The 222,325-nt window shown below is 39.7% G+C and overlaps 11 protein-coding genes, 1 long non-coding RNA gene and 1 pseudogene across 16 annotated transcripts; 7 read left to right on the top strand and 6 right to left on the bottom strand.

Moving 5' to 3' along the window:
- Positions 1 to 823: 823 nt before the first annotated feature.
- On the top strand, positions 824 to 12,967 carry elk3 (ETS transcription factor ELK3). 2 transcript variants are annotated; one of them, XM_086146941.1, is made up of 6 exons: positions 824 to 997; positions 4,953 to 5,184; positions 5,269 to 5,997; positions 7,374 to 7,496; positions 10,243 to 10,380; positions 11,524 to 12,967. In XM_086146941.1, exons 2-5 carry the CDS (start codon positions 4,978 to 4,980, stop codon positions 10,330 to 10,332), a joined length of 1,149 nt encoding a protein of 382 aa, XP_086003067.1. In that variant the 5' UTR covers positions 824 to 997; positions 4,953 to 4,977; the 3' UTR covers positions 10,333 to 10,380; positions 11,524 to 12,967. The 2 variants fall into 2 exon arrangements, with proteins under 2 accessions (XP_086003067.1, XP_086003066.1); XM_086146940.1 differs by having other exon boundaries at positions 858 to 997; positions 10,243 to 12,967.
- A 3,023-nt stretch (positions 12,968 to 15,990) lies between these two features.
- cdk17 (cyclin dependent kinase 17) lies at positions 15,991 to 64,966 on the bottom strand. Of its 2 annotated transcripts, XM_086146938.1 has the most exons (17): positions 64,666 to 64,966; positions 43,321 to 43,465; positions 40,335 to 40,499; positions 31,907 to 32,040; positions 27,198 to 27,323; positions 25,413 to 25,469; positions 25,207 to 25,321; positions 24,486 to 24,580; positions 23,631 to 23,693; positions 23,098 to 23,221; positions 22,872 to 22,992; positions 21,621 to 21,718; positions 21,433 to 21,538; positions 19,739 to 19,781; positions 17,907 to 17,997; positions 17,749 to 17,826; positions 15,991 to 16,856 (listed from the first exon to the last, which is right to left on the bottom strand). In XM_086146938.1, the coding sequence occupies exons 2-17, from the start codon at positions 43,445 to 43,447 to the stop codon at positions 16,816 to 16,818; spliced, it is 1,584 nt and encodes a 527-aa protein (XP_086003064.1). In that variant the 5' UTR covers positions 43,448 to 43,465; positions 64,666 to 64,966; the 3' UTR covers positions 15,991 to 16,815. The 2 variants fall into 2 exon arrangements, with proteins under 2 accessions (XP_086003064.1, XP_086003065.1); XM_086146939.1 differs by lacking the exon at positions 40,335 to 40,499.
- Positions 64,967 to 65,576: 610 nt separating this feature from the next.
- On the top strand, positions 65,577 to 73,221 carry phyh (phytanoyl-CoA 2-hydroxylase). Its single transcript, XM_086146947.1, has 9 exons — positions 65,577 to 65,844; positions 66,601 to 66,656; positions 67,184 to 67,294; positions 67,507 to 67,675; positions 70,528 to 70,609; positions 70,699 to 70,880; positions 71,043 to 71,192; positions 71,281 to 71,415; positions 72,300 to 73,221. The coding sequence occupies exons 1-9, from the start codon at positions 65,779 to 65,781 to the stop codon at positions 72,351 to 72,353; spliced, it is 1,005 nt and encodes a 334-aa protein (XP_086003073.1). The 5' UTR covers positions 65,577 to 65,778; the 3' UTR covers positions 72,354 to 73,221.
- A 1,641-nt stretch (positions 73,222 to 74,862) lies between these two features.
- On the top strand, positions 74,863 to 81,286 carry ucmaa (upper zone of growth plate and cartilage matrix associated a). Its single transcript, XM_086146948.1, has 5 exons — positions 74,863 to 75,019; positions 76,742 to 76,801; positions 76,898 to 76,990; positions 79,040 to 79,138; positions 80,882 to 81,286. Exons 1-5 carry the CDS (start codon positions 74,962 to 74,964, stop codon positions 80,968 to 80,970), a joined length of 399 nt encoding a protein of 132 aa, XP_086003074.1. The 5' UTR covers positions 74,863 to 74,961; the 3' UTR covers positions 80,971 to 81,286.
- An 873-nt stretch (positions 81,287 to 82,159) lies between these two features.
- mcm10 (minichromosome maintenance 10 replication initiation factor) lies at positions 82,160 to 93,778 on the bottom strand. The gene is made up of 18 exons (XM_086146147.1): positions 93,642 to 93,778; positions 93,344 to 93,416; positions 92,952 to 93,239; positions 91,445 to 91,645; positions 91,214 to 91,354; positions 90,889 to 91,096; positions 90,644 to 90,809; positions 90,182 to 90,349; positions 88,150 to 88,266; positions 87,819 to 88,015; positions 86,842 to 86,936; positions 86,553 to 86,666; positions 85,343 to 85,825; positions 84,297 to 84,424; positions 84,070 to 84,183; positions 83,807 to 83,952; positions 83,239 to 83,281; positions 82,160 to 83,155 (listed from the first exon to the last, which is right to left on the bottom strand). Exons 2-18 carry the CDS (start codon positions 93,348 to 93,350, stop codon positions 83,072 to 83,074), a joined length of 2,700 nt encoding a protein of 899 aa, XP_086002273.1. The 5' UTR covers positions 93,351 to 93,416; positions 93,642 to 93,778; the 3' UTR covers positions 82,160 to 83,071.
- Positions 93,779 to 94,138: 360 nt separating this feature from the next.
- On the top strand, positions 94,139 to 96,443 carry LOC147234148 (calcium-responsive transcription factor-like). The gene is made up of 3 exons (XM_086146945.1): positions 94,139 to 94,281; positions 94,538 to 95,555; positions 96,011 to 96,443. Exons 2-3 carry the CDS (start codon positions 94,539 to 94,541, stop codon positions 96,290 to 96,292), a joined length of 1,299 nt encoding a protein of 432 aa, XP_086003071.1. The 5' UTR covers positions 94,139 to 94,281; position 94,538; the 3' UTR covers positions 96,293 to 96,443.
- Positions 96,444 to 98,782: 2,339 nt separating this feature from the next.
- optn (optineurin) lies at positions 98,783 to 107,818 on the bottom strand. 2 transcript variants are annotated; one of them, XM_086146943.1, is made up of 13 exons: positions 107,685 to 107,818; positions 106,767 to 106,891; positions 106,366 to 106,553; positions 106,029 to 106,190; positions 103,543 to 103,727; positions 103,345 to 103,438; positions 102,582 to 102,697; positions 102,169 to 102,318; positions 101,790 to 101,874; positions 101,555 to 101,713; positions 100,890 to 101,032; positions 99,649 to 99,731; positions 98,783 to 99,527 (listed from the first exon to the last, which is right to left on the bottom strand). In XM_086146943.1, the coding sequence occupies exons 2-13, from the start codon at positions 106,885 to 106,887 to the stop codon at positions 99,415 to 99,417; spliced, it is 1,599 nt and encodes a 532-aa protein (XP_086003069.1). In that variant the 5' UTR covers positions 106,888 to 106,891; positions 107,685 to 107,818; the 3' UTR covers positions 98,783 to 99,414. The 2 variants fall into 2 exon arrangements, with proteins under 2 accessions (XP_086003069.1, XP_086003068.1); XM_086146942.1 differs by having other exon boundaries at positions 101,555 to 101,716.
- A 2,491-nt stretch (positions 107,819 to 110,309) lies between these two features.
- Positions 110,310 to 122,428, top strand: ccdc3a (coiled-coil domain containing 3a). The gene is made up of 4 exons (XM_086146148.1): positions 110,310 to 110,379; positions 110,669 to 111,105; positions 111,703 to 111,880; positions 120,704 to 122,428. The coding sequence occupies exons 1-4, from the start codon at positions 110,356 to 110,358 to the stop codon at positions 121,007 to 121,009; spliced, it is 945 nt and encodes a 314-aa protein (XP_086002274.1). The 5' UTR covers positions 110,310 to 110,355; the 3' UTR covers positions 121,010 to 122,428.
- Positions 122,429 to 125,813: 3,385 nt separating this feature from the next.
- Positions 125,814 to 196,896, bottom strand: camk1da (calcium/calmodulin-dependent protein kinase 1Da). Its single transcript, XM_086146946.1, has 11 exons — positions 196,409 to 196,896; positions 163,953 to 164,084; positions 161,937 to 162,011; positions 147,999 to 148,137; positions 147,295 to 147,421; positions 138,104 to 138,179; positions 135,533 to 135,645; positions 135,161 to 135,239; positions 134,978 to 135,065; positions 133,981 to 134,242; positions 125,814 to 132,794 (listed from the first exon to the last, which is right to left on the bottom strand). Exons 1-11 carry the CDS (start codon positions 196,504 to 196,506, stop codon positions 132,670 to 132,672), a joined length of 1,314 nt encoding a protein of 437 aa, XP_086003072.1. The 5' UTR covers positions 196,507 to 196,896; the 3' UTR covers positions 125,814 to 132,669.
- On the bottom strand, positions 148,163 to 149,477 carry LOC147234152 (uncharacterized; annotated as a pseudogene).
- LOC147234153 (uncharacterized) lies at positions 175,998 to 179,141 on the top strand. The gene is made up of 3 exons (XR_015106102.1): positions 175,998 to 176,085; positions 176,301 to 176,365; positions 178,454 to 179,141. It is a non-coding gene; the product is annotated as an uncharacterized LOC147234153 (long non-coding RNA).
- A 261-nt stretch (positions 196,897 to 197,157) lies between the features above and the next one.
- cdc123 (cell division cycle 123 homolog (S. cerevisiae)) lies at positions 197,158 to 210,723 on the bottom strand. Its single transcript, XM_086146149.1, has 13 exons — positions 210,476 to 210,723; positions 210,146 to 210,217; positions 208,701 to 208,767; positions 206,287 to 206,319; positions 205,940 to 206,035; positions 205,486 to 205,592; positions 205,066 to 205,117; positions 204,142 to 204,217; positions 202,138 to 202,260; positions 201,951 to 201,979; positions 201,478 to 201,582; positions 201,243 to 201,380; positions 197,158 to 200,417 (listed from the first exon to the last, which is right to left on the bottom strand). The coding sequence occupies exons 1-13, from the start codon at positions 210,547 to 210,549 to the stop codon at positions 200,361 to 200,363; spliced, it is 1,029 nt and encodes a 342-aa protein (XP_086002275.1). The 5' UTR covers positions 210,550 to 210,723; the 3' UTR covers positions 197,158 to 200,360.
- A 2,703-nt stretch (positions 210,724 to 213,426) lies between these two features.
- On the top strand, positions 213,427 to 218,937 carry nudt5 (nudix (nucleoside diphosphate linked moiety X)-type motif 5). 2 transcript variants are annotated; one of them, XM_086146150.1, is made up of 8 exons: positions 213,427 to 213,485; positions 213,730 to 213,798; positions 214,946 to 215,013; positions 215,095 to 215,147; positions 215,216 to 215,323; positions 216,474 to 216,569; positions 216,663 to 217,272; positions 217,870 to 218,937. In XM_086146150.1, the coding sequence occupies exons 2-7, from the start codon at positions 213,742 to 213,744 to the stop codon at positions 217,007 to 217,009; spliced, it is 729 nt and encodes a 242-aa protein (XP_086002276.1). In that variant the 5' UTR covers positions 213,427 to 213,485; positions 213,730 to 213,741; the 3' UTR covers positions 217,010 to 217,272; positions 217,870 to 218,937. The 2 variants fall into 2 exon arrangements, with proteins under 2 accessions (XP_086002276.1, XP_086002277.1); XM_086146151.1 differs by having other exon boundaries at positions 213,468 to 213,488; positions 213,728 to 213,798.
- The last annotated feature ends 3,388 nt before the right edge of the window (positions 218,938 to 222,325 follow it).

A 222,325-nucleotide genomic window follows, 5' to 3' on the forward strand; every position in this document is an offset into this window, starting at 1 on the left:
AAATGATCAAATCTATGAATACGCAAAGGTATCTTAACACAGTTGTAATACCGTGTTCACTCGAAAGTCAGCTGTCGCTGTTCTGATGGAGAGATCGGGGACAACAGGACATTTAAAGAATTAATAGTCACGATAAGAACGTTATTTTTGATTTTATTTCTTCACTTCCCTTTACTACCATGCTCTTTGAGATCAGACTGCATCCACGGAGAGACAGGCACCGAGCATCGGCATCCTTGTTGTCCCATTCTGAAGACACCATTTTTTTATTTCAATGTAAGAGGGCATTAATGACACAATTTTCTCTCCGCATCACGACACAACGACGAATCCACCTTGTTTCAGATGTCACCATAAATTACATCACCGTAACAAAAACCTATGATCATATATTTACAACTTCCCACGTCGGTAATGTGATATCATTGTCATTCATTTACCCAGTGGAAATCATCTTGGTGAACTTTGCTTCACAAGTGTTTTTTTTTTTTCTTACACGAGGGCTTTAGATGTCTTCTTCTTCGGGATAAGTGTGGGACCGTGATTCCAACGGAAAAGGCCGGAAAGAAACCAAAAAAAAAACGTGGAATCAAAAGTTTGGCCGCATTTCAAAATGATCGCAAAGACTGTGTGTGTGTATGTGTGTGTGTGCGTGTGTGTGTGTGAGAGAGAGAGAGAAGGGGGTGGGGGGGTGTTTATGGGAAATTCGTGCTCTTGCGTGTGCGCGCGCACGCGGACGCGTGTTTACATAGACGGGGAATACTGCGCCAGAGGAAGTGCGCCGGTTGTCCGTCTGCGCGTCCCGACTTCCTTTTCTGAAGCCGGAAAAAAGAAAGAAAGAAAAAAACTGCGGATACGCTTTCAGCAGCAGGAGCCGCAGCGGCAGCAGCAGAAGCAGCAGCAGCATGGGGCGCCGGGGCGACACACGACGCTCTCTGTAGACTCGCTCAGCACGCAGGAGGACTCGGACCGAGGAGCGGCGGCCGACCACAGCAGGGTAGGCGCATGTTCACCCCCCTCCTCACACACACACACTCACACACACACACTAACTTTCCGACTCCGCGTGCATTCTGCGCTTCGCAAGAGCACAAAGCGACACCAAAGTGACCCACTACCCTCCCCCGATTGAGTTGAGATCGTCCCTGTCAACCCCCAACTTACGCCGCTGACGCGCGTAAAAGCAAACAAACAAAAAACCCCTGCTGAACCGGCGCGTAAAGACAAAATAAACTCCCGTCTCCAGGCCGAGCGCGTATCCGTTCGCTCTCAAACACGCACGCAGGAAGTTTAACCCTCATTTTTAAGGTGGTTGCGTGGTGGTGGTGGTGGTGGGGGTCCGACATAAAGAGTTCAGTGTGGTGGATGTAGAAAATCCGCCGTGGCTCCTTTAAAAACCTAGTAGACGTTCTGGTTTGTCTGGACCTCGCAGACTAATTGCCATGCGCTTCCGGATTGAAGCTGGCAGCAGACAGCATCTTGAAAATGACTCACTGGTGCAAAACAAAGAACCATTTGAGTTCCAACGCCCCCCATCCCCCTACTCACACACATACACACATATATCCAAAAATAAGAAATATGTATACCAGAAAATAGGGGTGATTTTTTTTGCGTGTGTGTTTGAGAGTCTTTGGTTTTGTTTTGTCTTTTTTGAGAGGAAAAACGTTATTAACGGTTCACATACACTGACAGATTAAAAGATGGGGGAGGTTCACGGGCCGTCGGATTCTAAAACTCCTGAGCTTCAACGCGGGGACAAATGAACAGACCCGCTTTTATTCTGAAAATCCATAAATCAATATTTCCTGCTGCTTTATTTCCCTCAAGTCCAAATGTCAGAGCCAATGTAAATCAAACGGAGCCTGACATCAAGACATTGATGCATTCTCCATATGTGCTTCTGTTTAAATGTGTGTCTGCTTGCACGTGTGTGTGCGTGCATGCGCGTGCACGCGTGTGTGCCTAGTGGCTCCCAGTGACAGGAAGTCCTGGTCGGGGGGAAGAGGGGGGGGGGGGTCGCTCCGGGGAAGACGCCCCTGTTGCTGAATGACAGGAAGTTCTCGTTTAGACTGACAGACAGTTCTACAGTTCTTCCATCACTCAAAATACACACCCATACAGGAAAAAGGAAGGGGGGACGTGTGTGTGTGTGTGTGTGTGTGTGTGTGTGTGTGTGTGTGTGTGTGTGTGTGTGTGTGTGTGTGTGTGTGGTTTTCACTGTGGTGCACTATTGTGTGTGAGCCTTCTTCCTTCTGCTGGATGGTTTCCTCTCATGCAGACAGACAGATAGAGAGCGTGATAAGTAATGATATGTTCCATAATGAATTTGGGTTTGATTATTCTGCTATTATCGAATCACAAGTTGTTATTATGGAAGGAGGCTGGCAAAGCATCACTTCTGATGATGATGATGATGATGATGTTGCCTGCTCTGATGTTTTGCTTGGATGGCGGCGAAAGTTGTTGCCATGGGGAACTCTGATGCAACTGCAAAGCCTCTCCTGTCATATTGTCATGGTTGCAAATTGAATCTGCCCATAATCATTTTTGGTACTTTTGTGTTCGTCAGTAAGTAGTTTCATATTTCCTGCAAATAAAGTAGCAGGAGTGAAAGAGGAAAAGCAATAGAGACAGAAATGCAGACAGGCAGATTCTCACAGACAGTCATTGGTTTCCAGGTAAACATGTCAGTTAAACCAGTGCTTGTCTTGGCACAAGGTCATTGACCACATCCTGCTTTATTACCATGGAAACCACGACAGTGAGGCCACTTCCTCTCTCTTTTTCCCTGTGACACACTATCACTCACACACATGTGTGGGTGCATACACACATGCACACACTGAGTGACAGAGAGAGTATGCAAAAGCTGTACTGTAAATGGACATCAAGTTTTGTTGATTGAAAGATTGTATATTCCTTTACAGAAACACATATTCACATATACCTAGATCCAGTAGCATATTATTGTAGACCTATTTTCAAGTGAGGTCAGGCTGTCTCTAGAATCCTGTATTTGTTAGGATATTTGTTAGGATAACGGTTGGTTTTGATCAACTCATTCATTCAATGTCAAGATCACAGCAGTGGCTTGTGGAGTACTTTTTCAAAAGCTTCACAAGCAAGACCCGATATACCATAATTGTCCAAAGACAATGAAATATATATTAATGAAAGCAAAGAAAGGTAATTTCGTCATGTAAAAAGTCCCGTTCTCGTCCTATCTCGGGCCTCGCCACTGAGACCAACAACCTCAGCTGATCTGCAGATCCAAAAGCGGATTTGCGATGAAGCTTCAGTTAGCCATTAAATATTACTCTCCGATTATTGGTCTCACAGATGCTCGCCAAACCATGGAAAAACAGGAGTCTTGATGACATCAACCCCGAACACTATCCCTTGTGTTTTACCCCCTGTTCAGAGGCAAAAGTTTACAAACCGTCCAGGACATTGTAACAGGGAGTCGGGGCTTCGACCGTGACGAAGAGTTTAACGAAAAATGGACTGAGGGATCACCCGGATTAAAAGGACAAAACTTATTTGTGCTGTCAAACTGTTATAACGTATTTTAAAAAGGGGCTGAGGATAGAACCTTGAGTAATACCACAGTCACCGGAAGCCATTTCCGGTTCAGTCATTTCTGGTCAGTGTGTGCTGGATTCACTATTTCCTAAAGTGGAAAGAGCAAAACATCTACCTAACTTGAAAATACTTAAGAAATTAAAAAAAAAAAAAAAAAATTACCAATCACATTCAATGTCTAATGCTAATTGGAAATACAGGATGATATCCTTCAGTTTGTTTTCCAGATTTGTAAGGAATTTAAATATGGTTAATGGTGTCAGTATGACACCTGAAGTCAAGTGGATCTTGTTGAAGTTCAGCTCATATTGAGTTGAGCAAAAACTGCATTTCAAACCACATTTACAAGAATAATTATAAAAAAAAAAAGAAATATCTGACATGATGTTAAAGTTCCTGATTCAAATATTTAGGTCCAGAACCAAACAGAAGGGTTCTGTTGACGGTCACCGTTGTTTCCGTTTGATTTGTTGTCTGGTTTCGAGGTTTGGGACAGGAAATTCCCAGTTGCAGGGCCGCAGTCAGCGCTGTTGTACTTTGCGGTCTGCAGTGTTGTTTGCATCAGGGATCACGCTCGGCTTTTGTTTTGACGCGAACAACCACCCCCCATCACGTTTCCCCTCTCTCATCCATCCCTCTGTGTGTGTCTTACTTTAAATTACTGCTGAAACTATTTAGACTCAGCACAATTAATTAGTGGTTTTTGTAGTGTGTGTTTCAGATTCACAGTCAAACCTACATTTACCCTCATCTATATTGGGATTGTCTTTTTTTAGCTCGCTGATTTGGATTTACAGATTTTGGCCCTAAAAAAAAAAAAATTCTAAAATACTTTGATGGAGACCAATAATTTAGCAAAATGCCTTCCATTCACTGGGTGGCTTGAAGCTCAATTACCGGTAGATAAATATTAATGTAGCTCTTATCTGTTAAGCTTATAAAAGGATAATAACCATTTAGATCATTTCATTTTTATTCATGCTCTAATTTACAATTTTTATTTCAGTGAAGGGATAGAATCAAGTATATGCTGTAAGCCAAAATAGTCGTCACCATGTGTATAGAATAATGTAATGAGTACTTTGAATTTCTAATAAAATATAAAGAGGTTCTGACTGAAATTAACTGTGTTAAAGCATCTCGAGACTAAATGTTGCCCAACTTATTTGGTCAGAACTAACTGGATTCCCAAGTAAATTAAATAGTAAACATGCATAGATGTTCTAATGCTATACCAAAGTAAGTTGGAATTTTGCAAAATCAATGAGCCAAAATTAATCAAAGTGAGATCTAAAATCCAAGGCCCGGTCTTGTGACCCCGCCGGGCCACTGAGGACGGACTAATTTATGGGATTTGCCCTCGGCAGACTGACTCTCTGGTGTTTTCCCATCATGGAGAGCTCCATCACACTCTGGCAGTTCCTGCTGCAGCTGCTCGTCGACCAAAGCTACAAACATCTTATCTGCTGGACTTCCAATGATGGTGAGTTCAAGCTACTCAAGTCAGAGGAGGTGGCCAAGCTGTGGGGGCTGCGGAAAAACAAGACCAACATGAACTATGACAAACTGAGCAGGGCGTTGCGCTACTACTATGACAAGGTGAGGAACACGGGCGGCTGGATGATCTTTTGTAACTCGGTTGGTTTTCATCGTCCGATTAATAACTCCTTGTCTCTCATGCAGAACATTATCAAGAAGGTGATCGGCCAGAAGTTTGTCTACAAGTTCGTGCTGTTTCCCGACATTCTGAGGATGGACCCCGCCATGGTGGAGTCTGGACGGAGCGGGGAGGAGAGCGTGGGTGTGCTGTCAGAAGCCGAAGCTGAAGAGGAGTCTGCCGGGAGGAGCAAACACACACACTCCGGCCTGTATGGCTCCTCAACCGCCTGCTCCCTGCATCATTCCTCAGAACCACACCGGGTAATCAAGACTGAGCCCAGATCCGATCGCTATGACGACAGCTCCACGGTCATCAGATTCAAAACCACCCGTGGCCATTCCTCCGTTCCCTCCTCCCCGCCTCTTTCCACCACCGAGACTTCCCATTCTTCAAGGCCGCACCCTCATCAAGCCAGCACTTCCTCTTGCTCCTCCTCCTCCTCCCCACCGCAAAGCCCCGCTCACGCATCATGGAGGGGGCGGAGCCCTGGCGCGGAGACTGATGAGGTAGAGCGCAACGCTCAGCCTCTTAATCTGTCATCTGGTCAAAGGGACAGAGAGAGGTCACATGGCACGGCCATGCCTGAGAGAAGGGGGTTGGCAAATAACAAAAGTTCAAAAATCAGGAAACCCAAAGGTCTGGAAATCTCCTCTCCCTCCCTCCTCCTAACAGGAAGTGACCTCGTCTCCATCGCCCTTAAAAGCCCAGCGCTGCCTTCAGGGTCCCTGACTCCCGCCTTCCTCACTGCACAGGTACGACCCTGATGTATGACACATTTATTGCAATAAAGTGCTAAATACTAATGGTTCAGGGTGGTGAGGAAAGAAATCTGGAGCAGAGGGCGAGAAAAAAAAAAAAATCAGTGTGACAGTGGAGGAGTGTGTGGACAGGAGGGTGTGGGGTGGTGGGGAGTTAAACTTCCAAGACAGGGAGGAGATGGAAAGAGGTAAGCAGAGAGGGGAGGAAGCAAAAGAGGGAGGAGATTTTTTTTTTTTTTTCTAAGTGAAGCCATATGTTTCTGAAACATTTACTGGCACCAAAACACTGGACACTGTGACTACATTAATGCGTTTGGCCGACTTCCTCGCCAGACCGAGCGATCATTCCGCGTGTGCATCACCGGCACAAAAATAAAGATGGATGCAAAAGGAAGCGCCGCACACTAAGAATCTCACAAGGTTCTCTGGGGTGGGCTTTTTCATTGTTTCACCTATTTTTTGGAGGTGGGCGATGGGCTCTCAAAGAGAGAGACGATTCTCAAATCCAGACTGTCGGTCAATTTAAGAGGAAGCGCAGATGTGCATCATCTCACAGGTGGCTTCCTGTCAGGACCTTGGTTTCACTTCTGGTGGACAACAGATGACAGGAAATGAGTAGTAAAGACGTGGACGCTGACGAGCGCAAAAGCCCCTGGAGAATGTTCATTAGTATTCATGAGGAAAAGTGTGTGTTTTGTTGCATCCTTAAACTCCAGCGGGTTTTTTTTCCCCCTTCGCCTCTGCGTGTGTGTGATCAGCTGTGGAGCAGCTGAGGAGGTGATGAGTTTTCCAGAGGTGATATTAATCAGGATGCTCAGTGTTCCGTTCAGATGGCCAGTATTTTTCACCAACCCCCCCCCCCCCTCCCTCCCTTCCTCCCCCCGCAGGTTCGCATCTATTAATGTCATTGATCGAACATAAATCAACAGCTTCGGCAGACAACGCCCCGTAACCGGCGATGAAAGAAAAACGGAGAGCCCGAGGTCCGCAGCCAGTGGCTCTTCTGCAAAAAAAAAAAAAAAAAAAAGTTTGACATCCTGATGACAGTTCGTAGAAAAAAAAAACTTGGTGTCGTCTGCGAAAAAGGGGAAAGAAAGAAGAAAAAGAAAAGGGAGTCGTTTTCATGAAATCCGTATGACTGGAGTTTCCTGACCTAATAAGAGTTCGTCTGGCAGCCTGGAGTTCACAATAGGGCAGACTTGGCTTTGAGCTCCCCCGACTGAAACAACACACCACCCGGGCCTCTATCTCACGACACTTTCACCGCAGACTATGAATGGCGGCTCTTGTTGCCAAAATAAACAGTGAGGGGTTCATCTTGATGCATTTATCCTCTGACATTTCATTTTTTTCTGGTTTCATGTGTCCAGACTCCATCTGGTCTGCTGCTCGCTCCCAGTCCCCTGCTCTCTAATATCGCCTTCTGGTCCAGCCTCAGTCCCGCAGGACCCCCGAGCCCTGCCCAGCTTCAGAACCACACACCCCTCTTCCAGGTAACACACACACATGTGCACACTCGTTCCCAATGCCACCCAAACATCTTTGAAACGTTTTGGAAAAGACTCATGGAAAGCCACAATTAGATTCTTTAACCCTCATATGAGGGTTAAGCAGTATTTTTCCCGCCGTGCAACGTTTCACCAAGCATCTGCAGAGCCTCTATATTGGTCCATCCCTTTTTCTCTTCCGCTCGGTCAAGATACGTTGGTGAGTTGATGTCGTACAAGCTGGACTGTTCCGTCCAGAGCTCCACCATCGCTTCTTCTTTCTGAACAGTCAATACTGACTGGGAGATCTTTCACCGTTGAAGTGCATCTATTCTGCAAACAAATATTGTCTCTGCCATCAATACCGCATTGACAATTGTTTGTCTACTAGGTTTCCATTTTCCAGTTTTGTTGGAGCTCAGCTTTTGGTTGTTGATTGTATTTTGTGTACATAAAGATTTATGATAATGTCAAATGCGCTTGGTTTCGTCGTAAGTCCCAAGACTAGGAAAAGACTGATCTACGACTGCGCTAAGACTTAAGATTACCGCCTTACACTTAATGACCGAGATGACGGGTGCGCGCTGTGACTCCCGTAAGACTCGAAAGATTTCCTTCCAATTTTGAGTTTGAAGTCTGCAATTGTGAAAATTTGTAAAGAGTAAGGCCAGCATAAGTGGGATTCTTAAATCCAAACAGATTTTAAAGGAGAGAACTGCTTCCTTGTGGGCGAGCTGATGTAATGACGTCATTGAAGCTACTCACTTTTATCTGAAGCCTCTGTGATGCAACCATAACCTCCCCAGAAGGATGGAGTTTTTTTTTTAATGTGAAGTTTCTTGTAGAAAGTCACAAATCGTCACACAAATCTGCTTGCAAACTATTTACGGCGCTTATTCCATCCTTGTAAATACAGGGTTTTTATACACAGATTTACCTCCATGTTTTTTTTTTCCTCTGAGCTGTATGTGTGTATGTCTCTATGTGTGTGTGTGTGTGTTTTTTTGCGCGTGCACGATTCACCGTGTGCCAGGGTTTCAAAATAAGCTGCAGATGTTTCCGTTCTGGCGTGGACAAGAAGAAGGGGCAACTTCCTGTTGGGGGGGGGGGGGGGGGAGTTGGTCAGAAGCCCGGCCCCTCGTGTCAGCTCAGAGGCTCTGACACACACACACATACACACACACACACACACACACACTTGGAAACATTTAAAAGTCAGAGTTATATTCAAGAACATCTGTAATTTAGATTAATTCCAACCCCTTGACTCAATTCGTCATTGCAGATCAATATTTAACAACATACAGAAATGTAACATGTTTTTAAAAAAAAATTTTTTTACGTAAAAACAAGTCTAAATCCTTTGTAAAAGTCACCCGGATGGACCGGTGTGGAGCAAAGCTATTGTTGTTTAGACCTTGCTGCCTGCAATCATCAACTCAACCTGAACCAGGATGTCGGTTAACCCCTGAACCTAACAAGGAACTCACAAATGTAGCCGCATGTAGACAGGAAGTGTGAGGACTTTCGGTCCTGACAAGGTTTGTTTGTACCAGAAACATTCCCAGTGGTAACTCTCTCTCACACACACACACATACACACACACACAAACACACACACACACAGTGGACACAAAACCTCAAAATAAACTTTTAAACAGTTTAACTTGGAATGTAACAGGTTTCTCTCGGCGGAAGCAACAACTGGATGGCATTTGAGAGGCCAAACACGACGCTTGAAACACCCAAAAAAAACAAACAAATAAATAAATCATCCGACCGTCTTGTCAGAGATGATGGCCCTGTTTCTGGGGATAATCCGCAGATCTTTGCTGTGAGCAGTTTGAAGAGGGGGCTAATTCCTTTTGATGGAAACATGGAAAAAACATCCACATGCAGCTGCTTATGAATACATAATATATAACATAGCAATGGACTGAAATTATGTTGTATTTTATTTTCGAAATGTTAAATGTTCCTTTCAAAAGGTGTTTATAGGTTTCGAATACTTGATTTTGGTGACTTCTAGTGGTCATGTAGAACTCTGTGATGATTTCAAATATATTTCCTTTTTTTTGGATGAAATACTTTTAAAACTGATTATTCTTCATGCGTTAACGTTAATGTCCATGTTTGAGTAGGCCGATCTAACCTAATGGAGGTCACGGAGGATATTACTATCTAGAGCAATTAGCATAGAATAGAATCGGAAGAAAAGGAACTTATTATTTTAACTTTTATTTAATTATTTCATGAAAATTCAAGCTTAGAAGGTTCCTTTCTAGAGTCCACTTCAAGCTCCTTTCCATTATATCAACTTGACCATGACGTTTGTCTATCAAGTCTTTCAATAAAGCTATCAAAACTTAACAATTTCTCCCAATTTTAAAGCAATTTCTTTCTCACTTGCACATATGCATTCATTTTTATTCATTCGTATTTTTATTTTTCATTCTTCATTTTATTCTTCTTACATTTTCTTTTCCCTTTTTTTGGTGGATTTTTTTTTCATTTATTTTTATTTTTTTTTACTGCTTTTAATAATTGCATGTTGAATTTGAGATGAATTCTAATTAGTTTGGAGATCATTCATTATTTTGTTTTGATTTCTAACTACTTTCTTGGAGTACAAGTATTAGGCTCTATTCTAATTTTCCAAGTTTTTCCATGACAAGAACATTAGGTAGGTTATTTCTTTTTTTTTTTGATCCAAATAAACAGTTTACTTGAAATTGTTCTGTCTCCACTGCAGTTCCCCACCTTGCTCAACGGCTCTATCCCGGTGCCCGTTCCCAGTTTGGACTCTCCACTGCTGCTCTCCTCCAGCCCCCAAAAGTCCTGATCGCACCTGGAGCTCTGAGAAGGACCTGCGCCAGCCTGAAGCGCCAAGGTGGGGCGACTGAGAACAGCCCCGGACTGAGCCATTCAGCCTTGTTTGTTTGGACAGCAGGGGGGTCAGAGGGTGGAGGCAGACATCCTGCTGAGTCTGATCAGCTCCTTTACATGTAAAATATTAAGGAACAGGGGCTTCAGTGTGTGAAAGCCATTTAGATCATCACGATGTGCTCAGTTTAAGCTTTACGCTAGAAATGTCTTCTTTTGAAATGTAGTTGTGAAATGTAAAACTCTCGGAGATAAAGACGTTCCTATCATGTGACCAGACTCCCAGAGAGAGTCAGAGCTTTGTGACATCCACTCGGTGCTAAACTCAAAAACACAGATTTGGTGCATTTCTACCGGCATCAGTGTCATTTCCTTCCCTGTCTGGGCTTTTCCCGAACAACTTCACCCACGTCAGTCAAAAGAGCTAAACTATCACATCAAATACTGTCAGTACAAGCGGCTTAAAAGAATAAAATGAAGAGGTGACCTTTTTTTACAACAATTTAGTCATTCCAAGTTGCAACATCCATCCACGCCGTTTCACTTCCTCTTTCGGTAACAGTGGATAGAATTGAAATTGTGTTCAAAGTTAATCTGAAATTTCAGTTTTCCACTTGCATCGCTCAGGAATGTCATTTCAGAGAAAGAATGCAGAGAGGAAAAAAAAGGCTGTATTCGATAATGTCCTCTGCAGCTGGAGGATCCTTTTTATTCCTGATAGAAGATGTGAACGGTCTATAGAGACCAGGCTGAGTTTACAGATAATATAACGCAGCTTTATCTCGGTTCACCCTCCCGTGGTTTGCTGTTGATCGTTCTTGCTTAGTTTGAAATGTACGCAGTATTCAAGTGACTCATGTCGGCAAAAATTTGCCAGAAAATCTGTTTAAGACATTTTCACAGGAGAAACAAGTGTCTGCCCAGGTAGGCACTTTGGAGCAGCCCTGGAAAATGTTTGTGTTGGGTCACTTTTATGCCACTTCTTTGATATTGGTCAGTGAAGTAACATCAGTTTGCTAAGTAGTGCACCCCAGACAGCAGTGGTCGTAGAATTGAGACCCCCCCCCCAACCCGAAAAAAACATATCCAACACAAAATAATGCATCGTTGATTTGCACCACTTTAGGCTAATTTTTTTTTTTTTTTTCAGATTCAAACTGTGTACTTTAGCAGCATAGTCCCAGTCAAGTCAGCCCTAAGTAGCACAAATCGATCATAACTCCTGGAAGAACCAGAGGCCTTGGGGACAGAGCTGAGCCTGCTACTGTTACAATGGTTGCTTGGGTCTGTTATTACATGATGATGTCATTGGGACTACAGCAATTGTCACATTGTTATAAAGGAGGGGGTCCAATATAATATGCTGCCTTACTTTGCATTATGGGAAATGTAGGCCGATTTCCGAGCCTCTGGTTGTGACCAGTCAGCAGCCCGCAGATAAACAGTGAAGATCAATAAGAGCTGGGCCACCAACTTCTGGACTTGACGCTACTGGTCTCTCGGGCCAGTGAAGTAATGTTTAGGTAACAATATAAGTAGACAATGATTGTATCGGCCCTCAACGCTCCCCTGCATTTTCCCCCTTTTTATCAATTAAATGTGCAGGTTTGGGTGCAGCTATTTAGCAACAGCGTAATTAACGGACAGAGTCCTACCTGTGGGATGATGTGTCTCCAGATTGCTGTCATGGTAACTTAAATGTGACCAAAACCTGGACTATTCGGCCACTTGAGAAGAATCCCGCTCACTGGAAAACCAAAAAGACGTCTGAGAAATGTATCCCCGCCCCTGTAGTTTCATGCTCGGTTAATTTTTCAATTTTTAAATGCACTTATGCCTTGAACCTTCTGTGCCTTCCGTGTAAGTAAAAGGTATTTAGCTTTAAAGCAGATTTTAATTCCAGGTTGCACAAGAGCTTCTTTTTTTTTTCTCTTTCTTGTAAATAATTCATGATTATTTTTTATAAATTAATTGCCAGTGTATTTTCTGTGATGTTTTATGTGACAAGGTTTTGTTCAGAGAGGTTTTGCTGTCTTTTAGAATAAAAGGATTGTATGCCCTTTTATTTTTTTCTTGCGCAACTGCAACAGAAAGTCACCAGGCAGGATCTAACCAGTCATTTAAAAAATAAGAGCTTTTCAAGCTTTGATTTGGAGAAATAAACAATAATCACAAATGTGAAAATTTCATAATCTTTCGACCCTCAGGTCGACTCAACCTGCCTCATTTAGCCCCCAGTGATGATTAGACTCAACATATAGCGGAATAATAGTGGACATCTTTTTAAACTTTCTAAGGTTTTCAACAACTTTTCTAAAAATGTAAAAAATTCTTTACGTTTTGCCAATTAGTAAAAGTATATCAATCAATTTATTGATATATATGTGTATATATACACATATATATATCTATACATATATGTGTATAAACACATACATGTGTGTATATATATGTATATATATATATATATACATATACACACACTTACTTGGCCAAGTTTTCTTTACATTTTTTTATATGTTTTGCTTTTGATAAAGTTTTTGTTTGTTTTGTCAACTGGAAATGCATATTAAAAAATTAATTTTTTAAAATAATTGTCTGGTATGTCTCCTCTTCTGATATTTGCTGCATGATGATACCTGAATCAATCAATCTTGTTTTTTTTTTTCTTTACTCTTCAGGAGTTGCATTTTTTTCACCTGTTAATAAGCATGGAATAAGCCGAAAAACCAAAAGCCCCTCCCAGGCTCACTGACTTAAGCCCCTCTATTAGAGGATATGCAGTCCCTTCAGAGACATTTCAGCAGATTTATATTCATGCTTCATAATTTACTTAGATGTTTATTTGACATAAAACCACATTGCTTGTCATTATTCCGGTCGTAAATTTTTGCCATCGATTTCCATATTTATTTCAAAATCCCGCAGACTTTTCAGAGAAAGACCGTCTTTAAATTTTGTCCAGAATGGATGGAAAAATTATGGATCACTATTGGTAAAAATGTTATGAACCCTGATTGTAAAAACACTTGTAGGATTTCTGTTGTCCAATTTGTGGTCACTTGGCTTCCATATTATTCCCACCGATACGATTATAATAGCAGACATTCAGAATTACTGTCTTCAGTTTAGTGGGTAACTTGCACAAACACACACAGACACACAAACACACATAAACTGAAAGACTGCTGCACGGACTGTTTATGAAACAGATTAAATTTACTTTCAATGGTTATGAGAAATAAATAGTTCCAGTAAAAAGAGTCACAAACCAACTGTTCACCGGCAAGTCAGTGTTTCAGAGGTCGATCACAACACAGCAGGCCTTCCATGCATCAGGCACACACACACACGCACAAACGAACGAACTAACACACACGTGCGCACACGCGCACACACACACACACACTCATTTACACACACACACACGTTCACATGAATTTCAGGCCAGTCATACATTTGAAAAAGTACAGTTTTACACTGATAAATAAAGCAGTTGTAGAAATCTCCTTTCATGCAAGTCACTGCTGTTCATGTAAAAAACACTGACGTTATCAGAAAGACAGTTTACAGTTAATAGTGACTCCGTCCTGCGTCTCCATGGCGGGGATCCGTGGAAATACTTGCATTTAATCGAGAAGCTGATGCTACCTACACAGCAGAACAGTGGGGGCGGGGCAGGTCAATAGAATACAGGATGTCTACCATTAATATAATGACTTTTCCTGCGAGCGCAATAATCATCTGAAATGTAAACTGTTTACAGTGTCCGAGAAGAAGTTCTGCACAAGCTCTCATTGATCACGCGCTAATAATTCTATATTTGGAGAATATTGGGCTTCGCTTTGACGAGGAATAATCTCCTAAAACGTGTTAGCTACGAATGTCAATGACAGGCGAAGGCGGTAGGTTAAAAGGATTATCAAACCATTATCTGCGGTTAATAATAAGGAGCAGTGACTGCACTGTTCTTGCATATTTTTACCAAATCAGTTAGTCTAGATTCTTTCCGAGCTAAACAGAAACTCGAGAATGAATAGTTCTTCAGATTTCCAAGGAAACCTTAGAACAGGAAAATCGTGCTCAGGTTGTGGCATCAACCCACTCAAGGTGTCATTCTGTGACCTTCTCATACACTCAGGTCTCCCCTCTGCTACTCGTGAGTGTACTAATAAGTCTGTTCCTGAATACTGGAGTCAAATAAAAAAAAAAAGAAATCACTGACACTCAACGGTTAATATTCTAGAATTACGAAACACTTCCTGTGACCCAGAAGCTGCTGGAAACATCTACTGAAAATGAGGAAAATACATACTGCAAATAAATTCACGCCGGGAAGGCAAAACACAAGAGCCTGATCAATAAGAGGATTCTATCAACTGATATAATTTTTTTCACAGATAAATTAGTGTCAGTACATTTAAACTTCACAGATCGCTATCTTATATGTAAAATATCTGACCAATTGTTTGTATATTAATTCTCAGCAGGCACACATTCATCTTGTTTAGACATCGATATTTGGTTGAATGTAGGTTGTGTTGTCAGTGACAATGTCAACTGTTCTGAAAACTGGCAGCACTGTCGATGCTAAGCTGTTGGTAACTAACAAAATTGCATTGCATTCAACATTTTGCTGACTTTACACCCATTGTTTCAATTTAAAGGATAACCTATTTTGCAGTTCTAACTTATATAGGAATATCAGTATCTGCTCTAAATGTCCAGTACAGATTGGGATCTACGAAGCACACCAATACACGTTTTCCAAAAAGTTCTTGAAGTAGACCCTCCATTAGTTTCGGTAAACATGCAGTAAAAGTGAGGCATCATAACTGGATTTGTCTGCAGTGTTACTGCACAATGACCTGTTACATTTAACATTTCAATTTGAAATCTCTTTTTTTTCCCTCTTGTGCACAAAAACTTAAGACTGGTCCCTGTAGAACTTTTTTTTTTTTTTTTTTTTTTAGACACCTGCGATCGGCTGGAGCCCCACCCTGCCCTGATTTCTCACCCCCCTTCCTGAAAAACATGCCACACTGACACTGTTGTTTCACAAGGAGAGGCCAAAGGTCACAGACACAGAAACACATCTTAATACTGTTGGGTAAAGTTGGCCACATGGAGGCAACGGGTCCCTGATTCATGAAAGAAAACCCAACTGCTTAAAAAGAAAAAAACAACAAATAACAAAACCACAATGATGAAAGCAAAACGCGCTGAAAGTCAAAACGAGCGGAGATCTCCAAATACACACAGAACAACAAACTGCTGCTTGCATTTTTTTCCCTCCAAAAAAGCAGTGGCTAATGTCCCACAGGAAACTTGCAGACAGACTTCCTGTTCAGCTCCAGTACCCCTCCTCATTTATCCGGGGTTTCCTGCCGGTTGCCGTCCCCATCCTCCATTTTGGTCCTAATGCTGAGCTGTGATAGCGCGAAAAAAAAAAAAAAAAGGAAGAAAGAAACTATGTTTGTGTCACGTTCTTTCACTGGACTCTGTGCTTCTTTAAACCACCTTGAATCCGTTTGTGGTCCAGAATATTAAGCCTCAGAAAGGCCCCACCCCCTGAGGGCACTGAGGCCTCTGGGAGAGGAGTCCAAAACATAACAGCGGGGGATCCGGGGGACCAATTGCAACGGTCTCGCCTTCAAAACATGGAAAAGTTGTGGAGTTTAGTCACGGAAGCTCGAAGAAAAAACCTTAGAACATAAATTCCATATATATATATATCTTTGTGCGTGTGGGTGCGTAGGCATGTAGGTTTAACTACACACAAACACAATATATGTATATACACACACATATATACATACATACAGTATGTACATACAGACGAATCATGTATATACACATACACACAGAGACACACATTTCTTCTTATTTTAAATATCCTGAATAAATTTAAGTGTTTGGTCTCCGAGTAACAAGAACAACCTGGACATCAAAATCAGTGAATTGTAACACAAACAAAGCAAAAGAAAAACTTTAGCAACCGTACTCACTGTGCATGGCGTCTCGGAATTCACATCACAAGTGTACAAACGCGCGCACACACACACACACACACACACACACACACACACCCACATACGCACGCACATGCGCACGCATGCACGGACGCACACACTTAAGAACATACACACACACACACACTTGGTGTGTTAAATACAGACAGTAGTACTTTAGCAGCAAAACATTTCTACCCCACCCTCTCTCGCAAATAAATAAACAGTCTCCACAAAGCATCAACCCAGAGTCACTCGCTCCAAGAGGTGTGTGCTTTTTAATGTGTGTGTGTGTGTGTGTGTGCGTGCGTGCATGCGCGCAAGTCAAAGGGGGAGGTGCAACTCTGAGGGCAGGTGGGCTCATGCGAAGAGAATCTGGTGGGGTAAAGAGCGACGACAGGTGGACAGTGGTCCTTCCTCTTCATCAGCAACTAGAAGAGCATGCTCTGCCTCCGGTTAATCTTGCCGTTGCCTGGCGGGAACAACATGACTGGTCAAACCTTCATTACCAGAATGCCTTGCCTGAACATTAAATGTTCTGTCTGCAGCTTAATACTTATTCCAAATATTTTGCTCATTTTTTTATTACTGACTCAAGAAACAATCATGTGAATTAAACAGTTTTTGAAAATAAAATCCAAAGATATTAACTGATTTATGATCAATATCTGATAAGCTGACAGATGCACCACAGATGCAGACCAAAGAGCCAGCTTGATGGAGAACACAGATTTTCAGGTGGAAATGTATCTGCACGTGTCTTGTTCACAGGAAGATGAATGTATAAACCACAAATTTACATATCACAACTTGAATCAGCCGTGCAAATGACCTTATGCTCCCGGCAGAGAGCTGCGTTCCTCTAATACAAACCTACTAGCAGTACCTTTTGCTCACTCTGAGCGATCTCAGGCAAAACTGTTCTCAGTTCTACTACCTCAGTGGTAGAACAAACTTCCAGAAGCAACAAGACTAGCATCATCTATCTCAACCTTCAAGAAACAGGTAAAAACTTTTCTCTTTCAGGACTTTTTACTGCACTGATGCCCCAGATCAGGCTAGGCACCAAGTTAGGCTATGCAGTGTGTGTGTGTGTGTACATTTGTGTATGTCTTTGTCAAAAAAAAAACAAAACAAAAAAACTTACTAACCCAAGCTTACTGTTCTGTATATTTCCTGTGCATCGTGTATTTGCAAGTGTATTTGCAGTCCCTATGTCCTCTATTGTAAGTCGCTTTGGATAAAAGCGTCTACTAAATGCAATGTAATGTAATGTAATGTAATGTAAAATGTGTTGGAAAATCTCTTTAAACGTGTTTGCACATTCTGGGGTTTGAGAGTGAGGCACCCGTTGCCTGCCGCACCTGTTTCTGGGTACGAGGAGTTCCTGTAGCCCGGATCTCTCTGCAGCTGCACCTCCTTCAATGTGAATATCGATACACCTGAAACAGATGGGAGCATCAGTCTCCAGCGGGGGGGGATGCAAGTTGGGAAATGTCACCAAGTGTGTGTCTGTGCTTACTTTCGGGCAGTGTGTGAACTCTCATCCCCAACTGCCTGAAATAGGAATGTTTCATGGCCTCCTCCGCTGAGATCCTCTTCTTGGACTCGTACTGCGGAGGGGGGGACAAAGAGGTGGAATCAACCTCCTGTTGTCTGTCCATGTCCCTGAGAATCCTGTTTGACATCTTATTATCTAAGTCAGGGGTGGGCAATTATTTAGGCTGCCGGGCCACATTTCTTATGTGAACAAAATGAAAATTGTAATTTTCAATTTCAAATTTTTGGCTTTTTTTTTTTCCAATTTCAAAATCATTAATGATCATATAAACAAAGCGACCAACATTATTTTGTATGTAATCATGCATACAAAATCAAACCATTAAGGAAAAATTAAATTTCTGAATTCAATATTGATTGAAAATATTCAAAGAAAATAGTCTGGCGGGCCGGGTAAAAAAGTAAAGAGGGCCGGATGTGGCCCGCAGGCCGTAAAATGCCCAGGTCTGATCCAAGCTCTTCTGCTGCTACTCTGCCCCCTGCTGCTCATTCCAGGCCTTGATACAACAGAGGGGTTGATCTCATGCTTTTCAACATTTGCATCTCTATACCAGCAGAATAAGTGTAGGCAAAAGGTTTCAGATGTCAGAGGAGTTGTCCGATTTTGCTTTCATTTAAAGTTTTGTTTCTAAATGCAATTTCGACAAACATTAAAAATCTGACCCACAGAGTAAATCATTTCAGTGGGTAGAAATTTTAAGTATTTTTTATATTTGTTCCCAATTTTCAATACAACTTGACACTGGCTTATTTTTCAACTGTAAAGATTAAATAAGTAATTCATATTCAAGAGATTATTCTGGACTGTCTTTAAGAGGGTTCGTTACCCACTGGTTTACTCCTTCTTAACATGTTGAATAATTCACTAATGTGTAACATGTTTGTTAAGACGGGCCTGGAGCCTCTTTTTGCATTTTTTGGCATTTTTGAGTAATTATGAGGTAACTGCACCACACAGCCGCTGTAACCCTGGAGAGAACTGCCCAGAAACTGGTGAAACTGCTGAATGTCTTGTTGTTCTGCTCTTACTGGAAAACCAGACAATTCAGTGATGATGACCAGACTCCCTGCTGGACACAAATGTTGTTTAGACGTTGATATTTGGTTAAAATGTGACTTTGGATGTCTAATGCACGCAATTTGATATCAATACTGATTTCGTTGTTTGGTCTTCCAACCAAAATCAAACACTTTAGAATGAGTCATGATAACCTGAAGTATTAATTTTGATGTTAATGTGATAATGTGTTTATGTGTTGATTTTACTGTTATTAAATATTTCAATTTCAACATGATGCTCTTTTAATCTGCCATCTATACTTGATTTTCTTAAGCCAATTCAACACCATTCTGGTATAAATGCTCAATGTCAGTTAAATATGATTTCTGTTAATTGTGTCTTTCTGAGTACTTTTGACTTTGACAGTTGCTCTTGTTTAAGTCGCCAGCTTGCATCCCAGGGAAACATCTTAAAGTGAATGAACGAAGAGTCGGAAGAAGATTCAGCTAAATATGATTCTAATTATAATAAATTCCAATTGAAGTATTTAGGAAAGTTAAATTTCTATGATTCATACTTTGAAAATGGCTGAGGATGACCAAAATACCAATTCAGAATTTATAAACAAGCAAACATACAGATGTGGTGCATAGTAAATTCAGTGAGTGATTGACACTCAAATTGAAAAAAAGGGACTAAAAATATAAAGTAAAAGAAGGACTAAACAGCTGTAATACACGCTGGATTCATGACAGATGAAGTGCATGCTGGGTACTGAGGAAGTGAGCACTCACTCTGAGGAATGACAGCAGCAGCTCAATGCCTTCTCCGTCCAGCCTAAGGAGACCACAGACAGATTAGTGCTGCCTACAGCGCAGGAGGAAGTGCAGACTTACTCGACTGTGCCCCGCCCTTAACACTGCCAACGCTGTCTCCGCCTCAGACACAGACACCTCCAGCGCTCATGGAAAATGTGCAAGTGAAAAACAAAAAAAGACCGGGCTACTCCAGGAAGTGGAGTGTGAGTGTGTTTACTGAGCCAAAGTGAACTCAAGAGTTTTAAACTTCCACATCAGAGTTGACAATAACTTGAGACGTCTCTCTCTGTTGTCCTGCTGCTTGCTGCAGAGGCTGAAGGCCCACTTCTATTTGTTCCAAGATTCAAGTCTCATTTTCCATATCCATATGGATATTTTCCATATGTTAAATCAAGTCCTGTCTTTAATATTGTTGCTATTTTCATATGCATTACAACCCATAATATTCTCTCTTCTGATTGAAAGGTTTGGAGTAGGAGACTTTTGCTTGCACTTCAGCTCTCTAAAACATTTATGCCCAATAGGCCCGACGTTTAAATACGGCAAACAGCATGTACATTGTCATGTACAAAAAAAGAGATTATGTTCTATTCCCTGCTATGATCTGTGTGAGCTGGGGAAAAAAACACACACACACACACACACACACACACACACACACACACACACACACACACACGCACACACACACACACACACACACACACACACAAACACACACACACAAACACACACAAACACACTAGCACGCACATCCAAGGTATAAAAATTGCTAGAATCTACAGACCAACTGGAACCTTGGAAACAATAATTGTCATAAATTCAACACATTTCATTGAGGCTCTTAAATGGATGTGCAGATTGTTATGCAATTGCAAAAGCAAGTTGTTAGTGCATGTTTATATAAAACATTTTCAGAAGTAAACTACCAAACCCATGCTGGATTAAACTGTAAACTCATCTCTTTTTTCAAATTTTTGAGTTTAGCTGGTGGCCATTGGTATCGGAAAGTTGGTTTAATTTTTTTTTTAACTGTAGTTCAATGGAAATCACTTAATTCTTTCAGTAAAAAGACATCTCTTTATTTTGTCAGATGCAGTCACACACATGCACACGCAGGCACGCAACACAGGCACGCAACGCGCACACACACACACACACACACACACACACACACACACACACACACACACACACACACACACACACACACACACACACACATACACCATTAGTGAAATCAGTCTTCTGCAATCCAATGTAAATATTTCAAAATAAAGGTTTTGTGGTAAACCCGTAAGAAATCAATCGAGAAACTTGAGCGTCAGACTTAAAAAATCTACTGGTTGTGTGGAATTCAACAAACAGTAAGACTGCATTTCACAGACAACTAAATCAAACCAGGACTGAAATAGGAAATATATTTGATTTTATTATGACAGGATTTGCTTAATTTAAATTTTGCTGTCTGGTTTTACTGAAATTTCATGTGTGAACAGCTGCTTGTCTCAGGCCTAAACCGCTCTATAACCTTCCATAACTCTGGACTCAAACTTTCTGTCATCCTTACTGTAAGTCTTCATCTTAAACTACACCATTTTGAGAAGCCTTGCAGTCGTGTCATGAAGCACACTTTTGTAGGCACTATGAAAGGAGTACCAACACAGTACCTGGGGGCATGGTTGATGAACGGCTGGGGTTTGTATTTGGGGAAGTTGTAGGATTTGAACTCATCAATGGAGGAGATTCCTGGCCAGTTCTCCTCAGTCGGTGTGCCTGGAATGACACGGTCACAGTGGGGCAAAGGGTCTCAGCACCTCCGAAAGTTAGGGCCTGCTGGAATCTGTCTGCCACTCACCCAGTAACCTGAAGATAAGGTGGAGCTCATCCTCCACTGTGGAGCCGGGGAATAGTGGCCGACCTGCAGCCATCTCATAGAATATACAGCCGACACCCCTGAAAACACATGTAGAGCAAGGATATTTACATCTAGAATACCTTTTACACTAATGTTTACATAGAATAAAAGGCTACTTTGAGGAATCATTGCTGTGTAAAAGAAAAAAAAAAACTAACCTAGATTGACAAGGAATCATGATCACGTTTCAGTTAGTTATTCTTGGTGGCTAATGAAGCTCTTACTGCACTGGCTTCTTATTTGAGTGATAAATTATTTAAGGGGCTCTGTCTACCTCGGGCACTAGATGTATTATTAATGATTTCTAAAGCGCTATGAGTTTGATCCCAAATAATATGTCCGGTCTCTAATCACACCATGCTTTGATACACGCATACATACAAATGCACATGCAGACATCGTGTGTTGTTGCTTGTTCCTAAACAGCAGACGGTTCTGCGGAAAACTGTCTCTTGCCTTTCCATTCACCTAGGAATGTACAACTGGAAGGTTTGGCCTGATTCCAAAAAAAGGACTCATCCACATGACTGTCCACAAGCGTATAAATTATTTTTATCAATGCTGGCATGATGATCTGACAGCTGCGCATTACAGAAAAGGTCTTGATGCCTCTTACGGCCCGGAGCAACACCAAAGAGCACGTTCACTGATGACAACAGGACTATTTTTATCAGCTATAAATGTATTATCGTGAGGCAGTGTGGAACCACCAGCAATAGCAGAGGAAAGTAGTGACATTATACCTTATCCATTTCCATCCCTTTTTACATTATTAAGTGTTATTAAATTAGGTTTAGTGAAATAAATACTTCAGTCACCATCCCCTCAGGCTGGATGCATGAACCCAAAGGTTTTAATTTATAACAAGGAGAAGGAAAGGATCTACAGCTATGAATAAGTTGTAGCCCATATGTCATTATTTGGTATATTTTACTTAAGTTATAAAATCAAGAATTTATTTTCACTAAAAAACAAATACTTTTCCTCTTATTAACATTCACCACCTGTAAAATAGTGACACCGAATGATACCATACTTGTTCACACTTTTGTTATTTATATCAGACGGTTAACAGTCTTTTCAAATTGACTAAGGCCTCTTTCTTTCCACTCCAGAGTAGCTCCAGACTTCACAATATCCCTGAATAATCTTCTCTTTAGACAACTGCAGTGGTGATTTAAAAGGCCGTACCACATGTCGATCTGTGTTGAATACTCAGAGGAGCCCAGCAGGACATCGGGGGGACGGTACCAGAGAGTCACCACTTCATTGGAGTAGGTTTTAGTTGGGACAGACTTTGCCCTTGCCAGACCTGCCAACCCGGCAGAGATGTAAAGAGGTGTCAGGATTTTGAGGAGCGGGCCTGGAAATGGCTGAGTGCATTTTGGGAAAATGTCCAAGTGGCAGATTCTCTTACCAAAGTCAGCTAGTTTGAGTTCTCCTCTCTCATTAATGAGGAGGTTCTGAGGCTTCAGGTCCCTATGAAGAACTTTCCTCTTGTGACAATATGACAGCCCCCTCAAAATCTGGAATAAAAACACCTGAAAAACAAATAAATATGAAGAATTTTGAATTCAACTTTTAAATAAAAGGAAAGCGTAACTCTTTATTTTTGTTTTTGTTACTGAACAGACTTTTACGGTTTTGATGACTTTCCCCATGTGACTAATTGTGTTGTACCCAAGAACTCTCCTATTGTTTCTAAACCATGTCAGATTTACCTGGAGGAAGAGTAAAAAGCTAATTTGCACAAAAAATGCATTGCATTAGACAACATTTTCTGGTATGAAAATATCCACTATACAACATTATAACTGGACATTCTATATTTCAGATAGGTTATAAACAGATAGGTTATATGTTATATCTGTCATTGGACAGCAAGGCAAGACACAATCATAGAGTTGAGCAAAATAGGTGAAAAGTGTGAGATGATCAGTAATTGCTCACCTTCACGTTGTGCATGCTCATTATGTTTCCACAGTCATCCATGTACTGCTTCAGATCCTTATCCTGAAGAAACAGGTGATCCAAATGTTTCATACACAAAAATCACATTTTACTCTCATTGAGCTATATAGTTAACAGTTTATTGTTTTTTCTGATGATTGTGGTTTCCCAAATTTCCCACCAGCTCAATATTATTTTCAATTTTTTTTATGTGGTTGAAACTTTTATCTCCTATTTTAACAGTTCTGTTAAAAGGGGAACACTTGTTCTGTGCCAGGGAAAGAATGAAACCATGTCAACATTTCAGAGACATAGAAGTCAGAATGTACATGGTTTTAATGAAAACAACACATCTGTGCATTTACATGCAATCTTTTTTAAAGCACAGTTTAAATATCTACAGTAGTCACAGGGAAAGAATACCCAGAAGCAAATTTAAAAAAATCAACAGTGCAAAAGTTATGTTCTGTCAAAACTTCATAATTGATTGCCTCAGAGATCAAACACTGATCACTTGCATTAAAATGTCTCACGTTTTTTTTAAAGCAGGAGAAAATACATTTGCACAGAGATTGTGTCTCTTAAAACACCGTGTAAAATAGGAGTGACAAATATGATCTTTTTTTCTTGAGTTTTCAAAATGAACTAGTCAAGTGATGCAAATATTACCATAATTACCAGTAATAATGATAGTTTCATGGTTTTGTACATTTGAATCTTGGAACTGATTTAAAACCATTCTTCATTGTTGATTGTTGTTGATTATGTGTGTGTGTGTGTGTGTGTGTGTGTGTATGCAGGTGAGAGAGAGAGAGAGAGTGAGAGAGAGAAAGAGAGAGAGTAGCAAAGTCTTACCAGATACTCAAATACGAGTGTGAGGCTCTTGTCAGTGTGGACGATATCGTGTAACGTCACGATGTTGGCGTGTTTGAGGTCTTTCAGTAAGGACACTGAACATGAACGACAAAAACACTGTGAGGAGATACCTGGATGGGACTATGAGAAGATCCTACCCTCCGCTGTGTTATATAGCTGCAGTTTGAACTTTAATGTAACTTTAATGTTTACAGATTTGTCTTTATAGAAATAATGATTTGGGAATATTCCTCAGTAAAGTTATGAAAATAAAAATCACATTTAATGTGCATTTACATGAAAAGGAAAATAAGGATTGGTCTTTTATTAATTTTTTTAAATTCATTTTATTAATTTCATTAATTACTTTTTCCTTTGTATAAACTATCCACTGTAGCAGAACACTGAAATTCCAACATTCACTGTTGGCCACTGGCGGGTAAAGTGCACCTCAAAAAAGTATTAAACCGATATCAAACTGTTTTTGAAACAGTTTGATATCCCAGAAAGTTCTAGTCATGATACTTTCAAGTCTGACAAACAGGAGTAGAATCCAAGAAAAGGTGTAAGTGGAGATTTTGAGGAAAATTGCACAAGTATTTTCACACAAGTATAATATTCATCTTTTTATAGTAACGTTGCAAAGGTTCTGTTCATAAAACCTGAGGAAAAAAAAAGTGACAATGTAAAAAAAAAAAGGAAAATGAGAAAAGTAAATTACCTTCTCTGATGGCAGTGCACGGTGCTCCCTCCTCGTGCTCCAGTCGGATCTCCTTCAGTGCCACCAGGTTGTCTGTCAGTTTACTACGTCCTTTAAAAACTGTGGCGTAGGTTCCCTGGACGAAAAAGATGCCCATTCAGTACTTGGTGTCGATGGCACAGAACTGAAAATCCCATTTCAAACCTGAATGCAAGTAATGTGCCCACCTCTCCCAGTTTGTCCAGTTTGATATATGTTTCTAACTTCCCGAACCCGATCTCCGACTGAGGAAGAAAGAGAGGAACATATCAGAAGCCACTTGATAAACTTCCATTGTATTTTGCCTTTATTGGAGCGGAAACTTTATATACAACGTCTACAAGGGATTTGTCCTTCACAAAATTAGACTGGATTCCTACAGATGGAGAAAATGTTCGATAGAAGATATCAACAACTTCTTCAATGGCACTTTATACAATAAGCAAAACAAAAAGTCCCTAACCTTTTCTAACCTGGACCAAAAGAATAAAATATTGGCAGGCCACAAATTCCAACTGGGGTTCTTGATTATTGGGACACTTGGTGTTTTAGGACCTTTATAGAAGTGTTTTTCTGCCTTTTTTTTTCTTCTTGACTTTTTTGGTACTGATGGTTTATACCAAGCTGTAAAATCTTGCTTAAATATGCTATTATATGGCGCAGTGGTTAGTGCATGAAGGACCCTGGTTTGATTCTGACAGAAGCTTTTTGTGTGGAGTTTGCATGTACTCCCTTGTCCTCTCCAAAAACATGCAGGAGGATATTTGGAAAAATTTGGGAAAATTGCCCTGTGAGTGAGTGAATGTTTTCTGTCTGCCATGTGATTGACTGGTAACCAGTCCAGGGTCTACCCTGTCTCTTGCCCAATGACAGCTGGGATATGCGGCAGCATCGCCCGTGACCCTGAGTGCAGGATAAGCGGCAGAAGATGGCTGGATGGGTTGGTTATTATTGAGTGTCTTGTCTCAGACAAAAACAAGAAACTTTCATGTAGTGAAATTCTTAAGGTATTTTCAAAACCTTAACAATTTTAGTTTAGAAATCCCTGTATCACTTTTTATTTTGACTATAACTTCATTACCCTTTGAGACTTTTTTTCAATGATCCACCACAAACCAAAGGCATAAGGGTTGAAATTGTTTTCCATTAAACTGTCTTGCAAAAATTACTTCTTATATAATTAACTTTTACACCAATAGAGAATTGGTTTTTAATGGGATACTAATGTAGCTGCTGCAAATATCTGATATCAAGAAACATAATTACTACAAAGCCAGATAATGCTAAATTGCCTATAGGGCTTATATTAATAGATCAATGCATATCAAGTATTTATTACAGCGGTATTACTGAGTTAATCTAATCTTGAATTATCAGACAATTTGATACATATACTGTTAAACTGTCATTCATTACTAAGCAAAATAATAAATACTTTCAAAAAACATGAGAATAACAGCAGTGCATTTATCAGATTTATATATCAACACATGCTCATAACGCATACTAAAAAAATCTACAAGGAATCATGTTAAAATAACCATGAAATGATTTGTACCTATTAAGGAAGTTATTTATCTGTGAAAAAAATTGGCATGAAATTTATTTACATTTATCCGAATTATCACCCAAATTGTTGCAAAAAAATCAGTTAGAAATCAATGTCAAGTGTCTTTTTGTTCTTTAATCAAGTCTAAAGGGAGTTTAAAGGGTGAGAGCACTGACACCAGGTGATGTGGCATTGATGTTGGCAACCCTGTAATAAACACTTCCTTGCTTGTGCAAGCTGGGTGCACTGATTGGATCTGACTTGCTGAAGGACGGAGTTAAGTGTTTGTGAGTGAATACATCTTGGGCTCACACTGGCTCTGTTTCCGCAGTAACCGGCACAGGGGGAATCTACCAGTGGGACCCTGAACAACACGGAGCAATAAAGGTGGCACTAACACAGTGACAGTGGAACACACACTGACCAGCGATGCCCGGCGGGAGCGGCGACTGAGCGGCTGGTCGAAAGGTGGGCTGCTGAGCTGAAGCTTCTCCAGGTAACCGTCTGGGATGCGGATGTCAGCAGGCAGCGACAGCCGCTTATTGAGGTCCTGCAAAACACACGCACCCACACACACACACACACAAATTTTTACAGCTCAGACACAGGGCATAGATTTTTTAAGAACATTAAAGGTTGGGTAAATATTGTCAAGAAAAAAGGGAAGAATTAGGCAGTTTTTCTGGAAAATTATCCAAATATTAGTCTAAAAGCCAAAAATTACTGATTAATACTCCAAAAAAGGCACAACATTGTTCAAAAATTGATTGACCAATCAGTAAAAAACACGAGCAGGTTTACAAAAAGCAGAAATGGAAATGTATTTCATTACTGTTTTATTCTTCATTTCATGGCCGAAAAAACAAGATGCTGGCAACAAAATACCATGGTGATCTTAGAGACACTGAATGTGTTCACAAGAACAGACACAGTGGGAAAGCATTGCTCTCTTCGTCGCGGGGGACAGGTCTCTGCAGCATACCACACAAGACAATATAGGACACACATGCATGCAGTGTCTAAAATTACTGCCTCACATCTCCTCCTACAACTGGAGAGAGGATACATGGATCAGGTTGATCATCCTCTAAAAAATAAAGGTATAAAAGAGCAAAGCTGGACTGAGGTGAAACACCAAAGCCTGTAGAGGAAAACTGTTCAAAACTAAAGCAAGAATACAAAAATTCCCTTATCTTATATGCTTATGATCTATATCTTTTAAATTCATAATCGTATGATTGATGTAACACAGGTCATTAAATTACATGTTCTGGATCCAAAACTAATGATGCAATAATAAACACATTGATGTCATTGACGAACTAAGGTGGAAAATCAAGGTTGTGTTCAGGAAAAAACAGCATTTACGTATCCTTTTCAAGTTGTCAGGAAAACTTTAGATTATTGTACAAGTTGACCTCTCCACAAATATCACCGTTGCTCATCTTTAGTTCACCTCAGCTCTGTTGAGATTAGTTGTCTGAGTTATGACAAGTGAGACTTCATACGCCTGGTTTGATGTTCAATGGTGAATCTATTGACAGCAATGTTATGTAACTATTTAGCCTTAGAAAGAGAATCAAAAATGTTTTCAAAGGTATGACAACTTGAAAAGGGAGAAACTGCTTGTAGCCTGTACCTCTCTCTCTCCCCCTCCCTCCAAATACGTGGCCTGAATGCCTGATGGTGCCTTATGTTGCTGGGGCTAAATACGCACAGTCCTAGCAGGCGGGAGTGTGATGCTTTTCAACAGTCACACAACACACTGACCTTGGTTTAAAACCAATATCTAACTGGCAAAGATATTAACTCTTATGCTCTCACAGGAATCTTCTGTTGCAGACTTAATAAATATATTCCCTACAATATATTCATTATGATGGTTATTTGTATTTGATAACATTGAAAACAATTCAGCAAGAAAGTGGGTGATTTTTTTTCAACGTACATTGTACTATCACTGTTACTCCATCTTCTTTCTTTCATTAAAAAGCAGGAGTCAGATATAATATATAAGCAGTTGAACATGTTTACAATTAAATGTCTCATTTATAGGTGGAAAAAACAAAGTATGTGTTGTGAGTCAGACATGATGTTTTCATTATCTTATGAATACTGTGATGTTAATTTCTACCTATCCCCAAGTCTTAATAGATGGCAGCATGGCAAGTGATATCCCAACAGTAAAGCCAAAAATTCACATCTGGAATTTTTTTTCCTTCACTTTGTCTTTCAGAAAAAAGGAACCAAACATGGTGTTTGCTGATCAGTCATTTAATCTACTAACAACAGTGTTTCTCTCAACACAGATATTTACCACATCTCCCAATGTCTCATACTTTCTCAGCACAAGCAGCAGTGTAAGCACTTTCACTGAAAAATACCCTGAAGCAGGAGCAGTCTGAGGATGGTTCAAAAGATCACTCAACACCAGAGATATTGAGATATTTCTAACTTTGTATTCAAAGTCCTAGTTTGTGGTTGCAGTGAGTGCTGACTGATGTATATATGTCCATTCAGATGCAGTTATGTGCTTACTATCTTTGAACACTTGTTTGTTGATATTTTGAATTGTGCACAGACCATCTAGAGTTTGGGAATGGCAGGGTTGTAATCCATATTTAATATAGTAAATCTTGTCCAGTTAAGATCTTGGTCCGTCAAGTTTGTTTACATTACTTGAAATAGGACTGAAGTAAAAATGAAAGCGTATCAATATTTAGAATCTCTATGAAGTGCTGGAGAGTGACAAAAACTAGGTTGCAGTTTGTCTTCTGGCCTCCTCTCTTCTAACATGAAGTGAAAGATATGACAAGTTCACCCTGCAGATCTTCACAAAACTAATCAGGCTTACTTCATCCCCTTTCATAGCTCACTATCCTTAGCGTCAATACCACACTCTGCTTTTAACCCTCCTTTATCAGCTCTGCTCTAAAATTGCATTGTGAGTGATTTGATAATTTAGGTGCTGTTATTTTCCTTAAAACAATGTATAAATCAAGGTGTTATTCTTGATTCAAGATCATAGTTTAGCAAGCAGAGGTCTCTTGTGTTTAACACATTTCAGCATTTAAAGTTTAAAAACCTTACTTTTTTCTAATGATTCCTCCCATGTCAAATTACAATAAATCAAACATCCCTGATTTAACAGTGTATTCATTAATATATTGCCTTTTTTTCATGAACTCCTCCTAAAGAAAAAAAAAAGTAAAATACTACACTATGTTCTAACATTAGTCTGGTATGGGTGGATGATAGTGCAAATGCTGAGCTTTATTCCAAAGACCAATCTGCTTGTCTGCAATTACAATATCCAGATGTTTAGACAAATGTTCAGAAAAAAATAATATTAAACCATTCGCTAAACAGACCAACAGCCAATGAAAAAAATTGTGATGTTGATTTGAATGCTTATCATGCAGGCCAACTAATGAAACTCTTCTTAAGGGCCTTTCACGACCAACTCTTTGGTGTAAATCCATTTTTATCACCCAGTGAGCAGCAGCAGAGCCTTCAGTATATAACAATATTTAAATAGAGGACATCGAGGAATGTTTAACTGAAGAAACAACTAGAATCGGGAACTTTGGGTTTGGCTGCCATCCACAAAAATAGTACGATCATAGTAAATTTGGGAAAAGGGGCTTCAGAGACACTTGGGTTGGCAGATTAGCAATGGAGATGTCGGCAATCATTAAGAACAATGTTGACAGTTAGAGGGGGCAGTACAAATATGACTCCAAATAACTTTCGGATGAAATAACTAGATCAGACAAGCTGTGTCTGTGATTAAAAGAAGACGATCAGGAAACATTGATGTACTTGTTGAATTTCTTGGTGAGTATGATGGTTTATATGTGTTATGGGAAGGAAACATACAATATCCTGAAATTAGGGAGGAATTCAGATCCAAGCACAAGTAAGAGCAAATACGTTTTGGGTTTTGAATTCTGCAGTTACGGATTGGAGATTTATTTTTAGTTGAAATTGCAAGCTATACAGTGCCTATGTATAAAATGCGTTACTGTAGAGGTGGGAGGTGTCATTTACAGTCTACTGCCAGCAGAGGGAACTAAGCTGAAAGGGAAAACTGTGCCCCCTAAGGTTCATCCTTTGAAAAGGTGCAGATGAGTTATTGAGGAAATATCACCATTCAGTGTAGGGTAATTCAGCACAAAGACACCATTTAGAAGGATTTCATTTGCAGAACAGATGTTCCCTACATTCTTAACTTCTACTACTTGTGGGTAATAACATTACAGGAAGCTGAGATATCTACTATGCCTTTGGGCAAGGATTCTACACTGCCATGAAATTATCAACCAATAGGCAGACATTCTTCAGATAATAATGATGACCATGTTTTATTTTGCCTTGATCACAATTTATTCGCTGAGCTGCTGGACCCGCTGGGGAACTGAAATACATTCATTGTTTTTGACCTGGTGTTTAACTAGCTATTTCTGGATTGATGAGAATGAAACAATTTGCAAGGTTCCTATGCAGCCTATGACTATCTAATTCTAAACAAACTTACAAGTAGGCTTTGCTGGTCACAGTAAAACCTAAATACATGTTTGACTAAATAGAATTAGTTCCAAAGTCTTGCTCTGGGGGGAAAAAAACGGAACTCGAGAGAGATTTCTTGCTCACTTTAATTGTTAGAAGCAAGGTGTTAAAATGCCAACATGATTTTGGGAGGCAGAAATCAATTTTATAAATCCTCATTGGGGAACACAATCCTGGCAGGCTTTGTCACGGTGGCCGAGATGGTTTGTATGCAGAAAATCTTTGGTTACAACACTGATTGTCACGCTGTGGCTGCTAACCCGCTGCTACTGCTCTGGTCCTTAGGGAGTGGGGCTGCTATCAGGATTATGACGCCCAGACACTGAGAGCCTATTAAGAGAGGAAGAATCTGCCGTAAATACCTCCTGACTTAGATCTCCCATGAGCCCGTGAGGAGGAGGAGGCAAAGAGTGAATCAGATCAGAAGGAGAGGGGGTGAGATGTGGAATGTAGACTTGACTGTACATAATTTTTTGCAATTACTGTGCAGTAATTGTGTGTGTGTTTGTTTGTTTGTTAGTTTGTTTGCTTGTGTGTGAGTGCGTGCATTAATGCAAATCTTACTTCCATGGAGATTCGGCGGTGGACTCGGTTCCTCAGACACACCCCAGTTGGAGACTGAACCTCGTCTGAGGAGGTTCCTGAAGCCTGATCACTTTCCCCATCTGAACCCATCTTCAGGTTTTCATGGACAATGTCTAAGGTGCAAACAATGAAAACATCAAAATAAAAGTTAATATATTTCTTTCTTTTTCAAAGCAGGATAAAACGAAAATATATGAAATGGTGAATCTGGTTCTTTGTTACAATCAGGTAAGGGGGATTCTCTTATTTATCAAGGCAACATCCCCTAAACAGACCTATCTAAATTAGACACACATCTATTCATGTCATAAATAATGTTTTTTCTCTTTTCTTACAGTAGAATATTTCTCAATTCACAGTTTTTAGAATGGAATCTTTATGAATAATAATTCATAAACAAATGAAGTGGTGATAAGGTGATTTCCAACAAGTCATTTCTTAATCATTTTAAGTGTGCCACATTTGTAGAATTAAAAAAAATAAATAATCAAATTATCAAGGATAATTCTTTAATACATAATACACAATACCTAAAATAAGTCATTTCTTAACATAATATCATTTTAGTTGAGATCTGAATTAATCTTAAAGCTCCCGCTTATGCCTGGGATTTTGAGTAAGATTTACATGCTGTCATTTCTTGTATGCTAGATATCATACACATGTAATATCTGAGTAAAAGGCTCAGCTCCTAACATTTGTTGTGAGTTCATTGTGGGATCTACTAAAAACAGAACAGCACAGACTCAGCATACAGTGGGAGAACAAGTATTTTATATACTGCTGATTTTTCAGCTTTCCTCTCTAGCAAAGCATGTAGATGTCTGTAATTTTTATCACAGGCACTCTTCAACTGTGTGATGGAATCTAAAACAAAAATCCATAACAACTCATTGTATGATTTTTAGGAAATTAATTTGCATTTAATGGCATGACATAAGTATTTGATCACCGACCAACAGGAAACAGTTGCAGCTCTCATGGACCTATTAGTTCTTCTTTAAGAAGCCCTCCTGTTCTCCACTCATTAGCTGTATTAAATGCACCAGTTTGAACTTGTTACCTGTATAAAAGACACCTGTCCACACACTCAATCAAACAAACTCCAACCTCTCCACAATGGCCAAGACCAGAGAGCTGTGTAAGGACATCAGGAATAAAATTGTAGACCTGCACAAGGCTGGGATGGGCAACAGGACAATCAGCTTGGTGAGAAGGCAACAGCTGTTGGCACAATTATTAGAAAATGGAAGAAGTTTAAGATGACGGTCAATGTCCTTTGGTCTGGGGCTCCATGCAAGATCTCACCTTGTGTGGCATCAACAACCATGAGGAAGGTGAGGGATCAGCCCAGAACTACATGGCTGGACCTGATCCATGAGCTGAAGAGAACTGGTACCAAAGTTTCAAAGAAAACCATTAGTAACAAACTACGCCGCCTTGGATTAAAATCCAAGTGCACGCAAGGTCCCCGTGCTCAAGCCAGCACATGTCCAGGCCCGTCTGAAGTTTGCCAAAACCATCTGAATGATCCAGAGGAAGAATGGAAGAAGTTTATGTGGTTTGATGGGACAAAAATAGAGCATTTTGGTCAAAATGCCACTCACTGTGTTTGGAGGAAGAAGGATTAGTACAACCCAAAAAACACCATCCCAACCATAAGCATGGAGGTGGAAGCATCATTCTTTGGGGATGCTTTTCTGCAAAGGGGATAGGATGACTGCACCGTATTGAGGGGAGGATGGATGCGGCCATGTATCGCAAGATGTTGGCCAACAACCTCCTTCCCCTAGTAAGAGCCTTGAAGATGGGTCATATCGCGGTGTTCCAGCATGACAACGACCCGAAACACACAGCCAGGGCAACTAAGGAGTGGCTACATAAGAAGCACCTCAGGTGGATGGAGTGGCCTAACCAGTCTCCAGACCTGAACCCAATAGAAAATCTTTGGAGGGAGCTGAAAGTCCAAATTGCACAGCGACTGCCCCAAAACTAGAAGGATCTGGAGAACATCTGCATGGAGGAGTGGGCCAAAATCCCAGTGTGTGCAAACCTGGTCAAGAACTACAGGAAATGTCTGATCTCTGTAATTGCCAACAAAAGTTTCTGTACCAAATATTAGGTTCTGGTTTTCTGACATATCAAATACCTATGTTATGCAATATAAAGCAAATTAATTACTTAAAAATCATAGATTGCGTTTTTCTGGATTTTTGTTTTAGATTCCTTCACTCACAATTTAAGAGTAAGTATGATAAAAATACAGACCTCACCATGCTTTGCAAGTGAGAAAAGCTGAAAAATCAGCAGTGTATCAAATACTTGTTCTACCCACTGTAGTACCTGACAATAAAAGCATGACGCAACCGATTGTGTTAAAACTGAAAATATGCTGTGTCTGTTAAAAGCTACATTAAAACTACCATTATTAGCCCTGTGGGGAAAAAGCAAATAAACAAACAAAAAACTCTTTTTTTTCCAACTCGAATTGATCCAAACTGAAATTGCTTTATTGTACATACATACATATTTTGACCACCACCAGTGAACAAGTATCAATGTGTAAAAATAAGACTTCCATTTAATGAAATGTTTCCTCTTGATTTCTCCAGTTTCCTTCCACGGACCAAAAGCATGCAGTAGATTATCTGACAACCCTAAATTACCCAGACGTGTGAATGAGAGAGTGAATGGTTGTTTGTCTCTTTATGTGGCCCTGTGATGAACTGGCAACTGGGGCAGGGTGTACTCTGCCTCTCACCCAATGACAGCCAGAATAGGCTCTGGCTCCACTGCAACCCTGACTGCAGGATAAGCATTATAGATAATTAATGAAATGCTATGAAATAACATTTATTATATATTTTGGTGGCGTTGCGCTTGTTCTGAAACAATAATGGCTGAATTATGACAGACTCCTTTGTTACTTTTATTTTTGTCTCAAGTAATGTCACAATTTCAACAAATCCATAATATTCAAAAAAAAGGATCTGAAGATATAGTACTAAAAATACTTGTGCATGAGTTGTTTTGCTTGAGAAAGTAGAGAAAAATGCCTTTTGGCATTCCAGTATGCATCAAAAGAAAAGGAAAAAAACTACAAGTACCAGAGTGAACTAAGCTCTCCGACAGCACTCCCAAGCTGCTCGTACCTGAAACAAACCGCTTTTCTGTCATTTGACTTGGACCTGGAGCTGCATTGTATTCACACTATTGAAGCAAAACTCCTTGCCTTTCGAAGAGGAAGCAGACCAAAAAATGTTACATTTAAGACTGTAACAAACAAGTATGTAGGAATCAATGGTCAAATTAGGGAAATTTAACATTATTCTTTGGGAAATAAGTTAAAAAATGAGCAAATGAATTAAAATGAACTTAAACTAGTCCTAATCATGCAATGAACTTAACCTTTTCTTTTTTTAAATTTTAAATCAGAAAAATAACACATTCAAAGGTTTAAATCAATGATGGTGATGTACCAGTCTTTGACAAGTTCATTATGAAATTCCAACATCATTTTAGTATTTCTAGAGATATAGAGTAATGGGAGATGTAATACTGAGGGTATGAGGAGTGTATTTATCTTACAGTTATTTTTCCAATATACCATACAAATATCAACTTTCTTATTCCTCTTGTTGACTGGCACCTTGCTCTGCCGTCTCCTCTCAGACCCTTGTAGCCCCTAAGGCCAGAGATTAAACACTTCAAACTGAACCATCTCCTTCAGGGCAGGGAAATTACCATAGCACAGTGGGAGCAAGCACGCTGATGTACATACCACATGGATCCCCCCTCCCCAACCCATCACCCCGCGCATGCACACACACACACACACACACACACACACACACACACACACACACACACACACACACACACACACACACACACACACACACACACACACACACACACACACACACACACACACACACACACACACTAGCAACAAGACATGGATGAGAAGCTTTCTGTCATCATCAGCACCTCAGACAATGCAATCTGTCACTGAATGTAAAGGCACTGGAATGTAAAAAACTGCAAGAAACAATTTTTTTATTTTTTTTATGGGGGGTGGGGGGGCTGACTGGATTTCAGACACTATAATCCCCATTATTACTCTAACTGTGACATAAGAGGTTTTACAGAGGCATTAGTCCAAGAAACTATTCCTACAGTTTCACTCTTGATACATTATGCCCCTCTCGAGTTAATGCCGTGCTTTGCTGCACTTTGTTTCAGCTGCAATCCAACACACGTACATCAAGAGCAGGAACCTGTCCGGGGTCACCTGGTTGTAAATTAGTTTCCTCACATGCTGAGAAACACCAACATTCATTATCAAGCTGCCCCCTTTTTAGTTGCTTGTTGCTCCTCTTTTCTCTTTTTTTTTGGCAGATGTGAGGACTGTAAGGTTGACATACCAGAATCTCTCATTCTACAAACAAATGCCAATATTTTCACAACATGACATCTTTTCACTTTGTGACATTGATACTTTTTAAATACCACGTCCTATGTTTGGATGTTTAAATTTAACTTGATTTTTATTTTCGGAAAAATGTGACCTCTGTCCACCCAACAATCTGATGTTTCTGTTGTTAAATTGGCATGTCTCCAGAGTTCAACTGATGCCTTTGGAATGTTATATTAACATTTGTTTAGCATTAAATTAACATCCTTGGGCAGCCAGTTATCACTTCAACAGTATTTTGTTAACCCTCTCCAGGCATATGTTGCAGATTTGCGACAGCTAAATGCTACTTAGCTAATTACGCCACAACTTAATTTGAGCCTGAGAGGGTTAAATTTTCTTGATGTCAGAACAGTCAGAAAGATGCTTAATCATCAAAAACTTGAGAATATTTTTGTAATGAGTACTTTATATGTCTAATGCATATGGTGATGTAACACATAAGTACTTGTTATATAAAGAACATCAGCCAATTAACTGATATTTTGGCTCCAAAAGTGCAGTATGGTTAGAGTTCCAAGACAGATAGCTGCAGTCAACTGCTCTACTCCAAAAGAAATAAAAAGAGAATTGTGCAGCAACTAAAGCCAAAGAAGATCAAACTATGTCTTCTTTGCCACTGAATCCATCAATGCACTTTTTATTTCTGTTATTTCTTATCCAGATTGCTTAGGACTGATTTAGTGAAAATGGCAAGGTAAGCAAGCATAATGGCTGCTGACATGAATGAACCTTGGATCTTCAAAATATGAAGATATGCTTTCCTTGGTTTATTCCATATTTTTTGTCCTCCTGACCAAGTTACATTCCATCTCTAGCACCTTTAAAAAAATGATATGTCACCATTCTTCAATTTTTCTCCTCCTTGGAAGCTTATGGCTTATAGTCATTTTTGTCTATGATTTAAACATTTCTTACCCCACTTCAAAAACAACTTCTTTCACTTTCTACATCCACCTTTCTTGCCAGCTCCAATCGAACTCCCTTTGACCCACTCCAACACATTCCCCGGCTACCTTCGCTAACTTATGTGACTCTTCTCCAAAATCTCCCACTGATCTCATCTGTCCTACTTTCCCCTCCTTTCAACCTCCCCTCACTTTCACCCACAGGTTGCTATTATCTCCCAGAACTTTATATCTTCCATCTCCCTCTGCTGAAAACATATCTTTCCAAGTCAAACCTGCTTCATACCCGTCTTCTTCTGAATCTTCCTCCTACATCATGTAGTTTTTTTCTTTCCAACCATGAAAAATCCCAAACTAATCCCGTAACTATTTCAATCACATAAATTCAATTTTTTCTTTCCTACACGTGTTTATGTATCCATGCTTTCCCTTTTTCTTGAAGTTCTTTGTAATCATTTTTTACTCTTCTGCATTTCTTGACTTTGCTAATCAGTTCACATGCTAAAGCTGCAGTGTATGATGCTCCAAATTCATCTTTAACTATCCTATTTTCAGATCCAAGTTCCTGTATTTAGGCCAGGGTCCGGTGCAAGGCTCAACAGGTCTTGCACATAATCAGCCATCTGTAAAATGGGCACGTCCAGAGAAATTCCCCCCACAGCTCGCTTCATTTGGCACTCAATGAAAACAGCAATCAAATCAGATGCTGGGCACAGGACACATGAGGATGCCAAGAAAGGCTTCGCTGGACTCACTTTCGCTCTCACCCTGGAGTGGTTTGTCTCAAGTGAAAACACAGTCAATAGACTGATTCATACATTGCACCAATGCAATTACAGGTATTTTATAATTCTCTATGGTGTCAAACAAATTAATGCGAAATTTGCAGCAATGTAAGAATTTCTAATTGTGTTTATTTTATATAAGCTCACAAATCGCTTACACCTTCCCCATTTGTTTCCAAAACTGAGATGAAATTATTTTAGAACTGTATTTCTTGTAGAGTCAAACCCAAGACAGTGCAGAGAAGTTGTTTGCTTGTAAACACTATTTGTCCCACAATGGTCCAACAAACGTTTCAAAAGATTCTGTGGATTAAAGACTCATTATACTTATCACCTTGGTCCCTGCATAGGAAGAAAAAGGAACCACTGAGAAAAAGTAAGGGATTTAGCTTTGTTATCAATGGCTCTCACTGCTGTCCAAGTAACTACACTCTCCTCAAATGTTAACTAGATGGCCAGAACTTCAATTCTTGATTCACAGCAAAGGAAAAAAATGGCACGTATGGTACCACCTATTTGAGCATAACAGCAGCTGATTTTGATTTGAGACTATAATTGTGAAGCAGCAACAGCTTAATTAACAATGCAGAAAGAAGTTATGTTGATAGAGGCGACAAGCTAGAGCAGTGTTTGTTTAAAGCTTAGGACTGATGAGAAATGTTGCTGTGTGAGCACTAAAAAGCAACAACTACAAAGCACCAATTGTATTAATTTGGAATTAATCTAATTATATTACATTATAATTAATATATTTTTGCTGAATTAGGACAAACACAACAGTCTACAGCACCAAATGCAATCTTACAGAAGCACATCAGACAACTTATCTGCTGTGTAATATTGATCATATTTTATCAAACAGTATATTAATTCAACCCAGGGTGAAAGGAGACGGCACACAGATTTTGGTTATTGCAGTCAGGCCATGCAGAAGAAAAATCTGTTTTTGTGTAGTACAATTGAAGCAATGTTTGTTTAAGGTTCTCAGCTGTACCTATCTGGTTCAGTGGTGACTAACTACATAAAATAAGCTGCAGGGCTGATGAAAAATCTCATCCAACAACTCTCATTTACACATGTAACTCAAAATTCCTTTGTGACCATCAAAAAAGGTAGTTTTTCCTGTTAAAAATCTAGATAAAGGAAAAAAAAACTCAAACTTCCTTTGTGACCATCAAAAAAAGGTAGTTTTTCCTGTTCAAATCTAGATAAAGGAAAAAAAACTCATGATTCCCCTAATAGAAAGTAAAGCAAACAGAACTGCAGACTAGAGAATGCCTTGCACTTCTTATTCTTACCATTTTCAAACCTTAACTTTTTATTCTTTTACCAATTTGTAACTTGTTCCTCAAGGCCCCACGTGGGATCCCTTGGGTAATTTATTAGACTTCGCCTACAGCTGCCTCAGAAGTATTAAGATAGCATAGGATAATCCCTTATTGGTTCCATGATGAGGAAAATGCTAATGCTTCCCTCAAAATTGAAACGAGCACCTGCAAACATACTTGGATGTCTAGAAGCCCCTTTAGAACACAAGACATTTTGCACATGCATCATGATGCATACAAAAGGGCAGGGCTCAGCATTTCACAAAAAAGGCCCAACAATTTCTAAGAATCCAGCCTCCCTTGAAGGGGAACTGAAAACCAAACAAGTAAAGAAATAACCTTGAGAAAAAATAAACGATAAATTACCGATATTGCTATGATGAACTCTAGCAACCTTATCCCATCCAGATCTCGCAAATTCTTTTCTTTCGGGCAAAGACAAAGAAAGAAGCTTGTAGTTTTTTGATAACAAAGATCCTTAATCCCACGTTAAATTCTGTCCTGTGAATGCTGTCGTTGCTTTCACAAGCCCCCACTCCAAATCTGTTGCAGCTTTGTATCATGTTGCTGTCATCTCCCATCCAATCTTGAGGATGAGAAAAGCCGCAACAGATCAACTGTGATGAATCAATTCGCACAGGAAGCAGCATCATATCTGAGTGAATCCCCCATCCAGCTGTCACTGGAGTGCAAATAGCCTCCTGAGGGTTAAGAGGAACGCTGCCTCATGGGAAGGGCGCCCAGTCACAGTACATTTGAGGATGTTTGGGACAGAGGATGGAAATTTCAGGACCGTGACAAGTTTCCTGTTTGTTCCCAGATGCCATCTGCTCTCCCACTACCCACTTCCTTCTGTGTGTGTGCGTGTATGTGTGTGTGTCAGTGTGCAAATTAGTATGCCTGTCTCACCTAGTCGACTGCCATTGCGCGGCATGGCCATGAAGGACCCCAGGGTACCACCAATAACGCTGTGCGGCCGGCGGAGCGGGGGCTTCTTGAAGGAGCCGGTGTACTGGTGCAGGAAGGAGTGCATGCTGTGGGAGGTGGGGGGGCGGCCGTTCCTCATGAAGGGCTCTGGAACACAATGAGACCCGTCAAGATGCCTGCATTCCTACAAAACCCGCAGAGGCTTTCCAGTTGCATCACAAGTCTCTACAAATTCGCTGTCCTTTTTTTTTCTCTTCCCCAGCTTCCTGCAATGTTCCCCATTACAGTTATACCTACTTTTTAAAACTTTCCTCTAAGCCAGCAATTCAAAAATATCAAACATTAAATTCTACTGAGTGGAACTCTGAGTGAATAAAAAGGAAAAGGATACAAAGAACGCTGAAAACATTTTTGGGCCACAATGATGTTTTCTTCCTTAATTTATTTTGGAAATGAAAAACTTGTTTAGAGTGTCAAAATAAACCCAGCAGAGCCTGAAACTGAATATTCAGCAAAGACAATGAGCAATTTTCTGGAAGCCAAAGTAACTTAAGGATGCAGAAGGCAAGCTGGTGGTTCTTATCTCTGAAGTGACATTTAACATATATTTGAGAAAGTTCTGACTGAATAGCATCACCTAAAGGTCCAATATCTGGTTAAACTATATCACAAAAGGAAATTTTTGTCATTTAAATCTAGAGGTCCAAACTTTATGTGTATGAAGGATCTTCGCTTTGGTACTCTATCTAGTAATTTGTTTCTTTGCTTGCTGCATAAATCATTTTTGAGGATGTTACTTTCATTCAGTATCAGTTACTCCATGCAGTGTATTTTTATTCAATTTTCTTTGAAAAACTGCACAAGCTGTTTCTGTCTGACATTCAGAAGTCCCACAATGACAGTGAAAATACCAAGTTTTTCATGTGGTCCACACTGCACTGTTTTTTTCCTGCTGCCCGCATTGTACAATCCAATCAAAATTTTATGCTTTCATATCTGTGTATTCATCTGGGTATTCAATGCATTTATGCCTGGTTTTCAACTACAAAATAAGATCAAATTGAGATGGGCATAAGTTCTCAGTCTTATTTGAGGTGTACTCTTAAAATTCTGAGCAAGGTTTGTGTGCTAAGTGTTTTTGTTAACTTAATTACAATAGAGCTGAAATTCAGCAAACAGAACTACAACAGCAAATGCTATTGTCTGCTTGTTTTTGGATGTTTCAAACATAGGAAAACAACACATATGCTGGGATTGAAGGAGAATCCTTCATTCCCAGCCCTTTCTCTCTCCCTTGGTCTCTCGCTCTTATTTCAACAAATTTAAGTAAACTCCAAGCCAGTGGTCCATCATTATGTCTCTATGATCCGGTGTCAGCAGCTAAGGTTTGAGATTTTTTGGAATGTCCGTGTAAACTTCTGATGTAACTTTTCTTTGCATTGCATTGTATTTTAAGTGGAAATAAAAACAAACAAAAAATACTGAAGAAATGCATCTATTTAAATGGAAACATCTATTGAAGATGATCAACCAAGATGGGTTTATGCCACTGAGACTGTTATGGAAATGAGGCTACATGAAAAGTGACACTATGATGGAAAAGTAGTGAAAATGTGTTTACCTGCTTCTCCTTTGTTTTTGTGCAAAATATTTTTTTTACTGCTTGAAGAAGTGACTGTAAACTTATTTATTCAAAATTCCAAACTTACCCTATGTGTTATACATTTGAACAGAATTATAAACCAAATCCTTGCAATTTTAACACAAAAAAGGTTTACCTGTAATTAATGTTATTTGACTTTGTATGAATGATACGACTGACCCAGGACAACATTTTCATTATTATTATTATCATCCAGAAGATTCAGATATGGTTTTAAGGATAGTACAGTTCAGTCCACAGCTTCATTGTAGTCAGTCTGAATGAGAAGTCAGTAAAAAGGCTGCAAAAGATGGATGTGTATGTCCCTTATCCAGACAGCTCTCGATTACAAGTGTCTTAAAACCACATCCATGCTTCTTTTTAAGTAGCGGCTCATTGTAGACACATTGCACAGTAGAGACAGGATGATAAAAAAGACAAGAAAAATGTGTTGTTCACTGGATATCAACATCTCAGTTGTCAAGCTGGAGCTAGTGTGTGGATGTCAAGTAGCTTCCCTGCTCTTACTCCCATTACATAACAAGCGGCTTAGTGGAAGCCCATCACAGTTGTTACGACACACACGGACACGCATGCACACGCACGCCCGCGCGCGCGCACACACACATACACAGTTTTCACTCACTATTCATCAACTTCGCTGTTTCATAATTTAAATTCCCCTGACAGTGACAGAAAATATTGAGAGCTCTGTTCATGTGGTTTCACCCTGCTTGCAGATGCATGCATTCAGAAAGGTGTAAAACCACAAAGCATCTCTTTCACTAGCTGCACTGTATCTGTAAATCTTACACTCCACAAAAGTTTTGCAGATTACAGAAGCTTTTTCAAATCTATTTCAATTATCATACCCATTTGAATTTCTATTAGACATATTTTAATTAATTCCAATTAAATCTGAATAATTGCTGAGGAAGTTTCAGTTATTTCAGCTGTTTTACAAAAGCTCTATTGTAGCTGCAAATCATTTTAAGGTCATTTGCTGCACCATTTTTGTACAAAATCATACATTCCTATTCATCAAAAATGAATCTGATCACAGGTGTGACAGGTCTTTTGTCTTCTGAAAGCTGAGAACATTCAAAAAGTGATATAGAGGAATGGAAGAATGAGAAAGTCACCAGAACTCCACAATGAGAAAAAGTATAAAAAACTGAAAAAAACTACTAATTGCAAAAGGATATAATACAAAACATACCTTTAAAGAAATAGATCACTACCCAACTAAAGCGATATTTTTGGAATAGAGAAAAAAATCTGAAACTACTGAATCCTATTCTTTTTTGAACATCATAAAATACAGACCGTTGTCTTTTGTGCCGCCGTCTTCAATCGTCATCTGCTCAGCCAGTTCCGACAAAGACTCGTCGATGGTCTGACTCGAGCGAAGAGTTAACGACAGACGCTTCTTAATCCTCTTCATCTTCTCCATGACAGGGCAGTGCACGACCTGTGTGACACAGAGACAGAGTATGGGTCAACATCCACTTGCCACAAGCCATAACCATTCAAAAGAAAGGCTTGCTGTAGGTGCTGTTGTGTGTGAGTGTGTGTGTGTGTGAGTGTGTGTGTGTACACAAGGAAGGTTTACCAACACCTTGTACAGTCCAAAATAAAGTCTCACTTCATGAATAATGTAAAGCTACTTTAATATTCATCCGCTCTGCTAATGGTCCAACAACACATGAATAACTCATAAACAAAGCATGAATAATGAATGAACACCACAGACTTGAATACGCACTTGAACTACATTTACACAGGGAGGACGTAAATGCATTTTAATTGAAGGAGAGTGTCAAGTTGGTCGGCGGACACACAAACACACCCCTAAGCAAACAGAGTTTTGTCCTGAACCACAGCGTTTGTGTTGTGGCACCAGTCGACTAGGTCACAGGAAACACCTTGTTCAGCCTCCCTCAAGCCTGTTGCTGCTCATTGTATTACTGTGCTAACGCCTGTTACAGTGTGTGTGAGGAAGGGGCATGCTTGGTGAGTGGAGGAAATGCAGTAAGGAAGCTGCAGCTGAAATACCCCGCCCGTCCAGGCTGACCTTTGGCAGAAAACAAGATGACCTCTGCTTGTCACATCTCTTTCCTTTTTTGTCATTCCCCTGTTCAGCTGCTTTGTTTCTAGTGCTACTGGCTTATGTCAGAAAAAAAGATCAGACTACTTCTAGTGGATAGTGACCTTGAGTCATAACTGATTTGGTTTAAAAGCTCTTTCAGTCAATTGGTGATAAATAAAATTCTTTTCAGAGCCTCACTTTACTGGATTTGATGGAGCAAAAAACAATAATTTGGGATAGAACAATTCATCCACTGACATTGGAGCTTTGTATAAATATTTTAGATTGGGATATTTTTCAACACACTGGTCAAAACATTGCCTCTAACAACCAGCTGCATGGAATGCTAGTTTGGAAAATTGACAGATTTTAAATGGAAATCCCCAAATCAGGCTCTTGTTAAACTCTAATGCTAGATAAAAAATATCAATAAAATATGGTCGTCAAAACAGATCTTAAAATCTCTATTCTAAAAGGGGATGACTAGATATTTGGGTTTCTAAAGGTTTAACCCACCTTAAGAACAACAACGAGATGCAATAGAAACTATAAATATAAATATAAAGTAGGCAGTGGTCACAGTATGAATAAAATGGTTTCCTGTAGATGTGAATTGTCTTCAAGTAAAGAAACAAAGTCCAATTGTCAAAGTAAGACAGAAAAACAAACAAAATTCATACTTTAAAGTTAAAGGTAATCTGCCACCAAGTTCTTCCTCTCAAAGTCAAAGCAACTCACAGTCAGGAACCAGATATCTGTCTGCTTTCACACCCCTGTATCATTCATGGCACTGTCTGCTGTCACTTACCTCATCAATCAGTGTCACTACCTGTAGCCGCTACAGCAGACAATCATACAACCACAGTGTGTCCTTCTCACACTGTGCAACACCAATGGAAGCACCAAATCTTTCACCATTCGCCCTGGCTGTGCCGGTGTGTGCGTGCATGTTTGTTATGATGACCTGGATTCACTCTCAGCAGGCGGATATTGGTCTAATTAATTCCCAGCAGGTTACAGACGGGAATACTATCAATCTTCCGTTTTTATAAATGAATAATAATTTTTGTATTTGACACTATGTCAATTTTATTCTATCTGCCTTTACCAGTAAAAGTCCGACAACCACTTGCAGAGTCTAAACACAAAGATAAGCTATATGCTCTATATGCTAAGGTAGTTCAGTATTGCCTGATTAAACTTTTCTGTCATGTCTAGCTAATATTTTGTGCTAATTTACTTGCTGATTTAAAATTAACTTGCATTTTTTTAAGTAACGCACTGACAGTTTCATTTATTTTAAAAGAGAATTCTTTGTAGCAAACCAATGTAGATTTACAAATCGGCTACTGTATTTTTTATTGTTTTTTGGGGGATTATTTTCTTTAATTCATGGCAGATTTGTCATTAATCTATGGATGCTTTCTTTGGTGAAGGTAATTTCAATTTAGTTTTTTTTTAGCTTCATAAACACTGATTTCAAGGAAATTACTGGTTCATTATTAATTAATATTTTGCAGCTTTTTATCTGTGGTTCCTTAAAAATAAACTTTGATAGATAGAATTTTCCCAAATAAAGCTAACCAAAGATTCAGAATCTGTTAAGACAAGATTTATAACTTTTTTCATAATTGTTATCTATTGAAGTATGTTTAGCTTTAGAGATAAGCTTTACCAAATATTAACCTACTTTGTGGAACACATTCCACTTTTTAAAACAGACAAAAGCCTCAATTTGAAACTATCAGTTATGTACACAGAAATTATAAAGTGGTTGATGATAAAGTTAAAAAAGAAACTTGGATGCGCTTCAGATAGGTTATTTTGCAATGCTAAAGTGGATCTTTTAGAATGCAGATGTAAAGACAATGGGTGCACATGCACATGTGCGCACACTAGGGAAGAAAATTAAGAAGTTTAGTTAATGGAGCTGAATATACAGCCTGTAAAATCCGTGTGCACATTTAAAATGAATAAAATCTCAAATGTTTTCCACCACCACCCACCCCACACTCACACACACACACACACACAAACACACACACAATGTGAGATAAGCACTCTTTGTCTCCCTTGCAGGGACTTGTAACAGAGCCGGGTGTTATCTGTGCAGCAAACCAAAACAAAGAGACCCATGTGATGTCTGTGTGAGAGTGTGTTCATGTGTTCAGTATGAGCATGTATTAGTGAGTACAGCATCTGGCATATATGAATGAAATATATGTGGTGGGATTACACATGAAAAGCCTGAGCAGTCTGCCAGCGATTGAAAGACAGAGAGAAAGAAGTGAGCCCCCCACCACACACACACACATATGTCTCATCATCAGCATCTCCAGATATTCTTTATGCACATTTGACCCACATTCCTCAAAAAACCCGAATCCATCACTCCTCTGCCCCAACCTGGAAACACCCCAAGTGCCCTGTGGGTAGTCTAGAAGAGACTTCAAAGGGCAAACAACCAAGGAGAGACAGCGACTGATGAGGCCTAATTACTGGGCTAATAACCCCCCCCTCCCTCGCACACACATAACTGCACCTTCCTTCCTCTCTTGTCTTCAGACATTCTCACTGCAGCTACAGTGTTCCTTCTCCTTACCCTGCAGTATCAGGACAAGGTGATGAAATGGAAAATGTGGCTTTATATCTTGATGTCAGGGATGCGTGAATGTGGAGGAGTAAGAAAAAGAGGAGCGGGGGAAAAGAAGTAACGGGAGAGAGAAAGTGAGTTCATTTTGGCGAATATAACCATAATGGAGTTTTTGTGTTTGGTTAAAAGCCATGAAATCACACAGTGACTGGAGGCATTTACAGTGCCACGACAAAACGGAGAGGGGAAAAAGGGCATGGGGGAGGGGGAGAGTTTTGTCCCAATGCATTTTCTTCTGGTGGTGTGAATGAGCCACATGGAAATACTCATTTTATGTATTTTGCCACAAACATGCAGACTGCTACAAGTCCTTATAATACTTGGTTAGCTTCCCAAACCAACTTTGTAGGTTACATATCTAAAAGGATTTTTTTCAGTGCAAAAATTCAAACACCCCAAATTTTGGGTTGAATACAGGCAGAGAACATGCCACATGCCAACACTACCAGGTAGATATTGATTTGAAAAGCATAGTGTTTTTGATGGTCCCGCTGGGGCTAAGTATGTCATTTTACATCAAGAAAAAAAACAACGTTTTTTTTAAAATGCTGGTTTACCAAAAAAAAAAAAGGGGGGGGGGAGGACCACCTTGTCATGCTCTTCATCTGTGCGGATCATTGTTGGTGATTTTGGGGCGTGCAGTACTGATATGTTACTTCTTTCAAATACAATGGGACGGCAAATGCTTTGTTGAACAGCACAGTGAACATTAAAATAATCAGATGGACCACAGTAAACATTTATGATTTCATTAAACTAGAAAAAAAAAGATGAGACTAAGAGCGGGGCTCAGAAAACAGTGTTTGAGGTCCTGCAGGTCAGTAGAGCCACCCCTTGGGGTACTGCCCTTCTTGTTTGTCGAATCTCTATTGCTTAGGAAAGACAGCTGATTTATATAGTCAGTCAGCTGCTTTTGTATCAATATGATGCACAAGGAGGGATGAATATCTGTCCTTCAGCCCTTCAATCTGGCAATATCTGGTTAATGCAACAGTTCTGCTAAGGCTACAAGGAGTTGTGTCACCAATTTTCTACTGCCAAAACTTTCTGTTGTCCTTTTCAATTAATATTCCAACAAAGTATTCAACCATTGGAACTCTTGGTATACCTGGAAAGGGGAGAATACATTGAGTAAACATGAAATTTAAATAATTGCAACTCTTACTAAGAAATTCTGATAAAACAAATAGTAATCAGTAAGTTTCATTGTGAACGCAATAAATATATGTAGATATATAAATATGTAATAAATTAAAATATTTGGGAAATAGCATTGTCAGGCAAATCAACAGTAAAAGTAATGACACAGCAGTTAAAAATAGATTCCAAAAATAGTATCACTCATATGAGAATCACAGCACTTTGAAATACAAAGAATTGGGTCTTTCTTTTGTGCAGAGGACATAAGGGAGTCAGGATGAGATGCAGCTGAGAGGAAAATGATCTCACATATCAAAGAGATCTATTTGTGTAGGGTTATGCAAGAGGCTGTATTCATACAGAAATTATTTTAAGGCAATAATATGCTCCGCTACTACTGAAAAAAGCTATTCACATCTATAATATCTTTATCCTCAGCATGAACATGGGCAGAATGCAAAAATGGCTTTTGACACCACAAATGTTGCATAAGCAGCCAATCCACATTATTAGAAATTCTTTTACTGTGAAACGGACTGAGTCAGAACTCGATCTTTGTACCAAGGCACTTCCAGTGACAATCTGGCTGGTGTAACAGACATTAATACTGTATGTGGAAGTGCTGAGAGGGCAGGGTTCATTAGGGCTGCAACTGCCTGAAATATTTTTTGGAATCCCTACTGGCATTTTATTCTACTGATGGAGGAAAATTAGATGGAATTTCAGATGGAGGACTTTTAGATGATATTTAAATGACTTTTACTCATTTCTAGATAACTTCTTGGTAAAGACTTCCCTGGATTTTTTTTGCCATCTCTTTCTGTTGTTTTTTTTGGCAAAAATCTTAAACATGTTCCCTTATGAGATTTTTTTTGAATTTCAAAATAATCTCCATTGTTATGTATTTTGTGGGTTGATGACTGGCGAATCTACATTTTTTCCCAAGACTGCAGAATACTTTTTCAGGACATTGTCTATGTGAATTTACCCTAAATAACAATAGTGATATTGGTTAAATGTTACACAAAGACCCAACAACTACAAGAACTGTTCTCTCTCAAACAATAAAGAACCCAGAGCCTCATTTACAGTAGCTTTGACCTCTGTTCAAACACCCCCTTTGTTGTCCAAACCTATTTAGAAAAACACCACTGAGTCACACCAGTAGTGACTGGCGTGATCCTTCATTACCAGGAGCATGGCCACTGTAATTTAGCATTGAGCTTGTCTCTCTGTCTCTCGCTCTCGCTCTCTCTCACTCTTTCTCTCACACACAGCCTCCTCAGGCTGTAACTATATATCAATCCATGGTTGAAAATTGCCTCCAAGAACTGCACTATTTACCCTCCTTTGAAGCAGCTATTTCAACAACTACAGCCCTTGGCTTAATTTTAAACCAAATTTAATGTTGAAAATACTGGCTAGAACTATGTAGTATGGAAATACAAAAATGAGTTTTAATATTTGTAAGCTTAATGTTAACTTATAGCAAACTTTCTCTGTCGCTCAAGTCTTTGTGACAAATCCCCATCACTTTAACATAAGAAAGCTAATTGTCTCTGCAGATTTGGTATTGGTCGGATAAGCAAGCGGCCTATATAAGAGCCACGAGGACTTGATTCTCCTACGATAAGGCAGTTTTAGATTTAAACAATGCCGAGTAGGCAAATCAAAGCACCTTTAGATGAGACGATTTCAGTGCAGCTGAAATGTGACTCCTTGCACAGGTGTGGATTTTTCCCTGTACATGAACGATGATTTTTGGGCCCGAGGGGCCGGGGGGCTGTGCATGGTTTGCAGTGCCTCCAACCAATCATTGCCCTGCAAAGGTTTAAAGATCACAGCACAGACACCATGGAGTTCCCTCTTTTATTGCCAGTACATATTACATTCAGCACCATGATCTATGATGTAATCCACCTCACAGGGTTTCACCTGTCTAAAAGCTTTAGGGTGAATGCCTCTATGCATCTGATATCTCCCACTTGCAGTTACGAACCTTCCTTAAACATGGACTTTTTAATGCTCAATTTTACCGAAACTACCTTCCCTGTGAACTCCTATAATTTAATTATGATATGGTTTTCCAGTTTTTAATCTGGTAGGAGAGGAGCAGCTCTTAGGCCAAATGAAAAAAAATGCATTATACATGTTTTCTAATAGGCCGTTTTCAATTTATATGATTAATGGGATTAGTTTATAATTTAGTATGATTAGTTTATAATTTAATACAGTTCACCATTATAAAAGCAAACAATTTTTATAGTAATGCACCGCTACCCTTTATCCCTCTTGCACAGATTCTGGATTTATGAAGTCTACCACTACCACTGTCACTTGGGTGTAAACTCAACACCCCGGGACTCAGATGCCTCCCAAGCCTTTGGGACAGGAAGCCCTGTAGAGCAAATAGTTTTCTAGTGTTTATTCAAACAATTACCACTCACAGTTGGGGGGTCGACACTTTTTTCTTTGAGCAACAGTAAAGCCCACCATTACTGAGCTTCGATGTTGTTCCATCCTGAAGATGATAGTGGAGCATCCTACCCTGTTTAATCAGTTCTGTATATGACAGCACTCCTTTGGTGTTAATTCTGCTGCAGTGAACGGTTTCAGGGAATGTGATGAGCACTGGAGTCCAACAGTGATGCAAGCAATACGAAAAGTGTTACATCAAGCCTGGTTAGCCTGCTGGAGACTCAACGTGTTTTCTGTGACTTGATAATTGCACAATGTTTCAATCTGATTTAAGAGAGATGTATTAAAAAGTTCCTTCTTTGTAGAAGCATGAAAAAGCAGCTATGTACTAAAGTATCCAAAGATAGAGGTCATTTTGGCCTTTGTCAGAACTAAAGGGCGAATTAGAAATAATCAAAACACAATTTTGAATTGAAGAAACATTTGATATAAGAATCAGTGTTCGGTATTTCAAATGTCTTTGCAAAGCATAAAAAGAAAATGCAGCAAAAAGCAGAAAATTAAACAGATTCCGAACCAGTTGAACTCCAAAAAGTATAGTCACAGGCATGGGTTTGTGCAGAGAGGCGGACACACACACAAACACACACACACAGTTACGCCAGTATTGCTGCCCGGTGCAGTGGACTCTCCACTGAAAGGCTCTTTTGTTTGTTTGTGAGAAACTAAAAAGGGGCTTGAGCATGACTGACCCAGAGGGGTGAGCTGAAATAACCCTGGTTATGTGTGTGCCTGAATACACACAAAAGGCTGCAATGTTTATATTATTAGAAAATGATGAAAAAATGTCTTCAAGTGATGTGTAGAAAAGTAAGAAGAGATTCTCAGGAAGTTTTAATGAGCTGTTATGTAAAGCATATAAAGGAGACCCATTGTGCTCAATTTTATTGCTAGATTTTTCATATATCAATCCTTTACTGCTCATATCAATCACAACTCACATAGCATTGACATTCATGGACACCTACCATCAAACTGACAGGAAAGAGGAACAAAAACAAAATTATGGTTTTAGGGACAGTCTAAGACAGGTGTCTCAAACTCATTTTACCTGGGGGCCAGTTTGGGTGAGACTGGGCCACATCAGGTTTTCCACAAGAAAAGCTTTGTTAAAAAAAAATTACAATCTTCTCAAATCTCTTTATTTTTTTAACACAAAATAAGATGGAAAAAAACAAACAAATTAAGATTTAATAAGAAAATAAACCAATCAATTAGTAATACTAAAAATCTTCTCCTTTCGGCTTTTTTTGTCGCCACAGCAAATCAACCTTCTCCATCTAACACTATTCTCTGTATCTTCCACTCACAACCTTCATATCCTCTCTCACTACGTCAGTAATCTTCTCTTTGGTCTTTATCAAGACCTCCTTCCTGGCAGTTCCAATTCCAGCATCCGGCCATCAATATATTCACTATCCCTACTCTGTACATGACCAAACCATCTCAGTTTGGCTTCTCTGACCTTGTCTCCAAAACATGTAACATGTGCTCTTCCTCTGATAGACTAATTCCTGATCCCATCCATAATGGTCACTCCAAAAGAAAACCTAAGCATCTTCATCTCTGCGACCTCTAGCTCTGCCTCCTGTCTTTTTGTCATTGTAACTGTTTCTAGGCCATGCAATATTGCTGGTCTTGCCACTGTCTTGTACACCTTTCCTTTCATTCGGGCTGAAACTTTTCTCCATCCATTCCTACCTGCTTGAACCAGTCTCTTCACCTCTTTTCAACACTATCTGCTGAGAGTGCATCACGCTACAAATGGCGCGATGCAAATAAAAAACAATGAGCCACAAATAACGGTGCGACCTTACAATCGGTCCGGGTTACCGGGGACTGTTATTGCCGATGGACACGTTGCTATGTGACTGCAGACTACATGAGACTGCATTGAGTTTCTAATTTTTCTTTTGTCCCGCTGCGTACACATCACGTTAATTTATTTTGTCAGAGAGAAAGACCTCATATTAACTTTGTAAGTGCCATTTACGTGTGTGTGTGTGTGTGTGTGTGTGTGTGTGTGTGTGTGTGTGTGTGTGTGTGTGTGTGTGTGTGTGTGTGTGTGTGTGTGTGTGTGTGTGTGTGTGTGTGCGTGTGTGTCCCGCTAGGCAGCAACTTGAAGTGTTGTGAACGCAGAGCTCTGGGATGAATATCCGCTGTACCCAACTGAAACGAGGCAGCCAGCCAGACACGGAAGAATTCCCATCATGGCAACGCTGCTGTAACTGTCACTCTTTCAGAAATGTTTCTGTGCTTGCACCAAGCCCGGCCGATGTCCTGCCCTGAGAGCCATATACCCCACCATGATTGGTAGGTTCGTTCAGCTCCGCGCACAAAACTGCAAACTATTGTCCCGTGGGCCGCGAGTTCGAGACCCCTGGTCTAAGAACCTGTCTCACGGGACATTTTTAAATACCTAATTTAGATTATGAGAATCAAGGCTAAAGACAAAGAAAATGCATTAGCAAAAATGATAAGAACAGTCCGGTACTAATACTATGACATTGTGCCAATAACTTGCAAAACATGAATCTGATATATGTTCTGACTTGTTTTCTTTATACCAGTGCTTCATGTTTTGATGACACTTTTAATAACTGTGCTTGAGTACAAAACCTTTATTAAATGTCAACGATGTTTTTAGAATTCTAAATTAGTTGGGATCATAAACTTACTGCCTGCTGATCTTTTTCGTATCAGTGCATGACTTTAAAGATGTTCACAATTCATTGATTTTGGTCAGTCTATTATGCAAATATTCTCCTAAAATAGATATAAACAAAATCAGAATCCAGAAACTGGAAAACAACAAAGCCTAAAAGAGCAAGAGGAATGATATAGAGGCTTAATGGGTAAGATGGGAGGAATGAAGATAAAGATGGAGAAGAGGAAGGGCGAGCTGGAGGGAAGATATTATTTGTAGGTTTAAAGTCTGCAGTGTCTCCCAACTGAATATCACCCAATGCACACAAATGTAAACACTGCATGTGGTGGACCTGGTCTCTCTGCTGTGCAAGACATACACAAACATAATGCCCACATGGCAAAAAACACTAGCAACTCAGTGAAATAAACATGCCAAGGATTGATTGCACGCCAGACGCCACAGTGTCATCTGTCTGCAGAGAGAGGAGGGACAGTCTGTATGTGTGTGTTTGTGTTGGGGGATGATGGTTTGAGGTCCTGCCAAAGGTAGGTACAACACTATCTTCCAATTACAAAACATAGATGATCAGTGCATGGCCACTGTAATTTAGCATTAAGCAGGAGAGATGATCCGCTCTTATTTTTTATCAGTGCAAATATTGTATTAAATCCAACGCACACACACACACAGTTTTGATGTAAACTTGTATGATATGGTTGACATGGTTGATTAATATGATCAACTTCAGTGTTCTAAGGCTTTACTTTCCATTCATTGGACAATAGAAAACATGCAAACATGTCCTTCCATGGTGTAGAAAAATCTGTTTTTCTACACCATGTAAAATAAAACTTTTATGTAGATTGAAGATGCAGAGTCAGAATTTTTTTTTAATCTTATGTGGATGCTTCTGACCCTTTTTCAACAAGAGACAGACATACATAGGAGCTGAAAACCAATTCTGATCAATCGCCATTTAATCAAGCTCAGTTGAATAAGCATTCAAGAGTTTAGTATTTGTTTAGTATGGCTATTGAATGTTTCATTTTCATTTTTCAACTGTTGTTTTTGCTGTATACTGTAGATAATATTCATGTAAGAATGTATTTAGCATATTTACATGAGAGGAAGTCAACTAGGAATTTATGCTCCTGTGTAAACAAGCCCACCATTACTGCATACATATACCTATGTTTGTGTGTGTCTGACTGATTAACTACATTCAACTGCCAAATGACATTTACAATCCTTTTTTATGGTACTCATGTGTATTATTGGTATGGTATGAAAATCAGATACACGTAATAACATATTGTTTGGAAAAAAATTACATTTGCTGCTATTGCAAGTATATGCAAAACACCTGTGTTTGTGAGGGAAACACTGATTCCTGTTTGTCCCTTGAAGTTTTTCAACACCACTACATACAGAACAGTCCAAATAGAAGTCCTCTGTGCCACGTACACAAAAACAGACACACACCTGAGAGAAGATACAGGAATGTGTGTTTTCCTGTCTGTGTTAGGTTGGTGAATCCAAACACAGAGCTGAAATTGGCACATTCCAGTGAAGAAAGATGGGAAATTGTATGAATAAAGTCTGCATTAGTCATGGAGTGAGCAAGCTTGCAGAGCAGTGCATTCAACCAGATGCAACCAACCTTTAATGCTTTTAGTTTGAAAAGTTTCACGGAAATGACAAGGTCATTCAAGTTTTCAGGCAAATATGCCAACTGACATTTCAAAATTACCTCTGCGTCTCATGAGATCCACTGCAGATGCAGCTGCACACGTCCAACACACAAGAACAGGAGTAACCGCGGAGAGATTTTTCTGTGTAAAAGTCCATCTAGTCATCTGAAAAGCCTCCTTGCATTGTCACTACAGATTCTCTTCTTCCTCCCCCTCTCTTTGTTTTATTGCTTGCCATCGTGCAACCTCTTTCTTGGTCCCCACAACTTCTGTGAGCAGTTTTCAGAACCAAACCATTCATTCCAGGGCCTTAGGAAACAAATGTTCTCACATCATCCAATAATGACCTGTGATCTTCAAGATCTAATAAGCTATTTATTTTGCAATTCAAGAGTTGTAATGCTAAAAGGTTTTTAGACACAGCATTTCTGAATGACCAACTTTGTGTGACATTCATAGTGGATTCCTACAAAAGAAGATGAAATCTGTCCTTCCTAAATAGGTGGGCGTGATTGCATTATTATAGCTTATTTTAAAAGTTCTTTAAAAAACTTTTAGTATATTTGTCAAATAACAGTATAAAAAGTTGGGCCCTATATTCCGCAGTTTACAAAAACACAAGTATTACAATACAGTTAATTGGAATATTCACCATCAGCCACGTTTTTCTCTTGTCAGCATCCTCAAAAGCATTTCCATCCTGTGAACAGTTATCATTAACCTTGTCAGAATGCTGGATTTCTGAGATCACAAGTTCATGGGGGCAAACTACCACACTTTGAGTTATCTGTTTATGCTCCACCAAAAGTACATAAGCCAATGAGCATCTTGAGACGGATTACTTGCTCCTAGTCTGCTTTCAGTGTGACGGCAGCAACAATCATCAATGGAAGAAATTGGATTATTTCTGGTCCAAAAAAATAAACAAAACCAGACAAGAGAATCACTCAAAGGGCTTTTGATAATAGAAAATGTATTTTACTGGTTTTACATCAAGCCTCAGCTACAGTAAGGCTGAAGTTAGCCTGTGTTAGATAGTGATAGACAGATGGTCCAACCACCTGCCAAGTTTCTCAAGGTGCCTGGACTTTTCCAGACTGTTTCTAACTGGTTCTACCCAGATGGTTCTGTATAACAAACCATCTGGTTTATCGGGTTGTCGGGTCACTGCTGGCCTACAAAATAAAGACAAAGAGCTCATGTCCAGCTTTGACTGAGTGTCCCTGTTGTTACTTGAGTTTCCACTGACTAGGTAAAGAGAAAAGTACAGCATGAAGTGTTACAAAGGGAAGAAAAAGCTTTTCTGGCAGCCTGATCAGCCTCTAATCTAAGTTGAAGGGTGCTATGTCTCCTTGAAAGCCTGTCTTGTGTTTTCCAGCTCTATGTGGCTGCTAAAGCAGGTATGGGATAGTTTTTTTCTTTGTAATGTTTATTTGAAAACTCAGATAATGAGTCGTTATTAAAACCGCATTGGAGCACCCGTGTGTCTGCAATGACAAGTCTTACAAACAGTCAGTGCACGTCAATGATTGCACTTCTTGTACGGACTCATCTCACTTGTAAACTCCATTGCGTTACAAATGATATTACCTGAGCAGGTACTCTCCTTCCTGGACATCCAGAAAAATCAACGTGAGCTGAGCCAATGTGGGGAAAGGATGCCCCTCACAAATATGTCTGTGATAAAGGCCTAGAACACTGTGGCGGACATACAATGAATAAAACAAATATTTAGTCGGGTGATTTCTGGAAATACGGTAAATTTTATAATACAGTACGGCTAATATAGCTTTAACCCAGGGGGCACAATTCTTCTTTTTGGTACTCCTCAGATGTTTCTCATTGACATAGTGAAAAGGTAAAACATTGTGGTTTTGCATGCATAGTTCAGTGGGAGAAACTTTCTGAAGTACTTTGCTGTTTGTCTGCAAGCATCATATTGCTGGCAAGACTCGAGGAAGATACTGTAACCAGTCATGGAAATATCTGGCACAAATCCTATTAAAGCTGTTTCTGCTGAAATAATCTGAAAGGTGCGGGTTGGCTTTGTATCCACAATACCAAGTATTTATCCGCACTGCAAACAATAAAAAAGAAAGACACACACACACACACACACACACACACACACACACACACACACACACACACACACACACACACACACACACACACACACACACACACACACACACACACACACACACACACACACACACAGTATCAATGTAGATTTTGAAAGATTTTTTCAATGTGAATGTGATACACTTGAGCTGGTGACAGTCTTTTCCAAACAATCAGAAAAAACAGGTACAATTTTAATGAAGCAGGAATTATTTTTTTTACAAAGTTTCGGGAAATATCGTGAAAGCTATTTGGTCATTTTTGAAAATGCTGACAGAATTTTGCAAAATTCATTGATGTTTTAGGGTGATTTTTCATGACTAAGGCAATTTATTTCTCAAAATCAAACACTTAATTATTTTACTTTCTACTGTTGATGACATATTTCACTATTATTAAACAGTTATGACTGACAGATAACATCTATGAGCAAGAGTCCTTGGCTTGTTTAATGTCTTGAAATTTTGAAGAACACATTAGATATAGATGTTACACATTAGATGTTTGTTATGGAAACACTGAAGTGAGTCTCCATTTCAAGTCACAGCTCACAAACCAGGTCCAGGTCACCAGAGGTGTTCAAGATGAATTCATTTTTCTGTTTTCTTTTCTTTTTTTAAATCATTAATGCCACTTTGTCATCACCTTTGTTACCATTCCAGATATACCCTGCTTAATTTCACTCTGAGCTATTCCTCTTTGGTTTTTCTGTTTGTCTGGTCAGAGCTTTATGTAGTGGCTCAGTTTGTTCAGCACTTTATCAGTGCTCATGCGTGTGGCTTCAACCAGATTACATCAGATTATTAGACTGTGTTCAACACGTATGTAGGGTTACTGACCTGGAAGGGCTGTGACCTTTCAGATAATAATGAATGACATACAGTAACTCATAAAGTAACACCAAGTGAGGTCTAAAGAGTTTTTGATTACTGTGGTGCTGTTATTGATTGAATTATTTAGAAATGACTGAATTGAAAAGTAACAAGGTTAAATTTTCATTCTTGGACTCAGTTTCTGTGTTACCAACTCCTGTGAAACATTGCACCGACTGCAGAAAACATCTGCCAGTCAGGCAATATTTAACCCACCAGAAAGAAAGGGAGATTACAAATTTCAGATTAAAAGGAAAACCAATTTTACCAAAAAGAGTGGAATTTATAGAAAGAGAAAACAGCAGGGTTAGGAAGGGCAACAGGGTTTCGGTTTGTCTTAAACTCTTGGAACACAGGGGCTTAATAACATCCATATCTGCAACAAACATAGTCTGAATATGTATTCAATGACATGAGCCGTCTTACTTTGCAGTCAAAAGGCAAAAAAATTTTGCTCGAGTTGAGTGGAAATCACTGCTTTTGTAAAGAGGCAGGCATTGAGTAACATGAACCACCCGACAAAGTGAAAGTACAGCTGAGGTGTACTTGGCACCAACTTCACCACTATTGTATAAATTTCCAATCTTGTAGTCGGAGCTGAACAAAGTAAATAGTTATTGTAGCAGTAAATGGAAAATTAGCAACAATGAAACCAGATTGCTACCACCCATAGCAGCACCTGTTTAGCGCCTTATCTGGAGTCATTCAAAGCACTCTGGACTGAGCTGTATTTATTTAACAAATAAGTCTATGATTGGGACTCAGTCAAGTTTATAATTCAGCTCTACACACACTACTGTAGAGATCAAGGCCATGTGTGTATGAACATATAAGTACAAGGAGATCCAGATTACAGAATTATGATTGGGCATAAAAACATTTCTCCCCATTAATGGGGAAAGGGAAACGAGCAGCTACAAAAATGGTAGATATGTCGTTTTGAGAGTTGCAAAGGTTTGAAAAGAAATCAGTTTCACAATACATTTAAAAGATTTTTTGGTAAGCATCTGAAGAAGAGCAGATTTTGCTCGAAGCGTCACGCTATAATACATTTTCTTTACTCTAAGTAAATTAAATTATCTAAGATTTTGGAGCACTCTTGGTGTGCAGTTTTTCTTCAAACCTTTGTTTCGTCGATATTTTTGATCTCACACCCATCCCTAACTAAGCAACGGATATGCGTGTTTTTCTTGTTTCTCAAGCATTTTGAGAGTTGCAACCATTGAATTAACAGGTCTTGCTCCATGGATCAAATACGAGACTGTCCTTCAATCAAGTGCCACCAGATAGCTTTACATTGAGATGACTAGTGGTCTCTCCTCAGACACTGTATCCTCATGATATTAAACATGATTGAGACATTTGTGATGCTAGTAAGGGCAAATGTTGGCCGATGCATTCACTTGAAGCAGAGATGAGCACAAGGCAAAACTAGTCTACTTACTTCATTTCCAAATATTTTCAGTTTATTAGTTATAAAATAAACACTGGTGAGACATCGCCTGAGGGTGTTTCTCAGAGTTTCCCTGCTCCCTCTGCAGCCAGATTGTTCTTCACATACTGTACACAGAACAGTCTAACACCTGAACACACTTTGAGGAATCATACGAAACACTCCTAGCTAACAAAGCTAACAAAACGCTATTAGATGACATAAGAAAATAAGTGGTGAGATCACATGTGTTATGTAATAAGTTATTTAAATTTGAAATATATCATACCCTAATCTGGAAAGTGAAAATATAGGCCATAACTGCAAAAGACACTTGTCACTGCTGTGTGTGTGTGTGTGTGTGTGTGTGTGTGTGTGTTGTGTCACAGGAAAGCATCTACTGATATTGAGCATGTGCATGGAGTGCTTGTTGTCATCCTGTATGAATGTGTTTGGGCGTCAGAAGGGATGTTTGGCCTAGTAGGATGATATGAATTTGTTTGTGTGGAAAGGAGAAAGTCTAAATGTGTGAATATCTTTGTTCATTCACATAGTTTCACATTTAAAATGCAATGCTGTATCTCTACAGACACAGACACATGCACGACTGAGGTGTGTATGCACACACACACACACATACAGACGTTCATGTTCTTGCTGAACACATTATTCATGGCTCGTCCAATTGCCACATGAGTACATGCAATCGTGCTCTGCCAGATGTGTCTGAAGGGTTCAAGTTGGTGAAGGAGATTGGCTCATAATCTGGAGATTAACCAGTGGCATTGTTAGAACAGCGACAGACAGGGATTATACACCACACACACTCAGTACAAATACACACTGCACTAAACTCACATCATGACACATTCCTTGCATGGCTCACATAACTCTTCTCTTGAGTGTGAGTTCATTTTGTACCCTGCCCACACTAATTGTACTTCTTCACAAGCCCTCGAATTAGAAGGGCCCCTAAAAAACAATAATTACAACTTCAACTACATGATGCCAACCCTCAGGCAGTGCAATGACAAGAAGGCGTTTCCCACCGGGCCTAGGGTCCTCAGCAAGTCATCACCTCTGATTTTGCTACTGCTTTTTGTGTGACACTTAAAGAAGTTTCCTACAACAAAAAGGTAAGGAAGAGAAAAAAAAGATCGTACTGGGTAATGCACTAGCATGTGCATGCACACGCACACATCCGCAGGTGGAACTAAACAAAACACATTGCAACATAAAATCATAAACAATAAAACAGGGCTGAACTCAAGCGAACAATAATAAGGAATGCATTTGGGTAGTAAAAATTTTCAATCTGATAGAAATGCAATTACTAGGACCCATTGCAAATCAGTCAAAATACACAAATACAAACACTAATTCTGGAGTGCATGGTTTTGATTCTTGTTATACTGGTGTGGGGAGGTATCACTGGGTCAGGCGTCAGTAAGAGTATAATGTTAAAAAAACTTGGGCCGGATCAATGATGAGCACAAATCCTAGTTGCAAGGCTGTCTTCCGTGTTAAGAAAGGGTGTATGACTCGTGAAGACACTCACTAGAAGATTTTATATTGTCAAATCTGTTGTTGTTTGGGTCATTTGGGTTTCTCTGCTTAAGGTGAAAGACATAATTGAGCATATCTCACAAAATGGTTTGATATGTCTGATAGTTCACAATGAACCAAAGTGTATCAACTGCCTTTGTATCGAATTAAACTGTTCTATACCTTTCTTGCGATAGCAGCAGTCACTGGCTATTGTGGACAACTCACAATACCAAACGGTGTCATTGCAATATGTTTGGTTAGCTGCATGGTGGCCAGTTCAAATGTTAATCAACAACCATCCATCCCTCTCAAGCATTGCGCTTTTAATAAAAAAATGTATACTCTGACTTCTTTGTCATAAGGGCATTAAATGCACTGAGGATGAACATGAATTGAGTGGACAAAAAGGAAACATCTTATCCCAAAACAATGAAGAAGGTCTTCAAAATTAAGGTACACACTGTACCAAAGTGTAATTTTCATGTTCCAACGTTCCAGTAATTAATCAGGGTGGGAGTCTTTCATATCTCTATTTTCATTTTAAAGGGGGCCAGCTAAACTGCATTACATGCAACCACATGTTAAAACAGAGGCAGTAGAATAGATTTTGTAGAAGCTAGTTAACAACCCCAATATTTTATAAACATCAATAGCTTGGTAAATGGCACACCAAAATCTTCAGATTTGGGATGTCAGTACCAAGAGAGAAAACGATGAGGAGGATTTATATAAGAGACACATTTTGAAATATTGGTTAAAATGTCAGTCAGTATCAGTGTTATGGCTGCTCCCCTGATCCCTTCATTTTGCATTTGAGGTAGCTGGAAATCTGCTGTTGCATCTTTAGGAGGCGATTGAGGGTGTGAGGGATGTACTGCGTTAGGATATAGAGGGGTGTGTCTGACCAAAATAGTTTTGTGGGTGTCAGAGAGAAGCAACGATGAATCAATTGCACTTTTAACTTTAGTATAAACTTTCTAGATTTCACATTGCTTACTGTTTTGGTTATCTACAAGTTGCATTTCAAGACAAAGTCAAAATTCTCTAATTGCAAGTCATTTTATTTGAAAATTTTCTGGTTTGCTTGCTTTTCTATAACAACAGGTTGAATATGTTTCAGTTGTGGACAGGTAGATTCATTGTTATGTGCTTGAACACACATGTTTTTTTTTCTTTTTGACCTTTTTCTGACATTTTATGAGTTAAATAAGACATTTCTTCAAAAATTTGCCAATCATTGGAATAATATGTGGTTGCAGTCATAAACTGCTGGCTTAGATTTGAGAAAAAAAATTAATTAGTTGTTAGCTTTTAAATTTAAAAGGACATTGTTTTCATACTCAGCTTATTGGTTTGAGTTATATGGTAAGAAACAATTTTAATATATATTTTTTTTACCTAACATTAAATATCTCAGGGTTGCAGAAATTTAAGAATGTAAGAGTTTTTTTAAAATTTCAATGACTTAATAGACCAATCAACTACCTGATGAACTGAAAAAAGACAAATGAAGCAATCAAAATAATCAAAATAATCAAAATAGCACCAGCAGCCCTGAACAAGAAGCATCAACACATTCCCACACAAAACAATACACACTGAACACACCATAAGATACTGTTCATTTACTGTATACATATATTAAAACACGGACACACATTCACGCATATACATGAGCGTGGTTTAAAATGCTTGCACACATACACAAAGGCACAGGAGCATACAAAGAGGTGTGCATACAAGAAATAAGCACACCTCTCTGATCAATAAAACATTGCACAAGTGGGGCTTACATAAACCAGAGCAAGAAAAAGACACCGAGGCAACTGCTGGTCTGGTTGTCAATAGCAACAGTGTTTCAGAGGATGATCATCTGTACTTGCAGTCAGTTTTGCTGCAAACCACTGTGCACCATACCCTGTATAACACATTTATAATAGTACTTCATGTTTCAATGTATATCAACCAGAATCGTGGTGTCTCAATTCTGAGATGATCAGCAGTCTGGAGAACATTTTAATATACTGCAGGTCAGTCTCCTCAGAGCATGAATGGGGACATGGCAATTTAAGAAACTTACATATGCAGTAGTTTGAGGGCTTGTAAACAGAATATTCAAGAAATAATGACGTGCTTACATCTTTCTCTTCCCGCAATTCAAATTAACCTTCATTACATCTTAAGCGGTTAAGGTATTTTCACATGGCTTTCTGTGCAATATCAAAAGCCCAAGAAATGATAAATGATAATCTATCAAGACAAGCTGCAAGAAATTTTGATCTTTTAACACTTTCAATAGACAGTCCACTTCATCCTGATCTATGAGGCACTAGAGAAAAAAAGAAAAAGCCGAAATAAACGAGGTGTTCACATAAGCTATAAGCATTCAATGCCCTCTCCCGCCCCGCTGCATGTGGCAAAATGTAAAGACGGATCAATAAAAGTGCTGCTATATGGCCCATGGACATGAGGAGGGGGTTGTGGGAGTAATGACTTTGTCCTCTGGGGGTATATCACTCTCCCATTCAGCAGCCTGGTTTTAGATGTGGGTCAGACCACGCTCATGCAGACACAAGCACACTGAACATCGAGTTGTTCAGGATGGAAGGACAGTGGATGTAAATTGAGGTCAAACAGCAGTAGAAGGACAATAATGATGAAGAAAGTCACAGGCTGATGATAGAATCCAGTAAAAGTAGCTCTCAGGTCCACCTCAGACCTTGCTTTCAGGAACACAAATTAAAATCATTATATTCAGAAGCTCTCTGTATCTGCTGATGATCAATGTGAAAAAAAATCTAATAAATTGAGGGTGTCTCCTCCACGCTGAGGAGCAGTTTTATTGAACATTAAGTGATTTCTACAGTTAAATAAAAGGAATCTGACATTGGAAAGGTATGATTTGGAAATTGGAAATTTAAGTAAAAAAACTTGGGTCCTCAGCATTAGATGTTTTCCTGTTTTTTCATTTAATTTCTTGCCAGTTTAAGAAATAACTTCTTGCTGTATTAAAAAGGCATTTCTTGTTGGTTTCTAGGTAATACTCTGTTTTGTTTAGTTTTTTTAAACGTGATCAAATGCTATGTTGCCAGTATTTTCCTTGATTTTGACTCCTACAGGAATTTGTTGCAAGTATGAAAGATTCTTAGCAGCTTATTGATGTACTCTGTAAAATTCTGTACACTGTTCAATTAAAAATAGAAAAATCTAAATCCTGGGCATCCTGGGTATTTGATATAAAACGAATCTCTTTCCCCCGCACTCCAACTTTTAACTCTTGTTAAAACAGGGCTACAGTTGTAGTGAAGTAATACAAAAGCATTTGCAGGTCATGGTGACAAGCAGCGCAAAATGAAATCTTCAGAATAATCCAAACAATCATACAGCAGATGTTTAGGGCTCGGTTGTGAAGAGGAATTGTCAACACTTGATGAGTACTTGACTTGTTTCAAATGTATCAAAAACAACAATCTGACGAAACATGTGAGAAGGATGTGTGTTGCGTGATCGAGATCTGGCAATTCCAGACGACTCTTTGCATACTCTGATTTTCAGCTGATAATGTGACATTTGCCTCAGCCCTCTCCTGTACTACAATGCTTGCGGTTGGTGATTCCTGTAACACATGCACGTATGAATATCCTGCTACTGCAGGGAAGACAACTGTCTGCCAGGGTATATTTTATGTAAACAAATTAAAATGCTACCAACCCTCAAATACAACCCTACATATCGTGGACATTCTAAGAACATTTCAGACATTTAAAAACTTTTTATATTTGGGAAGAAAAATAAAACGGAAGGCAGTGTTGTAATCTGAACTACAGCGAGACATTACAAGCATTACTCTTACAGTTGTCGTTTCCTCTATGTTGTGATTGCCTCGCACACTGTTCGGAGTTAGTCTTTCGTGGCCGAATTCACTGGAACGTTACAGCATGTTGTACCGGACAGCGGGGACGTTCTCCTCCTTATGCCATTCGAACACATTTACCTGAAATGGTGAATTCCGTCGTTTCAAGCCAACCCTCCGGAGCTGCCTGGGCCCGGTTGCTCTCCTCTGCGTTTAACCGCCCAGTGAAGCAACCAAAAAAAAAAAAAAAAAACACAACTGTTCTTTTGCGCGCTCGGTTCCGGTTCCAAAGGCTCCGGCGGGGAAAGAAATAATCCTCCCGAGGCCCACGGAAAGATGCGGTGGGTGTGAGGAAGGAGGGCAGAAGACCGAACCCCCCAAAATGTCGCTCGTATGGCGGCTAGAGCGGTTTAAAGAGGCAGGAGGAGGCTCTGCCGTCGACAGAGGAGACGGGAGGATATTCGCTAGCAGCTATCAATTGCTAGCACGTAGGAAAAGAAACTACTTCCTGTTGCTGTTCAAAGTAAACGAATCGTAAGTGATCCGTGACGTAGTTTTTGATTAACATTTTCAACGTAAAAGCACCAGTGACTATTTCCAGTACTGCACTGGAGCTACTGCAAATATGTGATTTTATTACATGTTCTCATTTATATTTCGCAACTTTGCAACGAGGTTTTCAAGCAAGCTGTTACTTTTTCCCCCGCGGCAAAAATGTTGAAAATAAAGTGCATGTGCAAAAACCAAACAGTTTTGTTTGGCTGCGTTTACTTTTAGATGCAACCAAAAGCAGTGACTTTTTTGACCTGTTTTCAAAAAATTCTCCCGAGTTTTTAATCACGAAAGTCAAGCAGTCGAGCCTAATTTAAGATGAGGCTTTCTGCAAGGTTGGAACATGCCTATATAGGTTATACGGTGCGGATTTGAACTGGTATGGAAATTCTCACGTCAGCGATTCAGATCAACTCATTTCCTGAGTGTGTGACGCCATCTTCTGGAGAAAAGTGACGCTGTCATTCATTTATTTGTCATCTGTACCGCTTGCCCTGAAACGCTAACCACTGTTCAGTTGCAATCCCGGGTAACGGAAACAAATTGCAAAATGAAAAAGAGTTTTCGTTTTCTCTAGTGTTTGTTTCCAGTGGTATTAAATGTAGGTGTGTGAGCTCTGTGTCCGCGTGATCAGCTCCGTGGCCCTTGCAGCTCCACCCCGCAGCTTTTGTGAGAACAACAGGATCGGACACGGAGAGCAACATGTCGAGGGCCGCGGAGAGACTCAGACTACTGATCAATCACCTGGATCGATCACCCGCGGTCATCGTATCCTTTATGTAGTGTGTGTGTGTGTGTGTGGTGTGTGCTGAACGAGACGGTCTTTTCTGGAACGAAAGCAGCAGGACGTGGTCCGGGATCCGGGCCTCCGAGCCTCCAGCCCGGGTTCTTCATCATTCCATCGATCGAGCCTGAAAGCGATATGATCGATATGATCGGGCATTTTCGTCTGTAATAACAAAAGGCAGCCTGAACTTTTAAGTGTGCTGCTGTTTCTTCAGAAAAGCGAACCTTGTACAAGTTTTCGATTCCACTGATATACGCGATTTATTTGTTTTCGCTCTCTCTATGCAATGACTGTAAGCTTTATTTTGCCTATTCAATAGAGAAAATAATACTGTTTATATTAACTGTTAGGCTTTTTTCAGGGTTCGGATTAATAGTCTCAGTTTCGCTTACATTATTACTCCTTAATATTGTCAGAGGGGAAACATTTAACCGCTTTATTCATCTACTCTGCTGTTTTAAGTCTTAAAAAGGAAATTGGAGGAAGCACAAACATGACATTAGGCCACCGAGAAAGCCATTACCGTGAACTTTCACCAGTTAGTACATTTAACCATTGATTCGCGTGTAATTCAATCCAAGGCAGTCTGCAGAGCATTTTTGCAGTGAGTGCTGTCTACACTGTATTGTAAATTATTGGTAAATGCTGTTGATGTTTTTCTATTCATGTCATGAGTTATAAATAGCATCTTTTTCAGTGATATGTTTTGTACATTACTCTTTGACCAACTTGCTCAGGGCGCTGCACCAACCTCAGGGCCAAGCCTGACCCATAGTCATCCACCGAGGCTCAGGTAAGACAGAGACAGCGTTTACATTACTGAACAGTTGGTCAGGCTCAAGGTTCAGTCCTGCATGCACTGCATAGTCAGTGTTTATCATTTGCCTTTGACACAGTTTCTGCCGCGGGGCCTTTAGTTGCCTCTCATAATCCAAGGGACGTGTTCTGCAAATTCATCAGTAGTTGGAGTTTTAAGGATCATGTATTTAGGTGACAGGAAGCAACCTGAATCTAAATAACCTGAGTCAGCTGACAAACTGGTGTCTACTTCATGGATGAGGTCATGGCTCTTGCAATACTCACACGCCCTTTCAAATCACGTTTAAGATTCTTCAATTAAATGGCTGGTCCTTCTGCATGATGAGGAATATTCAAATATTCAAATCGCCCTCTTGCAATTTCAAATTTGATTCTCGGGATACGTCCACTCCTGTTTCACTCTGCTCACTGTTCATACAGCACGAGTTAAAGCTATATTCACTAAACCCTGTCCATCAGTTATTTATATTAATATTGCAGCTGTTTGTTGTTCTTTGCCAGATACACTTTAGACAGCAAGCTGTTGACCCCTGAACAGCGACTGTCTTATGAGCTCAATGGCTTCATCGTTATCAAGAACCTGGTCTCTGAAGAGGACATCGACATGTTCAGGTGAAACACCAAAAATTTCAGAGAAATGCCTTATTCTCACCGCAGCAGCAGGTTAAAGCTTATGATACATTTAAAATACAGTCCAACAATATAGTCATGGAATAGAAATGGTTTAGAGGAATTTCAAGGTTCAACACATCACAACAGAGATGCGCTGGAAGGATTTAAGTTCCCAAAATGAAACTGACGGCGTGAGCTTGATTATTCTTTAGGAAAGAGTTCGAAAGGATCTGTCGAAAGGAAGTGGAGGTTCCTGGCCTGATGGTAATGAGAGATGTCGCCATAGCGAAGTCCGAGTTTGTTCAAGATCAGAAAGCGGTTTCTAAACTCCAGGACTTTCAGGAGGATCCTGAATTGTTCCGCTACTGCTCCTTACCACAGGTAAAGAGAATAAACCAGTATGGCCTATCTGAGACTGTATTTTTAATCCAGTTATATTGTGAAGACAAAAAATTCAATATTCATACAATTCTGCGTAAATTATATGTCTATGATCCTTTTACTTTTACTATTTGGTTTCCAAATATATTAAAAGTCCTTAGTTTATTATTCTTTTACGATTACCTCCGTTATGTAACTTGACTGTAACTTTGCATTATCCCTCACTTCTTCCTTCCTTCAGTGTGAAACCTCCGTCTTCCTGATTAATCTCAGAAATCACACCATGTTCACTGAGTGTCTTGTTGTTTGCTCATACATAATTATTAACATATAATTATTAATTATAAACCTAGCCAAGCTAAAATTTTCAAAGTCATTTTAATAAAAAAATTAAGCTAATTCAGCTACAGAAGTTTGGAGTTTGAATTTGATGCATTTTAGACACATATATACGTATAGACACATATGTATTATATTTGTGATGAATGAGCAGAATGCAGGCATGGCTTTGAATAATTCTAATACTGTAATGTTCAATATTCATTTAGATGCATAATCTTTAAACTGAAAATGTTTGAAAATGTAAAATTTTGCCGAAGGGATTTCAATATCATTTCATTTTATATCATTGAATTCTGTTAAGCAGTCCTTGGGTTTCAGGCCTGCGACTAATATTTAATTCATTTTCGAGAAACACCAGATAAGAAGACTTGGTGATGGAATGTGAAAGTGCAGGAGTATATACAGAGAAAGCGGTTAGCAAAGAAGAAATGGGACACTGGCAGGACTGAAGAGAACAGACAGGGGTACAGGGAAATACAACGTAAGGTAAAGATAGCGGTAGCAAAGGCAAAACAAAGGGCGTACGATGACCTGTATACTCGGTTGGACAGTAAGGAGGGAGAGAATGATCTATACAGGTTGGCGAAACAGAGAGATAAGATGGAGAGGATGTACAATAGGTCCGGGTGATTAATGATAGAGAGGGAAATGTATTGACAGATGCTAGAAGAGTACCGGTAATAGGAAGATGTAAAGAGTACTTTGAAGAGGTGATGAATGAGGAAAATGAAAGAGAAGCAAGGGTAGAGGAGGTGACTATTGTAGACCACAAAGTAGCAGAGATTAGTAAAAGTGACGTAAGGAAGGCATTGAAGAGGATGAAGAGTGGAAATGCAGTTGGTCCTGATGATATACCTGTGGAGGTGTGGAAGTGTCTAGGAGAGGCAACAATAGAGCTTCTGACTAGATTGTACAACAAGATCTTGGGGGATGTGCAGAATTGCAGCAACTATAGAGGGATGATGTGGATGATCCACACAATGAAGTTATGGGAATAAGTAGTGGAGACTAGACTTAGAGCGGAAGTCAGCATTTGTGAACAGCAGTATGGCTTCATGCGTAGAAAGAGTACTATGGATGCAGTATTTGCTTTGAGAATGCTAATAGAGAGGTACAGAGAAGGTCAGAGGGAGCTGCATTGTGTTTTTGTAGACCTAGAACAGGCATATGACAGGGTGCCTAGAGAGGAACTCTGGAATCATATGAGGAAGTCTGGAGTGGCCGAGAAGCATGTTACACTGGTGCAGGACATGTATGCTAGCTGTGAGACAGTGGTGTGGTGTGCTGTAGGAGTAACAGAGAAGTTTAAGGTGGAGGTGGGACTTCATCAGGGATCAGCTCTAAGCCCCTTCTCGTTTGCAGTAGTGATGGACCCACTAACAGATGGAGTTGGACAGGAATTTCCATGGACCATGATGTTTGCAGATGACATTGTGATCTGCAGTGAGAGCAGAGAACAGGTTGAGGAAAATCTAGAGAGGTGGAGGTATGCGCTTGAAAGGAGAGGAATGAAAGTTAGTCGCAGCAAGACAGAATATATGTGTGTGAATGAGAGGAACTCGGATGGAATGGTGAGGCTACAGGGAGTGGAGATCAAGAAGTTGATGGATTTCCGGTACTTGGGGTCAACAGTCCAAGGCAACGGAGAGTGTGCAAAAGAGGTGAAGAGACGGGTTCAAGCAGGTTGGAATGGGTGGAGAAAAGTGTCAGGGGTACTATGCAACAGGAGACCATCAGAAAGAATGAAAGGAAAGGTGTACAAGACAGTAGCAAGACCAGCAATGCTGTATGTTCTAGAAACAGTTCCAATAACAAAAGGACAGGAGGCAGAGCTAAAGTCGCAGAGTGAAGGTGCTCAGGTTCTCTTTGGGAGTGACCAGGATGGATATGATCAGGAATGAGTCTATCAGCGGAACAGTGCATGCTTAGTGGTTTGGAGTGAAGGTCAGAGAAGCCAGACTGAGATGTTCGGTCATGTACAGAGGAGGGATAGCGAATAAATTGGTAGATGGATGCTGGAACTGGAGCTGCCAGGCAGGAGGTCTCAAGGAAGACCAAAGAGATTTATGGACACAATGAGAGAGGTTATAAAAGGTAGTTGGTGTGAGAGAGGAGGATACAGAGAATGTGGTTAGATTTGTGAAGGTTGATTCGCTGTGGCGACCCCTGAAGGGAAAAGCTGAAACGAGAAGAAGACCAGACTTTTTGTTGGTTTCTGACAAATTATATCAAAATTTTATGCATGGATGTTAACATTTGGTATTTGGAATAATAATCCTTTTTTTTTAAATGATTATTTCTTCCAATAATATCTTTTGATAACCCATTTACATATACATGACGATATTTAGCAACACTGGGATCCAGCTGAACACCTGCTGGGAAAAATTTTAATACTTTTAATTTATTTGAAATCCAAATAAAAATGTTTAGATTATTTAGATATTTAGAAGATGCTAATAACAGCACTTTTTCAGAGCCTGTGACCAAAACTCTCTCTCCACTCCCAGATCCTTAAATATGTGGAGTGTTTTACTGGACCAAATATCATGGCCATGCATACGATGCTGATCAACAAACCCCCTGATGCAGGTAAGAAGGATTCACGCAACCCACCTAATTTCTCTCCCAGCTGTGTTTCTTTTGTGTGATTCGATGAGTCTTACCTCCTGCCGTTGAAGGTAAGAAAACATCACGCCACCCAATGCACCAGGACCTGCATTACTTCCCATTCCGACCTGCTGACCGGATAGTCTGCTCTTGGACAGCAATGGAGACGGTCAACAGGCAGAACGGCTGCCTGGTTGTTCTGCCAGGGACTCACACTAGCACTCTGCAGGAGCACGACTATCCCGAATGGGAGGTACAAACACACACATGCACAAAACCACCTGTCAATTAGATATTCTGGACATAATATCTGCCAAGGAGTGGGTAATAACACATCAAATACGTTCACTGACAAAAAGTCTTGATTATATTAAGAATGAAGTGCACAGTTTATGTTGCGTGTGCATGTTCCCAGGGTGGCGTGAACAAGATGTATCATGGCTTGCGGGATTACAACCCAGAGCACCCCAGAATACACCTGGAGATGGAGAAGGGCGACACTGTTTTCTTCCACCCACTGCTGATTCACGGTTCTGGCATGAATCAGACAAACGGCTTCCGCAAAGTACTAAACTATCTCTCTTGGGCATTTAATTTTTCTGCTCACTTCACAATAACATTTATTAATATAAATTGCATGTGTGTGTTTCCAGGCCATCTCCTGTCACTACGCCAGTGCTGACTGCTATTATATTGATGTGAAGGGAACCACTCAGGAAAACATTGAGGAGGAGGTCAAGGAGATTGCGGTCAAGAAGTACGGCATTGATGAGGGGATCACCTTCCAGGTAAGACAGACAAGCTGTTTGTACTTTGACAAATTTCTCCCTGTTTTCTGAGCATACACTTTCAAGCTAAGTCCTATGCATGACGTATTTTACTACATTTAAAGTAGGTTGCGAAATAAATGCGTGGATATCTGCTGTCTTTCAACATGCACTTCAATACAAAGCGGGATTGGTCATTCCTTGTGGCAAAAAGGCAGAAAAATAATAAGGATATTGAAGAAAAAAAGAATTGGTGATTTTTTTCATTCTAGGCTTAATCCAATAAATGTTTTTTCCTCCAATTTAAGCCTGAGACAGATTCCATTTAACTGTGGACAGGAGGAAAATTTAAGGTAAAGCCAGGCCAAAGATGGGAACTGACCCACTTTGTGTTAGGTCATTTCCAATTTCTAGTGGGCACCAGCATCACTCTGTTCAGTCCTGGTTACTCTTGCAACCAGTCTAAGACAGTGCATAGTAGAACAATTTATCCAAAGGACTCAATGTATGGTGAAGCACTGACCTCCTAAAAATGTAAACAAATGGCCCTCTGTTACCAGCTAGAAGTCAAGCGACTGTTAAAATCTTAAAGCTATAAATCATCAAGATCTTTCAATACGGGCTGTAGCACTCAAACTGACAGAAACATCTTTTATTTGATCAGTAGTTAGATTTATTGAAGTGGGTCAAAAAGTGAATAGCGGATGAGATATTTGTAGAACAGTAGAGAAAACAGTGTTTATAGGCATGAACAAGCAAAAATATTGATATTATAAACTGGTTAAAGCCTAAATTAGTAAGTCAAAGCACTCAGAAAGGATGAAGCCGAAGATTTTAAAATGTAAAGGAGGAAACACAATATCACTTCTGCACATGAAATAATGCCTCACGATGTTTCCCTTCAGGACACCTGGGCATTTCGAGGCCGCCTGGTGCAAGGAGAGAGAATCACGATGTGAATTCAGGACAGGAGAGCCAGGACAACTAACCACTGTGAGCAGACAACATGAGACATGGATGTCGTGGCTGCAGAAGGCGCAATAGCACTCAGAGTGCGTTTCCTGCAACTATAAGGTTTAATCCCTATATTCCTTTCACTGTTAAAGATTTGAATCTCAGTGTTTGGGGTGTACTTCAGGTATTTATGACACTAGAAAGTAAAAAGTTTGCAGTATATATCAGGGACAAAAGCAGAGATGAAGAGTAAGTAGAACAGCAGGAATTTGGATGTGGAATCAAGCCGCAGTTGTTCCCACAGAAAACATTTTAGTGAAATACAGCATTTTGGAGTGCATTCACACATGCACACACACATTCATTTACATGCACTCACATGTAACCCCATGCTGCTAAGATTCCAGCAATTTACTGCACAAATTCAAATAAAAAAAACACTTAAAAATGCAAAGCTGTGTCAATGCCTCAGGAAAAGTCCATTAAAAGTGAAAACGGATGCTAGAGGAACATACCAATCAGCTGTGGCATGTTAATAAGGGTAAATGTGTGTAATTACAGACAGATAGTGAACAGAGACTGTTAGACATACAGAATGAAAGAATGTTTAAGTCATATGGTGGAAATAATCACGTATATGACTCGTGGCCTTTGGATTATAATGAAGTAAATGAAGTAATGAAGTATTTAAGTGATTTTATGTCTGATAAAGAAGGATGCATGTTTTTGAGAATCTTCCTCTTATTAATAATTATTTTGATAATAAAGTAGGAAGTGGTTTCTATAATATGAATATATGATTGTCTTTACAGCCTCAGAGGCAGAGATGTTCATAGCTATTGTTCATTAGAATTAAAGCTTTTACAAAAGTTATCCATGAGTGTCTGTTGATTTCCTATTTCAAGAAAAAAATGACAAAATGTAGCAAAAAAGCCACAGCAAGTTGAAGCATAAATTTCAAGCATGTTATTATGTTATAAGAGTGACACTGATGTCAACAGGAACGATAATGGTTGGTTTCGGGGCAAGATGTTGACTACCTCTTACTTCTTTGTCTGCAGGGAAAATATAGACACAATATAAGTGGTTAAGCTAATAAAAAGTATTCTTTCTGAATCTTACTCTTCTGCTTTGGTTTAAAGGATTTGCATCGGGATGAACCTCAAACCGCAGCAAACAGTGTAACCGAACGTATTGATTCATCCTTCATGGCCTTTAGTCAGCAAATTCAAATATAACACCAAAAAGCAATGCTTCTCCACGAACAAGATGTAAAGTTTAATGGACTTCTTGCACAAACACCTCCTGGATGATTATTGTTAGCAAATCTACTTACAGCATACAGCAAATTAATTTAAATGCATGTCAAAGCAGAAGCTGCAACTACAGCTGAAGACAATGCTACATTTCACTCCGTCCTCTGTTAACTCTGCTACAAGAGTGAAAAATAGTTGTGCTTTGTGTGGCTGCTTAATGTCATGCAGAGCCGTTTCCTGGGGATATATTCTGTTCTATTCACCTCCCACAATTAAAGACAGCCATCGCAACTGACAAAAGACTTATTCTTTGTGTATGGTTGCATCTACATGAACATCTTGTCAATGTCAGAAAGAATATTTTTACTTTACTTGCTTTCTCCTTCACTCATACATGAAAGCATACAACAATGATGACCACACACAAACATGCGCACATGCACACAAGCTGAATATTTAAAGATTTCACTTTTTGTTTTTAAAGGTTGGCATGTTTTTTTTTTTACATGACCAGCCAGAGAGAAACAACAGTTAATGAATTTTAAGTGCCAGGGGTTTAAGTTCTATATAAAGGTGACTATGCCACAATGACTGAAGACTAAAGTAGAAGAGTTTTCCTCTGAATTCAAAACTCTGAACTGTTTTAAAAAATGCTGGGAATTAAAGTCTCACAGGTGGACATCCAGGGAGGAGCAGGTGGGAGCGGACCAATCGCCACCCAGATCTCAAGGTCAACCAGGCAGTGACCATGGTGACCAATAGAGTAGTCCCTCAGGGATTCAATGTATCTAAAACAATGCTATCTTTTTTTCTGTCACTTTTATTGCTTGTATTTCCATCATTTCTTTTAAATCAGTATTTTTTGTATATATCGGGACAGTGTTCTTGTGTCGAGTAATACGCCTTGAATCAAATGTCATTTTTATAATATTATTTCTTTAGCACTTGTAGTCAAAAAGAAACTTGTCTTAAAGATGAAAAAATGATCTTTTAGGAACAATCCAACAAATATAGTCTGACAGTTATTTGATGTCAAATTGAAAACACTTCACACACCATTTGGGGCATTTAAGTGATTTTCTAAGAAGTTACCAAAGTTCTCCTGTGGTTCTGCAGGCCTCCTCTTCTACGTCAAAACCCTTTCACCTCGCCTTCTTCATGTCCCAAGGGGCTTTTATTCGTACAGCAGGTTTCTCCTCCCTTCTGCGTTCCCCTTTTTTCTCCTCCCACTCCTTTCCTCCCTTCTTGCCTCTCCCACCTTTTTGCCTTTCGTGCCCCATCTAAAGCTCCCCTCTCAGTTCAGCAGAGGGAGGTGTGCCGTGAAGAAAGTGCAACCCTCGCTTTTCTCTCTCTCAAGATGTCCTGGACGCAAGTCTTCGGCCTGTCGTTGCTCACCACCCTCCTCATCCTCACTCGTGAGTACCTTCTCTGGTTGTAAATGGGGGGAAGGGACAGGTGTGTTTTTTTTCTCTCTTTTGGGCAAAGAAGATGGGGTGACATCAGGATGCCGTAGATTTGTATGTGACGCCACTTAATGGTTTGGATAAATATACTTCTTCTGATCGATGATATGTTTAAAAATACTTTCTTTTCTAATTGAGCTTGGTTTAAAATTTTTGTATTTATTCTCCAATATAATTGACATTCAAAAAGCAATGCAAGTAAGCTAAGAATCAAAACAGAAAAGTGTAACATTGTAATATACTACACAATAGCATTATGCAATTACTTACGATATTTGAAATGAATGCTCACTAGTATGTAATTGCATGCTTTTTTTTAACTTAAAACAATCTGTTGCATCATGCAATGCACAGCTCAACCACATTATGTAATCATTGAATTACTTCTGGATAATAAGTGAATAAATAATCTCATGTTACTGAGGATTTTTGTTTTTTTTGGAGGTTGATTGTTTTTTTTTTCCCAAGAAAATGTTGCATTGTTTTCACAAGCAACTAGGATGAACATCTCAATTTATATTTTATTTTAATAAGAGTCAATTAAAATTCACTAATATCAGAGGTGACTGCTGTATTACATTTTTTATTAATGCCAGATTTTGTAATAATGACAGCAAAAACAATAATTAATCATATAATGCAGAAAATACACTGTATTAGCAGTAATTGCACGATGCATTATCATCTTGGTATTTTCCAAAAAAAGTACAATTTTACATATCAATTGAAAGTGGCAGCTCGAAATTACATTTTCTAGTGTCATTCGAGCAACATTTGCTCGAATGACTAAGTTTATTCTTGGCTCACTTTATTCTTGGCTCAGTTTTATCTGAGGATGTCCCTTTTGTTAAACAATGTCAAGAAACAAGACTGGACTTTGCTCAAATCTGTCCACAGTTGACAATCGTAACCATATATGTGTGTGTGTATATTTATATATACACACACACAGATATATATATGTGTAAAATGAGTGAAAAAAAATCTGATTTGATTTGAGGAATTACAAATTTGACTTTATCTCTTTTGGGATGCAGACCCAACCAAACTATTTTGCCCTTTCATTGGCCTGACAGAGCACAGCAGTTGTAGCTTTTGACAAAAACCCAGAATGGGAGTGCATGACTTCAAATTTAGCTTTGGCTCTCTGACTCTTGGTTGCTTTTAAAGTCTAATGACTTGAGTAAATAAGGCAGTAAATGTAAGCACAATCTTATCCCACAGTCCACTTGCCTGCTGAAAAAATTACACCAGACATGGCATGGTTACTACCTGTTTAAGCACCAATTACTTGCAACAGATTCCACTATACCAATAAGATAAAACACATTCTGCACATTCTAGACCTCCTTTTATGCTCTCAGTTGAAACACACTCCACAATCCTATTTGACAACCTTGTACTTCATACAGTTAAATTTATTACAAATGCCACTATCCTCTGCTTCCATAGTGTTATCCATTACTCCTACTGTTTTTAAACCTTATTGTTGAATGTTGGTCATGTTAAGCTGCATATAATCTTGTGAAATGCACTACCTAGACAAATAGTTGAGGATCCAGAGCTTCAGGGAACTTTTGGACGCCGATTCTTCAAGCCTTCAGAACACTCTAGTCTTTCCTCTAAAACTGTCCAGCAAATAAGAAAATACTAATTAACCCTTTCTGTGTCAAGTTTCCAGTGTGGGAGACAGCGCAGCGGTACAGGATGATTCAAATACAGCTGATTTGAAAGGTGACTGACGTCCATTTTTTTATTTCATTTTACATCAGTCAAGCAATCACATCTTGTTCCGTTGTCCACCCTCATCCTCTCACCTCTGACCTTTAGGGAAGGCGGAGAAGGTGTTTATGCCCGAGTCAGACGCCTCTAACTTCTTCAAACGCCGTACCCGTCGCTCGACACGATATGCAGAATACCAAGGTAAGTGGTTTTTTTTTGATCGGCCGTTTTCTCACTTTTGGCTCCAATGTTGAGGAAAGATGTAAGGATGGTACAAAATAAATTGTTTGTCAAACTAAGACTGTTTAAATTTGAACTTTAGATCCTCAAATCTCTGTTTGTCTGTTGGAACCCAGAGTCCGAAATGGTCTGCGGTCTGCAGATGAATAACTAGTGCCATGTTAGCTCCAAGAACCAAATGTGGTTGAGGTCAGCTTTAAATATGAAATGCTTCATCTCCAGTAGAGATAATCTCCGAGGTTGGTAACGTGTGAGGTTCAGTCTGTGGGAGATCAGTTGCAGAAAAGAGAAAGAGGCTGGTAACTTCAGCAGGTGTGGTTCTATACTAACTGCAGCCCATAAATTTGAATAGAAAAGGCACACACACACACACACACACACACACATACATAGGAGGCAGCAGGAGTTACAGGATCGTGTGGAGCACGCTCTGCTTTTGCCTTTTTCAGTTCCTCTGCACAATAACCTCATTCTTTCCCTGCCAGCATCAGTACAATATACAACGGCAGCAGATGAAATGTTTCAGAACAGTCCTGAAAAGTATTTCTCTTTAAGTCACTGAGAAAGGGGTTTTAATTTTGAATGACAAGAAAGCATGAAAACGGTTTCGTAAAAGGCAAGGGGGAAACAGTTCTGGTGTTTCACCGAAGTGAATCCTGTTGTCACTTTTCATCTGTCGGAAAAAGGACTGGGAAATCTATCAGAGGATTTCTTCCAGCCTCCAGATTCAGACAGGTACGCGGTCTTGCAAAACAACCTTGAATTCAAAGGTCTGTGCGAGTCTATTGTTAGTCTGGTAGTTTTTGTGGATGTACATGTGTGTTAAAGGACATTTTTTGCAAAAATGCACAAAGAGTGGACTCTGGAATGCAAGTCTCTGAGGGCTCCAATCTGAATAACACGAGGAGATCTGAGGCCGAGAGGAAATCTCCAGCTGCCATCAGTCCAGTATTTCATCAGGCAATCTTTATAAAAAAAGGAGTTTGTATGCTGCTAGAGTTTTAGGGCTGACGCAAAGATGATATGTGTGTTATCTTGACATTTCAATTTGAGGATGCAGAAATTGGAAGTTACAACATGTGAGCCACATGTCCTGGAGCCTGACTCTGATAGGACCATTTCAAGGTGAAGGGATTGAACATCAAAACAAACACAGGTTAAACTGCAAGCACAAATAATGTGAACTTTCATTGACGTAACTGTGTCAAAAACAATTTGGAGAACAGAGGGAATTGGGATGTAATTGGATGAAGTGGCTGTCAATCACTACCTATCACTGCTGGCAGTAAAATCAAACTTTTGTCAAGAGCTGTGAGAGTTTACCGAGTGCTTTTGCTGCGATTCTTTGCTCTTCTCTCACTGCGTGCATTCTGTCCTGCACAACAGATGTTAACGGTTTCCTTTTTGCTTTTTACCTCATTCACCGATATACCTTCAGTTATATTTAGATGTCAAATTTCTTATAAATCAGCTTATCAAATTTCATCAACTCATCAAATTTCAATACCAATCCTTTACTGGAACTCAAAATTTATATGATTGACAACTACGCTGAAAGCTTCTTCAAGGCTCCAAGGCTCCACAGTGACGTTCAGGTATTTGTTAAACTGTCTGGCCGCGTTTCTCCTCTTTCCATTCATTATCATCACAGTGTCTTTATAATTTTTATCTTTTTTTTGGCAACTGTTAGAGAAACATCTCTGAATGCTAGCAGAATTCCACAGCTAAAAACACAGCTAGTGACCGGCTGGTGAACCAAGCCAAGCATTAAGAGACAGAGAAGCTAAATGTTTCAGTTAGAGGGTTATAAGAGCACAGAATTGGCACTGAATGAAGTGAAACATTTTGCAGTTAATTCAGTGAGAAAGGTGATTCTGCGTGAATGATAAAACAACAGGTGATACTGGGTGCTGATGTTGGTCGAAAACTCTTGGATTACAACGACATCCATGGTTGTGACTGCCTTTCCCTGTAAGTGAACGCTCTCCTTTCTCCGTCATGTCTCCAAAGCGGAGCAGAGGGTGAGGCTGGCCTACACTGAACGATGGAGGGAGTACAACGAGGAGCAACGGGACGAGCACGAGAACTACGTTGAGGAGGTGCATGATGGTAAGGCTTGGATACACCGTCACGTTTGGAGAAGGAACGGTGGACAGAATTCAAAAATAAAACCACGCCACATGCAAGCATACTGACATCCACTTTGTGGAAGACCTAATGTCAGACTAGGGCCTGAGAGATTAGATAAGACCCCACTTTACATTTGAACAAACCTCCGCAGCCGCAGGCTGGCGGCACACCGCAGAGAGACTCCACACAGAATCAAAGTGGCCATTTGTGGCCAAAGCTTGGCTGACAATCTTCTCTGCGGTCGATCGTCTGTGTGACATTGTTAAAGACAACGACAGCTTCTAATCTGAGAACTGAGTGGTGGTGGTTCGGGGTTGTCTGGGTCAAGCAGATGTTAGAGAGAGACAAAGAAGTCAAATTTAGTGAACTGCACAGAAACTATTTTTTAATGTTCAGGTATTTCTGAATTTCCTTTTGGGTGCCATAAATTTAAAAATAAATAAATAAATAAAATTAAGGCCCTGCAGTTTCCACTTTTCATGTTTTTTTTTTTAGATCTATTTGGCACCTGCCTTCTTTTGGATTTAAGTGCACACGAAATAACGGGACATGAAAAAATGCAAAACTCTCTAAAAGGAACCCTGTGTAATTTTATAAATTGGCTCCTATAAATGGTCAATTTACATTAAGACATTGTGACAATCTGCCAGCCACTGGGGTTTGGCTCCAGTTGAGGAACTCAAACCTTATATAAACCAAAAACCCTGTTCTCAACTACACCTGTGTTTTGATGAAAAAAGAGCGTCAAACACAGTTGCAGAAAACAAGTGACTGCTCTTTGATGAGCTTTGCCGATTTTTCTTTAGTCTGAATCACAATGTTTTCCTTAAAACAACCCAAGTGCCGTTGTTGAAATCCAAGCAACACATTACACTTGACAGCCTTATTAACATAATGTAGAGGCCCTGATGATGTCCCTATACCAAAGAAGTTGTATTTGAATGCTTACACATTATAAAAGTTTAAGCTGATGATCACATCCACAATTCATACATACAATTACTTAAGCCTGGACCAGTCCCCTCTAATCGCAGGACCACATATAAAGACATACAACTGTTCACAAGGTAATAATATACAATCAAAGTAAATGTAATTCTAGGATGGATGATAACATAAGGAATTCTTGTCAAAATCTTTTTGTCCTGGCAACTGGACTTGAATTTCTTCCCTTGAAGATGCTTCACCCCTCATCCGAGAGGCTTCTTCAGTTCCGAGAACTTCAGTTTGAGAACTGAAGAAGCCTGTCGGATGAGAGGTAAATCTTCGAGTGAAGATATTTAAGTCCAGTTGCCATGGCAAGAAGATTTCAACAAGAATTGTCCATGACCTGGATGACTGAGAAACTCCACAGACAACCGATCATTTAGTCAGGAGAAAGAGCGAGAGCAACAATTCTCAGTCGTACTAACATGCCTTTTTTTTTGAAAATCAGCCAAAACCTCAGCTGCTGCAGATAATGATAATATAACAGTAAAACTAGTTACACGAGTTATTTTGATAAACTGTCTGAAGTCCTACTGGCTTACTTAGCTGACCTTGGTGTCTCCTGGTAACACATTTCACCATCAGCTATCAGAGGATTTATAAATACGCTATGATTTAGGTTGGAATAGAACAAACCTGCAGAAATCAATGACAAGTACAAAGCAGTGCTGATACTACAACACACAAGCATTAGTGTCATCTTATTTTGCTGACGTACACTTTGTTGATCCACAGAGAGCAACGAGAGAACAAGAGAGAGCAACGAGCAGATTAGGGAGTTCAACTACGATGGTGTTCATCCTCGCTATTACTGGTTCCACTGAGCGTCTTTTTCCTCCCAGCTTTTTGAGGGGACTTTTGTAAGCCCGGTTGTAGAATGCGGCGCTAACATGACACATTATTGTTCTCACTTTGGTCGCAAAATTGTTTTTCTATTTTTTAAAATATTTTATATAAAACTTGAATTGTGCAAAATGTCTTCATATTAAACTGTCAATTCAAATGTTATTTGGTAAGCTTTGTATTTCAAGCTTATTTCTATTACAGTAACTGTTCTGCATGCTTGTTCGTACACACAAACACAAAGTAACATGTTTTTAACCTTAAGTATTAACACCAATAAAGCTTACTTTGACCATTTTTATGTGGCTTTATTTTTCTCACAAAAAATATATATGTGAAAGGCAATATGAAAAACTGAGTTCTCTGAGTCCTGGACCATGATGTGTTCCACACTGGATTGCCATCTGGTATTTGAACTATTTCGAAGATGGCGGTGTGGAATATGGGAAAGATGAAGTGAGCTGCAGAAGTCATCAGCCTGAAATGAATTCCGTATTGTGGAGTGGAAACATCACACACACACACACACACACGCGCACACTCACACACACACCAGGACAATCAGGGAAGGTAAGATAAAAAAACAAAGCAACAAGTGCAAGTAAAACCCAAAATGGAAAAATTGGGTGGGACATATAATTTCTCATCCAACAGCTTCAAAACCAAACACCTTGCTTTGCTTCAAAAGTGACATGCCATCTCTCTTCTCATATCGAGGCCACATGTGCTTCGGCTCAGACACTTGAGTGGGTGCCACCTGGCCACGGTTGTCATGGAACAGCAGAAAGTAGGTTTTCTGCAGTATAATTAGTAAAACGTCCTTTTATAGAAATACTGCAGTTCTCTCCAGACGGACAAAAACAAAACAACAATAGTATCTAGGGCTTTATATCTCCAAATTACAGACAATACCATGGCCTGTTTTTTTCAGGTTTATTCAGCATGAGGGTTTCACACAAATCTAGCTCCCTCAAACTCAACCTGTTTTTAATCTGACAATAAATCTCTGCTTCCTGAGTTCTGATTCTGAAGGAATGAAAAGGAAAACACTTTGAAGGTTGAGCTTCTGCTATTTTTACCCCCTTTTGTCAGCAATAAGACCATGACCAATCATCTTGCATCTTAGACCTTTTACTTGAGAAAGGGGGGGGGGGGGGGGGGGGGAATCCAATGGAAAAGGACACACACACACATGCACACAGAGACACAAACACTGCTTCAACTTTTCTCTCTTTGAGAGCAGCAGTGATGCAGTAACTCAACATTTTAACAATATCATCTCAAGCAAAAAAGTTTTTCCACATGAAATCCTATCTCATCATTCTAAGATAATCATTTTTTTAGATATAAGAACCCAAATAATTGTTCACAAGTGAAGGCTTACATTTTTCAAGCAGATAAATAATGACCTTTTCTTGGGAGCAGAATATTTGTCAACCCACCAATTTCGTCTTCCTAAGTATAAAATGTAAAAACTGTTAATATTGCTTATTAAATTTAAAGACACATTTACTTGAGATAAACTGATGCAAATACGTCTAAACAGCTTCACTTTAAAATAAGATTGTTGATAATCAACCTTGGGTTTTAAGTTATTAAATTTAAAGACACATTTACTTGAGATAAACTGATGAAATACGTCTAAACAGCTTCACTTTAAAATAAAATTGTTGATAATTAACCTTGGGTTTTAAGTTATTTGTTGTCCTTTATGAGCCTTCTGGTGCCAATTAAATCATGAGAACCCAAGAGTTTACATTTTACTTATGTCATTTCTGAAAATATTTACACATTAAGTAGTGGAAACATGATTTTCAGAGTTGCTGCACAAAATTCTTCATTATTTTATTGTCAGGCAGAAAATAAACTATTATTCAACATGAAAAGTGGTGAATTACTGCATTAATCAGCTTATTATTTCCCATTTATAGAACATGATTACTGCTCAGATATCGACAACAGATTAAAAAAAAACACAATTTAAAAGCATGAGTTAAAACAAGGATAAAACACTGTACAAATGTAAAACCGTTGACCAGCAGTAGTGGAAAAAAAAAACATTTTTAGGGTGGTGAAGATACTTTACTTCATGCTGTTCAGGAACTTGCCATGCTCCTCGCCGCGAGGCAGCAGAAGCTCGCTGCCAAGCTTGGGTCCCTTTTTCTCCTGCGATAAAACAAAACGGGAACATTAACCTTTTTGCATGTTTGATTGTTTGTGTTGAGATGAAATCCAAGCAGATATCTCACCTTCAGCATCCCATCACGCTCCCACTTGAACAACCCGCAGTTGCTGAAAAAACAAAATACCAGGTCTTACTAAGGTAGAGAATATAGACACGTGAACAATACTAAATGTTAAATATGACATACTGATATGATGTTCTGACATGACACATCATTTGATCAACTTTTTAAAATTTATCTTTCTTCACAGCCATACCCCGCTTCTCTGTTATCTGGACTACAACTTTCTATAGATTAGAAATGAGAAGACACAGACGTGATATATTCTTGAGATTGTTTATAAATCTTACACCATATTTTTGGCAAAATCCTAAATTAAACTCAGGCACTGCATGCCTAAGTTTAATTTAGGAGTTTGAGAGGAATATTCTATTACAGTTACTAGACTGTTCAACAGGTAAGTTCAGGTACACTGGAAGAAAGCGATTTCTACAAATGGTGAGTAAAAGATAAATTAAATGTCTTACATTGTAATCAGAAAAATCTAAACATTTCAGCAGATTGCATGGCCTTTAGCGGACCCCTATACAAATTAAGAACCTGGAGTACTGTGGGGTAATCCCAGTCTTACCTGCAGTGTTTGTGTGGCAGTCTGTCCAAAGCAATGGCTCTCTGTCCACATGGACACTTGAAGAATCGTTTCAAGCCATCGTGCCAACGCAGACTATGATTTTCCTCCACACAGCGATCCGCCGGCTTAAAGTAGGTGTAGTTACACTGGAATCCAGGAAAGACAGGGGTTAACAGCTTCCTTTTCAGGGCAAGGTTTGGAATCAGTTTACTGGGACAGAAAGGTACCCAGATAAGAGGGGTAAATAAATTGGCAGAATGTACCTTTTTACAGGTGACAACACGACACTTCATCTCTCGGATGCCCTTCATCTTCTCCTCCATCTGCTCCTTCTTTACCAAAGCGTCAAAGTAGCGCTCTTGCAGCTGATACTCCGCCTGGCAGGGATTTGAAGCAGACAAGCGCTTCACTTGTGACTGCTTAAAGGCTGGGAAATACAGGCAGATTTGTTGCAATTGTTTTTGTGTGTACAGCATGTGGGGGAACTTACAGCCTGAAGTACGGCGATGTGACGAGATTTCGCATTGAGTATCTTCTGAAACTCCTCAGACTGGATGTAGTTCAGCTGATCTCGCCTCTTCTTCTGAGCCGGCTCCAACTGCTCGTTCCCAGATTCATCTGCAAGCGGGGAGGGGCAGGGGGGCAGAGTGAGCCAGGCAGAAGTCTAGACTCTCAGCTCCCGGCGTGTGGCCCAGTACCAGACAGCCTACACCCGACATCATCTCCACAGTGGACCCCATTACTTCTAGGATTGATCACAAGGGGGATCCTCCTCCCTAATATCTCTCACATTTTTGTTGAAAAAGGACAATCAGGTCCATTCAGTCGTGAGGTAGTTGACTAGGGTCAAGGGTTTCACATTCACAGTGGTGCTGGTTTTAAACACTTAGATCAAGTCTGAGAAAATACTGTACCTCTCTGAAAACCTGAGAAGGCTAAGAGTGCCCCCCCTTGTAAAAATCGTGAGTCTGATGAAGAGTAAATGAATGCAGCTGCAGACTCTTGACATTTTACTTCTTCTCAAAGGTGAACAACTTCTGATTTGTGCTTCTTGTACTGAATTATTTTCAGTGAGATATAATTTGAGTTGTCAAAAATCAAAACTATTTAAAAGTTAGCCAAACCGCATTTCGCCATTATATCCATTGTTCTGTGCGCAGGAAGTATATATATTAAAATAAACAAACAAATAAATATAGAAAAAAAAAAATATATATATACCCACATACATATACATAAATAGACATATGTATATACATATAGAAGCACACACACATATATGCACATATATACACATATACACACACATATACATACATATATACACACACATATATCTATATATATAGATATATGTGTGTGTGTATGTATCATATATATGTATATATACAAATACACACACACACACACACATATATATATATATATACACACACTACACACACACACACACACACAATATACATACATATATGCACTCACCCCAGTCACTCCAGATAACCTATAGCAAGTGTGTGTGTGTGCGTGTGAGCCTACCATCAGGAGCAGTCAGACTCTTCTCCACCCGAGAATTAATGTCACTGCTGTTGACCCTCTTCCTCTTCACAGCGTTAGGGTCTTCTCTTTCCAGTCCCGTCCCTTTGGCTCTCAGTTTTTTCAGAGCTGCCATCTTGGCAGCAGAGAGGCTGAGGGTGGAGGGGCTGGGAGCAGGTGGCAGGCTGTTTTCAAAGAAGAGGATGTCTTCGCCCTCTGTGAAGCCTCGGCCCAGGGTGGGGGTACAGGGAGTCGTGGTGCTTTGGGTCTTGGGGACCTTGGCAGCAGCCTTGGGAGACACCAGACCCCCGTGTTCGGGTAGAGACGATGTCCCGGATCTGACTCCGGGGGAGTTTTTCTGCATCCTGTCCTTGATCTCCTCTGCTCGATGCCGACGGGCCCGCAGGAGCAGCTGTTGCTTCTGTTTCTGCTGCTTTAAAAGGTCAGAGGCTGAGATGGACTGAACAGTAGCACCATCCGAGGACACTGAGGGAAGTTTCAGAAGGTAAAGTTCTTAAAAACGAGTAGTTAGCACAACTAAACTTCTTTGGATTGTTAAGGTAATCGGACAATGAGTGCAAATCTACTGCAGCCCTATGGTTATTTTTTACATTTTATTTGCTTCATTTCAAAGGTTTATTGCATTTTTATTGAGCATATAAATGTTTTTGATAAAGGACAGACTAAAGTTAGAGCGGTAAAACATTCTGTTTTAACAGGCGGTTCACAAGCAGACAATGCCGAAAGGTGGTCAGAGCTCTAAATGTTGGGTTTACTTCATTTGCAGGAACTGCCCGGCTATAGCCTGGTCACCTCTCTAACTTGTAATTTCCAAACACCAGATTTAACACCAAAAATTCCTCCAAATTTAAATAGGGGAATTTCATGTTTAGATACTTTTCTCACGCAATGATCTGGTCCATTAAAACAACCACTGTTTGAAGCGTGTTAAAAAACTCAACTGAGGCATTAAAGTTGAGCATGACTTGACGCTGAGCAGGGCAAGGACAGACAGCAAGCACCTGGAAGGTCTTACAGTGATCTGAATCACACTTTCAAGCAAGGTAAAGCTGAAGAGGGCATGAGAGGAAAAACAAAAAATCCCTTGGGGAAGGTCACCCCAACATCTCTCCCATTAGTATGAATAATTTAAACTTTTATGAAAAGGATTGATTAAATACAACCCTAATACAACCCTGTCACTTGAATTTACCTGATGGCTGACCGTGCACCAGGTGTCTCTTGAGCTGCAGAGCTCCAGGTGTGGGCATTGACATTAGGCTCTTGAATTCATTTGAACATCCTGAAACTTCACCTGACTGCAGGGCTAAAAGACAGAAGAGCATAGCCAAACCACGTTAGATATATATGTTGAATTTCATGATTGAATCAAATACACTTGTTTAACTGAAACTCCACCTCCACTGAGACTGTGGTGCTTGTGATAGCATATTTTTAAAATTAGACACAATGAATTTATAAAAAGATATCCTCTCCCTTACCCAGCCTCTTTGCCTGACCAATGTGTTGAGCAGAGCCTTTTACAAACAGCTTGTCCAGAGTTTTCTGCATGGGTTTGTTGAGTTTGGATGTAGTTCTGCAAAACATGGACTTGTTATTGAAAGCACCGCATTCAGCCTAGTCCCACGACGCATTAGTGGCTTTGGGAGTTGTGAGGGAACACAAAAAGTTGTTTACCCAAACAAATATAGGAATCAAATGTGAATGACAGTCCTGATCAGCCAGGCTGAAACTGCCTTGTTGTATGTAACTTCATAAAATGTGTCTTTTACAATTATTACTACCGCAACTACTACTAATTTTAGTGTCCACATCCCACATGCTCATCATTACTAGCAGTTATGACAAAACAATTTTCCACTATAAAAATCCTATCTTGGCATAGATGCATGTTGCTGCTGGTATTTTGTGGGGGCAGAGTAACAGATGAGTTAATTGGTTAAAGGTCAAACAAATATTAAAATATAAGGATTGTTGGTATCCAGCTAGCTATGTGATACACAATTTACGAATCAGAATTTTGACATGCAAGATACTTGATAAAGTTTCCCTGTCGGTCAACATAAACAATAATGATATATATGGGAATATGGGAAATAACAAAATCTGTTTGGCTTAGTTAACGAATCAAATTAAACATTTGTCTCTCTACTTGAAAATGGTTATTGTGAGGTTATGTGAATGTCGTTTTCACATATTTTTCATCAATTTTCCAATTTAAGAGGTTATATATTGTAAAAAAATTCCACCGGAGGAAACAAGATTTACTGATTTTATTTCAGTTCTATCCCAAAATATTCAGAGAAATCATTACTTTGCAACAGCAGTTTTTTTTTCCTAAATTACTCAAGCTAGATGGCAGCTTCATGTTAAATAGCTCTTGTGGAGTTAACAATGATAACCAGGATTGGTAGGACATTGCACATTAAATGAAACTGTAGAACGTCTTCAAACTCACATTGACGCAGCACAGGCGGCAGATGACACACCACCGTAGTAGAATCCATCTTGGCAGAGCCGCTCCCTCAGTCCACCACCCTTCCCCTTCACCTTGTTAGGAGCTTTTCCAGAGTAGGACGACTGCAGCTCAGCCCTCTTGGAGCTCATCTTCTTGTACTGGGCTTTAACATGATACTGGCAGTACTGGCACTCGTACTGCACACACAAACAATTTCAAAACAATGAATGTGACGTGTTATGTAATGGATTATTGGAAACTGACGTGAATTAGTTTTAAGACGGAGCTCTGCGCTGAATATGAAGAGCACAAGTGTGTGAGAGGGACCCACCATGTTAACAATCTGAGAGCAGGGATCACCATTTTTTTTTGAAGCCTTGCAGGTGCTGTAGTCTTGAGCATCTCCCATCAGCAGCACCTTCTGTGGGTGATCCACTGTCAGGCTGACCTGCACAAGACATCATAGCATGAGGACAAAGATTATGGCTACATAAAGGGAACATGGACCTTAGGATAGAATCAGTGGAATTTTAAACATTTGTAGGAAATGAAAACGTCCATTACTAAAGTCCCTTAACATTAAACAGTTTTCCTGACTTCACCATTGAATTAAACTCCCTCATACAGCAGTCAGGGTGTGTGTGTGTGTGTGTGTGTGTGTGTGTGTGTGAGTGTGTGTGTGTGTGGTATGCAAAGAGCTTTAATTGCTGTTCCACACCATGTTCCTTGTTAACATCTCAGCTGGTCACATCGCTGACTCCAGAAATCCTAAGGCCTACTTAACCAACAATTGGCTGCTTTAAATAACCTTGATGCTCCTGTTGCCAAACCAGGGAACCGATAAAAAAAAAGTCTAAACAGATAAAATGAAACATGAAGAAGCAGAGATTAGTTTCAAAAGTGCTGAGTTTCAGTGACATTGAAGATTAATCTGACTCGGCTGGTAAAAAAAAAAGGCACTTGCCGTCTACCTTTCAACACTGTAGTTTTCTAATATTAAATGGAAGTCCATTTCCTCTATTGTTGTTTCTACCGCCATTCCATAATAATAAAAATAAAGGGATAGAAAAGGAACAAGATATATGTTTAAGTGAGGCTGTATCTTATCAGACTGACGGAACTACTCCTAAAATATATATCATTTTAGGGATCCTTCAATGACATCTAATGCAAATGTAGCAGAAAAACCATAAATAAAACTGCCAGTCCAAAGTTTACAGATTCCCTGCAACTTCAGCAGTCAAATATTTCAAGTCAATTTGATTATCTTAAATCATAAAAGCTGCAATTTTAGTCACATTACAAACCACTGGAGAATCATTTAGACTTGGGAGTTACAAAGTCTTTTTGTTGATTGCAGTCTTACAACTTTCCTGAAGCAATGAAACTAAATGAAGCCCTGTGTCCCCACTTGACACAGACAAGCCTCCTTCAGCACCAAAAGACTCCTGGGAAGTCAGAGCTTCTGCAGTTTCCAGCAGTTTATCTTACGACTGGCTTGTCGTGAAATGAAAAATATTTGCATTTGTTGAAATATGGAATCTTCTGGAACAGCCATGTAAATCTCGCATTATTGAATTTAGTAGAGCAGTAGTTCAAAAATGCTGCTGCACAGCTAGTTTGCAGGGCCATATTCAGTGGGTTACAGATGTGTGTCAAGGGACTTTTATTAGGAATCGTGCTGATTTCCTGAAACCGGGCATCTATTTTAGGGACATAGATTTCCCACATTGCAGCTGCATGCAGAAACCCAGAATAATTGTGTTGCTGTGGTTAGCAGCTCATTCTAGTGCCTATAAACATGTTGGATTGCAAGTACAATTCCTAGAACATTAAATTTGGGATATATTACATCACAAACAGGAAACCAAAACCTCAGTTCAAATATGTTAAGAACAAATATGCCTTTCACCTTTATTGCTTTTTAGGCCCTTGTTGCGCTTTGTTAATTGCCAATTGTATTTGATAATTTACTTAATGTGTTGAATGCTGCACAGTAACATTATGTGTTACTGCAGTATTTTGTGTAATTGTGAACTGCTAAAAAATACTTGGGTATGTCTTCATAGCTAAATGCAGGTCCTGAAACTGATCAGACAGAGAAACACCAGATTGGTTTGCCTGCATATTGAAGGGAGAGAGACACTCTGTTTATTATTGTCTATCATGCCATCTATGTTTTCCAAATGTATAAATACAAAAATGAAATTGATCATGAGCTAAATGTCAAACTCTCTTTCACAAATCCAGGTCAAAGCTACAAAGTTAGATGATGGAAACTACCTTGAATGAAAATAGCACCAGGTAACAGCCACAGCCTTGAAATACTGAGATATAAAAACACAGACAGATTGAACTCTCACCCCATCATAGCCGTCCTTCTGTTTCATGGGGTTTGGGTTAAGGAGTCCAATAACAGAGCCCACGTCTGTCTTCCAGTGCTCTTTGTGCACGTCCCCAAACAGCAAAAGAGAAACAACCACTTCTAGGTTGTGAAGGTCATTCAGCTTCCAGATGCTGAAGGTTTTGCCCTAAAAGATTTAAGAACTTTAGTCTGTCACAGCAACAACAGTATCAGGATTAGGAACATGACATTTTTTTAATTAACCAAAATTAAACATTAATAATGTCAGATTTTAAAACACCCCATTCAAAGAATACTGCTCATGCCCTTTGAATATGATCAGAATCCACATGCTGTTTACATCTCTGACACTTTTTATATGTTAATAAAGATATATTTTTCTTTTTGAAAATGTTGGTCAGTTACACTGTTGTGAGTGTAGAACCCCTGCCCCCCTCCCTCTGGAGTGTTATACACCTACACTGCTGTTGCTTTGAGGCGTAGCCTTGTTGATCACCACCCCAAATGTCACCCAATCACTGTCCTCCAGCGTCTCTCGTGCCAAGCGCTCTGGCACCTGTGACAGGCGGATCAGGCGACGGTTGGCCATCTTGCGGTCCATCTCAGTTGAGGAAACGCGAGGCTTTCTAAAAGGACAGAGCTCATAGTCAGGAGTTCCATAGCGTGTTTGTTATTTCCATCATTAAAACACTTCATTGCCCTGACCTGAGTCGCAAGCCGGAATATTTTTCTACAGCTACGTCTTTAGGAAGAGAAGGAACAGATGGAGTTTTTGGTTGAGCTGCTGCAGCACCTGGACCAGGTCTACTCTGGGAGGCGGGAGGTGAACGAGGGGGGTTTGTGGCCTTGCTGGTGGTTTCTACTGGCTGGAAAGAGCTGCCTAACTTTATCTCCACCAATGGGCCTCTTGTTTCTGATTAGAAAACAAAGACATAAATTCTTTTGCATTCGACATTTCAACGTTTAAATAACATTCAGTTGAAGAGAGCAATGAGTAGTAGCTGCAGATACAAATAACATGGGTATCTACCAGGTAAGGTGCTGGCTTTAGATTTGTGAGCAATCCTGGGTTTGTTTTTGAAAGAGTCAGCATTGTTGAGTTGACTGAGGAAGTCACATGACTCATTGAGTTTCTTTGGTTCTCCTCTGGTCGGAGTAGATGAAGACGTCACTGAGATGAACGGAGGAAAGAGCATATTGTATTATCTTTTTCTTGTTTGTAATATGATGGACTATGCGCTTGTGAACAAAGAATTTATACCTGCTGAATTTTTTACATTCTGAGATGAAGTAGATGATTTGGCCTGGGTCTGATTGAAAGGTCGCCCTTGGGTAGGTGTTGTTTTTGATGCAGTGGAGCTCCCGGAAGCCTTCGTGGTGGGAGGGGAGGTCGGAACTGTCTGGCTCTTATTCAGCTGTTGTTGCAACTGCTGCATCTTCTCCTGCATGTGTCTCAACTCCTCTGAAGAAATCCAGCAAAAAGACTGAATCATAAATCAACTATAACTTTGAATTTCTTTTTTCTTACCAGTGTGAAATTCTTTCAAATTCAAAAGTTAACTGTATATCATTCAATAAGTGTTGTGTAATAATTCTAATTCATTATCCCCTCGCAAGGAAATTCCATGAGCAGTTTGCTGCCGTCTATCAGTGTCAGCAGAGCAGTTAGGAGTTCAATGTCTTGCTCAAAAACATTTTGACACTCTAGGACAGGGGTCGGCAACCTGCGGCTCTTTCATCTTTACACTGCGGCTCCAAGTGGCTTTGGAAAATAAATTCTAAATATTTAATTGAAGTGCATTTAATTTGTGTTAGTTCCTTTTCTTAATTTTAGTTCTGAGTTGGGAGATCATTGTGGTCTTGGCATATTAAAATAAAAACATATTTATTATTTTTCGCTGTTCAAAATAAGAGTCACACTTGCGGATGCCAGTATACCTGCCAGCCGGTATAGTCTCGATTTGCAGATGCTGTGCGCAGAAGTTCAGGAGCAGAAGTCCCATTAACCAGGTAAAATAAATATTTATGAAGATATTTTCCAAATACTTAATTTTTTATTGTTTACCGACACAGTGATTTTTTTTTCCCAATTTCTTTTAAAATTCAGGTCAAGGCTACGCTACACCCTCTGAAAGTCCAAAGCTCAAAATATTCAAAATTTGTTCATTCCATAAATAAAATTTAATTTTCTCCACTTTGTGGATTTCATAAGCAACACACTACACACTTCTTTATACAAAGTGTAAAGGTAATAAAAAGCAATATATACAGTGGTACCTTTATGTTAGACGTCAAAAATTATTTGCGGCTCCCAGTGTTTTCTTTTCCATGGAAACCGGGTCCAAATGGCTCTTTGGGTGTTAAGGTTGCCGACCCCTGCTCTAGGAGGAGCCAGGAATCGAACTAGAAATGGTCGGTTCCAAGAACGATCACTCTACCTCCTACGTCATGTCGTCCCTGTTCAACTTCGATTTCTGCCTGCTAGAGCTGTAGCTTCATTTGAATGTTATTTTTGAATCATTTTTTTTAAATTATATTTGAATTTATGAACTATTTTTTGTATATCTCCTTTTAGTTTTATACCCACTTGACAAACGTATGGTTCACACATATATTTATGTGTGAACCTAGTTTACTAAGCTTATCAAAGTGTCATATTTATCACGTCAAATTAATTTATCATTTAAGTTGCTATTTTTAAAACTTGTATTTCTGGTTTCACACCAAACATGTTTAGATATTCAGAAGAGATTGTTTCCAGCACATACCGAGCAAATCCTCCTTGGATCTGTCCAAAGTCTCACACGTTTCCATGTCTTTTCCTTTTTCTTCAGCCTCTCTCTCCTCCTTGTCAATATCATTAACATCTCCAAACAGTTCAGCCAGTGGGTCGCTGTCCTCTGGATCCACACCTTCCTGATATTCTTCTTCCTCATCTCCATCAAATAGATTGTCCAGGTCATCGACCTGCTGGTGCCCTCCTCCTTCTTCATCTTCTTCTCCATCACCCACACCTTCAGCAATCAGACTTGTCAGTAAGTCCAGATCATCTTCACCTGGACAGAGAAGATGTAATTATTATTATTACTATGATCGATAATTTAATCTATTTCCAAAGCCATTCTGTGGTGTGATGGAATTTTCATAGTGGGCTACTTACTGTCCATTGCAGATATGCTATCACTGGGGAGGATTTCAGATGATAATATAACTCAGGGAGAGGCAGGCCCTCACTGTTAAGTGGAGGAAATATAAATAAAATGAAATTGAAAATGAAAAAAAAAACGTTCTTGGTCCCAGTCAAATGTTTAGAACAATTGTATGTCAAAATGCTCGTGAAGCTCTTTCCAAGCATGTATCATTGGAATTAAAAATTACTGATGACGCTTGATTTTATAACCTCAGACGTTGAAGTTGATGTACAAACAAGGATAAAACATTACTTATGAACAACTTACCACAGTATGAAATTACAGCTTTGAATTGTTTATGACTAGGCTTGAACGAAGTCGATACTCCGTGCTTTAAAACGTTTTAAAAGGCTGTTAGCTTTTTAACTCAGTTAGCTTTTTAAAACTAACTGCTAATGTTTAATTTTAACAACACAACCTGATCACAATGACATCGAAGCGAGGGAGAAAATCTAAACTGGCGCTAAACGAAGGACCCGTAATGTTGTTGAATTTTTTGCAAGGCGTCTAAAAATATGCCTGACTAATTTCTGCTTCCTAGATTATATCCTTGATCTTTATTTTACAAAAAAACACTAATAACTAATTCTTACTAAAAAGAATACATGAAAATCACTATAAGTAGGTTATAATAGTAGTTTTATTGAATAATATGTTCATTGTATGCCCGGGAACCTATGGGCGTAAAAAGGGGGAGGGGGCTTGAAAAGGACCTCTCAGAGAAACCAATATGATGGAGTATTTATGAATAAGCGTGCCGTGGTTTCGGTTGCCGTTTTAAAACTCAAAATCTATGAACCACAATGTGTTCTTTTCAGAGGTTGAAGGTCCCGAGGGAATATTAGCCTGAAATGAAAACATCAGGGTAAAGACGGGACCAGGTGATTGTTCCGTCTCTCACGTTAAGGTATTTCAAGTTTATTTTTCCTTTAACTTGTAATTCATAACGAGACTGAAAGGAGCCAATTCTTTCGGACAGACCTTCAAGATTGCGAGGGTTTTGGGATCATTGTTATTAGTAATTTTGACTATGTATGACATCCCAGTCTGCCTTTGAAAGGTATAACACCAGGAAACTATCTCTAGTTGTCACAAAACAGTGTTACTACACAATCATTAATGTTATTGGTTGTTTCTTAAGACAATCTGCTTTGTCTTTACAGGATGGATGACGGGGACACAGATCCTGTCCTCACTATTGTCAAGTGGGGGGACTTTTTACAAGACTTGAGCAAAGATGGGGATTACATTCATGGCTTTGTGACAAATGAAACAAGAGTTGACAGCGTCCTCGAGCTTTACAGAAGAGCTACCAAAACAACTTTTTGCACCCGCCGCTCTTCTTCCTTACAGTTCGACCCACTTAAGTGCAGGAATAAGAAGTTCTGCACTCGGTCTTTTGTCTTTTGTAGGTCCACCAGTCCACGCATCAGCGATGACGGGGTGCCATTCACATACGGTGGCATGAAGATCCTGGAATGTCAGTATGGACCCAGACGGGAACACAGGAAAAAGAGTGACATTGAAGTGGAGAAGATAAGCTGCAACCATGAGAATATTTCATCCCATGAACTAAAGAGAAAGTCCAAGCAGAGACTGTCCCCTGGAATAACAAGAAAAAAAGGATGTCCGGCCAAAATCTCGGTGTGGCACATCTGCAGGCTGCCTGAGTATATCGTCACTGCCAAGAAGAGTGTAACAATCTGGCAGACTAAAGCTAAAGAGAAGTTGCTGCGGGATTTAGAGGCGGGGAAGGATGTGTCAATAGAAAGCCGTTTTTACATCAGCTTTCCTCTGCAGCGAGCGCACACAGAACACACCCACACAGATGAAGCCCACTCTGTCCATCCACAGATTATCCAGTGGATTGACCAGCTTGTGGCCGAGGGGATAACTGGCGTCAGAGATGTCCAGGCCATCCTCAAACACAATGTTCAAACTAGAATGTCTGACATTGTTGCTCCAGATGAGCAGGACAGAGGGTATTATCCAACACTCAAGGATATTGCAAATCACATCTACAAGTCAAAAGTGAAACGACGACCATTAAGCCTGGAATTGAGATCGTTTGGCACGGACCCTCAGGTTTATTCAGTCACTGAACAGGAAAGTCACACTTCTCCATCCCTGCAGCTGGATGAGCCTCACAGCATTGCGGAACACACAGTTCAAACTCTGGAGGTGAGTTTGAGTCTAGACTGCCTCCACGCAGATGGCTGATAGATCCGACTGGAGCTAATGAATTTCAGTTAAATTCTGAGTCACATAACATATATGATTTTTTTTTTAATAATTGAAAATGGGTATACAAGAAATTGTCCATAAATGTCTGATTTTTTTTTTAATAAACAAGAAATTACATTCAATTTAGGGAAAACTACCCTGACAATCAGATTATCCCTAAGAATCGTCCAAAAAAATCACCTAAAAATGACTTTAAATCTGCCAAGAAGAAAACTTTGAAATCCACAATGAATTACTGATGAAAGACCAAGAAATTACAACAAAAAGTAAATCAGGTTAGATATCGGCACTAAATTACTCATGAATCTGTGTGACAAACCTCTCAACCAGACAGAAATTACCAATTGACCGTGTGCTGTCTTTAATGTATTTATTTTTCATCATTGTTCCAGATGCCTGGCTGCTTCGATGAAGCTGTATGTAGGGAGAGATTGGAGATCCACCAAGAGCTGAAGGCCATCAGGAGGGCGTCTATCTTGTGCTCTGATGCCGGAAAGCTGGCCGAGCTGAAGGCCAGGCTCAAAGCTCTGCACCACAGCTACAAAGATCAAATTTTACCCTCTGCACCGGCTCATAGACGTAAAGACGGAGGCATGGACCTAAATGCAGCACCACCATCAAAAACATTGAGGGCAGACAACCATGACCACGCTTACCTGACCCTGAAGGACTGAAGGAGGCAGCTGTGTTTGAATCAGCCGGATTCCATCTTTAATATGATACCAAATATGGTGTAATATGGAGGTTGTTTCACTGAATCTTGAGATACAACATTTTCTGAACAGTGGTTATTTGGTTGAAATCTTTTTTAATTTTTTTGATCATTTTTGCTAATTTGTGTTTTTTTTTTTAAACTTGTTCATATTATGTTCATCTGCAAATTACTGTAATTGTTTTCATGTGAGATGAGAACAAATTTGTGGAGAGCTGAAAAGTAACAAGAGATCTTATTAAAATGATGATGACATAACCCCCCAAAAGTGGCAGGAAATGCTTGAAAGCTGTTACAAATTGGAAGAAATTATCGAGAAAGTATTAAAAGAACCATTTATTATATAAATGGTTCTTTTAATACTTTTATATATTATTATTATTATGTATTATTATATTTATCAATGGTTATTTCCATTATATAAATATAATATACATGATTCTTTTAATGCTTTAATACATTTAAAACATTAGATATTATAAATTTTAACATATCCAATGTTTTACAATATATTATTGACATGATAAATTGATAAATACCAGTTATGATCAGGTGTCTTTTTTTCTACAGCCTATGTTTGCTTTAAAATTTTATCAGAAAAGCACTTTAAAACATGTAGAATAGACAATCTCAAAATCAGCAGGAAGTCAAGCATTCGTGTGTCCCAAATTTAACAACATCTATAAACTTTAGCAATAATTTATGTTTTACCAAAAACATGACAAGATTATCAATGACATGATACAGGAAAATTCCACTGCTTGAGTAACACAATTGATGTCAAGGAACAATATATTGAATGTAAACAAGCCATAGGAAACAGAAATATACACACAAATCTAAAGAGTTTAAACGGTACTTCATGTAGATATTGCACAAAGGAGATTATTGAATAAATATTGCACCCATAGGAAGTTCACAACCCTGGAATTTGTGTGTGTGTGTGGGGGGGGGGGGGGGGGGGGGGTCTACTCAGCACGGCACTGGTATACACTTCTGACAGATGCAGGAAGGAAGAACCTTCTGTAACTCTTTTTTAAGCACTTCAGGTGAAGCAGCCTGTAACTTAACAGTATCTTCAGAGTCCTTCTGCAGGATGAATGACAGTTTGGCCCTCATCTTCCTCTCACCAAGGACAAAGCTACTGCATCCAGTCTCTGCTGCTTCTGTTTCAGCCAGGATAAGAATAAATTATGTATGAAGCTGAAAACCATCAAAAATTATGATCAATAAATTTGATACTTTTGAAGTTACGTGGAGAATAACTTTATAGTACAAATCACTGAATAAATATAACCATTTTGCATTAATTTCTTTCCGTGATGACAGGTGAGGCCCGGGCCTCCCCTGCCTCTACTGACTGCACGGCACTGCTGTTTATGCTAATCAGGAGACAAGCTATGGTGCCATTTGGATCCCACAGTGATGGAGTTCAGACAGATAAGATAAGGAACTGTTGCAACAGGCTGCCGTCATCCAGCGCCATCTTGAAAAATAACAGAACACAATGTAACTGCTGATACCACAGACGAAGTACAAAGACATCTCTCAGAAGCAAATATTAGTAAGACAGATGACCCGCATGTGTATTGGGAAAGGCCAAAGTACATTTATCCTAATTTGCTCAGACTGGCAATAGGATACTTGTGCACCCCAGCCTCTTCAGTGCCGTCTGAGTGTTTTCTCTCTCTTTGGAGAAGTTATCTCCAAAAAGAGAATCCAGATGAATCTTAACACGATTGAACGAGTATTTCTTCAAGAAAAAAAATCAATAAAACCGCCCATAATCACATACCCTCCACTTTTGTCCTGGCATGTAATCAAACATTGACAAAAAAATTCTTATTTATCACAGGAATTGCCAACACGAATACACTTGCAAATTGAAATTGTATATTTTTGGATCAATACATCAAAGTAGTTAGCATGCTTAATGTTGTATCCCTTCTATGTGATAACACTTTACTTACCAATGACACACAAGGCACTGGGTCATGATTCAGTTAATAATACTATTTTGAAGTCCACCAAGCACTCGCAATCAATTTTTTTTTTTGCGTTCTTTGTTTTGAAGTGTGACGTACATGGGAAGTCAGGTCCAGAGAAGACTTGATGTTTGAAAAGGCCAGTTGCAATTGTGGTGGGCCATCTGGTGGTACCACTTACGTATCACAGCAAATATGTTAAATCAATTCTAACAATGTCTTTTATCCTGTGAAAACTGAAGAGGTGTCTTGGATGAGAGGTGAAACTTCTTCGAGGAGGGAAATTAAATCCAGTTGCCACAATAAGTATTGACAACAGTCTGATACTATATTCTATATCCTATGAGACTTATAGGTTTGTAGTTTCTCCAGGCTAGATGAGGCTTGTGGGTCACAGTTTGTCCACCTCGACCTCAGATGTTTAAGTATAAGATTTTAAGAGTTTGTACTGTCAAGAGAAAAACACATTTCTTAGACTAGGTATGTTTATTTGCTTTCAGAGAATTATAACACAGGAAAATTTGTCTGATAACCCCAATAACCCCAAAGGCAGTTTCATCTGGGATAATAAACAAATAATGTGTAGTCTCCATCTATTGAGTAAAAATAAAATCTCTAAGTTCCTATTAAAGTGCATAAATGGTGCCTGCCCCTTCCCATCTACACCACCAATTAAAAAGGTTAAAAAGAAGATTTGATGAGGATATCGTTAAACAAGAATAAAAATGCCTTGAATTACCACATAACTTCCGGTGGCTCAACTGAGGCTAATATTGCTAACAGCCACCAGATGCCGCCAAACTAAAAACAACCTTTTCTGCCATTAATCTAATCCTCCAGTTATCTTTTTAAACCATGGCCAATGTCTTTTAATAGTAGGGTGGACAATAATGTGTGATGAGACAGAACCAAATCCAGATGATTTGAAAATCTGTTTTCAATCTTTTTAAATAAGTGTTGTGGTTACTAGGAGGAGGAGACAGTCTCTGGCTCTGTGGAGAATTGTCAACCATTGAAGGACCAGGTAGAAACGGAGGAAGACTCAGATTAAGGTGCCAACACGGCTGCGGTTGTTGTGCATGCTGATGATGGGGAGGATCTAGTTGATGCAGTCCATGATGTGGATCTGCAGGGAGTCCAGGTCCGGCAGGATCTCATTACACTTCGGGCATGCGTGTTCTGGAATATTCCCCTGATGCTGCCACTCGATACCTGGAGGAACACAGGTGGGTATTAAGACGTCACACTCCCTGATAGACTGTTCTTCAGCATTTATAAATCCAGGTGAGGATTGGATTTGTTTGCAGCTGCATTAAAGGCCAAAGAACCATACCTCTTCCAACCAAAGATGGGCCTCCTCCTTGTGGATTTCCAGCCAGAGACATATGCCTCCTCTGCATCTCATTCAATGAACTCCTGAGAGTAAAGAAAGCAGAAGACCAGGCAGATGGAGTCACAATGTTGCACAGAGAAATAATTAAAATAGGTAGGAACCTCTTAAACAAATACCTGTTTGTTATTATCATGTTAAGAAAAAGTTAACAACCTTGTTTTGCTACGGTTGAGAACACAGGAATACCTTAACTTACGAGTTTCATGCATTCCATGACCGAGCTCGTAACTCAATTTGCTCGTATATCAAATTACATTTCCCCATCAAAATGAATAAAAATGCGGTTCATCCGTTCCATTGCCCCATTTTTGTTATGGGTTTTTAAATAAGAAAGATTTACTTTAGAGATAACAAATAATATACAAAAAATAATAATACACAATAAAAGAGAATGTAAATTAATAAACTGGTTTATTAAGGGTATTTACCTTGATCAGATGAAGATTGATAGGGTTTTTTTCATTTCGTGCCCTGCCACTTAACGTAACTTCCCGGCTACACACTTAATGCTACAATATATTGCTAAATTTTACTGCCATGCTTTGCTAAACTTTATAACTAAACTAAGTTTAGCGACTGAATAAATGGTTGTCCACTTTTAAAAGTGATCAAACCATCCCCGACCAGTGTTGAATGACTCTTCTGATGGCTTGTCCGTTGATGCTCCTGACGTTTGCTGCACTATATTCCAATAAATATGTCGTGCCCCCACGCAGATGATGCTCTCCATTCAGTATCTTGCCAACAACAACTTCTACATCTCTTAATGACGAGGTAGACAACATACTCACATCACTCTTGTTTTCAATTATTTCCGCTGGGCAGGCGGCACATCTGTCTTTTTTAAAATGCCACTTTCAAGGATAATAAATGTTCATCCCGCTCGCTCGTAAGTCAGATTTCAGCTCATATCAAACTAAAAAAATTGACTGAATGGCGGTTCGTAAGTTGGAGCACTCATAAGTCAAGGTTCCGCAGTGTATGATTTGATATTTGGAAAGAATAGGAATCAAAGTGAACTATCACTAATGTTGTGCTGCACTGCTGGATATTTGCGTTTTTGCCTGTTTCTGTGACATATCTTGTACTGTGACATCTCTTGTTCTTGTCTGTTTGTAACGGATCACTTGACATCAGTAGTTTTGTAGGTGATACTATGACGGTGTAATAACTCCACATACCGGCCCAGTGACTCCATGTTCTCCTGCAGCTGCGAGTTCATCTTCTTCAGGTACTCCAGCTGAGTCGCCAGGCGCTCCCTCTCCTCATGGAGTTTCTCCCTGGCTGCCCGCTCTGCGTAGAAGTCTGAAGAGTAGACCTCTGCCTGCAGACCACCACCGACACACACACACACACAAACACACACACACAAACGCACGCTTTATAAAAACACTCTCCTCCAGCTTTGCCTTACACTTTTGAGTTCCTCTTCTATTTTTCCAGATCATTTCCCTTATGTTTTTCCACCCAAGACAATTCTTATCAAATTTTGTTACACATTTTTCAACTAATATTCAAGTTATTTTCAGGCATTTTAAGATATATTTCCAGGTAATCTTTTGGCAAATTTCTGTTAACTGGCCACTTGCAATTTGCATGATTGAGTTATTTTCAACAACTTTTTAGGCAAACTCCGGCTTCATTAATAGTAACTTTATGTAGTTTTAAGGAAATTCCATAATAATTTATTATAACCGTTAATAGTCTTTCAGGACAGGAAAATTAACCAGATGTCATCCAGGTGGTACAGGTTTTTCAAGGGAGCATGGAAACTCAACTTTTAGCTTTCGTGCGACAGAAACTTTGAAGTAGTTAAAATGTCTCGAGAGGAAGTCAGCGCATCCACCTGAGCCTGGAAGACGGAGATGGTCTCTAGCGCCTTCTCCTTCTGGTAGATCTCCTGCGTCATGCCATCGATCTGCTCTTGCTTCGTAGCCAGGGCTCGTTCGGCTGCACTCAGCTGGGTCTGCAGCTCCTCGAATTCCTCCTGCTTCACCAGACAAGACTGCTGAAAGGAGGATTGAGCGTCAGACCCATCCAGCTCAGGTTTCTCTCCCCAGCCAGGACTCAAGCAGACTCACCTCTCTCTTCTTGCCCTCCTCCTTCAGCTCATTGTAGTCTTCGAACAGCTTAGTGTAGGCATCCTTCAGCTGGGCCAGGCTGCTCCTACGGTGGGGGAATGTTTCAGGAGAGTAAACTGACAATCAAACTTATTTAGATATATATAAACATTTTTTCTCTCAATTCTATTACATTTCTTGTGTATTTACACGTTAAGCCTCCCTGATTATTTGTTTAATTCTTCCTGATTATTTTTTAACTTTTGCTGACCTTCATGCAATTTAAATGTCATTTTTTAAAAACAAATATGTAAATTCAACGATGTCTGGAAACAAATATTAAAAATTGAGTCAATTCCAGTCCTGATTGGACCAAACTAGATGTGTGTGTCATTCTGACCTCTCCTCCCCCGCCTTCCTCTGCTCCATCAGGCTCTGTGCCTGCATGCTGTCCAGCTGCAGCTTAAGCCGGTCATTCTCCGTCTGAATGGCCTGTTTCTCAACCAACTGCGCCTTCAGTGTCACCACATCCTGCTCCACCACCCGACATCTAGACGAGAGGAAGCGTTTTGCATTCATTATATCAGCCGGGTTTTCATTCCTGGGTGTTGTGACTTTGGCAGCTGTTGTTCATTACAATTAAGCAATTCAGCCAATGTGGTGAAATATGTAGGATAAGACACACTTGTGTTTACATTTGTAAACAGGGGTTGCAGCATGAAGTCATATGACCTGAACTGACAGTTGCTGCTGTATAAAATGTCTTCCATAAACAGTAGAATAGGAAGCAGCTCTGCTGCCAGGGACTCCAACCTGTCCTGCAGGTTCTTCTTCATGCCTTCTGCCTCATCCAGCTTGCTCTGCGCCTGTTGCAAGTCTTTGAACAGCGTTCTCATCTGACACTTCAAGGTCTCTACCTCAGACGCCGTCTGTAAAACAGACACACGGTTCATGATAAGTTGATTATTTCCAACATCTCTACACATGACTGATAGGTTTACACCCAAATCACTTTAACCATTAAGCTATTGAACAAAACTGTAAAAATACCCAACACTAATCAGGTGTGACTATAATCTCAGGAAGACCAACTTTCTTCCACTTTGTGTTTAATGTTTTACCAATAAAAAAGAAGCTTTAAAATGTGAATTTCTTGGATAATTTTGAAGGCATTTCAGTTAATATTCTGTTGATTAACTTCTTCCAACATACTCTTTCGCTCATGTCTTACACCTTTTCAGATAACTTACTGCCGCATTTAGCCAATTCCATTTACATGTTAGAGATTTCTTCATAACTTTTGAATTTTTCTTTCTAAGGCGACTAATGCTAAATCACTCAAATATGTATATTTTTTAGTGACGTAACAAAGAAATATTAACGACGATGAATTCCGCCAGACAATCCTTCATATCTAAGAGATGATTCCAGGATCTGATATTGCATCTTGATATTTTCTGAAATAGACTAATATGATGTCCAGCCATCAGCAAGACAGTTATATTCTGTCTTGAGAAGTTGAAGTGTAACAAATTTGCAAGTGACAATGTGGTTTGTCGGATTGAACAATTAATACCTCGTCCTTCCCAGAATCCTCCCTGCTCTCTGAGGTCAACGGCGTCTGTGTTGACACAGTGGCATTGCTCCTCCTCTCCTCCAGCTCTGTGATCCTGTCATCAAATGTGGGCGACAGTGGTGATTAAATAAGGCACAAGACAGAGCCTCATAAACAGCAGCACGTGCATAATTGCTAGGGCCAGGTCCCTAAATATACCTGGTGACTGCGGCCTGTAGCTCCGCCTGCAGCCGCAGCGCCCGGTGCGTCTCGTTTCTCAGGGACTGGAGCAGCTGGCTGACCGTCATCTCTTCGCTGTCCAGTCGCGACGCTGTCATGCTGGCTTCCAAACGCCTGCTACGCTCAGCGCTGCAGGCGTCCTTCAAGCCTGCCACATCTCTGTCCTGAGTAGAGATAAAGCCTAACCTGTTAAATGTTTACATAATCTGTATGACAGGATTATATATCTGTCCAGTTGATTCAAAGACTTTCCAATGCTGATATAAATATTTAATTCTGAGATAAATCTATGATCTGATTTTGTGATCCCTGGGTACCACCTTGTTATATTTAGAAAGAGCACATTTTGCCTTTGAACAAGAACATTACGCTTCAGTTGAACATAAACACAAACATATCAAAAAATTACTGAGACATATGTAATTACAGTTTGATCAAAACACATGAGCTGTGATAAATTCACCATAAAACACACACGCAAGCATGCACGCACGCACACACGCGCACACACACACACACACACACACATATCTTTTTTTAACCACTAAGAAGACAAAGTTACTCTTGATCACTCTCAGGTTGGTTGACTCAGCTATATCCATTAGCTCCTCCTCACAAAGCCACACTTGGGTCTTCCTTTCTTTTTTATCTCTCCCTTCAGGGTTGGTAAAGCAAATCAATTTCCTCCATCTCACCCTCTTCTCTACATCCTCTTCTCTCACACCAACTGAGTTCATGTTCAACTTAGTTCAACTTAGCAGCTCCAACCCAAGCATCCTTCTACCAATATCTTCACTGTCCGTCTTCTGTGCACTACCAAACCATCTCGGTCTGACCTTATCTCCAAATCATCTAACATGTGCCGGCCCTCTGATAGACGCACTCTTTATCCCATTCATGTCCGTCACTCCCAAGGAGAGAATCAACATCTTCATCTCTGCTGCCTCCAGCTCTGCTTCTTGTTTTTTCCTCAGTGACACTGTCTCTAAACCTTTCTTGTTTGCAGTGGTGATGGAAAGGCTGACAGATAAGGTTAGACAGGAATCTCCATGGACCATGATGTTTGCAGATGACATTGTGATCTGTAGTGAGAGCAGGGAACAGGTTGAGGAAAATCTAGAGAGGTAGAGATATGTGTTGGAAAGGAGAGGAATGAAAGTTAGTTGCTGCAAGACAGAGTACAGTATATTAGTGTGAATGAGAGGACCTCAGGTGGAACGACGAGGTTACAGAGAGTGGAGATCAAGAAGTTGGAGGATTTCAGGTACTTGGGGTCAACAGTCCAGAGCAACGGAGAGTGCGGAAAAGAGGTTAAGAGATGGGTTCAAGGAGGTTGGAATGGGTCGAGAAAAGTGTCAGGGGTACTATGTATTAGAAGACTATCAGCCAGAATGAAAGGAAAGGTGTACAAAACAATATGGCCTAGAAACATTTACAATGACGAAAAGACAGGAGGCAGGGCTAGAGGTTGCAGAGATAAGGATGCTAAGGTTCTCTTTGGGAGTGACAGGATGGATAGGATCAGAAAATTAGTCTATCAGAGGAACAGCACAGATGTTTAGTTAGATGTTAGATGTTTTGAAGAGAAGGTCAGAGAAGACAGACTGCGATGGTTCGGTCATGTACAGAGGAGGGATAGTGAATATTATTGAGACGAATACTGGAATTGGAGCTGCCAGGCAGGAGGTCTAGAGGAAGACCAAAGTTTATGGATGTAGTGAGAGAGGATATGAAGATAGTTGGTGTTAGAGAGGAGGATACAGAGAATAGGGTGGATAGAGAAGGTTGATTCGCTGTGGCGAAGACCATCTTCTATATCTTTCCTTTCATTCTGGCTGATACTCTTTTAACACACATTAGTCCTAACACTTTTCTCCATTTGTTCCAACCTGCTTGGACGTTTTTCTTCACCTTTTTTCTACACTCTCCATTGTTTTGGACTACATACCTTAGGTACGTAAACCACCTTCTTTATCTCTCCCTGTAGCCTCGCGGTTCTACACGGGCTCCTGTGATTAACACACAGCCATTCTGTCTTGCTGCGACTGCCATTCCTCTCCTTTCCAAAGCATGCCTCCACCTCTTGAGATTTTCCTCCGTCTGCTCCCTGTTCTCACTACAGATCAGAACATCATCTGCAAACATAATCTGTGAAGATTCCTGTCTAACCTTATCTGTCAGCCTGTCCATCAACATAGCAAACAAGAAGGGGCTCAAAGCTGATCCTTGGTGCAATCCTATGGAACCTTGGTGTGTTGGAATGTAAATGCTAAGTGCTGTTGCAGTGGGTTAAGGTTTACCAGAGAACAAAAAGCTTCTAGGTATAAGCCGGTCTGTGAAGTGCTGAGAGGCAATTCAAAGTCACTGGTAATACCTCTGACATGAAACACGAAAATGTCAAGACATGCAGTTATGATGGCATTTCTAGCAATTAAACAGCGCAACTGACTAGTTCCGCTCCTCACCGACACAGTGATGATCTCGACAAAAGAGTCATCTTGTGCGTCCTGCTCGGCCTTCAGCTGCAGCTCGGAGTTCAAGGCCACCAGGTCGTCCTTCTCTGCACGCAGTCGAGCCATCTGAGCTCTCAGGGCTTCCAGTTCCGCGCTCTGATTGGATGCTGCTGCCTAGAATGGACCACTCATTACAAACATGACCAAATACGGTTCTTTTGGCATCCTTGAGTATTCATATGAGCACTTCTTGTTTTCAGTGGTGTCTGCCAGTGGCAGCAAAAACAAGCAGCATCCAGGAAGGAAATGCTTCGGGGAAACGCCCAGCAACCCAATCCCAGTGCTTCACCTTTAAACCCCCTGTGCCCTCCAACTTCTTGGCCAGTTCCTGGTTCTGGATGGTCAGGACCTCCACACGCCCCTGCGCCTCCTCCAGCTTCTTCTCAAGGAATTCCCTCTCTGCTCGCTGCTTCTCTCCCCGAGTTGCGAGACCCTCAAAAAGTTCCTTCATGGTGAGATTGGTCTGATGGACAGCATCTGTAGAATGGTTAGCATATCAGTGTGAGTTGTGTCCCAACAGTGTGGTGACTACAAGAAGGGAATAGTTACGGCTCGGACCCCTCAGTCAATCATGATCCACCCTCTCAGACAAATCATGGTCTTTACTATACACCGGACATTGACATAAAGACAGGCCGATAAAGTCTTGAGGAGTGATCACAGACAAAAAAAGGACCCTGCTTGGCTGACCTTTAACATCTCTGTTCCCCTGGATGAGGGTATTCATCTGCCGCACTGTGTCCTCAAACGTGGACGACTCGCTGGGCGAGCGAGAGATGTCCCCGTTCATCGTGGGGCCTCCAGACGCCATGATACTGACAGGACAAGAAACACACCTGTCAGTTCGTTCTGTGTGGGATATTAGTGAAATGTAAACTTTCTATGTCCTTTTTTGCCTGTGTTTTATGAGCACGGTGCAAACAGCGTGTTAACTCCAGCTTATCAAAAGCAAACTATGGAATAACGCAAACCACACGGTAAGACGCTATACAAATAAACAACAAGACTTGAGAACGTTTACTTTAATTTGTCAGGTTGAAAACGTAATTTCCGAGCTAAATTCAAACCAAGTTTTACTTATTTATGTTCTGACTTACTGAAAATGTAATGCCATGTGTGCTGCTTTCTGCTGTTTTAATCGAAAAGCAGCCTGCTGATCCTGTGTGACTCACAGCTCCAGCATGAGAACAGCCAGTGTCAGTGGAATTTCCTCCTCGGCAGGTCACATGATGGCTAAACTGCATTAACATTATGTGTCAGTCATAACTGACTGACTGTTGTTCGGCCTGCACTCTGCTCCCCTGCCCTCCGATTACGCTTGACAAACGTATTACACGCTGTTTTTAGTAACAACAAGAGGACAGCTGTAAGTTTCAAAACCAGGAATAATACAGACACACGTTCTCGTTTTTACTATATTTAATGTGAATTTATTTATTTTTATCAGTTCATTTTTGGTTAAGTTTCACTTTCTTTAACCAGGCTAGTACGTAATATCGGGAGTAGACGCTGTAAAGTGACCAGCAAGTTACCTGATCCAAACCAGCTCTCATCTCCGCTAAACTGCGTCACAACAAACACTAGACGACTTTAAATGTTTTAACTCACCTTCTGACGAATAATTAACGAAGCAAAGCTTTTATTTCAAAATCCAAAACGCATAAAAACAAAACAACGTGGTTGTTGTCAGTTGGCCAGTCTCAAGCTGCTGTTTCTCGTTTGAAGGAACATCAATTTCACAAGCAAGTCACGGTACACAATAATAACGTTTCCGGTGATAAATTTCAAAATGATACAGAAATGAGGCCCTTTTTGCCTTTGTATCTAAATGATTCACTTTTGAGAAAAAGGAGAATTTCTGATTTTTTCCAAGGTGCTATGTGTATTTTCTTTATTTTTATTTGCCACTTTTCATGTAACAAACAAAAAACAATTATTAAAGCAATAACAACAGATTGAAATGACAACAACAAAAAATTAATAAAGGCGATGATAATAAAAAAAAATGGGAGTAAGCATTTTCCATCAAAATGCAGTAAAAGGGGGAAAGAGTAGTAAGCAAATGAATGATGACATAAGCAGCCCAGGCGGATTCAGAAAACAGGTGAAATCATGTCAATTTGTGTTTCAATAATCTGCAAGCTTTCAGCGGTGAGGTTAACAGAAATTATTGTTTATTAATTTTGTAAACGATCCTTTAAAAATCCATACAACACATCAAGTTATGCTTTGGGGGCCATCTCTGTATCTCCACTTTTAGTGCTGCCACTTGAAACTGCACCTTAACATTTGCTGGCTTAGTCAAATCCTGTTGTCTTTGGTATTTATCTTTTCTTTTTGACTTACTGCACGATGGCTCTTCGAGAAACACAATTTTAATCCTTTATATGAGTGACACGTGGAAGTTTTGACAAAAAAAGTTGACTTTGACTTGTCAGCCAGAATCAACATGCCAGATAGCCAGGCCCTGATGGATATTTTTCACATCTTTGGATATGATGGATGACTTACTTTCAATCTCCTCAGTCTGATGCACCACTGAGTGCACGGCCTGGTAGGATTTCCACTCGAGGTATACGTAACTTTGCCTCTTTTGTTTTGAAGAATCATCAGCCTCACTTCCGCTTTTACACAGTCTAAATCCGGGTAGCTTGACAAGACCGTTAGCACTTTTCGCTTCCTCATAGTGACGTCAGGCGCAGCACAGATTCGAGGGTTCGCCGCGGCGCCGCGCCGGCGGGGCGGGTCCACACGCACTTCTTGTACATCGATGGTGTTTCGACAGTGGGAATTCCCACCGGGGAGTCACCTTGTCGTGAGTCAGCTAAGAATGTGCGGGATATTCCCCACTCGATGAGTGCTAAATAAAAATGCGTAATATCCTCCATTAGGTCATTTTTAATCAACGGACTTTAAACAAATCATTGATGTATTAATTTCGAATAATCCTTTTTTGCACTTCAGTAAAAAAAATCACTTGAAAGATATTATTTAATTCGCTTTCACTTTAAGCAAGATGTTGTGCAGAGTGGTCATCATTAGGAAAAATGATTTCACCACCACTGTGGTGTATTGTCTCTTCCACAATGTGGCTGCTACCCTTACCGTCCACTAGATGCCAGTATCGCACTAACTATCAGCCTTAGTTTAACGCTTAAATAAAATTCAATGGTCGATTAAGTTCTGTATTGGTTTTCTTCTATTTATAATTAGTATAGACGGCACTAGATCACAAGAATAGGCGTTTCAGCAATTTGTGGGTTATTATTTCATAGAGAAGGAGCATTTCTGTAATCTGTGAATAAACCCAGTGTCAAACATTGATTTTACAAATCAGGTATCACACGAAAAATGTTATTAATGTTCTAGAACTGAAGCCGATCCTAAGTCCCCGGGTATCCCAAACAATTACTGGGATGCGTTCCGGTACCCAATTGAGCAAGGTCGAGCCTATTCGAGGTGCCCTGGCCTGGAAGCTCTCTAGAGCCATGCGCTCAAGGATCAGGGACCCCGGGGAATGTTATGTCAGGAGTCTGTCGTACAAAATTCCCAAAGGCTCAGAACCTCTCCCAACCAAAACAGACCCAGGCACCCCGCAAGTCATCACTAGATGTTCCTGAAGGATACTGACTACAACCCATCACCCCAACTTTCATCCCGGCAGACTGATTAGCTTGCTTTTGAGTCCCCTGGGAAATTTTATTTCACATTTGACCCCACAAATCTTCAAACCAAATAGACGGAAAGAAGACCTAACTTGCAACAACTTAACATCCATCGTCCAGCACTCAGGGTCGCAGGGGATGCTGGAGCCGATCCCAGCTGCCAGAGTACACCCTGGACTGGTCGCCAGTCAATCAAAGGGCCAAATATACAAATAAACAACCAGTCACTCACTCATTTGGGGCAATTTTCCCTAATTTTTCCAATTAACTTAACATGTATTTGGACTGTGGGAGGAAACCCACGCAGACACAGGGAGAACATGCCAACTGTGAGGCCCAAGCGGTAACCACTGTGCCACGGTGTTAAAATAGTTAAAATATGTGCAAGATTTGCCCCAAAATCTATGTGTATAGTGTTTTTATATTCCATTTTTCTCTGCGTTTGTTGACAGCGAGTTCACCATCAAAATAGTGCTCAACGTTTGCTCACAACTCGCACAAAACACACCCAACCGTTGGCTGTGATAGCCTAATGTCGGAGTTTCTGATCAGTTCCTGAACGCAGCACTGGAGCGTCCGAAGAAGCGCCTGGCTGCGGCGGCGGGCCATCTGACATGGAAACACTGAGGAGGCAACAGGTTGGATTTGGTGAAGTTGCTGCGAGTTAATCTCATGATCTCACTGTAGACGCGCGGGGCTAGTCCAGGGACGAGTAAGTGCGCTGGGATGAAGTTTAACAAAACACTTTGCGCGGATGCGTCTGAGCTGCAGCAGGTTCTCAGGCAAACGCCGGCGTTTACACCCGCGAATGCAACTTTTTGATTCCACTCGGGTACATTGACGAGTAGAAAGTAAAAGTTCATTAATTGATTTAGAAAAAAAAAGATAACTTGAGCCCTTTGCGAGCCAAACTCCCCTCCCGCCCAGAGCCGACCTGAAGGACCTTCCAGCCTCGGGATGTTCTCCACGCTTCTCCTCGCCATCGCGCTCTGCGTCTTTGCGCATCCGGACGCCGTGACGCGCGGCTGCCAGCTGCCGTCTGAGTGGCGGCCGCTGAGCGAGGGCTGCCGGGCGGAGCTGGCGGAGATCATCGTGTACGCCCGGGTGCTGGCCATCCACCGGGAGCCGCTGGGCGCGGGGGCGACCAGGCTGTACAACTCGCTGCCCTTTGGCTTCGGTTACGGCTATGAGGGCGCGGAGGAAGGGCTGCTATACTCGGCGGAGGTGGAACTGCTCTGCGACCAGGCCTGGGGCAGCATGCTGGAGGTGCCCGCCGGCTCAAGGCTCAACCTAACCGGCCTGGGTTACCTGTCCTGCCAGTCCCACACCGTGATGGAGAACTACTCCTACTTCTTCTTCCTCAGGTGAAGAGCGGGGACAGACATTTAAAGTTCCCTCGGATTTTAGACTTAACAAAACAACTAAATTCAGACAAAAATATGGGTCTGCCACTGCTATATTGTCATTATCAAGAATCTTTTGATTCGTCGAATGGTCAAGAAATCTTTACAGAAAGACTGAATGAGATATTTTTATTTTGTAATATGAAATATTATAATCTTTTGAGGAGGGATGAGAGAACTTGATATCCTTGTGTCTTAATTTCAGACTAAACAAATGAAGCAGTTGGCAATTGTTTGATTTTTTTTCTCCTCACAAACATAGTTTGATTGTTGTCAAACTCACAGGGGAATTACTAGAATAATTTGCCCAGATATTACTTTTATGTACATATTAATACAAAAATATTTACATGAAATTTTTGGTGAAAGACACAGAATTTGAAATTTGTCATCAAAATGAATTCAGTGATGCCGAGCCAAGTGCTACGTGTCAGTTATTCTTAAAGTTTTAAGAAATTAATGTCTCAGCATGTTCTTCTGTGTGATGTTGGGATGCACGTAAGAAATCTTGCAGCAGGTCTGATGTCTCCTTGGTGCTCTTTCACTTGGTCTGAACAGGATGGATGAGAACTATAACATCCTCCCCCACGGCGTCAACTTCCAAGACGCCATTTTTCCTGATACGGCAGAGAACAGGCGCACCTTCTCCAGCCTCTTCCAGTTCTCCAACTGCACCCAGGGGAGCCAGCCGTTCCACACCTTCAGCCCCGAATGGGACAGCCAGGAGGACAGCAGGGTAGGCCATCAGTCCCATCAGTGTCACACACATTGTACTTGAACCCACAAATAACTGATTTAACGGCGGCAGCTCCCATTCACTGCCCCTTGTTGCCATGGCAGTGTTTGCTACTTCAGCTTTTTGTAAAAATTAAAAGTAACACTCCACATTCCTTTCAGAGAAGAAGCCACTTTGAGCAGGATCAGGTTTTTTAGTGTTCTCGGAGCAGGCTGAAACCGACACCATCTTGTTACCGCGGCGATAACAGTTTAACCCTGCAGCTAAATAGTAGTAAAAAAGTTGAACTTCTGTCACTTTTACTATTGATGCACTCAATGGTGACAGACTATAATATTTTGCTTCAGGATTTGAATCTCCAGTGGTGAGGTGGAGGTAAGTACGTACGTGCATGTGTGTCCATGTGTGTGGCCGTGCACATTGCCAGAGGGTAGTAAAATTGTGTTTCTACTGAACCTTTCCACATTCCTATTAGCAGAGGCAAAACTCAACCCAGGATTAGGTGTCCAGACACACACTCAAACTCATGCGCATGCACACTCACATGCACTGGTCTTTGGTACAAGTTAGGGTCACAGATTTAATGCATTATCCTAAATTCCTATCAAACTTATGGCGTTCACCATATCGGTGATCTGGGTCTGGGAATCAAAACGTTTGGGAAAACAAGTTACACATGCTCATCCAATACACACAAAATTGATTTTCCTGACATTTTCTCAACATGTAATTAGCTCCTTGTGATCACATGTCAAGCAGAGAGTATCAAAGCAATTACTAGGTGAGATCCATGCGTCAGGCTGAATACTAGCTATCTTGGGGAAGGTCAAATAGCAGAGCTCCACATCTTTGACGGACAAAAAGTTTGAAAGTGTGTCAGTGTCCAGCTTCGATCTGCATTGAGTATGAAACAACACATCCCGCTGACCTGAGAGCAGCGATAAGCTGACCCCTACCAGTGGGCGCAGGGCCTGCTGCCAACCTTCAGATATTTGTTATCACAAGTCTGACTGAATTGAGCAGTTTTTTTCTTCATGAACGGGATGAATTGTGAGATATAGCTGTCTCACAATTCTCACAAATAGGACTTTGTCAAAAAAACGGCACAACACTTTCCAACACTGTGTCCTGCAGCAGTGGTCAGACCCATCCTTAGCATAAGTATCTCTTTATTAGGACTTTTACTGTTTGTGTTAAAGCCAAAAGTGAGTTTGTCACATTTTCATTTTGGATCACGTGTCTCCACTGTTGGTTCGTGGCTAAGAAATGGTGTCCAACACATGGTGATTGTGGTTAGTTGTTGAGCTTAGATCATTGTGTCAGAGTGTGCAGCATCATGTTTTCTCAACAGCCTCCCCAATTCTTAAAAGCCAATGTAAAGTTGTACTAATTTTTTTTCTTTTTTTGAACATTTATTAGAACAGGTTCCTTAACAGAGTCACACACATTCTTACAAAACCTCATAACAAGATACACATTATACAATATTCTTTATAGGTCACTTATTTCCTCACTAGCAAGCAAAAACTAAAATAAAATAAAAATAAAAAAAAAAATTAAAAAACATCTAACTCAGTCAAATAGAGATAATATCTTCAACTCTCCAAATATTTTTTAATGGGTGCCACTAATTTTTTTTTTAGCTTTTGCTGGAATGCAATAGATTGTTAATTGTTTGAAATGCTTGTATTTATCTTTATTCAAAAGGTGAATGACCCATTGCATAACGGGTGCTCTGTTTATTTTTACTCATTTACTCATATTTTTTTTCAAGACTTGAATCCTTCACACCAGATTGAAAAGTGACATTTGTTTGCACACTCAGGGTCAACCATGTTTCACCTCTACACTGCCACCACTGATAGGTGTGGTCTGGTCAGATTGTCCTCCACTGGGGGAGGGGGGGTTCTGGTCCAGAGTGGGTGTGTCGGTGCTAAAATTGGGCTCTGGGGAAACATGTCCTGGACATTGGAGGAAGTGGCAGGTAATCTGAAGGAACACGAATGCAGTTGGATGGTGTTCTGCCTCTTACTGCTCTGCCTTAAACATCGCACCACGTTCCAGTATCACAAGACTCAACTAATTTGGGTTTAAACTTTCAGAAGCTTTCCCTGTCCTCTAGGGGCTCTGCTCTACTCTTGTGAAGGGAAAGAGGCAACTTTGAAGTCCTACATATTCTGGCTGTTGCTTTTGATTGCAGGAGATATGGTGGAGGAAGTATGCAGAGCGGTCCAAAGTTATAGGGGTAAAAGGGGGTACATTTTTAATCACTAATGTAAGAAAAGTTGAAGATCTATTAACATTCCCCTTTTCTATCTTTGTGTTTGACCCTTTGGAACTATTTCCTGATCCATGAGGTCAGAGGTCGTCAGGAAAGAGCTCAGAAACACTGCTCATTGAAAGGACGAGTGCTTGCATGTCGAGGCCATGACCTTTGGGCAAGGCGGGGTTCCAAACAGGTGTTTTCCTTTGGGAATTTAAGGAGGAGTTTGAGCCTAAAGAACCCTCTTGAGGACCTGACCCATCCATGTTTACCTTGATTAAATATGGAGATTTGTCCAAAGGATTTTCGGTATTTCCACGTCTTCGTCTTGCTTTCAAATTTGAGGTGTCAGGACCTTGTTCAGCTTGAGAGAGAAAACAAAACACACCGAAAACAGTAGATGGTAGAACGTTTGGTTTTGGTTTCATCCTCATGGGAACCTGACACCCCTCCAGAGGAAGAGACAAGACACTTCCTGCACTTTTCTGCCAAAACCTTCAATTAGCTTTTGTTCAGCACTTCCTCTTATCTTTTACTAGAAGACAGAGTTGCAGTCTCCTGTAAACTCACTGTTCTTTTCTTTTGCCAAAAAAAATACTACATCTTCTTAGGGATTTTATGGCACTGTTTTGGCACTGACATTAGAGGTAAGGAGGATGTGACGGACAGTTGACTAGACAACTTTCCCACATGTTCCCTAATGAGCTCATTTACATGTGGAAAATGATTAGACTTTGTGTAGGTGAGTTCCAGTTCTTATATAAACACCTTTAGGCAGGTTCCCTGACTGTCATAAATATTTTATGAGGTGTCTCAGAAGAGAAGGTAGTCTGCATGCTCCAGTCAGGCTTTAAACACTTAAACCCCCAGGATGAACTCCTTGTGTGTGACTATGTGAAATAATAAAAGAAAAAAAAAGAGTAGAAAGTGATAAGAAGTGCTTTTCTGTATCATTAGTCATCTGCTTTCTGTCTGTTTTTCCACATACACGCCCACACAGAAAGCGAGACGTACCAACAGTCACATACAAAGTAAGGGAAACCTGAAGGAGACAGTGGCGACGTGGCTTTTTGACAGACAAGAGTCAAGCAGTAAACTAGCTAAATGTGTGTGTTTGTGTGCGTGTGTGTGTGTGTGCATGCTCACACTTGCATGTGCACATTTTTGCTACCTCTCTGGAGTGTTTCTGCGTAAAAAACAAATCTTTTTGAGATCAACTCTTCCTGTGTTGATGGTTTGCAAAATCCTGAGCAAATTCATTATGACTGTTAAACAATCGAGGCCAATGCTATGTCCTGATAGGAATAGCTACAGCTACAGAAACTTTGTAATGAGAGTGTATGTGCGTGTGTGTGTGTGTGTGTGTGTGTGTGTACATTTTTAAGAGACAGAGACAGATGGAGAATAGCAAACGAGACACAAACTAGAGAAAAACAAAAACAGCCGAAGATGGAAAACACACTGAAGACTCTCTCCTCCTTGCTAAGAGAATAGGCAGAAATGATTTTCCACGTCGGATTTAAAAACACAACGAAACAAATGCAACAATTGTGACGCAGCTTTATATCTAGATATGTGCCAAAGAACTGTTTCATTAAATACTGTGACTCAAGTGATCATCTAAACACTAACTGTGTTGAAAGTACTGTCAAATGTCATAAATATCAGTTGAGTTCCACTGTTCAAATATTTTTCAGTCTGACATTTCCTGAATAGTTTAAATGGCTTGGGATACAAGTTCCTCCCACACTTAATACATTATACAGAAAAACTTCAACAATTTGGTAATTGCAAGAACAAACTTCTAATTTGGCCCTCACTTCTGAGGTTTCCCATTGGATCTCAAGCCTGCATAGCTTTGTATGGAGATATAATGCTAATTTGGAATTGTAAACTTTGATTTTCTGCTGCACATCAACACACTTAACAGTTCTCTGATCCATTTACTTGATATTCAGTCTGTTGTAAATAATTAGGAGACATTGTCTGAAATGGACTAAAAGAATAGTTCACCCAAAAAAAAAGAATATTCAGTCATTATCAACCTCATGCTGAGTGAAGCCAAGATTGAATTTCACAGTTCACAAAACACGTATTTTTACAGGCATGGCAGCTTCTTTTAACCATTTTCTGATGAAATATAAATAATGAAGATAAAACAAAACATGTAAAGCCCCCCATTCTGCCTACCTGGCTTAATTAAAAAAAAGAGCAGCCCAACGTGAAAGACAACACAAATATGCGTGTTTCCAGCAGAGACATCTACAAGGCCACTTAGCTCCCTTGTGGAATTTGAATTTGGCTTACACTGGATGAATGGGCAGCATTTCATATTTTTTTTTCCAATTATATTAGGAAAATGATCACCCTTCCCTTTAGTTGAAGTTGAATGGATGATAAGTTCATACTTAGCTTTTCAAGCATGTCATATTCAACTTTCGCTTTGAGCAGCTTGCTTATGCTTCTATCTGCAATGGATCAAATCTTCCCAGTGAACCATAACGCTTTCACTCCTGCATCTCTCCTGAGGACAGAAGGGAACATGACTCGATTTCAGAGAAGAAAAGTCGGGCAAACAGCTGAAGTCACCTCCTGCCACAAGTTTTAAAATCAAAGATACCGATTATAAAACATCACGTAAGTTCTTTCTCACCCCAGTGAAGAGTGATAAATTTGATCTAAGAGTTTGTACGATTCGCAGGAAATACCTTTCCTCTTATTTTGGGACGACAGTTTTAGTTTGAGTAGTTTTTCAGAGTTGAAGAAATTTGACATTCAGGTTATACTCCTTACCGCATTTCATACCAGAATACATATTAAAAGGGTTCAATTGATTTAACCTCCCATGACAAAATAAACAGATGAACTGTGACATTTAATGGCATAAACTTATGATTCTTAACTTTACTTTCCAAAAAAAATCACAGAACACAATTTTCCCAGTTCACATGTTTTTTTTTCTGCTTTAAGAGGTTTTAAATCCATGAGTCGTAGAAGATAAACCCTATGTTTTGTAGTACTAAGGATAAGGTTATTACCCTTATCCTGACATCAAACCTTTAGAGCATCTTCACTGAAGGTATCTGCCCTAACTATTATTAAGTTAGCTGTAACATAACAATAAATATACATATTTTAAAAGATGGACTGGCCAGATCTGGGTCAAGTGTTTATAAATAGCAATAACAACAACAAAACATTGCCCTGCATCTTTTAACCTTTCATATGTGTCTGTAAGATGGAAAGCCCACCAAACAACCAAATCATTAACACCAAGAGTTCTTACGGTGTTATTGTCTGCACTGCGTCAAAATCCTTCAAAAGAACAATTCTACCTTCACAGTGAAGCCCACATCCTCATTTGATCTTTTTCTAAATCATTACTGAGAGCAAAATAAGGTAATTATTTGAGATGTAAGCAACAAATTACTTCAATTGAATTTAACATTTAATAACAAAATGGTCTCAAGTAACCTCATTTACCGAGCATTAATTCCATGAAATTTAAGCCTAAGAATACACTTAAGCTTTAAAAAAAATCACAATGGTTATATAATAATTTGCAAACTTTTACAGTTTGCAGCCCTTCAGTTAGATGATACAGTGTTTGTCTTTCTGAGCTTCTGGTACTCTTGAGAAAAGACTGCACTTAGTATGTGCATGTGTCTTCATGAGTCGCAAACTTTGTTTATACAGATGATGCTTAACAGGAGGCAGGTGATAAACGGATGTTTTTACAGGTGCTGTCCTTGAGTGTGTGTGTGTGTGTGTGTGGGGGGGGGGGGGGGGTCCCACTGGGTGCCTTCCTATGAGGATGAGAACCAGTTCAGAGTGTATTACCAACTGGACCAATGTTATGTAATAAGGACAAGATTTTGATGAACAGGATAATGAAAAAGAGTTACTCGATTGTAACAGTATTGTTTCAGCCAAATAACAAAACTATTGACATTATCAATGCCAATGGTTTTTGGTTTTAGCTATTACTTTGAGAGATTGTCTATTTTCATTTTTACTCCAAGAAATGACTGGGTTTGTTTAACATAGCCCTTGTTGATTAAATGACAGTCTTTGAAATTATTTCCTTTATGAAATATATGAGATTCAAATTAGCAGTTGAATAATTAGTTGTTCAGTCTGTAAACATACCATATTATCAGAATAGGAAGCTATTTTGTTTAATATTAAACTGATATTTGGCTTGTGAATCCAACGAACATTTCCAATATTTGAAGTTATCAAAACAAATATTTATAGATGCGTTGACTGACTTTCACCTCAACACAATAATTGCAGTTTGTCATAGAAACTCCACCAACATTGTTTGAGTTTTTGCAAGTGCCAAAATACTCAACAGCCAAAATGATTGCAGGAAATATAGGTAGGCCAAGGCAAGTTCTGAAACCCTGGGAAACTAATTTAACTAGTGGTCCAATCCTTGTTGGCTGATATGGATATTTGCTACTTCTGCTGTCAAGGATGAGGGATTCAGGTGAAGATTTGTAAGCTTAAGGCCAGAGTGATAATAATTTTAATTCTAAGTTGCATTTTGTAGTTCTCTAATTACGTATTTTGTGACTTCCTCCATTGTGATCAAGTGAATTGATCAAACAAACAAACAAACAAACAGAAACCTCAGAGTATGTCAATAGATCAAATATGGCTAACAGCGAGCAACCCAATGTTCAGCAGCTACATTTACAATGTAATCGGTCTTACCAAGGCTCTTCCTTCACTCTGTTGCTGATGGAGTGATGTTTCCATGGTAACACATTGTGTTACCAACCTCAGGTCGAAGGTTACCTCGGATGACAGCAGTATTTGCTTCCCAATCTTGGAATTGCGTTGGAACTGGAAAGAACAGACAGTTTTTAGTGGGTGTCCAGTTCAAGTGCCATATTCATTGTGTTGTGACAAATTCAAACGGTTTTACACTGAACATTCAACACAAATGACAAAAAAATACATACTCTTTAAAGAAGTGTTATATCCTGAATCTCCACAGAAAAGGGTACACAGTAAAATCATATTTCATATATATATATACATATATATATATATATATATGCATTATCAGATGTCAGAGGTTAGGCACCAGAGGAAGGACTCAGAATGCACATCAGCTGAGGTAAATATGGAACAGGATGAGTGTCGAAGGCACAGCGCAGGTAGTTGGGCAAAGGCTGCCAGGACAGGTGATGAAAAAGATAGGAAATTGGTTTACAGCAGCACAATTGCGAAAAGTCAGGAGGGGTGAAAAACGACTTAAGAACAGTCTCTGCCTGTGGAAACAAAGCCAAAGCAGTTTAGGTTTCTGACATTCAGGCACTTATCGTACTTCGTATCACTGGGACAAAACATACGACAGCGACTTTTTGAACAAAATAAATGGTTTCCTTCAGATGCTTGCACTGCTATTTTGGAGAATGTGACAGGATTACTGTGCAACACATTCACTTACGGCTAACTCTGGGGACAACGTCAAAGACGTACTAGCTTAATAAGTAAACGTAACAAAACTGCAAACACTCGGCTGTAGTCATTGAATTTACTGTTTTACAACTTAGCAGTCTGCAGTCTCCATATTTACTATTTCAATGCATTTATTTACCTGCGGGACAGGAAGGATCAGAAAGCTTTATTGTGCACGTCCTGCTCTACAGCCATATGTATTCTGTCGTGACACAACAAGAATGTGATTGAATTTGGCATTTCCTGCTGGACCTGCTACCATAGTGACACCCAGTGTCATTTTCAAGGGGAGAGGTTTCGGACAGTTGCTTCTTCACTCACACTGAAACTGATGGATGAACTGATTTTAAGAGCATACGAGGTAGTTTGCTATAATGATCGATTAGTCCCAGTCCCTCATTTTGAAACACACACATGGGCTCACAAACACAAACTCCCCCAGTGGCATGATGAGTTGCATCACCTCTGTTAGCCCTTCTATTTCAGGTCAGCTGTTCTGTCAAGTAGAGACCCTGAAAGATCAAAATGTGTAACCCTTGGACTGTCATGGGGGGCTGTAGTGGTATGCATTGATGTTGCCCCACTACCCCACTAATAGCACTTAGCCCCCAACCTCCCCCTGAAAAAAAACAACCAAAAAAAAACAAAGAAATGAATGTGTGTATGTATATGGTTTTGGTAGAGTGGTCACTTCTGACTTCCAACTACTGGTACTTTGAATCTTTGGTGACTGAATTGCACTTTTTGTAAGTCGCTTTGGATAAAAGCATCTGCCAAATGACTTGTAATGTAATGTAATGTTGAATGGGCAACAAACAAGTTTGAATTGTGTTTTTGAACTAGAAGTAAGTGACATTATGTGACAGATGTAAATGACAAGTGTCATTATGTTCACTTCACATCCTTTTAAGTTTATTAAAGGATAATCATAAGCATAGAGGAGGGAAACAGCAACAGATCATGCAAAGATCACGCAAGCGCCTCTTCAACACTTACACAAGCAGTTGATGACTGATGAGAACTGTTAATTTTCAACTGTTTTATTCGCTTGTTTAAATTTATTCAATCCACTACCTTTTCTTGTCCAGCTGTTATGCTCCTCAGTGCAGGCTGCCCTATTTGAGGAGGAGGAACGTGGCCGCAAGCTGCAGGACCGCTTGGCCACAGCAGAGAGGAGGAACAGGCAACTTAAGGAGCGCGTTCGCAAGGTGAAACGCTCCCTGAGGAACGCCCGCAAAGCCATGCGCAAGGCTGAACAAGAGGCCCGGGATCTGCAAGAAAAGCTTAGGTCTGCAGAGCGTCAGGCCGGGCACCATCTCAATGCCATATCGCAGGACGAGCATATGCCGACACATTATGCAAGCACAACAATACGCAAGAGGATTCAACTGTAACTTGATTGGATCCTGCCGCTGTGGGAAGTGAGAGAGTGAGGGACTGCTGGGCAGTCTCAGTGAACAGAAACAAATATCACCCACAACATATGAAAAAAATACATTTTAAAAGTAATAATCTACATTCCTATTCCTTGTAAATAAATTACTGTAATCTTTCTCTGTTTTGTACCTGATCGCGACAAAACACTGAGTTGTCAGCAAAGTAATCAGCAATATAAAGAAACACGTCTATACAAGTCAATAACAAAGGGTTAGAATTTAAAAGGACATTGCCTAACATTACTCATTAAAAAATAATCAACTAGTTGCAGGAAATCCTCCTAAAAAGATTATGTCACAATCCCCTGATACGGTGGTTGACGGAATGCAGCGTTTTCTTTTATTTAGCTCATTTGCCAATTGTTATTATTTCAGCTAATGTACTGGACCGGATTAAGAGTCGTAAGAAAATTCAGCATGTTAAACGGCAAGAATCAAAGCTAAAAACTAAGCATGTCCGTGTGATATTTGGGACAAAAAGAAAATAGAAGAACTAAATATAAACCTGAGGTTTGCCAGAATTATCTGTAGATCTGGAGGGAAATTGGAGTCAAAAGTCTTCATTTGTGGGATGAAGTTTTGACAGATTCTAGAACCCCTGCTTGACAGAAGCCGAGCTGTCTCAGAAGATGAATCACATGTTGTCAAGTCACCTAAGGTCAGCTTTGGTTTGGAGACAGCCTTTTTTTTCACATAAACCCAGTGTTACATGGAATGGACTTTGATTTTGAAAGTTGTTGTGTTTACAAGGTAAGGATTGGCAAATGGGTGATGCATTCTGAGAAATGTGTTATGATTAAGGGTCAATCTAAACCGTGGAATAATTATCTTTGTATTTCAGCCTCAGCTGCTTCAAACACTTATCTGATCACATTTTAAATGTGGCCTGGAGCTATTTAATGTGCTGCTTCACTAATCAAAGAATAATTCCTGCAGGTTTTCCACCGCTGTAAGATTGATGTAGACTATAATTATTGGAAGCATTTTAGTATTGATAAAGAATAGAGTGATTTATTGTAACATACTTGTCTTTATTTAAGACGGCCTAAAGGTTGAGAATCTCCAAATCAGTGTCTGACATTGTCATCTAAAGGCTCCCTTCAGAAACTGTATGTAGATGTGCATTTCATGTAACTAAACTGTTAGTGAAGAAGTCTTGTCCTGAAATGTTATAGAGTCTATAACATTTCACGACAACAAATACAACATGTATCACCTTGCAAGAGGGTGATACATGTGTAGCATGTGGGACTGTTTCATTGATACCTGCTATCTATGTAGCAAAGTAATATGTAACTTTAACTCAAGAAGATACAGCTTGTTCTTTGAATATGAGTATTTTTGTATAAATGTTGTTATCTGCCCATAAAACTTAAGCTGGAGAAACACAGTGTGGATGTGACAATGTTTTGAGGTGGGTTAAGAACATTATGGCTCACTGGAGTACAAAAGAGCAAATAACCAACACATACACGCTATGGGTGGACTAATCTCCTCACCTTCACGCAGCAAGTGTAAAGAGGTCAGAGGCGACGCTGTATGTGTACATGTGTTGTATTTGAGGAGGATAGTGTGAGTGTGTATGTGTGTGTGTGTGTCTGGTTCATCAAGTGAATGGAATGTGTTTGTGTGGGCAGCAGTGGTCTGAACAGCAGGGCTTCCCAGAAATATTCCTCTAATTCAGCCTGGAAAAGTGAAAGCTCTGGCAGGAGGTGAGCAGCTGTAACATCACAAGACATGGTGAAGGCAAAACATCCAGGAACATGAGATAGTGAGTGACAGGCTGGACAGTAATATAGCGACAGATATCAAATTTACTCTTGTTGAAATAATGCTGCAAGATATAATCAATTAAATGGAAATCCAGGTACTGAATTGTAACCAGCATCTACACACTGGTTTTCATCAAAGACATTTATCGAACTCAGTCCATTTTCAAAATGTTCGAATTCCCCATCTCTTAAGTAAATTCACCTGTTTTTTAACGATCATGGGACAATGCAATTAGCAAATTGGAATTAATTACATAGAAAAACATCCTACCTCGAAATAGATGATTTCCTCAAGAGTTGAAAATGTTAAAAAGTTTTTATTTCCCCCAAAAATTCTTTGATTCCTTTAAATTGATTGACTTCTTTGGGTATCACTTCCAAACTGAAATGTGGACGGCAAAATATTGCTTACACATTTCAAACTGTGTTTTTCTTTGTAAATTTGACTTTTAGGACGTGTCCTTAATCATGTGTCCCTCATATGGTGACCAAGGGTTGCCAGCTAAACTGGCCAATTTAAAGTTTATAAAACAATATTTTGACTAAATATATATATATATATATATATATATATATATATATATTGTGGAATTACGCAACTAAAAAATACGTTGTGCCATATTTCTAGCTCAAGATGTTGGGATTCGGGGTGAGGGCTCTATCACCAGTGAGCCTGATTGACCAGGTGAATGATTCCAGCTGGGGGTGGTGGAACACCTGCAGCTGATCAAGCCTTGTCAAGTGGAGGATAAGAAGAGTCTACCGTGCGCACATGTGTGCATGTTCACCAGTTCCTGCTTCCTGATGGTTGACGCCGCTCCTAGTTCCTGACCCCTGTGACATTCCCCCAGGAGACAACCTGGTCCCAGCTCAGCTGAGCTCCCCATTCACCTTCTTTGCAAAATAAACCCCTTGAGATGCCTCGAGTGTCCGTGTGTTTGGGTCAGACACACCCTCCTTAAACATGACATGACTGTACTTCTTCAGTTTTATTTGATATTTCAAACCATTCATTTACCATTTTGCTTAAAACTTGAATGAAGTTTGCCCTTGAATCAAGATCTATCCACTCTTGACAAAGAACTGCTGGGGGTGGGAGGGGTCCTAACTGCTGACAGATGAAGATGCCTGATATTCATGTTTTATATATTAAAGGGAATCTGTCAAGATAGTTGTGTAACAGTTATGTTTTTGGAGGTCATTCATTCAGTAATGATAGTAAATCCTGGTTTTGCTGCACCTCCCACGCATGTGTCTACAGACACACACAATAAGGATGTTCAACACACATTCATGCGCCGCTCCAACCAATCATAAATTCTTATGGGACTGTATTTTATCTCCCTTTTTCAGATGAAATGCCTGTAATGCATTTAATGAAATACGAATGCGCCATGTTAAGGAACAAAACATCATGTCTCTGCAGGAGAGACAGCGGTGGAAACCCTGCAGGGGAGTAGTGAGGGAACGGTGAAGCTCTGAGATAAAGATGAGGAGATGTCAGGTTATGAAGCAGAGGGATCACTTTATATTTGACTGTCAGTATCAACAAAATATGAAGAGATCAAAATATAAATTGAATTCAAAACTTCTGGGCTTGCTGTGTGTACATATTTTAAACATGTCACTGTGTGTTTGCATGTGCGATTGGACTTGAGCGTTAGACAGATTTAAAATTGAGTGAGCTGGAGGGAGACCAAGAAGCCTGAACAGACTAAATTCTTTTAATAAAAGACTAATATTAACTAAGTTGAGCAAACACAAACCTTAAGGCTACAGTCTGCTCAGCAGGAAAAATCTACATGTTAAGGTTCTTAATCAATCTTGAAAGCTTAAGTGTGGATTGAACAAATAGAAAATAATCTGAAAGTTCAAAATTTAAATGTAAAGTTAAAGTTTCTTTGCCTACAATTTCTATGAAAGCACAGGAAGGGAAGCTGATAGTTGGTTATCATGAGTCTCTGGTAAAATCAAAGAGATTTTGTTAGGAAATGAAAAAGGCAAAGTTTCCTGGCTTTGAAAACATTAAAAAATAATAACATGCTCATTTCATGCATACAGCCAATGATCCAGTCCTCCAAAAAATAAAATAAAAATAGCTGAAAGGATATAAAGGAATATTGTCTCATTACTTCTTGTAATATATTGAACATTTTGCCACAAATATGAAATATGAAAAAAAAACACTCTGTAGATAACATGGATAAAATGCAATGACATGAGAGAAAAATTGTTATAATGCCCAAGTCTAGTATTTAAAGATCCAGACTTCTGCAGTTTAAATAACTGTTGCCATTCAGGTTTTCAATGAAAGTGGTGTGAGTCGGTTTTCAGTTAACAGTTGTAATTAATAGTAGTAACCCTGGCTTCTCTACTCTATGATTTTATTACAACTTGTGTGTGTGTGTATTGGCTGTGGAAATTAAGAGCTAAGAAGAAGCTATAATTCACTGTGGTTTTGGTCTTTTTAAGATTTTTTGAAATTAAGAAAAATATCAACCATCACCACACTAGTCTTTTAAGATAATCAGTTGTCTATGGTATTGGAATAGCTGACTGCTGCCACGAAACAACTGACGCAGCAGAAATGGAGAGTGCACTCCTCACTCCTCAAGTATGTTTTTAATTACGAACAGAGCAAACATTCTAAACGGTGACTCTGGCTTGAACTTGTAAACATAGCAATATTGGTTTAAGATTTATCTTTAAACAACAGAATAACATCTCCTGGCCAAGTGTTTTTTTTTTTTTTTATGCCATCATGTTCCCTGCGGTCTTCTGTCTGTTCAACATCTGTTTTACACAATTGTCTTAGATTTGTTGGTCACAGCTTGAAACCACATGCTTGTTCCTTGGCAGTGCTTAAAAATAGAGTACAATCACACAATTATGTCATCAGCATAAGTTTTGATATAAAAAAAAGCATGTAAAAATGAAGTTATAATTCCTGGATAATGCTATTTCTACGGAAAGACAAACGGGCACAAAACTGTCTGATCATTCAGGATTTATTCCAGGAGAAAGATGAACCAAACACAATCAGTTGCTCTGGCCTTTGTTGTCATGGTAACTTTGATATGTGCACATGATTGTCGAAGGCATCAGATATACAAGCCCCATTAACAGAAAGTCATGATCATCAACATCACAGCATTGTAAGTGCAGCAGGCAGCACCCACTTTGACACATGGGGTGTCTTCGGCATAACGACAGTGTACAAGAAGGGATTCTGTTGTGGTCACATGCAAAGAATAAATACAACCAGCTCTCTTGTCAGGCTCTGGGCACCGTCAACCACAGGGAAACGCAGGTTCCCGACAAACACCAGGTTAAGTTTCAGTCGTGCAAACAATTCCGAAAGGTAGAGTGCCTGGATGGTTGGATTCAGATGGCCTGAGTTCATGCAGGTTAAAAAGAGGGTGTCACCTTGATATGGAGCGTAAAATCAATTTTCAGTGGAATGGCAGGGCTTGACCTCTTTCTTTGAAATCAAGCGTGCAGAATTTAGGATTATGTCTTATTTGCAGCCATGGATAATAATATTCATAACTATTCTTATTGATGTCTTGAGTAATACATGTTTACTGTTCTAAAATTAGTAACTTTTTAAATCCAGCCTACAGTAAACAAACAGTAAACAGTAACAGTGTCCTGGGGTATTTTGATAGTGATATTACTTTTTATAGGCCATATGCCCATAAATGCTTGCAAGGTTTACACCATGTATCAGCTGATTATACAAAAGCTGGATACATCCCAAGACATTTTGAGGTTACGCAACAGAAAAAATAAGAAAAAAAAAAAACAACACTAGAGGAGAAAGGGGTCCAGAAAATAGAGATAAATGGAGGCCGCCTCCATTGTTTTAATGCAATATGAGATAACCGGATGATGAATGAGGTGTCTTCTGAGTTTTATGAGGACATAGCTTTAGGAAAGTGCTCCATCTAGCTGCTTCTACTGCAAAAAGAGGATGCCCCCCATTCTACAACACCTAAGCATAGAAGATTGGTCAACTTTTGGGCTCTAGTCTGACATTTTCCTAGTCTTACTTTGTACCTCGCTGCAAACTGTTTGTAGAACTGAAACTATTAACTGCCTTAATTTTTCATGTACTCGGGCGCATCGACCTGTGTACGTCTTTACACAATACAGATACTAACATTATACAAGGGCATATAAGTTATGCAAACACTCAGGGTGAATTATTATAGCACTTTTTAACATGCTTGTCTATTCATCGTTTGTGAAGATGCACATTGGCAATGTCCTCTACCTAGAAAGGGTCCAGGGTGTGTGAGCTCAAAGGCAGAAGAGAGGATGAGAGTAAATTGTAGCCACTCTATTTCCGTTACAGTGTGTTTTTGTGTTGGTCACAGCTTTGGATATCTTGCTTTATGATTGGCAAAAAACTTAAGCCTGAGTTCAGTAAATGATGCTTTCAGTTGGACTGACAGTGAAGTGGTGCAAGAACACTGATTGTGTTAAACTGCACCATGCAGCTCTGCAGGTGGCAGTCGCACAGTGCTGAACAGAGGATGTAAGTAAAATGCAGAGTAGTAAAGGGGAATTCAGCTTTTCTTCTTTTTACAAGAAACATTCCATAGAGAGTACAATCAACAATCCCCCATGCACACACACACAGGCATACACACAGGCATACACACACACACACGCACACACACCCCTAAACAGCAAAACATTTTGTAAATATTATCTTGAAAGAGATCTTTCATATTCACAATGTATTTACAGGAGCATCTTAACATGTAAAGATTCATTCAGAAGCCTTCAGTAAAGACAATGACACAGAGATGCATGATCCCGGACGCTCACGTAGCACATTCGTAATTTAAAGAACAATGTCATATTTACTCTGAAAGCACTGGCTAATAGTCCATCAACATTTCTTTGAAAGAACAAAATCCTCTTACACTAGGTTCATTGACTTTTAAACGCTGAACGCTGCATTTGCAGGCCTCCAATGCGAATAAAAACAGCGGACAAAAAGACAACCAAGAGTGTGAATCAGAACCGTACATCTGCCTTTTAGGATATTCTTAAATTCGAACAAAAAATTGGGACAAAATTACACTTAATTAAAAAAAAGTTTCAACATCCAGCCAATCATTTAAAATAATTGAATCTATCTTGGTCTGTCAGGGATGTAGTGAACATTTTAGCTCGTCTCACATAGGTTCACACATTGATCATTTTTCATGAATGAAACTGCTTACGTTTAATTCATGTTTGTAATCAAACATCCAAACACATAGACAAAGCAATGACATTTGACTCTTAAAAATGCATAGAAATCAATGAGTAAGTATACATAGTAACCATGTGTAATCAGATTAAAGTGATTTGGAATAAAGCCCTTACATGGTTGAAAATTCAGTTCATTAACAGAAGTTTATGTGGAGCCATGCAATGTAGACTTAGCTTACACAGAGGAAAATGCAAATAAAAAAAGAGAAAGCCTGAAAAAAAAAAAACCTCACATTAAACGAATTACTATCAGATTAAAAATATTTTGTGTCTTTATAGCAGCACTTTGACACAAGCACATTTTTACATAACCGTTACAGCAACGAGATCACCTATGCTTACACATCTCAATCAGGCTCATGAAATAATGCAGTTTTTTGGACAATTTGCATCAAGGGCTGATAAGAATTGGCTGCTCATCATCAGCACTGTCCATGATTAATGACCATTTATCAACATTTAAGCGTATTTATCTGAAGTCACATAGCAGTTTCTGTGATGTTCAAAAGTATGAAAAATAAGTTCCAGAATAATATAACAGATGACCGGTGAATTGATTTTAACAGCTTCAGTCTTTATAGCCCATTTGAACTGAACCCCATTACTTGTAAATCTGTGAAAAAAGCTCATTCAGGATCAGACCAATTAAAACAGACTGAGTGCTTGTTAAAGTGGTAGCCTTGTTATACAAATGGATTTAAGTTTGTTGTTTGATCCAAAGTCAAAAAGACCCCCCCCGAAATTACACTTTACTAGACACCACCATGAACTTCAGTTGCCTGTGCTTAAACAAACAATTATATCACCCAAAGCAAACACAAGAGTTTTGTTGCCTTGACAAAGCCTGATGGTTGTTGGTTGTATTGCCTGGAAAACCACTGAATTAACTGTAGGTTGGATTCTTGCTGCTTACAGACCTTGTTACTTTGTTACATCTCATACCGTTGTTTCCTTAAAGACAGAATTCTGCAGATGGTCTTTCTGATCGAAAGTCTTGCTGGTGGAGACAAAACCTCTTATACCCAGCACGCAGAGTATTTTTTTTTTCTGTATTTACATTCTTGCACTAACACATTTGACCATGATCATAATGAATATTCTTATGTACTTTGTATCTAAATCCACATTTAGTTCAATTGAATTTTCTATGTAAAAAAAACATAACTTAGGGACACAAGATTAATCTCCTCATCTGACTAGAAACAGAAAAATGTTAACCCCAAGTGCGAAAATGCCTTCAGTTTCAGGGTCTTGACATTGCACATGCTGCCTCATTGTCACATTCTCATGACTTACCGAGGCACATCATTAAAAATGACCCCTTGTTTCTGTTATTTGTAACAACTGTGCTTTTACTTTTCCCGGAACGACATGCTTACTCACTTGCTGTTACAAAAAGGTTTCAAATATCAGTAGTAGATGGTGCAAAAATTCAGAGAAGCTTACACATTCAAAGTAGTGACTTTAAATAACAATTACTTGACAATACTTACTTTGATAAACAACAAAGATGAGACAATAGCTCCAGAAGGACAAGAGAGTGATGCAAAAACTATCAAAAAGAGACAATCAGCACAAGAGGGAGACAGATTCACAGATGTTGGGATGGTGTGTCAACTTTAATGCCAAAAAGACAGAAATTAACACCTAGAAGGAAGCAGCAAACCTAAATCAGTTGTGAGTTCAAACCCACCTAACATACCAGCAATAACCCTTATAAACAGTCTCTACAGCAGCACTCTTGGGAGAAGACTCAAACATACATATTTAAAAAAAGGCAGGTGGCAACTCATGTGGAAGGGATCATAACTTCCTCTGCAGATTAATTTGCAGCTGGAGTTCAGCCCTTAGCTTTAGCTGACATGTGTCTTGAACAGCTTTGTATCTTGTTCAGTTATAATTAAGTTGAATGCACTAATTTTCTCCAAGCCTAGCATTGCTCTTTGGCTACAATTCACAATAAAGGGATACGTGAGAATTGCATCTAATGACAATCTGATATGTGTGAGAAAGCACCCATTGAACAGTTCTGCTTTCTTTGTCATTGTTAAAAAGCCCAACGCCAACAGTGAAATTGTGAGTAATATAGTCATGTATGAGTCTCAGGCAGGTATCATTAATCTTAGGTCCAACCCCCATTGAGAACAGACTTTCAAAGACTCCAACTTTTGGACAAAAACTCTATTTGTACTCAAAAACCCTGGAAATGGAACTGTTGCCTTGAACAGAAAAGGAGCCTGCTGCTTTTTTTTTTTCATTTTTGAAATATATTTTCCCCGTGTTTAAATATTGGCATTTTAAAATAGTGTTGACCTGGCAGACAATTTGAGGGTTGTTGGAGGAAAAGACGAAGGTCTAGAGGCCATTTAAAGTCAAGCAACAAGATGAGGAGAGGCTTGCAGTTTCTTGCAATGTACCAGGTCATGTCATTCTGAAACCGTCCTGTTTACATTGCCATAATTACAACAGACAACTATTTTTGCTCCCTTTACCGGACTGTTTGATTTCAAGCCCCTTGGCTGTTGAAATAAGTTGTTGGATTTTCATTCTAAATCTACATACTGGCCTGACTTGTAAAGCTTGTACTGACTTGTTATGACTCTTAGGTCCCACCTGCACAGTGTTGTGGACGATGTTGAGCATTGCTAGATTAAAGAAGACTGGAATTCAATTATTCCTTTGTAGGGTCACTGCCAACCAGGCAATTTGATCAAAGAGTTGGAATAATCTGAAAGTCTGTGCTGAAACCAGATAATTGGTTCTCAGTCCCTCAGAAAAGTATTATTATTGGGGGCTCATGATCACACAAATACTTGTGTGACAAATACTATTAAGGGGTAATTTCATGAACTGTGAACTGAGTAATAAACACCTCGCATTTTTAGAACGAAAACTGCTTTTGGGTCACCTCTTGTGAAACCATTTCTGCATATGATAAGAGATGATAATGGCAAACAGCTCTATTCTGAAATAGTCTGGATCCAAGTTTGCAATATTTGAGTCACAATAAAACTAGATGTCACAGCTTTATTTTATTCTTGTTCATAACTGTGATGCAACAATGTCTGGACTAACCACAAAAAACAGAGAAAACCTAAACAAGGAAAGAGGCTCTCACAGTACAGCTGCAATTTTCCCTGAGCACTAGTGAACTGGGTGCAGCTTGACCATGCATGGGGAGATCATGGCTTCATTAGAAGGAGAAAGAACAGCAGCAGGCACATGTTTCTCCATTTTAGATTTTGACTCCACCAAGGCAAGATGCTCTCAACAAACACATGTGACAGCCAGCTAAATATATGAGAGATGGTCGTGAACAGATTCACTCCAGCTGAATTCAGCTTTCATTCTGCTGCTTGTGGCTCAACAGGTTCGGCCACTCAAATGGCTATCAAACCTCCTCAAGCTTCCCAGTGAATGTTTCCATTTCCTTAAAGCCAAACCTAAACCTGCTGAGTTTTTCATAGTAACCTGCATGAGCCCCTTAAAGGGTGATTGTTATAAAAGTCTTATAAAATAATAAAATAAGAAGTACAATGCTTTGACTTCCATCTTTTTTTTGAAAGTAAATTCTTACAATCTCTGCTCTCTGTCTGATTGACATAGGTGTCTGTTAATCTGAGAACATATCTGACCCCCTCTGTGCAAATTAGATAAAGCACTAACTTATGTTTTCATATCTCAACAGTCGTATGGTACTTTAAAGCACTTCTTAAAGCACGCACAAACACAAAAACAGGCCTGTATAATATAAAGTCCTAAAGGTGCTATGTGTAGTACTCAAACATGAATTCATCATTGTCAACTTAGTTTGCAACAAAGGTAAAATGTACAAATAAAGCCTCTTTTCTGTAGGGAAATCTACTTAATGGCTTTCCGGGAACTTAACAGGATCAAGGCGTTGCAATCAGAGCTGAAGAATAAACAATAATCGTGTGACGCTAGAAATAAAGGGATTTCACAATCAATAGCTGTTAATTGGCGTGAGGTAGAGGCGACCCATCATCTCGACTATGGTTATCACACCAATGTGGCACTACCAATTTGACAATGACATTTGCTTTTTAATGAATACACGTACCATCTTTAAAGTAAACACCAATAACTAAAAATTAAAACATTCCAGTTGCCAACAGTCAAACCCAAGTTAGAAAAAGCTAAATAGAGTGGTGCAGGAAAGACCAGATTCAAGAGGGAAGCTGATGTTGACATTGAATAACATGGTGCAGTGCTGTGGACGCCCATTTATCATTGCAGTTAGCTGCAGACAAATACAGCTGCCCTCTCAAACATCCCAGGAGAGTTACTGGCATTGCTGTTGTCGTGACGGGAAACCAACACAGCTTCTTGTTGGGTAGGTTGTGGGCGACAATATGGAGCCGTGTGGTTTGAATGAATCGGATGGAATTCAAGTCCTCTGCTCTGTCTGGAGCAGGGCGGGGAACTAGCTGGGGGTTGGAGGGGGAGCGCATCCAAGAAGAAGTGCGGAGAGAAAAGGAAAGGATGTTGTCCATCTCTTTCCATCTCTTTGCCTCACAGGGCTGTGGCCTCCCAGCTGGTTCCCCGCGGGACCTGGCGTCACTTGGTTTCTGTGAGCACCGGGGCGGGAACTGCTGAAGAATGTGGTCGGTTCAGCTCTGCTCCCACCACAGGAGTTGATGCCGCGGATACCAGACTGCAAGGAGTGACTGTCGTGGTACCACCTGGAAGGGGAGGAGTTGGGCGGCAGCGGGAGAATTAGCAGTCTCATAAACAATATGCAAGCCGATATTAGCAAAAAAGCTGGTTTTGAAAACTTGGAATTAGCCAAATTTCAATATTTCTCTCGGGGGGGTTTTAAGTTAAAATTAGATATATGTGATAAATACGTACTTTATGGTGATCATTATGATACCATGCAAGAAGACTGGCTAAAGGCTCATAATGCTGTCAAATAAAAAAATACCTTTATTTGAAAAATTATCAAGATTATAAAAACGATGATTTGAACTGTTACAAAGACACGTACACGTAATGTCATTTGTTTCGCCGTGCAAAGGATATAAATATTTTACGAATGGCTATTCGTAAAGATTCCCTTTGTGCCATAAACATCCCCAAAGAGACTTGTTCAAAACAACGGTTATACATAGCATGTTTTGACAATGACATACTTGACAGTAATGCAGTCTCACTAAGCCACAATCAAATGTGTGGAAGTAGAGTAGGGATTCAGACAGTTTTCTTAGCTTGCAGAGGTTCTGTGGCTCCTCAACATTGAAATTAAATTTGAGTGAGAGATAAAGCCACCTTTTAAAAGGGTAGCCATTCCGTCTGAGAGGTGCCAAATTAATATCACAGAAAAGTATGCATTTTCACCCATTTCAATGCCAACCAGTGAACTTTGAGATGATTCACAACAAGTGAGTCAAGAGTAATCTACTGCACCTGTTGAGAATTTCAAAAATGTATTTTATTTTTTTTTTGCTTCAAGATGTTGTCATATTTTTGAATGCTTAGTCAAGCATTACCCTGAAGTTGTTACTCAGAGAGCAACACAAATATACTAAGAATAACTGACACACAGGACTGAAATTAATATTGAGTGCTAATGGAAATTTCCCATTGTAATCCTGAAAAATATTGTGATATGAACTATGTGGTCTTAGAGGAAAAAATAAGGATAATTCATTACTGAAATGAAACAGACCGGAAAAGAAGGTTTGATCCTTTTATAATTTCACTCACATATTATATCTTGCAGTGAACATGTGACAAACATTTATTTGGGACACTATTTTGACCACAGCACATCATGTGGGTCAATTGAACAGAGAATAAACAAATGTCTTAACTCCACTTTGATGCACACATGCTGTGCAATCTGCGGTGTTGCCGATTGATACTCACATTCCTTGCATGGACCTGCTACGTTGTTTTCTATGGACGTGGTTTTGCCGGCAGCTGAGTTGGTGCCCTGGCTCTGTGCCACCTGGACAGGGTTTTGGCTCGGTGATGGCTGGTTCTGACACCCCTGGCCCTCATGCTGGGCCACCTTCCGCGTCTGGCTCAGCCTGGACGGTTGATTGGAGGCTTCCATGCTGCCCCCCATGCTGCTGCCAAGCTGTAGCCGTCTCATGTGTCGAACCACAGCGGTGGCATTGAACGCTTGCTGAAAGGGGAAGAATGAAAAGAGAGGATAGAAAAAACAAGAGGAAGAGCGCTCTCAATTTGCTTTGATCTAAAGGATAGTCCTGATTCTTTTCAAACTGCAGTCTAGTTCTCCATGTATTTATGCAACAATGAAAAATAGTCCGCTCTTGCAATCTCTTGAGATTGCTAGAGTTGCAGGGGTAGTGGATCACACATGAGGCAAATCACGACAAGCTTAAAGTTACCCGTTTGTTCAAATCTTTTGATGTCAGGTTACCAGCACAGAGTGAGAACAGCAACCTAATACTCTGGAGCATTGATAAATAATAAGCTTTTTCCTGTCAGACACAGGTTAACATTTTCAAAATTTGATGATAACAATGAAAATATTGTGTTGGAGATAAACTGTTGGAGGTTCAGATTTGATTCTGACAACAATATTCTGTGATACAAAAACCCCTTTATCTAGCAGATGGATTTTGCCATAAACAATTGCAATTTTAATTTTTCAGCATTCTCCTGTCATCACTGAGCTGACTGACATAAAGTTTATATTTTCAAACATTCAGAGGTATATATAAGATTAATTTGGCTCTAGGCTGAAAAATCTCTGAATTATCCTTAACATTTTTATGATGAAGAAGGGCAATATTGATCATGCAGCCTTCATATTAGCTTTATTTCCCACATTTCTTGACTAAATATACAGTTTTCTCTGATAGAAAGTACAAAATAACACAAACTCATTATTTACCCTCCATTTGCTCTTGGCAAAGTTCTTTCTGATCTGCCGGCTGACAGACTCGTGGATGTTCTTGCAGAGAGCTGTATCCCCGGCAATCCTGATACACACATAATCTCAGATCACGGTATATCAATATTGATTTTCTGCTGTTGTGTTATCCTAGGTTTGACACTGTGAACGTGTGATTCTCACCAAGGGTGTCTGAGCGCTTGATCACAGGTAAAACGCTTGGCAGGATCTTTTTCCATCAGGTTGCTGATGAAATCCTTGGCTGTAAGAAAGAGAAAACTGAAGTTGTTATTTAATTTAGAAATGAAGAAACTAAGAAAAAAAGTCAATTATTTCCCTTTATGAGTGCCTTTTGCCTATAGAGGAAACTCAACATGATGCTGGTCTTACTGGTGGTGACTGATGGGTTCAAAGAACACACATCCGCACACATTCATTCCAAGCAAATGACATCAGGAGTCCCGGTGAAGAGGACTGTGTGTGTGGTCCATATTTACCCTGTGATGCAGGGATGGGGGCCAAGGAAAGAGAGGGGTAGGATGTAGGAAAGCTCACCTGAGTCAGATATGTCGTCCCAGTATGGTGCGTCAAACTCATAGTCTGCTTTTAAGATTTGTTCAAACAGCTTGGAGTCGTTCTCATCATAGAACGGAGGGTAACCACACAGCCTGCAGACAAAAAGTTCACCCAGTCGTTTATTAATTCAGACGAACATCATGAACCAAGCACACATTCGCTTGGTAAATGAGTCTTTCATCGATTATCTGCTCAACCTGAGCACAACGTATTTCTGATTCAGAGGGCAACAGCATTTCATCATGTGTGTAATTGTCTTTCAGTCAATAATACAAGAAACACACATCTCCTATTCAAGTGCCTGAGAAAGGAACTCAATATAGGTTGCTTTGTACATTTTACAGCAATCAGATATAAAAAATCTATTATAACTATATGTAAAGAATAGAAATTAGATGGACCAAAAGTGTCACCGGTGAGCAACTTAGGTACAAAAGAACCCTGAACTTGAATTCTGAACATTCACATTATATATCATTCAACAGCTGCTTGATTCTATTATGGCGTTGAATTTTTTTTGCCATATCACACAGCACTACATATAACATATGTCATCATCTCGGATTTCAGTGTCACATCCCTACCCTGCAGCCTTGATGTCCCATCACAGGAAATGTTATGCTTTTACTGGCAGTAGTTGGCTGTATCACATTAATAAGGCTACCATGAGAGTTCTGGCTCCCAGTGTCAGTGAACAAAAACTTGGAGCCCCAGGCAGCATCTCCATAATGAGCCAAGTGAACCAACAGCAGAGCTGTTGCTCAACCAAAACATTATCTATACTTCATTACCGAAGTTTTGAATGCACCTAGAGATGTGCATAAAAACTCATTAAAAGTGTCGTTCTCCATTGATTCACACAGAAACACAAAAGAACACACAATGGGAAGACTGGAAGGAAGGCTCTGCCTGCTGTGAGGAGAAAAAGATTTTCTCTTTTCTAATTTGGTTACAGTCTCACCTGTCGTTCAGCTCAGCCTCCACCTCACTGAACACACAAATCTAAGCATCCACACCGGCAAGAATGGAAGGAATTGTGTGATGCTTGTCTTTTGTTTTTCTGCTTTTTGGTTCGGTTGGAGACTCACCTCATACACATGGGCCATCTCAAAACATGCAGACACACACACACACGCACACACACATGCACAGACTCTCTCTCCCCAAGAATCCCAGGTGATTATCATGGCTGATTACCTGATGTGATCTTTCCACCTCAGCAGCAGCTAAAAGATAACAAGGTCTGAATCTCAACACTAATTGTGCTAATTGCCAGCAGGGAGATTCCCTTATTCTTTGAACACATGCACACATACATGTGTGCTGCCACACGCACACACAAATGTGCATTTTCATCTCTTTTTCCACAGTTTCTAAGAAGAGCCTTTGGAAAATGACAGGTTTTACAGGAATACAAACACACACACACACACACACACACACACACACACACACACACACACACACACACACACACACACACACACGCACAAGCATATCCATCTTTTCTACTACCTCACACACACTGTTCTGTGCTACATACATACATTTTTAATGATGAAGAAAAGGGATGGTGGTGTTGGGGTAAGGGGGTGAAATGGGGAAGAAGAAAAACAATAAGCAAGGACAAAGAAATAGGCCCTAGAGCTCCATGTCCATACAAGGCAATTGATTGGAACTGCCCTTTGGCTCTTATGACGGCATACAGCAACATCATCGCAAACATACCGTTGCACACACACACACACGGACACGCGCTTGTGCATTTGGCATTCAGCTATAAGTTAAGCTTTAGTGTAGTACACGGCTGTATAACCTATATCGGCACACTGAAACGCACAAGCAGGGCTGCTGTTGCAGTTGCTGGTCGGTCACACACCCTGGTCATAAGCTTGACAAGAAGGCATGAGGAATAACTCTCTTGACCAACAGGTGGAAAATGTATCAAAATCATTCAGAACATCCTGTAAAGCTCGAGATAGAAAACCAACCGATTCACTGAAAAGAAATGCATGACCATTCCACTGAAACCTGGAAGTTCTAACTTGCTTTCTCCATGTTTTCATCCTTAAAGCTTCTGCACAGTTTAACAGAACCAATTTTTAGGTGTGACCTGTTCAAGGAACTGTTCAATTTTTCTGTGTAGAAGTGTGTTGAGACAGAACTGCTATACAGATTCAGCAGAAGCGGTGGACATCAGGCTGCAATGCATGTCAACTGCATTTGTATTCACATCTCAAGCCTCTTTTGCTTGTGCGCCAGTAAAGGACATCACAATGCTCCCTCTGGCCCATCCTGTATAGTATAAATGAGTTTTGAACAGTCTGTTTAAAGTTTTGTGAGACATCAATTACTTTTTGAGGAAAAAAATCCATCCCAAATGTACTCTCTTTTGGCTTGTCCCCCCAAAAAATGATTTCTCATTGTGTTCATTCTAACAGATAGATTTTGCTTGAATCCATCTATAAAGAATATAAAAAACTAAGCGGTACAACAGATTATTTTCTTGCAAAGTGGAATTCAGTGTGCATGAGAGGAGATGGTACTTACAGGATGTAGGCAATCACTCCGATGGACCAGCAGTCCACAGCCTTACTGTACGGCTTCTGGGCAAGAACCTCTGGAGCTAAGAAAGACACACAAAGAAAGAAAGACAATCATCAAGCTTTGGTTAGTGATGTGTTTGAACTCAGGGCTCTGATACAACTAGACAAGTTTGACTTTTTTAAGATTAACACCGTTACTTGCAAGCCAGTCATAACAATGCAGCCTCAGGGCGGCATGGGCTGATGTCTCCCCAAGCCAGCCACGGGCTTGTGACTCCGAGGGCCAGTCCCAAGCCCAGATAAATGTAGACAGTTGCATCAGGAAGGGCATCCGGTGTAAAACTTTTGCCAAAACCAAACATGCGAATCAATCATAATAACCACCACCTATGGAGGTGTGGAAGTTTCTAAGAGAGGCAGTGGTACAGTTTCTGACTAGATTATTCAACAGGATCTTAAAGAGGGAGAAGATGCCTGAAGAATGGAGACAAAGTGTGATGGTGCCCATTTTTTAGAATAAGGGGGATGTGCAGAATTGCGGCAACTGTAGAACTGCCGCAACTATAAAGTTGATGAGCCATACAATGAAGTTATGGGAAAGAGTAGTGGAAACTAGACTGAAAGCAGAAGTTAGCATTTGTGAACAGCAGCATGGCTTCATACCACGAAAGAGTACTAAAGATGAAGTATGCTCTTTGAGAATGCTAAAAGAGAAGTACAGAGATGGCCAGAGGGAGATGCATTATGTTGTTGTAGACCAAGAAAAAGCATATGACAGGGTGCCAAGAGAGGAACTCTGGTATTGTATGAGGAAGTCTGGAGTGGTAGAGAAGTATGTTAGACTGGTGCAGGACATGTATGCTAGCTGTGAGACACTGGTACTGTGTGCTGTAGGAGTAACAGAGAAGTTCAAGGTGGAGGTGGGACTCCATCAGGGATCAGCTCTGAGTCCCTTCTTGTTTGCAGTGGTGCTGGACAGGCTGACAGATTGGGTTAGACAGGAATCACCATGGACCATGATGTTTGCAGATGACTGAGTCTATCAAAGGAACAGCACATGTTAGATGTTTTGGAGTGAAGTTAAGAGTAGCCAGACTGAGATGGTTCAGTAATGAACAGAGGAGGGAAAGTGAATATATTGGTCGACGGATGCTGGAATTGGAGCTGCCAGGCAGGAGGTCTCGAGGAAGACCAAAGAGAAGATGTACATATAGAAACTGACGTAGTGAGAGAGGATATGAAGGTAGTTGGTGTGACAGAGGAGGATACAGAGAATAGGGTTAGATGGAGAGGGTTGATTCCCTATGGCGAACCCTGAAGGGAAAAGCTGAAAGAAGAAGACTTGCAAGTCATAAAGTTTTTAGTGACGACTTTAAATTCTATCCATTTTGGGCCCAGTTAAGCTGTATTATGAATTTAAAGTGAAGATGTAGCTATTTTACAAGGCTTCAGACTTGCCATGTATGGCCAAATGTGATTCATATGGTAATCGTTAGTGGCAAAGTTTAACACGAGTTGTGGGTTCTCACAGATTCACAATGTTTTAACTGACATAAAATATTACACTTTTCTGGACTCAGTGACCAATAAACTGGCCTGACCTTCCTCAGCCACTGTTTATTCAGCACTGAAAATTGAACTACATCATTATCTTAAATATATATGTATGTATGCATGTTTGTATGTATGTATAAGGACATGGTGTGGTAAATATATGCATATAAATAAACATCTATATCATATGTTTATAATCACAATATCAGGTTTTTGGTGTGTATACCATGACTCATTATGGTGGTTTTGTGACTTTGTATTTTTGGATCCCGAGTTAGGGGATTTCTCCATACTGAGGTCACTGTGCAGTCTCTCACTCCTTAAAAATGTGAATTTTTGGGCACTGAATGTAACTTGGTTTTAAATCAAAATGTTCGCTCACTTCTTTCAAACATCTCTTTTCTTGATCTGTGTTTAAACTGACTGCAGCTGTGCAAGTGAAGTGCATTTCTGTTTTTCTGCATCAGATAATTTCAGATTTCAAGTGAGTATCAACAATAGCCAAACATTACTGCAGACTAAAATGGCTAAACCTAAATTCTGTCAGAGTAAAGGAACAAACAACCTAAAAGCAAACTGACAGAACGCGATGAAACAAACTTTCTGAGAAGTGGTATGTGACCTGGTGCCAAGACTTGGTGGGTGACATAATGTTCCCAAATGCTGTTAGAGGTCCAGAATACCTCAGGAATGGCTGAATATAGCATGACTTATTATGAAAGGAAACATTGATTGACTTTTCTGGTTTCACAATTGAGAAATCAGACAAAATCATGTTACCCTATGTTCAAGTTTAATTATCTCAAGTGTAAGTTATTGATTCAGAGACCAATGTCCCACTAAAACAAAGCATTAGCTACATCATTATTTGATAGTCTCACTCTGTAAATATATCAGTATAGTCAAATATGCTCTAAACTGATAAACTGCTGCATTGCAATTTATAATACATGATGATCGTCATGTATGTAAGCAAAAAAGAACTTGAATAGAGCAAATTGTTCATACTATAAAGGCTAATACGCTAAAATTCAGCAGAAGTATAAATCTGTTAGCCTTTTTGAAGCAACAGAATTGCTTCAAACTTGAAAAGTAGTATTTTTAAATCTTGTGAACACAGTAACAGTTAGTATATCACAGTATAAAATGTGTCCAGTAGTCAGTAGTTAATAGCCCAAACAGCTTTGTCATTAAATAAAGCAATAACACTGCACTGAGTCTTCAAACACAATTTGGAATGAAGTTCCAATGTTTGGAATCCCCATGTGCTAAGAAAAATATGGCGGCATAGTGCTATGAGTGTGTGTGTGTGTGTGTGCGCTCGTACGTAGTCCAATGTTATGGTGGTATTTGGGCTGATTTAAGCACTTCAGACTATGAAATATTTTTATTCTGAAGGTGTGGATGTCGACAGCCCGATAACATCTGCCAGGTGGAAGCGTTTCAAACAGATGATGGCATTATTGTCTGGAGTCTTTACAGATGCTGGTACCTTTTCAGAGGTAAGGCGAGCTACAGATAACTTCCATGGCTGGCAGATCGATCCCAATGATCTAGAGACCACCCACTAAAGAAGTTTCCAACCTTTGCTCCCATAATGCAGTTACTGCATATGCCCAGAAAACTGAGGCTGGACACTAGAAACTACTTGTCAAACTGTGACTTTCCAACACTTAACATTTAACTTGGTCTTTGCTGTACAGCAGGATATGCTGCAGTATCGCCATCAGGCTCCCAAATCCTGCACCGCTTTAACCACAGACAAAAACTCACTCACTGAAACATCTCTTGAGTCTTCGTCAGTATCACCTAAATAGGAGCATAACATCTGGGCAGTGATGAAGATAACATGTTGCCAAATCTCATTCTTTGTCTGTTGTAAAGTGAGAAGTAACACATAGTTTTATAATTCAAGAAATTGGCAATTTAGTTGGATTACCAATACAAACACTTGCGGCGCAGCAGCATGTACCCTGTGCCAAGCTTTGTTTTCATTCACACACACTGGCCGTTTGCCGACTGCTATGCAGCAGGAGAGGAACGTTTTATATCTAAATTTCCCCTGAGTATGAAAGACCTAAGGTGGCAGTAAAATGGTAAATACAAGCTATGGCATGTTATGGGGCTGTTAGAGGTTGATGGTGTGTTGTATACTCCTCTAAATGTAAAGGGGTGTTTATCCAGCTCAGTTTGCCTCAAGGTTAGAGGGCTCAGATGGGTGTGTGTTTTGATGGATTTCACATGACAAGAAATCTTACAAGATTATCAAAATAAGATAAGTCCACACAAAACAGTATGGCTATGTGCTCTATAGTGGGTTAAAGAAGTTAGGCTCTATATGTCTGTATATAGTCATGGTATACATATGTATAGCCTTAATTTTCCTTAGGTTTACAGGTCACCGTAATGCCATCCATCCAACCGCCACTGCTTATCCGGGATCGGGTCGCATGAGCAGCAGCAGAAGCAGAGGCCCAGACTTCAATCTCCCAGGCTAATTGGTTGAGCTCTTTGGGGCGAGCCTAAAGGATTCTCTGGCGAGCCGAGAGACATAGTCCCACCAGTACGTCCTGGGTCTTCCCTGGGGTCTCCTCCTGGTTGGACAGGCCTGGAACATGGAGGCATCCTAACCAGATGCCTGAGCCACATCATCTTTCCCCTACATGTGGAAGAGCAGTGACTCTACTCGGAGCCCCTCCCGGATGGCCGAGCTGCTCGCCCTATCTCTGAGGGAAAGCTGTGACACCCTGTGGGGAAAGCTCATTTCAGCCACTTGGATCCTGACCTTATTCTTTCGGTCACGAGTCACAGCTCGTGACCATAGGTGAGGCTAGGAATGTATATTAACTGGTAAATTGAGAGCTTTGGCTTTTGGCTCAGCTCCTTCTTCGTTTGCATCACTGCTGACGCTGCACCAGTCTGCCTGTCAATCTTATGTTCCATCCTTCCGTCACTCATGAACAAGACCCCGAGATACCTGAACTTCTCCACTTGAGGCAGGACCTCCTCCCTGACCCGGAGTGGGCACTCCACCATGTCCTGCTGAGAGCCACGGTATTGGGTTTAGAGGCGCTGATCCTCATCCTGACTGCTTCAGATTCGGCAGTGACCCAAACCAGAGGTCACCAAAACAGATCCCCAAAACACCCTGACTGCACCTAGAGGTTCTGTTCATAAAAGTTATGAACAGAATCGGTGACAAAGGACAGCCCTGGCAGAGTCCAACCTTCTCCAGCAACGAGTCTGATTTACAACCAGCAATGCGGACAATGCTCTGGTACTGATCATGCAAGGACCGAACAGCCTTTATTACAGGGTATCCCATACTCCCAGAGCACCGCCCACAAGATTTTCCGAGGGAACACGATCAAATACCTTCTCCAGGTCCACAAAACACACGAGACTTGTTGTGAAAACTCCCATGTGCGCTCAAGGACCCAGCTCAGGTTGTAAAACTGGTCCACTGTTCCACATCCAGGACAAAAACCACAATGTCACCGTAATTCATTAATGGCAGTTTAGTCGTCATGTACTGAGTGGTCGTTGAATTTTTTACCCTTTCCGGTGTGAGGTTAGTCTCAAAACACCAACAACGGCTGTTACCTTTCACGGGACCGCCAGATAACCACAGCTATTTTAACAATTGAGGCTTATTAGCTGTCAGAAGCCCTGCTGTAAGCCTAGAGAAGCAGAGACTTTGACATGAGAAAAGACAAGCCTTTAAAGCAATTTGTTACAGTTGGAGCGAGAAAGACTGGATAGTCGGGAATCCGATCGCTAGTGGGATTTTTCATGTGATTTTTTTCAGCGTTAGGCCTGTGATGTTTAACTTCAAACACTCCAGCTGGCTAGAAATGATCGACTGAAGTAAATACTTCTGAAAGTTCCTGTCCTGGAACTCCATCGAGGCCTACGGATTTTGCGTGGACTGCCCTTGGCGGCATGCGCGGCACATCATGTGTGCTCAGTGTGAGAACCTGTTCACTCATAGGCTTGTTACTGATTTCAAAGGGAGCAAGGCAGATGTCAAAGATTGCAACATCACAGGGGAAACTGATGCTACCATCTCTACTGCTTTCATGACCCATGGAAGTCGGTGAAATGCAACTAGGCATCTCTTCTCATCTTTTAAGATGATATCAGCTGAGATTGGGTACATTTTATGTAGGTCATTTCATATTTCCTTCTCATATGTTTGTGTTCAGTAATAGATAAAAAAAACAGCCAGAAAATGTAAAAGTCAATTAAGAAAATACATTAAAGGCCAAAGTTTTGCACAGAACTTTTAGAGAAAAAATAAACAGTAACTGTGTTTGTGAGCACTTGTTTTTCCACATGATTCAAATCTGGTTTTCATTTGCTTTGTTTTAGAGTATTTGCACTTGAGTTATATTTAGAAACACATTGTCTGGCTTGGAATTGACCTGTGGCAAAGTAAACCTTGGCAGAGGGGGGCCCGAATGAGTTGTATGAAATGGGCCAAGACAAAAGCAGAGGAAATCGAGACTGATGTGAGGATCTGACCATTTACAGTCAAATATTGTGTGGTGCTTTTTTTAAGCACGTGTCTGGTTAAAAGGCATGCGTGTGTTGGTTTTATTTTTAACAGGGCACATATAACTGTTGCATCAGTGAGGCTTTCATGGTCCCGGAGCCTGAAATAAAGTTGTGAGACTTGCAAACCATGAGAAGTGGTTTCAACACACATGCATATATAGCACACTCACATAAATGAGCACATCCAAATGTTTTATCGACACTCTTATTCAAAAGACCCCTCTTCTATAACTTTGAAGAAAGATATAAATCAAATAACTCAGTTTTATGTTTTTCACATTACTTTTTAGACAATTTGAAGATAAGTAACTGGGTAGCTTTTTTGAGATTACAAAAATGAGCAAAAGGTAATTTAGTTAGTACAAAAACTAATTAGATTCTTGACATGTGTCTTTAATAACAACTTAGCAGGGGGGAGGAGGGTTTAGACAACAGCTTGGTGGCACACACCACACTTTGGGAGTCATTGACAGGATCTTTGTACTATGTGTATTTCCTCACGTGCATCCTTGAAGATAAATTAGCTTGACAAATATGGTTTAGTCTCAATTTCTATATTCATACATTCATAAACAAACAAATGTGTGACAATATTTCGGACATTTTCGAAACACAAGCTGAACAACTGTGGTTGTGTTTACTTGAATTTGAGTGCTGTCAGCACTGAACATCTGTCGGTAGTAGCAACACACAGTGACACACAAAAACATGCACATTGGCACACATGCACGCACACACGCACGCACGCACACACACACTGTGAGTGTACATGTGCAGCTGTAGCCTCACTGGTGCTGTGTTGACTCTGCAGGGGGGATATCTGTCAGGGAGCGATAACACACACATGCACACACTACTCAGATCATAGGGAAGGAACAAAGATGTTGCAGGCGACGTAAATGGTGTCAAACGGAGACAACATGTGGTCATTGAATTTTTCATGTGTATGTCACGTTGGCATGAAAATCCTTTTTCTGTTTACCCTACATCCGACCTTCACAAGCAAGGCCCACTGATTCTTCAATAAATATTCAGTGCAGAATTGTTGTAGTTATTTGTTTGCTACTACTTTGATTTTAATACATATGCCCAGTAACATAAATTACTGGGCTTATATAGTAAATGAATAAATAAATAAATGATGGACTGCAGTTTAAACTTTGAGATTTTGCATGAATTAAAGGTGTAAGACATGTTTGCAAAATAATCATATCTTACACGGTGACTATATTTGCATCACCATGTGTGCTAGATACTAAACATGTTAGATATACTTATAATGTCATGGCTTCTAACATTCTAAAAAGTCTGACAGTGGGTTTAATAGATTATTTAAAATATATTAACATTATACAGTTTTTGCTGATTATTCCATCCATTAGTAAATTCATTTTATGTTAGTCTGAATGGATAGGACAGGTGTTTAATGAAAATATAAGAAATCAATGTTTGTCAGGCTTTGGAGTTTAAAAAGAACCAGCTGAAGCTTGAGTGACCAAACCAAACAAATTAACATTAACGGTCACTGCTGTAATAAGATGGAGAGTATGCATAGTTTATCTATGAACCTAATAAGGACTGAAATTATCACCTCATTTCGGTGTATATCAATAATTAAACCTACATTTTGTGGTGTTTTAAGCAGCTCAGTTGTATAGATGACCGATGTCGCGTACAGCTGCTGCTATGTGATTGGATTTTAGCCAGTTGAAAATGGTCACCATCGAAACATTAATAACACAACTCAAACCTTTCACATGCATCAATTTTATGGAGCCCTGATAAGTAGAGGGACAGCATTTTAATTATTTCCAGCAAATCATAGGCTATTCTAAGGGATTTTCTCCCTATTGGTTTAATTTTCTGTTTTCAGTGACTGGAAAAGTGACTTGTTCAACTGCTTTCAATAATTTGCAGGATGCAAAAGGACCATGTACCATGTGTTTGGATTCCTTCCAGATTTATTCAAGTTTTGCTGACCCACTAAAGATACTTCACTTGGATAAAAAAAACCACTGGTTGGAATCACCCAGGATTAGAACCAAAGTGGGATTGCAGACTCACTGAGGCTTGAGCTGCCTCTCAGCTGTTTCTGCATCATGGATTGAGAAGGAATGTTGTCAAATAGATTTTTTTTGTCTGTTTTTTGTAACGCTCTAATTTAACAGTTAAACTTTTACTGTGTGTCTGGTTTCATTTTTATTTTTTCTGAATTCTTCAATAAATTTAGGGTTAATAACAGTGCTTCCAGGTGTGTTTTAATAAAAATGTTGTTTTAACTCCTTCAGCTTTTTGGACAAAACAGAATCCCGAAAATACTGTTCTATTAAAAAAATAAATCATCAAAATGGAGCTCTGGTGAAGTTGATAGAGCAAGCATCGCTGAAATTGAAAGGTAGCCAGTTTGATTACCGGCTCCTACTGTCAGTGTGTCTGTGTGGCGCAATTGGTATGTATATGTGTGCAAATGTAATCTAGTGCAAAGCACTTTGAAATCGTAAGGTGTGAAGGCTCTATACAGCTTTACCAATAAACAGAAATACAGAAGTACTGTATTTGTATTGAGTACAGAAATACAAATTATATTGCTCATCCACTTCGTTTCAGTCTTTTTTTTTTTAAACCTGTCGGACAAAAAACAATTTAGCCATTTTCAAATAGAATACTAACTTTGTATTTCTATTATAAAGTAAACCAGCATCACTATTCGCCTGGCGCCAGGCAAGCTCGCAGTGTGCAAACAAAAAAAACATCCCTCACATTTTGTCACTTTTCCGACGTCCTAATTTTCTTGTTCCCAAAAGAAACCAACAAATCCGTTTAACTCAATTAGATTTTTTTAAAACACACTCTTAAACTGGATGGTGTTGAAATGTATAATCAATTGATTCTGCTTTCATTGATGTTTTCATTTGTAAACTGTACAACGTTTGGGTTAACTCTTTCTTTCATTGAATGAAATACAATATACAACATGGACAAAACAGACTGTGTGAGAATCTTTCTATTACTAGGGAGAAAGATCGACCAAAAGGGAGACGACAAGTTATGGATGATGTTGCTGATAACTACTGGCTAACTTACCAACATATCCTGGCGTGCCACAGGCGGTGGACATGACGTCGCCGCTGCCCTCCATCTTGGACAGACCAAAGTCGCTGATCATGATCTTCGACCCATCCTGAGGATTGAAGTACAGCAGGTTCTCTGGCTGGAGGAAGGATAGAGATAGATGGGTTTTTTTCATTCAAAAAACACAGATTAGCATTTTTCATCATTTTTTGACATTTATAGATGAACCAGCTACTATTATAATAATTAAATTATTAGTCTACGTTGAAAATGTAATGTTTGTATGTATCTGCATGTATATGTTTGTGCATAAATGTATACATATAATGGTTTGAAAATAGTAAGTTCTGGATGAACAATTTGTCCCTGCTGTTCGATTCTGAATACTTTTTTTATTGAATGATTTTCAACATAACCATATGGATAAGGGAGATTCTTTTTTCAAGAAATATCAGTTAGATGCCCTCAGTTATGCTCCTACAAAAGCAGCCCCGCACCCAAAAAAAAGGAAACCCATTATAACCCTACTTTACATTAAACTGAGCTTCAGGGTGGTGAAATAAATACGACAGCCGGCACAAGCCACACTGACTCATAATGAAGTGCATGTGTTGAGCCACTTGCTTTTTTGCTGCAGTAAATCACTGAGTGTCACGCAATCTGATTATATGCCTTTGAATAATAGGAGTGGAGCATGAGAGTGCTGTATGTGTTACCTTGAGGTCTCGGTGCACGATGCCCATCTTATGAAGGTAGTTAACAGCATCTAGGACTTGCCGGATCAGTGTGCTTGCATCTTTCTCTGTGTAGAAACCTTTTTCTACAATTCGGTCAAACAGTTCACCACCAGATACCCTGCAAAACAGAAGCACTTTTTGTTTCATATGCCGCAAAACTGTGAAAATACAGGTGCATTTACAGTGGGGCAAAAGTATTTAGTCAGCCACCAATTGTGCAAGTTCTCCCAATTAAAAAGATGAGAGGCAGAATGAGAAAAAAAAAATTACAGAAAATCACATTGTCTGATTTTTAAAGAGTTTATTTGCAAATTATGGTGGAAAATAAGTATTTGGTCAATAAGAAAAGTTAATCTCAATACTTTGTTATACACCTTTTGTTGGCAATGACAGAAGTCAAATGTTTTCTGTAAGTCTTCACAAGGTTTTCACACACCGTTGCTGGTATTTTAGCCCATTCCACCATGCAGATCTCCTCTAGAGCAGTGATGTTTTGGGGCTGTCACTGGGCAACACAGACTTGTCAACTCCTTCCAAAGATTTTCTATGGGGTTGAGATCTGGAGAATGCCAAAGGCACTCCAGGAAGTGCTTCTTATGAAATGCTTCTTATGAAGCCACTCCTTCGTTGCCCAGGCGGTGTGTTTGGGATCATTGTCATGCTGAAAGACCCAGCCATGTTTCATCTTCAATGCCCTTGCTGATGGAAGGAAGTTTTCACTCAAAATCTCACAATACATGGCCCCATTTATTCTTTCCTTTACAAGGATCAGTCGTCTTGGTCTCTTTGCAGAAAAACAGCCCCAAATTATGATGTTTCCACGGCCATGCTTCACATTAGGTATGGCTTTATGTGGCTGCAAATCAGCATTCTTTTTCCTCCTAACACAAGTTGAGTTTTTTCCTAAAATTTCTATTTTGGTTTCATCTGACCACAGGACATTCTCCCAATCCTCTTCTGGATCACCCAAATGCTTTCTAGCAAACTTCAGACAGGCCTGTACATGTACCGGCTTAAGCAGGACGCGTCTGGCACTGCAGGATTTGATCCCTGGCGGCGTAGTGTGTTACTGATGGTAGCCTTTGTTTCTTTGGTCCCAGCTCTCTGCAGGTCATTCACCAGGTCCGCTCGTATGGTTCTGGGATATTTGCTCACTGTTCTTGTAATCATTTTGACCCCAAAGGGTGAGATTTTGCATGGAGCCCCAGATTGAGGGAAATCATCAGTAGTCTTGTATGTCTTCCATTTTCTAATAATTGCTCCCAAAGTCGATTTCTTCACACCAAGCTGCTTACTTATTTGAGATTCAGTCTTCCAAGCCAGGTGCAGGTCTACAGTTTTGTTACTGGTATCCTTTGGCAGCTCTTTTGTCTTGGCGAGAGTAGAGTTTGTAGTGTGTCTGTTTGAGGTTGTGGACAGGTGTCTTTTATACTGATAACCAGTTTTAACAGGTGCCATTAATTCAGAACGTATGAAGGACCGAGGAGACTCTTAAAGAAGAAGTTACAGGTCTGTGAGAGCCAGAAATCGTGCTTGTTTGTACATGACCTAATGATTATTTTACAGAGGAATTGACCAATTAATTCATTAAAAATCCTACAATGTGATTTCCTAGATTCTTTCCCCCACATTCTGTCTATCATAGCTGAAGTGTACCTAGATAAGGTGTACTATAGCTGAACTTGCACAATTGGTGGCTGACTAAATAATTTTGCCTCACTGTGTGTGCACGTGGACATGCACGCACACATGCACACACAAGGCCGGGGGGGACTTAGGGGGTTTGTCGTCTTGTAATTTATGAGCTATAGATGTCTCAGACCAAGAGTGCTGTCGAAGCTGTGTTACTCAAACACACGCACAGACAGACACTTGGGCACACACACACATACACGATGGATGATCACTTCTATTGACTTAATCAAGATGCAATCTCATTATATGTCTTTGAATCATTGTTTGAAGCAGGCAAAAATGTTTTAGCCAAATTTTTAGTGGTTCACAGAGATTGAGCAAAGAACTCTTTTTTCATTTCACAGCTTCATTTAATTTCTCAGTCATATTCCTATCATCTTTTATGCCATCCGCACTATCGATATAACTGTCTGTCTATTTATTTTTATCCTATACATACATGGAGCCAGGAGCTCTCATTGCAAAATGTCACTGTGCCTGCATAATGACAATTAAAAATCTTGATTCTTGAGTCTTAAATGTACAACAAATTACTAACAGTTCCTTCCAGCATAGTGAAGGAAACAGATGTCTAACGGAAAGCCACAACATCTGAACTAAGAAAACATATGAATTAGCACCTCGGGCAGATTCTTTTGGTGGCTGATTTTGATGTTTTATGACTCAAAATCACATGAAATGACTTGCTCAGGTATACATAACGGGTGCACGCATGAGGCGCTCAGCACCTGCTGCACGGGCGTGCAGCTCCCCCTGCTGGAGGATACCTCATAGCTACAAACTCCTGGAAAATGTCTTAAGATAGTAACAGTTATAATAAATAGAACCATTACAGGAATAACAAAGCAGTACGTGTGTGTTCTAGGTTGCTCATGAGTAGCAGTACAATAGTTATGCTAGAAGGAGTTAAATTAGTATAAGCAATTGTCACTATTGATATTTCTGTGTTTAATACTTTGGTAGTGAAAGTTACACATGAGCAAGGGACAAATTTGATCATACAACTCCAAGCAGGAATGCACAAGGGCAAACATGTGCACACATCGTTCCACTGTGTGTCTGCGGGGCGTTGTCACGGCAACAGATCAGATTAGTGCTTGTGGAACTTAAACTCTAATGAAGTTTCTGAAAAAAAGAGATCAGAATTAATTGCTAATCCTTTCACTCTTCAAAGAGGGCAGCGACTCGGTTGGTTTCAAAGGCAGTCATGTCTGGGACTGACAAGAAAGGGCTAAACACACACACACACGCACGCACGCACACACACACACACACACACACACACACACACGCACACACACATACATACACATACACACATGCAGACACATAAACACAAACTCACACTCACTGTGAGAGGGAGATCAGCTAACAGGCTGCATGGTTGCGTAAGTGTTTGCGTAAGGAAAGCATGGCAATCAGACAGGAGAACCCACACAAGTTCACACACATTCAAGGATGGGAACATATAAACAAACAGATAAAAACAACAGAACATGCATCCACACAAATACACTTAGAAAAGCATGAACAGAATAGACACATATAATCATCTAATTTGGCAAGGACTTTGGAACAGCCAATCACATTTCAGGTTTTTAGAATTAGATAGGAGGACAAGTCTCAAAGTCTGCAAAAGTGATAGAGCCATATAATGTTGTGGTCTTCATGTTTTTTTAATTACAATACACAGCATGAATCTGTATTGATTGTACTTCACTTCTAATGGCCTTATCCATTATCCATTAAAGAGCATCCATGTGTGCTGTGCACTGCTTTCTTGAAAAAGAAGTATTTTCTTTTCAACATGTTCTCAAATATGTTTCATGGTGTCTGATTGGATCAGGAAAAATTGTCATCTTGTAAACATGCATGACGACTTATCCTTTCATGCTCTACATAAATTGTCCATGATCGTGACGTAGTTCCGTCTGCTGTTTTTCTAATCTATGAAATGCAATTCAATTACCAGCCGAGTCTATGGAGGCAGCAGACATCCAGATGCGCTACTAACAGGTGTAACACGATTTAACACAAGGGATCCCTGGAGTAATCTGGCAGCGGTGACACATATTTTCATGCTCAGACCTTATCTTTGGATACAATTCCAGCATAAAATATCTTCCTGAAATGTCTGAAACCTCAACTAATCCAAAGGGTTATGCCGATATGCAAACATATACATATAGTTACGTTTAAATTGTTCTACAAGATGTCCAGCTGGATGAGTTCAGCATCAACAATCCTAATTCATAAAAACTGCATCATTGTTTATCACATTATATGCATTTTCCTTCAAGCAGCTAATCAATTACCCTCAAGGCAAATTATGTATATCATGAATGTTGACGAGACCTTTCGTTAAGCCCATCACTGTGATGGATTTCAAGTCATTGCAGTCTCCGAGAGCTGAACTGAAATGACACAAATATTAAGAAGCTGCTGCAATTAGTTGCCATCATGGGAGCAAAACTTCAGTTTCTGTTGTTTGCATTCACTGATCCTGATCTTCTTTGTGTAAGACGATTACACCAACATCCTCAATACTGTGAAAACCGCCATGTAAACACTATAATAGCACTAATTGCATTTAACTCCTAACGTGTGCAATTATAACCTGATTAACACAGCCAGACAGCTTCTAATTCAAAGCTCAATAATTTAATTTTATTTATATGTCTTGATGATAATAGATGTCAACATACGCATGGAACAATAAAACCTCAGTATTTTCTTACTTTTGAGCATTGGGCCCCTGTTCCTTTTGGCATCAGGAATTACAAATCACAATATCACACAAACTGAAAACTGACATGGCTGTGAATCAATTTAAGATTTTACCTTAAAACTCCTGAGCCTCATATTGGTAAATCTTTTTGTTGTAAGTCAAATTATTTCAACGAAACATTGCTTAAAGTAAACATTTAGGGTCATGATCAGGATATTGTCTGTCTGATATTCTATATCAAGTCAGGAGTGTCTTAAACTCTCTTAACACAGACCAGTAACCTTAATCAAACGAATGTTGAGTGGAAAGTAACAAAGAAGCCCATGAGCACAACGCACAGCACAGTTAACTTAAGTAGAGCTAATCCACAACTATTACATTTTTTGACTTACATTTTGACTATACCTTTCACATTTACACGGAAAACACAACTATATTGAAACATTTTTGTGAATAATCCTAAATTTCCAAACTTCGACCCACGGAATTCCTGGTAAACCAGTAAATTTCTGCTTTGCAATTGTTTTTCAAAGCTTCAAGAATTGTTTTTGTTCTTGTGCCACACACTTCATGGGTCAAGATTTCATAAACAATTGATGACGAAATTCCATTAAAGTATTTAAAAGGATAAATCGAAGGCACGTCGTGTTTATGAAATGAATCCATGTACCCTTTAAAGCTCACTTGTAAAGCAATTTTACAATAAAAGGAAATTTTCCACAACACAACATTCTGAAAATGTCATGAAAATTGAATTTACATTGTTAGCAGTCCAAATTGCAGAACAATTCATGGCTTAATATTGATTTCATGCTAGTTGGGTTCCATACATTCTAATCTTCATACATTTGTATATATAAATAAATAAATGGATAAATAAACTGTGAATTCGTGGTAAACTGCTGGTGGTGTTCACACCCTCACTGTCAAAGAACAAACAAGTGTAAACAAGTGTTAACAGCCATGGACGCTTGCAAAGAGGCTGACAGCCTGTTACAGCATCCTGCTGCTTCCAGGCTTTCTGTGAATCCCAAGAAAACAGAAAAAAGCAGGGTTTTTAACACTTTACTAAGAGATTTTTTTTTAAGAATTAGTCATTCTGATCACACAACGTCAAAGTCAACGTGCCTTTTTGTGGATTGTGTTTTTTATGTTTGATTAATATGTAATTCGAAAACATCAGTCTGTGTTGCAGTAGATTTCATTGATTTTTGTAGCAGAACAGACTGATTGCTTCCCTGCGGCCAAGCTTACACAAGACAAGCTGAGTATGAAGGAAACCCCATAACCCTGCATTGATAAATTATACATAAAATATATTTTTAAAAAAATCCTTGCTCCTAAATGAGATTCTTGACGTCTCAATAAATAAACGTTACTTGGTATGAAAATGATCAAAATGCCACTATTACATAAGAATTGCTTTCTGCAACGTGTTTGAAAAGGCACTGCTGACATTTGTGCTTTTGTGACAAGTTGAAGGAAATGGGAGCAACAGACATAGCTGAGACAAAGCCTCCAACACTGAGATGAAAAGGGATTTTGAATTAAGCTTCTTCTGACTTTTCAACATTTCAACATCTTCCTTCCACCATAAATCATTTGTGTCTCATTAAATCTCCGTGCATTCAATCTAGCCAAGTAAAAATATTTCTAAAATATCCTGCAAATATCTTGAGTCCCTTTTGTCCCATCAAATAATTCTTCTCACTGAACATCAGCAAGAGCATTTTGAATTTTATGATGTTCCTTTTCAAGTCTTGAAACACCCACTCCAAATCTACCTCTTCATTTGGCCTCAATCACTCCGAACTTTAAGCTATTAATTACTCTAAAAAGTCAATTAAATAGCTGCTTGCCTGTAATGACTTGAAAAGGTGGAGCTGAGTTGCTGGCTGGACAACCGAAGCAAAGGAGTGATAGATTTTGAGAGAGAAAGTAAAGTCTGATGTTTTTTTTGGGGCGCTACTCCAGCCCCTACTAAGTTAGCAAAAAGGCTGATATCGAACCATGATGAAATCATTCCACAGTTCAAACGCAAAGTAATTTTTTGAATTTACAAATTACTATTGTCAGCAAAATTAAAAATGCATGGAACTGCATAATATATGAAGATAGGAGTGTAGTGCCAATTGCATTTCTTACATTTTTAAAATGCATTTGCAAATATCCAGTCCACTTATTCATTGCAGATTGTTCTGCTGTGACAGAAAAAATTGCGACAAATCTTCCCATTGCAATTGTTATGATTTCAATGTAACCTTTGACCCTGTTACTATGGGAACTGAAACATATTGCATGAACAGATGGTACCTGAGAGTGTCACAGAAAGAATAGGAGAAAACCCTGTCAGTGGAAAAACACAAATGAGCAGGAGGAAGCCCGGAGGTGATGGAAATAAGGTGTGAGTAGAGAAGAGAGGAAGATGAGGGCAGATTATGTGATGAAAATATTGTGTAAAAAAAAAAAAGAGGAACAGGAAGCACAGAGTGATAGAGCAAAATGTATCGTTAAGAAAAGCAATAGCGAGCATAACAGCAGAAATGAAGTATTGTCTGATTATATCTGTGATAATTTTTTTCCACAAATTGAGGATAATGCCTTCCCAACTATTGAAGAAAGCTTGCCTGGTCTCATTTGCATATATAAAAATGTTATGCTGAAAGATTTCAAAAAGATTTACTAGTTCATAATCTTAAGAGAAAAGCTAAAGTCTCCTTCTTGTAAAACCAAAAAATGGAATCACCCTTAATCATGAACAAATGGGCGTACAAACAGAATTTTCAATAAAATTTTCGAGATGGGAGCATCTCGAAAATTTGGGCGTACAAACAGAATTTTCAATAAAATTTTCGAGATGGGAGCAAGCCCTCAGTGCACGAAAACACAAACAGACTCACAGGCTTTCCTCATGGTTTCAATTGTTCATCGTTGTGTTCTCCTGTTATAATGTTTTTTTTTTTTTTGGTAAGTTAGCCCTCATGATGTCTTCCAAAAAAGTGTGCTAGCCGTGTTAAGAATAACTTAAGAATTACAGCGGCTTTACAAAAGGAAATAATGGCTAAAAGTGAAAGGGGTTTATGTGTTACAGATCTCGCCAAGCGCTATGAAATGGCTAAGTCGACCATCTGTACAATCCTGAAGGACAACTACGCTAACGAAAGAAAGACCTTTTTATTGTCACATTCAAGTATATATACAGCACAACATCAGCAAAATTTGACGACTGCATCATGGATGAACCGCATCCCCAAGGCAGCGAATGAGCAGCGCCAGGTGAGCAGTTCGGGGTTAAGTGTCTTGCTCAACAACACTTCAGCAGGCTGGGAGGAGTGCAGGAATTGAACCAGGACTGCTCTCACGCCCTGAGCCACGGCCCTCTAAACGACTGCTGACATGGCTAAAGGGGTGACTACGGTTAATGAAGCAAAGGTCTCAAGTCTTAGAAGAAGCAGAGTGATTGAAAGTTAGTTTGGATTAAAGAAAGACAGCTGGAGATAGCGTTAGTGAGGGTCTCATGTGAGAAGGCTTTAGTTTTGCATGCTGATTTAGTAAAGGAAACGAAAAGTATGAGTGCTGCCATGAAGAGAAAGAACACCAGAAACATCGTAATAATTAAGGTTATCTTTAATTCTTTTATGTATTTTTGCCACTAATAAACACAAGTTTCAGAAGAGTACGGTATGTTTTTTGGGGCTAAAGAATGGGATTTACATTGATTTCAATGAGAAAAATTTGTTCAGTTCTCGAAGACTTTATGAGTTTGACTATTCATGAACATGGTCAGAGAACTTAATTAAAAATTACAAATTCATAAGCTGAGGTTCTACTGTACTAAACTTTGCAACATCTACTCTGCCGCTAGGCTAAGCGAACACAGCAAAGACCACTGGACAGGAACTGGTGAGGCAAGCAGGGTAGCCAGTGTTTCTCACAATGTTCCTTGTATGAGTCAATGAAAGAGTTTGGAATCGGGTTATCATTTCCATCCCAAAACCCAGTAAAGACCCTTGTCTTATTAAAAACAGAAGACCAATCACTCTCAGAAATTCGGACTATAAATTGTTTACCTACATCCTAGTTTCCCGTCTCCAATCGGGAATCTCAGACATTATTGCAGAGACACAATCGGGAATTCTGAAAGGAAGGTCAATCCATAATAACATAAGGCTTGTCATGGACATCGTTGAATACAGAGACCTCATAGAAGATAATGGCTTCATATTCTTTTTTGACTTTCATAAAGCCTTTGACTCGGTCGAACATCCATTTATCTTAGCGACGCTCGAGCATTTTGGATTTGGTTTAAAATTTAGGAATGTGATCTGTGGGTTCTATGAGAATAATAATAGCTGTGTCACCCTACCGAGCGGCACCACTCCAAGGCTTCCATGTTGATGTGGGAATCACCCAAGGTTGCCCCATCTCACCTTTATTTATACTCGCTACCTAAATGCTAGCCATTTACATTAAAAATTGCAAAGATATCCAAAAGTTAGATGTGTTGGGTACAGGAATTATTATTAGCCAGCTGGCAGATGACACTACTTTATTTTTGAAAAATGAACATCAAGTCCCAAGAAGCATTGAAAAAATTAAACAATTCTCCAAGGCTTCAGTATTATCATTAAACTTAAAGAAATGTGAACTTTTTGCGCTTCATGACTCACCACTAAAAGAAATCTGCAACGTTCCTATTAAATCAGAAATAAAATACTTGGGTATTTTCCTATCTAAGGACCGAGAGTTAAATCAGTCCAGGAATGTAGAATCTAAACCTAAATCTCAATTGAATACATGGCTCCAAAGGGATTTGTCAATATTAGGCCGGATATATTTGACCAAAATGGAATGTTTATCTAGATGTATATACCCAATGTATTCCACTGCTATTCCAAATCAACTCATAAAAACTATTAACCAAATAAATTTCAACTTTATCTGGAGGAACAGACCACATTATCTAAAAAAAAAATCACATATGGGGAAAGAAACAAGTGAAGGAGAGCTGAAAGTGATTGATTTGGACTGTCTCGACGGGACATTGAAGGTGAACTGGTTGAAATCCTGGATCAAGCATCATCAATCTTTTTGGTATTGTATTCCTAACTACTTATTCAATAAAGTCGGCTGGCTACGTCTTCTGCTTATCTCTGACTTTGATATCAACAAGATTTCAGAAGCAAGATTTGATATCAACCTGTCAAATTTTCAGAGTTCCATAAACCAATATTATTGTACTGGAAAATGATATAAGTACACAATTTCTCACCACATGGTACAATAATATGGAACAATAGATATGTGCTGCATCGCAACAAATCTCTATTTTACAAGGAATGGTTTGAGAAAGGTATATGGTCAATAATTGACTTGATGGATGACAATGGCAGTCTTTTAGACTATGAACAATTCTGCACCAAACACAGCTTTAACCCTCCCATATTAGAGTTCTTAAAGTTACGTAGCGCACTACCTCGCCAATTTGTATTCCTGACCAAAAATATAATGACGCACCAAACCATGCAACCACAATTACCCCCACTATCACTCCAGGGAATCTCAACTCTTGACAGAAAATGCAGCAACTCTTTTATTAGGAAATATTTTACAGAAAACTTATTCCCTGGACGTCAAAACAAAAATAATATTTTAAATGAATTTGATAAGGAATTGATTGCCACGCTGCGAACTATGTATCTGACTCCAGCCATACCCTCCAAGGCAAAAGAGACCCACTTCAAAATTATGAATGACATCTACCCATCTAAGGAATTATTGAGGGTATGCTTTAATATTGAAGATAATATTTGTACATTTTGTGAAGATAACATTGAAACCACAGACCATAAAAATTTCTCATGCGAAAAAGTACAGGACTTTTGGGCTAAAACTCAAAAATTGATTAAAGACAAATTTCCATTGTCACCAGTTTCTTTCTCAAGAGATGATACAACATTTGGTTTACTTTTAAGCAACAAAAGAGAGGAACTCCGTGTCAAGGTTATTTTAGGCCTGGCCAAGTTCTTCATACACAAAAACAGAATGCAAAAGTGCTCCCCCAATTTTACGTTCTTTATAAACGGTTTTGAATTACATAAAAAATCCTTAAAACTTATGGAAAAATCCAAAAACCAAAAAATATACAGTTTGATGTCTGAGATTCCTTGTGAACCAGCAAGTTAAATACATATTATATTCCCCTTGCAATTTATTTATTTTATTTTTATTTTATTTATCTATTTATTTATTTATAGAAAAAGACAGAAAAAAAGAAGAAGAAAAAAAAAACAGTTTGGAATCATAGTTTTCAGTTAACCACAGGCAAGCTAGCGCATTCGCAGAACTTGTCCCATCTGCATATAATGTTTCGTTTAGAAAAACGTCATAATTCAAACGCTTGACGATCCACGGCCTCTCCTGCTGGACTTAATCATGCCAGGGATGGGACAAACAGGAACAGGCAGAATGGGATGGAATGACGAGGACACTTCAACATTTGAAATGCATTTTTTTCTTCTTAACTTGAGCTATTACTTAAAAGTAAAATCCTTTCTGAATTTTCACAATACACACACAAGATATGACCTGTACTATTTAAATATTGCAGTACTACACACGTCAATGGCTTGGAATGGGATTTGAATGAACAGCCAATGCAATGCCCTCCTTCCTCTCTACCGTGTTAGCTGAGACAAACAAGCTATGGTGGACAACTAGGAGGTCCAAAGGCTGTTAACTAGCTTATTTATGACTACAGGAAACTCATTTAAAAGGTTAACATCGCAGGTAAACAGCCTAATCATAGAAGGAGCTTTTCCTGTAGTCTGCCAACAAGGATTGAGAACTTGGATTAAGAATGTGATGGAGGAACTTCAGCTGCGTGAGAGGCTGAACGTGTTACCCAACTGACAAGATCTACACCAGCACTATTAATCTCTACGCAACTTGTGACTGCGACTTTGACCTCTTGAGTAATCCGTTATCATTGTGTCAGTTGTTAGCTTGGATTAGACAAACTGGCCCAATCTGTCACAAACCCCTATCCACTGACCCTGTCCAATACTACTACACTAATAGCACGAGGTCCCTCAGCATAGTGATTATCTATTAGCAAATATTTAGCCTTCCCGAGATGTTATGATACATGTATAAATATATATACATATATATCATCTTTAAATCCTCATCCTTTCATGATGTAAAAGAAATATAAAACAATATATCATCAAATATTTTCTATAATAAGAATATTTACTAATTGCTCATACCATGACATTTAACAATGACTTTCAGTCTGTATTCAAGATTACTAATTAGAATTATAAACCTTTTTCACTGTAGAGGAAGGAAAATGTGGCTTTTAATTGTAAGAGGGTTTTAATTAACAGGACTTTTGCGGACATCGATTTTATACATAAGAGTGTTTGGAAAAACTTGGACTGTCCTCCTCTGATTTATCTATACCTCAAACTGATTCAGGCTTTATCCACTGGGACTGTGACTTGATTTCAAACAACTGGATTTAATTAACTCTGACATGAAATAGTCAAATATATGAAGTCATTCCATATTATTTATCAATTTTAATGTAAGCAAGAAGCAAAGCAAATGCGGTGGCTCTTGACGAGGTAAGAGGATGCTGTTACAACCTCAGGAATATCAAGAATGAAACAAACAAAAAAAAAAGATAGCAGTGACATGAAAGGTAATTCAACATAGAAAAGATGTTTTTCCCAACTTGCTTGGGCACAAGTTTGAGCAGCCAACTGGCACTGATAGAGGGACGTTTTATCCGATGGAACTATTGTGGAAAAAGCCTGCTTTCTCTAAACGCTTTTTGTGTCAGAAATATTGCCAGAAATGTAGGTGGGGAAGATCTTTCATTGGTGTCATGCATATTCTCTGAGACACTGAGACAATGAGACAGTTGCAATCACAAAAACGCCTCCTGTTGGCAACTACCACGTTCTTCAAATTGAAATAAAAAGGAGCTACATTGGGGCATTAGAAGAGATCAATCTCATCATATTCAGTCAAATAAGATCTTGTACATTACTGCTTGCAAACTGAGAAAGTTATTTTAAGTAAATATATGATAAACGCATAAATAGTAATGTTGCTTCATATCTATGTCTAGAAATATTGTGTCTGCTGGGACCTCAGCTCCCCTTTCCACTTACCTAAACTATATGCAAATTCATAGTTAGAAACTACTCCAAATGGAGCCAATTTTTTTATGAAAAACTTTTGCTGTAAATGACTGTTCGTCCTAGCTTCTATCTGTGTATCTAACATGAAATCTGAAGCAAACCTGCTTTAATGGGTAGGAAATTATCACCATGCAACTGATGTATCTGCAGACTTATGTATCTGTGTTTGCAGAAAATGAATTCCCACGACTTCTCATGAGAAAAAGTGTAATTACCAAAAAATCATATATATTATCTCATGAAAGAAGCAATACCATATTTACAAGAGTCCTTCCACCAATCTGGCTCATGAAAATAAACCAGCGTTTGAGTTGGCATCAAAATCGAAGGACCCAAACAGTACTGATCAATTGACCCTAAGCTGCAAGGCCGCGTTGTGTAATCCATCAATCGCATTCCCCTTGAACTTGACTGAAATGTTTCCAGAATGGGTGCCAAACTCCCAGACCAGCATCTCCTTTTATATAAGCAGTAGAACCTTTGCAGAGGAGGTTATCAGGGCACCTATGGATGAGCTGGTGGCAATACCACTTCCCTCCATATCCGACCATCAAAAGCAGAGATGTTTCTGATATAACACAAGCCTTGTGGATGTGTGGTGTTTCAGTGTGGGAGGACGGGTCGGCTTTTATTTTTTTTTTGTTTTCTCCTCTTGTTGTCATCTCTCTGGAGCTGTCATTCAATTGACAAGCAAGCGTGTGTGTCTGTGTTTATTTTTGTGTGGTAACTGAAAGCTTAAGAAAGTAAGAAAGATAAGAAATATAAGACAATATTTTTGCACAATTAAGGGCTTCAATGACAAGCTGTACAAATGAACAACTAATTAATTTCAAGGAGAAATTAAGTTATCACTCCTGGTTATTAATATTGATGTTTATTTTTTTTCATATTGTTAATTTTGTGTCCAAATTAAAGCTCAGTTACAGAATGATAACATGCATTTCAATTTAAGGTTGGTAAAAATGGGTTTAAGTCTTGGGAAGCGAATGTTGCATACATGTCGTATATATCAGTGTAAACCAACATTCTTTAATGTGTAGACATTAGAATTGAAGACATCTGGTGGTTCTGTTGAGCCAAAATGTAAATTTTCATTAGAATATCTTTTCATTTGTCTTAAAATATTCAGCTTTTGTCAGAAAATCATGCTTTTTTTAACCAATAACTATACCAGCGTTTCGCTTAATGTCCATGGGATAAGACTGTGGGATGCTTGAGTGGGGAGAGTTTGATATACAGGAGATTCACATCTTCAAACCGCAAGCAATGAAAATAACTCACAGTTGCATGATCAGGTAGAGGTGCTCTGGACTCTCATAGATGTCTTCCAGCGCCACGATATTCTCATGCTTGATCCTGCAAAGATAAGACGACTCAGGAATTAGACGCTTAATATTTCAAACATGCTCCATGATAGTGTTCTACTTTTAATGCGTATGATTGCCTTTCAAGTGCAGAAATGCTTTCTATTGCCTTTTAGCTGCACTTACTGTCATTAGTGATAATCCAGAATGCAACTCTAACTGTCCTCTACCCAGAATGGCTTCATAATTTAGAATTAAACTATTCATAAATATATTACTTAATCTAGGGGGCAGTGTAACCTCACTCCATTGGTTTGGTCCTCACTGCCATGGCAGCAGTTTTCTGCTTATTGACATGTAAGTTCTGCCACCACATATCTTCTACAGACTTTCACCTTTTCACTAAACCTGTCTTATCTTTCCCTCAACACTCTCACTTGTCTCCAGATTACACCATGGGTAGAGTGCTGTGCTGAGCACAGTTTTTATATTTCTGTCTATAAGCCAGCGTGTGCATGTGTGGGTGTGTAGGTGTACATTTGTTAACCTAATGCTTTGAAGGAGCCCGTTAATTTTGTGTGTGATTTGGTTGGCTGTGAGGGTCAATCAATCTTTTTGCATTGCAAACAGAAGTAATTCCCCCGGGCCTATACACCCCACATCCCCAACACACACACACAGACACATGCGCATGCGGGCGCACGCACACTGACTCACAGCATTCAAAGCAGGTGTGCAGGTGAGTATCGAATTATGAGTGTATGATCCCTGCGATAGCAGGAAAGCTGTGACACACAAGCACACAAATTTTTACTCACACAAACATACAGGTGATAAGGGATTATATGTGTGTTTGTATAGAAGCCTGAGGGGAGTAACGAATAACTGGCAGCAAACGGCTCTTGTTTAATGGCAAGGCAGAGCAGCGTGCATTCAGAAAAATTCTCCCTTATAGTCCTGCTAGTTTTTCTCAATCATGAATATCTCCCTATGAAACAAGTGCACATTGCTTAGAATGAAATACTGCTACGTGCTAAGTGTTAATGGTACGCCAGCACTACAATTCTGCATATATTTATATATTTTTATAAGTATCGAGGTAAACTTTGTACAATTAAAAATGTCTGGCTTTTCATGAAGAGGCAGCCTTCTGGAGACCTTGTTGTAAAAATTGGGGGCCTTAAGAAGCTGAATAATGAATCACAATTTTGAGTAGTTTAAATTTTGCTCACTATTCTTCAGTGGAAAAAAAAGAAACAGTGTGATACTGAAAGTTTAGTTAAATTAGATCTGAAAACTTCTTTTAAAATGACAAAAAATGAGATTCACTGTATAACCTAATGCCTGAAAGGAGGAAAAAATATTTTTTAATTAATTTTCATGGGAAAAAAATATCAGAGCCTCAAGATGTGGTCAATTCTTTTGTTTCCAAAAATCCTCTAAAAAAATTCCTATGAGAGACACACCTGGGATTTAAGGTTTAAAAGTAAAACTTAACGGACTACATTTTGTATTAATAAGGTTAAAAAAAAACATCAGGGGCAGTAGTTTCCCAACTGTGCATAATAACTTAAACATTAGGTTTTTTCATATTTTTTCATTTCATACATCAAGAGTATATTAAACTGTGTGCCTTGTCATTTTTATAAAGGTGACTACATTCTTATACATCTTGGAAGAAGAAAACCATTGTTGGACAAATATTAAACCTTATCACTCTCTCATTTAGATCCATCTCAAACAAAGTCCCTGAGCAGATCGAAAGACATGCTTCTCATTTTTCATCTTAGTCAGCTGTTCTCTTCCACACAAACAGACAAGTTTAGTTATGATGTCAGTGCCTTTGGACTTCTGTGTGGTAGGTGGGCTGTGGATCGTGACCCGGGGGCGGGGGTTTAGTGATGCACAGACAAAGAGAAGATACGTAGTTGCCCCGGTAACCAGGAATTAGGAGGCCTATGAGGTTGAAATGTGTGTGCAATGCGGCACTCACTTCCTCAGCACGGCAATCTCGTTCTCAATGCTGCTTTCCTTCCCCTTCAGAGCCTTTTTCGGGATGCACTTCACAGCAAACATCCGCCCCGTCAGCTTCTCCTGGGCCAGAACCACCTCGGAGAAGGCCCCCCTGCAAACACACAAACAAGTCACAAGTCATGGATGTTTGACAACTGGATACCATGAATGTCTACTTTGAAAAATATTTTGTCTTTTTGAGACCATTTATTATTAGATTTATTCTCAAAATAAAGAACTCCTTGCATCTATACCCCTTAAAATTTTAGAGTTACATTTGTTAAAATTATTGTTCTAATATTTGTATACACGTGTTCAAGCTGAATAGGAGAGGTTGTTTATTTTGTTTGATAAATTCCTTGCTGACATATCTGTAAAGACAAAAATGTTGAAACATAATTTTCTTGTTTTATATAACTCAGTTGGAGCAATAGCTTTAAACATTTAATTTGACAAAAAGGTAAGTCATCACAACTGAAAACTGCATGGGACAGCTGCTCTCAAACTCTTCACAAGAGCAGCACAAGAGCAAAGTCGGACATCACCATTCTGACACAAATATGAGGAAAAATAATTCAGACAACGACTGAAAGTTAGTTTACCTATGTGTGCGTGTGTACGTGTCGGGAAAACCAGCGGGATGATGAATGAAGATGAGCTTATTGTGACTTAATCTGTCTGAGCTGCCCTCAGCTCAGCTCTGATGTGCCATTAAAGTAAACAACCACTAGTATCTTTTTTCTCTCTCCCTTTTGTTTGTCTTTCTCCATTTTCTCTCATCCACCATCTCCTGCTGTCCCTCACTGTCTTTTTTTTTTTTAGTAATTCTGTTTTGTGGTTTTCTCCATCACTTGACGTTTTCTGAATGGATTTAAAGATGTTGCACAATTTGATTAACCACAGAGAAGTTGAGAAGTTCAGACAGTGTAAAAACTTGCATAAATAGCCAAATGCTTTTGAAAATGAGGCAAATATTTTAACAATGCTTTCTGAAAGGTAGAATAATCAGGGGATGGTCTTGGGTTTTAAGTAATAGAAACACAGTAAAGCTATTTTTGTACATCCAACACTGGTTTATCAGTGAAAAGTTGGAAGCTTTCCACGCTGAGGATGGTCCAGGTCAGACTGGTATTTAGGGGGTTTACCACCATCACTGTGCATGACGTTTGTGATTTTCATTTGCACATGAAAACAAAGAAATTATGCATCTGATGACCGCATGTTTGCCAGAGAAGCTGAAACCAAAGTGAAGGGTAGTTAGGAGAAAGGTCAGACTCTTCTCTAAGAGCGCAGATGTAAACAAATCAGCAATGCTTACACTCACAGCAACACCTTTTCAGCCAGTAGGATTATCCAAAAACTACCAAGCCTGTTTTTTATCTAACTTGGTAGAGAAATGTGAGCCAAAGAAAGCCCATCAAACACTATGGTAATGATCTCATACTGGCCTTGGAGGAAGAATGTTATCTATGAAGTACGATTGTTTGTTTGTTTAACTTGAAATAATTTTTCTTTTGGAGAAATGCCACTCTAGACTCAGGTTAGTGACACCTTTTACCCTGTGTGGAGATTAAATTGCCATTTAAATGAATTGCATATAGATTCATATTTTTTTAAGTCAAATGTAAAATCTTATATTATATTTGCTAACAAGGATTTAGCAACTTCCTGTTAAAAAAGGAACCACAACTAATTCCAATGTACCACTTAGGAAAACATTGCATTCGCTGTTCTTTTGATTACATGCTTCTTTATATTAATTTCTGTCACATTTCAAGAACGCAGATCCAAATTCATTTTTATTTCATAACTTCTTTCTTTGAAAATGAAGCCCACAACAGGTTTAATAAAGGAAAACTTCCATGCTACCCTCCATTCATGTTAACCAACATGTAAACCCTTATTACTCCTTCCATCATGTCTTTTCAGAGATATTCTCAAGCCCAGTTGTTTTATTGGGTGTTAACGTGTGAGTCGCAGGTATTATTCACAGCAATCGGGTGCAAATAGAGGGTTGTGAGTAAGGACGCGTGTGTGAGCTTCCTTTCAGCTGGGGAGCAGTTTCACATGACGCTTATTCGAAATGCTACAAGACCGCCTAAACTCAAAACATCAGTGTGCCCTCACAGCAGCAGCAGAGAAAACATTATCTCATCAGATTTCCCTTGGTGCTTCCTCCTGGTGTTTTTCTCACGCCTCTCAGCTAGAATCATCTCCTCCTCTCACCTTCACCACCTCTTCCTTGCTCACTCATTCATTGTCTTCCCTTCCCTCATTGACTCGCACCTCACGGACGATATATCTTTTACCCAGACAAGTGATCGCATTGACAGTTGCCCCTAGTAATGAATGACCAGCATCCAATCACGTCACTTGAGTTGACAAACACACACACAGCAGCTGCTTGCACTGATAATGGCTGTACTGGGTTTTTGTGATGCCAAATTCACACAAGCAAGAGCGAGAGGTGCATTGTTCCTTTACATAGACGGGCACAAGCGCACGCACACGCAAGACTCAGTGTTTGTATGTCAGGATGTCTTTTACCCGTCACTACATATGCACACCAGCACTTAATCTGAACTAGATTCCCCACTCCTCCCTAATCCCACTAATCCCACTATTTTAACAGCAGCACACTGTGGGAGTTAAATTTAAAAAGGTCTTTACTTTCATGATGTGATGATCAAATTATTCCAGTAACTCTGCCATCACCCCACAAAAATCCTTATTCTGGAAATTATTCTAAAGTAATTTGACTTCTGTGTGGATACAATTAGGGTATAATCACCATTCAAAAGAGATAACCTTGGCTGGCACCTCGCGCCAGTGTAATTATTGTTTTACCTGCAGTTATCTTAGTGCCAAAGGTTTCCTTAATCTAAATAAATGAAGAGAGGATACTGCCACTGATACTTGCCACGCAGCTAAATCAAGTATGAATCATATGTTCTGATTGACATTACTTTGCACAAGGAAAAGCAATCCAGTTTTGCAGTGTATTGTGTATATTAATAGTCTGACGTAATTAAATGAAGCATTATTCGAGATTAATTAATAATCAGCTTAGACATAATTTGGTTTGTACACTTCATTTTGACAAGCAGAGCGGTACACTTTTCATTCCTCCACTGGGTACAGAGATGTCCTGCTTATTTCAGCTAATAAACATAAGCAACAAAAATAATTTTGGAGACCAATAAAGGGAAAGAATGTTTCAGAGACAAAATAGATACTAAAAAAGGTCAAGCTAGGCAAGTCTCTCAGTCAGATTAATACTATCATTAGCATTTTGAGTCATGTGTTGACAGGTACTGTGGCTACTGACCAAATAAATCAAGACAAAATGGTGCCTGTTTACTTTCAGAAATGCTATGAGGTCATCCCCAAGCTGAAAGTGCAATTCAGGGGAATGTTTTCCTGGTCAAATGGACGTTGCCTTTTCTCTGTTCCTACTGGTGAGCCATCAATAAGATAGAGGCAAAAATATCAATTAAAAAAATACATAAAATATAAATGTAAAAATCCTGAAATGAATGAATGAATGAATGATGGATGAATTTGCAGCAGCATCAAAACACACAGAAATGGAAAGAAACAAGTGCTTATCCTGGAATCAGAAGCACAGGGGAGCTTCTTGCGCAGGAGTTCTCCTGTTCTTGAGGTTTAGAGCGATCACTTACTGTGCTCCTCTAGAGCTTATGACGTTTTCTTCATGTGTATGAGTCCCTTGTGACTTTTTGTCCGATTAAGTTCAAACTCGATGTTTAAATGAGGCAGAACATAATCTAAAGATCTGATCTTTTCAGGTGTATTCTTTGCTCTTTGTGAGAATGTTGTTCATTCACAGGGATGTGACCAAAAACAGCATGAACATGAGTGTATATTATTTGTACTTACATGCATCTTTACACAAGTATAGCACATACCCAATTTCAGAACACCATGTCAAGTTGAACTGCACTAAAATTAAAAAAAAGGTCACCTAAGAAGGGATAAGTTGAGACACGGCGTATGTGTGTGAGTGTGTGTGTGTTTGTGTGTGTGTCCATGTGTGAAAGAGAGAGAGAAGCTATATGGCTGTATGGAGACAGAAAGACGGTAATAAACAGGTTCAAAAACAGGAGCACAGCAAAATCCACTTGACATTTTTTAACCATGAATTAAAGAGTGTCCTGCACACATGCGCGTGCACACACACACACACTAAAGGACCTGGGTTAAGTTGATTGGAGCTTGTATAACATCTGGAAGCTGATCTCATACTCCTGGCCTATGTGTATGTGCTTGGAGTTGATGGGTTGGCAGTCCCCGCTGCTGTTGCCCGCGGCAACAATGATTCCATTTCCTCCTGTACGAACCTGTGTAATTGTGTCAGTCGAGCTCCACTGCCTCTATCAGTGCTCTGAGCAGGAAATGTATTGGCAGCAACTGTTTGTGCATGTGTGTTTCTCCATCAAGCGTATAACCAGTGAGGAAAAAAAGTCTGTCTCAGGCAAAGAAAAACACATACACACACACACACACATACACACACACACACACACACACACACACACACACACACACACACACACACACACACACACACTCACGCTCACACACAGAGCATGTGACTGAGATTGAGGGACTAAAGCAGAATGACAAAGTGACTGTGATAAATCTAACATGGAGTCTGACAGTAGCCATCACTGTTTCTCAATGTCAATCTTGAGCTCTTCATCTCAAAAGTTATTCAGTCATCAAAATCTCCAGAATTCAACCTGAGACAAGCAGAGGAGAGAGTTCAGGCTGCAGATCTGATTGGGTGAGTGTTAAAAAGGATCAGGTATCCAATCCAGCTTCTGAAGAGGAAAATGTATGAATTGTGACAGACAGGCAGAGCATTTTTTTTTCCCATCAGGTTCACCTACAGCAAGACAAGTCCAGATACAACAGAAGATGGCTAGACCTGAATATTTAAATACATTTGTCAGTTCTTAGGTTTGTATCTAAGATTCACAAGAAAAGCAAAGGCATGTTGGGGTGTGAGTGAAATAAGATTGGGGCTACATAATAGCCATTCCATCTATAAAACAATTAAGAAGTTAAGAAATCCTAAAAACTCCTAAAAGGCTCTAAGACAATTGCTCTCAAAGCACTTCTTTGTATTTAAGACTTTATTTTCAATGAGTTCCCTGTACAATAACTGGAATTAAGTCCAGTCTCAGGCAGTTTGATCATCTGATAAAAAAAAAAACCGAATCCCCACAAAGGGCGTGTAAATGAGCTGTGATTTGTATAATGGCATGAAAGTTCATACTGATTTCCACAGATCAATTCCTAAAGAGTAATGAAACATGCTTCATAAACAGAGCAAGGTCGATATCCCTGATTCGTTAGAAAAAAACGTACAACCCATTCATACTTAAGTGCATGTCTTTTTCCATTGTTTTTCAAGAATCAAGTTGTTACACTGCCTTCAGTCACAAATGTACATCACAAGAGGATGTGATTTCCACATTCAGGGCTGAGTGGCTTGTTAAACCCCTGAATACCTGTTTATATGTTTCATGATTTTTTTGTATCATAAAGAAAATCCTAAGTGTTATTGACTCTCATATCTGTCACCGATACAGCCTGACTTGCATTGCAGTGATGGGAGGCTCTCCCATTTCCTTCCATATTGACTGTTTTCTAGAATGGTTATATTAAAACAACCATAATGGTTAAATTTACTGTGAACACCATCAACTTTTACAGTGTAACAATTCACCCCTTGACAATACTTCACTCCATGATCTCTTGACAACGTTTAATCCCTGCATCTCTTTGGCACCAGTAGTTCCTCTCTACTTACTATGAAAGGAGTTTAGTAAAAGTGAGCTCTGGATAAAAGGCTAGGCAAAAAAACATTGTGGATACAAACGTGTTTTTTTTGTGTGTTAATATCTGAAAATCTATTTGTGATCTATCCTTACCATCTCTGGTTGATCTAATTTAATCTCAAGCTCTTCATTTTTTCCACTTTAGTCACTGCCTCAAATAGTTATCGTTTTTTTGTGTCCTGCTCTCACAACTGATTAGTATTTGGTTTGGCTTTTATATTCAAAATGATGTAGTAACATATCCGCGGGCGCGATTTCACCAAACGCCCAAAGTAGAAAGACAGTGATTTGAAGTCTGATTGTAGCTGAGAAGAATCAGCACGCTTTTCAAAGAGGCTACAGGGTGAGAATGAGCGATCAATTGTAAAAAGGCTGACAAAGAACTGTCTCATGTTTCTGGATTCATTCTGAGTCATTCTACCATGCGCTGGCAAACACACACACACACACACACACACACACACACACACACACACACACACACACACACACACACACACACACACACACACACGAGAATGGTGAGAGGATGGTGTCAGCTGTGTAAGTCTCTTCCTTCCAGTCAATAATTAGCAGTTTATGAAATCAGCTAAGCAGCAATTGTCTCTGAGAGGGAAAGACACACGCACACATACGCACACACTCACAAAAGAAAGCATGATAATGACATTTTGTGGACAAGGATAATTACACACCTCTGGGGTCATGTCACAAACACGATTGTCTTCATGTGCAATCTGCATTAATCATGTATCACTATCTGGATATCAGGAACATTATTCTTTATCAGTTTTGGGGGGTGTAGAGGTGGGAGAAGGGCACTGTACGTGGGCTCTGAAAGAGGAAAAATGATTCAGGGAAAACCCTAAACAGACAAGAGAGGAGTGGAGTAGAAATGAAAAAGAGTTTAAAGAAAATAATTAAAAGATTAAATTAATGACTTGAACATTTGGGGTACAGTGGGAATTCGAGGAGGAATCTCAACAGTGGCCAAGCCACATTTCCTTTAGCAACCAAGGAGGGCCAGACCACACAGAACCTAAACATTTACTGTACAAAGCTGAAAAGAAAATGATTTTGGTATATTGTCCATGTATTTCCAATCATAGTTTTAGCAGTCTGTTTTCAAAATATTGCAATATTACTTCATTATGAAGCCCTTATTGGTGTCATGATATCTGCTATACATGCAAAACAAAAAAATAGCTGATGGTATGATGCTGCAATATGATTTTTGCAATTACCTTGTCAGAATTTTCGACATTTATCTTTATACTGAAAAAACACAGGAGGAAATGTGAGTAATTGATTGTAAGTTAAAAAATTTCATGGAATGAAGGGATTGAACATTCCTGGTTCGATTCCCAGCTCCTTCTTGTGTCTCAAAGTGTTGTCGAGCAAGACACTGAACCCCTAACTGTTCCCCTGGTGCTGATGTACAGCAGCCAACTGCTCATGGCTCATCCATGATGGGTTAAATGCAGAGAAGGAATTTCCCCACCAGAGATTAATAAAGTATAAAATTATTAGTTATTATTAGGAATTTTTGACTCCCAAAAATGCATTTCTTACATGGCCAAAAACAAACAGAAATAAAGAAATTTGCTGAAGCTCTTGGGTGCTGTCATTTGTGGTCCTGTCTCCGATTTTCATTTCTTTATGCAAAATGGGCTATGTTTTCACTTGCATCTCACTTGTCTTTTCCTAATCAGAATTAGATGCAGCCATTATCCGCTGAAAGGGGTTCATGGTTTGCTGAATGGCTATGACCCACATGTGGAAAAACTTCTTATTAGATTCTCTATGACAACGGGGAGTTCAGAGGTGACTGGTAGAAATTCTTTACATGTTCGAGGGCTCATCCTACAAACGAGCTTTTCAGCAAATAGATCTCCCTAATACATGAAAAAAATTAGGGGTAAAAGGAGAGCCCCAAATCCTTCCTCCTTATGTGTATGTCATTTTTGTGAGTCAGTGTGTGTGTGTGTGTGCATATGCACTATAAGCTTTTGTTGCACAGCGCGTAGGCTTAAATAGCACTGTTGCCACGGCAGCAATTAAGTGCCAATTATAGTCAGTATTCTCACTGAGGCTCCGACGGCAGAAGATGAAGATGACAGAGAGAGAGCGAAAGAGAGAGAGCAGCGGAAGAAAATGCCTGCACAGCCTTCCATTCGGTTAAGACAAAAACCTGCATATTACACTGATATCTGGTCTAAGGGCTGAAGAAAGCATAATCTGGCCCATTCTCCATATGGGTGTGAAGAATGGGCTCCACGCCACCAGCACTAACCCAACAGATGGGACATGCACTCAGAGCTTTGTCGGAAAAAAAATTAAACATTAACAGAAAATCATGAACCAGTGTATGCAGGGCAGCGTCATCAATGTATGACGCGGCCCTGCCCTCAATCCATGTATTGAATGTTCATCAGAAAGACGGTTCTAGGATTTGGTCAGTGCAAACCCAGGAAGTGATACAGAGTCAATATATCTCAAAGGGCTCAAAACATTTTTTGAGGTCAATAAAGAAAGGTTTTTCACTGTAATTTAAGAGCATACATCCTGTTGAGAATATTTATACATCAATATGACATTGCAAAGGGATTCAGATATCTTCTTGCTTAATTAAAGGACATTCGGTATTATTTTGAACCACAGTTTGTTGCTAATTATGTGAGGAGTGACTGTTCAAAAGAAACCAGTCACTCAGCAGTTTGTCAACACCCGGGTCAAGTCACAGCACTGAAAGAAAAAAAAATGCAGCATACTGCGGTGCCATGCTGAGTCAATCTCAAAGACATGTGCTCTGCGTCGCTTGCAAAACAAATACTGGCTACTAGTGCAGGCTGGCCAAGTACTGAGCACTTTCAGTTTGATCTGAGGACACCACAGCTTCTGAAGGCTCCAAAATTCCAGGTGGAATATGCATTTTGGACCTCTGTCGGGGTAGGAGGTTCCCCCATGTCTTCTCTGATGGGATTTTGTGAGATGCAGCTGGCAATGTCTGTTTTGGCAGAGCTGTCATGATTCAGGAGTGCCTGGAAGTGCTCCTTCCAACACGCATTGATGAAGCCATTGTGATAACAACTCCATCAGTGAAGTCTCAGAGACACACACACACACACACACACACACAAAAGGCTGGTACACACATGGTGCTCCGAAAGTATAGATTTGCCATAGTAACATCCTGACCACAAAAGAGATATCAGGTGACTTCCCTTGTGTTTATATTTATCACCATGGAAATATTTCCAACTGATGTATGTGCGTGCATGCATGTTTTAAGATTCATGAGTCAGGGGTGGAAACCTGTATCCATCGTCATTAGTGTGTAATCCATGTTTTGTTTTCATGTATTGATATATGCTTTTAAGTGCATGCATGGATCACAAAAGAAATGAAAATATTGCAGATATCTACAGATTGCTGCATAACAGAAAAAGAACATATTAAAATACAAGCTAGTCAACTAGCAACCCTGTGACATGATTATCGCACTGTATCACAATGGTTTTACTTCAACAAGTGTATGTAAAAGTAAGAATGTACAAGTATGTAAAGACTCATTTTTTTCATAATACCATTAGTATATATATAATTAATAATATCGTATTTAATCAATTTAAATCACTGAATACCTTAGTGGATCAAACATAAATATCAGCATGTCATCTGAAACACAAAGCATAGTAGGTGAGATTACCCTGATTCAGCTCAACAGAAAACTCTCAAAGGACTGTTTTGATCAAGTTGCCTTGGGAAAGCTAGCTAGAATTACGACCATTGTGCAAGTCCACTGCTATGGAGCAGCCCAAATGACCTCTAGCAAGGCCAAACCAGTGGGATGTTATCCAAAATCAACGAGAACGTCAATGAAGGGTCCATCGTTTACATCAAAGACTAGACCAATGATGTACTAAATGGAGAAAACTGACAAAAATCCTGCACTGCATCATTTTCTATATGTACATTCTTCTTCTTCTTCTTCTCCTTTTGACTTTTCCCTTCAGGGGTCACCATAGTGAATCAACCTTCTCCATTTAATCCTATTCTCTGTATCCTCCTCTGTCACACCAACTACCTTCATATCCTCTCTCACAGCGTCAGTTTCTATATGTACATAGGAATCCAAAAAAGACAGGAAGATACATGACTTCAAACACATTTAGCTTTTTTTTTTCTATAAGTCATACAGAGCAAATAGCATCAGCATCCTTAGATTATTCATTGGAATAGATTTTGTGTCAACTGTAGTTACGAGTACTTAAAAGTGGAAACTTCAGCTTTCCGGTAAAATCCCTCTCTCTCTTAGTTTGCAGCCTGAATAGGCAAAATCCTGCGCATGACATCTTTTACACTTCATTAAAGTTCCTCAATAGACTGTTTTGAAAAGAAAAATGTGCAGTAGATAAGCGGTCCCCAACCTTGTTTATACCAGGGACCAGTTTTATGCATGAAAATGTTTCCGCAGACCAGTTCGAGGCATGGGGGCTCAAATAATAAAAACTTTCGTCACTTCACAGTATTTAATCTGAATATAGCTATTACACTTCATATTCGGCCATCACAATAACTTTTCACTATAATAAAATAAATAACAAATAATAAATAAAGTGTTGAGGGGTTAACGGCTTCTTCAGCTACCCATTCAATGCTAATAATGCATAGTGGGCGCAGACGAACCCGTAACTTAGATAGGAGCCTTGATATTTTCTTTTAAATGCAGCTTTCTTTTTGCTGGTAGTCTGTGACGTTTCTGCAGTCTCGTTGTTTGCTTGTTTCCTCCTGAAAAAGCTCTCCAGTGACTTTTGTTTCTGGCTCATTTTTTTAAGGGCTAGATTTCTGGTAGCTGATGTGTGAAATGGTGTGATAGCATTAAGTGCCGCAGTAAGGTAAGGGCATCGTTTTTCAAAATAAGATCTAATGAAAAAAAATGATTATTTGTACCAAGAAAGATTTTCTTTGCAGACCCGTACCAAATGATCTGCAGACCACTACCGATCTGGGGACCGGTGGTTGGAACCTGTGCAGTAGATGACTCAGAGGCTGGTCCCCTTTGACATTAGAGATTCCCCTAACGGTTCAGACACACACACACACACACACACACACACACACACACACACACACACACGCACACAGATGCACGCACCAACACACCTACACACTAGACTGCCTGCACAGCAAGAGAGACATAGTCAATATTTCCAGCAGCATGCTGAGAGAGACAGACGTGCAGAGGGAACAAGGCAGAGGGTTTGGTGAAAGGAGGGAGGGGACTTTCCCCTTCCTCCTTTTTCATTTCCAAAGTTGTGAAATACCAAAACGTAACCTGACTTATATACCCACTATACATATATATATCCACTATTTGTCAGCAAAAAACGAGGAATTTCATGGGACCTTTGACACAGGACAAATAAGGGAAGTGGTTTCATTTTGTCTTGGCAGCTATTGTTTCAAATGGTTAACCGTGTTGATATTATGTTGTGGATTATGTATGAGAAAAAGGCAGGATGAAAATGTTTGTTAATCAGGATCCTAAAGACCAATTATTTTAATTGATTTAATTCCTCATTATAATTACTAACATTGAGGACTCTTCTTGTAATTTTCTGGTCCGGCTCTCCCAGCACACTCGTAGTTACATTTGATTTAGAGCAGAATTACTTAGCATACATTATCACATATTACGCGTGGGTCTATTGAGATCTCAGCAATATTTCATTAATGGATGAAAAATTATTTTGTCAAAAAAATGCTGTATGAATACATTTACATGAGGAAAAATAGTCCTACGATTAAAAAATAATCACTTCAGCATAATAATGTGAAACATGCTTAACATTACAATGTTTTATAAAATAACCAATCGCTTTCATATACAAATATTAGAACATACAAGGCAATAGCCGTACAGGCCGACCACATTTATACCAAGAAATATCAACTGCTGATTATGGTGAAACAGTTGATAGACATTTAAAAGACTTAAAAGACAGGACTTGGTTAACAACCAAGCTGCCCCTCCTCTTCTCATCCTAGTTACCTGCTGAAAGATGTATTAGTGGATATAAACATGCTTTTAACGACTTAATGATTTGCTTTGGAGGCGCAGGAGAAAAAAATGCTGAGCAATTCATCACAACGTAGGAGTTTCATAAAAATATGAGAGTAGTGGTTTCATTGCGTGCGCAGCAGACTACAATGACTCGGCAGTGAACTCAGAACAGCAACCCTGTAAGTATAATGGTAAGCTGTTTAGTATTTCTTGAACTACATGTACTATTTAGAGGTTCCCCCTTTTGTTTTTGAGTATTATCTTAAGCTTGAGAATATTTATTAATTTACTATGATTACTTGTAATTTTATACATTTATTATTATTTATTTTCTCAAAAATATTTTTTCAAAGAACTTTAAAATAATTTTTCAGGACAAAATATGATCTTTCAGGCAAGAAGTGGGATACTGAGAGGACTGAGGAGAACCTACAGGAGTACAGAGAGATACAACGTAAGGTAAAGATAGAGGTAGCAAAAACAAAACAAAGGGTGTATGATGACTTGTATGCTTGGTTGGACAGTTAGGAGGGAGAGAATGACCTGTACAGGTTGGCAAAACAGAGATAAAGATGGGAAGGATGTACAATGGTTCCGGGTGATTAAGGACTGAGGGGAAAATATATTTACAGATGCTTGAAGAGTGATGGGAAGATGGAAAGAGTACTTTGAAGAGCTGATGAATTTGTAAAATGAAAGAGAGGCAAGGGTAGAAGAGGTGACTATTGTAGACCACAAAGTAGTACAGATTAGTAAAAGTGAAGTGAGGAAGGCATTGAAGAGGATGAATAGTGGAACGGTAGTTGGTCCTGATGATATACCGTTGGAGGTGTGGAAGTGTCTAGGAGAGGCAGCAGTGGACTTTCTGACTAGATTAATGAATAAGATCTTAGAGAGTGAGAAGATGCCTGAAGAATGGAGAAGAAGTGTGATGGTGCCCATTTTTACGAATAAGGGGGATGTGCAGAATTGCTGCAACTATAGAGGGATAAGGTTGATGAGGCAAACAATTAAGTTATGGGAAACAGAGAATATTAATAGAGAAGTACAGAGAAGGCCAGAGGGAGCTGCATTGTGTTTTTATAGACCTAAAATAAGCATATGACAGGGTGCCAAGAGAGGACCTCTGGTATTGTATGAGGAAATCTGGAGTGGCAGAGAAGTATGTTAGACTAGTGCAGGACATGTATGCTAGCTGTGAGACAGTGGTGCGGACTGCTGTAGGGTTAACAGAGAAGTTCAAGTCGGAATTGGTACTCCATCAGGGATCAGCTCTGAGCCCCTTCTTGTTTGCAGTGGTGATGGACAGGCTGACAGATGCGGTTAGACAGGTTAGACCATGTTGTTTGCAGATGACATTGTAATCGGTAGTGAAAGCAGGGAACAGGTGGAGGAAAATCTGGAGAGATGGAGGTATTCACAGGAAAGGAGAGGAATGAAGGTTAGTTGCAGCATGACAGAGTATATGTGTGTGAATAAGAGGAACCCGGCTGGAATGGTGAGAATACAGGGAGTGAAGATCAAGAAGTTGGAGGATTTCAGGTACTTGGGGTCAACAGTCCAGAGCAACAGGGAGTGTGGAAAAGGCGTGAAGAGACGGGTTCGAGCAGGTTGGAATGGATGGAGAAAAGTGTCAGGGGTACTATGCGATAGAAGACTATCAGCCAGAATGAAAGGAAAGGTCTATAAGACAGTTACAATGACAAAAAGACAGGAGGCAGAGCTGGAGATCGCAGAGATGAAGACGCTAAGGTTCTCTTTGAGAGAGCCAGGATGGATAGGTTCAGGAATGAGTCTATCAGAGGAACAACACATGTTAGATGTTTTGGAGAGAAGCCATACTGAGATGGTTTTGTCATGTATAGAGGAGGGATAGTGGATATGTTGGTAGACGAATGCTGGAATTGGAGCTACCAGGCAGGAGGTCTCGAGGAAGACCAAAGAGAAGATTTAAGGATGTAGTGAGAGAGGATATGAAGGTAGCTGGTGTCACAGAGAAGGATACAGAGAATAGGGTTACATGGAGAAGGTTGTTTCACTGTGGTGACCCCTGAACGGGAAAGCCGAAAGGAGATGAAGCTATGTTCTTTCAGGAAATAATGCAATGTGCTTTCAGTGACTTGTGACCTGTGTTTTCCAGTTTTTCTACAACATGTGGAGAATGTAGGACTACTAAATGATATATTCCACTCTCCTGGTCAGTTATTAGTTAATCAATATCAGGGTACAGAAAGAAGAGAACATTTTCCAAGGCAGTCTTATAACAGTATCCAATACTTGTAGTCTGTTTTGAGATTAAAAACGAGAATCACCTCACTATCATGGAAAATAGGTTTATAGATATATGGCTGTAACTGATCCAGTTCGCCAACACAGGGACAAAAGAATGGCCTATTAAAATTGTATATCACCCTAAAGAAGTAATATTTCTGATTATTACTTTTGGATTACAAGATACATATATTGTCATTGCTCACCGAATAATTATTCTGATTTATGCTAGTATTGCATATTCTTACAATGACTTGAACACTCATCTCCTTTTAGAAACCAAAGCGGAACAGACTGCTCAGTTAAAGTCAGCATCAGTGGTGGGCTCAACTGCCTCACTACCAACAAGCAGCTGCACAGTGTTTCCGGTGTCAAACCGAAGAGTCATTAACAAGTATATTCTGCATAATGAAGAATTTCAAGTTCACAATAGAAACTTGAGGTGAAGTATCTTGGCTTTCTTGCTGGCAGCAGAAACAGAAAGCATTGCAATGTTAAAAGGTATCCTGGATAACTCACTTGAAGGACATGTTTTTTTTGTTGATCTTTGCCAAAATAAGCTGATTCAGGTGCTCAGCTACCTTGTTTCAGTTTGGTATTATATCATTATCAATGTGAAGATTTTTGTAAAATTCAGATTATTGATATATTGAAGATACACATGGCTTTTCTTACAATGTCAGTCTGGCAAGTCTATAGACTACAGATCGAAGAAGACCCCAATTCCTGTACTCTTTGATCAAATGGAGGGAAAGAACCTGGAATTGTGCACACATCTTCTACTCCTTTTTTGCATTCATCAAAAATACACAGAATAATGTAGTTCCTCTGCTGGGCTGGGCTGAATGAGGGTCACATTCTGTCTGGAGGAAAACCTTGTATTAGTGTTGTTTTTTTCACTTTACCAAAATGTTTTGTCTACCAATTAACAACAAAAAAAGATTTCCAGTTCTTAACGGTTTCATTCAGCTTAACCGAAAAGGAACTGTTCATGATCGAAACTGTTTGTGAAAACTGAAAATCATAAAGATCTCCTTCACATCCTCAAACTTTTCTTCTCTTTTTTTTTCAATAATTTGCCCCTTACACTGTGCGGTAAATATGCAAATATAACTGACTGTAACAGCAGTGCCAGAACACAGCTTAACAACAGACAACAGGTGTTAAAAAGGCTATGTCACAAGATAACACATTAGTTACTGGCTCTGGTCATGGATAACAAATCCATTGAATCACCATGAATGTCACAATGGAGGTGGAACGAGACGAGCATCACAAGCGGGGTGTGTTAATAGTAGCAGAAGGTTACACAGGGTGTGGTTGGCATCAAGCCACTGACAGGCAGCAATGCTCACTTGTGAAGGCTGTGATTGTGGGTGAGAACATCAGCTACATGCCTGAGACATTTATGTAATTTTGGCACAGAACTGAGTCTAGATGATATGCCTTAAAGATGAGGTAAGCCTGTAAATGTTACAGCCTAAATTGGGGCACACGCACAGAAAGTTCAGGCTGCGCTACTTTCCCCCCTTTCATTTTCACATACAGCACTCAAACAAACACAAAATAGTCTTACTCAATGAAATTTCTATGAACAAGTTCCATCAAACATTGCATAATCTATTTGTTTTTAAATAACTGAAAACCTTTGAAAATCCTACTCAATTTATATCATGACAGTGCAGTTAGGTGGGAAACCCCTGGTAATTAATGGATAAATAGAATTAGTAGTGTTGGTTGCATGAGTGTAAAGCCCTGGACTCCTCCTTCCTTTCTTGGAGTGATGGCAACCGAGATATGAAGACAAACCTGCTGGGACCATCAAGCCTAGAAAGGAGATATTCTTCTCAGGTCCCAAGAGAGCTCCAAAGAGAGGTGTGGGGTGATGTCAGGCTAAAGTACTGCGCAAGTTGAAAGAGACAGGAACACGCCGTTGTCATTAAAAACAGCTGGAGCGTACCTGTCCTCTAATCTGGTCTCACAACATAGCAGTCGCAGCAGTGACCCTGACACATGCAGAGCTGAGGTGTTTTACAAGCTTCTGCGTTCATGTAAGTCGTATAAAATGAATCCCCTCTAAAGGTCATTATTTTATGAAATTGTAACAGTTAAACTTTCAAAAAGGTTTTACCAACCCTGATTTCCATCTCCATAAACCATTTTGATATGTATGATTAGATTGCATACTGCTCATCCTTACAGCATTTGTCATATTTATATTACCACCCTGAAGCTTGCAATGACAGTTCCTGTTTATCAATTTAATTATTGCACACTGAGTCATTGGCAACACATGGATAGATGAATGAACCGATAAAGTGCGTGGATGGGCCTCATTGTTACTGCTGCTCTCACCAGTGGCGGTGTTCACCACAGGTCCGATACTGCTGACTGAATCGCCACAGAAACAGATAAGCAACTTCCTACAGCGCAATCTGCCATTTTAAATTATCTCGCTTTCAATCTTTATACGCACAACATCTCCTGACAGCCTGAAACTACAAAATGTTTTTGTTAGTAGCATGACTCGCAGCAAGAGTCTGTCTTGTATGTTAAATTATGTAAAAATCTTTGCGACCTGCTGAGACCATACATGGCGTCTGACGCTTGAGAATACTTGGGTTCAGTCGAATTGTGCATGTGTATATTCAGAATAGCCTACCTGAGTGACTACTCCTTTCATTAAAGATTATTCTCCTGGGCGTGCCGTTATTGGAGTGTCAGTTTAGGGACAGGAAGTGAAACAAAGCTGTGACAAGAATGCCATGCAAAAATGTGCAAAGCCCGATATCATATTTATAAATGGGAGTATTACACACTTGGGGAGGATTGGGGGAGCTTTCCACTCAAGTTCAAATGGCCCTTCATTTGAATGACGTTATAAAAAAAAAACTTAGAAATTAGATTTAATGAATTAGCTAAAACGAAACTTAGAAATTAGAATTAAAGACAAAAATGATCAAGGAATTCCAGTCACTCTGTTAGATGTCTGAAGTTCTTAAGTTTTAGATTTAGAGATCAATATACAGTAAGGGTGGCACAGTAGTGAAGTGGTTAGTGCTTCTGCCTTACAGCTTGAAGGTTTGATTCTTACTGGGGGGGGGGGAATCTGTGTGTGTGTGTGTGTGTGTGTGTGTGTGTGTGTGTGTGTTCCTTGGCCCTGAATTCTATGTCTCGCCGTTCCTTGCCAGGTTCTAGTTCCAGAAGCTGATGCCTTTCCCTACCAGTTCCTAGTTCAAGAAGTTGACGTTCCTGACACTCTAATCCTTTCCTCGCCAGTTCCTGAGACTTCTATTACATGACCCCAGAAACAACCAGGACCCAACACAGCCCCTCATTCATCTCCCTTGTAAAATAAAACCCGTTAAAACACCTTAGCTCCGGACTGTTCTTGCGTTTGGGTCAGGTATACCTTCCAAAACCATGACAGAACAAACTGGCCATTCTGACCCAGCAGACACTCTCATGAGATCCCTAGAGTTGCTCCAGAGACCCGTCCTGAAGCCCATTTAGTGAGTGACTGATCTTATGTTTCTCTATACGACTTGTAAATGAGAGTGAATGGTTGTTTGTCTCTATGTAGTCCTGTGATTGACTGATGTGGGTATATGTAGCCTCTCACCCAATAAGAGCTGGGGCAGGCGCCAGCCCACGACCCTTTGTGCAGGATAAGTGGCACTGCTAATGAATCCATTAATGAGATCAATATACCTCATTGAATTATTGAAAAATGTTGAATAATTGTCTCAGAAGTGTTTGAATTGCTATAGAAGAAAATGCAAAGAAAAACTTGTTTTTTTCCCCCCCAAAATCCGCCTCCCTGTTTTGTGCTCCAAACCATTTTATGAGTTACAAATCATGCAATTGATAACAGGAACACGCAAAGTTCTGGACAACTATGGAGGCAGTAGGAGCCTCTCTCTCTGCCCCTTCCATACAGAAAGAAATAATTCTGTGACCCACACAAGCAAGTTGGAGCCTCCAATTTCTCTGCTGGCCAGTTACATCAAGCCGCTGGTGGCTTCTTACAGTAAGATAGGGCATGGTCAAGATGCCATTAAAGGAAACCGAACCTGGTGGAGATGTGCACGCATCAGGCTAGAAACAGCATTTAGCCCATAAAAATGATCCATGTGTTTACTCATGACAAAACATTATGGAATGATGTGTTTTTGTTTTAGTATTCTGGCTTAATGACCAACCCCCAGAATAGGCCACTCAGCCAGGTGGGCTCAAACTTTTACAATCAGCTACAACAGAGGATGTGTGCTGAATCAATGCACACTGTGTATATATATATATATATATATATATATATATATACACAGTCTTTATAAGTATATATACAGTACATAAATATACTTGTACTTCTGCTATTTCTGTTTGTGTGTATCTAAATGACACCACAAAAATGCCTGTGGGTTTAACTGGGCCAGATTGTTTGTGAAATGAAACAGATAAATATTGGATAATAATGCATGAACTGAAAAGACTGAAAGTCCAAAAATGAGCTTAGACCAGAGGAGTTGTTGCAGGGAAATAGCGGTAAGTAGGGACATAGTACTTGCAGATTGCATGTAGGCTCCGTGTCACTACACTTGTAATTACAGTTTAAGGAGTTACAAGTCATCATGGGGGTCATAACTGTAGCATCATCCTCATGAACAACATAATACCCCTGTCTAATAACAACTTGATAATATGAAAAACCTTTTATAGAATAACAAAAGTCATATAGCCTGAGTGGGAGTTGCCCCCACCTCAACCCTTTCTACTTACTGCATCATCAAGTGATCCAGACATAGACAAAAAATGGTGCTTACATTTTGTTGGATTTTCAATGGATTTTCTTATATAGGTTTTCAAATTTCGTGACCTATTTAATTAAAACAGGCTGAATATTAAACAACCAATTAATTAATTTAATATAAGTGGCAGGTCTGTGATAATGCCCTATTTAAGAGCGTTCCAATGTTTCAGAACTCATGAGCATTTCAAAAAAAGGGCGTAAATCACTGTAGTTCTTACTCCTTGTTTAACCATTTTCAGTATAGCTCACAGCCAAAAAGGTGAAGTAGCATTTATCAAAATGATAAATGGAAGACAGAAAACAGTTAATCTCTGACTAGAATGCTGAGAGAATGGTGATACATGCAGCCCCCCGTCCCCCGGCACATACATATGCATGGATCAAAAACAGCAAAGTGAAAGTACTTTAGAAGTTCCTGCAGATTAAACATTGATTGTGAAAACAAACTCCCTTTCCCTATCGTGGTTACAGGATCCAAGAAGAAACTTGCATTGAGCAATATGTTCTGTTCAAGGACAACTTTGGTGTAACTGGGCCAAGATGACACACACACACACACACACACACACACACACACACACACACACACACACACACACACACACACACACACACACACACACACACACGTGTATGCATGCATGCACACTTACACTCAAACACACAATATTCTAAGTACGGCAGAGTGACATGGTAAAAGTAGGTCTGCCATTATGCAGAAAAAAAGCCTCTAAGGTGCAGAACAGTGTTTGTGTGTGTGTGTTTTATGTGTACTGCTTAGCAAAGTAGAAAGAGTGTAAGCAATTTTATCATATCTATATAATAATTTTATTTTCCAAAGCAATTACTCCATTCCAAATCACATTTGTCTGCAAAATGTGAACGTGTATGATAGCAAATGTCTTGTACATTGTATTGTGTTCTGGCTTGCAATTATGGGTGTTTAAGTACAGTATCTATGCATATACATGTTTCTGTATTTTTGTATGCCCGTTTAGTTGTGTGAGTGCCTGCGTGTGAGTGTGTGTGTGTGTGGTGTGTGTGTGTGGTGTGTGTGTGTGTGTGTGCACACATTCTGCCCTAAATTACCTGTCCAAAAGACAGACTGTGTTGCTGGCCTGCATTGAAGCTGCTGCACAACGGGTTCCATTAATGGCAGCGATCAGTCACATTCTGATGGACAACAGCTAGCTATCACCATGGTAACTTGCTGCATGGCTGCTAAATATTATTATGGAGCGTGCTGTTACACAACCAGTAATCTCTGCAATCTGATTATTATAAGAAGGTAACAATGGCACCTGGATCACAATGGTCTTTAAACTTGCGATTCATTTTGACCTGTAAACTTTAACTATATGTGTATTTCTATGTACATTTCTTGATACCAATAGTCTGCTGCATAGTGCCTGTAACTGGCAAGTTAAGTATTTCAATTCAAAAGGAATTCTTCAGATATATGTACAATGAAAGTCACATATTTATCCAATGAAATAGGTGTTTTTTTTATTATCAACTATTCTTATGGGCTTTTTGAATGGATGTTTCAAGAGATTTTATTGGGTTTCTAGAAATACTGTTTTCTTCTTGATGGTACAAGATTTTCTTTAGTTCAAGAGGAGTAGCCTCCAGTTTTTTTTTTTTTTCAATTTACCTCTGCATGTGCAGTTAGCAAGTACAGCACCCTGTAAACTATCCTCATCTCGCAACATAAATCAATCAAAGCATGTTCTCCAGCTTATTCGGCGGACGTCTCAGTGGGGGGACGTGCAGGGAGAGAAGCTCAGATCGCGATGTTCCTGCAAGGGACAAAGGCTTACAGATAGAGGGAGAGTGCGAGGGAGAGAGAGAGACAGAGAGAGCGAAGATAGACAGACACAGACGGGAGACTGTTTGATGACTCATTCTGTATTCAGAGTTCATCCTCTGCGAACCAGCCTGTCATTTCATAGGTAAGCCTAATGGCCAGTTCATAAGCAACTGCTGTTTTCATTTGACTCAATCATATAAAATACTGTAAAGTATAATGGGTGACAATCTGGAGTTACTGCCTCACATTGAATTGGTTGCCAGGTGAGATTTGTAGGGGATTTAAATCCAATCAGCAGGAATAAAAGTCAGCGCAATTTACGTTGTCTGCAATGAGTATTGCCTAGCTAATGCTTGGCTTTCTCTTTCTGCAAATGTTTGTTTTGTGGACCAGAGGTGGAAACTTTCTGGAGTAATTCTCAGAAGATACACATTTTTCTCCACTTTGGAAAAAAAAACATATGCTGACAACATGGATAATTTACTCCTGACTGAAAGTGGAAAATGTATCACATCGCCACACTATCACATTCCCCCATACAGAAATCAATTTTGGAAGGAAATGATAGTCAGAGGTCAAAGTTGTGGATGCAATCATAGACAATATTGTTAGTTTCATTCATTTCTTGCTGGGTTGGGCAATGAATCGATACACACATGACTGTCGTTGAAATGTGATATTGCAATTTTTTTCAAACCCAAAACGGCCATTAATGTAAAAGTCGTGGCAAAGTACTATGATCAAACTGACAGCCACCTAAGAAGAATAGGCAAATTAGTACCTAAAATTCAGCAATAAATTGCTTACAAAAAGCATACATTTATTTACACAGCTAATGGAGTGGCTACAAGATGAGTCTATGACAGATGAGTCAGAAAAAAAAAACAGAACAAAACAAATCAACTGAAAAGCATAATTAAAGTACTTCTTTAAATTCTAATCACAATACTTGTTGTGTATGTTTGTGGGACTTTATATGCATAAGAAGATAATGGTAATACCTATCTATATGTAAAAGGAGCTTCTAGATCTATATCCCTGAATACACACATGCACACACACACACGCGCATGCACACACATGCACACACGCGCGTGCACACACATGCACACGCATTCGCCAAGATGACACAAACACACACACACACACACTATAACTGTGGCCCCAGCTTTTCTTATTCTTGGGGCAATTAGCTTATGCCCTCTGCCATTTAGTGTAATACTGTATAATATATATTGCCATAAATTGTCCCTTGGAGAAAATGTTGGCTGAAGAAAAACAAGATAAGCAGGCCGATAATGGAAGAAAATTTCTACTGGAAAATGTTAACTTCAAAAATTGATAGTAATCGTCATGAAATTAGATTTTTTCGTGACATCTACTCAATCAAGGAACAAATGTTTCAAATAGAGCCTCAGCACCAAAAAGAAAGTATCCTTAATGCACGCTGTTGATTCCTACGATTGCCTTTGCCTTTCATCACAAATCACACTACTTTCACTCACTGATATTTCGTTATATTTTGCACCATCTGAAGTCCGGGAGCCTGCAGACATGAATTTGCTGTCTTACTTCTTCAAATCCTATGTTCTAACCTGCTGTTTCTATTCAGCAGTAGTGGCTGCACAGCTCAGCTCAGTTGCTATCATAGGCTTTCAGGTTTACTTTCAAAGCTTTTTCTTTCTTAAGTAGCTGAAAAATTGTCATTCTAATGAATGTTAGGTGATTAAGGGTATATATTGCACACACAGTCATTCTCTGCACAGACCACCATTTGAGGTGGGAACACTCATCTCATTGCCAATCCGTTAACTGTGTAATGACCTTAACTTTTGGAAATTGGAGGGAGAACTGAACATCAAACCTAGAGGAACATCAAACCTATAGTATCAACACAAATCTTCATCACTTCAAGGTGTTAAAGAAAGAGGCGGCTTTCAGGATTGACAGTTGACTAGGGTCAAACTGATATGAATTCCAACTTATAATCCACTCTGGTGTTTGCTTTCAATACACCATGACACCTACTGAGAAGTATTTGTTCCTGTTTTACCCAGGAAGGAGGTTATTTCTATCTTTGCAAAATACTGCCTCTTCATTGTATGTGACATCTGCTCAAAAACTCATTCATTTGTTCCCCATCTATACTGCTTATCCTGCAGTGCAGTCAGAGTTGCTGGGGGGGGGGGGGGGGGGGGGGGGGGGTAGAGCCTAACCCAGCTGTTATTGGGCGAGAGGCAGGGTTCACCCTGGACCTGTTGCCAGTCAATCACTGGGCCACATATCGAGATATACATCAATTCACTCGTCTGGACAATTTAGGGTCCAACACCAACCCCAAGTGTAGTGTCAGTGCAGACTGTGGCACCCGCAGGCTTCAAACACCCAACACCTCTATGATGAAAAAAAAAGTTCACTACATTTTAACATGCAATGAAACCTGTAGGAAAAGAGACTCCTTCCAAATTCTGACCCATTGCATCTTCACGGTACTCTATAACCAAAGTGGGGTCGTCCATTCTCCAACATTGTAGACATTTATTTCCCTTTGCACTGTGGGCCTGCTTTTTCTGAAAAACAAAAAAACAGCAGATGTTATTGTTGAGACCATTTAGGATTGCGCAACAGCACCATATCCGGTGCTCAGGGCGAAACAAACTATTTCCTCAGCTATCCCGCCGCAATCCGTTCTGTCTCGATCAAACTACATGTATCTCAGATTGTGAGAATGCAGAGGGAAGGATTGGAGAAACGCATAGATACTGCGGGTAAAAAAGTATTCACAGATCTTCCATAACCAACGGTGATATAGTCAGTGCAAGAGGTCAGTGTGACCCTAGTGAAAATGGAAAGTTTGAAGTGTCTGAAACATTATGCTGAGTGTCAAGAACATCCCATTTTACAAAAAAAAATCATAACAGATAAAGAAATAAATATTCAACAGTCCAAAAGGGATGCTTTTATGTAAATGTTCTTACTGAGTGAAGCTGAAAACTTTGTATTGAAGGTACAGTGGGGCAAAAAAGTATTTAGTCAGCCACCAATTGTGCAAGTTCTCCCACTTAAAAAGATGAGAGGCCTGTAAATTTCATCATAGGTACACTTCAACTATGAGAGACATAATGGGGGGAAAGAATCCAGGAAATCACATTGTAGGGTTTTTAATGAATTAATTGGTCAATTCCTCATGAAAATAAGTATTTGATCACCTACAAGATTTCCGGCTCTCACAGAACAACCTCAAACAGTCACACCACAAACTCCGCTATGGCCAAGACCAAGGAACTGTCAAAGGACACCAGAAACAAAGTTGTAGATTTGCACCAGGCTGAGAGGACTGAATCTGCAATAGGTAAGCAGCTTGGTGAGGAGAAATCAACTGTGGGAGCAATTATTAGAAAATGGAAGACATACAAGATCTCCTTTGATCTGGGGCTCCATGCAAGATCTCACCCTGTGGGGTCAAGATGATCACAAGAATGGTGAGAAAAAATCCCACAAACACACAGGGTGACCTAGTGAATGACCTGCAAAGGGCTGGGACCAAAGTAATGAAGGCTACCATTAGTAACACACTACACTGCCAGGGTTGTCTTTCTGCAAAGGAACTAGGAGGACTGATCATTGAAAAGGAAAGAATGAATAGGGCCATGTATTGTGAGATTTTGTGTGAAAACCTTCTTCCATCAGCAAGGGCATTGAAGATGAAACGTGGCGGCATGACAATGATCCCAATCACACCACCCGGGCAATGAGGGAGTGGCTTTGTAAGAAGTATTTCAAAGTCCTGGAGTGGCCTAGCCAGTCTCCAGATCTCAATCCCATAGATAATCTTTGGAGGGAGTTGACAAATCCATGGTGCCCAGTGACAGCCCCAAAACATGACTGCTCAAGAGGAGATCTGCATGGAGGAATGGGGCAAAATACCAGCAACAGCGTGCGGAAAACCTTGTGAAGACTCACATAATACGTTTGACCTCAGTCATTGCCAACAAATGGTTTACAGTATAACAAAGTATTGAGATTAACTTTTGTTGTTGACCAAATACTTATTTTCCACCAAAATTTACAAATAAATTCTTTAAAAATAAGACAGTGATTTTCTGGATTTTTTTTTCTCATTCTGTCTCTCATAGTTGAAGTAAAAATTATAGGCCGCCTATTTTTAAGTGGGAGAACTTGCACAATTGATGGCTGGCTAAATACTTTTTTGCCCCTCTGTATTGGAAGTTCTTAAATGAACTACCAACGTACGCACAGCTGTCGGTGTGTGTCACAAAACACAGACAACAGGCTTTTAGCTCGAGGGCCATTATGAACTGGATGTGATCACTGTGAGGCTTAAAATAGAGCGCTGATCCGATAATGGACTAAAGTTTATGATCATTAATACTCTGGCCACACGTCTATCAGTGCTAAGAGATGCCCCCCTCCCCCCAAAACAAATGAATATCCACTGCAAATGCAATCCTTTTATGAGTTTCGTGAGTGAAAAGACAGACTGACTTATTTCTAGTTCTGCATTTACATATCCTGTGCAGTCCACAGGCACTATTGTGGGTTTTGTGTGGCTGAAATCTAGTAGCACTGAAATGTCAAACTGAGTGGGGAAAAAAAGCATTTCTAGCTCATTTGTAACAGCGAGAAAGTTAATTCTCAGAACGACTGAGAAGAGCAATATCCATTTTTAATTTTGTAATGTTTGGTTTTCTTGACTTTAATAGGACATCTTTATTGACAAATCAACAAAATTTGAAAATATAAACAGTGCAGTAAGACACTACTCAGTATTTAAAAAATAGGACAACATTCAGAGAACTGCCATTTGTTAAGAGAGGAAGAAAAATCAAAACCAAACAAAAGAATGACGAGATAAAAGATAATCCCTGTTATGGCAAACCAAGCCTCAATAAATAATGAATAATGCTTAAATGAAAGAATAAATAATGGATAAATAGCTCTGGTTCACTTGTGAGATATCAGGTAATAGAATGGAAACAAAAACATATTAGTAAGATCATGATGTCTCTGTGTAAAAAGCATTGAAATGAGGGTTTGATGAATTTCAATCAGTCATCTATTCATTCATTATCTATTCCAATCAGTGAGGTGAAGAGATGGGTTCAAGCAGGTTGGGAGGTGAAGAGACGGGTTCAAGCAGGTTGGAATTGGTGGAGAAAAGTTTCAGGGGTACTACGCGATAGAAGGCTTTTAGCTAGAATGAAAGGAAAGGTGTACATTGAAAGTGGTGAAACCAGCGATGCTGTATGGCCTAGAAACAGTTACAATGACAAAAAGACAGGAGGCAGAGCAAGCGGTCGCGGAGATGAAGATGCAAAGAGGTCTTGAGGATGACCGAAGAGAAGAATGATGGACGTAGTGAGAGAGGATATGAAGGTAGTTGGTGTGACAGAGGAGGATAAAGAGAATAGGGTTAGATGGAGAAGGTTGATTTGCTGTAGCCTCCCCTGAAGGGAGAAGCCGAAAGGAGAAGAAGATGAAGATCTACACCACTCCGCACACAGTCTGGGTCACAGGGGAGCTCACATTCACTCTCTCATTCACACATCTGGGCAAATTTAAGACTCTGATAAATCTACTGGTGCCTTACTGAGAATTTGACCTCAATAAATGCATAAATGCATCAACCACATGACTAATCAACATGCCAAACTGTGGGGCTCTGTTTCACCTGTGTTGCCCATTTAGTTTCGCTGTCTCCTCAGGGAGGCACAGCAAGGGGCAGCGGCCTCAGTCAGATGTGATTCTATAAGGTGTCACTGCTGCTCACTCTGCTCAGTCTCTGCAAAACTGTATCTGCAATGCCGGCTGTGTGGCCAGCTGTTTTTACATATCAAATTTGAACTACAACTGTGCTGACAGACACAAGCATGCTTGAATAACTACAGATTATGGATTATCTTTATGAGAGAAAGAAGCAGGAAATGCTTGGACACTGTTTTGATAGTAGAAAACAAGACCTAGGGAAAAAAAATGCATAATGGAATAGCGTGGAGGAACCGATGATAGATCACCATGGAGTTTAGAGCCATTGTGTTCTGCTTACTGATACAACCTTACTACAAGGCACCGGCTAGTAAAGCAGGTTTGAGCTTCATCATGGAAGTGCCAGACTCACAGTTCATGTAATTTATGTTTATTACAGTGTTAATAAATCTGTACTATACAGGAAGTGGTTTTGAAAACATGATTATACCTTAAGAAATTTGGAGATTAAGGTTACTATATTACTGAAGCTTTTAGAACCTTAAAGTTGCCTATACATGAGTGCACGTGATTTGGATCTTATTTTGTAACCAGTATCATTTACTAGCCAGTTTCCAGTGTGTTTTAAATGCTAAAATGGCTTTAGACTGGAGGAATCCAGACATTTTGTCTCAGAATTGAAACTTTGAATATTATATTTTCTAAAACAGCCCTTGTCTATAACGGAACAAAAAACAAAATAAAATAAAACAAAATAAAATAAAATATGATGCCAGAGGGCAAGACAAAACACAAAACATGGTTAACTTTAATTGTTTAGTGGAATATTCACAGGTCACTAAGCATAAGTGACATGCAGTGGCTCATGAACAAGGAGTACCCCAAATTAGACAGTTATAAAATGCATTAAAAATTATGTTACATGGATGTTGTCAGATATATGTTGACCTTTTTTGAATCACTGCTGTTATCTGAGCATATACTTTATTTGCAGATTGTTGGTAATACTGAAGTTAAAATTACCTGAAAAATTACTTTGTAAGAGGTTCCACACCTCAATAATTTTTAATGGACAATAATTACTCATTACCTCTTGGCCTTAACTAAAACAACAGAGCACCCTCTTATTTGCTCCCGCTTGGATCGCTACAAATCAGTTATTCAGTTGGCCGGGTGCTGGCCTGCGGTGATTGAGTTATGTCTGCCTGCCAATTGTGTTTTGCCCTGAAATTTGGGGAACAAACCGCTGAAATGGTTGTGATGAGCTAAAAGAAAAACAAAAATCCAACAGTAATGTTATAACACGGTTTCCCTCAGTCAGCTGATCCTTTGCCGTTCAAGGGTCAGTGAAAAACCAGTCTGTCTCTGACTCAAATCCTTTGCCGAGCTTGATGCATCGAAAGGCCACCATCTGTGTGTGCTTGAATGTTTGTCATTTTGGCTTCCCCTGGCTGTCAGGTAGACAAGAAATTATGGCATATTATTTTATGCGTGTCTGCTGTGTTAACAAGCAGTGGACAGTTGTCGAGTGCACTTTTGTTTTAGCCGTGCATTGGGTTTGTCACTGTGAAAAATAGCAGCACCTCAAAAAAAGCATAGGTGCAACACTTGAATTTAAATCAGTACTGGATGTAAATTATTATGTAATGTGTTTTTAATAATCAACTTAAAACTCCTTAAATATCTAACAGTGCTCTATATAAATTATAATTAATTTTAAGTATAAACCCATAGCTTAAAAGCAGTGGGGTCCCAGCCTCGTTGTGCATGATGACAAAGTGTGGACAAGAATTACTGTGTTTGAAATACTGAGAATTAAGAATTGAAGAAGATTGATATAAATGATCAAAAGGTAGAAAAGGCTAATATATCGCAATGCTAGAAATAATTTTGTCAGTGTTCAATGAAGAGACATGAGCGTAGTATTTGATGTGGAACAATCACATAAAATAACTATCTACACAATCTACGGCATATCTAGCCCGCTTCTTCTGCGCTGATAATAAATGCTACCAACTAAGGAGTTTCTAATGTCATTGAAGGACTTCAACATAACTAAATGAAACTATGAACCATCAAACAAAAAGCACCAACATAGAACATGAACATTAAAAATGCACTATTCATTTTAAAGCACCATAAAGGTATAAAAGTTGACAGAAACCTGATGTGAGGAACACATGATCACAATCATCCAACATCAACAACTGTGCAAAACATCACTCCTCTCAATCAGGGTCATTGATGATGACGATCGACACCAACCAGAGGGGCAGAAGGAAGAAAATCCAGCAGAGGGAAAAAAAAAAAACATAAAAGAAAACAAATTGAAAAGTCAGTTTGTCCATACACGCACGGATTTTTCTTACACACTCACAACTGAAGAAGTTTTGATTGATGCACAGCGAGCGAGCGCACTCCTTTTGTTCTATTAATATGCAGATATTTATAACGCAGATAAAAGAAAGTACTTTGTGGGCTCGCCAACAGGACATTAGTCCGTGAAAATAGTGGGCAGCTATTGGAAGACTGACATTAGAAGGACAGCCTGGTGAGTGTTAACAGAGCGAGGAGTACATATGACAACAAGGAAGATAGAGGGAGGGTGATATAGAAAAGACATAAAGGCAGTGTGTGAGGGGGAGGGGGAGGTCCGCAGTCCCAGAAACAGTGGAGGGAGCCGTGCCAGGAGAAGGTAAGTGGAGCATCAATTAAGGGCAGCGTGCCCTGGATGGCACGGCAACGTTCCCACAATGCACCTCTCACAAGGCTCAAGTGCACCCAAGCGCAGATTAACCACTGACCTGTGGAGGTGTCCCAACACTCTCTGCTGTCCTTTTTTCCCAAAAAATGAAAAACAAAAGACTTTCAGGAATACAACTGCCCTCATTAAAACCAGAAGATTTTTTGTTTTTCTTTTACAAACAAAAATATAAACCGACTGATTCTTATCTGACTCGATCAAGAGCCTCGTGTTTGAAAGTCTTGTGGAAACAGCAGAAGGGGACTCATGCATTCTTTATCTGCGACTGACTGCACCGACATCACACCCTCAGCCCAAGCTGGATCGTCCCCCAAAACACCACCCAGCTCTGACCTCCAACCACATCTATTGATTATCAGACTGTCTGACGGCGAGTTTGTGCCGAATTACTGTGTGGGAAAATACCGAGTAAGAAAACACGCACTTCCTGCTTCTATTTTTGAAATAAGTCATTGGCTATTGTCTTTTGCTCCATCTCTTTTTACAGATGTCTGTGCCTCCTAGTGAGAGGTGCAGGTGGGACAGACGTGAGGAACACACGGTACTGAATTATTAAGAAGCCGGGACTGGGACACACACACACACACACACACACACACACACACACACACACACACACACACACACACACACACACACACACACACACACACACAAAGCCAAGGTAACAAGATACCCCATTAAAAGCCTAATTTACAAGGCTGCAAATACACACCCTGACACACACACACACACACACACACACCTTTTTACACTGTGAGCTTTGGGTGGCTAAGAATAGTATCATGATGGACTAGAATGGGTGTGTAAGAATAAATACACACATGTGCACACACACACAGACATATAAACAACACACAATGAATTGTGGAGTAATCCAAAGTGAGAGAGGCACAGCTACATGTTAGATCTATGACAGGGGTGTCATACTCATTTTAACTCAGGGGCAACGTGGAGGAAAATCTATTCTCAAGTGGGACGGACGGGTAAAATCATGACATATTAACTACTGTTAATGTGCCTATCATTCAATTCACCCCCGAAACCTGGTATCTTTCAGCATTGCGAGTCAGATTAAACCCATTCATGGGCCTCATCTGGCCCGCGAGCCTTGAGTTTGACACCCTGATCTATGACATCAATTCCTGTCAGGTCAGCAGATGCTGGAGACTTTCCAATTCTTACAAACAAAATTAAGTCTTCCCCTTTAATCACAATTGCCAAATTTTTATAAGCTGTTCATCTCATCGGTCAAGTATTTTTTGACTGACTGGAGACATGCACTTTCTACTCTCCTCCATCCTCATCCTGCTCCTCTAATCAAAAACCTCTGCCATTCCTGCAAACACCTCGCTCCCCTTTTCTGCTGATGCATCAAGTTCAAAGATCTGTGCGGCGCTGGTTAATGTGTGGCTGTAACATGGCCGACCTTCAGTTCTCCACATCACCCAAGCTCTTCAGGATGTTTCAGAGCCGGGCGCCTACCCCTCTCATTACACAACGACTTCCTGCTGTTTAGTGGGAAGTTCTCCTAATCCCAGCACTGTTAATCCCAGGCTGGACCGGCCCCATGCAATGTGTCCCCCTCCAGGCTGCCATCCAGCCGAGCAGGATTGTGACACTCACTGGCTTTTTGAAAGACAAGGAGGGAGCAAACCCATGAGGTAGAAGATGAGGATCTCCATGGCGACCCTGGAGAAAGTCCAAGGGTCACAGCAAACTCTTAAGATTTCTCCTGTTGTCAACGAGGAAACCCTTTCGTCAAGCAAAGAAATAAACAAGGCTGAGCCTTTTCTTAACGGCTCTAAAGATCTGTTTACAAATGGGATGCCATGGTAACACAGATCTGTAATAAACTGAAATAATTATTCTTTTTTCAGTCTTGAAAAGACAAAAAAAACGCTGTTTCATAGATACATCTCATGAGTTGCTATTTTACCGATTAGTCGGTCAAGTCCAAATTATATGACAGATCCCTGATGGGACAAATAATTTGTTGAGTATTGTAGTAACCAAATAGACGCCGTTGAACAGACGGCAGCAAAACACACACTTTAGAAACTGAGATCAAAGACTTTTTTTTGACTCTATACAACTTAATCCAATTAACCAAGGGTAAAAATAGTCAGTGCTCATTCTAAGGTCGACGGCTGATTGATTGAAACAATTAAGAAAAGTACAAATGATAAGAGAAATGTACATTATATTGGAATAATCTTTTATTTTCACCATCCCCCCTGACATCCCATCCTAAGAGCACTTCATCCTGACCTGCCTTTGACTCCCATCACTCTGCATGACACCACATCACACACTCTGTTCACATACACACGCAGTGGAAGCTTTGGTTACACCTCCCACCTCCGTTTATTATTCTCTTGGTCTGAAAACGTTCATTCATTCATTATCTATGCAGCTTATCCTGCACCCAGTTTCGTTGGGGTGGGGATGGGGAAGGGGGTGGGGGTGGCGGCTGCCCCAGCTGGCATTGGCTGAGGCGGGGTTCCACCTGGACCAGTCGCCGGTCGATCACAGGGCCACATATGGACACATACAGCCATTCACTCACTCATTCATGCATCTTATAACCACACTCTCGTTTACATGTCTAATGTATTTGGGGTCTCTAATAAACCCATTGGATGTTTTTGGACTGTGGGAGGAGAACCAGCGAAAAAGCGCCCCGATGGGAGTCGAACAGGAGACCTCCTAGCTTCCGGCTAGGAAGCGCTAACCACAGTCGGAAAACATTTGCAGGTAAAGTTGGGAGAACTTTATCATCCCGCTCGCTTTCAGACGATGCTGCTTTATGAATAGTGAAGGATTAACTGTCGGTGGTGGCTGGGGGAAATAAGAATAGAATCATAAAATCAATTAAAACTAAATAAAACAGCATAAAGCCTCGTTTGCAATCCCGTCACATCGGAACGTGACACCGTCACGTCCAGTCGTGGACATGAGACCGTGACAGTGATGTCGCAAGGCAAAGGGCACAGCAGCGCTCCACGCCGTGGAGGTTGCGTGTTTGTTGGGGTCGACCGTGACGTGTCGTGTGGTGTGCCCCCCCCCCCTTACCGTGGGAACGCGTGACAATGTCACGGTAAAGTCAGTGGTACTCACGTGCCGAGTACTTCTTTAAAATCGAAGATCTTTTTAATGTCGTCGACTTGTTTCTTCCACGCCTCCCCGCGGCCGGTGTCTCCGTTCTCCCGAGCCATGGCGGTGCTTCACCGGCCGGAGTCCCGCCGACGCTGGGGCTGCGGGGGGAAGGAGGGGATGCCCGTGGAACGAGAGAGAGAATGAGAGAGAGGGGGAGAGAGAGGACGGGAAAATGGAGGAGTGTTCGAGAAAGCGGAAGGCGGCGGGATGTTCGAGTAAGAGATGCGGAGGGTCCCGGTGCTGCAGGACCATGTGAGTCCTCCTGCAGGTGGCTGAGTCCCGCTGCCTCCTCCTCCTCCTCCTCCTCTTTCTATCTCCCTCCCCCTCCCCGTCTTTCCAGTCTACGGCCGTCTGTCCGCTGTCAATTTCCCCCACCTTCACGCACCTTCATTTCCCGCGGGAGGGAGGGGGGACTTTCAAAATAATGATGAAAAAAAAAAAAAGCAAGTTAATTTACACAGGATCAAGCAGAAGGAAGTGGAGGTTGCGTTGATTCCATGCGTGCATCTTTGGAAACGGTGTTTTCAGGGATTCTCACTTATCGATATAACATGACGTTTCTCGAACACTTTACTTTAAACCAGCGAAATCGTTCGGTTTCCCCGCCATGGCAGGAAACACACGTCGGTCTTTGAGTTACACTGCCAACTAGCGATCGAGTAGTGGTACTGTAGAACCCATGGGAAATGAGCAGCAACAAATCAATGTTAAATCAATAAACCATTTTTTTAATTTACATTTATCGTAAAAAAAAATCCCATCTAAATTTTTAGATACTTTAACTTAATTTTCCGACACTGTGTTTTATGCTGTACACAAAAACTGATGAATTAAGCGAAACGAAAATATGTTTTAAAAAATAATTTCGAGGATTTAAACAGAGCAAGACATTCCTGGATTGACTGATATTATTTCTGAAAATATTGTATGGTAGCAAGTGGTGGGGAGACTGACTATTCGGAGCTTCTCGTGGTTTAATGTTAAAGAACTTGTAGTTGTATTCACATATATTGATGCCATCAACAGATCATCTTCTGAAGCACCGGTCTCTCTAAGCAGTGCTCATAGACACTGCCAACCTCTGAGATTATAACTAAATACAAATAATCCGCACAAATGGTGGGAGATAAACATCTGTCTCAGGGGATACGACTGAGGGGACAAGATAATACAAAAAGGAAGAGATGGTTTACTGCAGCAGCTGCAATGCTATTATATTTCCCCGCGGAGAAAATAAAAGATAATTGGAAATTATATAATTGCGATTTATAATAAGAAAACGGGAAAAATGCTCCCCCAAACTGAACAATTGCGCTGATAGAAACCTGTAGATGTCCGTTAAGCGCATCCCCCGTGGGCTTTTATTTTGAAGGAAGCTGTCACTCGTTTCCTTTGTTGGCCTGGCTCTGTTTTTTAATCTTAATGAAAAACCGTCTACCCTCAGCAATAATAATTTAGACACTTTCGGAGCTAATTTGTTACCTCCCCCCTCCCACATCTTCGGCGTTTGCACAATTTCTGTCGCGCACACACACACACACACACACACACACACACACACACACACACACACACACACACACACACACACTCTTCCTCTTACCGAATGGGGGCTGCTGGTTCACCTGGCAACAGAGTGAACTAATGGGATGCCGAGCCGGGATCCCTGTTCTGGAGGACGGGTGATGGGTGTGTGTGTGTGTGTGTGTGTGTGGGGGGGGGGGGGTAATATGTGTGCATCTGGTTTGGACATGGCAGTTTTAAATTCGCAATGCGCCACTTTGCTGGCAACAAATCACGAATCTATCACCCATCTGCCCCCCCACCCCACCCCCACCCCCCACCCCCCACCGGAGTCCAGCTTTGACTGGGCTACAGCAGAGGGTTTCACCTAAGTTCATCCGGACAGTAAAAACACCCGGATAACTGGGCTTCAGTTTGCAGGGGAGCACTGATCCCTGGAGCCGGACAGCTGCAGGCACTGAGGTCAGCCCAGGACACATACGTGCACACGCCTAGGCACACAATGTGTAGCGCAGTCACGGCTGCTCATGAGTATTCCATCTGCAAACTACTGCAGCTCTTCCTCTTCCTCGGTTGCAAGCAGGGAAAACTCCTCTCCCTTTAATCTGAGTCAGCAAATCTGTCCTGCCCGAATGATGATGCAGGGCTCCAGAAGGGAGAGGTGCCAGAGGCGAAGATGAAGGTGCAGGTCCAGATGACACGGGTTCCTTCTTCAATTTAAGTAATATTCTCATCAAATATTCAAATAAAAACAGGTGTTGGATAAACAGGTTGAGAAGGCTGGGGTTTTGGATGTAGGATGCTTCTCTCACAAAAAAAAATATGTTGGTGGGTGTGAATCTGTCTTAGAGAAGAATTATACACATTTTTTATTTTATGAAGGGAAAGACCCATAATTTTCCTGTAATGGGGTTAAAAGTCCATAGAATGTGCAAAATAGGAAGTTACTACTACAGATTAATACGTGATGAAGACTGACAGGCGAATTGACCATGTATTCTTTGAAATCCAATAATAAAAAAAAGATATATGGATAATATTTTCCAAACAAGTTTAAGGTCTCAATCATGAATTTAAAGCTTTTAAAAGAAAGTACGTTATTTGATCTGCATATGAAAGTCTCATCTAGGTGGGTTGAGGGCAAGTTTGAGAATGCCAAAACGAATTATTTCAGAAAGGAGGTAACTAAGAAGTCCAAGTTTTTCAAGTAACAAATCAGAAAAAATGTCTGCATTTAAATATCTAAAACCATAGGATGAATAGTTTCCTGTCATAACTGCAAAAAAAAAAAAAAAAAATTGGTGTTGGTGTTTGGGGTAGTGAGGCTTGCCCTCCATCATCGGCCAGACCGGGACACGTCGTGTCTGAACAGTGTGTTCTCAAGCCGGGGTTGGCTTTTGTGATGAAGATTGTGCCGTGCTTTCCCGAATGTGCACCTCAAGTACTGTTTCCGAGGTGTTTCACCCGAAGAACTGGAACTATCATCATTACAGCTCTTTCCATATTCCCGTAACTGCTCCATCAATCTGATAAAGGAGAGGGTTGTGTGGGGATGGGGGCGGATGAGGGAGCAGAACTGCCCCCTTTCGAGTGTGAACAGCTCATTTAGCTCCCGGCATAATGAGAGCTGTTGCGTAAAAAGCAAAATCAATTTCTAATGTGCTGGTTTACAGAACCCAGCAGACTGACAGCCCAGTCAATACACGACAAGAAGTTTTATGGTGTTTTTCGGCACAGCAGCTCACACCAAGCCATGACGGGAAAACACAACTCAAGAGGAGTACCCGGAGCGGCTTGGAGCAATGAGCATGTCAAAACTGCTCAGGCTGAAGTGCCGGGGAGAAATGGATAGGCAGGAACAACTTAGAGGAGACATTAAAAGGTGACTAGGTGATAAAAGGCCTTGGTGTTAAATAAAGATATTTGTCAGAGTCCTTTGACATGCATGCGCGCACCCATGCACGCACGCAAGCACACATGCACACCACTACACTGACATCTATAATGTAATTTATTTTAAGTGCAAAGTTAGTACTTGCCAAGAAATGAAAACGCAAACTTAAAAAAACCAAAACAAAAAACTCGAATTTGAAAGTATAAAAGCTGAAGTCCTTTATACTGTAACTGAATGATAAAAGAATTTCCATCCAACGGTCCCGTTTCAGACCCCTGTTTTCCAGAAAAAGTCCATGGTTCATCGAGTGGCTTCCATTAGGCTGATAGGAGCAAGGGACTGAAAAAGCACTGCTCTGCTCTGTGTGAAAGCATAGCGACATGGGGACATATTCTAGTGTGCGCGTGTAGGGGGTTGTCACTTCACCTTGAACATTTTTAATTGAGACATGAGCAGCACATTTTCTTGCGGGGGGTGGGTGGGGGTGTTCAGGGGTCACTGTGGGGTGTTCTCTTCATCCTCTTCCTCTGACTCCTCCTGCTGGCTCTTCTTCTATGGGAGATGAGTTGAATATTCACACAGAGAACATATTCAGAATATTCATGGACTATTTGCACTTTTAATTAGCACCTGTTAGATTCACGCTGCATCTTTCACCCCCTGCCTAAATTTATTCATGTTTATTATGAAATTTATGTTTATTGTGAAACAGCTGTGACCATAAACATCTTGAATCCTTGATTTGGAAGTTGAATGTGTGGGAGACTTCTTGCAAAAGGAACAAGACCATTGAAGTGAGAGGGAAAATGTTTTTTTAAATGATTTGATAAAAAAGCCCTTAAAGCCTCCATTAATTCATCATTCAATTCTTAGACTTTGGCATCAGTGAGATCCCCGGTTCTGTTTTCCAGGTATCGGAAAAATAAGAATTAAATCCCACTACTTTTACTCTTGGTGGACTAAAGCTATGGTTCACATTTGATCCCAGAAACAGGGCCTTAGATTAAGAAGTTCATCATTGCTGCAGGTGGATCACTGAACATTGAAAAATCTTTGAAAGAGAGAGCCAGGCAGTTCTCACTTCAAAGGGAAAAGCCTAAAATAGACAATGCTTCTTGTACTTTTATGAAGAGGAGACTTATTATAACGCTGCATAGTTTAAATAATAAATCGCATTTTGATTCAATCTGGTTAGTTTTTAGTGACCTGGGATTAAGTGCTCAGACTGGGATTACTGCAGACCTTCAACTATAGTACTTGACAGACAGGCAGATATTTGCAGTAATACTGGTGATAACAGGATGTGAAACAACTGAGCATTTCAACTGGAGACAGTGCAGGGAGAGGTCAGACACCCGTCTTTGGCTCAAGACTCACCAGTTTGAGGAAGTCAATCAGTTTGTAGGCGTCTTCTCCGGTGGAGAGGTCGACAAAGTCACGCGGGATTCTGTAGCTCAGGCAGGGGCTGGGCTGCACAGTCACCTCACTGGTGGTATAACGGAACGCTGGACCCTCCTGTGTGCGCACAGGTGGACAAACACACAGAGACATTTTTCATAATGGTGTTTGGACCAGATGCCAATCATATGATCCATTGGCAAAGGTGGCGGACCTGCTGCTGACTTATCCCCCCACTGGACGTCAACTCCGCCCAGCAGAACAGGAGTGAGTTTGTGACCTCACCGAATGGGTTGATGTCTATCAGCCACACTGTCCCCTGCAACACACACGCAATTGGGAATCCAACCACTTTGGAAGTTGCACTTACCAAAGACCACCAGTTTTTTATTTATGAGCGTTTTAGTAGAATTACAAAATCTTATGGTAAAAAACATCATTAAAACCTTTTTTCCGTAAAGGATATGACTCAATGTCTTATTCCAAAGCAGTGTAAAATCAGCCATTTGCATGTGGATGGTCCCCCACCCAAACAACTAGTTTGTGTTTACTTGATTTTTATTACAGTTTTTGGTGGGTAACAGGGACCCTCTGAATCTGAAATGTTTGAAATGTAACATATGCAGACATTTAAAAAAGGACTCACTGCCTGCCCGAAAGAAGATGAAGAGGTCTCGTAGTGCTTACCTGACTATCTCTGTAGACGTCAAACACAACTGCAAAACCGAAAGAAAACTATTAATAATTTGTGTCACCAAACAACAAAACAAAATTATTTCTTCTAATTAAAATAAATTGTTAATTTCACACACATCTAGATACCAACAATTAAAACCCAAAATCTGAAGATGCTTTTACAATAAACAGTCCTCACAGTCCTCATCTAGAAAGTTGTACTGGACGTGTTGGCTGAAGAACTCCTGGATGGCCTGACAGATCTGCTGCTCCTGCTTTAGGATGTGCTGGTAGTACTGAGTATAGTCTCTCTGGGAGATTGCTGCATGGACACACAGGGACATGCACATTTTCAAAATGAGCTCATTCATGCTTTAGTTTCCCCAGTGGTAGAAATTTAGTATGGCTTAGGCAACAGATAACAACAAACACATATTTCAGAGTAGAGGTGAGAATAAAACTGTAATGCTGGGTGAATACTTGGAGCAACACTATTTTGTCTTTTATTTTCCTATATTTCACACTTGACCTTTTCAGTCGTGATTGTCATCTTTTATACTTAGGCATTCAGCCTTTTATGGAATCTTATTGAAATCTTGTTTTAGCAACTGGACTTGAATTTCTTCCCTTGAAGACATTTGACCCCTCCTCCGAGAGGCTTCTTCAGTTCTACCAGCCTGTGGGGAGATTCCAAATATAACTGCCTGGGTTTTGGGCAGGTCTAGGTTATGGTGACTTGTTATGTGAATGTACCAGTTGATTGGCAGAAACCGGGTCTATGGTAGTTGTTTGCTAATTGGGGTGTCATTCATTAGGACAAAAGAGCAACTTTTGTGGAATAACCTTGATTGGAATGTGAAAAGGTAAAGCAAAACAGAGGAGTGAAACCTGTTGAATCATATGAACTGAGGCTCATGTGGAAGTTACCAAGGGCTGGTTCTGGTGGTGAATCTTTCATGGTTGTTTGGAGGGTGCAGTACGTCCGGATCCCTGTGTGCAATCCATCTTGTTATTGATCCCAGTGAGGCATTATATGTTTGTGAAAGGTTGTGTCTGAGGTCCCCTCCTCTGTTCAGAGATGGTTTCTCTGTTGTGACAAAGATGGCTTCTTTGACTCCTCTCTCGAACTGTCTGTCTTCTCTGGCCAGAATACGGACATTGCTGTCTTCAAAAGAATGGCCCATGTCCTTCGGGTGTCGGTGGACCGCAGAGTCCTGTCCTAAAGTGGTGGCTCTCCTGTCTTGGGCCATCTGTTTGTGCAGAGGTTGTTTGGTCTCTCCAATGCAGACATCATCACAATCATCAGTGCCAGTCACAGCATAGACCACATTCTCTATCTTATACCTAGCTGTTTTGTCCTTGGGGATTTCAGTTTTTGTCTTACGGTGCTGTTGGGTTTGAAATGTACCGGTATATGGTGCTGGTTGAACACCCTTCGGAGTTTCTCTGAAACACCTAGCAACATACAGTGTGACGACGTTCTTTCATTTGTTAATGTCTTCCTTGTGTTCTATGTTCCTATGTCTGGTGGTTACTGATTTGACAAAGGCCTAATTAGGGTGGCCACAGGAACTCAGGGCGTTCTAATTGTGTTGTGCCTCGGACTCACTGCCTTCAGTGGTTGATGGAAAGTTCTTGGCCCGGTGGTGTAGAGTTCTGATTACCCCCACTTTGTGCTCAAGGGGGTGGTGCGAGTCCAAAGTAAATATTGGTCGGTGTGTGTTGGTTTCCTGTAAATCTTGATGTCCAAGCTTCGTCCCGTTGGATGTGAACGCAACAGTCCAAGAACGGAAGTTGGTCAGCAGTGACGACCTCCCTTGCGATTTTGACGAGCGTTGATCATGTTGAGGTGAGTGGAGAACCTCGTTCTTCTTGATCTTGACCCATTTGTCATCTCCCTACCTGAACCAGTGGCTTGATGGTGTTCCCCTGAACGAAACCTGGGCCTTACTCTCAACCTCCACCATGTATAAGTTTGCCACTATGGGAGATACGGGCGAGCCTATGGCTCCATGTTTTTGCCAATAGAAACCGCCTTTTATGTAATTTCATTGCTACCTGTTATTCTTGCTTTTTAACAGTCTCTTTCATCTTCTTAGTAGAGGGTGCTTTAATTTACGGTCAATCACTTTGACTTCAAATGTTTTTGAAAGGTGCTACATAAATAAAGTAATAAATGCATTTGATTGCTTGGTTGATTTACCGATCAGTTTGTTTTCTTTGACGAAGCAGCGAAACTCCCCTCCAGGAATCAGCTCACTCCACTTCCTCAGAACCAGCTGCGGGTAGAAGAAAACACCAGTGATGAAATACCCTCTCCCTGAAAGAGACAGCATTTTCATGCATGCCCACAATATTCTGGGTTTTGACCACATTTTGAAAAAGACTGTATAAACTCTTTGCATTGCAATATCAATCTGTTTACATGCAGTCATACTCATTTACATAACTGTGAAATGGGCTGGAGTATTCTCCACACTTTCCCTGTCAATTTGGAGTTATCTTTATTAATACTCCCTGCTGGACGAGGCTGGTGCAGAAGTATATTCAGAAAGTTCTGCAATGATGGAGAGAACCACTGTCCTCAGGATGTCACGGTGTATCACCCAGGCTGCTCAAGTAAAGTGGCAATAGGGCTGTACAAATGTGTACTTGTGAGTACAGGGCTATTGCTTGCATAAATGTGTGGTATTTATCTTTTGGCAAAGGCATGTTGCAGCTGTATATGAGCTCACACTCAAGGGTTAATGTGCTATTTTTACTCACATATTAGAATTGGTGCATCATGTCCCACAAGTGATACAATGCCAAGCTCTTAAACTACCACAAGTCATGCCTATAGTGCAAAACTGTCAGCAGCAGGTGTGTCCAATTTTCCATTCCACAGCTGAGGCAGGTATTGTAAATTCAGTGTCAACCAGTCCAAAGACTCCTCCAATAACTTTCAAAAAATTAACGCTGCATTCCAGACAGCAAAAATGGAAAATGCTCCATGTTGAATCAGGTCTAAGCAGAAATCTCAAAACAAATGACTGACAGTGATGTAATATTGAATGTTATCATTTTTATTTAACTTATTGCATGGAGTCAACTTTTTTCACACGATTATCAAAGAGATAAAGAATACCTCATAGTTTATGACAGGATCTGTGGAATCCAGGTCACTACATTGAAGAAATCTGCAAAGAGAAATTCATTGGAGCAGAAATTACACATTAACACATTCATTACTATTATGCAGCTAAATCTACATTAAAGTTTTTAAAGAGTCCAAAGCAAACTTATATCACATTGCTCAATTGCACTCAGACACACACATCTCTGCAGTGGAAAGTCATTCACTGTTATGTTTGCAGTGTTAAGCAAGAAGTGTGTGACACAAATCTACAAGACTACAATTCATACTGCTGACACTTGAATCTCATTGCAGACGAAATTAAGCCTGTAGACTCCAAACATGATATTATATATAATCTAAATGCAAAGTGTGTGTGTGTGTGTGTGTGTGTGTGTGTGTGTGGATGTGTGTGTCGATGGGGTGGCTTACGGTTGTGTGAGATCGTGGGTGATGAAGTCTGAACTTTTGAAGAGCAGAAATATTTCACTCAAACTGTGACACTGAAGAGAACTGTTCAGTGCAATCCAATTGGCGTCCTGAAAGGCGCACACACACACACACACGTACACACACACGTACACACACACACACACACACACACACACACACACACACACACACACACACACACACACACACACACACACACACACACACACACACACACACACACACACACACACACACACACACACACACTTTAATTACTTCACCTCCCTTACTTCTGGCATGGAAACAATCCATATTCCTCAACGTATTAAAAACACAAAGGCTAGGTTGCAGTCCAACTGACTGCAACTAATGAAAATAAGTCACACGTCAGCTGAATTGACAAGTTGACAAATGCTCCATTTTCACAAAGGAGCTGAGGGCTGAATTTTACCCGTGGAGCGCTCCAGTTGAGTTTGGGAAAGACACGCCCACCAAGAGCATTTATGGCCTCCAACACTTTGGAGGTAAACTCTGGAAACTCAGGAGCCTGTAGAAACATGGGTATTGAAGACGGGTTAGACACGAACAATTCTCTTTCAACAACACTTCAAGAATGGCAAAATGAAGACATTTAATCCACAAATATAAAGAGAACACAAAGTTTTTTTTTTCTGTCTAAGAAATAGAGTGCCTTTGCTAACAAAAAAAAAATACTGGTAGATTATTTCACTTATTTTCTTCAGAAAATTAGATTTGGGCCATATGGAGGATGAATGGCTAACATTGAAATGTACCTACTGTGACAGTGGTGGTTGTCTCATCATCTGACCACTAGAGAGAGGCAGAGTGTAGAAACAAACATTACAGCATGAAATACACTTTTGTTCTAGTTGCAAATTTTGGTAGTTAATCAAGGACGAGTCAAAAACAAAGATGATTCCATCACCTTGAGAGACGCTTTCTTCATTTGTTAAGACTGTCATTGATTAGTGAAACTTGAGACTAGTGAGACTTCAGAATGAAAAGATCTGGCTGTTATGAGGGAGCCAATAAAACAAGCTCCCTCAGACAATAAGCTGCATGGAGAATCAGTAACATTACTTAAATTCTTGTTGAAATCATCTTGTCTTAACAACTGGATTTGAATTTCTTTAATTGAAGACGTTTCACCCCTCATCCGACAAAAGAGCAACTTTTGTGGGATTACCTTGAGTGGAACGTGAAAAGGTAAAGCCAAGCCAGGGGTGGGCAAACTTTTTGGCTCAGGGGCTGCATTGACTTTTAAAATTTGACAGACGGGCAAGATCACCACAAAATACGATATATATAAAAAAATTTAAAAAAAAACATTTGTTAACAGTACATATCAGTCTCGTCTGAGATTTGCTTTGAACATAAAACCAGCTTGGTTTTGACAGCTCTGACGTTTGCTTGCATTTCAGGCACAAGCCGGTTTTTCCCTTGCAGCAAGCCTAGCTCATTCATGTGTGTCAGTATGTCCACAGTAAAGGCTGAATCACAAAGCCAATCCGTGTCATCCAGCTCAAGAAAATTCTCAAGTGTTCTCCAGTAGCGCCAAAAACAAAAAAATCTCGAGTTTGAGCTCCGACATTTACTGATCCAATCATCCAATCATTTACATCAAGTATGACTTCTGTACCAATCTTTGGCGGACCGCATTAAAACGACCAATGGCCCAGATGTGACCCGCGGGCTGAAGTTTGCCCACCCCTGAGCTAAACAATGGAGTGAACCCTGTTAAATCTCAGGAACTGAGGCTCATATGGAAGTTACCGGGGGCTGGTCTGGTGGTGAATCTTTCCTGGTTGTTTGGAGGGTGCAGATGGATCTGATCTATATGTGTAAATCTGTCTAGGTATTGACTGTCCTAACAACTCCATTAACATAACAAACCCCTTAGATCTAGCTTCTGCCGATCAACTCTTACATTTACATAACAAGCCACCATTGCCTCGACCCGCTCGAAACCCTGGTAGTTGCTGTATATTCGGAAATGCCCCACAAGTCATTAGAAGTAAAGAAGCCACTCAGATAAGGGGTGATATGTCTTCAAAATTTCAACACAAATTCACCAGGAACCTCCACATAAAGCATGCCTTTGAGTAGTGCCTTAGAGTATTGCAAATTTGATTTATTTTTCAATCAAACATCTGTTGACAGTGAGAAAAAAGGTTAAACATAACAAATTTTGGCCCCATGAACAAAAAAGATTGAGTTTCAATATCATAGTACAAGAATATATTATATTAGGAACATTAATTATTAGAATAATGTTCTAATGCAATCACATCTTGTTTAAAGTAACTGTCTGCATAAGAATTGTCACCAAAAGATTGAATGTTTCTTTTTAGGGCCCTCTTGGTGTTCTCTGGATCAGATATAGCATTGGAGTTTAAAAGCAGATGAATTTTATGCACATAGATTAAACAAAGATAATAATTATTGAGGTCCCGGGAAGTTAATCCTCTGCTGAATTTATGCGGTGCATTACAAAGTGTAAAATATGGCTTTTGTCTCTTTTTATAGTGTCCTAATGTTATTAAAATCAAGGTCATAAGATTAGATAACTTCCCGTGCAATATCCTGCCAGCTGAGGCTGACTGAAGGGCGAGTTGTCCCAAAAATCACATCATTACGAAAAAGAAAAAAAAATGGGAAGTTTCCCCTGTCAGCCATCAGTCAGTCACAGTCTTGAAAACCAACATTGCAGTGTTTTCAGTTATCCTGCAGACTTTTATTTTATTTGCAATTTTCATGTCAAGGAGTCAAAATGAAAATCAAGTGGAGTAGTTAATACAAATAATAAAAAAAGGCTAACCTGAACTTCAGTTTGCCAGTGAGTGACATTGGCGCCACCTAATGCACAGACGTGATAATCTCTTTCTTAGTTCCCGGATGGTCTCATAAACAGGCTCTGCACACTTCTTATACAAATGCACCACCCATTAATGATAGCCCTGATATGAAGGGTCATTACAGTGCTTTGGCTTAAAATCAGACTGGATTAAAACATTTGAATAATAGTAGAGTCTTACTTTTTAAAATCCCAGTTTAATATGCATCTCAATTAAAAAAAAGAATATATTTTCCTAATATTGTGACTTATGTAGCTTGTGATATTATTCTGTGATTATTTGTGATTTAAGTTTTCCTTTTCCCTTTAAGAGGACCCGATACTTAAATTATCTCACCTGAATGTCTTCCTCTGCATCCGAGTCACTGTTGTTTGTGTGTGCCTGTGCATCTGTGTTGTGGTCACTGCAGGGGGGGAATAAAAACAAATGACACAAACTTAAGTCCTCAACAAAACTCTGGTTCTAGATGCAGATATTTTTCAGAAAAAATGTTCTGTCAGAACCTTCATGGCTTCCTTCGAGAAAAATATTAAAATGCAATTTAAAGTAATTCAGTTCTTCTTCTTTCGTCTTCTCCCTTCAGGTGTCGCCACAGCAAATCAACCTTCTCTATCTAACACTATTCTCTGTATCCTCCTCTCTCACACCAACTACATTCATATCCTCTCTCACTATGTCCATCATTCTTCTCTTTGGTCTTCCTCGAGACCTCCTGCCTGGAAGCTCCAATTCCAGCATCCTTCTACCAATATATTCACTATGGGTCCTATGTACAAGACCGAACCATCTCAGTCTGGCTTCTCTGACCTTCTCTCCGAAATATTAAACATGAGCTGTTCCTGTGATAGACTCATTCCTGATCCTATCCGTCCTGGTCACTCCCAAAGAGAACCTTAGCATCGTAATCTCTGCGATCTCTAGCTCTGCCTCCTGTCTTTTTGTCATTGTAAATGTTTCTAGGCCATACAGCATTGCTGGTCTCACCACTGTCTTTTACACCTTGTACACATGGAGATTCCTGTCTCACCTCATTTGTCAGCCTGTCCATCACCACTGCAAGCAAGAGGGGGCTCAGAGCTCCACCCCTGATGCAGTCCCACATCCACCTTAAAACTCTCTATTACCCCTTCAGCACACAGTGTCTTACAGCTAGCTGACATGTTCTACCCCAGTCTAACGTACCACTCCAGATTTCCTTATACAATACCAGAGTTCCTCTCTGGCACCCTGTCATATGCTTTTCCTAGGTCTATAAATACAATTATATACAACAATTATAATGATATAATACACAACATAATTAAAAAGATAAGCAAAGTTGTAATGAAAGTTGAATGTGTCTTTTAACTTGCAAAAAAAACATCAAATTTCTGACAACACGAATTTTGTACAAAATTTCACAGCAAAATTACCAATTTCAGAAATCATTGGGGAGTAATCAAGAGCTGTCCTTAATGTTATAACACTTCAACTTTATTGTGATGTAATTCAACTGTTCTCACTCCCTCACCCCTCTTCTTCCACCCTGTCCATCTCACCTCATTCCAATTTTTAGATTTTTCAGAGAAATTGTCAAATAAAATAATCGCTCACTGGATCGGACCCCCCCCAAAAAAAGATGGTCACCATTTCTATTGATTTTAATTCAAGTAAGGCTGACGAAGATTGTTTAAATAAATAAATGGATGGATACAACATTTAAGGTGAAAAATCCTGATGGAATTAATCAGTGTCATCGTGGGAAGTATAAACTCCGAACAATGACGTGTTTCTTTTCTTACCTCCCAGAGACTACAAGTGTCCCATCGTCCAGTAAATAATCTATTACATTCTGAGGTAGTGGAAGAATCACACTGAAACAGAACAAATAGAACCAACTGAGTGAATGATTAAATGACACGAGCAGAAACTGCTAAAATTGGATAAAAAGGGAGATTATTAAAAACAGCAATAACAGAACAAGGCGCTAAAGGCCACCATGAAGCTGAAGGTGGCAGCCTGAGGCGTCTATAATTAAGCTAACATTAGCATTAAGATACCTGGTCTGTTTTTGTAGCAGCGGTAGCAAAGAATTAATTATCGCTCGTTAGATTTAATCGGCAGTAGTGTACCTTTTAATCGTATATTTCTTGAATATCGGATACCAGACCGAAAACTGACAGTTTACAACTTGTTCCTTCTTCATGCTGCAGCTTCCGGTTGTGGAATAATGTCCACCACCAAATATGTCCCCCGTCTCCGTCAAGTTTTGATAAATGTCCGTTTTTATTGAATTAAAACGTCATACGTACACATATTTGTATTCAAATTATTTCATGGTAAATTTTAGGCCATGAAAATATGCGACTGTGTCCGAATTGTGTGATACATTACTAGTGTGATTTTATTCCTTCAAGGGAGGTATTTCTACGACGTACATGTAGGCGTAGCCTGACCCGGGACTTGCTACGTAGATCGTTTATTGCAAGAAGAACCATTTACACAAATAAACGGATCCATTCTTACTCTTAACGTTACTTTGGAAACTCCACATAGTTCATTAGAACTGAAGAAGCCTCTCGGATGAAGGGTGAAACATCTTCAAATGAAGTAATTCAAGTCCAGTTGCCACGACAAGAAGATTTCGACAATAATTCACCATAACCGGGATGACTGAGAACCTCCACAGAATGAATACGTAGCTCTGCCTTTTCCATCTGTAGTTAACTTCCTGAAACTTTCTCCATCACAAAGTAAATGACACACGAATAAATAAACAAACTGCAAGGATGCAGAAACTATTGTGCATGAAAACCGAAATGCATTTTGAATGTCACTTTTAAGCATTGTAGTGGAAAAAAAGAAGTGACTCTGTGTATCGTTATCTTTAAGTAGAAAATAGATATCGACCTAATTATTGTACATCAAACCATTAAAAAGCACAAATGTGATAAATAATACTTTAAAAAATCCATGGAAAAACTGGCGACTCTCGCCCGATGACAGCTTGGAAAGGCTTAGGCATCCCTCGGGATACTGAGTGCAGGATAAACGCCAGGCGATGGATGGATGGATGTATATTTGTATATCATAGAAAAGTACAATGCCTTCTATAATTAAATTGTATGGAGTTTTGTTACCCCCCCCCCCCCCCCCCCCCCAAAAAAAAAAAAAAAAAGAAAAACAAGTTTAGTTAAAGAGCAAAAACATTAAGGTAGTTGAGTTTTAAGTTCATTTCTTAAATTTGGGCCAGTAGAATAGATTCAATTTGAATTAGCTCCTACAATGACGACATACTGGATTCAAAATATACGTTTTACCTATTTCACGATTTCACTTAACTATAAAACCAGACCATTGTTTTTCTGTAAATTGGTTAAAGATCCACTTTTTTAATATATTGACATAAGACAGACAAACAAACAAAAAATCCTTCCTGCCGCATGCTTTAGAGGTCAGATGCTGTAAGATTAATGTTACAGTACATTTATCTCTAATTGTTTTTGGGTCAAGCCCTTAAATGAATCAGAACATTCATAGGAGGGTATTGACTGCTGGTGGAGCTGAATTTAGAGATGGAAGACGTTTATTTTCTTTTTAAATATCATTTGGAAAGAAGCCTTCTTTAGTTATTTCACAAGACTTAAACCAAGGAAACAAGTTTTACATCAGCAGTGAAGCTATAAGAAGGTTGTTGTTTTCCACTAAAGTTTTCAAATATTTTCTAAAGACCAACACTGTTGGTGAGACAGTATCGCTGGTCTCACCACTGTCTTGTACACCTTTCCTTTTCATTCTGGCTGATAGTCTTCCATCGTATAGTACCCCTGACACTTTTCTCCACCCATTCCAACCTGCTTGAACCTTTCTCTTCATTTTTTTTCCGCACTTTCCGCTGCTTTGGACTGTTGACCCCAAGTACCTGAAATCCTCCAACTTCTTGATCTTCACTCCCTGTAGGCTCATCATTGTACCCGAGTATAGCCGGTAAAGATCATTCTCTCCCTCCTTACTGTCCAACCGAGCATACAGGTCATCGTACACCCTTTGTTTTTGCCTTCGCTACCTCAATGATACATCCCACCTGCGGGGCATGGCCACAAAAACATTGAGCATCACACCTTCAATTTCCAGTTTCAGACTCATAAGTCTATATGACATTCTTTTCACCTCCAAAACATTCCTAACAAACTCCTCCTTCAAGATAACTCCTACTCCATTTCTCTTCTTGTCAGTACCATGATAGTACAACTTAAAGCCTGCTCCTAAGCTTCCAGCCTTACTACCTCGCCACCTGGTCTCCTGGACACACATTATATCCACCATCCTTCTCTGCATCATGTTGACCAACTCTCTGTCACAGTCCCAATATTCAAAGTCCCTACTCTCTGTCCTCAGCTTTTGCCTTTCCTCTTCTCTCTCTCTGCTTCCGAACACGCCCTCCTCCTCTCCTTCTTTGACCTGCAGTAGCCCAGTTTCCATTGGTTCCCTGTAGGTCATCGGTACCAATGGCGGTCGTTGTTAACCCGGGCCTTGACCAATCAGGTATGATATGGTTATTATGTTTGATTCGCATCTTGATTCACATTTATCTGGGCTTGGGACTGGCTCAGGGAGACACTGGCCCATGCCCCTCGTGGCTGGCTCAGGGAAACACCGTCCCGTCCCACCCTGAGGCCGCATATGATGTTTATTCAGATAGGGTGGACAGAAAACAATGTCAACTTGCCGAACAAATTAGACAAAAACCAAATTGTAAAAAAAAAAAAAAAAAAAAAAAAGTGCTAAATTTAACATTTCTTAAACACCTTAACATTCAAACAGAAAAAAAATAAATAAAAATGTTCAAAACAAAGATGAAACAAGACATCAGAAATTGGATGACTTTAATAGGAAAATAACTTTTTGATGGGAAACATGGGGGGGCTTGAATCTTAATGATATGATTACAAACCTAAGAGATATGAAATAACCTAAAGAGCAACATTTTGATCTGTGTAGATAGACAGCCACTGAGTAATTTCATTTTTTTTTATAAATCGAAGCTTTTGATGACGTGTGCAGTACCCGGAAGTGGCGACAGAGTGACGCCTCTTCGCATCTTCTCAGTCTCTGACGCTTCTTCAACACTGGGCTTTTCACGTGAGTTAAGTGTAGAGTTTTCCACTTCGCACCGGCGTTTAAAGTTGAAAATACTCCTGCTCTCGACACATACGGCGTTGTAAAGTGTCGCGCAGCAAGCTGCGGTGGTGTGAACGTAGCAAGCTAACAACCAAAGTTCACATAACATGGAAACGCGAAGAATGGCAGCTAATTGAGTAACTCATGACCAGGGACAATCACCCGCAGACTTAAAATAAATGGTGGCTTCCACTTTCACTTACAGCTCTACAACACAATGAGCAGCTCCGCCGATGCCGAGATGACCGCCGCGCCGCACGTCGTCAAAGAAGAGGTACTTCCGCTGCCTGAACACAAAGAATTCCCTTTTTTCTGCATCTGGGCGACATATCGACACTACTGTCTTCCCTTTCTTTCGGCTGTTCCCTTCAGGGGTCGCCACAGGGATTCATCTTCCTCCATCCAACCCTCTCCTCTGCATCCTCCTCTCACACCAACAAACTTAATGTCCCCTTTCACTACATCTATAAATTTCTTCCTCAGTCTTCCTCTTGGCCTCCTGCCTGGCAGTTCCAACCTCCTCTGTACAAGTCTGTCTCTTCTGCACATGTGCTGTCCCTCTGATGGACCTGATAGTGACTCCCAAAGAAAACCTCAACATCTCCATCTCTGCTTCCTGTCTTTTCCTCAATGCCTCTGTCTCTAAACATCGCTGGTATCACCATCGTCCTCTACACCTCTCCTTTCTTTCTTGCTGATTCTCCCTTATCACACCCCCGCCCCCAGTTTCCCCACCTGTTTCAGCCTTCTCATGCACGTTTCTACACCTCTTGTCCTCCATGGATCTGACCCCAGTATCCTGTATGGAAATATATCCCACAGCTGACAGTGTGATTCATAATGCCTTTATCCACATCCACAGAAAATATCTGAGGTTTTGTTTTTATTTTTTTTTCCTCTCTGGATTGGTTTTGGATTTGGTTATTTAGTGATTGCTTTGTGTTGATAAGACTAGCCCAAACTAGCACCTTCACTCATTTCTAAAAAAAATCTTGGGAAAAATAAATTTGAAAGAAACCGATAATCAAGCTAAGCACAAGCAAAAAAATCAGTCATATACAAAATGAATGTCACTAAGATATCGCCTAAAAAAATAACAGGAACATTGCTGTTACCTTTAGCGAGGCATTGAAGAAAAGTCACCTCGAAATTTGGGGAAAACTAAGAAATCACAGAAATTTCAGCGAGACAATACTTGACAATACTAAAATGATACATTCAGTAAATAAGTAGATGGGAATTAGTCGGAATTCTCCTGAGAATCACCAAGAAAAATACACTAACATTCGATTAGGCATTTGGAAGAGAATAATTGGTTAAGTATCAGAATAGTTAGAATAAATCATATATTTATTTGAATATCATGCTCTGTTTCAACCTATATGTTTAGTCGTTCTGAAAGGCTTCTCTCTCTCCATTAGATCCTGGCAGCTGGCAAATGGGTGAAGCTGGAGAAGACAACATACGTTGACCCTGCTGGAAATACCAGGCAGGTTATAGTCTCCACTGCCATCACGTTAAATCATGCTCCTTGTCTCCGTACCTTTGTGAGTCTTTTTTTCTGCTCCAGGATTTGGGAGACGGTGAAGAGGACCACAAGGCAGAAGAATACAGAGGCTGATGGTGAGACTGTCCCGTCAGCAGACCTTCCACCTTGTGTCACTCCGATTGTAACCCCCTCTCTCATGCAGGCGTTGGGATTATCGCCCTACTGAAGCGCACCCTCCATAAAGACTGCGTGGTGATGGTGAAGCAATTCCGTCCTCCTCTGGGATGCTGCTCTTTAGAGTTTCCTGCAGGTCAGAGTCCTTTATTTACCGCCTGCAAAATTGTCGAGGTTTAAACGATCCTATGACACAATCCCAGTCCAGTAAGTCAGGCTTCCCGGTTGACTTAATTGAGTTATAGTTCAAATAACATTTCCGAGACAGTATTTCAGACATTTTTATGTTGCCGTTAAACTGTGGTCAGATCTTTCCTTTCTTTGTGATGCCAGTCAATAGTGGGACACATGGAAATAACTGTGTTCCAACTCCCCATTTGTATTCTCTTCTAAATATCCCACCAATGCAATCGCTATCCTCCATCTACACATGTTCAGTCGATCTCAGTCTGGCTTCTCTGACTTCATCATGCCAGATTTCAATCAGGTATTTGTCTGGGGGATATTTATTCAATTACTGAGAACTTTAGTCTCAGCCAGCTGATCAGGTCTGAACTGCATTCTAAAAACAAGCATTTTGAAAAGTTACCGATTTGTCATTTCATGCTCAGACATGACGAAGACTCCCCCCGCTCACTGAGGTCTGAGTGACATTGCAGCGGTTTGTCAGCAAATAATTTATTGTTGTGTTTGATTTGAAGATTGCAACATCATTTTATTTGAAGTGGATTTTTTTACACAAGGAGTCATGGCCTGCACAGATGGATTTGATGTTGTTTTTTATGTGATGTTTTATTGGTTGTTTGTTTTGTTTTTAGAGCAGGTTTACACTTTTTGTAAGTTGCTTTGGATAAAAGCGTCTGCCAAATGACTGTAATGTACTGTAAAGAAGATGAGTTTTTTACCTGTTAATGGGCCTCGCTACCATGTAACAAAAAAATAAAGGGCATCTTTAATGTCAGAAATATTGCCCAGTGGTTCGTTTATTATCTTATGGAAGCATCTATGTTGATGTCCACTATATACTTTTAGTCATTGAATTAAATATTCCATTTATCTGTTTTCTTTAAAAAGCAGTTGATTATTTTTCAGAATTACTTTTTCTTTGATTATGCTCTAATGCCCAAGCCGCCCAATCTGCAGGTTTGTGTTGGTTTGATTGCCTGCTAATGTAAAAAAAAAAAGTTATGGCAAAATCATCCACTTCAAAACTTTAAGTATAACTTCAAAAACCAACATGATTGTGTTTGTGGTTCAGAACCTCAGTTTGTCTCTACTCTGCTCAGGACTGATTGACGATGGTGAGACCCCTGAAGTGGCTGCACTGAGGGAGCTGAAGGAAGAAACCGGCTACAGAGGAGAAGTAGTTGGAGTCACTCCAGGTGCTTTTACACATGCTTTTTTAAAATGATTATTGTTGTTGTTCAGTGTTAGTGTACATTTGAACAACAACATATATATTGTTTTTAATGCAGTGACTTGCCTGGATCCTGGTCTGTCAAATTGCACCACCCAGATCATCATGGTCAACATCAATGGTGACGAAATGGAGAACATCAACCCAACACAACAGCTGGGTGAGACAAAAGTCAGACCTAACCACAGAGGTTTCCCTGACTCCACTTCCACAGACATACTTCCTGTAATTCTTAAAAAAAACTTTAAGTATCGGGAAGAATCAAGTCTCATCAAAAAGACATGGATAGAAGGAGCCAGACCTTCTATTCATGTAATTTCGATCAAAGTGATGTGTCAAAAATGCTGCTATAGACTTGTCTGTTTTGTAAAGTTGAAACGGATGGATTGCATCCACAGTGCCTGAAGATGTCAGCTTTGCAAAGGCACTAAACTCAGAGAGAACTGTTGGACCCATTTTATAAAATCATGTTGTTTTAATATGACTGAACTCACATGATTTTGTATTGTTCTTTCACAGGTGACGGAGGTGAGTTCTCCCTGTGCTTTTCTCTAAATTGATCACCTCTCTTTAGGGAAATAAATCTACATGCTTTCACCACTTTCATCTTTCAGAATTTGTGGAAGTTGTCCTTCTTCCTCTTGATGAGTTCCAGACTAAATTAGACGGTGAGACATTACAGTCATTGAGTTCAAATATAAGACTTTGTGTTTTGGTCTTGGGGCTGGAAAATTATACATGTTTTTCTAAATCAGTATATAACACAGTGTCTGCTTAAATATGGTAAATCCCATGCCAGACACAAGCTAGAAAATAGATAGGAAGTTTGCGAGCTATATTTACTCTCGTTAAAATGACTTAGAGGCTTCTGAATACAGCTGAGCTCTGCAGCCTGTCTCTCTGTGACTAATTTTGAATATATGTAAATTTACAAGTCAGTATTAAGGTTAGAAAAAAACTGCCACTCATTTGTCAAATGCCTTTGTCATTTAGCAATTTCCTTTTTTAATTTTTAGATAATTTCCTAAAAATGTTATTGCGATTTACTGCAAAGTCTATGTAATTTTGGCAGGTTTTTGGAAGTTAATCTACCAGTTCACTTCTGCAAAAAAGTGATTGGAATTAGACAGTAACATTGTCATCCATTTTGAAATATAATTTACAAAACATGATAATACAAATTTACAAATGATAATATTAACCCCACCTTTTTTTTTTTACGTATTTTTTTTTTTACATTCAACTGTTTTTGTTTCATCCCAAAGAGCTCCTGAAGAAGGAAAAGATTGTGGTGGATGCTAAAGTTTACATCTTTGCCATGGGGATGGTGCAGGCCTTCTTCAAGCCGAGGGAGTTGCCCGTGCTCAAGCCATGAAGTAAAAGGGTTACACAGGGCGTCTATGCAGAGTGGGAAACTTTGGAAATGTATTTTATAGGAAATGGAAAAGTGCAGTTATATACCCGATTGCTCCAAATATCTCTAATCTGTGGCTTAAAGGTCTGTCTGGCATTCATTATCTAATATGGCAGCCTTAATGAATAGGAAAAATCATGATGGAACCAGCAACATAATCTGAAATTACATGAAGTGCTGGAAAAACTCTGGATTTAAAAAGGAAACGTAAGAAGGAGCCTTGTTTCTCTTTTAAAGAACAAATACTGGACCACTTCCTGCTTTAAGTCTGGACGCCCACACATCTCAAGGCCGAAAACCTGTTCTCCAAGGGTACACAGTGTTCACATTTACAGACAGTGGCACAAATTGCTTTGCCTTTTTGATGTTAGAAATTGTTTGTTGTAGGTTTTTATGAGATTGCTAGTACTTTGTACTTTGTAAAAGCAGGACATTCCTCAACATGTGCCAATGTACCGTATCACTAACTCAATGGAACAAACCTCTAATTCTACTATAAGAACAACATTATTAGTGAAAGATGGATTTTTGAATAAAAAATGGTGGCAGCTGCCACAGTGAGGTTTGGCTATTCATATCATCCTGAGCACACAAAGCCAATCTCTGCAGGGGCAGCAGGTGAAAACCTTCCAAGTCTTTATTCACAAGATAAATTGTTTCATGTGCTGTATGTCTTAATTTTGAGGATGGATCAACAGTGTTACAGAATTTATTTTTTTTAATCCCACTGTAATGTACAACTTATCTTCTTGATTAATGTTAACTTGTAGGCAATGGTGAATTATTCATGCTGGATATCCACCCTATCATGAGATAATTTACTTGACGTGATGCTGTTTTTACCATAGAAGCTAATAATTACTGACCAATTAATAAAAATAATTCTAACTTTGATGATTAATAAAGAACATTCTACTCATGATATTGTCTCTGTGTGGTTGTCTAGAACTGCCGGTCAAGGACTCCCCATTATTAACAGTCTCAGAGCTCTTTGTGCACTGAGCCTCTGTCTGCCCTTTAAGATAAGATCAGGTAAAATAAACTTTATTGATCCCCATTGGGGAAATTTCTTTGACACAGCAGCGTAACAGTTATGTAAAAAAAAAGTAAAGTATGAAATTATGATGAATAATATGACTATAAATAAATTACTAAATATGACATTTAATGAGGTTGAGTCAGCACAGGATATGCACTTCCCCCGGTAAAACAAAGAAGACAAGCCAACTTTTCAAACACAGCATCCTGCAACATTAAAGAATCATGGATTTGCCTTTTAACTGTTGGGGCAATCTTGGCTCGGTTGGTAGTGTGGGCACCCCTCCATTTGGAAGCATCCTCGGCTCCTGTCCCCACCCCGGCTGCAATCGATCAGGTGGTCAGCACCATAGCAGCTATGCTGCCATTGGTGTGGGAATGCTTCAATGTGAAGTCCAATGCAAAGCACTTTGAAACCACAAGGTGATGGAAGCGCTATTACGTTGAGACCATTTAAAGTGGTCAAGGACTAAGTATGGATGGCCCCCTTTCAGGAATCGAAAGACTTGATTATACCATTCCCTGGAGCAGAAGTGATGCAACTCTTGGGGGTTTTACTTTTTCCTTACTTTTTCCATCCAAAGACATCTACTCCATGCTCAGGTGATCAGTTTTTTACAGTCACCTGATATTTTGCACAATAAGAGCACCACCAATAAGAGCCCCTCATCTTTCTGATGAAAGTATACAACCTTAGCTTTTTATTTCTTATATGCTTTTAAAAATAAAGGAGTAAGCCGTACATTATAAATTAAAGCAAGTTGTCTAATAAGTGAATTCTTAAGAAAAGATTCCGCTTAATAAATATGACCCTCATGCAGCACTGCGAAGCGCTCAGACTTGTATCCAATCCAAATGAATCTTGGACGCAATGGTCGGATTTATTCTTAAAATATGAATCTATCCGAATCTGTTTTTTTTGACACAGTACAGAGAAAATACAGTCAAATACAGTATAACAAGAAACTATTTCTCCAGTGGTTGTTTGCTGCCAATTCTTAAGGGACATTCTTAAGAGAAATTACTGTACAGAAATCAGTATTTCCTCATTTTAAAAATCTGACTTAAGCATTTAAAATAATTGTTACTGTTTATTTTCTTCTTCTTTATTATAATTACATACAAACATAAATCTTTGGTTTTACATTATCAGCGCATTTAATCATGCATTAGCTCAGGAGAAACTAACACCTCTGGTGTGTTCTGTCTGCATCTGCTGTTACATATATGAACTTTTGGTAACAATTCTTTAACAAGTATCAGTAAATAAGTTTAATAGTTAATTACGTCAACATTTCTCAGTCATGGCATTTTGCCATTTTTAGGACTGGTTGCCTAGGTAACGGTTCCTGACAATATGCAGTGCTGGCCATTATCCTATTAGCCATGTTAGTATGTTTATGTCTGTTGGTGATTATGCTAGCTTCTGTTTGCTATGTGTTCATGATAGATTGACAACTATCATAACCATAATTTAATTTATCATTCTGTGTAATTCATTCTTGAAAAGTTCACATTTAACGTGGGAGTTTAACAGGAATCTTTGGCTACGTTTCCAAATTGGTGGAGTACAGCATAACTCAACAAGATTGCCCTGCATATTTTTTTGTATACGTTTTTAAATAGATGTCATTAAAATCTTACATTTTCCAAGCAATGCAGTTATTTCAAGATTTTAAAGTCTGTTAACCTGCATGATACCCAAAGTATCAAAGTATTCATACAAAAAATGCATGAATCAAAAATAGATTACACTGCTTTGCATTCTCATAGCATGTTTTTCTCAAAACAAACACGTCGTATAAAAAAAGTCGCCTTGAAAGCTCACTTAAGGCTAACAGGTTGACAAGGCAACGGTCTCGTAAACTCTCTTCACCTTTATCAACAACAAGCAAGTTGAACTTACACGTTTAAAAACAACAAAATACAACAGTTTTTTTTAAACACAACGTTGTAAATACGAGAATTTGTTAAAAAGACAACACTTACCTCAAAGCGACCGCCAAAGTGTACGTTACCTCTCTTGGAGTGGCGTCCAAGTGCAAACACTTTACATCGTAAATCTCAAATTCCCCCAAGTACAGCGTTAACTCAAACGTTGTTAGAAAAAACTAACATTTAACCAAGGAGATTGATAACAATTTAAAAATATAAAAGCTCCCGAAATAACCAAGACTGTGTCAGAGGCTGGTCTAAATCAGGACAAGATACTATAACTGTCAACAGATACTACTATGTCAACAGCTCACCTGTAACCATGCTGCTATATAAATGTAAATAATTTAACTGGATGACCATTTACAAAGCACTGTACATAATATTTACTGTATAAGCTCAACACTTAAATCCTTCCAATCTTCACCGGTCACAGCATACATTAATACGCTATCCACAGTTATTCTTACATCTCACAACACTGTATACAAGACCATATATCTGTATACTCTATAGTTATGTCAGATTAACATTTATATTTCATATGTCTAAATATCCATATTAACTTGCAGTACACCTGAGACACTCTGCCTCCCAAAATTGGACGTAGAAATTCAATGTTAGACTTTGATTCTGTTCCCCTCTGCTCTTTCTTTTATATACTGTTTTTTTATATTGAGTATCTTACAGAGCTGGAAACTGACTACTGTGGCACGTTCTACTCATTCTATTCTATTCTATTCTATTCTATTCTATTCTATTCTATTCTATTCTATTCTATTCTAATATTGACAGTAATTATGTCTGTGGCTTCATGTTGAAGACAACCCTCATCGTGAGGGGTAAAACATCTTCAACTGAATAAAATGAAGTCAAGTTGTCACGACTAGAAGATTTTGAAAATACATTAAGTATGGGAAATTGTGGCACTGAAACTCGAAATGCATTTTAGTGGTAGTGCCTATTTACCCTGAATGAGGTACCAATTTTTAACAGACTTAAAAGGCTACTTATGTTTTACTGACAAGTTTTATTTCCCTAACAGTTCAGTTTAAGTGAGGTTTTTGCTCACTATAAAACACAACTATACCATAACAGAACCTTTGTGTGTTCTAGCCCATTGATTTATAACTAGAGTAGTGGTTGTCCATAGGGGTGCAAAGCCATGCCTTAAACAAAAATATTTTAGTGACATTTTGTAAATGAAGCAATCAAATACAATTTTAAATGTGATATGTGACACCTAGAGTAGAGGCACAAAGTTGTAAACAGAACCAAGATGATAATTTGCTCAGAAACCCCACACATATAAAATGCAATTACCAAAGTCCAAA

The sequence above is a fragment of the Fistularia commersonii genome, chromosome 5, assembly GCF_037954325.1.
Source record: "Fistularia commersonii isolate RoL2024-O1a breed Wild chromosome 5, RoL_Fcom_v1.0, whole genome shotgun sequence".
NCBI lineage: Eukaryota > Metazoa > Chordata > Actinopteri > Syngnathiformes > Fistulariidae > Fistularia > Fistularia commersonii.

What these genes read in the sequence shown, in the direction of transcription:
- phyh (XM_086146947.1), top strand. Translation starts at nt 65,779, where the DNA reads ATGTCGAGGGCCGCGGAGAGACTCAGACTACTGATCAATCACCTGGAT. An exon ending in CAACAAACCCCCTGATGCAG is followed by an intron (nt 70,610 to 70,698) that starts GTAAGAAGGATT and finishes CTGCCGTTGAAG; the next exon opens with GTAAGAAAACATCACGCCAC. An exon ending in AGACAAACGGCTTCCGCAAA is followed by an intron (nt 71,193 to 71,280) that starts GTACTAAACTAT and finishes GTGTGTTTCCAG; the next exon opens with GCCATCTCCTGTCACTACGC.
- ucmaa (XM_086146948.1), top strand. Translation starts at nt 74,962, where the DNA reads ATGTCCTGGACGCAAGTCTTCGGCCTGTCGTTGCTCACCACCCTCCTC. An exon ending in CACCCTCCTCATCCTCACTC is followed by an intron (nt 75,020 to 76,741) that starts GTGAGTACCTTC and finishes TTCTGTGTCAAG; the next exon opens with TTTCCAGTGTGGGAGACAGC. An exon ending in ACGATATGCAGAATACCAAG is followed by an intron (nt 76,991 to 79,039) that starts GTAAGTGGTTTT and finishes ATGTCTCCAAAG; the next exon opens with CGGAGCAGAGGGTGAGGCTG.
- mcm10 (XM_086146147.1), bottom strand. An exon ending in CGCCTCAAAGCAACAGCAGT is followed by an intron (nt 90,350 to 90,643) that starts GTAGGTGTATAA and finishes TAAATCTTTTAG; the next exon opens with GGCAAAACCTTCAGCATCTG. An exon ending in ACATCGCCGTACTTCAGGCT is followed by an intron (nt 84,184 to 84,296) that starts GTAAGTTCCCCC and finishes AATCCCTGCCAG; the next exon opens with GCGGAGTATCAGCTGCAAGA.
- ccdc3a (XM_086146148.1), top strand. Translation starts at nt 110,356, where the DNA reads ATGGAAACACTGAGGAGGCAACAG. An exon ending in AAACACTGAGGAGGCAACAG is followed by an intron (nt 110,380 to 110,668) that starts GTTGGATTTGGT and finishes CCTCCCGCCCAG; the next exon opens with AGCCGACCTGAAGGACCTTC. An exon ending in ACAGCCAGGAGGACAGCAGG is followed by an intron (nt 111,881 to 120,703) that starts GTAGGCCATCAG and finishes TTTCTTGTCCAG; the next exon opens with CTGTTATGCTCCTCAGTGCA.
- cdk17 (XM_086146938.1), bottom strand. Translation starts at nt 43,447, where the DNA reads ATGGAGAAGATGAAGAGGATTAAGAAGCGTCTGTCGTTAACTCTTCGC. An exon ending in AGTTCACACACTGCCCGAAA is followed by an intron (nt 17,827 to 17,906) that starts GTAAGCACAGAC and finishes CATCTGTTTCAG; the next exon opens with GTGTATCGATATTCACATTG. An exon ending in CTCCTCGTACCCAGAAACAG is followed by an intron (nt 16,857 to 17,748) that starts GTGCGGCAGGCA and finishes TGTTCCCGCCAG; the next exon opens with GCAACGGCAAGATTAACCGG.
- elk3 (XM_086146941.1), top strand. Translation starts at nt 4,978, where the DNA reads ATGGAGAGCTCCATCACACTCTGGCAGTTCCTGCTGCAGCTGCTCGTC. An exon ending in CCGCCTTCCTCACTGCACAG is followed by an intron (nt 5,998 to 7,373) that starts GTACGACCCTGA and finishes TCATGTGTCCAG; the next exon opens with ACTCCATCTGGTCTGCTGCT. An exon ending in ACCACACACCCCTCTTCCAG is followed by an intron (nt 7,497 to 10,242) that starts GTAACACACACA and finishes TCTCCACTGCAG; the next exon opens with TTCCCCACCTTGCTCAACGG.
- LOC147234148 (XM_086146945.1), top strand. Translation starts at nt 94,539, where the DNA reads ATGGATGACGGGGACACAGATCCTGTCCTCACTATTGTCAAGTGGGGG. An exon ending in ACACAGTTCAAACTCTGGAG is followed by an intron (nt 95,556 to 96,010) that starts GTGAGTTTGAGT and finishes TCATTGTTCCAG; the next exon opens with ATGCCTGGCTGCTTCGATGA.
- nudt5 (XM_086146150.1), top strand. Translation starts at nt 213,742, where the DNA reads ATGAGCAGCTCCGCCGATGCCGAGATGACCGCCGCGCCGCACGTCGTC. An exon ending in GAAGAATACAGAGGCTGATG is followed by an intron (nt 215,148 to 215,215) that starts GTGAGACTGTCC and finishes TCTCTCATGCAG; the next exon opens with GCGTTGGGATTATCGCCCTA. An exon ending in CTCTTTAGAGTTTCCTGCAG is followed by an intron (nt 215,324 to 216,473) that starts GTCAGAGTCCTT and finishes TACTCTGCTCAG; the next exon opens with GACTGATTGACGATGGTGAG.
- camk1da (XM_086146946.1), bottom strand. Translation starts at nt 196,506, where the DNA reads ATGGCTCGGGAGAACGGAGACACCGGCCGCGGGGAGGCGTGGAAGAAA. An exon ending in TTTAAAGAAGTACTCGGCAC is followed by an intron (nt 164,085 to 196,408) that starts GTGAGTACCACT and finishes GTGTGTTTGCAG; the next exon opens with GGGGGCCTTCTCCGAGGTGG. An exon ending in CTCTACCTGATCATGCAACT is followed by an intron (nt 148,138 to 161,936) that starts GTGAGTTATTTT and finishes TCTGTTTTGCAG; the next exon opens with GGTATCTGGTGGTGAACTGT.
- optn (XM_086146942.1), bottom strand. Translation starts at nt 106,887, where the DNA reads ATGGCGTCTGGAGGCCCCACGATGAACGGGGACATCTCTCGCTCGCCC. An exon ending in AGGATTCTGGGAAGGACGAG is followed by an intron (nt 102,698 to 103,344) that starts GTATTAATTGTT and finishes TCTGTTTTACAG; the next exon opens with ACGGCGTCTGAGGTAGAGAC. An exon ending in AAGAAGAACCTGCAGGACAG is followed by an intron (nt 102,319 to 102,581) that starts GTTGGAGTCCCT and finishes CCTCTCGTCTAG; the next exon opens with ATGTCGGGTGGTGGAGCAGG.
- cdc123 (XM_086146149.1), bottom strand. Translation starts at nt 210,549, where the DNA reads ATGAAGAAGGAACAAGTTGTAAACTGTCAGTTTTCGGTCTGGTATCCG. An exon ending in ATGCAGAGGAAGACATTCAG is followed by an intron (nt 206,320 to 208,700) that starts GTGAGATAATTT and finishes GCCTCTCTCTAG; the next exon opens with TGGTCAGATGATGAGACAAC. An exon ending in AGACAACCACCACTGTCACA is followed by an intron (nt 206,036 to 206,286) that starts GTAGGTACATTT and finishes ATGTTTCTACAG; the next exon opens with GCTCCTGAGTTTCCAGAGTT.